At 43.5% G+C, this 233,940-nt stretch overlaps 2 protein-coding genes and 1 long non-coding RNA gene across 3 annotated transcripts; 1 reads left to right on the forward strand and 2 right to left on the reverse strand.

Moving 5' to 3' along the window:
* Positions 1–9,065: 9,065 nt before the first annotated feature.
* On the forward strand, positions 9,066–224,751 carry LOC123797498 (uncharacterized). The gene is made up of 9 exons (XR_015726160.1): positions 9,066–11,883; positions 96,195–96,295; positions 211,924–212,054; positions 214,401–214,552; positions 215,087–215,189; positions 215,799–215,891; positions 216,844–216,953; positions 222,804–222,987; positions 223,099–224,751. It is a non-coding gene; the product is annotated as an uncharacterized LOC123797498 (long non-coding RNA).
* On the reverse strand, positions 71,591–95,741 carry RSPH3 (radial spoke head 3). The gene is made up of 9 exons (XM_087865721.1): positions 95,623–95,741; positions 90,817–91,506; positions 87,413–87,500; positions 80,199–80,340; positions 78,493–78,638; positions 77,289–77,492; positions 75,612–75,774; positions 73,624–73,710; positions 71,591–72,843 (listed from the first exon to the last, which is right to left on the reverse strand). The coding sequence occupies exons 1-9, from the start codon at positions 95,739–95,741 to the stop codon at positions 72,512–72,514; spliced, it is 1,971 nt and encodes a 656-aa protein (XP_087721847.1). The 3' UTR covers positions 71,591–72,511.
* On the reverse strand, positions 121,360–131,025 carry TAGAP (T cell activation RhoGTPase activating protein). Its single transcript, XM_045805437.2, has 10 exons — positions 130,878–131,025; positions 130,209–130,293; positions 130,067–130,120; positions 129,686–129,752; positions 127,814–127,980; positions 126,976–127,137; positions 126,406–126,515; positions 124,774–124,969; positions 124,078–124,192; positions 121,360–123,467 (listed from the first exon to the last, which is right to left on the reverse strand). Exons 2-10 carry the CDS (start codon positions 130,233–130,235, stop codon positions 122,194–122,196), a joined length of 2,172 nt encoding a protein of 723 aa, XP_045661393.2. The 5' UTR covers positions 130,236–130,293; positions 130,878–131,025; the 3' UTR covers positions 121,360–122,193.
* Positions 224,752–233,940: the final 9,189 nt, after the last annotated feature.

The following is a 233,940-nucleotide window of genomic DNA, read 5'->3' on the forward strand; positions in this document are numbered from 1 at the left end:
GGAGCAGTTAAGAGCTCAGCAACTGGACTCTTGCCAATCAGTAGCTGGGAGACTATGCAGGTCTGAGGAATGGGGAGTAGTACCAGTGCCTTAGGATGGGTGTGAAGATTTAATAAGACGTTATATGAAGTGCTTAGTTCAGGGCTGGGTGCAGCATAAGCAGTCCACAAATAGAATACTTGTTGATATTATTATTATTATCATCATGATCATCATCAACAGCTGAAGTGAAGGAGTGGCTTGTCTCCTATTCACCTCTGAGCCTTGCTTGGGTCAACATATCCCAAAACATATGGCTCCCCATTGAGGCAGGCACTCCCTTCTCTCCATTTGTGCCTCCAGGCATAGGTGCCTAGTGATGCTAGAATGGATGGGGAAATGTGGACAGCTTGACTGGAGGCAGAAAGGCCTCATGCCCAGGGCCTAGGAAGACCGTCCCTGCTCCTGGGCATAAACGGGGGAAAGGATTCATGGTACTTAAGACTAACTGACTGGTGGAAAAAAGTTATTCGAAAGCTTGTCATTGCCATTGCAATGTCGCCATATGGCAGATTCTGTTTTAGCTACGGTACAGCAGACATGTTCTAACCCGAGATGCACCGGACTCAGGACGGGGACCCACGAGCTTCAGGTTCCCCGACCCTGGATACCTGCAGGGCCCGCTTGGCCACCCGCCCTGGCCCTCCATGACAAGCCAAGAGCTGTGGCGGGTACAGCCACTAAGGCTCCTTCGGCCGAGGGTGGAGTTCACCTTTCCCAAATATTTCCCTTTGACAGTTAATCCCAGAGATAAACGGAAGGTATCGGCCTTGCCACGCCCCAGCCAGGCGCATTCTCTGGAAGAGCCGCTGGGAGTGTTGATGAAAATGGGCAGAGTCTGAACGGCAATGATTTATTTTCCAAGATCTCTGGCAGTTTTTAATCCTAATTTTTCTTCTCCTCCCCTTCTCTTTAACAGCGCAGGGCAATTGGCCAGGCTTTGTGTTTTCCTCAGGTGGATTTGCACGCGAACCCGTGAAGTCTTTGCGTGGCCGTTGATCTTCTCACTATTCCAGCCCTTCATCTACTCTTTCAAGGACTGAGCCGGCATGCAAAGGTGTCCCAGTGTTAAAGAGACACAAGGCCGCCCGTCCTTCTAAGCCGTGTGTGTCCCCTCTCCTGCCTGGCACTTGGGCCCCACTCTCCTTGCCCCACCTTCCTGAGGGGCCCCACCCCCACCCGCACCCTGGGGAGGCTCCCACAGTGGCCTCTGGCTGAGCAAAGTTTATGGCTGGGAGTCCCTCCCACCCCTGGACTTCCTCTTGCCAGGTCTCCTTCCAAGATGACAATTTAATTATCTCACGTTTACTGGAGTGAGGCAGTCTCCCAGAAGCCCCCTACCCCTCCTTGGGTCATCTATGCATTTTTAGCAGCTGCTTGGATTGGTTCATTTAGGAAATAACCTGGGAGAGCTTCCACAGTCGGTAAATAGATACTTGTTGGTATTTTTATTATTATTACTAGCGGAGGCTTATTGAAACAACTGAGTGCCGACACAGTATAAGGGTGTTGGGTCTACAGGGGGGAGCAAAATGTGGTCCCTGCCTCTGGCTGTTTCCAGGCCACTGAAGATGATTGGCAAACTGAAGGCCATGAAGGTAGAAGCAAGAACAGAGGGCTCATGCCCCACATGCATGTGAGGGACTGGTGGAGTCTACCTCTGAGAGGTGAGAAAACCTCACAGAGGAAGTGACATTTGGGCTGTGCTATGGTCTGAGGAGGTGACATATGGGCTGTGCTGTGGTCTGAATGTGCCCCCCGCCAATTCATATGCAGAAATCTCAAACACCCGAGATCATGGTACTAGGAGGTGGGGCCTGTGAGCAGAGATTAATTAGGTTGTGAGGGCAGAGCCTCAAGGAGGGGACTAGTGCCCTTATAAAAGAGGCCCCAGAGAGCTCTGTCACCCCTGCTACCACGTGAGGGCACAGCGAGAAGGCGCCGGCTATGAACCCGGAAGTGGGCTCTCACCAGAACAGGGTGAAGCTGGCGCCCTGACCTTGAACCTCCAGCCTCCAGAACTGTGAGAAAGCAATTTCTTTGTTTGTAAGCCAGCCTGTCTGTGGTATTTCTTGTTACAGCCGCCCGAATGAACTAAGGCAGGCTGTTTCCTCAGGGCTGAGTGCAAGTTTGCTAGAGGGAGAGGAAGGAAGAGGACGCGCCTGGCGTGAGAGAAAGATCTGGAGGCAAACAGCGGCTTTGACAACACGTGCCCTCCTCGGGGACAGCAGTCCGGTGTGGCTAGAGTGGGGAGGGAACAGGGCTGAGGGGTGGGGAGGCTGGAGTGGACCTAAAGGGAGAGTGACCTTTTGAGCACCATGGTGGTTCCACTGCTGGGACCCTGAGACTTGACAGGAGAGGTGCCGGTGGAGAGGAGGCTTAGGGGTCCCCTGTCGGGAAGGTCTGCCGTAGCTAGGGAAGTCCCACACACGCCCAGACACTTAGTGGATTTTATGCAAGTGGGGCTCCCTCCAAGGTATCGGTGAAGAAAGGCTGGCAGTAAGTGGTTGCTCGGCTTAGCAACCTTGTACTATAGTCCAGAGAGCCGAAATAAATGCACTATGGAGTCCACCGTTGTTCTCTAGGCCTCATGGTCTGATCTCCGTATGTGAAGCATGGCCCCAAATAAATGGGTTGGCCTGGCTAATACAACCACTGGAACTCTGGCGTGCTACAGAGTTCTTTAAAAGTGGGTACAGTCATTCTGGCGATACCAAGGGGGTGCCTAAAGGGATAGCCAAAATAAAGCCTCGGATTTATCTTGAGAGAAATCCTTCAATGGGAAGAATAAGTGGCTTGTGTTCTCTGCGCTACAGAATCTGACCTTAATAGACACTTGATCTCAAAAGTAAATTTTTGCCGCCTGGCCCAACTTTGGAGAATCCTTTTTTTCAGGAGGCAGAGACCAGAGAAGTAAGGATGACTGGATATCCACCGTCTCCCACCTCGTGTCTGGTGGTGGCCTACTCTAGGTTTTACGAATGAATGGTAGCATTTGCGGTAAAAACGTATTACATACTTAAAGTCCTTGGGGTTTTGTATATTTTAAATAATTTCAAAAATACCAAAATGTTGCAAGAATAATTCAAAGAACTTTTTAGTTCTTGAACAAGTTTAGAGTGAGTTGCAGGCCTGATTTCCCCTTACTCCTGAAAACTGTGGTACATATTGCCTACAAACAAGAATGCTAATTCTCTACGACCGCAACCTACCCGTCGAGACCTGGAGGTCAGCCCTGGACCATTACAACTTCCACCAACACCACTCAGGCTTCACCGACTGAATAACATTCTTTATAGCCAAGTGGTCCAAGCCAGGAGTTGATGCTTTTTTCAGCTGTCAAGTTTCTTTAATCTCCTTCAATCTGGAATCGTTGCTCAGTTTTTCCTATCTCTCAAAACACTGACATTTGAAGATTATAGGTTAACTAATTTATAAAATGTTCCTCAATTTGGGTGTGTCTAATGTTTTCTCAGATTCAGGTTAGGCTTTTTTTATAGGAATTTTACAAAAGTGATTTATAATCTCACTGCATCCTGTCAAGTGGGCACATGATTTTATTCGCCCAATTATCAATGATATTATTTATTTTTTGACAGCTCCTGCCTCAGGGTATTTGTACGAATGGCACAGGAGGACAGCAGCCCAGGAAGACACCAGTCCTTCTTTCTTCACACTGGCACATGGAAGCCTCTATGTGGGGTCTTTGTTCGGGGGGTAGGCACCTTGAGGGGGTCTGAGCTAGAGCCAGAGCTGGAGCCTGGTTTGAGCCTTGGCCTTGGCTTCTCTCCAGCAGAGTCTGAGACCCTTGATGCTGTGGGCACCGGCATGCTTCCTGAGCTTGGGGTGGGCAGTGTAGGCAAGTTAGCTGAACTTGGGGCCGATGCCTTTTGAAATCTTGGGCTTGACCTCCTTGGGCTTTACAAGGACCTTGATAGCCTTGGCATGCACACTCATGGCCTTGGCATTGTTGGCCTGCATTTTCCTCATGCCCTTCTTGTGCTTCTTGGCAAAGAATTTGGGGTCTATCCCACTAACAGATTCATTACCTTTATAGTCTCTTGATGCCATTTCTGTGCTATTTTGGGGACTATCTGTATGTGGAGTGGTTCTTGTACTTGGCATGTCTGCACTACAGCCCACCAAATGAGGTTAACTTTGATGACTTGATTCTGGTATCTGTCAGATATTTCCACCATGGACTGATTTATTTTCTCTTTGTTTTTAGTAAGAACTTATTTGGGACTATGCAAATATCTTATTCTTCATCAAACTTTCATCCACCTGGTTTAGCAACCATAGAAATTTCTTGCTTAAATTATTACTATGATGGTTACCAAAATTCTACCAGAATTTTATCATTCCATCTACATTTATTTGTTGGCATGCTACTATAATTTTGAGCTGTCTCTTCTTTCTTCCTATCTCTATCTATTATCTATCTATCTATCTATCTATCTATCTATCTATCTATCTATCATCTATCTCGGTATAGAATCGTGGTTTTCTATTTTATTCAATGGGTTTATAATTCTCTTACTACTATTAACAGTGTTCTGATACTTGAATTGTCCCAGATTCAGCTAGTGGGGCCCTATATAAGTTAGCTTCTGTGTTTTGTTTTGTTTTTTATTCATATCCATACTACTCTGAGTGCTTCTTTACTTTCTAGGCCAACAAAATATTCCAGGTTCATCTTATACTTTCCCTGACTCAACCCTGGAATTAGGGAATCCTGGTTGCTTTTAGTGGTGAATGGGCTTTAGAAACCAAGACTTTGGCTCTAGGGAGGCTCATTGCAATTGGGGTCTCACTGCTTTAGACCTTCTCCATAGTCAGAAGCAGAAGACACCTGTATAATCTCTCTCTCTCTCTCTCTCTCTCTCTCTCTCTCTCACACACACACACACACACACACACAATATTGAAAACCACCAGTACCTATTAATACTTCCAGTTCCAGTGCAACACTACATGGTTCATTCTATCTTCTCCCTTTTCCACATCTGTAACTCTTCAACAGTGAGAAACTTGACTCCCATTATCCTCAATATATTTGCTTATTTGCTCAATCTCTTTGTATGAAGCCAATCTCCTGACTCTGCCAGACCATTGCCCTGCTCAACACCCCTTTGTGTGGGCTGCTGATCCCAAGGGCTTTGACACTGAGTCATTAAGGAAGGAAGGTTTTGTTTTGTTTTTAGAATGGGATGGATTATATATACTTTATATCCGAGGATAAGCAACATCAGCAACCGGGATACGGTGATTTCAGAAATTCTGAATTTATGTCTTTCACTTTTTACAGACAAACTCTGTGACAAACTTTATCTACAGGGATGAAGTAGGACTTCCTAAAATCCCCAAGCCCTCTGTTAACTGAGATGATCACGTCTTGCTAGTTTAGCTATGCATTTAAACAGAAGTTTGTTTTATATTATCCAGTATTTTTAGGTGTTTTGTGGTGAAAACATTTTCAAATTAGATTGTCCGACTTACTACCAGAGACTTCAGTCCTGAACAGCTAGCTTAAAATTACTGGGAGTAATTACTCTGAAAGGTACCCTTCTACTGGCAGGTGAGTTGTCATGTGACCAGGTCTAGAATGAATGTCACTGGCTACCCCCTTGGAAACTTCCAGTTCTTGGAGAATGCCTAGGAAAACTCCAGACAAGAGCCTGACATCAGGCTTTTTCAAAGTCTGCCAATCTTGACAACCTATTTCTAGTGGTATGAACCAGCTCCTTCTTAAAAGGCCTTTCATGTACCTGGTGAAGCTATCATATCTCTCATCTGTCCTCTATCTATCTATCTATCTATCTATCTATCTATCTATCTATGTATCATCTATCCATCCATCCATCTATTCACCTATATATCTAACTTCCTTTAGCCAAGAGTCCCATGGCAATCACCACAGAGTCCCAGCCATTGATCTTTGTCATCTGAAGTGAGCTTTGGAGAAGGGGCTTGTGACCAAGGACTATGTGAATGTACAATGATTGCTGACTTTAGCCAGAGAGGGTTTATCTTGCATTCTAGGCATTTTTAGGATTCCTACTATCAAATGCTATTGTTATGAACCATCCCGCCCAGATCCATTTGATGTGGTATAATTCCCTAGTTTCACCATCAACAGAATTATCAAGATCCCTCCATGCAAGGCACAGCAAATGGCCAGGAACATTTCTATATTTCATTCTGTTGTATTCTGAGTTACATAGTCTTTGGACACAGCCATTCTTGTAGAATCAGTAACCAGCACCTTCCTAGCCCACATGTGCCTCTGAACTGATCTCAGGCATTCATTCCATGGTGTGCATTTCTTGTGCTCCACTAATTCTTTTGGCAGGAACACTCAGCCATCATCTTACCAATTGTGTTTACATTAGATTGTGTCCCTTTAGTGACTGTGGCATTTTGTTGTGAAGCCTTGCTGGCTGAGGCCTTGAATGAGTTTAAAATGGCTCATTTTTAAACTCCCAAGTATGTGCCAGCAGAAAGCATCGCCATGTATTTCACAGAAGAGTGAGCAATGTCAGTAAGAAAGCCTCAGACTTGTAGTTTTTAAACAAAAGGCCAAGTCTAAGTATATTATAATACGGCGTGTATTAAATGTGGTCATCGTCCCCCAGGCTATTGGCACCACTTTTTTGCCATCAAAGAACAATGACTGATGCCTGGCGAAACAATTTCCCTAAAAATCCCCCAAAGTTCACTGCAGTTGTAACCCTGGGTGAAGCAGAGACAAAGACCTTACCATAGTAAATATTAGGAGGGAAGAGAACCATACACCAGATCTGAGTCCTCCATTTTTCTTTCTTTAGTACAGCATGGAAAGCCGGTCAGCAGACTCTAGGAGTCAGCTTTTCTGATATCTTTCTAACTTCCCTGAGGCTCCACACTACCTGCAAAATGGTGGTCAGAGCTTTTGTGTGGCTCTCAGGCTGTTTGTTGTGTTCTGACTTCCTTCATCTCTTCACACCCCCACATCCTGAGCCCTTGTGCTTGGTGTTGCCTACAATCTCCATCTCTACGCCCTTGCACACAACCTTAAAGTTCTCCATTGTAGTAATTAGTTCTCAGCTGCGTTATTTGTTTATTCATCTCTCATCCCCTCTAGACTGGAAGCCAGTCTTATCGAGTATTATGACCTATTCAGATTTATATGTATGCTTGGGATATATACAGAGATCAAGATTATTTGTTGAATGCATAACGAGTGAATGAATGAATGCAGACTTCAAAGGCGCCACTTGAAATGTAGATTCTCATGGGCTCAGGTTCCAGGGTGGAGGTTGTGTTCACTTGCTTGACAATAGTAGAGAGTACTTTCACTACCTGCTGCTCTTTAGTTCCTTGGTTTTGTCAACAGAAGATGTTGTATTGGGGCAACAGTAAAGTAAAGAGTTAGGGGATAGACAGGTTTTCAAACGCAGCCCTTTATTGGAACCTTTTATTGAATCACACCTTGAATCACTCTCGCTGGCAATGAAAGGAGTTAAAGGAATGAATCAAAACCATTATATTGAAGTACATTAGCATCCAGCATCTATTACATTACACACTCACTTCATATCACTATTTTTGTAACTAATAACATCAGTTTCTTGCCATAACTGATCGTGTATGTTCCATGTTATATATTAATTTCTCATATCATATTACATGATTGTACATCAATTTCTCATCCCTAAAATACAAGTTCTATTAAAGACTGCTATGTCTTCAAGTATAGGGGAATGTAGTCTAACAAAGTGGGTTTGTGTAATTTCTTCTCTGTTGAATTGGTTGCTCATTTGACCAAATCAAATAATCCAAACACATATTCGATGTCAAGTACATGCTGCTTAGGTCTCACACTTTTGAGTTAGAGAAAAATAGCTCCACTTAAACTCAAATCAGTTAAGCTTAATGCTTTGTGAGTTTCTGGAAACTAGGTTCACTGAAAACATATAGGATGTGTAATGGTTTGCAAAGTGTGCGTTTTTGAAGCAACATCCACTGCTCCCTCACTGTGCAGCACATGCATGCCACACGCACTCAGTACATTTTATAACTTTATACTTGAGAAGAAGATGTAAAAGTCTCCCTTTGACTGGCAGTGATGAAAACCACTGATTATGCAAGATCAATTAACAAAATGAATGACTTTAAAAGGGAACAACATCCTCTAAATTATATATATTTTTAAAAGCCTTTAATTTTTGCTAATGCCTATTTCTCTTCTTAGTTTTTTGTGTTTGTTTTCCTTTTCTTTTTGGTCTTGGTAAACTAAATTATTTTCATTAAGAATTACAGCCAGAGTTGGAGCTTGGGACCACTTAGGAAGAACAGGTCATTATTACCAAAAAGTATGCATAATGCCTATTTGTGAACCAGGCTATTTTGTTGAAATGTTTCAGAAAGCTCTACTAAAGAATAACTGATGTTTTCTGCTTAATAGATTTTCAGTAACTGTTAAATGAATGGCAAACACAAAGCTGAAGCTGATATTGTTTTTTGTTTTTTTGTCTTTGAGAGAGAATGTGCACGTGTGCACAAGGGGGCAAGGGCAGAGGGAGAGAGAGAGAGAAACCCAAGCCGACTCCCTGCTATGTGTAGAGCCCGATGCAGAGCTCAATCTCACAACCTCGAGGTCATGACCTGAACTGAAATCTAGAATCTGACGCTTAACTGACTGAGCCACCCAGGCGCCCCTGGAACTGATCATTGGAAATGATGTTACTGGAGTTTCAATATGGATGTTTAAAGTTATGGATGGCAAAACTGGTCTTAATGTAAATTACTACCTGACTGTAAAATTCAGTATGGTAAATGGAGCTCTCTAAAAGGAACGATAAAGGCATAATCATCACAGCTCTGTGCTCAGGCCTGAGTGGCTCAGATCTTAAGCATCTGCCTTTGGCTCAGGTCATGATCTCAGGGTCCTGGGATTAAGTCTCATGCCAGGCTCCCTGCTCAGTGGGGAGCCTACTTCTCCCTCTCCCTCTGCCTGCCACTCCCCCTGCTTGTGCTCTGTCAAATAAATAAATAAAATCTTAAAAAAAAAATGCAGTTCCGAGAAATTTGGAAACTCACATAGCATGAGGCATAGAGGGAGAGTGGTAGGGCGGAGATCACCCCCAGGTCTGCCTAGCTCCCAGGCAGTCCCCACTGCAAGTGTCTGCTGCACTTGGAACTTCCATCGGGTAGTTCTAGTAGCTGTTTAGGGTAAAGTGTAGGAAAATATTTGAAAGTCATTCTTCTAACCAGTTTGCTTCTTGGTTCTTAAGCAACCAAGTGGATTTAAGTGAGCCACTTTGTGAACAGTCCAGTCTCCATATTGATGAGCACAGAATCCAGAATCTTTCCAAAAACTTTGTACTGCAGATTTAATATGACCTGAGGAAGAGGAGATTTTTAAGACCCTTGGCACCATTATTTTCCCTTAGTATTAATCCTTTTCTGAAGCCAGTAGCAGGACAAACAGCTCACTGATGATGTATAACACTACCTGATGTCAATTCAATTTTGTGCCAGCCTAAGACTGAATTTCCAATTAGATAGGACAAGGTGAAAAGAGCTACAGAACTTAGTAATTAAGGGCACAAACACTGGAGTCAGACATCCTTGTGTAAAAATCCCGGGACTGCCATCATATTAACGTGTGACTTCAACCACGTTATTCTATTGCTCTGGGCCTTAGTTTCCTTTTCTGTAAAATGGGTACAATTATGGCATCTAAGTCATAGGTGGGGATTCTGTGAGGATTAAAGGAAACATCTCTTAAGCATTTGCAATGCCTGGCACATTGAGATTAATGAATGACAATTTTTAGTGATGTTGTTCATGTTCAATTGTCATTAAGTTATGTTCTTTCTACACCCAACCACAAATAATAATCAAGGCTGTGAGCTAAGGAAATCACAGAGACTTTTATGGGCTTTGCGACCAGAGGTGATAATAGGTGATTCTAAGGAGGATCGGAACTCATTAACAGAACCACTTTCAAGATTAGTTACCATCCAACAGGGAGAAATGGCTTGGAATAGTCCTTTTTGCTTTTGTAGTATTACAAGGATTTTCGGTGAGCCGCGCTTGGCATTTATTCAGTAACTTTCACCAAAGAAGCTCAAAACCAGTCACAGAAAAGAAACTGAAAAACCTTGAGACTCAGAAAAGTAATGCTGCCTGATTGATGGACAGCCAGAAAGTATGGAGGGCCAGACGTGGCTCTGATCACGATATGGATGTGAATACAGTGGAAATGAGATCTTTCTGACATTTCTAAGTGTTTTGTTCCTCTGGCTTCAGAGACGGGCAGATGACAGCACTAAGGAAAAAGAGGACGGGAGGCCCAGCGACTGTTTGAGGAAGCACAGAGAAGGCCTCAGAGGGCTGGTTTAGCAAAGGGAGAGGTAAGGGTGGCAAAGACAGGTCCGCAGATGGAGCTGACAAGCGCTTCTAGACAGGAAATGACACTGGAGCAGTTCGGGCTGGCATCTGGTGCTGTTTCCACCATGTGGTTTGGAAGAAGTGTAATGCCATCTGGCAACTACCTCCCAGAAGCATGAGTTAGTTCGGTTCTTCTCAGCCCTTTCGGCCACACGGGCTCTTTCACTAAAATACAACTTAACCGACAGATTGCGAAACGGGTATGGAGGTCTCGAAGCCCCTCTAAAGACTGCGAGAGCCTCTGCGGAAAACGCTCACATCCTCCACGGTCCCCAGTCCCGGCGGAAGCGCCCCTCCCCCGGATCTCGGCTCCGCCCCGCGGCGCCCGAGCGTGTCGTCACCCGCAACCGGCCAATCAGGGCGCGTGACCAAAATAGCGCCGTATAAAGGCGTGCAGGCCTGAGCCGCTTTCTCAGAGCCGCGCGCTGGGGCGGGGTTGCGCGCGCAGGTGAGCGGGGCGGGGCCGGCGCACACCTGCTTCCGCTGGACGTGGGCCGGGAATGCAGTCGGCCGGGGCTCCTGCGCTCGCAGAACCTGCAGTGTCTGTGTAACACCGACGCAACTGGGCTCTAGTTCAATAGAAGTCGTCACTACTCTCCCAACCGGTTTGCAATTCGGAAAGAAGCGCCGACCGCAACCTGCGGCTTGCGTAATCAAAGGGCATGTTTAAAGAGCCGACCACAACCTAGTTTCCAGTGGTGACACCTTGTCCCGCAGGAGAACATGTTAATTTAGCAGGTTCTAAGCCCTGCAGGAAGTCCACGATGAATGGACGCGTATCTGCTCTCCCGAGCAGGCTCACAATTGTAGGTGGCAGACAGAGGGTCCACGGCCAACTGAGGCCGGTGGTAGTAAGATAGACCTCCTTTCCTGGAGGAGGAGATCAATTCAGAATGGGAAGCATTTCTCGAGGTCACCTTTCTAGGAGTAGGTGACTTTTGAGCTATTAGGTGGGAAAAAAAGGCTTTGACCTCGTACATACCTGGGTTCAAGCCTCTGCCTGGTCACCCACCCGCTCTGTGAACACTGAACGCATCAGAAAACCTAAAAGTGTTCCCTTCTTTAAAGTGCAGATAGCAATAGATATGTGCTAACATTTTTGAGGTGCCCCCCCACGGGATCATGTTAATTTTCTCCTTTTTTCCCCCCCGTCTTCCCTTCTTTCCTTAATCTCTTTCTTTCATTCTCTTCATTTTCTTTTCTCCTTCATCCCTTCATCTTTTTTTACCTTTTTGCTAATAGGGGTATAACTTACACATAATAACTTGCGCAGATCTTAAGAGGACACGTAGGTGAACTTTCCTGTATGTATACACATGTAATCAGGTCCCAGATCAAGCCGTAGGACATTTCAATCACCCCAGGTTTCCACCTGCTCCTACCAAGTCAATGCTTATCACCGCAGAGGTAAGCACTATCCTGAAATCTATTAATATATATTAATTTGCCTGTTCTTAAACTTTATATAATTGCAATCAAGCAGTGTGCTTTTTTCTGTCTGGTTTCTTTCACCCAACATAATATCTGTAAGATTTATCCACGGAATTGCATATATCAGTAATTTGTTTATTGCTGGGTAGTATTCTTTTGTATGAATACACTACAATTAATTTATCTAATTCTACCATTGATGGTCAATTTGGTTGTTTTCAGTTTTTGTCTATTTTGAATGAAGCTGCTGTGGACATTCTTACAGTCTTTTGGTGAATAAATGCGCTCAATTTTATTTGGTATACAGTGGAATATCTGTCATAGGATAGGAGTATGTTTCATTTTAATGGACACTGCCTAACAGTTTCCCAAAAAGGTTGAATCAATTAATAAAAATCAGTTACTTAATATCCTTGACAACAGTTGGCATTAACAGTCTTAAAATTCTTGGTGAGTATGTAGCACTATTTTCTTGTGGTTTTCATTTGTATTTCCCTAACGAATAGTGATGTTGAGCCTCTTTAATACCTTATTACCCATTGGGTAACATTTTTTTGTGAAATGGTTATTCGAGTCTTTTTGTTTGTTTGTTTTTAATGGGCTTGTCTGTCTTTTCCCTAGGATTTCTAGGAATGCTTTATATTTTCTGGATATGAGTCTTTTGTTAAGCATTATGTATCATGGATATATCCTCCCAGTCTCTGCCTTGCCTATTCAGTTCCTTATGGTGTCTTTATTTTATTTTGTTTTTAAAATGAACATGCAATAACATTGAATTTTAAAAATTTATAGTTCTACGAGATTTGACACATGTATAAATACTGTAACCACTACTGTAAAATCGGGATCCAGAACAGTTCCATCACCCCAGAAAACTCCCTTTGCAGTCATATACTACCCCACCTGTTACCCCTGGGAATCATGAATCTGTTCTTTGTTATAGTTTTGCCCTTTCCAGAATGGCATATAAATGGAATCATATAGTGGGTAGCCTTTTGAGTCTGGCTTCTTTCATTCAGGATAGTGCCTGTGAGATTCGTACATGCTGTTGCATGGATTAATCCATTCTTTTTTTTATACATTTTTATTTTTATTTTTATTTATTTATTTTTTAAAAAGATTCCATTTACTCATTTGACAGAGAGCGAGACAGCCAGCGAGAGGGAACACAGGCGGGGGGAGTGGGAGAGGAAGAAGCAGGCGGAGGAGCCCGATGTGGGGCTCGACCCCAGAACGCCAGGATCACGCCCTGAGCCGAAGGCAGACGCTCAACAACTGAGCCACCCAGGCGCCCCAATATACATTTTTATTTTTTAAAAAAGATTTCATTTATTTGTTAGAGAGAGAGCACACACACATGCCAGCAAGGGGAGCAGCAGGCAGAGGGAGAAGCTGATGCGGAACTTGATCCCAGGACCCTGGGGTCATGACCTGAGCCAAAGGCAGGCGCTCAACTGACTGAGCCAGCCAGGGTTCCCTAGCCCATTCCTTTTTATCGCTCAGTAGGATTCTATCACTGTTTGTTTACTTGTTGAAGGAACTTTGAGTGGTTTTCAATATTTGACAATTATAAGTAGCACTGCTATAAACATTTGTGTACAGTTTTGTGTGTGTGTATAAATATCAGTTTAAATACCCAGGAGACTGTTGCTGTGTCGTTTGGGAAGTATATATTTAACTTTATACAAATCTGCCAAACTGTTTCCCAGAGAGAACCATTTTGTGTTCCCATCAGCAGTGTGAGAGTTCCGGTTGTTCTGTATCTTCATCAGTACTTGGTATTGTCACGTTTTATTTTAGTGGTTCTAATATGTGGTGGTGGTATCTCATCATGGTTTTAATGTGCAATTTTATAAAGGTTAATGATGTTAAGCATCATTTTATGGGCTTATTTGCGATACATTTATTCTCATTGATGAAAGGTCTATTCAAGCCTTTTTCCCATTAAAAAACCAAAACAGGTTGGGGGCACCTGGGTGACTCAGTCGGTTAGGCAGCCCACTCTTGATTTCAGCTCAGGTTGTGATCTCAGGGTTGTAGGATCCGGCCCCATGTCGGGCTCCATGCTCAGCAGAGAGTCTACTTGAGATTCTCTCTCTCCCCCCCATCCCCCTCAAATAAATAAATAAAATCTTAAAATACAAAAAACAAAAAAACCAACAACTAGGATGTTTTCTTGCTGTTCAATTTTGAGAGTTCTTTCTGTATTCTGGATACAAGTCCTTTGAAAGACTTCCTTCCACTGAATTGACATTGCGTCTTTGTGAAGAATCATTGGCCATATTGTGTGCCTGTTACCATTGTTCTTACATATCTACTTTTTCCCTGTAGACATAAAAAATTCCCTGTCTGATAAGTCCACACTCTGTGGCATCTGAGTCAGGTTCCGATGCTTGCTTTGTCTTTTCAAACTGTAATTGTTCTTGTCTTTTACCATGCCTGGTAATTTTTTTTGTTGAACGCCAGACATATTGTGTCAGGTAAGAGGAACTGGGGCGATCAGGCTTTTCGGGTAAAGTTTTCTGTTCATCTGCTAGGAGTTGCCTGTGCTTAATGTTTGCTCTCACCATTGGTACCAGAGACTTCCTCTGGTTTCCTCATTTTTTTATGCTTCCCTGTTGCCTTTGGGTTTTCCTAAGAACGTCTTTGGTAGAGTCTGTGTTTTGCAGCTCGCTCTCTCCATTGCAATCCCTGTGACTGTATTCCGGAGCCCTGTTGATATGGTGGTAACGTGTGAGGGGAGGGAGGTAGTCTGTAATCATAGAATTATAATTAATCTGTTTTTAAGGGGCCTGAGTCCTTGGACTGTGACATTCAGAAGCAGTTCTTAGTCTTTTCTTTGCCTCTCCTTATCTGAGACAAGAAGGCTTGAGGGGGTTAGAACTGGCTAATTGCCATTCCTTCAAATCAGGTAAGACTCCCTTAGAGGACAGGCCTTTGTTAGGGAGACTTCTTTGGGTGTTTTTCAAAATGGTGAATTTTCCTTTTCCCCTGCCTGAAAGCATGGTGGGGCTTCCAGAGCAAAAGCCCACGAAAATGTGGGGTCCTTCTAAGACTGGGCCCCCAGGAGAGCTGAAAACAGAAGATCTGTTGATTAATTTTTAAGTTTGGAGATTTTCCAGTTATCTTTCTCTTATTGATTTCTGGTTTCTGTTGTGGTCATAGAACATATTTCATATTATTACAGGACTCCTGGTGGCTCAGTCAGTTAAGCGTCTGCCTTCAGGGTCCTGGGATCAAGTCCCACATTGGGCTCCCTGCTCAGTGAGGAGCCTGATTCTCCCTCTGCCTGCCACTCTCCCTGTTTGTGCTCTCTCTCCTTTCTCTCTCTGATAAATAAATAAATAAATAAATAAATAAATAAATAAATAAATAAAATCTTTAAAAACAAAACAAAAACAGGAAAACCATATTTTATATTATTTCATTTTTTTTAAACTTAATCGAGACTTGTTTTATGACCCTGGATATGGTCTATTTTGGTGAGTGGTCCTCAGGAAGAATGTACTACGTGAACTAGTCCACAGGTATCAGTCACATTAGTTCGTTGATGGTGTTTTCAGTTTTGTGTCCTTGCTGATTTTCTGTCTGCTTGTTCTGTCGATTACCGAGAGGAGTGTTGAACTCCCTACCTATAATTTTGGATTTGCCCATTTCCCCTTCGTTTTATCAATTTTTGCTGCAGGTATTTTGAAGCTCTGTTGTCCGGTGCGTGCACATTTAGAATGGCTGTGCTCTCTTGGCAACCCTTTTGTCATTTGCAAGGACAGCAAAGGGTATGAGGTTCTACCCCCCTTGCAAGCTTAACGAGTTAGCCTGCCACAGTTTCGTGGATGCTGGCAGAAGACACAGGATGTTATTAGCCACAAGAGCAGTAGCCACACTGTCAGCCTTTGCACCACTTCCTTGAGCCCCATTGCTCAGCGGCTGATGCAAACGGGGCCGGATGGCACCTGTACAAACAGTGGGCCGCAGCACAGCAGATGATCCCTGGGGTTATGGGACCCAAATCTTTGATTATAGGCAAGAAATCTTCCTGACCTTTGCCATTGTTATACTGGACTAAAAGCAGACCAGCCACTGTCTTACTTGAGAGGAGAGCAGTTTCTGTTTCCATTGCTGTTGACTGCACAAACATCCTTGAAAAGATACTCCAGATCCAAGACAGTCATTACCTCCGTTCACAAGACATTCAGAGATGCAAAGGCCTTTCGAGAACTGTCCTTCAGCAATAACGTCCCTGTCTATCCCCTGTAATTCTCGTTCTGAGGTCTGCTTTGTCTGGTGTTAACCTAGCTGTTCCGGCTTTCTCTTGGTTAGTGTTTGCATGGCGCATTGGTTTCCATCTTTTTATTTTTAACCTCCTTCTATCTTTACATTTATGATGAATTTGTGTGTCTGCGTGTATATGTTTTGTTTTGTAGACAGCATATAGTTTGGTCTTGTTTTTTCATCTATTCTGAAAATCTCTTAATTTGCATGTTTAGATCAGGGGCTGGTAAACTATGCCTGTGGGTCAGATCTGGTTAGTGTCCTGTTTTTGTAACTAAGATTTTGTTGAAATGTAGCCAGGCTTGTTCATTTATATCTTTTCTTGGGTGGCTTTTCCCTTATAAGAGCAGAATTGAGTAGTAGCAACAGAGACCATATGACTGAGAAATCCCAAAATATTTACTGTCTGGCACTTCATAGAAAAAATTTGCAGACCCTGGTTTAGATTTTTACATTTAATGTAGTTATTGACATGTCTGGATTTAGGTTATTTTTTAAATTATTTTATTTCTTTTTTTGCTTCTTCCCTATTTTTCATTCTTTTTTTCTTCTGTCCTGGCTTATCTTGGATTATCTGAATAGTTTTTAATGTTAAATTAAGAAAATCTTAATTTTCTTTTTTCTTTTTTTTCTTTTGAAGATTTATTTATTTATGAGAGAGAGACCAGGGGGAGGGGGGCAGAAGGAAAGAATCCCAAACAGACTTCCTGCAGCGTGTGGAGCGGACCACAGGGCTCAAGGCCACAACCCAGAGATCACGACCTGAGCTGAAATCAAGAGTCAGACACTCAACCGGCTGAGCCACTCAGGCGCCCCCTCCCTTTTAATTTTCTATTGAATTTTTCATTGTATCTCTTTGTACGTGTTTGTAATGGTTGCTCTAGGGATTATAATGTACAGACTTAATATTGCACAGTCTAATTAGAACTCGTATTTTATCACTTCAGTTGAATGTTGATACATTACTACCATATAGATCTCTTCCTCCTTCATGTTGGAATATCTTTTTCTTTGGATCTTCTGAGTCTTACTTTGCAATGTCTGTTTTTTGTGGCTGCCTCCCTAAGTCCGCTCTCTGCTGGGGAGTAGCCTACAGCCTGGCGTCCTCATCGCCGTTCTCCCTTATCTGTCCTGCACAGATCCATCTCCCTGAAGTACATTCTCAGCTTATCATTGGGCTGCTCAGAGTATTTATTTGACGCTTTATCGCTTGGAACATAAAATCCAAATTAATCAGCTGCTCTTCCGTCTCCTGCCATCCCATCCATCCTATCAGGAAATGCATCTTGAGCTGCTCTCTAGCCTCTGGGGAGAAGGAGCTCCACCTAAATTCTCTGCTCCAGCCAGATGGCTTTCATCATAGTCCTGCCTCCAAGCCCTTGCAAACTATCTCCTTGCCTGTCCCAACTCCTGTGCAAATTTCCAGGACTCCATAAGCCACTTCCTGCAGAGAGGCCCCTTGGGCATCCCAGGTCACCTCAGCCTTTCTTTTCAGTAGCATGTGATCACCAAACTGAGTACAGAATGGAGTCGAATCAACATTGACATGATTTTAAATTGTGGCAACAACAACTAGGGCCATCCCGGTCGGGAACAGGGAAGTAAGAGCAGTAAGTGGGAAACAGAGTTGGGTCAGGGTTACAGTGGCCGAGTAGGTGAGAGAGGCTTCCTGTCCCATCATGAAAGCACCTGTGCAGCAGCTGACTTTTAGTGCACAATCTACAACCAGAGGATCTCTCCTTAGATCTGGAGTCTCCTGAGGGCTCTGATTTTGAAGAGCTTTTAAATTCAGTAGGAAAGGGGTCCCTGGGTGGCTCAGTCCTTAGTGTCTGCCTTCTGCTCAGGTCATGATCCCAGGGTCCTGGGATAGAGCCTGGCATCAGGTTCCCTGCTTAGCGGGAAGCCTGCTTCTTCCTCTCCCACTCCCCCTGCTTGTGTTCCCTCTCTCGCTCTCTCTCTTTCTCTCTCTGTCAAATAAATAAATAAATAAATAAATAAATAAATAAATAAATAAATAAAAATCTTAGAAAGAAAAAATTGGTAGGAAAGAGTCTAAAGCCCTTCCTGGGAACAAGTGTTGAGAGGGAGGAAGCGCATGGGACGTGAGGGCCTGGTGGCCTGGTGGCCTGAGGTGACTACTCCCTCCCATGCAGCTCTGTGCCTAGGGTCCACCTCATGTGTTGCTGGAGAGAATCCAGCACATTCCACTCATCTGTGTGCCAGAGCTCACTTTTGTTCTTGGCTCCATCTTCAGTAATTTGTTATCAAGAGAAAGACTCCCAGCAAAATCATGTTTCTTGCACAATCCCAAAGGTGATAAATTGCCCCAGATGAACATAGACCAGAGTGGGCTGATCCGAGATAGCGAAGAGCGGGGCAGAGGGACTTACGATCAAGATCAAAACGGAACAGGATCCGTGGGGAGTGGATGCGTGTTGTGACTTCCTACCATGGTGCGTTGTCGAAGTGCCGTAAGCACAAACAAAACACACTCTTGTTCTTATTGCAGAAATAATACACATTTGTTGTATAAAAATTAGAGAATACAGTCAAGGAAGAAATAAAAGTCATCCATAACTCTATTTTAGTGCACATCTTTGAAAATCTTATGCACCTTCTTTCCTCCCTCCCTCCCTCTGTCCTTTGCAATGGGAGATATTTGACCACTGTCCCTCTTAGTAATTCCCTGAACTAGATCCTTTCAGTGTCTCTGCTCCCCAGTTCTCACCTCCGTTGTCCCTCTCCTCTCCTGGGGCATATCCTCCTCTCTGCCTTTTTCTTGCCGTAGGATCATTTCAGATGGGGTCATCCACACAGATAGGGGCAGAGACCAAGGCAACCTCAGTGTGAAGATGGGCATACCCGACGGCAGAGGAATTTTCTCACTGGGATCTACAGGCAGGGCAGCTGGTACAGCCGTAGGGTCAGCTCAGGGGGGAACGTGGACTGACAGAGGCTGCCGCACATAGACTGGCTCCCTGTCATACCTCTCTCCAGACAACCAGCATGTGACTGACCATCTGCTCCAGCAGGAGGGTAGGGTGCTCGGGGGCAGGGAAGGGGACACACTGGCAGAAAGATTTACTTTTTCATTGAGTTTTAACACACAGACAATAAGGGGCATGAGGAACGCTCATCTTAAGTGCGTAGCTCAATAAAGTTTTACATTTGTGGGTACCTATAGGACTGTGTTTGAGCTCAAGATATAAAACGTTTGCAGCACCCAGAAGTTTTCCTCTGCTCCTTCCCAGTCAATATCCATTTTCCCTGAATCCTCTCCACCCCAAACACACGATTTTGGCTTCTTTTAACAGGTGGTGCTTCATATTTGGCTTCTTTTGCTCCAGATAATGTCTGTGAGATGCTTATTGTCTGCTACTGTGTTGAAGATATTGTTTCATCAGCTTCTTATTTTACCAAAAATGGAATCGTCTTGTGCATGCTGTTTGTCGTGGGTCTTTCCGTTTCATATATTGGCAACAGTTTCCCTCGTCTTCAGCATTCTTTTACTACGGATTTTTCAAAGTTTGGATAATGTTCTCTATTATGTGTGTGCTGTAGTTTATTGGACCAGCCCTCAATTGTTCAACATGAGATAATTTCCTTTTTAAAAAATTACAAACAATACTTCATTGAACATTCTTGCAATGACATCTTTGTGCACATACTTATTTCTTTAGGATAGACTATAAGAAATAGAATCACTAGATCAAAGATCATATACATTTTTAAAGCTTTGTTATCCAGAAAGGTTGTATTAATTTTCTATTAGCGGCAGTGAATGAGAGTGTCTGTTTCCTCAAATCTTTACCATCACTGGACATCATATTTTGAATATCTGCAAAAGTATTCATATAGATGAATGTATCTTTTTGAAAAAATAACTTAAAAAATTAAACTTGTATCATTTTAACTTGCATTTCTATAGTTACAAATATGGCCAAACCCTTTTATATTTATTAATCCCTTCTTCTGTCTTGAGACTCTTGATGTCAGTGTCAGGCAGGGTTTAGTTGTAGATAACTGAACCACTCTTTCTATTTTAAAGAGAAAGAGCTATGACAAAGGGAATTAGCTTCTTACAAAATCACTGGGAGAGGTGGGGGAGCAGGACCTGTGCTGGCCTGAGAGGAATAACTCTGAGAACACTACCCCAACCTGCTGCCTCCGGAGAGCTGCTGCTTTTGCCCTAATCAGTTTCATTCTACACCCAGGGCTGTTGGCCCTTTAGCCATGTGAGGTCCGCTAGAACTTCCCCAGCAAAAATAGTGCCTTGTGCCCAGCTCCCAAGACACAGACAGCTGTTGTTAACTAGACTGGAGCCTCTGCTAATTCCACCATCAGAACAAACAACAACAAAGTGAAAACAACCCAAATACAAAATACCCAAAAATGCTAGGTTAAATGTAACAAATGTCCTTTTCGGTGTATTTGAGGTTAGGAGAAGGCCAAGGAAACTCCCAGGAGTCACAAATGAAAAGGGAGCTGGAAACTGGAGTTGTAAGCAAATGCTGGGGGTACTCAGTCTGGTAAGCTAGATGCTTGGATGGTCCTCTGGGCCTGGTAGACAATGCCTTGAGGGGCCCATGCATATTAGGGAGATGAAATGGAGGGTTCTAAGACCCCCACAGGGCTATGGCCTCTGGGAAAGAATGGACTGAATAAAAAAAAAAAAATCTGACTTTTAGCAAAGAGAAATAACAAGGACATTTGTCTTTGCCCATGCTCTGAGTGGGGAAGAAAAGTAGCTTTCAGGAATTTGTGATGATACATTGCCACCTGCATGGGTTTTGGGTTTGAGGTTTGAAGCTACACTGAGTGGTCTGAGAAGTTAATTTTGTGAGCCTGAGTTGGTAACAATTCTGGCCATCTGACAAAAGCTATGCAGATCTTTCTGGGGAGACATAGTCTCAATCTAGGCCTTATAGGATTCCTACAGGTAAACCCCAGCTGAATATAAGCTCCTACTCCAAAAAAACAAAACAAAACAAAACAAAACAAAAAAAAAACAAAGAAACAAGCCACCATAAAAGAATTAACAAAAACTCCTAAGAACTTATGATACTGGATTTATCAAATGCAGAATATAAAACAAGAATGCCTGAAATGTTTGGTTAAATTTCAAAGCATACACAAGAAAGGAACAAGAGTACTATATAATATAATCATATAATATACATTCCCAAAATTACAAAATTATAAGTGGACAGCTTGATGAAATTTCACAATCTGAACACGTGTGTAACCAGCACCCATAACAAGAAACAGAACATTAGCAGCACCCCAAATCCCCCATCCCTCATACTTCCTTCTAGTCATTACCCATATCTCTCCTAAGGGTAACTACTATTCTAACTTTTTTTTTTTTTTAAAGATTTTATTTATTTATTTGACAGAGAGAGACAGCGAGAGAGGGAACACAGCAAGGGGAGTGTGAGAGGGAGAAGCAGGCTTCCCGCCTGGCAGGGAGCCCAATGCGGGCCTCGATCCCAAGATACTGGGATCATGATCTCTAGGGACCAGCAGTCTGTGTTTTGACAAGCTCTGATGCCACTAACATGTGAGGACCATGAAATTAAGTATGTACATTTGAGTCCAATCAGCGGGGAAAACAACTATGTCAAACTTCTTAATCCAAAATAAGGTAGAGAAGGAGAAAAAAGTAGAAGCATAAAATGAGCAGGGAAAAGAAATGGAAATAATTTCAAATACATCAATACTCATACTACTAATAAAAATATAGATGGACCAAATTTGCCACTTTAGGTAGATTTGTAGGTTGATTTTTGACAAATCTACCCTATGCTATTTATAAGAGACAACAAAAAGTTGAAAGTAAAAAAAGTGAAAAAATAGATACTAGGTAAATAGGAAGACACAATTTCATAAAGTTGTCCACTCTCTCCAAATCAATCTGTAAATTCAAGTCCAGTTCAATTCTAATAAAAATCTAAATCAAGCTTTTCTTGGATCTTGCAAGCTGATTTTACATTTCTATAGAAAAACAAAGCTCCAGGAAAACTAGGTTTGAAGAAGCACAAGGTTTAGGTTGGTTCTACGAAGTTCAAGTGTTTCAGAGCGGCATTGGTAAAGACACAAAAAGATGAATGCTTTACAGTCAAAAGTACATGGAAATTTGATAAACCTTAGAGGGCATGGAAGATCAGTGAGGGAAGAATGGTGTCTAGACAATTGGTTAATCAGATGGGAAAAATAAGAGTGAATCTCCAGAGGTGCCTGGCTGGTTCAGTTGGTAGAGCATGTGACTCTTGATCTCGGGGTTGTAAGTTCAAGCCCTGTGTTGGGTGTAGAAATCACTTAAAAATAAAATCTTAGGGGTGCCTGGGTGGCTCAGTCAGTTAAGCGTCTGACTCTTGATTTGGGCTCAGGTCATGATCTTAGGATCTTGAGATCAAGCCCTGCATCAGGCTCCGCACTCAGCTCACAGCATGCTCAAGATTCTCTCTCCCTCTCCCTCCCCCTCTACCCCTCCCCTGCTCTCTAAAATAAATAAAATCTTAAGAAAATATGGAAAGTTTACACATTTTTTAAAAAAAGATTGAATCTTCACGTTATAAACAAAATCAGTTCCGGGTTGGATTAATGATCTAAATAGAAAAGGCAAAAATTCCCACCTTTAAGAAAAAATGGTTAGGATGACAGGTTAAGGAAAGACCTCTTAAAATCACACAAAAAAGCGTAAATAACAAGATTGCTATCTTACTGATATTAAATTTTAAAACTTCATCAAAAAACAAAATTAAGGAATAAAAAGTCATTGGCTCTGAGAAGGTTTTGCAATGTATTCTATTTATGACCACAAGCAGCAGAAGGTTAATATACAAGATACAGGAAGAACCAGTGTTAATCAGGAAGATGAACAACCCAATGGAAAGACAGGCAATTTGCTCCAGACAGAAACAGGATGGAAAATTAATAGAAAAATTCCTAGTAATCAGGCAAAGGAGCATTAAAACCACAAAGAAATATTTTATACCCTTCAGACTGATGAAAATTCCAACTCTGATGATAGCAGCTACTGGTGTAGATAAGGAGGAAACCTTCCAGAGTGTAATTTGTTAACCATTTGGTAGAATAATTTGGAAATATCTAACAAATTGAAAAATACAGATATAATAAGATCAATTAATTCTTCTTGTAGGTACATATCCTGGACAAGCCCTTGCACATGACAAGGAGACATATATAGAAATATCTCAAGTATTATTCTTTTATACTGGAAAATTGGAAACAAATGAAATTTCTACCAGGAGAATGGATGAGTAAATTGTTGCCTATTCCTATCATGGGATACTAAATAGCAATGAAAGTGAATGAGCTAGAGTCATGCTGGTCAACATGGATAAATCTCATAATACTGAGTGAAAAATGTGAACTACAGAGGTGTACATGCTGGATACCAGTACCAGTCTTAGACTGGGGCAAGTGGGGCCCCTGTCCCAGGTCCCTCTCTCTAGGAGTCCCTGCACTTTGGATCACCTTCCTTCAAATTGTTTACTTCCCCAACCGGTGCCTGGGACCAACTGGATGGGGCCGGCTGCTCTCTGCATAGGGGGTTTAAGTGCTTGGGCAGAGCCATGCATGGACCTCCCTCTTTACAGACCTCTGCCCAGCACACCGAGGTGATCGGAAATCCTGAGGAGCCCTGCGCTGTGCCTTTCCGTGCCAAGCCAGGTTCCAGGAAGGACTATCTGCAGATTGTTCTCGCTGGCTGGTGCAGGTTTTTTTCGCGGCGTAGAGCAAGACTGGGCTGTCAACATGGTGCGGACACACCATTTTGGGCCACTCAGATTAATGATGTAAACAGGGACCCTGCCAAATTCAGTTCAAGATAGGAGTTGCTTCTTGAAGGGAGGGAGAATTCAGTGAAGGTTAGAGTTACACTGGGAGCTAGTTTTGAAATGTTTTATTCCTTAAGCTGTGTGGTGGTGGATAGAGGGGGTTGATTGCATTATTTTTAAGCCTTTATGTGTGTTTGAAATATTTCATTAACAAGAAGAAGAAGAAGAAGAAGAAGAAGAAGAAGAAGAAGAAGAAGAAGAAGAAGAAGAAGAGAAAAGAAGGCATTTAAGTCTTTCTCTGCCTTTGTAGGGCCTGGCGGGGGGGGGGGGGCAGTGGGCTACGGGGGTGGCGGAGGCGGGACACAGCCCGAGCCTTTCTGTTCTCCCGCGAGAAGATGCGCCACGCTGCACGTCCCTGCACCTGTCCGGTCTGGCTCTGCCGTGCGCTGTCAGCCCCTTCCCCAGCAAATACCTGCTAAACGCTTAAATCTTGCAAATGCAAAGAAAATTCCACGGTGAGGTTAAAAGCCAAAGTCATCCAAAATTCTGAGCTTTGGACAAAACTGGTGAAAAAGTTTTTCGTCGAAACTTTATTAAATTCAGTGGTAGCAAATTCTGCATTGCTCTGAATCTTGACTGTGTCAATACAGGAGTTTTCATTTGGTGGTTCTTTCCAGTCTCCCAGGACAGGGAAGGAATCTCTTGACATAAAGGAGCCACGCTGGGAAACGGGCCCCGGCTAAGCTCCCTTCTGGAAGCGCCGCCTCCCCGTGTGGCACACATTTTCTCCTGTGTGTTTTCCGTTCCAAGCAAGACCAGTTCTGCAACGTGCTTTTGTACCTTTCCAGAGCCCGATCGGAAGCAGCTTGCCAAGGCTTTCAAACCCATTGGATTCTTCCGTTGCTTAAAAGTCTCTTTCTTTTGAAGGCCTTTGAGTAAATCTTAAAATTAACATCTAAAAAGACTCCGCAGCCACTGCGCTGGGGGAGGGCTGGGGCCTTCCGACCAGCCCCACCACAAGTGACCCTACTAAGGGCGTTAGATTCGGGAAGGAGCTTTGCAGGTGTAAGGCGCGGCGGCTGCGGAGAGGTGGAGGTGCCCAGGCAGGGGGAGGGGCAGCGGTAACCCCGGGCCTGAGCCCCAAACTCCCGCGCCCGCCCCTTGGGTCCCCGTTGTTCTCACGAGCGCCCGTAGAGCGGGCGCCCCGCCCCCCTTCACGTCCATCCTTTCTCTGGCTCGGTTCTAAGCAGACCTCGACAAATGTTTAAACAAAGAATGAGGGAAGCCTATTTTAGTAACTTTCACTTCTCTGTATGTTTTATTGCTTCAGTTAGGCGTGACATATTTTTGAATTTACATTTTCAATTCTATTTTATACTTGCTCTATAACATGTTAGACTGTAGACATTTTCTTTTTGATGAAAAAGAGAAGGTTGATTTGGGGATTCATATTCAAAGTATTTGATTAATCAGGGCCTGGTTTAGCATTCAAGAACGTTGTGGTGACGCTTTCCACTTCTTTGTTTCTGCCCTAGATTTTTCTTTACCTCTTTTGTCTCCTGTATCTTTCCAGCTCTGTGGACTTCTTTGAGGGCAAGAGGGCTCTGAGGATTGAGGAGAGAAAAGCTCTTCTTCAGTCATTTATTATTATCAGGACTACTGATAATTGAGTTTCTTGCATATTTAGCCCCTCAGGAAAAATCTGAGCCTATCTCTACTCTTAGAACCTCAGGGACCCCTTGTGGAGGGGTGGGGGTGAGAGAATAAATCATGTTTCTCCTTTCCCTGACTTTGTGATGGATCATGGTCTCCATAATGCTCAAGCCAAAAACTGCAGCTTGCAGTTTAGAAGTGAAGAGGGTGGAGAGAGCCTTGAGGTGGCCAAGGGCGTGGAGTGGGGTTCTAGAAGATAGATATCCGTCCATCTTTGTGTGAGCATTTTGTCAAGCATGGCTGCTTTCTAAAGACAACACTTAAGCCCAAGGGTCTGGGAGATGAGATTTGTAAATTTGAAAGATGTTTCAAAGGCAAAATGCATTGCTCACGTAGTGTGTCCACAGAGAAGGTCTTCCGTGGATAGACAGGAGTCTTCCAGGCAGTGCAGAGTGCTGGTTACTGCCACCCTGTCTGATACAAGGAAGAGACAATGCTGGTTATGGGCTAGCACGTTGCTCTCGGTATCAAGGCACTGGGGTGAGCTCCCTGCTGCCTTACATCTGGTGGCCTGGCTGCCCAGGGAATGGGGAGGCCTGTCCTCTTCCAACTCTTCCTTGAGATTCAGGGACCTTGGAAAACTCACTCCCAAGAACTTCTAGGACTGTGTCATTCTGGTTAGATATTGGGACGTTACCCAACAACTTTTTAATTTTATGCATTCTGGTATTTTTCTGTAAGGTGTGACGCAGTCTCTGCCTTCAGTTGTCATGTTGTGGTATCACGCCTGTACGGGTTGCGTATCCTCAGCAGATGGTGGCAGTGCCCAGCCCATGTCCCCTGTCACTTTGAGGCTAGCTCTTCTTTCTACTATGGGATAAATTGTTAATGTTGGTCACTTTTTTAAAAATTAAAAAAAAATTTTTTTCTTTTAAGTAAACTCTACCCTCAAGGTGGGGCTTGAACTCATGACTCCAAGATCAAGAGTCACATGGTCTACTGACTGAACCAGCCAGCTGCCCCAATGTTGGTCACTTCTAGTGCTGCCTCCCACAAAGCCCACCGTCTTGTTTGGGGAATTTGCCCTGCTTTTCACAATCTCCTGTCTTCTCTTCAGTCATGGCTCCTTTCCCTGCAGAGGAAAAAGCCTGGCATTTTATAGACATTGCCAGCCGGTAATGGTCCTTCTGGTCTTCCAGGGAGAGGACTATCTGTGAGCGGGTGTGTGTGATGAGGACCAGACTCTAGTCTGGCTCCTCTGACTCTTTTTCAAGTAGGCCTGCCCCTTGAGTCTGCCAGCCTTAGGTTAGCTTACCCAGAAGCCCCTGCTTCCCAGGGATGCGTGATGACCTCCATGTCTGACCAAATTCCTCACCTCCAGCCCCTAGGCCATGGATACCTGCTCACCTGGCCTGCCTTCAGCAAGGATCCTGTTGGCTTGTTTCAACCAAATCCCCCTCACTTCTGATGTTTCCACTTAGTCAACTTCCCAGCCACTGACCCCCACCAACTACTTGGCTACAAATCCCCGCTTTTGTTGTATCTACTGCAAAAGCCCATTGCAGTGGTCCCTGCACCTACTGAGATGGTCCTGAAGAAAGTCTGCTTTACCATTTTAACACGTATCAGAATGATCTTTTTCTTTAACATGTGGACAAATTCATTGCTATGTGCCAAGTGTGTTTGGAAAGTCTGTGGTTGCTGGCATTAAGCTTCCCCCGCGCTTTGCCAGAGGAGGTGTATCTGTATGTAAATGACAGGATAAGCTATTGAAACATTACGTTTTGTCTTATCTTTCTGGGAAATCTGGAAGAATTCCTTTTCCTATTCCCAAATAGGAATATGTAATTGTTCCTTTTCCTATTCTCAGAAAGGCAGCACAACACTTATGTCCTACGGCCTAGATCCAGAAGTGTAAATTTCAGTTCTCACAAGTAGGGAATGTAAATTTGTGAAGTAGCCCCAGTGCAGCAATATGGAGTAGTGGGGACTGTGGCAAAGCAGAGAACACTTGTTCCATAGAAAGCCGTTCGTCAGCTCCAGCCAGTCATGGCAGGTGGGAGTGTGCACCTGGCATTTCCAGAGCACCTGATCTTTAAATAGAATATAGGGAGCTCGATTTCCACATGAAAATTCTAGATTTTTTTGTGTTAGGTAACAAAAGCAAATAAACACAGTGGGGACAAAACAACTAAAAATATTGCCTTTGGGCATCAGGTTTGTAAGATCTCATTACCCCCTCTAGTTGAGGGAGGGCATTAGGAGGCTGAAAGTGTTCTCACACATCTTCCACCACAAGTATAGAGGAAGGAGGCTGCTTCTTGGACAGGAAGAGGGGTGTGGTGGTGGTTGGGGGGGCTTGAGTTTAGGGCCATAGGAGGCTCCAGAACTGTGCCCTGCATACCCACAATGTCTGGGATGGGTCCCCTGAGTTGTGTGCCCTCGGAGAGTAGCCAGCCCGTCCCGGAACCCTTGGCTTGGATCCTCGAGATGATGCTCGGCAGGGAAGGAGGATGTGCAACCAGCCTTCACGAGGCCCACGTGGCCTTCCTCCAGTGCTCTGAGGGGTTCTGCAGGCGCCCAGCGGTGTGTAGAGAGGGGAATCCCCAAAGCATAGCTAAGGCAGGATTTTCTGCCAGGTTGGTGGTTCAAGGCCAAGACATTTGATTTAGAAAACAGAGGTGCAAATAGATAGCGGGTGTGTTTGAATGCCAGTGTGTGCGTGCTTCCTGCTTGGGACCAGCTGGGAAGCCAGAGAGTTCTGAAGACGTGGATGCCTGAGAGGCAGGCCTTCACTCTGCAAACATTTTCTCCTCCTTTTTAAAGGACTTGTAGTGGGACACCTGGGGTCTCAGTCAGTTAAGTGTCTGCCTTAGGCTCAAGCCATGATCCCAGGGTCCTCGAATCGAGTCCCGCATCGGGCTCCCTGCTCAGCGGGGAGCCTGCTTCTCCCTCTGCCTGCTGCTCCCCCAGCTTGTGTTGTCTCTCTCTCAAACAAATAAATAAGTAAAATCTTTAAAAAAAATAATAAAGGAGTTGTGGTTGTTAGAAATTCTAGGGTTTGGAGTTTCCTATCACTTTCTCCCCATGAGCAGAATTTAGGGAACTGTACGGGTGCCTCCTTTCTCTGCACAAACACAGAGCTGGCTTCCTTATCCCGCACTATCTGAGCCCCTATGTTGTTGTTGCTCTCTTATTTATTTTATTATTATTTTTTAAGAATATTTTATTTATTTGTTTGTCAGAGACAGAGCACAAGCAGGGGAGCAGCAGGCAGAGGGAGAAGCAGGCTCCCCACTGAGCAAGGAGCCCGATGCGGGACTCGATCTCACTACCTGACCTGACCTGAGCCGAAGGCAGATGCTTAACCAACTGAACCACCCTGGCATCCCTCTGTCATTCATTTTAATAACTTCCTGGACTGAATCTCTTCTGAATTTTGAATGTGTAAAATGGAATTTGGTGAGGTTTTCCCACCACCGGTTTCATTATTTGGAGGTTAGACCCATGGCAGCTGAGGCTGTTTGGTGACAAGGCTTCTATTCTTCACCTCTTCTGCATGCTCGGAGCCCTGCACGACAGAAGCGCTGTCACCTATGTCAGCAGTGAATACAAAACACACGATTCTCAAAAAAGGCTGTTTACATGGAGAAGAAACGAGATCCAGAACACGGTGTCCTGTCTGTGAAGCAAAATGCACATTTCCTAGGAGGAGGCAGAGGTCTTATTTCCAAAGACTCAGTGGATGGTAATTCCAGCTGTTTGAATTTAGGGCCCTGGAAAGTTCCTTGGAAGGGAAATCGAGGGTGTTGCCTCTTTGTGGTTGGATTTGTTCTCCTCGGATGTAGCAATTAAATAAAGCCCAGGAATGGCTGATTTTTCTTGAATTCTGAGTTTCAGAGTTTACCTTCGTGTCCTTAGGGGTGTGACTGAGTTTTAGGAATTGAAGATGTGTTTTCGGAACCACAGTTTAGGATGTAATACTGTCTTAAACCACGCCTCTGGCCCTTCCCTGTGGCCTTTCTGACTGGATTGCCCCCTCGCAGCCTTGACGTTTCCGCTCAATTCGTAACTTATTTGACATAAAATATTGTCAGTGAGTCTAATGGAAAATTCCACTCAAGAAGGAAAAGCCATCGCTGATATGGAACAGCCAGCCCTGAACTGAAGCCCGCACGTGCTCAGATCCTCTCTTCGACACTGCCTGTAGCAGGTGAGGGCGAGCCCCACGGGCTCAGGGGAGCCTGCTTTGCCAGGTGTGCTCGCTTGCCCTTCGGGAGCAGCCTGGCCTCTCCCTCAATGTCTACATTGAGTGTCATCCGAGTGAATCACTTCTTTCTCCGTTGTGTTCTTTTTTTATGGGGTGTTACCTCCTAACAGGTCGAACATCAGGCTGGTGGCTGAATACGGGGGTGATGGACTCATGTCCCAGCTCCCTCATGTGGACCACGGGCGTGACCCCGAGGACTACAGGCTGGGACACGGGAGTCACATCTCACCGAGATGCCACCCGGGGCTCTGGCCGTGGGAGTGGAGGAGGTATGACGTGACAGAATCCAGTTCTTCTTTCACCTGATAATTGCATACAATTTCAGCAAATTCCAGGGATCCAGAAAACTGCTAAGACACATGGCGTATAGAATTTGTGGGATGCTCCAGGCTCTTTTCTAAGGGCTTGTTGCCAATTGACTTCTTTCATCCTCATACAGACCCTCAGAGGAAGATGCTGTCATTAAGCTGGCCGTGGGGGGCATAGGCACCCCAAGGCCCACAAGCACAGGGCTCGCTCCTAAGGGGCAAAGCTGGGCCTGGTGTGCAGGTGGCTGGTCCAGCCCCTCGACTGCTGTTCTTTGTAGAGCCTGTTTGCGGTCATTAATTCACTTAAGTTGAACTAAAGCCTTGTGTTTTCAAAATTTGCAACCACTCTGCACCACAAAAAATACTGGGTTGGTCAGAAAGTAATGGCTCTCACCACAGACTTAGAGTGACTTTCTCATTCTGATGTTATTCATTTATTCAATAAACATACAATGGGTATCTATCTAACAGGGCCAGGAGCTGTTCTAGACACTTGAGATACAGTGTATTCATTTTTGAAATTGTTTATTTATTTTTTAAAGATTTTATTTATTGGGGCGCCTGGGTGGCACAACGGTTAGGCGTCTGCCTTCAGCTCAGGGCGTGATCCTGGCGTTATGGGATCGAGCCCCATATCAGGCTCCTCTGCTATGAGCCTGCTTCTTCCTCTCCCACTCCCCCTGCTTGTGTTCCCTCTCTCACTGGCTGTCTCTATCTCTGTCGAATAAATAAATAAAATCTTAAAAAAAAAAGATTTTATTTATTTATTCGTCAGAGAGAGAGAGCACAAACAGGGGAAGGGGGAGGAGGAGAGGGAGAAGCAGACTCCCCGCTGAGCAGGGAGCCCGATGCGGAACTCAATCCCAGGACCCTGGGATCATGACCTGAGCTGAAGGCAGCTGCTTAACCAGCCCAGCCACTCAGGCGCCCCGAAATATAGTGTATTCATAATACATATATGGACAAAATGTAGAAGCTACTCAAAGCAAAGACTTCTGCTCACATGGAGCCTGAAGGTCCCGGAGGGCAATTTACCTGAGCGCTGAAAGATGGAGACACAGGGAATCCCTCAGACTAGCAGAGAATGGGTCTTTGTGTGAGAAACCGAGAGCTTTAGAGGGGTCTTCCCAGGCCAGACCCCTGAGAAACTGCCATGAGGCAGGTGCACTCAGTCCCTCACCTTCATTTTTCTTTGGATTCTGGTGGTTCTCCTTTCCTGCCTCCCAAAGGGCCATGCTGTCTTCCCAAGTCGCAGCACCTCCTGCTGAGACACTGTCCACGCAGCCAGCCAGCCAGCCAGCCAGCCATTCATCCTGTGAATTTCTTTCTTTTTTTTTTTTAAGTTTTATTTATTTAAGTAATCTCTACACCCAACATGGGGCGCGGACTCATGACCTTGACCTCAGGATCAAGAATCACATGCTGCTCTGACTGAGCCAGCCAGGCCCCGTCCAGTGAATTTCTTCCGTCAGTCAGTAACTTTCCCTGGGTTCCTCCTGGGCGCGGGGGGGCTGCCGTGGCTCCAGCGACGCACAGGTGAGCAGGGCAGCCCACAGCCCCGTTGAGCAGGCAGCGGGACCTTCAAGTGGCCATATGGTGCCTGCACGAAGCGGTGAAGAAAGTGGGAGGATACGTTCTGTATGTGGATTTAAAGGTAGAAATGGAACACATGTTGAAAAACACCTTCAAAAGAATGTCTTCGTAGAATTGTTTCCGGTGTCTCCAAGTCTCTTCTGGACACATCACAGAAGGTTAGCGCAGGAAGAGGATTCAGGAGGTCCTCTAGCCCACCCTGGGGAGTTGTTTTATAGGAACTTGAAGATAGTCTCAGATGGAGAACCCTTTCTTAGATGTTATAGACGCACAATCTGCGCACATGGGGGGGACTGTTATGGTTCAAATGGGTGTTTAAAATGGGTGGGCTAGGCCTTCATCCCTGACCAGTTGTTCTGGGTCCTACCCCAGTCACTTCCGTGTAGGCACAATGGTAGGAGCTCTGAAATAAAGACTTAGTTAGCCTTAGAATTGTTTTTCAAGTACATTCTTGGTCTACAGAAAGAAACAGGGCCGGAAGACGATTAGGCGTACATTTCAGTTCATTTGAAGCCTTTCCCCCCTTCCTCCTCCTCCCCCCTTCTTTTCTTCCCCCTCCCCCAGGGCAGAGCAAGGCCAGCAGGTCTGGGTTGTGCAAGTGCAGGTTACCTAGCTGCTGTGTCATTGCCCAGGGAAGGAGAACGTCTGTGGCTGGCCCACCAGACTCCTGGTAAGGAGATACATCTTAGGTCAGAGGGGTTACAACAAATGGAGAGACCGCCCTCTTCCAGTTGTGCTTTTTTCTTTAGGAAACGTGTAAGTGTAGTTGGTTGTGCCATCTAGGGTAAGGATCAGTGCTAGAAATAGCTTTAGAGCTCTTAGGATTACTTTTTTATTGTGGTAGACCATTAAACAGCTGCATCAGATTACCCATTTGAATTATGAACTGATCCTGGGTCCATTCCATGGGGCCCAGGGGTTATTCTATGATAGGTCATGTGAAATCAAGTATGGGCATTTTCATGTGAACTTTGCCAGCCAGCCATTTCTCGATAAGAATCTCTTAAAGCAAGACCTCACATTTTTGTCACACACACACACACTTTTTTCCTCCTTTGGAATATAAAGATGTTTTAGAAGACATAAAAGCTCAACTTCAATGAAGACCAGAGAAATTTGTACCTGAGCTTGGGTATCAGTGACAAGTTCAAAGATGGCTCCTCTCTTCCCAGAGAACACACTCTTTCTTGTGGGACCAGGCTATTTGGTCCCATTCTGCCAAAGTGGGGAGTCTGTAGAAATATTATGCCACACTTGACGTCTGCCCTACATATTGGCATATCTCCCACACCATTTCCTAGATGTCAGCATTCCCCCAACACCTAAGAGGAAATAAGTTATCATTCCCATCTTGAGTGACTCATTTAACAGAAATCAGAAGCTCCCAACTCAAGTAAGGGTTAGACCATGAGGTCATAATCCAACCGCTGGTGAACAGATACATGAATTGAGAGGTAGCCATGTAATACAGCAGTGCTCACTGAGAGAAAAGTCAACTTCTTAACATACAACAATATGGATGAACCCCGACGTAAGTATGACGAGTTAGAGAAGCCAAACAGAAAATGTATATACTGTGTGACTCGATGTCTATAAAATTTTAGACAATACAAACACATCTACAGAGACAGAAAGCAGATCAATGGTTGCTTGAGGATGGAGGACAGGTATGGATTATAGGGGTGGGAGGAAACTTTTGAGGGTGATGGATGTGTTCATTAGCTTGATTGTGGTGATGATTCCGTGGACATATACATATGTTCAAACTCATCAAATTGTACATCTTAATTATGTGCTGTTTATTGTATGTCAATTATACCTCAATAAAGATGTGTAAGCAAAAAAAAAAATCTATACTAGGGTAATCTAGTAATTTTTGATGACCTAGGAAATTACTACAAAAGTCTGTTGTACCACGTAGATGCTTGCTAACTCTCATAAAAGAGTTATGGAAATTCAAGATGAGTTACACAATCTTCTTAGGTAAAGACATAGTATTCCAAATTTGCTAATGTTTACTGATGTGGCAAATTGTTCTCTGAGATATAATTCCTAAAGGCTATTTTTGAAAACCAAAACAAAAAAAGTTTAATCTGATCCTTTATGGTTAAAGGAGATATTTTAACATTGAGTATGTCAGTAATTGCTTTTTAAAAAATATTTTTAAAAAGATTTTATTTATTTGAGAGAGAGAGAGAGATAGCAAGAGAGAGCACAAGCGTGGAAGAGAGGGACTCATCAGGGAGCCCGACACAGGGCTCAATCCCAGGACCCCGAGATCAGACCCAAGCTGAAAGCAGATGCTCAACCGACCACGCCACCCAGGCACCCCAGTAATTGCTTTCTAAAAGAAAGTTTAGAGAGAGCATTTTAAAAACACATGTCTGGAACTATTTCATTATGTGATTTTGTTATTGAACTGTTTTATTATGTGTGTCACTTTTTAAAATTTTCATATTTTCCCATTTTGGAAGTTGGAAACAGAAATTTCTAACCTGCTTAAAATGTTCCGAATGAAATTTTCTGGCTTTCAAACCATTTGCTAAAATTATAAAAGTGGAACACCCTCTGATTAGTTTGCAAGAACAACTGATGGGTATCAGAGACGATTGACATTTACTAGCAGAACTTCAACAAAAAACCTTTGTGTAATTAGTGAATGGGATTGATACATGAGTATTATACATTGGACATAGTTAACGATATCTTCCATTTGGTTCTATTCATCTTTTTGAGATACTTTTTGAGCTAAAGGCTCCCATCAAATGCAAGTAAGGAAATAAAATGAACTTAAAACCATATCTTCAAATTGCTGTACCATAAAGTATTAAGCCGATACTTTAAAAAATTATGAAACATTTTAAATCACATTGCTCTCTCTAAAATATTGTTAGTATTACATGTACTATTAATATTCTTAAGGAGGGTAAAACAATTTTTGGAACCATTAACAAATAAAATAAACAAAAACATTATTTTAGAAAAGCCCTAGTAGGGATATGAGAGAAAAAATGTGGTGACCTCTACTCTAGGTATGTTTCTGAAGTTGCTCTCATTCTCCAGGTACTTTCCCCCATCCCCTGGGGGCTACCCTCCTCCCACAGCTAGTGACTAAGATTCATGGGACTTGGCCTGGCTGACAGCTTGAACCCAGTTTTGCTCTGTAGTTACGGGCTTTCCAATATACAATTTCACTGTGCTCTCTTGGTTCTATTGGACCAGCCTCAGGTCTAAAGAGTCTCCAGAGCAATCAGTAGTCCTATGTTGATGTTGTGTTAAAGCATGTGGTTACGGTATAGTTTAAACAAATGCCCTTCCACAACAGAGTAACAGTCATGACGATGGTAAATTATTAATCAGGTCAACGTGGGCTGGGAAACACAGTTCCCAGAAGCTGCTGACCAAGCTTGTCTTATTTTAAAGGACAGTCCCTACCTATCCTTGTGCCATAAGAGAAGGTGTCAAAACCCTCTTCATGGGCTTATTCAAGGAAACCAGAGTGTTTGAGAGGGTTACTTTGCCCTAGGTAAGAACAAGAAGGCTACAATTTGTGAAAATGAGAAGCCAGAGTAGAAGCACTGTTATGTGCTTTAGACAGCTTCTCAACCATGGCTGCATCTTCAGGTCATCTGGAGAGCTTGTAAAAAGTCCTCTCGGGCACTAGGATTAGAAAAGAAAAATCAGGGGTGCCTGGCCAGCTTAGTTGGTAGAGCATGCAACTCTTGATCTTGGAGTCGTGAGCCCCACGTTGGTCATAGAGATTATTTTTAAAAAAAGAACAAAAGAAAAAAAGAAAAGTCATTAGGGTATTCTAGTGTGCAGCCATGGTTGAGAACCACTGTTTCTGAACCATAATCCTTGTATCTGCTGTATTTCTATTTCTGGCCATTATAGAGAAACTCACAGTAGGCTTGTTCTTCGGCTGAAAACAACTATAAATAATGAACAGAATATATGAGTCAACTGTCTCGAGGCGTTGAATAACAGATTGTGCAGGACTGCAATCTTGAGATAAGGAAAACACACAACATGAATTTCACAGTGAACCCTGGTTTTCTGCCAGCACCTATACAAGGAGGTGGAACCCAAGCTGAGCAGTGACCTTACTGAGCCGAGGAGACAGAGACTGGTAATCTGGGCTGCTGAAGCAGCTAATGTTTACAGAACAGGGTACTAGAGAAGAGAGAGCTATGCAAGATCCCAGGGACAGAAGTTTGTGTGGGGATTTGTTGTGTGAATCTTTAACCAAGAATTTGGCTGTGCCTGTCCAAGGCAAGACTCCATAAGGCTTAAGAGAGGTTGCCAGTTGTGAAGCCGAGAGCAGAACAGTAATACTTGGAGTTGAACATTATAGGAGATGTTGGAGTTCTGGCCTGGCCTGAATAGAGGGAACTCATTGAACGCTTGGCCATTCAAGTGAGACCTAGAAAGTCTATGCTGAGGGAGTAAAACTATGTCATAGAGTAAGAGTGATACCTCAGGACTAAGTTCAAATCCAAATTAGATTCCTTTCTAACAGACAATAATACTAGCCTACCCTGATAAAAAGATACAGTGGTAATTTAAATTCCTGCCAGAATAAAACTCAAACATCTTCTAAAAGATGACATAATTCAAACTCCTGGCAACATAGCGTTTACAATGTCTACCATACAGTAAAAAATTAGTAGACAAAGAAGCAGAAAAATAGTGACCCATGATTAAGAAAAAAACCAGTCAATAAAAACACTCCAAATTGACATAGATGTTGACGTTGAATGTTGATATTAGATGCTGCAGACAGGGACTTTCAGCAGCTGATACAAAATTAGCTGGACTTAAAGGAAAAGATGGTCCTGAGTGAACATAAATGGAAACTGCAGAAAAATGGGACTATACTAAACCAAATGGAAATACGAAAACTAAAAGATACAATATATAAAATGAAAATTTCACTAAACAGAAAACTGCAGAAGAGTTAGTGAATCTGAAACTAGATCTATAGAAATGATCAAATCTAAAGAATAAATAGAAAAAATATTTAAGAAAAAAAAGCAGAGCTTTAGTGACATGGAGGGCAATTTCAAGCAGCCTAAAATACAAGTAGTCAGAATGCCAGTGGAAAAGGAAAGAGAAAATGGCAGAGAAATAAAGCAAAGATATGGTGGGCTCAGTCCTCTACATTTGATGATAAACATGTACCCATAGATCCAGGTAGCACAGGGAACCCCAAGCAGGATTTAAATAAAAAGAGAACCACACCTAGACCTATCAGAATCAAACTGTTGGAACCTAGAGATAAAGAGAAAACTTTAAAAGCAGCAGCAGAAAAACGATGTATGGCATATAGGAAAATACAATGTAGGTGATGGTCAACTTCTCCAGTGAAACAGTAGAGGTCAAAAATAATAGACTGAGGGGCGCCTGGGTGGCTCAGTCATTAAGCGTCTGCCTTCGGTTCAGGGCGTGATCCCAGCGTCTGGGATCGAACCCCACATCAGGCTCCTCCACTGGAAGCCTGCTTCTTCCTCTCCCACTCCCCCTGCCTGTGTTCCCTCTCTCACTGGCTGTCTCTCTCTGTCAAATGAATAAATTAAAAAAAAAATCTAAAAAAATAAAATAAAACAAACAAAAAATAATGGACTGACATGAAGGAAAAGAAAAATGATTATCCCAGAATTCCATATCCAGTAAAAACACTCTTCAGAAATGAAAGTGGGAAAGAAAAAGCCATTTTCAGATGGATGAAATATGAAGGATGTTACTGTCAGCCCTATGCTATGAGGAATGCTAAGGATGTTCTTTAGTTTAAAGGGAAAGACATCAGATGGAAACTCAGATCTACGGGGACGAAGGGAAAGCTCAGGAAATAGTAAATATATAGGTCAATATAAAACACTTTTTCCTTCTCCCCTTAATCATTGAAAAGCAACTGACAACTTAAAGCTGTATTCAGCAGTGTTATTTACGGATAGTAAATAGTTTAGGCTTGCAGGCCATACAGTCTTGACACAACTCCTCCACTCTCTGCCACAGTAGAAAGAAAGCAGCCATAGACAATACATAGTCTCTATTCACAGAAATGAGTGCTGATTCATGGGCCATAGTCTGCTGACCTCTAGTTAAAGCAAAAATTATAACATTGTATTGTGGGGTGTATATATGTACATGTAAAATATATATGACAGTAATAGCACCAAAAATGAGGAAGGGAATGGAATTTTACTTGTAGGTTCTTAGACTTTATATGAAGTGACAATATTAACTCTAAACTGACTGTGGTATAGAATGGTATGTATATTGTAATCTCAGAATAATGACTTAATAAAGAGGTATAGCCAGAAAGACAAGAAAGGAATTAAAAGGAAATACTAAAAAAGATTTGATTATCCCAAAAGAAGGCTTGAAAGGAGGAATCCAAACAAACCAAACCACATCAACGAACCAAAAAAACCAGATGGCACAACTAGAAAACAAATAGGAAGATCGTAGACTTAAATCCAATTATAGCAACAAATACATAGACATATACAGTTGCACAATAATTATGTTAAATATAAGTGGATAAAAACTTCTATTAAAATCTGAAGATTGTCAGATTGGAAAAAAAGTAAAAAGACTCAATTACATGCTGTATGTAAGAGACATACTTTAGATACAAAAAGGTCAAAAGTCAAAGGATGGAAAAGTTGTACTATATCATCAGTAAGTGTAAGAAAATGGATGTGATTACATTAATTTCACACAAAGAAGACTTCAAGATGAGGAATATTATCAAACAAAAAGTTGGAAATTTTATAATGATGAAGGATCAATTAAGCAAAAGGGTTTAAAAATCCTAAATGTGTATATGCCTGATGAAAAAGTTTCAAAATGCACGAAGCAAAAACTGACAAATGTAAAGAGAGAAATAGGAAAATCTGCAGTTACAATTGGAGATTTCCAAGACCCCCCCCCCCAGTCATTGATAGAACTGGTAGACAATCAGTATGTTATAGAAGATTTGACCAACACTATCAAGCAGCTTGATCTGCTACTTGCAGACCACATCACCCAACCGCTGCAAAGTCAAGTTGTTGAGAGCGGCAGCAACAGAGAAGAAACAGAGCCATGGTCAAGTCCAGCTTTCCTGACGAGAACAACCACTCCGGTAATTGCTTAAGTCCCTGGGCTCCACTCCAGACCCACTAAGTCAGAATCACCTGGGGAGCTGTGTGGTCAACAAGCAACCAAATAATCCTTGCTATGAGGAAGTTTGGGAAGGGCTGGAATCCTCTTTACTGAAGAGCGGCCCACCTGTGCCGGTCCTAGAACATAAGAGAGGTAGAATTTTCTCAATGTGACAAATTTTACAATATCGTGTTAAAAGAAATGACATTTGCTTTATTTTTTTAATGTTTCAGAATTTGATGTCACTGAATTAGGCTGAAGGATGGATGTAGCATAAACTTTATTAAGTAGATGGGGATACATATCGTGATAATCATTCAGCTATAGTTTATGAAAATCAAATGTACTAAAATTAATATATTTTGTATAGCATGTTCTAGTTTATGCTCCTTATCCAGTCAATACAGCCAAACATTTTACTAGTGTGTAAACCCTTCCTTTTGTCAGAAATGGAGAGAGGCACATAGCATGATTGTGTGACTAGCTGAACAACATAACCGGGGCTATATCTTCCTGCTGTTATTTATGAGAAACTAAAGGAGCCAGACTACCTTACTAAAAAACAATTCCTTTAAAAGATATAGTAGGAGTGCCTGGGTGGCTCAGTCAGTTAATATCTGACTCTTGATTTCTGCTCAGGTCATGATTGATCTCAGGGTCATGAGATCGAGCCCCACATTGGACTCCGTGCTCAACACAGAGTCTGCTTAAGATTTTCTCTCTCTCCCTCCCCTTCTGTCCCTCCCCACCCCCACCCTTCACACTCTCATTCTCTAAAAATAATTTTAAAAATTTAAAAATATTATATTGTGTTAGCATGCAAACAATCAAAGTATGACCAGTGTGGGAGAATACATTTGAGCTAGGTTTGAGGTACTCCTTCAACTCTCCAAAGGGGGTTAGAAAATCCTTTCTGTTTGAGAAGATAATGGCAGGAGGTAGAGAGATGATCATTAAGTGACTTTTTAAACAATTATTACAATCGTCCAAGATGTCACTCACCCTTGGTAATTTCTGCATTAGGTGAATTTCATGTGTCGAAGCTTTGGAGTAATCTCAGCTTTGTAATTGCTGAGCTTGTTTGGGCTTCCGGTATCAGAAACCGACTGTGTAATGACTTTGAATGAAAGGGAATTCACTGGAAGGAGGCCAGGGGATTTCAGGGAATGTGAACAACTGTACTTGGAAAAGGGCAGGACCAGGGGAGGCTCTGGAGGCCTGGACAAGTGGAGGCCTCTCTTAGTGCCCTGCCTTTCATGTGATGGATTCTAGCAATGGCCAGGCTCTGCTTCTGTCTCTTTCTTCAAAATTCCAGCTTGCTACGTGTCAGTGGGTGATGTGCCTACCTTGGGTCACTTGTCTTCCTATGGACCAGTCAGCAAAGTGGGCATGGCGGAGGGGGCACAGGACCCCGTAGTGGCAACATGGCTGTTGGACTCATCTGCCCCCTGCACAGGCCCCCAAGTAAGCTCGTACGACAGGAAAAGGGGCTCATTGAAGGAAACTCTCAACTCCTGCAGATTGTTCTCACTCTTTTCTGCCTTGACACCTGGTAGGAATTGTGTCCTCTGGGCAATCTTCTTTGTTAAGGAGTTGGTAATGCTGACATGCCATTGAAATAAACTAATCATTCCTATCCTCAAAATCTTGCAATAACTCTGCATTTTACCCAGAGGAAAGCCAATGGAATCCTGCGAACAACCCTCCAGGCTGAACATGATTCAGTCCTGTTAAGGCTTCAACCTCTTCTCTTCCTATTCTTCCGGCTCACTCCCATTTCAGTCTCACTGCCTTGCTATTTCTGGAATGCCAGATTCTTTACTTGATAGAGGTCTCTTCAGATTTTAAAATTTCTTCTTGAATTTGATAAGGTGCATCTTTCAAGGAATTTGTTGATCCCATCTAATTTCTTAAATTCGTTGACATAAACTTTTCATAACATTTCCTTATTATACTTTTAAGTTGTTCATTAATATTCTTCTCTGATTATCTGTTTAGTGATGTCCCCCCCCCCTTTTTTTCCTGTTGTGTCTTGTTTTATTCTTGACCAATCTAGCTAAAGATCTATCAGTTTTGGGGCACCTGGGTGGCTCAGTCTGCCTTTGGCTTAGGTCATGATCCTGGGGTCCTGGGATCAAGCACAGCATTGGGCTCCCTGCTCAGCGGGGAGCCTGCTTCTCCCTCTCCCTCTGTCCACCCCCCACTTGTGCACTCTCTCTCTCTAACAAATAAAAATCTTTAAGAAAATCTATCAATTTTATTTTTCTTTTCAAAGAACCAACTTTTGGTTTCATTGACTCTTCCCTTTTTTCTCACCTGTTGCTTTTTGTTTTCTGTTTCATTAATTGCAGCCCTGATCTTTATTATTTCCTTTCTGTTGCTTTGAGTTGAATTTGCTCCTCTTTTTCTATTTGCTTAAGGTTGAAGCTTAGATCATTGATTTTAGGCCTTTATTTTTCTATTATAAGCCTTGAAAGCTATAAATATTTCCATAACCTTTAGGTAGAGTGTTCAAATTTTGATATGTTGTATTTTCATTTTAGTTCAGCTCAAGATATTTTCTAAGCTCCCCCGTGATTTATTCTTTGATCCATGAGTTATTTTAAAGTGTTATTTAATTTGTACTCTTTGCTTATAAACTTTAAAATTTTTATGTCGACAAATTCCAAGTCCGCTGGAAAGTTGCAAGAATAACATGGAGAAGAAAAACTTCACCTAATTTTGCTGTTAACATTTTATTCCTTGTCTCTCTCACCATATTGTTGTTGGTACTGCTTCTCTACCCATAGTATTCGGATATTTGAGACTATTTTGCTGGTATCATAACCCCCACCCCCTCCCCCCCCCACCCCCCCCCACCTCAGAATATGTGTCTTAAGACCAAAGCCATTCTCCTACATAACAACACAAGGATCAAGGTGAGGACCTTTCATACGGACATTATACCTTCATCTAAAATACAGTCTATAGGTGACTTTCACCAATTTTCCCATTATGTCCTTTGTTGCAGTCTTTTCTATTTTTTCCTTATCCCGGACCCATCCAGGGTCACCTCTTGCATTTAGCTGTCCTGTCTCTTTAATTTTCTTTAATGTGAAACCTTCCCTCGGCTGTGCTTTGTTTTTGTAACATTGACGGTTTTGACGAGGCCAGGTCAGTTGTTCCATGGAAGGTTTCTCTGTCTGGGTTTGATTGATTAGAACCAGGTTCTGCTCATTTGGCAGAAATGTTGTCTAACTGACTGTGGTCGTGTCCCTCCCAGGGCATCATTAGGGAGGCCCAGGAGCACAGATAGGTCCATTTTCAGTGATGTCTGTTTTGATCATGTGGTTAAGAAATTTGCCCGATTTCGCGTAGGTCCTGGTTATTTTTGAACGAGTGCCAGATGTCACGGATAAAGTTTTCAGTGATAACTGGAGACTCTGCATGATGTTATCTTCCCTCTAGAGAGATCTGCTCTTGCCGCGAGTCTAGGAAGGACCCTGACTTTGTCAGAGATTGAGGGAACTCACAGCTAGGCTCCAGTTTTTTTAGAGTTCATCTATTTTTGGTTTATCCTTCTTTGAAGGACCTGGCAGTTGGGGTTCCCCACCAAAAACCCAGAGTGCTTACAGGGGCCCTTCCCCTAGGAGAGACTCAGAAGTGCAAGTGATACTCCTGGAGCTCCTGGAGTGGTCAGAACTCTGCTTGTCTTCTTCACCTGTCAGCCCCTGCTTTGCTTTGTGAATTGACTCTTGCCTCCAGGGTAGAAGCGGCCCCAGATGTTGGGCTTACTTCTCTTGGCTTCCACTGCTTTCTTATCTTAGCTCTAAAGACACTCCATGCCTGGGGAGCACTCGGATCCCTTCGAACCCGTTTTTGTTATATTCTGGCTGGGTTTCCTAATTGTTCTTGGTAGGAGGGTTGCAAAAACAACTCAGTTTTGCCAAAAGTGGGAACTTGACCACCATTTTTAAAATAATTACTGATCTCACCTCGATTGCTTCGGCTGCATGGGAAATTTCCCATAGATAACAAGGGCAGTGAGGAAAGGGACAGAGCGCACAAAACTGCAAAAACCGGTATATATATGAAAACCGAGCTTCTGAAACTTAAAATTCAAGCAAAATCTTTTTCAGGGGTAGCCAGCTTATCTTACTGGACTTCTGCCACCGAGGTGATGAATGTATTGAAACTGGTGGTTTTGTCTGCATGCTGGAGTTAGATTTCACAAGTGTGGCCCGTTCTACTTTTCCCCGAAGCAGAAAAGCCCCACGACTTCGTTATCAGATCAGAGTATTTTCTTCTTCTACGGCTTTAGCGACACGAAATTAATTGTAAGTCGGGGGAGGTGAAAAATACAGCTTTGTGTGTCCCTTTAGGACAGTGCCTCTAGAGTGAAAATGCATACGTGTTTAATTTGCATGGGTAGTAAAACTGTTGGATTTTCCAGGAAAATCTTTGTTTAAAAAATAATTGCTTGTATTGTTTGGTAACACAATGGAGAAAGTGATCATGGAATGTACGTAATCCTTTTGTTAGTTTGCCTTCATATGTGACTGCGGATTATAGTCGATACCATTTTGCACTCACAGTTCAGAATGACCAAGTGAGATTTCCAGTTAAGCACTCAGAGTCCTCCGACACTGCCCTTACGGCATCCCCAAAGAATGTGTGTTGCCACTAATCACAGGGGAAGGACAGAAGGCGGGGAGTGTCCAACCTCAAGCCCTAAGAACGGACTGAAAGCCTCGTTTGTGTTTTTGCAAGTTACTTTGGTTTCAGGGAAGAATGCTAGACCAAGAACTTTCTTTACCCAAATCTACTGACTAGTTTTGTTCAGTACCAGAAACAGTAAGAACTCAAAAATATTTTTTAAATGGTACATTTCCAAAATTGCTAGAAAAGTATAGATTAGACTATTTTGTAGGTAAGTCAGTAAAATTGATTCTATTATTTTTAAATCGGTAGGGACGCCAAGTATTGATCAGAGCATGATTGCATAATTTCAGAATCTTTGGTCCCAAGGGTTCCGATGGCAGCAGAAAGCTCAGTTATCTGCGTTCCCTAGATTTCAGGGCCCTGGAACCCTGTGCTAACATCCGGGGCCTCTGTCCGTGTTGTCTGTGACGAAGCAGGTAACTTACACTGGTTCTTTTGTTAACCTTGCACTGTCGATGCAACTGAATTCAACTGAAGGAATTGTGTGAGGCACTTTCCCAGACTCTCAGAGGCTCTGCAAAGGGGTTTAGGGTTGAGTGGCTTCCAGCGAGCGGCAGCCTATTTGCTCTGCTTCCAGATCCTTCGGGGCTGAGCTGATGCAGCCTCCGTTGGTCTGAAAGAGTCAATGTGCTGACCCAAGCGTTCTGCTCCTGGCGAGTGCCTGGTGCGGGCTGCAGTTTGTATCAGGATAGTTTGACAGGTGCGGTGTCCTATCTCTTAACATCGAATCCTCAGTCAGTGAATTAACTGAAGCTGAAGGAATATGGGTGAAACACAACACCCCCTCACCCTGGGCTCTGGGGAGGCTCAGGTTTGGGGGTAATGCAGTCCACATTCACTGTAGTTCTAAACACCGTAAAGAGCGCGTTCCTAGACTTGCTTCCATACTAAACAGCACTGTGCTTCGAAGAATTTCTCCTTCCGAAGTGCAATTGTTAATGCTAGTTTTAGATATTTAAACAGTGTAATTTGAATTTTACAAAAAAAGTCTTCACTTTTTGCTTCCGGACGGTCATCCTTTACGATTACTATGAAATCAAAACCCTCTACCATTGTTAATCCAGTTCTCCATGCCGGGTAGTGATTGGCTCACCCCCACTGGTGGTGATGGCGTTTGGGCTCCATGCCGGGTAGTGATTGGCTCACCCCCACTGGTGGTGATGGCGTTTGGGCTCCATGCCGGGTAGTGATTGGCTCACCCCCACTGGTGGTGATGGCGTTTGGGCACACCCGGGTTCGTTCTGCAGGAAAACAAACTGAAGCTTGGGGGTGCCACTCTCCATGGCACTAGTGTGAGCTCTGCAGAGGAGGGGACCCTGTGTGTCTTGTTCCTTCTTGTGTCTTGAAGTCCCAGGAGCCAGATAAATGTTTGCAGAAGGAATAAAGGAATGAATGCACAGAGAAAAGGAATTTATTAGTGGTCTCTGACAAATTCCAAACAGATTATAGGAGCATAAATGGTTTTTTGTCAAGACTTCCATCCTTCCCTTTGTTCTCCCAGACAGCAATTGAAAATATTTAGTTTTACTTAATTTGGAAGCCCTTCAAGTGTAAGGAGGGATTCTATTTTTAAAAGTGCTATATTCTGGGCGCCTGGGTGGCTCAGCTGGCTAAGCATCTGCCTTCAGCTCAGGTCAAGATCCTGGGGTCCTGGGATTGAGCCCGAGGCAGGCTCCCTGCCCAGCGGGGAGTCTGCTTCTCTCTCTGCCCCTCCCCCTGCTCATGCTCTCTCTCTCTCTCTCAAATAAATACAATCTTAAAAAAAATAAAAGTGCTATATTCTGCATTGAGGATGCCTTGGTACTTATGAAATAGTTTTAAAACAACATGATATGAGGTTATCAGTCAATAAGGCGAATGTCAAGAAGGCTCAGGCCATATTATACACGCCGTGAGGCTTTTCTCCCCTGTTGGATTCACTACAACTTATGATGCATTATCAACTTAGAAGCTCATAAACTACCTCTTGTTAAAATTACATCTTCAACCAAAGCAAGTATGAGACATAAAAGGCATTGTAGGAACAGCATATATATGATTGTGTACGTATATATGTATGTGTATCGATATGTATTTATCACTTAAAAACTGAATAAAACGGATGACTCATTTAAACTTGAAGCTTTAATGCTTCATTGATTTTTATTATATAATACTATTTTACCATTGTAATATTGGCCAAAGCCAATAAATCCGTGACTGAAAATAAATCCATGACTCTGTTCTTAAAGTCTATATATGTCCTAAATTTCTGAATAAAAATGGATAGCTATTTTTATATAATTGTATAAAATTGTTTTTATCATTACCAAAGTAAATAAGGTACAAATTGGTTATAGTTCTTGTAATTATAAAGAAGACATGTTTTTGGCATTTCTCCTCAATGGGCACAAATTCTCATTCATGCTTCTGACGGAGCAGATAGCTGGAGAAGGCTGATGGGGTTAGCCGTAACCGGATTCTCCCCAGGATCGTGTGTATGGCCCAGACCCTCTCCTGCCTCCCTACGTGGGGGTTGAGAGATCGGCAAGGATTGCTAAGGTCTACTGGCAGCTCCTAATTCGCTGGGTCCAATTCCAGTGTAGGAATTTTAATTTCTGTAACATTGAGAAATATATTGAGTCAAAAAAGAATAAAGAAACCACCATGTATGAAAGATCCCAGAGAAGAAACAATGCTCAGAGGTTTTCAGCTTTCCAACTATGTGTCTGATCATTCCACTACCTTGGGGAGTTTTTCTTTATTTTTCTTTATTTTTAAAAAACATGAACCACACATGTGATTTATTTTTAAAAAATTTTAAAAGATTTTATTTATTTATTTGAGAGAGAGCGAGAATAGGAGCAGGGGTAGGGGCAGATGGAGAGGGAGAAACAGGCTCCCCTCTGAGCAGGGAGCCCGACGTGGGGCTCGATCCCAGGACCCCAGGATCATCACCTGAGCCAAAAGCAGACAACACTTCACTGCCTGAGCCACCCAGGCGCCCCTTGAGGAGATTTAAAAATATGCTCCGCAGGCCCCACCCCACCCCAGACTAGTTGAATCACAGTACATGCTCCCTGAAAAAAGTGTTCTTTAAAAAAGTACTTTGCGGTGTATCTCGTAATGACCATACTGTGGCCGACAGTGTTTGCTAACTGAGGAGGGCTGGGTTTTATTTATTTGTTTCCAGGAGATGCAAATGTCAGGGCAGCAACTTTCTGTGTTTGCTCACTATCGTGTTCCCAGCCACAGAAACAGAGCCTGATACAGGGTAGCTACTAAATAAATATTCATGGAGGAAATAAATGACATAGTATAAAGACCAAACGGTGTTTTCTCCCAACGGCATAGATGTGACAGATGGACGCTCTGGGCTCTTCCTTGAAAGGTGCTGCTGACGCCACCCCATCCGCCCTCCTCACAAGATGCCATCGGCGTGATCGGCAAGATGTGGAGCATGTTCTTATTGCGTGTTGTCTTTTCATGTTGTGCCTTCTTCATTTTGGAAAGAGTAGGTAGTGGCTTATGTTTCTTTCTGACTCACAAATGAAAACAACAACATTAAGGAAAGGGTTTTGTGAATAACCTATAGATTGAATGGAGAAATCAACCACAAAACAGAAGTCTTCTTCATGTTTTTGTTTGACCCTTCTTCCCCCATCCAAAAAGAAATAGAAGATTGAAAATGTTGTGGTCAAAACCTTCTTGATGCAAAGGGTGAAGAATGATCTGGGATAAAGTAGGTCTCCTGTGAAGATATACGCAATATGTAAAAAATCATATTTAACATAAGACAGTGATCTCATTGAAGAAATCTAGAACGTGGACCAAGTGGCGTGATTTTCCATGGGACCCACTTTTCAGAACAGCTCAGTTGAGGGAGTCCAGTGGAGATATGTTAGCTGACACACCCCCCCATAGAAAGAAATGCACAGCCTTACATGAAGATTAATAAGTAATGACCAATACTTGACCCACGAATGATACATTTTTAAAAGATTTTATTTTTTTTAAGTAATCTCTAAACCCAATGTGGGGCTCGAACCTACAACCCCAAGATCAAGAGTCTCATGCTGTACCAACTGAGCCGGCCAGACACCCCTGCACATGAGTGATATTGAAGCATTTAGAACACTGTAATCTCTAGAGCTTCTAAAATGATTTGTTTTATAATTTATGCTAGGTATGCCATATAAACATATTTCACTTATTTGTGATTTTGTTAGGAATAATTGAGCAGGTACACAAGAAGTGAAAAGTATTAGAAATACCGAATTTGTGTATTTATGAGGCCTTTGTATAGTTTGTTCTTAAGGTGTTATAGGTATCTTTTATTTGCCATTAAAAATTTTTTTTTCTGAATAGAGGAAATGAGTTTTTGTTTCTTTTTTTTTTTTTTTGGTTTTGTGTTTAGATGATCAGAAGTAGATGAGTCATTTCATGGATATTTTGTTTATATTAATTGAAAAATGGGAACCTGAATTTTCTTTTTAAAGCTGCTGTCCTCCTCCATTTATTTATTTATTTATTTATTTATTTATTTATTTATTTATTTATATTTTTAAAAAAGATTTATTTATTCATGTTTGGGGGCAGAGGAAGAGGGGGAGTGAATCCAAGGAGACTCCCCGCTGAGTGCAGGGCTGGATCCCACATCCAGAGATCATGACCTGAGCTGAAACCAAGAGTCGGATCCTTAACTGACTGAGTCACCAAGGTGTCCTGGGAGCCTGAATTTTAAGAAAATTTTATCTTATTTATTTAAAGATTTTACTTATTTATTTGGGAGAGAGTGTGAGCAAGAGAGCACAAGCAGGGAGAGCAGCAGAGGGAGAGAGAAAAGCAGACTCCCCACTGAGCAGGGAGCCTGACACAGGGCTTGATCCCAGGACCCTGAGATCATGACCTGAGCCAAAGGCAGACGCTTAACTGACAGAGCCACCCAGGTGCCCCCCCAAAATTTTAAGTGATAAATTAGGGGCTTATTTGTTTGTTTATAAATATCTGTAGGAAAAATCCAAGCAAGCAACTTATTGGATACTACGAAGAAAAAGAGAGAGAGAGAAAGAAAAGAAACCATACGTTACATACATATAAACCAAACTGTTCTCTTGACATTCTGGGAAGACTATATAAAAGATTCCAGTGTCCTGTAAACTTTTATCCCACTTTATTTATATTGAACTGGCTCTATAAGTAATGAAATACCGAAGCATGTGAGTGCAGTCGCTCTTTATTTTAAAGTGATACAAACTGAGGTTCTCTATGGTCTAATATGGTCTAATATATGGTCTAATTATGATTTAAATATGACCAGAAAAATTGCACCAGTATTAATCTTGAAAACCCAACTTTTTTCTTAATGCAGCGACAGGTCTTTTGAAAATTAGCACATAAACATAATTTCTGGAGGTAAGCTTCCCGTTCCCTAATTCACTTAGCTGATTGCCACTGCCCAGCTCAGTAGGAGGCAGTGTGGGGAGGGGGGCCTCCGGAGCCAGCCTGCTGGGTGTGAATCCTGCGTGCCTGACCTTGGGACACACTACTTAACCTCAGCAGTCTGAGTTCCCCAGGTACCAAGGGGGATAATGACAGGGCTCGCTAAATCTGGGGCATTTGGGAGGCTGCACACTGAGCATGGAGAGCTTAGCTGTATCACTCTCCACACTTGACAAAGCCTCACACGCTCTCGGCTTTATGTGTCTCTGGGCATTTGGCGCCGCTAAGTGTGTTACGCACGTCCGTGACTGCAGCAGCCAGGATCCTGCCACGTGTGCTGCCGTGGCTGGGGCCCCACGGCACTGCCCGTCTAAGCCCTGCAAGGAAGGCTTCTTGCAGGATGTTCAAGAGGTGTAAGGCGGATGACATTTGTGTTGACTTAAAAAGTCGGCATTTGCAGGAGGGTCACAGATGAAAGTGGCGGAGGATTTTTGACACTATTTTCTACATCCGTTTCTGACTGTGAGAAGTAGACCTGAGACAGCACGATGCTGTCATCCGCAGGACTCAGGCATTTGGGGGAGACTTCAAACAGATGCTCTTGTAGAGGCCCTCAGTGGGCAAATGCAGGAAGGGGAATGAGAGAACTGATGGACCTTCCCCTTCCATAACACCCCCCCAGACATATATTGAGCACCCACTGCATGCAAGGCTGTGCTGATGGCTTGGGGTAGTGCAGGGAGCAATCACTGACCCGTGTTTTCTGTTATAATGGGTCAAGTTCTTGCATAATACTTGAGCTTGGAAGAAGGAAAGGGTATCATATGAATTTGAGTACAGAAAATAAAACAAATGCGAATACCCAGGGGTTTCTAAGGCTACACGTGCACAAGATTCTCCTGGAGTAGACTTGATGGTGCCAATCGCTAGGCCATCAATAGCAACATGGCAGTCAGCATGTCAATGATTCGCATACTCCAGAGAATAGGTCTGGTTCTTGTTATTTGTTTTTGTTTTTGAGAGTCTGTGCAAATAATCCCTGAAGTTTAGAAGTCTTGACAATTTACTCCTCTGACTTTAAAGGTCTCTCTTCCTCTAAAAATGTTACTTGAGTGTATTAGTTTCCTCTCGCTGCTGTAACAAATGACCACATGCCTAGCGACTCTGGTGCAGCACACGGTCATTATCTTACCGTTCTGGAGTCAGAAGCCAAAAATTGGTTTCCACGGGCTAACATCAAGGTGTCAGCAGGGCTGGTTCCTTGGAAGTTCTAGAAGAGAATATATTTCCTTGCTTTTTCCAGCTTTTAGAGGCTGCCCACATTCCTTGGCTTGTGGCCATGTATCACTACAAACTCTGTTTCCATTGTCACGTGGCCTTCTCAGACTCCCGCCCTCCCGTGCCCCTCTTATAACGGCCCTTGTGATTACATTGCACCCACCTGGATAATCTAGGATACCCTCCCCACCTTGAGATCCTTACCTTAATCACATCTACAAAGTCCCTTTTTCTGTGAAAGCCGACATCTTTACAGGTTCTGGGGAGTAGGGTACAGACGTGTTTGGGGAACCACCACCACTTGGCAGCACTCTTTCCTGTGGGGGAGGTGTGGTAGTCCGATTCTCATGGGCAGCTATGCCCCGAATGAGGAAATTAGCACTGTGTTAACTAAACCATAGAAAGAACGGGCGACGTCTCTTTTCAGACACGAGCTAGTCAGGTTTTAATATTCATTTTAGAGAATCTAATATTCTTTGAATATTCTATTATGACTGAATATTATTTTTTGGTCCAAAAATGTGAAAAATTCAGGTATGGTTTTCTTAGATGAAGTTTACACCTATCTAGAGTCTATATGAAGTTTGATTTTTGTAAGTTTAATTAGTTTTAAAGTAAGATGAAAGGTCGGCTGCCTAAAGGAATTTTTTTTAAAGATTTTTTTAATTTATTGGACAGAGAGAAAGAGAGCACAAGCAGGGGGACCTGCAGAGGGAAAGGGAGAAGCAGGCTCCCCTCTGAGCCAGGGCCCTGATGCAGGCTCGATCCCAGAACCCTGAGCCACCCAGGTCCCCTGCCTAAAGGAATCTTACAACGATCTCTAAAAACTAAATCCAAGCTTCCATTTCCATCTTATTTCTTCAGTTGTCCTCCAGTTTCTCCCCATATCACCTGTTCCCTGCCTGGCTCCTTCCTCCCGTGCATCCCCCGCGCTCTGCAGCTCCCGCCCTGCGGATTGCTCTGCTGCAGTCTCCAAAATCCCATTCCGTTTTTCATTTTCGTTCTCACCTTTCTGAGATGGTGCCTCCAAACCCACCCAGGTTCTCTGGCTCACGCTCTTCTCTGTCCCGCTGTAGCTTGTCGCACACCTCCACGAGAATGGTTCCCACCCCCCAACCGCACGGGCTCCACATCACAGCCACCGTGTGCCCCCTGCAAACCAGCAGCTCCTAGTCCTGCCCTGTTTCTGTCGCAGGCACCATGCTCCGGGTGTCCCACTGTCAGAAGAGGGGAGGCTCCCAAAGGCTGTTCCTGCGTCTCTCCATACAAGAGCAGGGGCTTTGTGAGAGCAGGGCTTTTTGATAACGGCTGTGACGCCACGTCTAGAACAGTAATGCCTGGCATGTAGCAAACATGTGGTATATATTTATTGCACAAATGACCATCAACTCCATCTGTTGGTGACATACTTTTGCATTGGCACATGGATTTTTAAAAAAATCAATTACAGCAGAAAATAACCAATATTTGTAGATTGCTTATGAAACTACAAAGCTTTTGAGACTTATTTTAGTTTTTTAAAGATCTATCTATCTATCTATCTATCTATTTATTTTAGAGAGAGAGTCGGGGAGGGAGGAGAGAATCCTCAAGACCTACTTTGTTATAAAATCCTTGTGATGAGGCTATGGGAATATATTATTATGTCCCTATTTTAGAAATGTGAAAACAGAGACTTGGGGGGCAGTTAATTAGTCAAATTTCTTCACCTGAATTTGATTTCATCTTCTCTCAACTTCTTAACTTACAGACTTTGCTTCATCTATAATCTCTCAGCTTCGTCTCTCACCACTGTCCCTTACTTTCAACCCTCACCCTCTCATGCCTTCCCATCTCTTGTCTAGACAGCTGGAATTGTACCTTCCTCTTTCCAATCTTACTGCAAATCTATTTTGAAGCTCTGCTACAATTATCTTCATAAAATACAAATCTGGGGACACCTGGGTGGCTCAGTCGGTTGAACATCTGACTTTTGGCTCAGGTCATGATCTCGGGGTTGTGAGATCAAGCCCTGTGTGGGGCTTAGCACTGGACATGGAGCCTACTTGAGATTCTCTCTCTCCTTCTCCCTCTGCCCTCCTCCCCTGCTTTCATGTGTGCTCTCTCTCTCTTAAAACAAAACAAAAAACCTCCAAAAAACCAAAAAACAAATCTGATGTCATTCCTTTCTTAAAAACTACTATTTCTCTCTCCTCCCTCCTAGATTTCGTCCTTGTCCAGACATTAATACAGAAGCCAGAATGAAACAGTTTCTACAATCCAGATGGAATAGTGAAGAAGAAGGAATTTGATACGCATAGTTTTCAGTCGGCCTATGTAGAATACATAGTATGGTTTCAATATCTTTCGAAAGTACTATGGTATTTGTCAGCACAATTATTTAAGAGAGGCAGACTTCAGATGGCATTCCCTTAAGTGGGTATAGTGGTATTAATGTAGCAAGAGCAAATACATCTACCCGTAAGACAGAGTTAACTCAGTTCCGGTGTGTCTGGTCAAAGGCGGTAGTTCTTTTTTTTAAAGATTTATTTATTTCAAAGAGAGAGGGAGGAGGGGCAGTGGGAGAGGGAGAAAGAATCCAAGGAAACTCCCTGCTGAGCTTGGAGCCCGATGGGGGGCTCGATCCCATGACCCTAAGATTACGACTCGCTCTGAAACCAAGAGTCAGACGCGAAACCACTTAACAGACTGTGTCACGAGGCGCCCCAAGGCAGTAGCTCTTATTCACTATTGTTCTCACATTAAAAATTAACATACATCAGACACACAGTATGTGCTACGATGGTCTTGGATGACCCATCAGGCTGAGCTAGTCTACTAAATAATAGTGCCTAACTTGTAGACCTCGTGGAAATAAAACCCTAGTTTTTATCACTTCTGTGTCTGAAGTTAAACAAGTTCAAGAGTAGCAGGCTACCACTAGGTCGGAGCCATAACCTTGCTTGATGACCCATCAGCAACGGAGGCTGAGTTCTCGTGATGCTACCCCTGGAGCTGGCCGGGTGCCAGCTGGTCTCTCTGAACTCAAGGCCACCTTACATGTGATTCTCTTAAGTTCAGTTGTCAAGGGGCTTAAGCGTTATGGGAAGGCCTTTTAGTTTTACTAGTTTATATTCACTAGTTTACTAGTTTTATATTTACATTTATATACAAAAAACTCCGTTCTCATTTTCTGATAGATTTTTAAAAAGAAGATAACTAGATAGAGCTCTTTGAAGCTAAATAGTGAGAACTCTCAACTAAATTGGTTCACTTAGGCATTGTGCACAACGCTGTGGATTCCCGGCATTCCGGGAAGCTTCTACACCTCTAAGGACTTTTCCCAAAAGAAATCAGGAGAAAAGATGTGAAGTTGATACCTTGTATTTTCTCTCGATTATAGTAGTTTTTCCCTCACAATTCCGGGACCCAGCTGGCTGCCGAAACTCGACAATTTACCAGGGCAAGATGGCACCCGGGAGGTATGTGTGTTTAGAAACTCAGTCTTCTATAAACATGTATGTTTGCATTTCCTTTGTATTATGTTCAGAGAAAGATAAACAGTTGTAAATGAAACAAAAGAAACTAGGCAGGGTGGCAATGTCTGCATAGCATTTAATGAACACATATCCCCCCTCCGCCGCGCGACCAGATTAGGGAGCGAGCTAGCCTGGAGAGGGGGCAGGCGGAGCCCAAGTTCATGCTTTCCCCACTGGCTTGTTAAGCCCACTCTGGACCTGTTTCTCCTTGTTTCTTGGACGAAATCTTGGGGAGATTCTGTGGCTTTTCTGGTCGCTTTTTTTTAAAGATTCATTTATTTATTTTAGACAGAGAGAGAGCGTGCATGTGAGCATGGGTGCGTTGGGGGAGGGGCAGAGGCAGAGAGAATCTCCAGCAGACTCCCTGCTGAGTGCGGAGCCCGACTCAGGGCTCAATCTCACGACCCTGAGATCATGACCTGAGCTGAAATTAAGAGTCGGATGCTTAACCGACTAAGCCCCCAGGCGCCCCTTTTCTGGTCACTCTTAAGACACTTAGACCCCCTGTCTAATATCAAGTGAGTCTAATGCGGTGCAATAGTCAAAACTCCAGACTCCCATCCAGCTGGAAGCTTCTCCCCTCCTGCGACCTAGCCAGCTTCAGGTTTGGTGGTCTGCGGTGGGGTGGCTGGGGATGGGGGTGGTGTGACCGCCTCTCCCCAACTCGCAATGAACACCTGTTTCTGACTCCTTGGAGGTTTGGGGGCTGGGAGGGGGAACCCGCCAAGTTCATGTGGCTGTGGTGGGCTATTAGGCCCTTCTGGATGGTGGGTGTATGATCTGGGCTTTTTCTCTCAAAGAGAACTTTTGGGGATTCCTCAAAGATCCCATGAGGTAGCTGGGTGTGGTTCCTTGGAAGCCTTACTCACTAAAAGCCTTACTCACTAAAAGGTGTGCGCTGAGCGGCTCTCAGGGCGGGTGGGAGGAGGACAGCCTGCATTTCCTCTGTGCAGGGCCACGTATACATGGGTTTTTTCTAATACAGTACAGCAGTGTCAAATGGATTTGCCGTAGGATTTTAATAATATTTTCTCTAGCTTACTTTATCGCAAGAATGTAATATTTAATTCATAAATATACAAAGTATGTGCTAATCATCTGTTTCTGTTTTCGGTAAGTCTTCTGGTCAACAGTAGGCTACTAGTAGTTAAATTTTTAGGTAGTCAAAGTTACACATGGAGGGGCGCCTAGGTGCCTCCGTTGGTTAGGTGTCTGCCTTTGGCTCAGGTCATGATCCCGGGGTCCTGGGATTGAGTTCCGCATCAGGCTCCTCACTCATCAGGGAGCCTGCTTCTCCCTCCACCCCTCTACCCCCGCCCCTGCTTGTGCTCCCTCTTGCTATCTCTCTCTCTCATAAATAAATACAGTCTTTTTTAACAACCAAAGTTATACATGATTTTTGATCGGGGGGGTTGGCCCCCCTAATCTGCTCATTGTTCAAGGGTCAGCTGTGCTGGGTGCTTGCCATTGCTGGCCGCCTGGTATACCAGCCAGCTGAGCCATGGCTGGCACTATGGCTTGTGAGATGCCCCAGGTCCCCAGGCTGTTGGTCGGTGGGGCTGGGCTCTGAACGCTCTTCTTACAGGGGCTTGTCACTTACGACATGGTGTATAAATCCATTCTTTAGTGTTTGGAGATACATCTTTCAACTTTGCAATAAACCCTTCGGTAGCATTAACTCCAACGAATACAGGTCACAGTCCTGAGTGGTCTGCAGGAAGCCTCTTTCCTGCCTCAGCCCTGCACAGCACGCCCTAACTCCCAAGTAGGCCCTCACAGGAGACTTGACTCCCTAACAGCCTCAGAGGGCGAAGCCTCGCAGCCTCTCCCGGGCGCGCATGTGGACACCTTTCCGCCCAGGGAAGCAGCCCCCGCCTGCTGCGTTCTTCTCGGCCTTTCGGTCTGGGCCTCACCTCTGAGAACAGAGCCCTCTTTGCCATCCTGCTGCACGACGTATTACAGAGAGCACCAAAAATAAACCAAGCGGCGTTTTACAAGTTTGCCTGTAAGACTCTGAATAACTTAGTTTTATCCAACAAGGTAACTAAGAAAAATAAAGCACTGGTTAACTGAATGGATAAACATAGCTTTGAAGGGAATTTTTTTTTAGGTGATGTTAGTAACAGCATCTGAAATAATGTATCTTGTTGATTCATCTTATAAAAACACATGACTGAAAATTAGAAACTCAGGAAAAACCAAAGCCACGGGAAGGGCGTGAAAACCAGGCTGGCACACAAACATTCCTAGTCGTAGGACCAACAAAGGGCAACCCCTGTTCATTGAAAATGTGACCTATGAGTTGAATTAGAAGCGTGGGTCCCTGCAAATGAAGGGGCAGTGGAAAACAGGGAAACGAAGTGAATTTGATGTAGTGGCTCGGTTAACCTTTAAGCCAGTGCTGGCCTCATCTGGCCAATCCAGCCTCCATTTGCTTGTGCAGTGGACATTTGCTGATACCCGCTGTGTGGACACTGGGAATTCAAATGCAAAATCCTCACAGACCGAGACTAGTGGTAGAAACAAGCTCATTAACGGTGCTCATGTGACAGGAGCTAACACTGAGGTGAGAACAACTGCCAGCAATGAACTTTCGGCCCTGGGGCCAGGCAGGCCATCCTCATCCTGCCAGGATGACAAGAAACGCCAGGGGAGGGTGCCCGAGAGCATCGCCGTGCCCCTGGCCGGGGAGAAGAGCCACTGACTGGTCCTTGTGATTACACATGGCACTGTCCAGGCAGCCATCCTCTGACCCCAGTGTGAGGGAGCAACCTTCTAGCAGTGGTGGAATATTCTGGTGGGATATAGGAGGCACTAGGGTTTCTCAAGTGGTTTCATTCTTGGATGGGAATAGTGGAGCTGATGATAATACCAGTCTGTTAGCTGCGCTTGGCAAAAGAGCAGGCGGGACTTCCCATGCCATAGAGGTCCAGCGACCGGCGGCCTCCCTGGCCGGAGTGGTTCTAGATAACAGGATCACTCCAGACTTTCTGTTGGCCAGCTAAGGGTACGTCTGCCTGCTGGCCAACACTTCATGTTGAATATGGCTCAGCACCAGTGGTGAGGTAGAAACATCAGTGTCCTTCATACAAAGTGAGAAGGATGGGTGTTTATGATATCCCAGTGAATACCCTGGACAGGCCTGGCTACATTAATCTGTGGGCCTAGTGCAAAATGAAAACGTGGGGCCCGGTTCAAAACCTCCTAAAAATTTCAAGACAGTGACAGCAGAGCATTACATCAAGTTCGGAGCCCCTAGAAGCAGTGGGCTCTGTGCAGCTGCTCCCAGGTAGCCAGCTCTGACCCTGTGACCTCTTTCCTTGGCTGGATCTGGATCGGATGGCGTCTGGTCTGTTCTGCAATGCCTCTTGAGAGTCATGTCAAGACTGGACTCTTAGTCCTTGTGGTTGAAATGGTGCGAAATACTGGATGGGGTGAGGTGCCCTTTGAATTTAGGGAGGTGAACTAAGAGGTAAGGGTCAACTGGTCCAGGACTCATCCTTGAAGACTGGCCTTCCAGAGAGGGAGGGCCTCCTGTGGAACAGGACCCCTGGAATCTGGACTCTGCTCCACAGAAACCGGCTACAGCTGAATGCTTAAGGCAGTACAGTCAGTCCCGATGGAATGCTGAGGGGCAGATCAGGGCTGGAAGCCACTGCAGGGCGTGGGCCCCAGACTCCGATTGTGCCGGGGGGGGGGGGGGGGAACCTGGTACTTACACTATTATGCGGCTGCTCATATGCTCAAAGTAGTGCAGGGCTGAGCTTCTTAGAGGCTAATGCCAGCTCTGCTTAGTCCCCGGAAGCCCTGCCAGGTCGTGATGGGGAATGGGGAAGCTCTGCATGGTGTTACTCCTGTCTCTAAGTTTTCCTCCCCCGAGTGTTCTTCAGGCATGGTCTGTGTGCTGCCAGAATGCTGGAGCCCCCAGGAAGGGACGCTCAAACTGAGTATTTAAGGATGAGAAGTTTGCTAAGTAGGCAAATGGCTTGTGTGTGTGGGGGGGGTGGGGGCAGGTGGATGGTGGAGGGGATGACCACCGGTGAGAGAAATAACAGGTGCAAAAGGAGGGAAGGAAAGCAGAGCAACTAAAACTCAGGAAATTGTTAGTCATTCAGTTTGGTAAGAACAGAGGGTGCATGTGGGATTGTCATGGGCAACGAGGCGGGCAAGACAGGAAGGGACCAGATCAAAGAGAGCCTTTATGTTCTATTAAGGACTTTGGACTTTTTACTTTGTACATAATGGTGAGACAATGAAGGATTTTCAGGGGGAAAGTGACACAATCAGATAGGAGTTTTGATGGATTGTTGCAGCAGAAGTGACGGGATGTGAGACTGGAGGCAGGCAGTCGCAAAGCTCCAGAGGAAGACGATAAGAGAGGGGACCCTGTCGGGTTGAACAACTGCTCATGGGATTATGCCAAAGAGGGTCTGAAGCCACAAAATGGAAGAGCCACCAGACAGAAGGCCTGCATACTACATTTATTTTTTGAAAGGGAGCTGCTCAGGAGAGTCACCTTCCCAGGAACATCTGAACTAGGTTTTGCATAGGAGTAATATAAAGTTTTATTGTGCTTAAGCCACTGAATTTTGGACATGTTGTTTGCTTCCAATTTGGCAATCATTAATAAAGCTGCTATACACATCCATGTTCAGGTTTTTGTGTGAACCTAAGTTTTAGACTCCTTTGGGTTAATATCAAGGAGTGCAATTGCTGGATCATATGTTAAGAGTAGGTTTAGTTTTGTAGAAACCACCAAAATGTTTTCCAAAGTGGCTGCCCGTGTCGCATGCCCACCAGCAATGAGAGTTCTCGTTGCTCCACGTTCTTGTCAGCATTTGGTGTTGTCAGTGTTCTGGATTTTGGCCATCCTAGTAGATGTGCAGTGGTATCTCAGTGGTGTTTTAATTCGCATTTCCCTGATGACATATGATGTGGAACATCTTTCCATACGCTTATTTGCTGTCTGTATATCTTCTTTGGGGAGGTGTCTGTTCGGGTCTTTGGCCTACTTTAAAAATCAGGTTGTTTGTTTTCTTATTGAGTTGTAAGAGGTCTTTGTATATTTTGGATAACAGTCTTTTATCAGATACGTCTTTTGCAAAGATTTTCTCCAGGCTGTGGCTTTTTTTTTTTTTTTTTCATTTTCTTGACGGTGCCTTTTGCAGAGCAGAAATATTTCATTTTAATGAAGGCCATTATCAATTCTTTCTTTCATGGATTATGCCTTTGGTGTTGTGTTAAAAAGTCATCACCAAGACACCTGGGTGGCTCAGTCAGTTAAGCATCTGCCTTTGGCTCAGGTCATGATCTCAGGGTCTTCGGATTGAGTTCCTCGTCGGGCTCCCTGCTCCACGGGGAGTCTGCTTCTCCCTCTGCCCCTCCTCCCACTCATTCTCTCAATGTCTCTCTTTCAAATAAATAAAATCTTAAAAAAAAAAGTCATCTCCAAACACAAGGTCAACTAGATCTTCTCATGTTATAAGAAAGTTTTATAGTTTTGTGTCTTACATTTAGGTCTTGATTCATTTTAAGTTAAAGAGTGTGCCGTCTGTGTCTAGATTCATTTTTGCATGTGGATGTCCAGTTGTTCCAGCACCATTTGCTTAAAAGGCTATCTTTTCTCCATTATGTTGCCCTTGCTCTTTGTCAGGGTCAGGTGACTATCCTTACGTGGGTTTATTTTTGGGTTCTCTATTCTGCTCCATTGACGTATTGTCTATTCTGTTGTCAGTACCGCATTATTTTGATTACTATAGCTTTATAGCAAGTCTTAAGTTGGGTCGTGCCAACTTTGTTCTCCTGTTTTAATACTGTGTTGGCCCTATGGGTCTTTCTCTTTCCATACAAACTTTAGAATCAGTTTGTCGAATCCACAAAATAATTTGCTGGGATTTTGATTGGGATTGCGTTAAATCTGTAGATCAAGTTGGGAAGAACGGATATCTTAACAATATTGAGCTTTCTTATCCGTCAACATGGACTGTCTCTCCATTTATTTAGCTCTTCTTTGATTTTATTCATCAGACTTTGTGGTTTTCCTCATATAGATCTTGTACATATTTTGTTATATTTTTACCTAAATATTTCATTTTGGGGTCTAATGTAAATGGTATTGTGTTTTTAATGTCAAATTCTGCTTGTTAATTGCTGGAATATAGAAAAATAATTGACTTTTATATATTAACCTTGTACCCTGCAAGCTGGCTGTAATCAGTTATTAATTTTAGGACATTTTGGGGGACTCAGATTTTTCTTTCTTTTTAAAAATTTAATTTTTTAATAAGTTTTAAATTTTAATTCCAATATAGTTAACATACATTATTATATTAGTTTCAGGTGTACAATACAACGATTCAACAATTCTGTATATTACTCAGTACTCATCAGGATAAGTGTACTCTTTAATCCCCATCACCTATTTTGCCCATCCCCCCACCCACTTCCCCTCTGGTAATCAACAGTTTGTTCTTTAGAGTTAAGAGTCTATTTCTTGGTTTGTCTCTCTCTTTTTTTCCTTTGTTCATCTGTTTTGTTCTTAAACTCCACATATGAGTGAAATCATATGGTATTTCTCTTTCTCTAACTGACTTATTTCACTTAGCATTATACTCTTCAGTTCCATCCATGTTGCTGCAAATGGCAAAATCTCATTCTTTTTAATGGCTAAATTATATATATATATAATTTAAGTTCTTTTTCTGTTGCTTCATTAGTAGTATATAGAAATGCAAAGGATTTCTGTACATTGATTTTGTATCCTGTGACCTTACTGAATTTGTTTATCAGTTCTAGTAGTTTTTGGTGAAATCTTTAGAGTTTTCTATATATAGTATCATGTTATCTGCAAATAGTGAAAGTTTTATTTGTTCTTTACCACTTTGGATGCCTTTCATTCCTTTTTCTTGTCTGACTGCCATGCCTAGGACTTCCAGTACTATGTTGAATAAAAGTGCTGAGAGTGGACATCTTTGTTTTATTCCTGATCTTAAGGGGAAAACGTTCAGTTTTTTGCCATTGAGTATGATGTTAGCTGTGGGTGTTTCATATACGGCCTTTATTATGATGAGGTATGTTCCCTCTAAACCTATTTTGTTGAGCGTTTTTATCATGAGTGGAGGCACTTTGTCAAATGCTTTTTTTGCATTAACACTATTGAAATGATCATATGGTTTTAATCCTTTCTCTCACCAATGTGATGTATCACACTGATTTGCAAATATTGAACCATCCTTGCATCCCGGGAATAAATTCCACTTAATCATGGTGAATGAGTTTTTTAAATGTAATGTTGGATCCAGTTTGCTATAATGTTTTGTTGAGGATTTTTGCATCTGTGTTTATTAGAGATATTGACCTATAGTTCTTTTTTTGTGTGTCTTTTTTTTTTTTAAGTAGGCTCCATGCCCAGCATGGAGTCCAATGGGGAGCTTGAACTCATGACTCTGAGATCAAGACCTGAGCTGAGATGAAGAGTTGAACATTTAACTGACTGAACCACCTAGGCACTGCTGGAGTGTCTTTATATGGTTTTGGTATTGGGGCAATGCAGGCCTCATAGGATGAACTTGGAAATTTTCCTTCCTCTTTTATTTGCTGGAATGGTTTGAGAAGAATAGGTATTAAGTCTTCTTCAAATGCTTGGTGCAATTCAACTGTGAAGTCATCTGGTCCTGGACTTTTGTTTGTTGGGAGTTTTTTTTATTACTGTTTCAATTTCATTGCTGGTAATCCGTCTGTTCAAATTTTCTATTTCTTCCTGATTCAATTTTGGAAGGTTTTATGTTTCTAGAAATTTATTCATTTCTTCTAAATTGTCCCATTTGTTGGCATATAATTTTTCATAATATTCTCTTCTTATCCTTTGTATTTCTGTGGCATTGGTGGTTATTTCTCCTCTATGTTTATTTGAGTCATCTCTCTCTCTCTCTCTTTCTCTCTCTCTCAACAAATTTGGCTGAAGTTGTATCAATTTTGTTGATTTTTTTCAAAGAACCAATTTCTGGTTTCATTGGTATCTTCATTGATTTTTTAGTTCATTTAGTTCTATTTCATTTATTTCTGCTCTAATTTTTATTATTTCTTTTCTTCTGCTGGTTTTGGGGTTTTGTTTGTTCTTTTTCTGGCTCCTTTAGGTGTAAAGTTATGTTATTTATTTGAGATTTTTCTTACTTTTTGAGGCAGGCCTGTATTGCTATAACATTTCCTCTTAGAACAGCTTTTGCTGCTTCCCAAAGTTTTTGGACTGTTGTGTTTTCACTTTCATTCATCTCCATGTATTTTTTGATTTCTTTGTTAATCTCTTGGTTGACCCATTCATTGTTTAGTAGCATATTATTTAACCTTCATGTATTTGTGTTCTTTCCAGATTTTTTCTTATGATTGGTTTCTAATTTCATAACATTGTGGTTAGAAAAATGCATGTAATGACTTTGATCTTCAACCCTGAGATCATGACCTGTGCTGAAATCAAGACTCAGGTGCTCAACTGACTGAGCCCCCAGGTGTTCCCTATTACTGGTTTTTGATCTACAGTTACCATTTGGTTTGTATATCACATCTTCTGTGTATAGTAGTTTATATTAAGTTGATAGTCAATGTTTGAACCCATCCTTTACTCCTTTTCTCCCCATGTTTTAGGTATATGGTGTTATACTTTATATCCTTTTGTTTTGTGAGTTCCTTGACTGATTTTTACAGATATAAGGTTATTTTTATTGATTTTGTCCTTCCTACTTGCCTTACTCTTGCTTATGGTCTTTCCTTTCCACTCAAAGAGACTCCTTTAGCATTTCTTGTAGGGTTGGCTTAGTGGTCATGAATTCTTTTAACTGTTTGGGAAATTATTTCTCCTTCTATTCTGAATGATGGTCTTACTAGATAGAGTATTCTTGCCTGCAGATTTTTTTTTCCTTTCAGCATTTGGATGTATCATGCCACTCCTTTCTGGCCTGGAAAGTTTCTGCTGAAAAGTCAGCCAATAGCCTTATGTGGTTTCCTTGTATGTAACTGCTTTCTTTTCTTGCTGCTTTTAAAATTCTCTATCACTACTTTGCCATTTTAATTACTATGTGTCATGGTGTGGACCTCCTTGGGTTGATTTTGTTGGGGGATTTCTGTGCCTCCTGGATCTAGATTTCTGTTTCCATCCCCAGATTTGGGAATTTTCAGCTATTATTTTTTTCAAATAAATTTTCTGACCCTTTTCTTTCTCTTCTCCTTCTGGGGTCCCTATAATGTGAATGTTATTATGCTTGATGCTGTCACTAAGTTCCTTAAATCTATTCTCATTTTGCATAATTTTTTTTCTTTCACCTGCTTAGCTTGCTTATTTTCCATTACTCTGTCCTCCAGGCCACTGATTTGTTTTGCTTCATCTATTCTACTATTTATTCCATCTAGTGTATTTTTAATTTCACTTATTGTGTTCTTCATCTCTGATTGGTTCTTTTTTATTTTATTGTTAAGGGTCTCACTGATGTCCTCCACTCTTTTTTTCAAATGCAGTGAGTATCTTTATGATCATTACTTTGAATTCTTTAATAGGCGTGTTACTTACCTCCATTTTGCTTAGGTCTTTCCCTGTGATTTTATCCTCTTCTTTCATTTGGGACATAATCCTCTGTCTCCTCATTTTGTTTAACTTTCTGTGTCTGTTTCTCTGTGATAGGAAAGACAGCCATGTTCAGGGCAGTATTCAGTCCCTATGGTGGTAACTGGCCAGTCGGCCTGGGGCTTGAGGTGAGTCAGACTGGGCATTGGCCGAAGATGTGGTAGCACCAAACTGCAGGGCACTTTCCTTCTGTTGTACCCTGAGCAGCTTTCATTGGTGGGTGGGGCCTGTGGTCAGACCAGATATCTGCCTCCAGCCCACTGCTGGGGGCTTCATCTGACTGCGGGTATGGTTATCTTTCCTTCACCCCAGGGCAGGAGTCACTTGGAGCGGTGCTGGCCACTGTGGGGGCTGCTTGTACACAGCCAGTCCTGTGGCACTACTGTATATGGGCTCTGGCCAAGAGTGCACCGGAGAGGGTAGATCTGAAGCAGCACAGTTGGGGCCCTGGTGCTGGCAAGCTTTGCTTGCCACCATTCCTCCGTGGGCAGGGCTGTGCAGTGCAGGGACTGAGGTGGGCCATCTAGAGGGGCAGATTGCTGGAAGCAGCCGGGCAGGGAGGATGGGCAGCAGTGCTAGCCAGTTAGGTAGCAATTTCTGCAAGTGGCTGTGTGTTTACACTGGGGGGCAGGGGAAGGAAATGGTGCCTTCCAGTTCCTTTGTTCCTGGGTGAGTTCCCCAGAGGTTTCTGTCCCTCTGGGACACACTCTGACATTAGTAAATACTCTCCTTCGTGTATGGCTTTTCAAACTGCTTCTCCTATGCTGTATCTCCACGGGCTGTTTATAGTGCCAACTATTTAAGGGCAGGGACTCGTTTCCTCTGCCCACTGGCTCTTCCAGAGCCGAGCCCGCTGATTTTTTAAAAAATTCCAGGTTTTAAGTCCCACTGTTTATAAGAACTCACAAAATTCAGTCCCTCTGGTTTTCAAAGCCAAATGTTATAGACATTCATCTTCCCCATGTGGCCCTCCCAGTGTGGGGGTCTGTTTCTCTCCCCTTCCCATGGCATTCCTCCCTCCTGTGGATAGTCCTATGGGTCCATTTATTTTCTGACCACTTCTCTGCCTTTCCAACCATCTTTAATGTGTTATCTTCTCTACATTTATTTGTGGAGTTTATTCTGCCAGTCTTCAGGTCATTTTTGGGTTATTTATACTTATGTGAGTGTTATCTAGTTGTATGCATGGGATGAGGTGAGCCTAGGGTCCTCCTACTGTGCCATCTTCCCCAGAAGTCCGGACTCAGATTTTCTACATAGACAATCATGTCACCTGTGAACAAAGACAGTTTTATTTCTTCATCCCCAGTCTGCATACCTTTCATTTCCTTTTCTTGTCTTATTGCCTTAGTTAGGACTCCCAGTATGATGAAAAGGAATAGTTATAAGGGCATTGCTTTGTGCCTGATCTTAGTGAGAAAGGTTCTAGTTTCTCACTTTGATGTTATCATGTGGCTTTTTATTCCTCAAATTGAAGATTTCTCCTCTGTTCCTAGTTTACTGAGAGTTGTGTGTCTGTTTGTTTGGTTTTTTTTTTTTAATCACGAATGGGCATATTGAATTTTGTCAAAATCTTTTCCTGAATCTATTGATATAATATTGCGATTTTTCTTTTTTAGCCTGTTGATGTGATGGATTATATTAGTTGGTATCCAAATGTTAAACAAGCTTTGCATACCTGAGTTTAATCTTACTAATTCATGGTAATTACATTTTTTATACATTGTTGGACTCAATTTGCTAATATTTTGTTGTGGATTTTTGCAATTGGGTTTATAAGAGATACTGGTCTGTAATTTTCTTGTAAGGTCTGGGTGGTTTTGATGTTAGAGTAATGTTGGTCTCATAGATGAGTTAGGAAGTATTCCCCCCTTCCTCTGTCATCAGAAGAAATTGTAGAGAATGGTATGATTTTTTTGTTACATGTTTGGTAGAATTCACCAGTGAACCTATGTGGGCCTAGTGCTCTGTTTTGGAAAATTAATCATTATTGATTCAATTTCTTTAACAGATATAGGCCTATACAGACTATTCCTCCTTCATTTTTTAAAAAAAGATTTTATTTATTTATTTGCTGAGCAAGGAGCCTGATGCGGGGCTTGATCCCAGGACCCTGGGATCACGACCTGAGCTGAAGACAGACACTGAACTGACTGAGCCACCCAGGCGTGCCATATTTCCTCCTTCATTTTTAAAAACAGTTTCGTTGGACTTCTTGAATGGCAGCCTTTTCTTTTTTACTTTGAATATACTCATCGTCTTCTGCCTCCATGGTGTCTGATGAGGAATGAGCTGTTAATCTTATTGAGGAGTACTTGTATATAAGTTATTTTTGTCTTACTGATCTCAAGAGTCTCTCTGCTTCTGTCTCTTGATAGTTTGACTATGATGTGTATAATGGTGGATCTCTTGAGTTTATCCCACATGGAATTCATTGAGTCTTTTGGATGTAAATATTAACATTTTTCATCAAATTGAGGATGTTCTCAGCCATGGTTTCTTTGAATGTTCTTTCTGCACTTTTCTCTTTTCTCTCCTGGGATTCCCATTATGTGTCTGTTAGTATACTTATGGTGTCCCACATGTCTCTGAGGCTCTTTTCATTTCTCTTCATTCATTTTTCTTTCTGTTCCTCAGAGTGGATTCTTCCAATTGAATTAACTTTAATTTCATTGACTCTTTGGCCAGCTCAAGTCTGTTACTGACCCTGTGGTCAATTTTTCATTTCAGTTTTTGAGCTTTTCAACACCAGAATTTCTATTTGGCTCTTTTTAATGATTTCTCACCTCTTGATATTCATTATTTGGCGAGACATAATTCTCAGACTTTAATTCTTTAGACATGGTTTCCTACAGTTCTTTGTACTTATTTATACTAGTTGATTAATGTCTTTATCCAGTAAATTCAAAATTTGGGCTTTCTCAAGAATAGTTTCTATCAAGTGTTTGTTTTTTCTTTTGCATGGGCCATACTTTCCTATTTTTGTGTATGTTTGTTTGTTTGACATTTGGACAATTTAAAGAATGAAACTGTGGTAACTCTGGATATCAGATTCTTGTTCTACCCCTCCAACCTGGATCTTTTGGTTGCTGTTTGTTGTTGCTGCTGTTTGTCTATTTAGCGGCCTTCCTGAGTAAATTCTGTGAAATCTGGATTTTTTGCTGTGTGCTACCTCTGAAGGCCCTGCTCAGTTAGCTTACTTGGTCAGCTAATGATTAGACCGAGATCTCCTTAAATGCCCTGAACTGGTCTTTCACCCTTTGCTAAGGGACTTTTGCGTAGGTTGAGACATGCCTTCAATATTTTGGCAGTTTACAACCCTGACTTAGCTTTTTAACTCCTGCTTGTGCAGATCCTCAGGGGCAGCCAGAGAGGAGAAGTTAGGGCCTTCTCAGGTCTTTCTGGGCATACACACAGCCCTGCAAAGCACCCTACATATATATATATATTCTCAGTAATACTTTGAAGCTTTTTAAATCTCTCTATGGTCATCTCATTACCCAGGTTTCCATTTCAAGTTTGCTGTTTGCTCCAACAGGTACTTCCGCCTCAGGCAGCTGCAATGTTAAACAATTGCTGATTTTTTTTTTTTTTTGCAAATGCCCTGGTGTTAGGACTTTTCTCACTGAGCAAGCTCTGAGTCAGGCCAAATAAAGATAAGCCCTGTTAATGGACTTTTCTAGGGAGCTGCCAGACAGGTCAAACATTGACAATTTTCTGGGGATGTGGCTTTTTGGGGAGATCTAAGCCCATTTTGCTCCTTTTTAATGGCTGATAGGCTGCTGGTTTTTTCAGTTACTGTGGTTCTGAGTCTGTTGGTTTTCATGGTTTTCATGGAACTGGGAAGGAGGAGTTGGGAATAGGGCAAGTTAAAATGCCTGCGCAAGGCTTACTGTTGTTACCACTTTTCTCGAATAAATGTTCTTCATTGTTATAAGTTTTTGGTTAATTTCCAGACTTCTTAAATGTTGATTTTTGACAATTTCTGCCTGTGTTCTCCTTGCCCTTGTGGAGGAGCAGATTTCCAGAGGTCCTTACTCCACCGTTCCCGAAGTGTTTCCGCCATAACCAGTAATGTCTGTACTGTGCTGTAATATAATGATGTATTCAGGGCATGTTGAGGAACATTCAGTTCTGGCTCCAGACTGCTGTGCTTTTTGAGGTATCGCTTTTTTCCCTGCCTTTTTCTTATAAATGTTAGCCTATGGGTCTTCCCACAGCAGTCCCTCTTTGCTTGTTAATATGCTACTTCCAGTATGCTGTGGAGTCGATAATCAAATAGCCAAACTGGTTAGCGATAATTTAAAATAGCTTTGGATGGTCCACTGCAATGTGTGTGGACTTTGTGACATAGTGACTGCTTACAAATCATTTTGGCTTTTTCTCTCCTATGTTTCAAAAATGAGGTTTCTAGATATCTGAATTTGGAAGTGAGTTGGCGGTGTCCAACTCATGGGAGAGGGCAGTCCCACAGTACTCCCTGCTGAGTCAGAGTACATCGATACTAGTATGCCTAATTCTGGGGAATATGTTTAAGAGGACGTTGAACAAATAGAGGAGTTTCAAGGCAACAGTAACTAGGGTGGAGGGTGAGGAAGCTCTGAAATTATGCCATATGAGGAATAATTGGGAAGAGTGGTGATATTTCATTCTGAGAAAGAAAAAGTTGAAAGAAAGGAAAAACTTATTGGAGTGTAGGATAGGGCTGAGATGGCAATAAAATTATTGTTTTCTTGTATCATACTCATGCCAAATGGCATGATTATGACAAAAAAAACATAGACTATAATGGGACAGATTCTGACTCAGTAGAAGATAAATCTCTAAAAATGAGAACTATCCAACATTGTAATTGACTAAGCATTTATTCACTACAGCCTGGGCCTGGGGAGACAAAATTAAATAAGATAGAATCGCTATTCTAGAGCTGTGCATAAAGTGAAAGCCCCATTCTTAGTGATTAAACCAGGACTAAATTATTGTCTGTCAAACATACTGTATTGGATAAAAGACTGGGGTATATGACAGCTAAGGTCCGTTCTAAAACTACCACTTTCAGGGTCTGAGATACCGGTTGGAGTCCACTGGCATCCCTACAGAGCTGGTAGATGAGCTTAAGGCAAGATAAAATATTCAGTATGAGTCTAGAGTCTCCAGGGAATACAATATATTTTTGAACTCTTTGTCTCCCAAGGTCCATCTCTTTATGGTTATCATGTGTGAAGCTGGAGGCAAGTTAACTTTACCTTAGAGTTTTACTGACACCTAGTGGTGAATATGGATATCAATATAATCTAAACTGTTAGACGACAAAAGGCTAAGTATTTACAAAAATTATAAATGCATATAGTGATAAAAATTTACTCATGCTTTGAACTCTCTTCTCAAAAAAGATTTAAAATTGTTTATGAAAAACACAAGATATCTAAATGGACTAAATCAATGGACTAAATTTTAATTACAAATTAATTAGTTCGCATCACTAAACCACAAAGGTAAATATCCTCCAATTCAAAGGGAGAATTACAGGCACTAATTCAGTATCATTAACGGTATTTTTCACTGTAGTGATACCTGATTTGTAACATTCTTGACAAGCCAGGAGAAGGTTGGTTCTGGTTAAATCTGGGAACTTCTGCTAAGAAACAATAGGTGCTAATTGGTCTGTGGGAAAATTAAACCCGTTTGGGCCTCTCCAGAATGCCTTTATGCTAAATAAATTGAGATACATGGCTACGGCTATCGAGCTATAGAATATATATAAAAATTTTCTGTAATTCACCTACAAACAAAATAGAAAAGCATAACATGCCAAGTTTTTCATAGTAAATGAAGCGTAAGAATATTAAGATTATAGATTTTAAAAATGTAGCTGTTGTATGGTTGATTCATTTTAACAACATGATAAGAAAATGAACGTCTTCTAGGATAGAAGTGGGTATCATTAATATTTTGATGGTTATGGTACCATAACATTTTGATATGATATGAAAATGCCACTTGCCCCATCCCCATTATAACTTTCAAAGGAATTATAATCTCCAAATAATTTTTCCTTCTGTAGGTCTTCCACCCTCCCACATTTCAAAACTAAAACACAACGGATAAGCCAGTTCTTTTTTCTAATTACAAAGGCAAACCACCTTATGTGTGGAGAAAGCAAGCCCAGGCTTGGCTCCAGGGTCTGAGCCTCCAGTCCCCACCCTGAGCTGCTCTGAGTGACTTTCCAGGCTGTGCCAATATCCCTCAGCTCAACAGAAGTCAGAATGGCTTGCACGCAATGATGCCTACCCTGGAGGAAATTACTTTGACTTCCCTGACCTATTTTAGTGATATGGGAATTTATCACTATCAGGGCTGACAGTCTCTATAAGTTTATTACATAACATGCATTTTATCACTATTTAGCTTCTATTAGCTTAGTGTTAGTAGAAATAATGGAAAGGAATAGAACTCATAAGAACAGTTTTAGCAAATGCAGGCAAAGCCAATTTAAAGTTTCCATTCAATGTTTTTTGTCCAGATAATATATAACCTGTTTCTCTAAGTTTTCTCAAAGGGACAGTGACATAACCTCTATTTTTTTTTTAAGATTTATTAACTTATTTCTGAGAGAGAGAGAGAGCGCGAGCGGGAGGGGCAGAGGGCGAGAGAGAATCTGAAGCAGACTCCCCGCTGAGTGGGGAGCCGGACGTGGGGCTCCACCTCAAGACCCTGAGATTGTGACCTCAGCTGAAACCAAGACTGTGTCCCCCAGGTGCCCCAGACCTAACCTCTTAATCATTTTTGTTTCTCTCTAACATTGAATAGGATGGCAGTCAAGCTTAACCAATTTCAGTGTGGGGTCTACAGATTTTCATATATTTAAAAAATTGAATTAATTCATGGAATTATAGAGCACAGGTCTGGATGTTTAGTAGAACATCTGCGAAGTGTTTAGTGGATTAGGCTATTGTAGAAGAGGATTAGAATTGTAGAAGATAATCAACCTCTAATCCATTTTGGAAGCGGTCTTAAAATTGTAGGTACTTTAAAATCAATAACAATACGATTCACAGTGACCCCAATTACAAAATGTCTTGCTCTTCTTGCCAAAATTAAAATCTTGTATATTTTAGGGTGCTCAAAAAGACTTTAACAAGGAATAACCTAGCAATGGTAACAGGTGTGATTCCAATTTTTAAATTGCTACTAATGCGATAATTTTTTAAAAGTTATTCTTCATACCTCACAAGGGCTCACGGTTGTTTACAAGAAAGTATAGTGGATTAGAAGGAAGAAGATTTGCGTCCCAGCTTTCATCCCATTACTTACGAGGCTTGTGACTTATGGCAAATCACTTAAAATCCCTGAGCTGCTGTTCCCTCATTTATACCCTACTTCCCTTAGCTCCACCACTAGGCTGGTACGCACGGAGCTGGCCTCCAACACGGCGCCCGGCACACGGCAGGCATGCAGTTAATGTTTGCTGGATGACCTAACAAGATTGGTTGAAAATGGAAATAAAAATATTGTCACGCGTACCTCAGAAGGGTTGCCATGAGGTTAAAATGATAAAGTGGTATAATATATGGGAAAATGGTTTGAGAACCATATAATGCTATAGGGACACATGGTGTGTTTCTTTTTAAAGACGGAGGAAGAAGTTCTTCATTTTTAAAATGTGGATATATTTTTGGTACCTAACTTAAAAGGAAATTAAGTGTGTTAATAACTGCAAGTTATTTCAAATCACTACTGCTTATAAATCTACAGTGCTTCTGAGAAAAATAGGTTGTATCTATCTAAAGCTTCAGAGGACCTCAATGATTGCTTAAGATTAATATGACTTTAGAGATAAAATATCTGTGATTGGGGCTCCTGGTGGCTCAGTTGGTTAAGTGACTGCCTTTGGCTCAGGTCATGATCCCAGGGTCCTGGGATCGAGCCCTGTGTTGGGCTCCCTGCTCAGCAGAGAGTCTGCTTCTCCCCCACCCCTAGCTCATGCTCTCTCTCTCCCCCTCTCTCTCGCTCAGTCTCTCTCTTTCAAATAAATAAGTAAATAAATAAAATCTTTAAAAGAAATCTGTGATTTTCAATAGCACAGGGAAACTCTTCAGATAAGTTCAGGTTAAAAAGTCACATGTGAATTCCCTGTAACACAGTCATACAATATAATAGTTTACCGTATTTTAAAGAGATTTATATGCACTAATGTTTAAGGTCTAAGATATACTGTTAGGTGAAAAATGCAAACTATACATTTATGTTTATATAAAGAAAAATGATCCCATATATTTTCTGATGTTCAAATATATATATATATGAATATCTTGAAAAAGGCCTGGAAGGTACATACCTAATTGTAACAGTGATTATCATTGAGGAGGGGAGTGGAACTGCCTAGGGGCAAGTAGAGACTTTAGCTTTATTGATATTGTCTGAAATGTTTTAATAGCAGGAATGTGAGAAAACAGACAAGAGCATATGACCAATTCATAGAATCTCTTGAGCCTTACTTGAATATTGAAGATGGAAGGGGTAACGATCTATTTAGTCTTACACAGATAAGGGTATATGTGTCAGTCCTTGCAAGGAGGGAGCACTAAAGCTTTCAGTGACACAACATTGAGGTGTTCTTTCACGGAGTAGGTGAAATAGTTTTCCTATAGAGCAAAAAGTCTCAATGGCTGACAGCACCGGTATCTAACATTAAATCTGATACTAAAAAAACCAAAACAGAACAACTAACCCACAATTAGAAAAATTAAGGGAAAATATATCTGTTAGTTATATTCGTGGTATCGGAAAGCTTGTAACTGGACATGATTCTCATTAGAGTTACAACATAGCTTCTAGATATTCTACCATTAAATAAACGAATTACATTTCATTTTTGATTAGTTTTATTATTTCAACATATTTGATTTGCCCAGTCCATTAGACAAAAAGACATGTTGAGTAAATACAACATAATTTCCATAACCTGAGGGGACCTGCGCATCATTACCTGATTGCTCGCAATGCTGACCGGCCGCTGAGTGGTGTCACGGCTCGAAGGCTCCCCTCGGTTGCAACAGTTCTCTCCCTGAGGTTTTCCTCATTGTTTGTTCATCCTCTCCTTCCTCCATAAGCTTCCTTTCTTGGGGTGACACATTCTCCATATACCTTCCATCGCTTGGTGTTCTTTGCAGGGAGTCTCTGTCTGAAAGTGGCCTCTGTGGCTGTGATGTGCTTTGTTCATGGAATTCGTCATCCATCAGTGGTTCTTCCATCACTCCAGGGCCACCCAGCCCATCGTCAGGCTTCACATACGGGGGCCGGTCCTCCTTACGCTCATACATAGACAGCCTCTTCTCGACCACCTCACGAATCAACACTGAAACATTGTTTGTGCAAAAATCACCGTGATTGTTCATAGCTGAGTAGTTACGTGCTGACTTGCAGATGAGCATAAAGCACTCACCGGGCCTCGGCCCTTCCCTGTGTTACTTTTATACAAAGTCAGCACGTTTAACTTCTGTGCCACGTAATGCATGGGATATGAATCATAGTCAATGCCTGTTAACAGAATATCATTTATAAAGTAATGACAGAAGATATTAACTCTGATCAAATTATACAAGAACCAAAGTATTATTGAGGGTAAAAATCTGTGCCTTTGTTAAAATAATTGAGATAATAAAACTTTAAAAACTAAAAGTATAAAATTTAACATCTTTCTTCTGTTTATTCTTTCTGGTGAAAAATTTCAGAGATGACTTTTTTAAAAAAAGGTTTTATTTTCAAAAAAGATTTTTTTTTAAGTAGTCTCTACACCCACCGTGGGGCTCAGACTTACAACCCCAAGATCAAGAGTTGCATGCTCTACCGAGCGAGCTGGCCAGGGGCCCCAGAGGTGATTTATTTATTTATTTTTTTGGGGGGGAGAGAGGGAGAGAGAGAGTGAGCAAGCGCACTTGTGAGTGTGAGGGCAGGGGCAGAGGGAGAGGGAGAAAGAATCTTAAGCAGGCTCTATGCCCAGCACAGAGCCTGATGCGGGCTCGATCTCAAGACCCCGAGATCATGACCTGAGCTGATATCAAGAGTCAGATGCTTCACCGACTGAGCCACCCAGGGGCCCCCAGAAGTAACCTTTAAATAAAATAAAAGAGCTTACTGTCAAGCACTGTTCTTCCCACCATACTGTATTCCATGGTTTTGTCGACTTCGTTCATTAGCCATGGAAGGAATCCTATCTCAATATCTGTAATTAAAAAAAAAAAAAGCTTATTTCGTTATAATGAAATTCAGTCATGATGATTTTTAGGAATCATTATAGGTGGAAGAATCTGTGCTTTCTCCCTAATTGTTGAAGACTCATCAACACTGTTTTCTTAATACAAAATGTCGAATAGACCCGTACAGCATTACTTTTGCCACATTTCCTATGTATGTTCTGGGCCATTTCCTTTCTATTGTGGTAAAAATAGTATTTTCAAAACTATGAGGTCTTCCTTAGAGTCCAGGCCTTTGGAGCTAATTGCTGCAATCTGATGTGGACGAAGAAGGTAGTGTAGGGGGTTGGGGAGTGGGGAGGACGGTGTGCATCTGGGAGCAGAACTTGAATCCAAATGTGATACAGGTCCGGGATTGAACCATGCTGCTAAAAAGAATGCCCCCATCTGAAGCCTGGGGCCTTGGAGAAGCTGAGCAAGAGTCCGGAGACAAGGATCAGAGAATAGCTGAGAAGAAGGCCATCTATAAATGGGTCAGAAACTAGGTGCTTCCATTAGTGATAAATTTGCTCAAACTAGAATGGAAATCTACTCTACTGTGTGAACCTTTAAAAAATACGTACAAAATACAATAAGTATTTTAACGTTTCAGAATAGCTCTTTCGGGGGGGGCTGGCATCTGTTACTTTTCAATGGGGTGACAAAAGAGTGTACTAGGATACTATACTCACTACTAGAAATAATTTTTTAAATCTGAGGCATGGATCTCATTTTTCAAGCTTCTAAATAATCTGTAACTGACTTTTTCAGCAATTCATGAGAGAAAAAAAGATTGCTGGCCTCTGTGACTAAGAGCAGAGGTCCAGCTAGACCCCAGGGGGTTGGCAGGGCAGTGTGGAAGGAGCACTGGATCTGAGGTCAGAGTCGGAGGCCTAAGAGCTTCCCTGACTGTTTGGGAGAAGGCATTTCACTTCCCTGAGCTTCAGTTTCTACTTCTGAAAAAATGGGAATTAATCTGCTCTATATACCCCCCTCCCCACCAGGGTTACTGGGAGGGTCAAATGCTATCGTGTGTGGAAAATACTACATAAATGGTAAAGTACAATATAAATGTAAACTAGTAGTTATGTGTAATCTGACCTCTATGTATGTGTACTGAATTGAATATGCATTCAGTGAAAATTAACATTACTAAACTCTGCTCCACAATACTATTAGCCATTTGAAATAGGACCTGTATTCAAAAGCAATGTGGATTTAAGTGCTTTTGAACCTGAGGAAGGAGGGTGAGGAATGGCAACTCTTACCCTTCATTTGGCTGGACTAGCTGAGGGGTGGGTCTTGGCAGGTGCTCACAGAGGGCTGACGGGTGTGAGTTCTGTAAAGGTAGAGACCAGGTCTCCTCATTTTTATCTCCCACACCTACTACAGTGGCTGGGATGATGGAAACACCTAATTAAATGAATACATGACTTTCATTGCTGCCCCCAAAGGGTTTTTGAGCAGAACAGGAAGTCAACTGAGAAAAAGTTAACAACTACTTACACGCATATTTTATACATATGTTCCATACATATTATGACATTTAGCTCCTAAATAATCCTCATTTCACCCATGAGGAAATTGAAGGTCATACAATAAATTGATGATGAAACTGGGACCCAAACTCGAGTTTTTGACATCAAGTCCGTATTTCTTCCTACTATCCAATGTTGCTTCTTAGTAAAGACAAACTGACATCCTAAAGTCACGATCTTTACAGTATACCTCTCATTAGTAATAGTATTTACTTAAAACAACTATAATTGAGACTTTAAAAATTTGTTTTAAAGATAGATTCCAATTCAACATAAACATGGGCATGGATTCCTTGGAAGCATTAAGAGGATCCTTGTAGCAGAGTGATCTAACAACACCTCAATGAACCAACCTCTTTCAATGGGATCGTAGAAGTAGCCACCATCCCTGAGACTGCCGAACACTGACGGCAGGAGGTCTGCCAGGTAGCGCTGCGCAAACACTCGGGCGGCCACTTTCTGCGAGGTCTCGTTGTGCTTGTAGACCACTTCCCACTGCTGTTGCTTACGCCGCTCCTGTGCACAGAAAACACCACCGTGCACAGTTAACTTAGCTGTGACGTCCTCCCCAAATGCCAGATCTAGTGAGTGGAAGAATCTGGACACATATTTGTATCAAAAAATGGACAGCAAGGAATCTACTAATGGTTCCCAGTTTTCATCAAGATTTTAATGGATTTCAACAGGTACTGAGCGTTGATTTCAAAAGAGATGGAGCTTAAGGTAAGATTCATCTCCTGATCCATCTTTAAGTAAAATCATTTGAAGATGTACAGGTTTGACTATATGGATGATATCAAAGAATATAATAGTTATATGTATTTGTAATTTATATTATCATAAATTATTATCAATATGAAAATTATAGTGAGTTATCTCATTTGTAAGCTTCTTTGAATTCATAGAGATCCGAAAATTATAAATTCTCTTTTGTTGTTGTTGCTTCTTGTAGACTATAGGATATCTATAAAGCTAATGAACCATCTCCCCTATGCCCATGTGGAAGTGGGAGCATTAAAAGAGTTTCTTATGAAGTCTATTTTCAGAGTTCAAGCAAATATAAGTCTAGATGATTTGTATTCATTATTTTCATAGTATATTTCCTAATAGTAAATAAACAAGTAAGTTTCCTTTGATAAAGATTTCCCTGATTATTTAAACAAAGCTAATTTTGCCTCTATTCATTTCACATTTGTAAACAGTCTTGCATTTACATAATCTCTACCATAAGCCCTATGCCCTTTTACACAATTAATTATTCATTTTGGAGGAAAATTAAAAGTCTATTTGATTAGGTATTGAGTAGAATATCCCAACAACTAAGCTATTCTGTACAGTAAACTAGACTCTTTGGGAAATTATTTTAACTCTTGTAGGTATTCAGGCACTCCTATATAATTTATCCATTCAGTGTCCAACATAGGGCAAAAATTATTGCCAGGCCCAGACAGACTCTTAAAGAATATTGAGCCTAGTGTTTCCTAACTGAAGCTTATCGGCATATTTTAAAAACTAGACTCTAAAACTTTTCTTACTAAAAGTTCTAAAAACCTATAATGTAAAATATTCTATAAAGAAGTTCTGGAGAATCTCTGGGGTACAGGGAAGGGCCTGGCCACTGAGAAAAAGATCCAGAATTCTATCCAGATCCTCTGCTTCTTCACGCCACCTATCCCCAATATACTCTATTTTTCCCATCCACTTTTCGGCCACTAATGTATGGCAAACCAATATATTTCCTTCGCTAGGAATCTTGATATTTAAGAGTGCCTTTCAGTTGGGACATATGTAATTTATTACATTTAGAAACTTTTGGAAACTCTAGGTACATTTATGTAAGCTGGTATTTAAAGAATGTGATTCTGTGCATGAAAGATCTGTGATCTACGGAAGAGGAGAAAACAGAGCAACGAACTCTTTTCTTTCGTATTTGCAAAGATCTTTAGCTCTATGACATACCACACGTGATTCAGAACATAATCTGTTAAATAGCCAAAGACTATCCAAGAAAGAAAGCTAGGATGCTATACTTTTTCTTCTCTGTGCCGTCTCTCTTGCTCTTCAAGTCGCTGAACTTCAGCTAGTTCAACATTGCGTAACTCTTCATACACACGCTGACTGGCCCGCAGGTTAGCCAACTCTTCTTCTTCCATTACTTCCAGAAGAGACTGCTCAATGGTCTTTCCCACCAGAACTTCTAACATTGGTTTTACTTCAAGATCAAAGTCAAAGAGCTTAAACACACAAGACAAAGCAACTTTAAAATTTTAATCATGAACCACATGCTCAAGGAAAGCAGTAACGACAGGGTTGTATTTGTTGAGCATCTACTGTGTGCCCGACACTGTGATGGTGCTGACTTATGGCTTCCGAAACTCAAAACGGCCCCACAGGGCACACAGAATAGCAGTCAAAAATTATAAAAAGACCTAGGTACTCATCAAAATGAACCCTGTTATTCAACAATTTTAAGACCAAACTCTGAAACCGAAAGGAAATATCCTTATATTTCTTAATTTTTGCTCTTTCTATTAGATTTTCACTGGTTTTCAGTAACAGTTTGAAGATTTTCACTAGTTTTCACTAACAGTTTGAAGAACTAAGAACTAAGAAACAAGAATAAGCTTGGCTGGAATCAACAGCTGCATTTTGGTGATTCCTCTCTAGGATTTAGAAGCAAATACAACCTTCTATGTAGTTTGTGAAGACTTATTTTATTTCCCAATTTCAATGGCAGTTCTTTCAAGTAAGTCTTAAATCTCACTTAAGTCATTATGCACATAAGCATTCCCTTCTCTTCAATTTCATAAACTGACCTATTTATGCATTCTACATTGATATGCAAATGTAATTATTTAAGGATTTTTTTTTCTAACATAGATTATCTTCATGAAAACTATATAATTTAAAAGCAACTAATAGTGGAACCTCTTATACCAGAGATACTATTTTTCTTTATTTGGTACAAATTTACCTTGTATCCATATATTAAGTATGCAGACACATAAATAGCAAGGTACAGATATTCTAAAAATATTCCTAATGATTTTTATTTCTGATCAGCGAAGAGGGGAAATCAGAACATTGTATTTCAGGATAAAACTATGTAGGTACATTTGGAAAGAAATCCAGTAAGAATCTTTCTGATTATGAAGTGGTTTGTAAGCTTTTAACTAAATCTAACTTTACCTCTTTATAAAGAAGATAGAGGGAAGTCTAAATAATGTACTATACCTCTCCTTCTAGTATTTGGGTGGCCACATCTTTGCCAGTTTTGGCAGGAATAAAGAGTGGTGTTGGTGGTCTGTCCAAAAACGCATCTGTTTGGCATTCCATATCAACTTCTATTATGTGGTCAGCAATTTCTTCAAGGTATATTTCTAAGAGAATACCATATACATTGAGTTTGAAATTTTGGTCTATTTCAAGCATAAATGTGTATTGAAACTTCAGGTCCTTCAAAACAGAATTAAATGGATCAGATCAGAAAAGAAGCGCTCAAGTGTGGGATTAAATTTACATATTGTACTAAGCAGTTTTATGTATTCGAAAGACCAGAGTCAGTCAGGCTAGGACATTTATGGAATGTTGGGAAAGCACTGAGCTTTGTACTTGAAAATGGAACTAAAGAGGAATATGAAGCCTAGATGTGTGTAAGATGCAAAGTATGATCGGGGTTGGAAAGTTAATAATCCATCTATATAATTGAGTCCTAAGATAGTAAATGTATAAAGATTTCAAAATTCCTGGATATTTTAAAAATTAGGTACCATGTCACTATGTTACTTGATGTTCTCTCTAGGTTATAGATTATAAACAGATACATGAAAACAAATTTCACCTTAGGAATAATTTATGTGAGGCAAGGGCAGTGTGGTGTCATGCAAAGAACATGAGAACTGGAGTCAGATGTTGAACATAGGTGTAACCTAGTCAAGTTACATCTTCTTAGAGCCTTAATTTCTTTATCTGTAAAACGGATCACAATTATTCATCACAAGGAGTCTTTAATAATAAAGGAGATACACAGGTAGAGGACTGGAATAGTCTCTGAGATATAGGAAAACCCAATACAAGGTGGCTGCTACTATATCACTTAATACTCTGATGGTATAAACAAACAGTAATATTCAGCTCTCGTAGAATTACAGCTACATTGGCTAATTACAGACTGATACACATTCTAGACTTGGCCTCAATGTAGGGGGGGAAAGGCGTGGAATGGTTCCCTTCCTTTTGTCCTAACTACCCAGCAATGACTGATAAAGCCACTCACCATCTTGGCAAGATGCAAGGTGAATCCTGAAAAGTTACGTCAGTCTAAGGAAAACACCAAGCGTTGTCTGATTATCAAGATTCTGACAACAACACAGTTTGACCCTAGAGGTCCAGGTAAGCCTCCCTAGCTTAGAACAGCCAGACCAGTAGGAAAGCCTGGCACTGGCTGAGCAGAGCCTATGTGGCCTTGCAGTATGTGTGCAGTGAAAGGAGGATAAAAGGAGAGAACAGAAGAGGCTATAGGGAGAGAGGTGCAGGACTCAGATCTGGATGAGTTCACGCCTCTCAAAAGATAAATAAATGTCAAAATAGAACTACATTGCTCTCTTCTACTGTAGGTCCAGCAGTGATTCATTTTGGGGTATAAAAGAAAAAGTGAGAAATAATCCCAGTTTGAGAAAAAAGTATGTGAAAAGGGCTAAGAGAGAATAATTTGGTCATAAAATTCTTTTTTAACCCCATCTCATACTTCCAGCTGTACCCAAAATAATAATAAAATATAGTGTATGGATTTAATGAATGCACTCTTCCTACCATGTGACTGGGGCAGTACTGCATAGCATAACAGATATGTAAGTAATATAAAAGCCAAATAAAAAATGAACTGACTTAGAAAACTGAGCAAACCCAGGAGCCACGATACCAGCAGCATGGTCACATACCTGTTTGCACATCCACATGCTTTCTGCCTTCCACAGGTTCGGGGGTTCGTGGTCTGAGCTGTTCTTGGGCTCGTTTTCTGGCAAGAGCCCTCCTCTTAGCCTGCTGCTGTCTCTGAACCTCTATAGGATCAGGTTGCCCAGGCTGCGTGACAGAAAAGCCTTCTAAAATTTAGAAGATAGTTCTCAAAGCATACAAAACCACCATTCCAGAAGTGATTCCTGGATAGCATAAGAGCATCTGTCATATAATGCTTCCTGATTATCAGTGACTTCATGATTAAAATTCTGATTGAACTTTGTCAGGTAATTATAAAGTTATCAGCTGTAGCATGTAAGTAACTTCAAAGTATGACTCTTGGCTGGAATCAACAGCTGCAGAATCCTATCTAAGAAATTGTTTTTCCTCATTCAAGCATTTTTACCATGAATTCCTTGGATGCCCAGTAACCAAGTTACAAGTTACAAGTTACTCAGTTACAATACATTTTAATGTGTAGTTAAGGAATTGAAAAGCCTAGGATTTAAAAAACATCTGAATTTCATTTAGACAAAATTCCTGAAAAAATATATTAGCTCACAAAGAAAATATTCTCCGTCCAAACAAAGACTGTCTCAGTGCACAAAACAATACCTGATTAAGGGTTAAAAAATATAATTATTTATAGTAGTTCTGCACTATTTGGAGGTCCTTGATTTCATATCTGTATCTCATTCTGTGGTCATTTCCTTTGGCTAACCTACCTTATCTCAAGGTAAATATGAAAAGAGAGGGGAAATATGAAATTACTTTGCATGAAAAAAAATTTAATATTTAAAATTAGAATTGTAAAAACATCTTAATTGAAATAACAATGTAGTAACATTAAAATTTATTAAAAATGTCCCATAATCCCATTTCCCTAATACAATGGCCATTGTCATTTAAATGCATAGATTTTCTGAAGCTGTGATATAATAGATTTATTTTATTTTTTTGAGAGAAAGAGAGCACATGAGTGGGGTGGGGAGGGGGAGAGGGAGAGAGAGAATCTCAAGCAGACTCCCTGCTGAGTGTGGAATCCCCACTGGATTCTATTTGCCAATATTTTGTTGAGGATTTTTGCATCGACATTCATGATAGCTATTGGTCTATAGTTTTGTTTTTAGTGTCTTTGTCTGATTTGGGTATCAGGGTGATACAGATTACCTGAATGTTCCTTCTTCTTTCATTTCCTGGAAGAGATTGTGTAAAATTGTTTAAATTGTATAAAATCAATGAGAATTTTTAAAAATGTTTGGTAGAATTTTCCAGTGAAACTACCTGGGCCTGGATATTTCTTTTTTAAAAGGTTTTAAGTTAGAAATTCAATTTCTTTCATAGTTATTAGACAATTCAGAATATCTATTTCATGTTAGGTGAATTTTGGTAGTTTATAGTTTGAAGAATTAGCCCATTTCATTTAGTTTGTTGAATTTATACATATGGATTTGTTTGTAGTAGTCTGTTATGATCCTTTTACTCTTTTAATAGATGCAGAATCTCTAGTTATATCCCTGATATTTGCTTATTCGTTTCTTCTCTTTTACTTCCTTTCCTTTTTTAAAAAAAGATTTTATTTATGAGAGAGAGCAAGTGCATGAGTGGTGGGGGGTACAGAGGGAGAGGGAGAAGCAGACTCCTCACTGAGCGGGGAGCCCAATGCGGGGCTTGATCCCCGGACCCTGAGATCATGACCTGAGCCAAAGACAGATGCTTAACTGACTGAACCACCCAGTCACCCCTTTTTTACTTCCTTTGTTAGTTTTGCTAGAGGTTTATCAATTTTATTGATCTTTTTGAAGATAAGTAATGGCCTTTAATCTTTTCATGATTGCACATCTATGGTTATATCCTCTGATAGTCATTCTGGTATTTGCTTTTTGTGTCTTTTTTTTTCTTTGATAGTCTTGCTAGAGGTTTATCAATTTTATTGATTTTATTCAGAGAACCAGCTTTTGGGTCCATTGACTTTCTCTACTGGTTTTGCATACTTTTTAAAAAAGATTTATTTGAGAGAGAGAGAGAGTGTGCATGCAAGTGTACATGCATGGGGGGAGGGGCCAGAGGGAGGGAATCTTCAAGCAGACCCCTCACTAAGTGCGGAGCTTGAAGTGGGGCTCAATCTCAGGACTCATGAGATGATGACCTCAGCCAAAACTAAGAGTCCCACACTTAACTGACTGAGCCACCCTGATTCCCCTACATTTGGGGGGGGGGAGGGAGAGTGTGTGCAAGTGGGGGTAGGAGGGTAGAGAGAAAGAACCTTAAGCAGGCTCCACACCCAGCACAGCACCTGACTTGGGGCTCCATCTCACAACCCTGAGATCATGACCTGAGCTGAAATCAAGAGTCCCATGCTTAGTCAACTGAGTCACTCAGGGGTCACTATTGTTTTTGTTTTCAATGGAAGTGATTTCTACTTTTATCTTTATTATTTTCTTCCTTCTGCTTGGTTTGGATTTATTTTTCTCATCTTTTCCCCATTTATTGAGGTACAGGCTTAGATTATTGATTTGAAGTCTTTGTAGCTTTTTTTCCATCCCAGCACTGTTTTGGCATGAAACACAAATTTTGATTTGTTGTATCTTCATTTAGTCCTAAATTGTCTTTCAAAATTCCCTTTAATACTTCCTGTATGGATTATTTGGAAGCATGCTGCTTAATTTTCAAGTGTTTGAAGATTTTCTTGTTATCATCTATTATTGATTTCTAGTTTGAAATTTTGAAAGAGACATTATTCCATTATGGTATGATTTCAAATATCTTAAATATATTGAGATTTGTAACCCAGGATATGTTCTATCTTGGTCAGTATTCCACAGGTGCCTCAAAACCATATGTATTCTGGGGTGCCTGGGTGGTACAGTCAGTTAACCATCTGACTCTTAGTTTTGGCTCAGGTTATGATCTCAGGATCATGAGATCAAGCTCACCATTGGGCTCCACGCTCAGCGAGGGGTCTGCTTGAGGTTGTCTTTCCCCTGAACCCCCCAGCCCCACTCGTGATCTCTAAAATAAATAAATAAATCTTAAAAAAAAAAAAAGCATATGTATTCTGTTGTCGTCAGGTGAAGTATTGTATATATATATAAATTACAACCTATTGGTTTGTGGTGTTAAGTAATTCTTCTACATTCTTGCTGATTTTCTGAGAGAAGGATGTCGAAGTCCCAAACTAAAACTGTGGATTTGTCTATTTCTCCTTTCAACTTTAGCTTCATGTACTTTGAAGCTCTGTTGTTTGGTGCATATACACTTAAGATTGCTATATCTTCTTGGTATATTGTGACCTTTTTACCATTATGTAATGTCCTTCTTTGTCCCTGATAATATTGTTTTTCTTAGGTCTGTTTCTTAGGTTTATCTGTTATTTATATAGTCACAACTACTTCTTAAAAATTAATGTTTAATTTGTATATCTTTTCCCATCCTTTTACTTTTGACCTACCTACATCACTATAATTGAAATGAGTTTCTTGTACACAGAATACAGCTGGGTCATGTTTTTTATCTACTCTTCCATTCCGTCTCTTAATTGGCTTATTTAGACCATTTACATTTTAAAGCAGCCATTGCCATTTTAGGGCTGTCTGCCATCTTACTTCTTGCTTTCTGTTTGTTCTGTTTTCTTTTTCTTTCCTTCCTGTGAATTAGTTGGAAGATTTTTTAGAATTCTTTTTTTATTTATCTAAATAGTATTAGAATACTTTTGACTATATCTCTTTGCATAGTTTTTATGTTGCTCCAGGTTTTACAATATACTACGTACCTGAACACAATCAACATTTCATATCAACACTTTACCCCTTCAACTGAAAGGCAGAAACTTTACTCCCATTTAGATACCCTTGTTTTCCTTACTTTTAAAATATAATCAAAATCTAATCATCTTAAATATTTTACCTACCTATATTAAGCACTACATCAGATGATGTTATAATTTTCCTTCAACAATCCAACATAATTTTTAAAACCCAGAAGACAGTTTATTGTATTTACCCCTATTTTCACCTATTCCATTGTTCTATCTTCCTTTCTGAAGTCCCAAACCTCCTTCTGTTATCATTTCCTTTCTACGTGGAGAGCTTCCTTTAGCTCTTCTTTAAAGGTAAGTCTGCTGGTGACAAATCCTCTAGGTTTCCTTCATCTGAGAACGACTTGATTTCCTCTTTATTCCTGAAGAATATTTTCACTGGATTAAAATTAGGGTTTGATAGTCCTTTTCTTTCAGGACTTGAAAAATACTGTGCCACTTTTTCTGGCCTCCATTGTTTCAAATAAGGAACCCACAGTTATTCAAATAATTGTGCCCCTTCTGGTAATGTGTCATGTGTCTATAGCTGCTTTCAAGATTTTTTTATTTTAGTTTTGAAATTTGATTTTGATGTGTCTTGGTGTGAATTTCTTTGGGTTTTTCCTGCTTGGGGTTTAACTGACTTTTCAGATCTGTAGGTTTTTGCCTTTGCCAAATTTGTGGGATTTTCAAACACCATTTCTTCAGATATTTTTTCAGTCCCTTGCCTTTTCTCCTCTTCGAGACTCAGATAACACGAATGTTAGACATTTTGTTATTGCCCCTCAGCTGTGAGACTTTTTTTTTTTTAATGGTCTGTTTTCTATCTGTCGTTCCAACTGGGTAATTTCCATTGATTTGGCTTTGAATTCACTGATTGTTACCTATGTCATTTCTGATGAGTCTGTCCTGTGACTTTTTAGATATTTTCCATTTGGTTAATTTTTAAAAAAATATATTTATTTATTTATTTATTTATTTGAGAGAGAAGTGATTGAGCAAGAGAGAAGGAGCAGGGGGAGGGGCAGAGGGAGAAGGAGAGGCAGACTCCCTGCCAAGCAGGGAGGCTGACGTGGGACTTGATCCCAGGACTCTGGGATCATGACCTGAGCTGAAGGCAGACACTTAACCAGTTGAGCCACCCAGGCACCCCCATTTAGCTCATTTGTATATCTTCTATGTCTTTGCTAATATTTTCTATTTTTTCATTTGTTTCAAGAATGTTCATAATTATTCACTTTTGATTGAAGCATTTTTCTTATGATTACTGCTTTAAATCCTTGTCAGGAATTCTTATATCTGAGTCATATTGGTGTTGTCATCTCTTGATTGATTTTTCTCATTCAAGTTGTGACTGCTCTGGTTCTTGGTACGATGAGTGATTTTTTTTTTTTTTATCCTGAAAATTTTGGGTGTTAGGATGTGAGATTCTGGATCTTAATCTTTTTTAGCAGGAAATCATCCCTTTTTGTTTTAGCATGCTGGCGTGGGTGGAGATGGAAGTTCAGCATCCTCCTAGGCCCCGCGTGAAAGCAGAGAATCAACTTATATCACCTTTTTGGTGCCTGGAGGGGGTAGTATTTCAGCTCCTTGCTGTGATCCACTGACACCAGTGTTGGGTATAGAGAAGTGGAGCTCTAACACTGCCTTATCTCACCTGTTTCTCTTTGTTGCTGCCAGATCGGAATGAATTCAATTTCCTCCTAGCTCTGTTGCCATCACCCCAGGGAAAGTAGGGTACCAACTTGTACCATCTCTTGCCATCTCACTGCCCCTGGGTGAGAGTGGAAGGTCAGCTTCCTGCTCTACCCTTGTTGATACCACCTCAGTGAGTGAATCAGAGCACCGATTAATACTGGGTTGTTGCTGCCATGTGGGGATGGAAGTCCAGTTCCCCAGCTCCATCTTGCTGACTCCACTGGGAGGGGAAGGACAGTTTTTCCTTTGGGGTTTGGCTGGAGGAGGGGTAGTAAAAAGGTTTCTGTTCTGCTAGGTTACCATTTTGCAGTCTTTTGGATAAAGGGAGCAGGCTTGTGCCTCTTGGTTGTTCCAGGTTGCTAGCTTCTCCAGTGCTCTGAATGGGATATAAGAAGACTTAGGGAACTCATCACTCTGTCTCTCAAATTCCGAGATCCCTAGCCAGTCGGCTTCCTTCTTTCCACTTTCAGGGTCTTCCTGTGTTTGCCCGAATACTGGCAAATTCCTGCTTGTCTGGAACTGGAAGTCTCAGTATAGGATTTTAGGTAAGTTGTTGAATAACTGACTAAAGAACTAAAAAAAAGTATATCGAATCATAACAATATTAATTAAAAAAACAAAAAAAGGGTGCTTCTCCTTTTTACTTTCATTCTAGGCGTGCCAGTGTTTATTGCTACTGCCACAAGATGCTGAATCACGTATCTATATCACATGTTTGAGCTGTTGTTTTCAAGTGTTGGTCCCTGAACTGGCTGTACCAGACTGCCTAAAGTTTACTAATGATGCACATTCCTGTGTCCAACCCTTGAAGGTTCTAATGCAGGAGATCCAGAGTATGGCTGAAACATACAATATTTTTAGTAAGTTTTCTCGATGGCTTTGCTGTACATGCTTCAGAATGTCTAATATTCCATGTATCACCACGTGGTGGTGGGCATGTATATATCATACAGTGTTTACAGATTAACTTAACCATATTTCATTTCTGTGCCACGAAATCATCACTCTTAATATCATGCCACATCCTAATCATCTCTGTATGCTAGGTACTCAGCACAGGATCTAAAACTCAATAAATATTTGTTGAGTGAATTAAAGACAAGAATTTTTGATGAAATAATGAAGATAGTATTATAGTACGAAATAATTTAAACAAACCTAAATATGTTATACCACTGCTACTCGAAGTGTTATCTGTGAAATCTTTGAACTGGTCTGTAAAAATTTAATTATAGAAATTGAGAGTAAAAGTTTGTAAGCTTTTAGAGCACTTTTACAAAGTTCTGTTAATCAGTAAAATATTGGGGCTTTCGTATTTTTTAATTATTGTTTTTAATTGTGGTAAAGTACACATAAAACTTACCATCTTAGCCATTTTTAAGTGTAGAATCCAGTGGCATTAAGTATATTCACGTTGTCGTACAACCATTACCACCATCCGTCTCTAGACTTTTCATTTTGCGAAACTGAACCTCTGTACCCATTAAACACTAACTCCCTATTGCCCCACCTCCCCTAGTCCCTGGCACCCACCATCAGCCTTGTATTTTGCATGTCTTTTTTTTTTTTTTAGATTTAATTTTTATAGTATTTTTATAACTGTTTTAGTCTGCCGCAAATTAGAAATTAAAACAAACAAACAAACTGGTCCTTTAGCACAATTAGTTTGAAAAGTCTGTGTTAGAATATTCACATTATACTTGCCAGTGGTCCTGTCTGTAGAGCGTAAGTATTGCCTCGGATCACCCTTCTGTCATACATTATGTTTCCGTAATGCATGGGTTCTTCAGCTCTGTAATATAGCAAATTCTAAGTAACTATTGTAATAGTGTTGGTCTATAAGGTTAACTCATTATTAATTGGATTTAGACTAAGATACAAATGTTATGAAAATAGATTTTTATTTTGGCACAGTCCGTGACAAATGACTGCCATTTATGGAATGCTTATTATATGCCAGACCCTTCACATAATATTTTATTTATTGCTCACAATAAGCTTCAAGTTGGGAACTATGATTCCCATCTGATGGAAAAGGAAGGAGATTCAGAAAGGAATGTGCCCTAGGTTACCTGGCTAGTAAGTGGCAGAGCTGGATTTAGAGCTGTAAATCTGTTAGACTGCTTGACAAATGTGAAAATGGACAGTTGGAAAGGGGCCTGCCTTAAGTACTGACAGTAGCTGGATTCAAGGATTGAAAGGATTCACAGCATCAGGCTTAACAAATAAAATAAGTCAAATTTCTCATTGTTTCTTTAACCTCAAAGATATATTGTTAAAATGATATTGTTTTAAATTTTAATAAAATTTTAATTTGGGGGATCAGAGTATCAGTAGTGAAAATCATACAGTTGATGTTTTCTTTCAAAGTTCTTTAAATAATATCCTATGTATGGCTAATGAAACCAAATATGGACTTACACCCATAACAGTACTCTACCAGAAATGATTTTGAGAGGGGTAGTAAGTTGTTTTTTTTTTTTTTTAAAGATTTTATTTATTTATTCGACAGAGATAGAGACAGCCAGCGAGAGAGGGAACACAAGCAGGGGGAGTGGGAGAGGAAGAAGCAGGCTCCTAGCCGAGGAGCCTGATGTGGGGCTCGATCCCACAAGGCCGGGATCACGCCTTGAGCTGAAGGCAGACGCTTAACCACTGAGCCACCCAGGCGCCCCGTAAGTTGTTTTTTTTTAATCATATATTAAAACCACTGTTGGATAACCTGACTTCATATTACGTAAAGACCAGGCATGTAACACTGCTCATCTTACTTGATCTCTGGGCAGTGTTCAGCTCAGCTGGGCACTCCTTCAATGAAGCGCTCTCTTTTCTAGCCGCTGTGATACCACCATAGTCTTCGGATTGTTCTTCTAGGACTTCTCTTTCTCAGCCTGTGTTTGCTGGCTCCTCTAGTACTGGAGGATTTCCTCAGGGCTAGGTCTTCTCTTGCCCTTCACTGAACCCATCCATTCTCAAGGCTTTACTCCCAACCCATATACCTAAAACTCCCAATTTTATTTTACCTTCAGCTCAGAACTCTCCTCTGAGCTCCAGGAATGCATACCCAACTGATAGGCTCAGTGACATCTCACTGAGATGTCTTGAAAGCAACCTCAAAATTTAACTAATTACCACTCTTCCACTCCACCTTGTTAATTCTTTAGTGTTCCCTATTTCATTAAATGGTACCCCTAAACACCCAATTGGCTTAATCTAGAAGCCTGGGAGTAATCCATGATTCTTCTCTCTTCCTCACTGCCTGTATCCAGCAAGTCTTAATGATTCTCTTCCCCAATCTTTCTCACATCTCCCCATTGCTCATTGCCACCACTCTTTTACCTGGACTACTGCAGAAGTACCCAGTGATCTTTTAAAATAGAAAAAAATCTAAAGGATGCTTACTTGATTAGAACCTCCTAGTGCTAATTAACATAAAAATGAGGAAAAATTTTGGTTTTGATTTCACACTATCAAAAGCCAAAAAGAAAGAAAAATCCAGAACACCGATTGCTGGTGAGGCTGTAGGGAAAAAAAGGGGGGAAGCTAATTGCAGATTAATATGTGTAGTATGATTCAATTTTGGAAATAAACCTCCTGTATCAGTGTACCTTGATACATGCTCAAGCACAGAGGTGTAAAAGAATAATGTAAGATTGTTGAGGGAAGTGGGAATAGAGGTGGGTGGGAGATAATGTGCCTTTTTCATCCTTATTTTGTATTTTTCATTTGCTTCAACAAGAATATATTAGTTTTATAAATTGAAAATCTCCACGAAGAATAACTTTAAACTGAAAAATCAAATGCACACACATATACACATACTCCTTCCAATGGCTCTAATTAAAAGATTGCTTCAGTATAAGCAAGGTCCTGCAACTTGCTTATCAACTACCATAAAAAAAAAATCATTCCTAATGAGCCACCATCGATTCTTATTTCATTTGTTGGTGTAATTTAATAGTAATGATTTATAAGCAACCACTTAAAGCCACCAGAAAGTGTTTTTGAAAGTGTTAAATTTCTATAAATTTAAATTTAAAATTTCCGGTGCGCCTGGGTAGCTCAGCCTGTTAAGCATCTCCCTTCCACTCAGGTCATGGTTCCAGGGTCCTGGGATCAAGCCCTACATCTGGGCTCCCTGCTCAGTGGGGCACCTACTTCTCCCTTTCCTCCCCGCTGGTGCTCTATCTCTGTTGCTATCTCTCTCTCTCAAATAAATACATAAAATCTTTAAAAAAATTTTTTTTTAATTTTCCATTTCAGTTTCTTTAAAGTGACAAGCATTTCTTATAAAAAAAAGTTTTTATTTGCCATAATAAGATAATTATGAATTTGGACTCAGTGTTTCAAAGAGTTACTTGGCTGATGTGTTCAATCATTAATTCAGCAATTTGTGTTGAGTGCTTCCTATATATGTCAGGCAAAATCTTAGGTGGACAAAAGACACAAAGGTTCCAGCTTCCATGGAGTCTGCATTCTTGGGAAGTTCTGCTGGTTCCAAAACTTGAGGCTTATAGAAAGAACAAGTTTTAGAAAGGCCCGTAAACACTATTATGGGTAATAATGAAGTGGATATTTGAATATTTGCAAATAAATACAATTTGGGCTCCAGCATGTAAGGATAACCTGATTTCTGACCAAAGACTGGTATGGAAAGAGTTTTACTTGGCTGTCATTCTGGACATGCTATCGTGTCTGACACCTTTTGTACCTGTTTCTCCATTTGCATAATGGAGTTATTAGACCAACTTCACAGTACTGTGGGCTAAGGAAGAAAATGTACATGAATGCCCCTAGGAAGGTGCATATAGTTGGCCAACAGTAGTTACCTGACTCAAACGTTGTGAAACCAGTGGGTTCCCTGTACGTTAATCGATCACGCCAGCAACTTATTATCACTAGAAGTTCACTAAGGGAGACTGCCCGTGCCCCTTCTTGCTTCATTCCTCCACGCCACGGGAGAGTTCTTTAGGGAAGAAATTTTATTTCGGCAGAGTGTGGAGAGGGGAAAGCAGCACAGGCAAGTTTGCCAGGGCGACGGGGCCCGCATCCCGCGGCCCCGGGACAGGGGCAGGTGGAGACCACACAGGGGCTGGTTGCTCACTCACGGCTGCATTATGCTGTCTCGGTAACGGCGGCGCTGGCAGGGTAGGGCCCGGGGCCGGCTGGTGTAGGTGTAGGTGCCCATGACCGGGGAGGTGCGGTCGGTGAGCCTGGAGGCCACGCCTGGAGCGGGGTCGCTTTGCTTTCGGTGGAGACTGGCTTTCAGGCAGGTGGGCGCTAAGTGGTCGTGGGAGCCGGAGACGTGTGCGTAGTGCCAAGGGCAGGGATTCCGCGACGCAAGTAGAGGCGGCAAGAAGGAAGGCGGGCGAGACGGGAGGTTGCCAGGACAAGAGGTGGGAGCTACACTCGGCTTGCTCCAGGGAACACTGAGCCAGCCGAAGGCGCCCACTTCGGTTGCCCAGCAACCCGGAGTTCCGCTTGGGGGTGGGACCTCCCGGCAGTTCCGGCTGGCGGTTTTAGCGGGAAGGCCGGCCCTCCGGGGAACTTCCGGCTTTTGACTCCGCCCATTGGCGCCTCCCCGGCCGGTGAGCGTAGGGTTTAGGAGCGCCCTGCCGACCGTGTCGGCCTTTGGTACTTCGGGGAACTGGGCAAGCACCGCGGCGGTCCTCGTTCCCACTTTGGAGTCTGGCTTTGCGGGGCTGGTGTCGGCGCCATTCTTCCAGGCCCACGTGCTCCCGTTCCTTAGGGGCGCCCTCGGCTGTTTCTGCTCCCGCCACTGCCGCCGCGCCGCTACTCTGGCTGCTCACCTGTGATTTCACGCACGTGGCATCCGGGCTCCCAGCTCTGTTACGCGCTAGGGCGCGGCGCGGGCTTCTTGGTGTTTCCCAGCCCCGCCACCTCTCCACCTTGGGGGGCGGGCTGCTTCTTCAGTCCGCGTTAGTGTCTGCATTTCCCGCCTGCCTTTTCTGCTTACCGCTCCCTTGCTAGCACCTCAGCGGATCCTCAGGAGCATGGAGCGACAGGGGCGTCCCGCAGACATCTAATTTTGGCAAAGGGGTGGGTGCTTTGAGTCTTTCAGTTAGGCCTCCTGTATCTGTCAGTCCCCAGACTCTGGAGAACAAAGCGTCATGGGGTGGGTCTGTGCTTAGAAGTGCAGATGCTCTGGTTTTAGTATTAGCAATGTTAGTATAGTTTGTGTAAGTGACTTGTATGTAACCCTGAACGATCAGTTCTTTGCACTTGCATTCCCTTCTTCAGCTAAGCCAAGTGCTGCCTGGATTTGAATCCAGGTTCTGCAGTGTACCAAGCCCACAGCCTCTGGCAAGTTAACGCTTTTGTGTTTCATTTCCCTGATCTGTAAAATAGGGGTAATAGAATTTATCTGTTAGGGTTTGTCATGAGGATTAGGAGCGTTAATAAGTATAAAATACTTAGCACTGTGTCTGGTAAATGATGAGCCATTATATTAAGATCTGGATAACTCCTGCACTTTGAAGATTAAGATCGAAAGCCAGTGTGTAGGTGTGATATAAATACTTCTAACATAAAGGTGTATAGTAAGTGCTAGAGGTAAAATTTTCACTGCATGAAAATTTTAGGTCTGATCACTTGATTTTGAAGTAATTTATGAAAGGGTTACAGGAGAAAGTGACAGTTTAATTGTGTTTGATGGGTGATAGTGTTTTGACTGATGAGAGTCTTGGGGATGTACATTCAGTGGCTTGATCAAAGGCTCAAAAGCCCAAGGTCCTTGGAGAACTCTAAGTGAGTAAAATATATATGTTAGATAATTATAAGAGCTAAGGATAAAATGCAGGCTGGGGGGTGTCAAGAGGTGGAGGGGGACCTAGAGTTTTAGATTGGTCAGGAAAGGCCTCACTGAGAAGTTGACGTTTGCGTAAAGATGTGAAGGAGATGGAGCAGCGAAACGAGACTAACATTCTGAGAAGCAGTCAGTGCAAAGTTCTAAGGCAGGTACGAACCGGGTGTGTTCAAGGTAAGAATGAGGAGGCTAGGGTGAGTGGAACAGAGGAGAGCATTAGGAGATGAAGTCAGAGGTAATGAATTCAGATGTTGTGCCTTGTAGGTCAGCGTAAAGACGAATTTTTACTCTGAGGTTAAAAACCCCAGAGGGTTTTGAATAGAAGCTGGACATTTATTTATTTATTTATTTAATTTTTAATTTGAGAGAGGGAGATAGAGAGCGAGAGAGCATGCACGAGCAGGGGGGAGGGCCAGAGGGAGAGGCAGACTCCCCACAAGCCTGGAGCCTGAAGACTTGGGGTTCCATCCCAGGACCCCGAGATCATGACCTGAGGGGAAGGCAGACACATAACCCAATGAGCCACCCAGGTGCCCTGACATAATTTAATGTTTTAAAAAAGCATTTCTATTCTAGTTGCTCGGTTGAGAATAGACTGGAGCAGGCAAAGCAGAAGCAGAGAGACCAAAATGAACCAGTAAGCCTGGCCCAGAAAGGGGTTTGGATCAGGGACCAGGCAATAGAGGGGTGAGATGTGGTCAGAGAGAGCCTCAATCTATTTTGAAGGTAGATACAGATGGATTCAAAATAGAGCACTAGAGAAGGAAAGGAGTTAAAGATCACTCTAAAGTTTTTGATTAGATGTTAAACATTGTGTAGAAAAATTGTGGAGAGGCTCTGGCTGATGTTCTCTCTTTCTGGAGGATTTAATTTTATTCTGGCTGGCAATTAGAGTAGGATCAGATGAACTTTAATCAAGGATTCAGGCTTTGGGAGGGCTGATTGCTTTCTGGTTTGCCCTGATCCCAGAGCATAAGCCTTTTGGAATCTCAGCAGAAAGCCTGGGGTGTTCAATAGGTATCCATCTTTGGGGACCTTGCACTCCAATTTTTGTATTCCCAAGTCTTCGAGGTTATTGAAAGGTCTGCTTACCTTTTTAGCCACTTTGCAGCATCTTGGTTTCTTGATTTCTAGTGTCCTTGCAACTTAGAATTCAACAAATGCCTTAAGGATAAAAGCCAAAGAAATTGTCAGGCTTATTTCTCTGTGATCGCCTTTGTCTGGGTCTTGTCCCTTCAAGTTCTGTCTGTAGTTCTCAACTATAATTTTTATCTGCCCTGATTAGAAAGACTCCTGACACCTCTGACCACTGCTTTCTTCTTGCCCCTAAATGTCGGGCTCCGAAACTCAGCAAATGCCCCACAAGAAAAGCAATGGAGAAGTTCTCTATCCCTATGTATTTTCTTTCTCCCTGGGATCCCAGTCCCTCATGTCCTCACTGGTTTGGTTATTCTCCAGTGCTTTCAAACGGCCTATGTGGGTTTTATTTTTGTTTTTAGTTTTAGTTTTGGCCTTTACAGTTATTCCTGTAAGAGGGTTGTCTGATTCAAGCTTACTGCTCAGTCTTAGCTAGAAGCTACACCAAGAATGGAGTTTCTGTTTACTGCTAGAGGGAACACTGAGAGGAGTAGGTTTTGGAGGGAGCCTTTTTTGGAGAGAGTTCAGTTTTAGGTACATTGAGCTTAAAAGGCATGTTAGTCATCCAAGTGGAGGTGTGGAGTAGACAGTTTGACATGGGAGTCTGGGGCTTCAGGGGATTGGTCTAGAGTAGAGATCTGGATTTTGGGGTTAATGGTATAAAGATGCTATTTAAAGCCATGAGACCTGGTGAGAATGCTAAGGAGTGTAGAGAGAAGACAGATGAGCCCTTGAACAGAGCGGCTGGAAAGATGAATAACAACCAACGAAGGCTCCTGGCAAAGAATGGCCAGAGAGACGGAAGCAATCGCAGGAAATCTGGTCACTGGGAATCAAGTGATGAAAGTGTTTCAAGGAGAAGGGAGTAAAGATGGCTAATGCGGTTCATGGGTCAAGCAAGCTGTAAACATTGGATCTAACAATGAGATCTACACTGGATCTGATGTAGAGATCATTGGCGATGGAATAAAGGGTGCCTGTATGGGAGTTAGGGAGGACAGTTCAGTTAGAGATGTAGAAGAGAAGGGGAGGAGGGAGATTTGTGACGCAGGGAGGTTTGCTACAAAGGAAAAGAAAGAAACACGCTGGTAGCCAGAGGCAAACTCAGCCAAGAGAAAGTTTTATATTTTTTGATGGGAGAGTTGACTATACATGGGTATGCTCTAGGAGTGAGTAGAGAGAGCAGAACGGATGTTATAGGGGAGAGAGCCAAGAATTGATGGAATGATGTAGGCAAGAAAGGGATGGGTTCTCGTGTACAGTTGGTGGGGCTGGCCTTCCTGGAAGCCTGCACGGTTTGTCCAGAGTAGTAGAAAAGGTAGATGTGACTGCCGATGCAGGTAGACAGATAATAATTTTCAAATTCCTTACTAATTAATGGGTGTTTCTGACACAGCAGGCATTATCCTAAGCACTTTACAGACATGGTTTCACTTAGTTCTTACAATGACCCTGTGTAGGTTCTTAGATCATGTCTACTTAACTTATAAGGGAACAGAAGCTTGAAGTTAGTCACTTACCAAAGTCATACAGCAAGTAAGTGACAAAACTGAGATATAAACCCTTATCTGCTCGAGTCTTAGAACCTGTGCACTGAAGTATCAGCTTATGCTCATTGTCTTCCCATCCCTAAACCTCTCTTGCTATGTTTCTCTCTCTCTCTCTCTCCTTCTTTTTCTCTCATTGTCCGTATCCCCAATTATCACCAAGTCCTGCCCATTTTACCTCCTAAATATTTCTTGATTCTGAGACCCCTTCTTTGCATCCCTACCTGCTATTCTTACCAGCTTTTGACCTGATCTAGACAGCCTGAGTTAGCTATTCTGTGCAACCACAGAATGGTCGAACTGAAATGCTACTCTGGTCATGCTAGGTCCCTCCTCAAACATTTCTGTAGCTTCTTTGCCCTGTGCATTCAAGCTCCTTACACGTGCTGTAAGCTCTTCACTACCTGGTACTGCCTATTTTTCCAGTCTCAGATCTTGCTAGTTTATCCTTGTGCTTTTTCCCCCCAGAGTAGCTGAACCTTGGCAGTCCCACTGTGCGGACTATTGTGTTTTCTGCCTCCATGATTTGTGATATCCCTTTATCCCTTCTTTTTCTTTTTTTAAAAGCTTTATTTATTTATTTAAGATTGAGACAGAGCACAGGAGAACAGGGGGGAGTGGCAAAGGGAGAGAGATCTAAAGCAGACTCCACAGTCTGGGTCTTATCCCTTCAAGTTCTGTCTGTAGTTCTCAACTATAATTTTTATCTGCACGTTTGCCTCCACAGCTAGGACACGAGTTTCTTGAGCATAGGAATTGAATCCTATTCATGTTTTTGGCCCTACCGCATGGCTTAGTGTCTGGCTCTAATAGTTTATCGAATGAATGAATGAATGAATGAATGAATGAATAGCACAGGTATACAGTTTATCCAAGAAAAGAAGGGGGAGCTTTTTTTCCTTTTGGAGTATGAAAAGGAGTGAATGGCTATAGTTTCTGAAATATTTCTTTTTTTAAAAGTTTTATTATTTTTTAGGTGATCTCTACACCCTGCGTGGAGCTCGAACCCTGAGATCAAGAGTCACACGTTCTTCTGACTGAGCCAGCCAGACGCCCCTGAAATATTTCTAAGCATAGGTAAGAGAAAGTAAGACAGAAAGTATGACACTTCTTATTCAGTAAACATCAAGCACCTTCCTTGCTCCGGGCACTTTAGTAAGAACTAGAAATAGATGTGGCTTTCATTCTCGTGAAGGGAGACAAGTAAGAGGCAAATGAATTGAAAAAGAAAGAAAACAATTTCATGGAATGATAAAAGCTGTGATGAAAACACAGCGGGTATTAGGATAGGGAGTGCTTAGCTGCTGCTTTAGATTAACTGCAGAAAAAGGCTGAGAAAGTAATAATTTGACGTGAGACCTGTATGCCATAGGAAGGAGTTGTGGGGGAGAGCAGTGCAGGCAGAGGGGAGTAGCTGGTGCACTGTCCCGAAGGCAAAAGCAAAGTTGTCATGTTTAAGTAACAGAAGGAAGGCCAGTGTGTCTAGGACATGGAGAGCAAGGGGGGGAGTGGTTGAAAGTCAGTGTTTAGTGGTAGCTAGGAGTCCAGTCAGGTAGGGCCTTGTAGAATGGAGAGGATTGGATTATGGGGAATCCTTCAAGGGTTTTAAGTGGGACGATAACATGTCCCGAATTCTCTTTTACAGAGATCACTGATTGCCATGTGAAGAATGGACTGTAAGAGGTGAAGAGGAGAATAGTCAGGAAGGTGCTGTGGCTAGGAGAGGGGATGTGGCTTGAGTTAGGGTGATCATAGGGTAAATGGAGAGAAGGGGTGCCTTGGGGATATTTCGGAGAATGAGTCCAGATAAGTTACTGATGGATTAGATAGAGGGGGAGGAATAGAGGAAGAAACGATGACCTCTAAGTTTTTAACTTGAGCAAAATAAACATGATAATCATGTCATTTACTGAGATATAGTTGATGGGGTGGAAGAAGCAGGGAATCGAGAGTCCCGTTGGGGCATGTTAATTCTGAGAGGCTATTGGACATCAAACAGATGTGTCAAGTTGGTCGGTTGGAGTTGTGAGTCTGGAGTTCAGTGGAAAGGTTGGGGCCAGGAGTATGTTTGGTATTCATGAGCACTGGGAGGGCTTGAAAGGCTTTAGAGGTAGGAGGGAAATAGCGTGGCATTGCTGAAACCCAGGGTTTCAAGAGCCCCGGGCTCAACCTGGTCAAATGGTACAAGGACTTAAGTAAGATCAGAACTGAGAAGTAACCATTGGGTCTGCCCACATGGACAGTGTCTGTGAACTTGACAATAACAGCAGTTTTGGGACATGGGGACTGCAGCCCAAGCAGAGCAATTTGAGGAGAGATCTAGTTATGGGGAGAACTATAACCTTAGATTACTCTTTCCAGAATTTTTGCTGTTGTCTTAACTACTTAATAAGGCCTTTGGACAAGTCTGTCGAGTGAACATGGGTGGTAGTAGCACACGAATTCGTACGTTTTGCCACAAGGTGTCACTAACTGTTTATTAGCTTTTGCTAAGTAAAATCAGAGCTGCACAAGTAGACCTTGCGTTAAGGAGATGCTATTTGACAAAATCACATCTATTAAATAGACCGATTAGAAAGTAGATCTTTCCATTGTGGACAGGTTTCCCTTCTAGAGCCAGTCTCTGTAGCATATTTGACACAGGTGCTGAGGTGTGGCGTGACGCCAGAGCAGCAGGCTAGGAATGAGCACACCGGCGGGTGGGGGGGGGGGTGGGTGTAGAGCCCCTGGTGTGGCGTCCGAGGACTCCAGCCCAACTCCACTTTTGCACCTGCTAGCTCTGTGACCTCAGGCAAAATGTAAGTGATTCTTTATTGATAAAATAAAGACAACATTTTTTTGGTTATTTTAAAGTAATGCTCTGTCTGTGGTAGATGCTGCTTTACCCATCTCACCCAATGATTTTTACGTATCTAAAGAGAATGTGTGTGGCAGTGTTTAGACAATTGTGAAGAGCCGTGTAAATATAAGATTAAAAATCATAAAACTTGTTTATGCCCAACTTTATAGCGAAATAGGTGTTGCATAAAGCGGTTGTATTAGTGAAGGTTTGGTTGCGGATGGTAGAAACCAGTTGGGACTTGCCTGCCAAGAAGGGAGTATTTTGAAGTTTACGAGGGTAGTTCGTGTGACTTTAGGAATGGCGGTGCCGGGGGGTGGAGCGGGAGGGGGGGTTGAATGTGTACACCCCCACTCTACTCTTTGCGTCCATCTGGTGTCTTTCTTTTCTTTGGCTCCAACTTGCTTCCTCTACCTGACGGGGAACATTTTGATACTATGAAGGTTGTACGATATACACATGACAACAGCCTATAGGTTGAGAAGGTAAGAAGGCAGAGCTGGAGAAGTGGATGCCATAGAATTACCTTGATTTTGGTGAAGAGAATATGAATTTCAAATTTATGCCAATGTCAGTTAATACTGACCTTCAGATTTAAAAAACTAAAACCCAAATGTTCTGAAACAGTCTAATATCCTAGGGTCTGCCTGTCTTTAATTTTTAAAGTTAGACCCTATTACATGATTATCTTTTTCTTCAAAAATTGACATTATAAAGGGTTAAGATAAAAAGATAGATGCACCTAATTTAAAGAAATGAAAATTTATCTAAAATAAAAAGAGAGTTATAATTTTTCAAAAGAAATCTTCACTTAAAAATTTCACCATGTCATTCTTCTGAAAGGAAATGAGCTCTGAAATCTATGTTCATGTAAGAACCTGTTATTACAAAACTCTTCAGGAGCGTACACACCAACATTACGAGGCGCGCTTGCTAGATAGGATATATATTTAACTTCCTCTCAATCCAAACAAATATGCTCCTTGCTATTAACAAAAAAATCATAACTAGAACCATTACTAAATGTTTTTTCTACATATGCATTAATGAATCACAAGTCACTTTAGTTATCTGTGAGATTTTACCAGAAAAGAAATTCTCGTGACCTGAATTCCCTCAGTACGAAAGCAGAAGCCAGTTTTCATACATGTTTTTGTATTGAATGAATGGGATCTCTCAGCCCTGAGATTCTATTGAAATCCAGGAGATGGAGACATTGGTAGGTAAGTCCCCTGCCTGCCAAAAGGGAGACATCTTGAAAGTGGAGACCATTCTCTTTCCTGGGAGGCTGGTGTCCCTGTCCTGGCCATACAGCTTACCTGATGTCTGAGAATACTAATAACATTGGTGGAATTGTGCTTTATGGTATATGTGCATATTCTGTGTGTATATTCTGTGCATATTCTTAGTGGTCTGTGCATATCTGATGTATTTAGGTCTCTTCGATAAGAATCTCTAATATAATATATGCACATAATGAAGGCTTCGAAAGTGTGTTCTAGGGTGCTTCTTGAAATTATCTAATAATGTCTGTGTCCCTGAGATTTGTTTAAAAAGACAGGGTCAGGGACTCCTGGTTTAAAATGACATTGACCAAAAGGGGAAGGTCTTCCAACTTTGAACTACCTACCCAGGGTGGCAGCGATAGGGTGTGTCGCATTTTTGTCTAGCAGTGGATGTGGACAAGGGGACAGGGGAAGGGAGGAAGGGAGTTGTGCATAGGAGGGTGGATTGTAGCTTGAGGAGGAGATTTCAGACGCACCCAGGTAGTCAGAGTGAGGCCAGAGGCCATGATGATGCTGTGTCTGTTGGCAAACACCAAGTGTGGAAACACCAAGTGTGGATTTATTTCCCTTCCTGGAAGGTGAGGGTGAGGAGGAAACAGAGGAGGAAGAGGGGAAATGTGAAGTTTGCCAGGTGAAGTGAGGGGGGAAGTGTTCTGGGGGAAAAGAGTACCACATGTGAAGCCCTCGAGGTGAGAGAATGCCTAGAATTTTGGGGAGTTGAGAGCTCAACATGTCTGAATCAGCACAAGGCAGAGTCTCAAGAAACACGGGATGAAAGGAAAATTAAAGCTTCAGTAACAGTTCAGTTCTGCATACTAGAGGATGTTGTCAGATGTCAAATCAGTCATTTAAAGAACGTATTGAGGAAGGTTCTCAGAACCTAGAGGGAAAAGATTAAAAATATTGACCCAGCATGGGAGGTGATATTTAGAGAAGGGATAACAATTCAACCTATGATTCCTATTCTTATGGGAAAATAGAAGCAAGAACTAAAGAATTAATTTAACACGTGTTTCCTAAATACACATTCCAAGAAAAACGAATGGCAACATTTTTATATTACAAGGACAAAGGGAAGAGGTATTATGAGCATTTAGGCAAAAAGAAGCAAGTTAGCTATGCAAGAAATAAAAATCCCACTGGCCTTAGGCTTTTCTGCAATATCTAAGATCAGAGGACAAATGACATCTGATAGTTTTCAGGGGAAAGTGCTGGGAACACCTTATATCGAGCTAAGTCCACTGTCTTTCAAGGCAATAGCGTTTGCTTTCAGATTTGCACGGCAACGTGGGCCATCCTGTTCCTTCATTAAAAAATTCTTGAAGACTTCTACTACCCCAAAGAGTGTCATACTCATCAATGAACAACTCAGTAATGAGGAAGTTATGAGCCCAGGATTTATAAGACCAGCGTCACTCACTTTGGACCAAAATGCAGATAATCGACTGGCCTGCACGTGGTCGGGTTGGTTGTGCGTCCAGAGGGCGGAGGGTGAGCTCGGTCTGCAGAGCCTCCCTGAGCTCTTCCTCCAGAGGCTCCTCCTATTTCCCAGGAAATGGCTTTCGTGCTCCTCATGCTTTACCCCCTGTTTCAGAACTATCGTTTGATGACCACTTAAACTGACTTGGTTCTCATATGTATTAATACTGGCTTAACTGTTTACCTGGTTGAGATACTAACACTCCCCCTTTCTCAAAACGAGGGCTGAATAATGTGGCGTGTTGATTGTTCTCGTTTCTAAGAGCCTCACATGTTTTCTGCATCTGTTAAGACTCTGATGTTTACCTGACTTGTACTTTTAATTGGGTGAGACTAGTAAACCACGTGTTAGCAGCCACTGAGTTAGTAGGCTTCACTCTTTCTTCTTCTAAGAACCTGGGACTTGGGAATGTCCCCATGTTGCCTCTGGTTGGAATCGTTATATTCATTATATACGATGCTGATGTTTAGAAATGTAGCTTATCTGCTTTTCTATTTCTTAAAGAAAATCTCGGAATCAGATAGCATTTTATCACTTCCTTTTGATCTAAGAAGTCAGTGACTCACTTCAGGGAGATATATTTTTAAAGGCACATTAAAAAGAAACCACCTAAGAACCATAACATTTCTAGGTACTATTCCCCCAGAAATGAGTGGCTTAAACAATAACGGTTTTCCTGTGCTCCTGGGTTCTGTGGGTTGGGAATCGGGACATGATACAGTAGGAATGCTTTGTCTTTACTCAGGGAGGTCTGGGACTTCAGGTGGTAAGACTCAAACTGGGGTGACTTGACAGTTGGGGCTGAAAGCGTCTGGAAGCTCTTTCACTCTCCATCTAGTGCCAGGGCTCTGATGACTTGACTACTAGCACCACTGAGCAGAGCCGTCGCTGCCTTGCCCAGACTCAAGGAAAGGGGACAAGGATCCCACTTGCAGTGTCAAAATAATTTGTAGCCATACTTTTAAAAACTACCCAATAATAAATTGTCAACACTGATTTTCTTTCACTCATAAGGATGGTGTGATGGGTTGAATCATCTCCCCTTAAAATTCGTGTGTCAATTCCCTAACCCTTGGCCGATGGGACCTTATTTGGAAACAAGATCTTTGCAGATGTAATTAGTTAAATCAGAATGAGGTCATCCTGAAGTAGGATGGGACCCTAATAAGATATGACTGATGTCCATTTAAGGAGGACACGGACCTGCACACAGGGAGAACACCATGCAGACATAAAACTGGATATCAGTGTGATGCTTCTAAAGGCACGGATGCCACAGACTGCCAGCAGCCCACCAGGAGCCGGGAGAGAGGAGGGGAACTGATTCCCCTGACAGCCCTCAAGTGAAACAGCCTTCTAGGCTAGAAATCCTTCACAGCAATGAGACCAGGCATTTCTGTTGTTTAAGCCACCCGTTTTATTGGATTTTGTGAAAGCAGCCTCAGAAAACTAATACAGCAGGTTTTTAGTGTCTTTTCAAGATTTTTCCCGTTTTTAACAAGGCACGTATGTTGCCTTAAAAATGAGGAAAAATGGGTTTATTTAATGTAATAATTTCAATTTCTATGTTCCGTAAAACATGGAAATATACCAAAATCTTACTAAGTTTGTGTCTAGGTAATGGGACTATAGGTAACTTTTTAAAATTCCTTCTTCATCTCTATACTTAAAAGTTTTCTATTCTGTGGGAAAAAAGACTGTAGGAAGCAGCAGCCCTTGAACGTAGAAAGAGTCAGGGCTTCTGGGAGTTTGCCCTGGGTCCTGCTCTGTTCCTTCGTGACTCTGAGCCTGTTTCCCAGGCTGAAGGGGGCGGGTAGTGCTCCTCAGCGTCCCCGTGAGAAATAAATGAACGAAACCACCTAACCTGGCACCCGATGTCTATGCTGACTAGACTACAACAGTGATTATGGAGACGAGTTCTTGAAGAGCTCGTGCATGTGTTTTTCACTGATTGTTAGTGGCAGTCTGAGGGCCGAAAACGTTAGGGACCCAGAGGTGGGGTAGCAAAGGCAGCTTGAGCTAAGTAAGGGCCTGTCATTTCCCCAGTCCCTCCTAAGGGTCAGAAATGGATTCACGCGGTGGGGTGGGTTATATATTTGCAAAATGTATCTTAACTATAATCAGTCTAAGACTCCTGTCTCTTTCCACTCTGCCCCTGTGTCCCCTTGCCTACCCGCTTTGGAGTGGCTATGGAAATTTGGGATTTTGCTCAGGGATGGTTGACTTATGGATACTTTTAATTTGGGTTCTGTGAGATTTACTTATGTGGTTGACAGTCTCTTCCCTGAATAGGTAAGCTACTGACAGCCGTCCTGGGGTAGGAAGGGCTTCCAGAGATATTCCCACCGGCTATGGTGCCTGCTCACGCAGCTTTCTGTACAAGAACACATGCAAGAATGCTTTTTACAGAGCCTCATACAGAAAGTATGTGGGTAGCAGAGGAGAAACTAGATTTGAAATATACGGAGCCAGTAGGTAGCCTGTGGGAAAACCTCCCAGATTTTGCAGCTCGTGTATGAAACTTGATAGAGATTTCTCCAAATTTGACAGTCTTAAAAATTTATATTAACAATGAGTTGAGAAGCTGAAATTTATTCTAAGCTATTAAAGTTGAAGAGAATCCCAAATTTTAATCAAGCTAAAAAAAAAACCCCAACCTCCAAGATTAACTTTTATTCTCTCTACAGAAAATAATACAAAATATTTACAGGAGGAAGTGATTAAAAAGGGTGCGCAGCCAAAAATTGTAGAAAAAGAAGCATTACTGAAGTGCGTCAGGAGGTTGTTAATAAAAATATTACATAATTTTGAGCGGGTGGATTTTGCTTGCTGTTAGATAAACCACAGCTTATTTAATAATAATTAATAATTTAATAAACATAAATTTATAATTTATTTAATGTCACTTCCATTTGAATTTATAATTTATGATTTTGTTTCTCATTCTATGTAAATATTTGTGTTCATTCTCGAATTTGTATTTGTGAGTTTGCATTCTTTTTCTTATGGGGCGGGCGTTTCCAAATTTGCAGGAGCATCAGGCCCCTCAAAACCCGGGTCTGACTTGAAAGAGCCTGTTTCCACATCAGTTCTTGTTCCTCTCTGCACAGTTTGTTATTTGAATCTGACGCTAACATTGAGGATTGCCCCTTCTCCGTTTTTTCCATTTGCTACAGAAGAACTCAGAATCGAAGCGTTTACCGATCATTTCCTTTTGATCTGAAAGGTTTCAGTGGCTCTCTAGCAAGGGTTTCAGGATGCGTGCTGTTTACCGCAGCAGAGCAAAGCCGTGACTGAGTGTGAGAAATGGCTCTCACTTCCTAGGAAGTTTTCAATATAAAAACATGCTGTGCTTTTGAATGAAAAGTAAAATTAAAAGCCAACGGATGGAAATTTCTTGTAAGAATATATAAAAAAAAAACCCAACTCTTCCTATTCGTAAAAATAAGAGTTGTTTTTCTCAAAGGGTCTGAGACCTTAATGACACTTCTTGAAGTGCCTGTGGCACATCGTGAAAAGGCCCCTGCGTCTTGCTCCTTCCCTGGGGAAGCCCCTCCAGTGCCCCCCTTCCGCACCCACTGTGCTGAAGACAGAGGAAGAATGGTCTTGAGTAATACAGTTACCTTTGCATACATATGGTTTTAGCCCAAAGCCAGGAGCTTCTTTGCTTTTATCTCTTGTCAGAGATAAGCTTTACGCATTTTTAAGGGAACTACTCTGTGGCTTTAGAAACATTTCAGTCTGTGAAACATAATAGATGTATTATAGGAAGGATGTAAAACCAGTATCCAGCCTAGAATATTTGTCCCTCATCTCCCATGCTGGGTTGGAGAAAAGGAATGTGTCTTCAGAATATTGTCAATCCACGTTAAGTGTTGTCTTCATCTCTCATGACCGATGTGACCTTGGGAAAGTTACTGAATTTTCTCATCCATAAAAACATGGATATTAATATTCACCTCACAAGGTTGTTGTGAGAATTAAATGAGGTAATACCACCCCCCCAAAATCCCCATCTCGTCATAACACCTGGTACAAAGAAGGAGTGCAGAAATGTTTGAAGTCAAAGGAAGATAATGCCTTCAGTATCCTCCCAAGGGGTTTGGGAATCGAGAATATAGTAGGAAAGAAGGATCAAAGTGAAAGGGTTGATTCACAGAGCCTTTGAAGTCGATGAATATCGAAGGACGAGGCAGAAGGATGGGCGGTTGTAGTTTGGAGAAATTCTACTTCAGAGGAAGTTTTGTGTAAAGCTGAGAGGTAAGCAGGTGAATTATGTGTAGGGAACCACTGTCCTATTTGCCTGGTTGAACTAAAGAGTACATGTTGATGTATCTGTTCTCTCATTAACTGCATTTAACATTGGTAACAGCATGCAACATGTAACAAACATTTAACATATGTGAGGTTGGTTTTTAGGACTGGGGAATACAAAGAGAAATGTGATCCATGTTTGCGCTCAAACAAGTTAGACTCTACCAGGGGGAGGGAATCATGAAAAAATAAGGACATTAAAATGTAGGGTGCAGAAGAAGAAGGGTCAGTTTTACTTTGGAGAGGAGGTGGGCTCCGTGGTGGAAGCGATAAGGTGTGGGGAGTGTGGACTGTGCACACTGTCCAGGTAGAGGAATTGGAATGAGCAAAGGCACAGGTGTGGCTTTGTATGGGAGCTGCACGCAGGGCAAGGGCAGGTGGTGCAGGGGGCTCTGGGAGTGGTGGGCTGGGAAAATAGGCAGAGCCAGGTGATGGAGTGCCTAGCCTGCCATGCTTCCGTGGCAGGGCTCTGAGGAGACCCATCCAGGAGTAATGACGGTGACTGTGGGAGGGACTCCATGAGCAAATAGACGTCCTCTAGGGAGCCAGGCAAGAGGGTGGGATTTGAAGGGTTTGGTAAACACAGTGAAGTAGGATTTGGCAGATGAGGCTTCCAAGCATCACATGCTGTATGAATTGGATGGGGAAGACAGTTGAGGCAAGGATATTAAGGAAGAAGACATTTTTTAAGCCTGGGAATTTGATATGAGCTGGGGCCAGTAGATTGGAGTTTAAATTTTGCCTTTCTGTTTTCTAACTCTTTAATCCCTAGGAATGGCTGGAAATGTAGAACAATTACTATCTCTGCTATGGGAATGGATAGTCAGACACCAGTGTTTACAAATTAGATTTGAAATCCGATTCAACTTGTTTAAAAGCTTACATAGCAAGAGGAATCTTACACATGCAAATGAACACCTGTGAAAATTCTTAGACAAGAACTGCTAGATTTAGCAACTCCAGTTTAGCAATTTGAGAGGGGATGAATTTTACAGATTGTCTTGCTGTTTGGATATGGCATAATGTTTGTTGAATAGACAATTCCTGTCTTTAAAGGAGTTATTGAACTTTCTTTATAAATTAAATATCCTGAAAGGAATGAATGTAGATAGCATGCGTGTCCATGTACTCTGAGGCCTGTGGATGTTTGTTGTCTTTTCAAGCTTTAGGTTTAGACATCTAAGTCTTGCCATATACAATTTTTCTTGGGAACTAAGTGTATGCAACTCATGTGTCATACCACCTACAAATTTGTCAGAAACCAAGGCACGCTTTTTCTCATTTCCAACCACAGTGAAAACCTTGTCACTTTTTGCTACAGATTCATGGATAAAAATAATTAGGGTCATGAATGAAATGACCAGATGGCCTCCCCGTCACCCTCCAGTGAGCATCTCCCCCGACCCATGTTTCCTTAAGACTTCAATATATTTTTCTTAACGTTTGTTTGGGCCATATTTACATCTTTGGAAACTGGTCAGTTTCTAACATATGTCTAAATGCCTCTTTTTACTCAACAGTACATTTAATATGCCAAAAGAATTTTCCAAGATCTGATCACATTTTATCCTTTCAATAAGGCTAGTGGGGACCAGGACACCGTCCATGTTATGTTGAGAGCTTTTCACTAGGTAATGCATATGCAGTATTGAAGAAGAAAAGGCACCCAGTGTCACAGGGGAGCAGGCTCCTAACAGTCCAACCCTTTCAGAAACTGCAGCTGTAAACTCTAGACAAACTACAGACAGCAACTACCCAAGGGCTCTGGAGAGTGAACAAAAGCAGATGGGGGAGTTGAAACTTGGGGGAGGAGAGTTTCCTGGTATCAGTTTTGGCCAGAGAACAGGTCATGGTTGCACAGATTGTGTGGGTGACTAAAATTCCAGTAGAAAGCTTGTCATGTTTCTGGCCTGACGAATCAGAGGATGGAGCAGAACCAGGAGAGAGTGAGGGATCACCCAGAGAAGGAGTGACCCGGAATCTGTATTTGAACTCTGTCCAGGTCTCTAGCCAACTCACACACCACACATGCACAAGGCGGACTCAAAGTCCCTTGCAGCTAAGGTTTAGAGCAGTGAACTGAGATTTAATTACTCCCCACCATGGGTGAGGCAAGCTTTGCAGTTTGAGTCTAACCAAATCAGTTGCCTGTTAAAAAGAAATTTCAACAATGGAATTAATACCACAGAAGTCACTTTTGATGATATAACATTCACAATGTCCAGGATACATTCCAAAACTATTCAAAATATGAAGAAGCAAGAAAATGTGACCTATTTTCAACAGAGAAGGCAATCATGAATTTTAAAGCAGCTATTATAATTATGTCCAATGGGGTAAAAAAAAAATGCTCCTAATAAATGAGAAGACAGGGAATCTCATAAGAGAAATTGAAAATGTATAAAGTAAAAATTTTAGAACTGAAAAATATAACATATTAAATAAAAAACACATAAAGACGGGCTCCTGGCTGTCTCAGTTGATTAAGCGTCCAACTCTTGATCCTAGCTCAGGTCTTGATCTGAGGGTTGTGAGTTCAAGCCCCACATTGGGCTCCATGCTGGGCGTGGAGCCTACTTAAAAAAGAAACAAACACACACACACACATAAAGACACAAAAGGGTTGAAAATAAACTGGATGGAAAAAGACATATCATGCAAAAAAAAAGAAAATTGAAGTGGCTATATTAATATCAGATAAAATAGACTTCCAAACAGAGTATTATTACCAGAAATAAATAGGAACATTACATAATGAAAGAAAACCCCATATAAGTCAGGATGATATAACAATCATAAATGTGTACTCATTTAAAACAGACTCTAAATAAAAGAAATAAAAATTGATGAAATGGTATCATGATCATAGTGGGAAACTTTAACATCTCTTACAGAGCAATTGATAAAATAACTAGACAAAGTATCAGTAATGACATAGATGATCTGTAGATCAATTATCTTGACCTGAGTTTTAAAATTATTTTTATTTAGACATTATTTTTTTTTAAGATTTTATTTATTTGACAGAGAGAGACAGCCAGCGAGAGAGGGAACACAAGCAGGGGGAGTGGGAGAGGAAGAAGCAGGCTCCCAGTGGAGGAGCCTGATGTGGGGCTCGATTCCAGAACGATGGGATCACGCCCTGAGCCGAAGGCAGACACTTAACGACTGAGCCACCCAGGCGCCCCTTATTTAGACATTAGTTTTTAGAGCAGTTTAAGGTTCACAGCAAAACTGAGAGAGAGGGCCAGAAATTTCCATATATTCTCTGCCCCCCAACACATAGCCTCCCCATTGTCAATATCCCCAACCAGAGTGGTACATTTGTTACAGTTGATCAACCTACATTGACACATCACCCAAAGTCCATAGTTTGCATTATGGTTCACTCTCAGTGTTGTACATTCTATGAATTTGGACGAATGTATAATGACATGTATCTATCATTAGTTATCAAACAGTATTTTCACTGCCCTAGAAATTCTCTGTGCTTTGTGTATTCATCCTCCCCCAGCTCCAACCCCCACCCTCTGGCAATCACTGATCCCTTCACTCTCTCCATAGTTCTGTCTTTTCTAGAAGGTCATATAGTTGGAGTCCTACAGTATGTAGTCTTTTCAGACTGGCTTCTGCCACTTAGAAATATACATGTAAAGTTCCTCCACGTCATTTTGGTGTTTCATAGCTCATTTCTTTTTAGTCCTAATAATATTCCACAGTTTATTCACTCAAGGGCATCTTGGTATTTTCAAGTTTTAGCTTCAAGATTCTCTCCCTCTGAGGGGCACCTGGGTGGCTCAGTCGTTAAGCATCTGTCTTCAGCTTGGGGCGTGATCCCAGGTCCTGGGATCAAGCCCCTCATTGGGCTCCCTGCTTGGCTGGGAGCCTGCTTCTTCCTCTCCCACTCCCCCTGCTTGTGTTCCCTCTCTCACTGGCTGTCTCTCTCTGTGTCAAATAAATGAATAAAATCTTAAGGAAAAAAAAGATTCTCTCCCTCTGCCCCTCCCCCCACCACTCTCTCTCTAAAATAAATAAATCTTAAAAAAAAAAAAAGAAGCAGCAGCTCAGGAAAGAAGAGCAAAGCAAACCAAATTAGAAAGAAAAAAAGATCAGAGAAGAAATCAGTTAAATGGAACAGATTAACTGGTAGAGGAAATTAATAGAACTAGAAGCTTGTTTGTTGAAAAGTTCAACATAACTGATAAACCCTGAGTTAGATTGACGGGGAAAAAAGGGAGAGAGAGAGAGAGAGAGAGAGAGAAAACAAGTTAGCAATATCATGACTGAAAGAAGGATTATCACTACAAATCCTACAAATATTAAAAGGATAATAAGAACAACTTGATTCTAACAAACAATACTTTTGATGAATTGGACAATTTTGAAAAATACAGCTTACCAAATTGACCCAAGTTGGAACAGAAAGTCTGAATAGCTCCATAACCATTAAACTATAGTAACTCTGTAACTATCAAAAACCTTCCTATAAAGAAAACTTCAGGCCTGATGATCTCACTTTTTTTTTTTTTTTAAGAAGGGAAAAGACAACTGAACACTTTGCAACTCTCTTTTGTCTTTCTCCAAACTGGGCTGCTGGGTCTTGGGGGAATGGTGACAAGAGTAATGTGAAGCTGTCTTTCCGACCTACCTCAGTGTATCTTTTCTTATTCCTGTGCTCCATCCAGGTGCTGTAATCCCTTACCTGGAGTCCTTAGCCTTTGTGAAGGTACTTTTGTGCATGGAGAGTTGTTCTGAGTAATATTTCTGTGAGGGTATGAGTGCTGAAACCTATTCCACCATCTTGCTGATGTCACTCCTCTCTCAAAGTTGTCTTAACATTAGAAAATCAATGTTTTGCCATATTAGTAGAATAAAGGAGAAAACTATATGATCATTTTAATACATAGAGGAAAAATATGACAAAATTCAACATCCATTCACAAGAATAATTCTCACCACACAAAGAATATAAAGTATTTATTCAACTTATAAAGAACATCTATGAAAAACCTCCAGCTAACATTGTATGTTCATGTTGAAGGATTAAAATTATTCTTTACTGGAATCAAGAACAAGGCAATGTGCTCAATTTTGTCACTTTTATTCAACATTGAATTGGAGGTCCTAGCCATTGCAATAGAGGAAGAAAAACAAATAAAATGATAAAGATTGGGAAGGGGGAAGCAAAATTGTCCTCATTTTCACTGTGAAATAATAGGAAAAAATATATATTGGTCTGTGTCCCCAGTTCTTGGCACAGAGCTTCTAAAACCCGTGCAATTTCCTAAGTGGTATTAGAACTAGGAGCATCTTTTGTTCTAATATATGGTCTTTGAACCTGGTTCCTGACACAGGGCTCTTGCAACCCTTGTAATTTCCTGAGTGATAGGAATGGTTTTTGTTCTAATGAGGTGACTCTGGCTGGGCTCCTTGATAAGGACTGATCACAGGAAAGACCAAGCTATGATTAGAAGCTTGAAATTTTCAGCCATACCCACCCCCACCCCCCCACCCCCATTCTCTTATGAAGGGAAGAGGGCTAGAAATAGAGTTAATGATTGATCAAAACTATGTGAGGAAATCTCCATAAAAATTCCCAAAGTATGAGATTCAGAGAGCTTCCAGGTTGGTGAACACATGTACATACTGAGACGGTAACCCAGTCCAACTCCACTTTCTGTACTTGGCATCCTCCCAACCTCACCTTATGTGCCTCTTCATCGGACTGTTCATCTGTGTCCCTTATCCTTCAATAAACCGGTTAACATAAGTGTTTCCCTGAGTTCTGTGAGCCACTCCAGCAAGTCAGTAGAATCCACAGGGGGAAGAGGTCCTGGAAACCATGATTATTGTAGCTAAGTCAGGCAGAATTGTGGGCACCCTGGGGACCTACTGGTATTTGCAGTTGGCATCTGGAAGCGGGGGGCAGTTTTGTGGGACTGAGCCCTTAACCTATAGGATCTGATGCTATCTTCAGGTAGACAGTGTCAGAATTGAGTTAAAATGTTGGAAACTCCGCTGCTGTCACAGAGAATTGCTTGTTGTGGGGAAAACCCTCGCCTGGTGTTGGAAGTGTGAGGGCTGCAGTGGTGTAAGAGTAAAGGAGACACGCAGGAGGAGGACCGGGTTTTCTTAAACAGCAACTAACATGATTGTTTACATAGAAAACCCTGAAGATCTGCAAAACAACCAGAAGTTATAAGTGGATACGCAAAGTCATAGTGTATGAAGCTAAAATTTACAATATCAATTCTATTATTATCTTCTAACAGGAAAAAAAATGTGAAATGAAATGGAAAAACAGTTCTGTTTATAATAGGTCCCCAAATCAGATTATTTAGAAATAAATGTAGACAGATGTACACTGAAAACCACAGGGTACGGCTGAGAGAAATTTTAAGACTTAAATGAGTGGAAAGATATATTATCTTCGTGGATTGGAAGATTCAATTTTAAGATGTCAGTTCTTCCTAAATTGATCTATACATTTAATTCAATCCCAATAAGAATCCCTGGAAGTTTACAAACTGATTTTAAAATTTATATGGATGCAAAGGACCTTGGATTGCCTAAATAATTTTTAAAAAGAAGAACAAAGTTGCAGGACTTACTATAAAGTTCCAGTATTCAAGACTGTACTATAAACAAAAGAATAGGTATATTGATAACTCAACAAAACATCAGAGAGTCCAAAAATATCTCTGTATGTTTAATGGATTGATTTTTTTAATAAAGGCACAAGGCAATTCAATGGGGAAAGGGAGTCTTTATTTGAAAGTTAATAAGAGTATAGATCTTAAAAGTTCTCATAACAAAAAAATTTTGTGACTGTGTGGTAATGGATGTTAATAGAATTGTGGAGATCATTTCACAATATATACAGATAATGAATCATTATGTTATATACCTAGTAAATAATAAACTAATATAATGTTATATGCCAGTAAAAAAAGTGGTCTATTCCATATGGGAAAAAAAATGTTGACTCTTACCTCATATCAGACACAGTAGTTAACTTGTAATGGGTCATAAGCCGAAATGTAAGATCTCAAACTATGAAACTTTTAGCAGAAAACAGGAAAAAAATTTTGTGACCTTATTGAGGAAAAGATTTGTTAAACAGAAGATGAAAAGCACAAAGGAAAGACATATTAGAATGGACTTCATTAAAATAAAAAGCATTTACTCCCCCAAAGACATAGGTAAGAAAACAAAATCAAAACACAGGCCATTGATTGCGAGAAAATATTGACAAAACATGTGCCTGTCAAAGGGTTTCTAGCTGTAGAATATGTAAAGTACTCTTAGAACTCAATTCTTAAAGACAACCCATTTTTTAAAAAAATGGACATAGGATTGGATATTTCACAGATGACCAGTAGACACATGAAAAGATGCTCAACATCCCCCAATGGAAGATGCAGATTAAAACCACAGTGAGATAATACTACGTAGCCACTAGGATGAATTAAACCAGAAAAAATCTGACAATACCAAGTATGATCAATAATGTGTTCCATATTTTGACCATGATGTTTTCTGGAGTTTATATATAAGGCAAAATTAATCAAAGTGTACATTTTAAATGGATATAGCTTATTGCATGTAAATTGTACCTTAATGACGTTGACTTAAATATAAGCCTATGGAAGAATAACAATTATTAACCCAATGGACCAAGATATAAGGATGCTTGGGTACTTGCTAAAGGAGTAAGTGTAGCTGGGATCAGACTTAGTTCTTAACCCAGACTATTTTCCCTTCCAATTAGATTGTGCTGCTGAGCACAGACTGCAGGATTGAAGGAAGGAAGAAGCAAGAAGGGAAACAAGTGTCCTAAGAATGGACCTGCTGTAATCCAGACCCTCAGTCTTGTCCCAACCAGTGATGACAAAACACTTCCCCACAGGACTAAAGACATGCCTCGCTTTTCACTTGAAATTTTTCATCTCTTAAAATAGCTTCCTCGTTTTTCTTTCTCTTCCCTAATCATAACAGTCCATTTGAATTATATAGACATATGTGGAAACAAAGTCCAGTGGCTTAATACTATGTACTGTTAAGAGATGTAAATAAAGAACTTTGGACACATCTCCTCCTGCCAGTTTATGAGTGGGTGCTCCTTGGAACATATCTCAATTATTTAGATGGATTAAAAGTATGTAAAGAATTTGGAGAGAATCAGAAAATGCAGAGAATGTTTTGAGTTATTGCTTTTTGGAATTAACACGTAAATTTGCCCATTTCTCCCTAGCTTATTATTTTCAACATTTTAATATCCTGTGTATTTTACATGTATTTTCCCTATACTTTTCTTGGGCTTAAAAATAGTTTTGTTGAAATTTGATATTTTTTCTCTAGCAGGACATTTTATCATCTTGAAATTGCTGAGGTACTAAACTTTTGTCACATTATATTTGATGTCAGTGTGCAGATTCAGCTGTAAGAAAAAAAAAAAAGAAAGATAATTCAAGGGAGGAGCACTTCTTTAAATACACATCCACCGGCCTTTGTTATCTAACTGCAGTGAAATTGGGTCATCTTTCAGGATTTCCAGTGTGGAGCTGTGTCCGTGAAGGGCTTGAATTGCATAGTTACATTTCTGAAAAGCTTCTGTGTTCAAATAGCAAAAAATCACATTGAGAAATTAAAAAATGTTCTCTGTGAATCTGAATTTTTATAGCATACTTTACTTGAATATATGGGAAACAAGTAATGTAACAAAGGAGTTCATGGGAAATAATCTAAATCTGATGTTCCAGAGAAAACTAGCATTTATTGAACACCAGCTTTGCCTTCGGTACTGTAAAGTACTTTATGCATATGATCTTATTTAGTCTTGTCAGCCCTACAGTATAGGTAGTACCATTATCCCCATTTTGCAGATGGGAAAATAAAGGCACAAAGAGATGATGATAAGTTTCAAGATTTTAATCCTGGCCTCCTGTCTCTGCAGCCTGCACCCTCTAACCCTGGCCATACTCGCAGGAACAGGCCTTCGCTCTTCCCTGTACCTGCCCTATTCCTTCCCACCCGCATTCATCCTGTTTGTCCTCCTGGAGAGCCCAGCCTGCCCTCTCCAATGGTCACGTCCTGTCCACCCTTCACTATCTGGACACTTTGACCTTCTGCATTCCCACCGCAGCTACTCTGCCTGATTTCCTATTGACCAAACATAATCGCTCCCTAATATTTGGGTAATAACCTCAGAACCAGTTGTCCTGCCTCACGTTGCTCTTCCTCCAAACCATCCTATGTAATCCCCTTAATACATAGTCTTACCTTGGGTGGCTCCCACTGTTCTACTTTGAATCCTGGTTTGGAGAACACTCAAGGCCCTCCCAAATCTTTGACCCACTTTCCAGCTCCATTCAGATGTGGAAACACCAACCCCACACAGGTATTTCTCAGGTCATTTCAATGTGCTTGGCATATAAGAAACAATGTTAGTTATCATTTGTTTTGTATTTAATATATGAAGATGATATTCTTAGTTACATAGTTCAAACACTAAAAAATATAGAAAATGGATTGTTGAAATATCTTCTACTTATTCTTGGCCCCATCATCCCACTTCCCATTCCCTACCCCCACACATTAAACTATTATAATTAATTTCTTTTTTTTAAAGATAAATGATAGCATACAATACACATTGACCTACATGTTGCTTTTTTCTACTTCATATATCTTGGACATCTTTCTGTGTCAATAGCTGAAGCGCTTGCTCCTTTCTCTTTTACAGCTGCATAGAAATTTTTATAACTGTATGGATGTGTCATAATTTAATTAACCATAATTTAATTATTACCTGATGGTGCACATTTATGTCATTTCCAGTCTTTTACTGTTATAGACAAAGCAAATATCCTCAATCACACTGTATGCATGAAAACTTATTTGTGAAGTATTTTCCTAGAGGGAGAAGTAGAAAAATGATTTATGTATTTGTAACTTTAATAGATACTGCCAAACTATCCTACTTAGGGGACGTATTGGTTCCTACTTGCAACAGAAACAAATGAATCAACAGTTTCCCCACAGCCTTGCCACACACTGTGGTATTAAACTTTCCATTTTTGCCTATTGATGGGAGAAATGGTGTTTTAGTGTAGTTTTAGTTTGCCTTTAAAAAAATGAATGAGTTTGTGCATTTTTCAAATGTGTAAAGGCCATTTGGTTTTCTTCTTCTGTTTTGGCTATTCATACCTTTTGCACATTTTAAAAATTGTTCTGTGCTTTCCCTTATCAATTTACAGGTAGTGTAGAGGTTATGGAAGTTAGCCCTTTTTCTGTATATGTGATGCAAGCATTTTTCAAGTTTGTCATTTGTCTCTTGTTTATGGTGTTTTATTCATGCAGGTGTTTTTGACTTTGGCATTGTGAACTTGTCGTTTTCTTTCATGGCGTCAGGACTTTAAGTCATGTTATAAATGCCTTTCCCACTCTGAGATGATGTGTATTTTCCGTTATTTCTCCTAGAAGTTTGGTTCTTTCACTTCCCACGTTTAAATCTTTGAGCTGTCTAGAATTTATCCTGGCACATATAATGCGATAATGTTCCCCCTTTTTCCCAGATGGCTTCCAGTTTATACCAACACCATTTATTAAATTATCCTTATATTCCCCACTGCTTTGAATGCCACCTTTACGTGCTAAAGTCCTGTATGCACCTGCCACTATCCCTGGGCTTTCTATTCTGTCTGGTTGGTTTGCTGTCTGTTCATATGCCAGGACCCATCTGTTCATGTACTAAGCATGGCTGAAAATCAGGCAGAGCTGGCTTTCCCTCGCAGATCCTTCTTTTCAGAGTTCTCTTTCCAATCAGCATTTACCGATTCTTTAAATGTGTCGTTTCAGTAAGTAACAACAGGAACAACAAACAACAACAAAAACCCTTCCTGTTGGATATTTTTTCGTGATCATATTAAGTTTATAAGTAACTTAGGAAAACTTGGTGATTTTGAATCTTACTCTCTAAGAATGTAGTCAGTTCTTCTATTTTTGTTCCATTCTACTTCTTTGTCCTCCAAGAACTTTTAAAAAATTTTTGTCAAATTGGTTTTATTATGTTTCTTCCTGGATATTTTATCCATTTGTTGCTAATGTGCATGGAACCTTTTCTTTTGTTATATTTTCTGTTAGTATGTATGGAGACTTTTAGTTTCTGTGTATTAATTTCATAGCTCGCTAGCTTAATGTGTTTTCTTATTCTAGTAGTTCTTGTTTTTAATGATTCTCTTGATTTTCCAAATAATCATATAATCTACATATTAGCAGTTATCTTATGTAGTACTTTGTCTTTTCCAAAACCATTTTGGATAGGGAAATGCCTTTTTTGACAAGAATGGAAAAAAGAAATCGCCTACTTCCTTCTAAATAGTGATGTGCTCTGATCACATAAATGCATGCCTTCCTGGAGTTTCTCATGATTATTTATTTATTTATTCTAAAAATATTTTTTTTAAAGATTTTATTTATTTTTATTTGACAGAGACAGAGACAGCCAACGAGAGAGGGAACACAAGCAGGGGGAGTGGGAGAGGAAGAAGCAGGCTCATAGCAGAGGAGCCTGATGTGGGGCTCGATCCCAGAACGCCGGGATCACGCCCTGAGCCGAAGGCAGATGCTTAACCGCTGTGCCACCCAGGCGCCCCTATTCTAAAAATATTTTATTTATTAGAGAGAGAGAGAGAGCATGAGTGGGAGGCAGGGGCAGAGGGAGAAGCAGACTACCTGCTGAGCAGAGAGCCCAGTTTGGGGGCTGGATTCCAGGACCCTGAGATCATGGCTTGAGCTCAATTTAGATGCTTAACTGACTGAGCCACGCAGGTGCCCCTCATGATTATTTTAAATGTCATACACTTGGCTGAAATCTTTTGTTACTGACTCTGGAGTTTCACATAGGAAGCACCTTTCCTAAAATTAATTGGACCACGAAGCAATTATTCATTTCTACTATAGCACTTGATGTTATTTCTCACGTGGAATGTAGCTTTGCCTTTAGTGCTTTCGTATTCTTCTTCTAGGTTGTGAATTCTGTACATAAGTGCAGTACGTTTTAAGTTTTAGGAGGTCAATTCATATTTGTTAGTAATTTATTTTATTTAAAACTACTCATATAATTATAGAATTCTCACAACGTGCATATGAATGATTGGAATACTCCAAAATTATTATCTGCCTTGTCTTTATATTATCCCTAATCATATTCAACATTTTCAGTTGTTTCATTATACTAAATAATCTGTGCTTTATCCTTTCTATTATTAAATTAGTATGTGTTGTACCATATCCATGATCTCTTTTATTTGATTTTTGTGTCAAGGGCTAATAGTTCCCACTCCTACTGATTTTGTTGGGAAAGGCAATATGCCTATGAGAGACTATTTCCTAGACTCCTCTGTGGGTAAGTGTAGCCATGGGAATAATTTCTGGCTGCTGGGATGTAGGTAGAAGTTACTGAGCAGAACATCCCTGCCTGGAATTTGGAGGTCAAGGCTGGAGAAGGAGGTTCTTGCATACGGAAATGATGGAAGGCCACGGAGTGTGAATAAGACGAGCTACCTAATTTGCAGGGGGCAGCACAAAATGAAAGTGAGGGGCCCTTGTTCAACAGTTACTAATAATGAGAAAATGCCAGCAGCAGAGCGTTAACCCCAGTGCTGGGTCCTTCTCAGCGTGGGGCTCAGTGAGACAGCACAGGTCCCATGCTCGTGAAGCTGACCCTGGCGTGAAGGAGCCCGGGACCCTGGGATGTCCTGGAACTGCCAGCCCTGCACTGCCTGTCTGTTCTTCATTTAATGGAGAACACAACCCCCATCTTGTTTAAGGGGTTATCTCAGTTTTCTATTGTGTGCCTCCCACAACTGATGTGTTGCCATTATCCTCATTTTACAGATGAAGAAACTGAGGCTCAGACAAGTTTAGTACCTGGTCCTTGTAGGCCGTTTGGGGTGTGGACTCAGGCCCTGTGAATTGGGTCATATCCTCTAGTGCCAACACTGTGTCTTTCCTTTCCTGCAGAGATGGTATCATTCTGCATTTCCTTTTTCTGGCAAGACTTTGCACTCTGCAGGTTTGTTTGTCTCCCGGGGCCCCTCTTTGTAGTCTATTAATAGGAGGAGGGCAGCACTTAATCCCACTGATTTTTCCTCCATCACATTTAATTTGTACTCTGGAGTAGACAAGATGCAGAATCTTAGTCCAGATTTGAAATATGGCCCCCCAAAAGTGATTCACTTCTATCTCTAGCAAAATGTTTATAGCTTATTCCTCTCCCTTCGCAGATAAAGAGTTAAGATCTTACATAATTCAATTAAAAAAGAAACTCAAAATATGTGAGATCTCATCTGATGTGGATTTCTCTCTGCTTGACCCTTCAAGAGGAAGGCATGTACTGGCGGTCCTTCCAGTGAGATCTCAATCAGGAAAATGCAGCTAGAATTTATTCCTTTAATAGTGCATCAGGGTAAATAGTGTTTATTGCCCTCGGACGTTCTCATCAATGATCATGGGTGGCACTGTGGCCACCAAGTATTATTTATTTGACTAGCACACAAGCCGTGGCTGCTACTTCACCTGCTTGGGGACCCCATGTGACACAAGTATTGTATTTGCTAGACTCTGAGATGATTGCAGTTTGGCTGAGCTCCAGCATAAGCACCCAACCTTGGTTAACATCCACAAGTCAACATTCTGGACCACATCGTGGGTGGTGTTGGGGTGGGGGTGGACACAGCGTGTCTTCACAGGTAATCACAGTGCATCATGTGGGAGGATGGCAATGGCATATGGCAATCTACTTCTCTCCCTCTTTATAGGAGGAGAGAAAATTCCCTATCTTCCCTAAGAGGAAGAAATTCTAGTCTGTTCAGTCAGATTCCAAGGCAGTGAATGCTGGTATTTCCCAGTGGGCACATTACCTGTACATGCTTCCTCATCTTTCATTTGGTAAGAGGGCCAGGGTCCCTTTTAAACTAGGCCCAGGAAGGTAATGCATGGATGCTGGGGAGGCCCAGTGGCTCACAGACTAGAGATCAGACCTGCATTTAGGTTGAAACCCCTACTTAGCCCTTGACTTCCAAACTGATGTTACCCTACACCTCTCATTGGGGTGTCAGGCACACTTGTGATTGTCGCATTTGCAATTGTGTGACCCTTAAGGGGTCCATGGAGGATAGGACTCTGGTGTTCCTGGGTCTTTCACTAGAGCGTTATTTTTTAAGAATTTAATTCAATTAGCCAATTATTAGTTTTAGATGTAGTGTTCAATGATTCATCGGTTGCGTGTAACACCCAGTGCTCATCCCATCATGTGCGCTCCTTAGAGCATCATTTAATATCCAAATCTTACCATAAGCTTGGGTCCTCTGGTTATGGTGAAGTATAATGACGGTCTCATGAAGTACTATTCTCTGAAACTTGGTGTAAGGGTTGAACTGTGTCCTTCCCCACCCCTCATTCATTTGTTGAAGTCATAACTCATAGTATCTCAGAATGTGACTATAAAGAGGTAAAATGGATCACTAGAGCCCTAATCCATTATGACTGGTGGTGTCCCTCAAGAAAGGGAAATTTGGGGATAGATACACATGGAGGGAAGACAGTGTAGAGACCCAGAGTGATGGCTGTGTTCCAGCAAAGGAGAGAAGCCTGGACCAGATCCTTCCCTTGTAGCCCTCATAAGGGACCAACCTGCTGATGCCTCGAGTTCAGTCCTAGCCTCCAGCACTGTGACACAATATTTCTATAGCTTACGTTATTTGTCTGTGGCATTTTGTTATGGTAGCCCTAGCCAACTGATGGGCTTGGCAAGCAGGCTGGGCAACCCTAAAAGCCAGTGGACCGCATGGAGAGATGTAGGAAGACCACTCTGCAATATTTGAAGTAGTCACCACACCTTTTCCTCCACCACTCAGAGACAGCAACATTGATGACATTTGCTTGTCTGCAAGGAGCTCATAAATTTTGCCAGCAACTATACTACTTGCATGTGATAGGTAGAAGACTCCAGTCTCACACCTGCTTTTTTAAAATAAGGAAATTTAGGACAGGTGTTTCGTGATCTGAGTTAGGTCACACAGAGGTCAGGTCAGTGGTAAAGTGGAATAGATTGGAGCCTTCCAAGTCTTAGTTATTTATTGATGAGAATTCTGATTCTCAGTAGGAAGTCGCTATGCTTGTTTTAGTCCTGAAATACTTAGAACAGTGCTTGGCACACAGTAGATGCTAAAAATTGTAGCTATTACTATTTGTGTCCAACTCTGGAAAAGGATTGCTTTTTTGAAGTTAGCCGTCAGAGGGGAGTGTCTGTCTCTTGAAATTTGTACACTTTTGGCGTGCTTAATAAAATATTTCTAATGACATTATGAGGTCTGAGCATGTTGCCTTGAGCAATCCGGGTTACATTTTTAACTTTTTACCACATTATCAATAAATCTCCTTTGAAAAGAATAATAGGCCTTCACTATCTGGTGGTTGGCCAATGCAAAAATATTTCTTGAACAAATCAAAAACACACAGTGTTTTATGGAAGAGGTTGATAAAATAAGGAAAATAGAAGTCTAGTATCTCCAAGGTACTAGATAAATATTTTAATCATTAAGACTTAAAGTTCTAATTAATATATGACAAATATTTTACCAGTATGTTTGTGAATGAGCAACCTGGTCATCAAAAAAACAAGGTTTCTAAAGGTCCTGAAGAGTTTAATTCACTAAAAACAGGAAAAATTATATTGACTATATTACCCTGTATTTGCATACGAAATTTTGTTTTTTACCATCTCTTTTTTTAAGATTTCATTTCTTTATTTGAGAGATGGAGAGAGACCATGAGCAGTGGGGGGAGGGGCAGACAGAGAGGGAGAAGAAGACTCCCTGCTGAGCAGGGAGCCTGATGTGGGGCTCAATCTCAGGACCCTGGGATCATGACTTGAGCCGAAGGCAGACTCTTAAGTGCCTGAGCTACCCAGGTACCCCCTGCATTCTAAATTTTCTGGCCTCTGATTGACTATTGAAAAAATGGCTTCAAGTAGGTACATTTTTATGGATTTGCAAACCACTGGAGAACTGGATTGGTCTTTTCTTTCTAAAGACAAGCTCCCAGCCTGCCTATTAATCTAGAGTAATGAATATATATTCAATAAATGTTGTTGAATGACCCAGTGTATGAGTGCTTTTCCTGGGTTTCTATGAATCAAGGGAGAGAAGGCAACATATCAGTAAAGAATGAACATTTTTACTTTGAAACAAGGAAGGCAATTTATTGTAGTGAGATTACATTGAAATTCTATATATGATCCCCAATGCATATAGAGTAATTTCCTCCACACTGTTGGAGAAGATATTACTGAGCCACAGAGAAACTCACAGTGCTCTAAATTAGTCAATATTGATGTACTGCATTTTTACTCATCTGTCCAAATTGAAAATGAGATGATTAAACAGACACATTTAAGTATTTTTCATCAATTTTAACAATGACCTTTTCATTTACTGGCGTTTGTAATGCCTTTGATAACTCCAGACACTGAAGTCTATTCCTTGCAGTCTGCTCCTTTTTCTTATCATGGTGAGTAATTTTCACAAAGCTGCTTACTGGAGTAAACTTCTAACAGAGATTTAAACATTTCCCCCTAAATGGAGTTTGTGGAAGATATGAAAAATGGCATGACATTTGAGGCAACATGAAAAGAGAAGAAAAATTACTTTGGAACACCAACCAATAGAAAAGTGTCCCAGGAGGCAGAGACCAGCAATGCCATAGACCACAAGTTCACAAACAAGTACACACATATTCATGTAGACATCTTTGCACCTAACACCTTGTCTTCAGTACATTTATACACTTGCTACATGTTGCACAAATTCGGGCACACATAGACACTACCTGAGTGCTGTTGCATAGCTAGCCCCTCTGAGGAGGCTCTACACAACTTCTCTAAAGGAGCTTATTCTCGACTTTTTAGAAAACAGAGTCTAAAGCAGTTCTTTATACAGTCATGCATTTACAGAGATACCACAAGCCATGTCATGGTGTCTGGACGGCCTTCCTAAATGTAGGATTCTTTAGCATACTGGAGTTGGTCCGCCTCAAAGACTGGCTGACTACCTCGCCGCACTAGGTGGTCCAGCTTAGACTTCTGTTTTGACTCAGATACAGTTCTTAGCCGGTGCAGCTCTGGTCTCCCTGTGACAGTCACTTGTCCTATCGTTTCGACAGAAGTGTGGACAGTCCTGCTCTGTTTCCAACTCTCAGTCCTGGGAGATAGTCTGTGCCCGTCAAGTGGTTCTTGACTGCGTATATTTCTTGAATTCCCTCCGTGGTGAAAAGGTAGGAGAGGCGGTAGTTGAGTGTCCTGGCTGAACATTCTAGCCCTCATGCTGCCAACTGTTTGGCCCCCATAGGCCGAGAGGTCCGATGCATGGCACCGAATGGCCTCTTCGTAAGATGGTGGACTCCCAGGGCTTCTCTGATCCACATGCAGGAACACATCCTTGACTGAGACGCTGTAGGATCTGGAGCTAAAGTCTAGCGCTGTTTGGCCCTGGATTTCAGACAAGTTTTCCTGGATGATTCGCCCAGCAAGCTGGCTTTCTTTTTTAAAACCTTTCTTTACTTGGTCTCTTGTAAAGCCTTTGGATTTCACAGACACACAGCTGGGGGTTTTGGTCAGCACTCTTTTGTGAGAGGCAAAGGAGAATGACATGGAATGTTTTTTAATCTCTCTGTTGGGCTTACTTTTCTCTGTCTTTGTGAAAGACTGATGTCTGGTGAAGAAATTTCTTTTGGGACTGGAAGGAGAAGCCACGGGGGAGCTGTCAGAGGAAGCATCCAGAGAGCCACTGGAGGAGGCTTTGGGTGCCAGTCCCCACAGTAACCCCAAACCCTGAGTCGAGTTCTTCACCTTCAGGTCCTGTGGCCTCTGGATTTTGCCTTCAGCTGCAGGAAACACTTCCTCTGGAAACGGGTCTTCGGCTTCCTCACCTTCCAAACAAGCCCCTGCCTGGGCCATGGTGAAGTCGTCCTCACTTCGTGTTAGTTTTTGGTGAGTTTTCTGACTCTCGAGGCTCTCCTGTGAGGATGACATGCTGGGCTCTGAGTAGCTCCTGTCTGGTTCCCTGAGGGAGTTTTTCAGCCTGGCTACGGTGCTGACAATGGGCTCTGGGCTCAACTCCCAAGCGAGCTGCGGGCCTCTGGGCTCCCAGCAGGCAGCCATCTCCAAGGGCATCTGGGGCTGCCTGTTTGGGGAGCCTGTGGCACCGCTGGATTCCACATCAGGATCGTTGCTGTCATAGGCTGAGTCATTCTGCAGCGTTGACATGTCTGGAGGAAGTTAAGGGACAGTTGAGTTTCTGGGTCAGTTTCTTTGACAAATAAACTTTTGTACAATTCACCCTACTAGTATCAAGTATGGCGCTAGGTAATCTGGTGAAGCTACTCTGAGGCTTGATATGAAAGAGATCGGTCACATTAAAATTTTGTTCCTTTCCTAGTTTGAAGTGCAGAAGAGAAGTAGGAAAAGGAAATACTAGTGAGAGAATGAGAAAAGAGACAAAACAGCGTTTCACCGAACATTAATTGATCTTAAATTTAAAAATTTATCCTTTGGATGGCTCTTTTATTGGATCCATTCCATTTTAATGGACCCATTTCTCTTTATGTGGAAAAAACCCTCTAGCCAAAGATAACTTGGTAAAAGTAGCAGTTCTTTATGATTCAGAAAGAAGCTGAGGGGGTGTCAGCTGAGTGAGGAGACTGCAGGAAAATTTGAGAGCAAGTTTCCACGTTAATGGCATCCTATGAATTTGGTTTGGCGACTTGTGCAGGCAACTTCTGCTTCAAATACCAGAGATACTTTGCATTACTGGCATGGACTGGCAGACTGGAATGGACTTCCCCCACAATCATAATCAATCAAGAGCACATTTGGTACCTGAACTGTCAGTGTGTTCCAGGGAGTCATCAGAAGCAGTACTGGAATGTGCTGGAATGTTCTCCCCAAATATTTCCAAGCAGTTATCGATGAGGAATTCCACCACTGTCTTAACCTATGAGGAAAAAGAAGCCAGTTGTCAGCCTAAAGACATCTTTGATTTTTTTAAAGGAAGAGGAGAAGGAATGGGGTTATAATGAGGATTCACTGTTAGGGAGGTGCCAAAATGAGCATATGAGATCTTTATGTGTTTAAAAAGAACATACAGAAAATTGGTAAAAATCATATATATTGAAGTTATTTTTGAGACATGCAGTTTTTGAGAATTAAAAAAAAAAACTCTAACTAAAATTTTCATATGGGTAAGGAGTTTCCCAAACTGATAGTTGGACTGACAGAGTGCAATGCACAAATGAAAAAAAACCCAGCCAAACAAAAGGGCTTTTCTATCCTAGGAGACAGTGAGATTTAGCCTTAACAAAGGACACCTTTGTCATCTTATGAGACAGGACTGTTCCGTTTCCTTAAATGCATAAATCTAAGAGAGCAGAACTATGACAAAAGCATTTTGCATTTCATATTTCACTGTGAGCTTGAGTCAGCCAGAGAGACTCAGAGGCATTTTATCACTCGGCTTTTTCAAACAGATGGTGAGCTCATACATTGGGAGTTTCTCGGACAGAGACCGGAACAAACCTTGTTGTTCAAGTCTTTCTGGGCTTCTAAAGACAGGTGTTGGTCATTCTCCCGGGTCAGCACGTTGGGTCCGACGCAGATAGCTAGATTGCTGGCGTCCATCTTATTGACGTCGGAGTTCTTGCTGATCAGGTAGAGCACGGAGACCAGGTGCTTGAGCAGCAGGAGGTTGGGCCGGGGGAGCTTATCTGCAACCCTGGAATGAGGTGCAGGGAAGCTGGTTTTAGAGGAAGCTAATGGGCCTCTCAGCTTTAGTGTAGCAAGTTGAAAGTTTCTGCCTAGCCCAGACTTCCTTCAAAATGAGGAAGGTGCATTTTCATCAGTAAGATTGTGAAATGTTCATTCAGACACTTCCAGTGGCAAGTGATGTGGATTGAAACTGGTTAACCACGAGATCTTCAAGACCTAAGACACTGGTCTTTATAACCAGCACACCAATAACACAGCCCTTTATTATTTGTGTAGATCTTACAGTGGGAATCCTTAACTTCTGCAACAAGCTTCATAGTTGATACATTTTGGGAACTGTTTTGTAGAATAATCGTGTAGCCATGCAGAACGTCTTTCTAACACCGTGTGACTGGTATTTTGGGAGCCCAATCATTTGCCTTTCTTGATCTGTGATCATCACACAAAGATGACCCATTTTTATGCCATTCCAAGAAATCTTTGTGGAGAAGAAATTAGTTTCTAAGGGCATGTTTGTAAATATGGTCAAGTCAGGCACTTAAAACGGTAACATTGGTAGTAATGATAACAAATGAGATGAGTAAAGCCTCACTTTTTCAAAATATGCAACAGTGACTCTAATATGGGGACTGTTTTCACTTCTCATAAGAAGTTACTATTATGGGAGAGCGTATTGTCTTTAAGGAGAAACTTACGGTAATCTTAGGATTTTCAATTTGGGACAGATATTCTAATGTCTTCAATTTATCAATAACTATTTCACTGGAAATATTTAGCCACATGGGACTATCATAACAAAGAGACAGACTTTCATAGCATTTGGCAAAACTGCTGATATTTTGAAGTTAGGTGTTTGAGATTGTCTGGTCGCTAGCAGGTTACAGTTTCATTTACAAATGTAATCATTTCTGTTGTCTTTGGAATTTGTTTTTATAGAGTTTTCATTTTGGTTAATTAGAAGACTGTGAAATAGGCTGTGGAATTTTATGATCAAAACCATCCCTTCCAGATTGTTCTCCTATGCTTTAAGGGACGTTTTATGGGGGAAATTGTTGCCTTGTCTGACACAAATCTATTAGATTGAGGATAACCCACATCCCTACACTTGGCTGCTTAACCTGTTTTGAGGCTTTCGTCTACGATTTTGTCTCATACCTTCTTGAACTACTTATGCTTTTAGCCTCCTCCACCTCTTGGGATTTGTGAATGTTGAAGTTCACTTTCTAGAAACTCTTTGAAAAAGCGCTTCCTTTCCTTTGGCTAAAACTACTTTAAAAGGAATGTCCAGGATACCTTGTGATTTTTATTCTGGGCATAGATACATAATTCTACTCTGATTCCCTACACATGTCAGTGTTCCTGAAACACTCAGAGAATCGTGTGAAGAATCAGAAGACGGAGACCATGTGGGCCTGGCCTCTGGCAATGACTCCGGCCACTTACTGTTTCAGGGCCTCAATTTTGTCCTCCTCGGTCTGCCTCTCCAGTGCGTCCATCCACTCCTCAAACAGGTCACATGAAAGTAGCTTCTGTGGGATACTTCTGAGGAAGTCCTGGAGGATGAAAGGGGAACGGTTGGGCCTGGTTGGGTTACATCATGTACTGGTGTCCTCATCTTCCCCTTGTCTGGTCCAGCTCAGGGACCCTCTGATCATCCTGCCACAGGCTGCACCCCCTTCCTTCCTGCATTTGAACACTCTAGGGAAATCTCTCTCAGCAACTTCCTGACAGTGAACAGAGTGAGGCCATCATCTGAGGGGCTCCCAGCTTCAGGAGCATGGACTTGGCCTTTTCTCATCAGAATTTGGGGGAGAATGTACTGTATCATTCTCTGTTGGAATCTGAGATCATAGACACAGATGTTTATATAAGAGAAAGAAGGCTTCACTAAAAAACTTAAACTCTAAGATCAGTTTACTTTGATTTGTAGGGAGAAGGGCCCGTTTCTTATTTTCAGAGACTTAATGCGTCAGAGTCCACCGCAGGTTATTGGCAGAAATGTCGTGACCTCACCTTAAAGACCGCAGCCAGAAGGTGCACAGGGAGACTTTTCAGATCCACCATGCCTCCCGAGTTGAGCTCCTCCTTTAGCTCTTTGCGGGCTTTCTCATTGGCTGCTTTCCTGAAGATCCCTTCTGTGGAAGGTCCTTTAAGGCACAGAATAGTGAGAATATCCTGTAGGAAAGAGATGTAGAAATAGGAAAAGGTTACCCTTACTTTGAATACATGAAACCATGTGCTGCTACTACTACATGAAAAATCTATGTTTGGTTATTAAAACGGTGCATGAGAACAGTAGCAAACTTCACCTGTGATAGAGAATCCTCTCCATAAAAGGTGGTTCTCTGTGATACCAACATGGTCTTTACAAGAGACCACGAATGCCAGGTTTTCACAGCCCCATTACTATCAACTGTCTTCCTCCACTCTGCTATATTTTTCAGAAGAGATAAGTTTGAAAGCGCTAATTTTGTACATTCTTAAATTATTTCCGGTCTCTCTCCTTTCAAGTCATTCTATATATAAACACTGGATTTCTGATCAGATACTTTATACCCCATCTCTATCTGTTGACTTCTCAGAAGCTACGTATCTTTTAGCATTCTTAAGTCCATGAAATCAAGAGGATGGAGGGATGGAGGGATGGAGGGCAAGTACAACTAACTTGTAGAATGTAAACAGCCTCCTAGTCTCCTGACTGCACTCACATGTGGAAACACCATTTCCAAAAGTGGAAAAACCTAACGATTGGCCCCAGCAAGTTTAGCATAAGAATGATATTTAGAGCTCCCAAGGATTTTTCACATCTGACAAAAACCTGAAGTAGGTTTGCGAGTATGTACACACCTACCTGAATGGGTCTGGGGAGTGTGTCGTCCTCACCACAGATGATTGACAAGGGCTGATCAAATAGTGATGTTTTTAATTCAGGTTCTGAAGCCCCAGAAAAATCTGACACAGCAGAAAGCCTTCTCATGAGAAAGGGCCAAGACAGCACCTTCTTTCTCTTCTTAATTTCTACAGCCAGGAAAACAAGGCGAAGAGAAAAATTAGATTCATAATTATTAAATTATTAAATAACTATTAAAATAATTAATAAAGATCCATATAAGACAATGGATATTGTCAGCCACATAATGTCATCTAGGGTATGCCTACGAGGGTGTGGGGGAATGATTTTGAAAAACTGAGAAAGCAAAGGGCATGAATTTTAATCTAGAAAAATGAACCCGAAAAGCAACCACATTGGTTACCAGAGCAACCGGCCCCTAAATATCAACACCCAGGTTCCTCAAAGTCTCCACCTTTCCTGTTTTTACTCTTCACTGGCTGTTTGCTACAGAAAATCGGCAAAAACTAGCCGAGCAGATTACAAACAACCATCTTCATATATTGACCTTAATAACTCCGGTGGGTTTTTCTGATGTGAAATAGATTATTTTAATTTTCTCCTTTGACTGGCAGAGAAAACAAAACTTTTTAAAAGGAGAGGAAGTGACTTGCTCAAGATCTTCTTTTTTTTAAATTGAAGTTTAGTTGATATAGAATGTTACATTAGTTTCAGTCACGATGGGAAACGATATGGAGTTTCCTCAAAAAATTAAAACAGAAATACCATATGATCCAGTAATTTTACTGCTAGGTTTTACCCAAAGGGAAAGAAAACATTAATTCAACAAGATTATGTTCACCCCTATGTTTATTGCAGCATTATTTACAATAGCCAGGATATGGAAGCAACCAAAGTGTCCATTGATAGATGAATGAATAAAGAAGACCTGGTCTATAAATACAGTGGAATATTACTGAGCTGTGAAAAAGAATGGAATCTTGCTCCAGATCATTTGGAAGGCTCTTCTGTAGCTGGGCTGGCCAGTGCGCTTCTGCAGCCACACTAGCACCAACCAACCACTAGAGGGAGCTACAGCAGTCTGTCTGCAGTTCCCTTCAGAATCCCCCGCCCTGCCCCGGAGGCTGCTTGAAGATAGGGCTGGCGCAAATTGCCTCGGGAAGGCTTGAACCTAGACCTGGTAGTTGGGAATTATCATGAAAACATTAGTGAGATGTTCTATCTTTGCAAATTCCTGAAGTCATGTGTACAATGGGTATCCCATCTCACATGTTTCCTTCTTTCTTTTTATTCTCCCTCTTTTTCCTTCTCTTGTTTTCCTCTACATATAAAAGCTGTATTTTCTACATGCATTACAGTATGTTTCTACACTGGCAAGTGGAAGAGTATGGATGGAGAAGTGGCTTGTCCTTATGGTTGAAGAGAACTGGGTCGCGGTTATGTAATACAAAACATATTATGAAAACAGTGAAGAGCGAATGGTGGGCTCCTAGGAATTGGAGATCAGCAATGATTGCTTTGTGGGTTCTTACATTCATTCTTCATTAGAGAAGGAAGAAAAGGGAAAAGGAACTATTTTTCATATGTATGCCTGCTTTAATTGTCAAAACAGAAGTAGCCGGGAGATCTGACCCCACCAAAAACTCCTCGGAGAGCTGGGGGGGTTGGCTGTAGAAAGGATCTTTTCTGTCAGAGTGCCCTGATGCTCTAGTGAGCTGGAGTCTGCCGGCCATTTAAGTGTTAATGTTCTGCGGTCTTTAAAAGAATACTTAAAAAAAAAATTCCTAGTAGGGTAAAGTACTGTGGTTTTGCAAACCAAGAACATTTGTTGTTAGCACTTACATAAAAGACCAGTATGTTTTCAAAACTCACCAGTTAGCTGGCAAATATTATCTTCACTCTCACATGATGCCAACAGAGGATGTTCCTTGATATCATCCTAAAAATATATTTATTTTCATTAAAAATGATTGAAGAGATCTACCCAGTCTTTCCCCACAAAATATATGGACAATGTTTTATTCATATTAAAAATTAGTCAATAAAATCCAATGATCTTTTTCTAGCTTCTAGAATCAATAATAAGGTCTTGATTATCATCATATAAGGTCCGAATTAATATATTTAATTAACTACATTTAGGATGTTAATTTTCTACTCTGATAATTATACAATCCAAACAATACTCCGTGAAAACAAAGTTTTCCATGTTCTCACAGTTCAGATGAAATGTTTTTACAATTGCTCTCTTACCTCTGACTGACACTCGATCAATGTCTCCATGTTATTGGCATTTAGTGTTTTTGACTGCAAGAGAAAAAATTAAATGAGGCAAAGATCGTTTGACTATTACCTCTGGAAAACATGAGTTAAGAAATTTAAGAGGGCTACGTACAGCATTGCAGCTGCTTATCAGCTTCATTAGATTTCGGGCTGACTGTCCGGGGATGAATTTTGCTCCCGTGTGGCCTTGGCTCTGCCTGTGAGAAATCATATGGGAGAGAGTGAGGAGGGAGACACATGATAAGTAGTCCAATTTCGGTGCCAAAACACAAAGTCTGAAATGATTAGATAGAAAAGTTTTCATTTCAAGTCTGTGATATGTTACCAGATGTATTCGGCTATTAAGAACAGCACCTGAACATACTTATTTCTAAAATTTTTAAACTTGCTATCGTTACCATGCCAAGCTTTGTTATTCATTTATTCCATTCCCAGCAAGAGATAATCTAACAATCATGATAACTCATGTTTTTTGGGGGCGTGGAGCTGACATTGTCAGGCACTGTATTATGTGCTCTGCATGGAGGAGCTCCTCTAACCCCCAGAGGAAACAGCTGATCCCCAGGATGCTGCTTGCAGGAAACACAAAACGAAGTTAACGTTGACAGAATTCCTATACCGAAAGAGTGCAGGCTCCACCCTGAGACAAACCGTGCTCGGAGTCTGTTAACATTATTTGCTGCATGGTTCAGAGTACAGCCGTTTTCTGTTGGAGGTGCTCTCGAAGACCAGTGTTTGCCAGCTAGCTAATTTTCCAGTTATGTTAATTTATGGTACTTACCCTCGGAGGGCCTCCAGCCGGAGTTCTCTTATCTCCGGGGAACAGTGCAAAATGGGAGAAACAGCATAACACTCTGCTCCTACTAATCCACTGATAGAGAGAGGAAGACTGAACCACTCTAACTTCACGTGTTCTGCATTATAAACGAGAGGGGGCGGGCAGGTGGAAATTCAGAATATTACTGAGACCGGAAAGAACATCATGGGTTGTCACCCAGACATAGCCAGCCAGACACTGGGGAGCTCTCACTTCCTCATTCCTTTTAGGGCAGCTCTGGTTCTTTTTCTTCTAACACTTAAAAGTAAAAAAAAAAAAAAAAAATCTTATAAACTACTAAGGGTGGAAAAGATGACATATGGCTCATAGGTAAAGGCTCTGATTAATGTCACAGGTGGGATGTGTGAATAAGAAGTTGTGTTATTCTGTAATAAACATAATTTTATTTTGTAAAGTGGTGATTTCAGGTGCCCTTATTTTGTATCCTGTTTGGGTACTGTCTCCCCTCCCACCCACCATCTACTCCGTTCATCGGTCACCATACATTGAGTGGCAACCCTCTGGGTGTGGGATGCTATTCCTCTAAGAAGCCCCAGACATGCTGCCTCGTTTGAGAAATGGTCACCATCGGTTTCCTTTGGAATTAGGAAGAGTCCACGAAAGTCAGCTGCCAAGATATTAATCCCCTTCACCTTTCCCTAACTCCTAGTTAAAATTGTTAATACTTAATTTGTAGTTAGACCATCTCTAGTCTTGACATGGAAGGAAAACCAAAAATTCCTTTAAAAAAAAAGATTTTGTTTATTTATTTGAGAGGGAGTGAGAGAGAGAGCATGAGTAGGGGGAGGGGGTGTAGAGAGGCAGAGGGAGAGAGAGAAGCAGACTCCCTGCTGAGCAGGGAGCCCGATGTGGGGCTTGATCCTAGGACCCGGGGATCATGACCTGAGCTGAAGGCAGACACTTAACCCACTGAGCCACCCAGGCGCCCCCCAAAATTCCTTTGATCAGACCAATTTCAAGTAGAAAACAGGTAGTGAATTTCATCTGTGGATCCTTCCTTCTGGAAAAGAGAAACTCTCCAGTCTTTTCTGTGGCTAAAAGTCTATATATAAAATGACTCAAGTACCTGAGGAGCAGAATGTGACATCCACTGTGACATCTTCACATAGTGGAGTGTTGCGTAGCCCTGAGAACGCGAAGTCTGTAACTACATCCAGCAGTGTGGTTGGGTCTCTCCATATAACGTGGCGCTAAAGAAGCCAGACACAAAAGAGTGTATCTTGCAGGCAAAGCAAAGTCATCTATGCTGTTAGGAGGCAATCTGTGCTGTTACGGTCGCATCCCTGGGCTGGGTAGTGACCACTGGGGGCCAGAGAGGGCTTTGTGATGGTCCATCTCTTGATCTGGGCGCTGATCATCTCATGTTCACATTTCTGCCTGTGTGTTCTTCTTCAACAAAAATTAAAACTACCTCGTCTTAATTCATCATTGGAAGACTTTAACTCCAAGACTTTCAGATTGGTAGCTCTATTGTCTTTATACCAAAAGGAAGTCATGAGTAGGGGTTCTTCGGGAACCTGGAGCACGGAGCAGTTAAAATTTGTCCCCTCACTCAGTGTTTCAGCGGGTGGTGTTCAGGTCTCCAGCTGGAGGGTCCCTCAGAAAACCGCCACACAGCCAGAGTTTAGAGCTGTGTCCCCGCAAACCTGTGCCCATTACTGCCTTTCATCCTCCCTCCTGCCTCTACAGACCTTCAAAATGACGCAGTGACTTTTTTTTTTAATGATCTAAAAGGGCATATATGCTCTTCCTAGCCTAGAGACAGGCACGTTGTAGGTACTCAGGAAATAATTTCTGAGCAAATACATTTACATATAAAATAGTCATTCTTTTCACTAATATGTATTTCATGAACTTTTTTTTCATTTGGCATACTTTTTGGGGTTTCTTAAGAAATTTAACATTGGTACTGTTCTAACAACTAATGCATCAATCCTCAATCTAAATATTTCAAATGGGGGCGCCTGGGTGGCACAGCGGTTAAGTGCCTGCCTTCGGCTCAGGGCGTGATCCCAGCATTCTGGGATCGAGCCCCACATCAGGCTCCTCCGCTATGAGCCTGCTTCTTCCTCTCCCACTCCCCCTGCTTGTGTTCCCTCTCTCGCTGGCTGTCTCTATCTCTGTCAAATAAATAAATAAAATCTTTAAAAAAAAATAAAAATAAAAATAAATAAATATTTCAAATGAAGATCATTTTTTTTTCTTCTTTCTATTATGCACTATACCCCATAGTACACATGCGACTAGTGGTTTAAAAACTGTTTTTGGTTTTGTTTTTGTTTTGCCATACAACTCTATACTTAAAGGAAGATGAACCTAGAATCCTGATATATAAAATGCAAACAAAAAAAAATTAAGGAGCATCTGGGTGACTTGGTTAAGCATCCAACTCTTGAATTTGGTTCAGGTCATGATCTCAGGGTCGTGGGATCAAGCCCCACTCGGGTTCTGCACTTAGTGGGGAGTCGGCTTGAGATTCTGTCCCTCTCCCTCTCTCTCTGCTCCAAGCCCCTCCCTAAAATAAATAAACAAATCTTTAAAAATTTTTTTAACTATGTGTCTCTAGTGGGAGAAAGGTGGGGAAGGCCTAGGCTCGTCCATTTTACCTCTTTTCCTGACAAGCCCAAGCTGGGGGGCCTTTAGGAGACTCAAAAACTCCCAGGTTTGGTCCGTATCAAGTAATTCTCAAAGTATGTGAGGGAGCCCTGGGGGTACTTGAGACCCTTTCAGGAGGGTCCATGAAATAAAAGCCATTTTATAACAATATTTGCCTTTTTGACTCTCTTCTCTCAAGAGTACAGAGTGGAATCTTCCAGAGGCTATGTGATGTGAAATGTTCTGATACAATGGGAATGAAAGCTTGTATATTCTTATGTTTTAAATTTTTCTTAGTTTCAGTTTCCCCCAAGGTGCATATTGGTAAATATATTAGCTGACATAAATTAAGTCTCTTTAGACTTGTCAATAATTCTGTAAAGAGTTCCTGAGACCAAGAAGTTTGAGAACTGCTGATCTGCGTCACATCTGTGCACGGGAGAAAGTTCCTTGTACTTGTGGGGCATCATCAGCTCTCCTCGTCACCCTCGCGGATACAGCCATTTTCAAGGAAAATTATTTTCAGGCTGTGTTGTCTAACAGTCAATTACTCTATTTTCCATTTTAACCAACCGAGCCACCCAGGTGCCCCAGTGTGGAAGAGAATTTCTAAGGCCCCAAGCATTGGTACCTTTCTCTTTGATTCTGTATGCTCTTTTTTTTTTTTTTTTTTAGATTTATTTGTTTATTTGAGAGAGAGACAGCCTGCATGTGAGAGAGCACGAGTGCACAGGAGTGGTGGGGAGGGGCAGAGGGAGAGGAAGAGAGAATCTCAAGCAGACTCCCCACTGAGCTTGGAGCCCAGTGCAGTTCGATGTCACTACCCTGAGATCATGACCTGAGCTGAAATCAAGAGTCAGATGCTTAATCAACTGAGCCACCCAGACACTCCTCTCAGTCCCTCTAATGACACAAATGTCCCTCCCTATAAACTCAGCCATCAAAGTATGGCAATGGAGAAAAATGAGAAAGTTAGTTGGACATAAGAAAAGTGCTATTTCCCTTTGGATATGTAATCCCAAAGCTTTTTGAATTTTTTAAAAGATCTTTATTCAACTTTTAACCATCACCAGTGGGCCCTGACAAACATTTTTTTAAAGTAATCTATACCGAACATGGGGCTCAAACTCATGACCCCAAGATCAAGAGTCGAATGCTCCATGAACTGAGCCAGCTAGGTGGCCCCCTAAAACTTTCTAAATTTTTAAGCAAGATTTGATTGTTGCTGGGGTATTATTTTTTTTAATTAAGTAGAGAATCATGTTTTTAAGTTTATTGTGAAATATACTAAGAATTAGACCTAAACAAACATGTTTATTTCGGTAACAACTCTTGAAAGAGGAAGAACAGTTTATATGTCTGTTAATGATATTGTGGTGACTTTGGACATTTATAAAGAAGAAGTGATTAAAATACAAATGCTATAAATTTCATTGGGTATAAAATTTCCTGTAACCTAGTTTAATTTTCTTCTTTCTCTCTCCTTCTCCCCTTCTTCTTTCTCTTCTTACTCTGGGACTGAATTATGGGACCAGACATGGACATTTGTTGACATTGAATTTCAGGCCTGAATAGGTTTTAAGTGAGCAACGAATTTAATGTCCTGTCTCTATTTTGCTGTTTTCACCTCTGCAGCACCCCCACCAAATTGCCTATGGTTGTTCTCGAAGTCCTTCTGTGCTGAGGATGTGGCTCTTCTCTCTTCTCTCTTCCGCAGAAGGCTTCTGGGTATGTCAAAGGGGAGCCCAGCTTCCAAAAACTCTCCTGTCTTAAATCCCATCCGATTCTGAGAGATAAGAGTTTTCAGCTTCCTCTGCTTAGCTCCTGCCCCCCTCCCAAGCAAACAAGACTCTCTCTTTGAAATGAAATGACCTCCGAGCCTTCATTGTCCTAGTAGGAAATGTTCTTTTAAACATCACCTTGGTTTTGGGCATCCATCCTTAGCTCTGCATTCTGGGGTGTGAGACCTACTTATTTAACACCTACTATGTGCTGTATGCTGTGCAGTATTTTCAAGTACCTTATCTCACATCATGACTAAAACAGTGCTCTGAGTATGTCATTCTCCGTGGCTTACAGATGAGACAGCTCGGCTCCACGGGTCAGTTAGCTCTCCCAAGGTCATGCCACTGGGTTTGAACCTCGCTCTTCCAGTTTCTCTCAAGGATAATCCTTCAAGGGATTCATTTATAAATGGAAGCAAGATGTCTAGACCTATTCTTTCCATTTATGCCAGGTGAGTCCTGGTGAATCCTTCTAGGGAACTCTTCTTACCTAGCAGAGAGAGTCAGATTTAGGGCATCGTCTTGAAACTTCAAATCTCCTCCGTTAGTTTCTTTCCTTTTTCTTTTTTTTTTTTTTTAAGATTTTGTTTATTTATTTGAGACAGAGAGCATGAACGGGGGAAGGAGCAGAGAGAGAGGGAGAAGCTGACTCCATGCTGAGCAGGGAGCCCGATGTGGGGCTCAATCCCAAGATCCTGGGATCATGACCTGAGCTGAAGGCAAACACTTCCCCGACTGTGACACCCAGGCACCCCTCCTTCTGTTAGTTTCTTTAATAATCATAAAGAGAATGCAATTTACATCATCTTAAAAAATACATAGCCCTGAAGGTTCAGTGACGTGCAGAAACTGTTACATTGACAGATTAGAATTTTCCACTTGTATGTAATTCTCCCATCAACCTACCATGCCCCACTTCAGCGAGGAAGGGAGGCGCTGAGCTATCTGGGCTGGAAGTTAGCCGTAAACAGGGCGATAGAAATGTGTGTCAGGGCCCCCGGCGTTTTCTAAAGCAGGAATATCTTCTGGCTCTTCTTGTAGGCTAGATCGTTGATGGGGGAGCCCAGAGGGAGGCGTTCTTGGTGCCTGTGGGAGACGTTGATGTCACCATCTAATGAATAGGTGTGTTTGTGATCGATGGAAAGTCACCATGAGCATCTGGTCCAGGTGGCGGAGGGAGGGGATGTTCTCCTGTCGTTAGTGCTGGCCTGTCTGGCACATGGTTCCGACGGTGGGGATAGAGCGGGAGGGACAGGTCCTGCGCGCTGAGTCCAAAAATCTGAGTCAGTTGGATGGCAGTTTTCCCAGCCTTGGGAGAAGCATTTGTAAATACAGTGTGAGATGTGGAGGCAGGCATATATATATATAAAGACAAAAAGATGGAAGGATCAGCTTCACTCTCTCCGTACTCTTGCCTCATACAATTTCCTTAGAAAAGCAAGCCCTTATCCTGTGTGACAAGAGTTTTCAGAACAGGGAAAAGGACTTAAGTGGCTTTTGCTAGCAATCAGAAATCGACAAGACGGTCACTTCTTACCCCAGGACTTTTATTAGCTCCTAATCACAACCAATTTTTCTCCAAGAACTGGCTTAGTTTTTACTGGGGCGACCCTGTGTCAAGGACTGTGATTTCTATGGCGAGTGAGCTCAGTTACCACTTTGGTCCTGACCGCTCTGTGTGTAGTGTTACCCACCTTGCCTGTCGGACACCAGCTCCAGAACCAGTCTCTTCATTCCAAGCTCGCTTTCCCCTCTCCCCCTTGACTGCCCAGTGGCCCGGAGCCCCCCATTCCTTAATTACAGCGATAGCAAGTATTTCCTGCGAAGAGGATTGTTTTCCCAAAGATGTCACAGTTTCCTAGAGGACTGCTTCATCGCCACTGCCTGACTACCTAATGATTGATTAATACAATGATCTTCTAGAAAGTTGTTCAAGTTACCAAAAAAAAAAAAAAAATTGTAAAAAGCTATCCAGCCTTTTCTCTGATTATGCCTCCTCTTCTCTCCCCCCGCGTGTTGTGTTTTGGTCACACGGTCTATTGTCATTCCCTGAAGGTGCCCTCTTGCATCCCCAGACCTGTGAGGAAGCTGTTCCCTGCCTGGAATGCTGTTCATCACACATTGCCTTTCAGAGTAGCTACCTTTTCCTCCTGCTAAGTCCTCTTCAAGTTCCATCTTTTCTAAGAGCACCCCACCAACTCTTCCAGAAGGAGTCAGGCTCCCTTTCCCGGTTCTGCAACAGCAGCTCACCCGTGCCTCCAGAAAGCAGGGGCCGATTTCCCCCTCTTGTCCTGAGGAGCGCCTTCACAGTACTTTGCACGGAGCTGCCGTTTATTAGTCACTGTACTTTGGTTCTTTTCCACGTGAAAATTGTGTTATGAGATGAAGCACTTGAATCTCACTGTGTGTTTGCTGGTATGGCAGTGTTCCTTAGCCTGTGTGACTGCTTGCCTCCCGGAGAAAGACCTCCTCTTTGTTGGGATGCAACAGTGACCGTGCAGGTGAGCTGTGAGTAATGTGAGAAGGACGTGTCCCTGCAGGCCTTGCCCTGGGGACCAGCAAGCTTATGTGATGCCAGCACTTTGGACTTAGGCCCCTGGGCCTCCGGGAGGGCAACTTGTGTCAATGAGCTTGGAGGGCAGTCATGCCTGACTGTCTCTCAGTCCTTCCACGGACCAAAGCCTCCCCTTCGTGGAGGAGGAAATCCCCAGAAGGGCCCATCCTGGATTCTCTGGCTCCATCTGCCCCAGGTGCGTGGATGCATGACTGTCCTGGGGCCGTGTTCCACACCGCATGCAGGCCAGGGAGGCCCCGGAACCAGGCCTTAGAATAAGGAGCTGAGCGACAGTGGAGTGGACTGTCACCCAAGGCTCGGCCTCTCTCTGCTGTCCTGACAGATTCTCCAGCCGGCCTGGGCCTTAGTGCTCACCATCGAATGAGGGCATGGGATTCAGTAATCTGCCAAGTCCCCAGCTCCGCTAAGTTCCTTCAGTACAGTGACTGGTTAGAGTGGCTCACAAGTAAAACTCCTTGCCTGCGTCTCCTCTAGGAAACTCGGAGGAGGGTTTGTGGGTGTGTGATAGGGGCTGGAAGAGACATTCCGACCCTTCCCAGCCTGGGACAGAGGGCAGGTGGGGACTCGGTCCGGCCTAGAGCAAATCCAGCCCGTGTCCTTAAAGGTTATTTCTTTTCCTGGAAAAGAGCTCTCTTCCAGTCAAATTTTAACTCCTGCTGTTGCATGAGGGTTACCTGGATGTCTCTGAGGTTTGCTGGGACCACAGTGTCCCTGAAATATGACAGAGTGTCGTTGTGCCTTGCAGAATTATTTGCTGTACCTGCAAATGCCTGCGTTTCTGCAGTGGATGCACGTGTCTTCAATTTGCCTCTGAGACCTTTATGATAACTAACTCATCTCTGCACTGGAAGACAGATACAGCCTCAGCATAAAATAAGGTTTGAAGAACACTCTGTGTTTTCAGAAAGCTGGCTTGAAAAGTAAGAAAGGCTAGAACAAAGTGTTCTTTTTAAACTGCTTCCTCACTTATTGAGATCAAGATGAAGAATTAGAAATAAAATATTCTGAGATTAGGCGATTATAATCTGTGCATTGCTGATGCTACAAATACCACAGTGTCACGGGCAGGGCTCCAACCTGCTTGCATATATCACTTGAAGAACTAAGGAGTCATTCCTTTCTGACGATATTTTGGCTTGAAAAATTACACAAAGAAAGCACGATGTCAAAAAGGGTACGTCAGCACCCTGAAGCCCACTAAGCGACGACATAACCCCGCAGATTAGCTGTTGAAGAGAAAAAGAGAAATTTATGAAAAATGAGGTTTATTTGTTAGTAGTCCACAAAATTCACATGCAGCCTTTGTCAAAAATCTGGACAAGAAAAGTAGAAATGATGGGAAATGTTTAGTTAGCCTCATCCTTTCAAAATGCTTTTTAAAGAGATATTTAGTTTACTTTTTTTTTTTAAACTTAACTCTTTTTTCATTCGTCATATGAAAAAAAAATTACCCAGGGCTTTTACCTCCCTGTTTAAATTTTTAAAAAAGAAGACTGTCGTTTTGAATGTGTGTGCTCCCTTTCTCAGATACTCTGCCTTATTTGCCGTCTCCCAAGAAGATCTCCCAATAATGGCCTCCGAAGGCAACTCTGGCTCCAGGGGCTGGGGTTTGGGGTGGGGTGGCTGGAGACAGATGGGGCGCGTGGTGAGCATCCATGCAGCTCCCACCTGGGGTCTTCATCAAAACTACAACCCGGCCTAAATGTGATTGTCCAGACTGGTTCTGACTTCCAGTCTTAGGACCAGTCCTGGGGTGTTGTATAAAACTCGTGTGATCCAGGTGAAAAGACTTTGCACGGAGGAGGCAGGGTTAAGCCTGATGATTCTGGTGATCCTGATACAGCCTTCCTTAGAGAAAAGCAGAGGAGTGAAAATGAACAGAGTGAAGACAATTTCGCTAGGCCACGGAACGATGTCTCGTCATCAGTGTCTGTAGTTGATATTCACAACTGCTCAGCCCTCTTCTTCGGGGCTGGAGAGAAAGGACCAGGCCCCTGCAGTGTTCTATTTTCAAACATTCTTGCATCTTTCCTCAGTGTTATCCATGTGGACTGCAAAACTGAGCGCCCTGGTGCCCTTTCTCCGAGATGTAGCTTTGTGAGATCTCCAGGAAATCTTGAAGGATGATCCTTTTTCAGATTGCGCTCTACTGAACACCCTTTAGCATCCCCTGAGGGCTCATGGAAACACAGACTGTGGGCCTCACCCCCAGAGCCTCACATTCAGCAGGTCTGGGAGAGGCCTGAGGGGTGCATTCCTACCGAGGTCCCGGGCAATGCTGCTGCAGCCTCGTGTTGGAGTGAACAGTGAGCAGCACATTGGTCTCCTGCTGTCCGGGCACTGGAGTGCATGACTGCATGGCATTTCTATAATGACTGGGTTATTCCACAATTCACTTTGCTGGCTTTTACTCCTGTGTCTTGGCCCTGAAATTAGCCTGCAGGCCCTTCCAATGGAGAAATTCACGCTCATACTGAGGCCCCAGGGCCCAGTAGGAAGGTCACAAATGTTCATTTTTAAGAATGAGTAAAATGCCGGGTTGCCCAATAGAAGTTATACTTCTGCTTTCATCAGATATTTCGACACATTTCTACTCCGATTGCTATGCTCAATGCTGGTGTGTTTGTTTGTTTAAGATTTTTTTTAAGTAATCTCTACGTCCAATCTGGGGCTCAGACTCACAACAGCGAGACCAAGAGTCACACGTTCCAGGGACTGAGCAGCCAGGTGCCCCTCAATGCTATTTTTATCAGATAAAAGGTTAGGGACCGTTCCAAAGGAATGGTTGCAAACTTTCGCATCCAGGATAATTCCAAGCACCTTCACTAGGTAGCCAAAGACAGATAAGGCGTCTACAGCTGGACTCCGGGGTCCCAAGATCTAACTACATGGAGGCTTTGCTAGCTCTGTTTGGTTTTTTTTTTTTTTTCAAATAAATGTGGTATTCCCCTGTTGGTGACTCACTTCCAGTGGCCCTGGGTTAAGGAAACCAAATGGACCACAAGACACTCTAGCTTGTTCTGAAACTTAGAATCGGCTGTTTGCCCACAGGGTATCTTATTCCTCATTAAGAGAGCTCAGTTCTCTACAAAATACCCTTCTGCAAATCCCTGAACACTTGAAAGCACGCTTCCTTTGTCACCATCTCCCAGAACGTGCTGTGTGCGTGCGTGTGTGTGTGTGCGTGTGTGTGTGAGACATTATCCTTCTACTTACACATCACAAATGACCAGGTAGATAGAATCAATAACCATTAGCTGAATCTTTCTTGCCAGCGGAGGAAAGGCAGTTTCAAGTTTAAACACCGGTCCTTGGCATACGTGGCTGCACATTAGAAACCCCTAGGGAGCTTTTAAAAATCCCCAATCCCCAGGCCACACTCTTACCAGTGAAATTGTAATTTTGGGAGATGGGACCCAGGCAGACACTAGTATTTTTAAAAACTCTCCAGAGAATTCCAATATGCAGCCAAATGTGAGAAGCAGTGAGGTCAGCAGCGGTTTTCCAGGTAAACTGCTCTGTTGATTCTCTAACTGGATTCTTTCCTACTCCTGTGGGCACTGGTCCATCTTGGAAGCAGCGGGTTCATTCTTGGCCAGGAAGGAAGACTGGGCCTCAGTTTCCCTCCACAGAAGAGCACCAACCGTTTCCCTGACTCACCCTTTTTGCTCACCAATTGAGAAGTGGGATGACTTTGAAGCTGCTGCGATCTTGTGGTTGATTAAATGTGGCTGTAAATTCTCTGCAGCTGCTCCCACCAAGAGACGGAGCCCACTTCCCCACTCCTTGAAACCGGGCTGGTTTCATGACTTGCCTTGACCAGTAGATTGTAGCGAAAGAGATGTCACGTAAGTTCTGGAGCCTGGGCCTCCCATGGACTGGAAGCTTCCACATTGCTCTCCTGAATGCGGCCCTGAGAAGGCTGTGTGGGAAACTAGTGTAGCCTCCTGGAGGAGGAGAGGCCAGGCTGCCCGGCCCATGGCCGACACCAACCCCCAGACCTCAGTGACTCTCCAGCGAACGTGGTCATCTGAGCGAGCCCTGTGAAACTAGCAGAGGAGCGGCCCAGCCATCCACAGGATCGGGGGAAATCGGAAATTGCTGTTGTTTTGAGGGACTGAGTTTTAGGGTGGTGGTTACTCAGGAATAGAGGCCGGAAACAAATAGCGACTCCATACGTCGTTCTCATGACTTTTGTACCTGTGCCATGAGGACAGCTGTGCATTGCCCTGCAAGTACTGATTTTAAAAAGCACTGATTTAATCTCTTTCTCGGTGGGAGTCTTTATTTTGAAGCAGCTCCGTGATGATACGGTATTTCTCACCATGAGCCCCTGATGCATTTTTCAGTGTGTTCATGATAATATGATTTAAAATAGACTGTATAGATGTAAAATAAAGATCGATCAGTGGTAGATGTTAAAAAAAATCAGTACCTAGGGGTACAAATTATATATAAGGGAATTTTCAGGATGCAAAGTTGAAGGGTAAATTATCTACAACTTTGAGTAGGACATTTACAAATTCCAGAAAAGAATGACTTTCTCTTAGGATGGGAGGAGTGGAGCTGGGATACTTTTGTAAATTTAGTCCGGATTTTATTTGTATTCACTCAGTCTATATATATCTTTATCTCTATCTCTATATATTTTGGAGTCCCTGCAATGGGCAAGGTACTTTACTGGACATTGAGGAGGTTCAAAAAAAGGATGCTGGTATCCAACTCAGGAAATGTGTGTCATGTTCCTAGCCCATCGTTTCAGTTTTTCAAGTTATTAGCTGCTGACAATGCGTGTGTCTCAGTCTTAACAGTTGGAATTCAAATCTAGCTCTTCCAGAAACTGTCTCTGGTTCCTCAGTGCTAAGGAGGGAAGCTAATGTTCCTTCCTGTCAGGGCTCCATGGATTGACAAATGGATCAGGAAAGATGGGACTTTTCACTCAAGATCCTTGACAAGGGGCTTCTCCTGGGCAACATAGTCACGTGACTCAGCAACCTAGAATTAACTCAATGAGAAGGCTTTGCCTTGCAACTAACCACTCAAATTTTTATCACCTCCTCACATTGCGTGCATGCACGCACGCACAGACACACACACACACTTTACATTGCTAGGGCTACCGTAGCAAAATCCCACAGACTTAAACAACACAGATGTATCTTTCACAGTTCTCGAGGCTGAAGTCCATGATCAAGGTGTCTGCAGGGTTGGTCTGTCCTGAGGGCTCTCCCCTTGGCTTGCAAATGGCTGCCTTCTCTCCATGTCCTCACATGGCCTTTCCTCTGTTGTGAGCATCCCTGGTGTCTCGTTGTGTGTCCTAATGCCTTCTTATAAGGGCACCAGTCATATGGGATTAGAGCCCATCCTAATGGTTGCGTTTTAACTTAATCACTTTGTTAAAGGCCTTTCAAAATATGGTTACATTCTTTTTTTTTAAAAGATTTTATTTATTTATTTGAGAGAGAGGGAGCAAGAGTGGGGTGAGGGGCAGAGGGAGAAGCAGAGTCCCCGCTGAGCAAGGAGTCCATTGTGGGGCTCAATCCCGGGACTCTGGGATCATGACTTGAGCCAAAGGCAGCTGCTTAACCGACTGAGCCACCCAAGTGCCCCAAAATATGGTTACATTCTACAGTACTGTGAGTTAGGGTTTCATCAGATGAATTTGGTGGGGGACATAATTTAGCCCACAACTATATATATAGAGAGAGATATATATATTACATATCTCTCTCTTTCTCTTTTTTTTTTTTTTTTTTTTTGACAGAAAGTATGCCTGCATTTGTTTCTTTGTCAAGGGATTCAGATCAGCTCTCTCTCTTATGTTAAAGCCTACAGATAAAGACAAAGGGAAGAGGACAACAGGTGTTTTGAAGCAGTGGATACTCAAGGCTGAGTCACTGGAGGTGCAGGAAGCCTGGTGGGCTTGGGGTGGTCAGCAAAGCCCTCTATGTAACATGGTGGGCTGCCCTGTGCCAGCCCATACCCCATCAGGGCGGGCATCAGTTCATGTACTCCTGAGCACGTTCCCTGGGACAACACCCCCACTTTCTTGAGTAAGATTGCTCAAGTTCCTATTCAGAAATAATTGTCAGGGAGGAAATTACTTTTTTTTTTTTTGGCGGTTCTTTTCTTCCTTCTCATTTTTAAACTCTCCTTAAGATGATAGGCAGATGGAACTTCCTTAAATGAAAGTCACTTAGTTCCCATTTTCTCTAATTGGAGGCACTTCAAATAAAAAGCCAGGTCGTGATAGACACACATACACAAGATGTTTCTTAACTGGAGGGGAATTCTGCAGATAACTAGGAAATCTGAGAGCATGGTTGAGGGCGTTTGCCCAAGCCCGACAATGTGTATTAAATACAAATGCAACAGATTGCGTTATAGAATCCATTCCATACTCAAGTCTAATAACCTCTTCCCAAATGAGCCTAACAGACCTTTGCTCAACTTCCATGAAGCCAGCCAGAGAGAGGCGAGACTTCCCCCAGCCTTTCCCAGGAGGTGCTGTCCTCCTGCAGGCCAGGGCGGGAGACAAAGCATGGTTTCAGAAAGGAAATATGAAAAGCCTACCCAGGAACAAACAGGGAGACAGTGTTACGTTGTAATCAAAAAATTGGAATTGTCAACAAAATGGCGCGAGGAAAACATCAAATCCTGCAGACACCGAGTCTCACAGACAGAGCTCAACAGGAGGACATTGGGTAGATGCTGGCCATGTCCCACAGGAATCCCAGACAGGACATCTCCCCATGGGTTTTAGTTTTGTAGTTAGTTTGCCTTCCTGCACACTTTGTTCTGTTTTAGTCATGATCAGTTTGAAAACGCTAAAGGAGGCAGACTCTGAGAGCTCGTACAATATTCAGCCGTGAGCCCTGCACATACACATGATCAACTGTACTCAGAGCTCATTAAATGAGTAAAATATGTACATATTTTCTGTACTGCTTTTTCTCAGTAGAGAAACTACTTTCCCCCAGAGGAGGAGCCATATGTGGGACACACATCACACCAGAGCCCTGGGTCTCTCCTGTGACAGTGAAGGTACCGTGTGGGGTGGATGTGACTGTCAAAGGGCTGAGGGTCTCCTCATGTCTTCCCAGGGAGCCTCCTGGAGTTCCTCAACTGCTCTCCAGTGCTCTCTGGCTAAACAGAAGAGTGGAGGTCTTTTCTTGATTCACAGACAAATTTAAGTTGAGAGATAGAACTTGCTTAGTTTTAAGCCCCACCCTCCATATTTATTATGAACGTGTCACTGACATTTGTCTCTGTCGAAATCTACTCTGTGATGCTATTTGATTTGGTACAAAATCATACAGCTATTTTACAGTCAACGCGTTAACATTTCATGGTGATCAAGACCCTTTCTTATGACTTTCAGGCGCCCTGACACTCAAGCAAGGCTGATAACCAGGCCCTGGGGGTGTCTAGTGCAGTGGTTTGCTTCTTAGTCTCTGTGGGGACAAGGGGCTGCACCTTATTAAAATCGATATTCTCTCCACCCTGGCCGGCTCATAGGGGACAGCCAGCCAAGGCTTGTTGACTCCATGAGTTCCCACCTGTGAGCATGAAGCAGATGTGGTTTGACTTTGCAGCTAATGGCAACGGGGTGTCGTCAAATGGCACCAGCGTCATTTGTTGGGCCCATCCAGGTGTCAGTCCAGAGTCAGGAGGGAGGAAGAAACAGAGTCATGTTCCGGTTTGGGGACTTCACCTGGAGGCAGAAGACATTTCTGACGTGGTACTGAGTCTGGTTTTCTCTGCGGTATGCCCTGACGGTCACCTGCTCAGTGTGACCAGAGGAGAAAAGTCTCTCCCAGCTTCCCCCCCTCCAGAGCAACCATTTAGAAAACTGTAAGAGTCTAGGAAAAGACCCGACGATGGGAGAAGGTGGCCACAGAGCCAGGAAAACAGCTGCTCCCCTAGAGTCTCTCTCTTGTTCTTTGATGCCCACAAGCATGAAAAGAAATACCTTGTCTGAAGCAGACGGGGGATGGGGGGATTCCTTGCTCTTAAGTGTTAGTGAGGAACCAGTCTCTGTCAGGCCAACAGGAGTGATGTGCCCTTGACCTGTCGTGTTGAGGGGATATGAAGGTTTTTCCAGTTAAAGTTCCTTCACGTCTTTCTCAGAGATGTATGGTTTACACAGTATTAAGTATAACTATTTTTCTCTCAAGAGGAAGAACTATCCCCAGTAGGAATTGATTTTCCCTTCTGTAATCTCCAGGCCGCTGCATCCTTTTTGGAGTTTGGGGATCGGGGTGGTAATGTCCTAAGATAGTAGTGCTCAGTGCTGCCCAGGGAGCTTTTAATGATCCCAGGGCCCTGGCTGGACCCAGACTAATTTCTCTGGAGTTTTTGGACTCAGGCATCAGTATTTTTTTTTTAAAGGATTTTATTAAAAAAAGAAAAGGTTTTGTTTTAAGTGATCTCTACACCCAACATGGGGCTCGAACCCACAACCCCAAGATTAAGAGCCACACACTCCACTGAGCCAGCCAGGCACCCCGGGCATCAGTATTTTTTAAAGGCCTTCGAGGAGTTCTAACATGGAGCTGATGCTGAGAACCACTGCTTAGAGTCTACTCGAGTCCTCAAATGCAAAGTTTTTGTTAAAAAGAAAAATAAGGCCAAAGATTTCTTTTAATTGGAAAAAGTATATTTTTTTCATATTCTCGTATCTCAAAAGCTACCAAAGGGATTTTTTACCCCCCTGAACTTTCCATTAATAAAAAACAAAACAAATTTATACTGAAAACAATGATGAGAAAATTCAGCCAAAAGTAGAATTTTCCAGAAAGTTATGGGCAAGTGAAAAAAAAAAAAAAAGCAAAGATATCATTGAAACAATGCTTTTACAGGAATTTCCTTTTAAATCTGCTTGCAATCAATGTCTCATTTCAAAGATGGATAAACAGCATTTGCCAAAAAGTCCCACCTCTGGCTATTATTGCTAAGATGTTCAGTGTCAAGTGATGGAAATGCCCACGGCAGAGTTCACTCAGTCTGACTCAATGTGGGTTTTAAAGAAGAAGTTAACAAATTTTAACAGTAAGAGCACAAGTGGGTAACAAAATGACTGGCAGCTATATGACTAGTTGAAAAGAATTATCTTAACAGCTAGGAGTGATGGCTCATCTTGCAAACACGGCTTTCTAAAGACTGTATCAACCCTGTCTTTCGGGGGCAAAAGAAATGTGTGTCTCCAATTGGTTCGTACCACTGCTTTCTGCGTGGCTCTGAGCCACTCTGCAGGAGGAGAGGAAGGGGCATATGATAGGAGTTTTTGACCCTGCCCAAATGCTCAAGCGCTCGTCCATCTTTTGCTTTACATTAATCTGGCTCAAGTTGACCTCACTGATTTTTAAGGCAACAGCTTCCCACTGGCTCTAGGAGAAAGTAGAAATCCCTCAGGCTGGCCTGCAAGTAATGGGGTCCCGCTGTGCCTTCCCATCACTGAACCAGTGGGCCAGTGCTCCTGAAACCTTTCTAGTGCAGAGACTCAGTGACAAATGAGAGCCCAAGATGGTCTCCCAGACTCCTCTGGGTTTTGCTTTTCTACCGTGGCCAGCCTCATCCTATAGGCTGAGCTCTCTGTGAAGCATTATTGTACAGACTTTATCAAGTTAGCTCCTTACTGCAAACCTGAGAGGTGGGAATTATTGCCCCCGCCCCCACTTTTCCTTAAAATCCCAAGTAACTGTTGTAGTCTCCTCCTTCAGAGACTAGGGTTTGTTCTCTTAATAAAAATGATACCTTTTCACTCTTCAAGCCCCTAGTGAAGTTGAGCTGCAGGGAGGTGCTTAGTCCCAGAGTCACACTGGGTTCTTGGGATACTTTTGACTGAGCACGTTTGTAAGAGAATTGGAGCAAAGCCACTGAGGACTTGGGCATGCTGGAATTGCTCTGAAGGAATGGAGGTGAGGGGCATTTCTTGGTCCACGTGGGTCTCTGTCACATGGCTGAACTCAGTGCTGGGTCATGACAGGGACGGTGCTTAGGACGGAGACAACTTACTGCTGGTCATGGGTTGAATTATGTTCCCCAGAAAGCTATGTCTAAGGTCTAACTCCCAGTACTTGTAAAAGCACCCTTGTCCGGAAATGGTCTTTGCAAATGTAGTGAACGGAAGGATTTTGAGATGAGCTCATCCTGGATAAGGATGGAATCCCCTCAATCCAGTGAAGGGGTTCCTTATAAGAGGAAGAAGACATGGAGACAGAGGGGGAGGCCGTGTGAAGATGAGACAGAGGTTGAACTGATGTGTCTACAAAGCCAGGCACCCCAAGGATTGCCAGCACCACTGGAAGTTAGGAGAGGACCCGGAACAGGTTCTCCCCCAGAGCCTCCAGTGGGAGTCAACCTTGCCGACACTTCAGGGTTGCCCTTCTGGCCTCCAAAGCAGTGACAGAATAAATATCTGCTGTTTCAAGCCTCCAAGTTTGTGGTGATTCGTTACCACGACCTCAGGAAACTAATACACTGCCTCTCTCGGGGACTCTCCTATCATCCCATCTGATCTTCTCCTGAGACCCATCAATTTTGACCCCATGTTTTATCTTCTTCCGTACACATTGCCTTCTCCTACCAGATCCAGTGGGATTACCCTTCGGGTCTCCTGTGATGGTTTCTGCAGGATTGGTGCTCTGGTACTATTTGCAGGTGCTTCGGGGGCCCTGGGGGGGGGTGTTGGGGCACAGACCAGTTCATGCTCCTACAGTGACTGAAGCAGCTCAGGGGAAGGCTTGGACTCAGGCTGCCCTTCCCCTCCAGGTGGGGTCTAGCCCAATTCTGGCCCAGCCCTGAGGCCTCTCTGTCATTTCAGGACTTTGGGGTGCCCCCCTACAACCTCACTAGTACACTCCAGACAGCAGTGAGTGAGGGGCTCCTGCCTCTGTTTCCCATTAAAATTATTATTATTATTATTATTTTATTCCCATTATTAAAGTGCATGCCTGGCCCACTATTCAAATGATCTCTTCAAGGCCTGTCTTCACCAGACTTGCAGCCCGTTAAGTCAGAGGTCATGCCTTATTGACCTTTGAATTTCCTCAGCCCAGTACTAATGACATATTTATGTGCATTGAATATCATTTAAAGCTCTTAAGGGTTTGGTCTCCAGCTAGATTTTCAGTGCAATCCCATGAAACCAGTCTCTTGGTTAAGCATTGAATTGTTCCCCCCTCCACTACCTCTAATTCATATGTTGGAGTGCTGACCCCCAGTACCTCAGGTTGTGGCCTTTTTTGGAGATAATACACATACAGGGGGAATCAAGTTAAAGTGAGGTCGTTAGGCTGGGTCCTAATCCAGTATGACTAGTGTCCTTATGAAAAGGGGAAATTCAGGCACAGAGATACACATAGAGGGAAGGCAATGTGAAGACAAAGAGGGAAGACAGCCACCTACAAACCAAGGAGAGAGACCTAGAACAGGTCTGCTGCCTTCCGAAGGAACCAGCTCTGCTGACACCTTGATCTTGGACTTGGAGCCTCCAGAACTGGGAGACATCATTGTCTCTGTTGTTTGAGCCACTCGATCTGTGGTCCTTTGCTATGGCAGCCCGAGCAAACTAGGGCACCCTTGTTCTCAGATCCCTCAGCCTCTCCCTCGCACCTTTGCACATGCTGTTCCCTTTGCCTGGAATGTCCCTCTGTTACTGGTGCAGAAAGTCCAGCTTCTGTGCTATGTGGCAGGCCCTGTGCTAGGAGGCTTACACGCATTGCCTCATCGAATTCTCAGAGCAACACGGTATTTGGAAGTTCCTTTAGAAGCGCTGCATATGCTGGTTGGCCGGTACTGACAGGAGAGCTGGAATTCATCCCAGTGAACCAAAGAGAGCGGTTCCATGATTTCATGGTATCCCAGTGACTGCGCCGAAGGGACCGGTCACAGGGCGCCATACTCTGGGCCCAGCATGACACCGGGGCATGTCTCAGTCACCTGATATTTGATGTGGTGGGACTTCCAACATTAGTAAGAAAAATCATTTTTTGTGACTTAGGGGAAACCATTCTGGAAAAAAGAAAATGTGTGACGCCCAGTGAAAGACTCTTACCTCACGTGAGACTAGGGCATCTGTCAGAAGGGAAGTGGGTGATGTGTTGTGTGTCAAGTGCTCAGAGTGGCGTTGGGTGCGTAGCAAGCACTATGGAACTCCTGGCTGTTATTACTATTATTCTGCAACGTCTCTGTCAGGGGTGTGCGGCACAAACGTTAACTCGTGTATGCGAGCTGATCCTGCAAAGTTTATGGGATCACAGTTACCTACCTCAAGAATGAAATAGAAACTGTTTATCTAGAATATTGCAGCAAGTGAAGGGAGGTGACGCAATACCAGGCCTTTCCTGCCAAGCACCAAATCTGGGGCTCCAAGCTCACAGGACCTACTTCCCGCGTAATGATGCTCGGTGAACATCTCAGTTCTTCTGTGTCACTCCAAGCTTTTTGGGTATAAAGTGAGCCTCTGCGCGGCTGCGAAGGGAGCCCTCTTCTTGCCCCCTTCTTCTGCAGGTGTGCGTATCTGCTCTACACCAGAAACTCTTCTCCACAATTGCCAGTAAGTAGTTTGCCAGAACAATTTAAAGCAAGTAGGGAGGTTGTTGGAAAATCCCGTCACCCCTAAAAGACCGAGATCAGAAGCTGTGAGGCACGGTTGTAATCCGACCCATCATCTTGGCAGTGAAGCCCATCTTTACTGACCTGGCTTTTCCCTCCATGAAAAAAAAAATTAGCAGCCAGCGTTTATATCGTGCACCTGCTAAGTGCTCGGAATTTTACTTAAGCCGCTTTCTTTCTCAATCCTCAAGACTGTGTGTGGCAGCAACTCATTTATTTCTTCTCACAATTCTTTACTGCACATCTTAACAGTTGAGTACATGGAAGCTCAGAATGTGGGGGCATTTAGCCCTGGAAAATAAGCAAGTACATACTAGAATTCCAATGTAGGTCTTCTTGGTTTTATATTCTAGACCATTTCTAAATCCCCACAGAGCTTCTCAGCCTGGGAGAACCAGAGTCGGCATGGGCTATCTAGACAGGGAAGGGACAAGGCTGATGAAATGCATGGAGGGGACCCCCTCTAGCAGGTCTGTCCAGAGGTCTGGGGCGCCTCAGAGTCTCTGTTTCCAGTTAAGGCATGTTTACAAAGGGCGACCATCCGACTTTAAGTCCCTGATGTGGGGGCACCACAGGACCACTGCCCATGTGGGTCTCTCCCTCACATGGCTCCTGGCGGCCCACTGAGAGCACAGGTGAGTATGGGCGGTGAGGGGAGATGGAGAAGGCTTCACAGAAATCACCAGAAAGCAGCAGGAAGATTGAATTAGATTCAACGGGTATTTCTTGAGTGCTATTATGTGCTGGTCTCCGGGCCAGCAGTGAGTTGCGGGCTGGAGCTACATGTCTCTGCGGGAGACAGAGACGGAAGGGACCCGATGCTGTGTGTGGGCTGTGAGGATCCCCGGTGCAAAGAAGACGATGTTGAGGACAAAATGGACCTATATTTACGCTACCTTCCCACATGGAAGCGAGTATACTGCCCTTTCTGAGGTTTTGTCCCTTTGATGTTGCTGACACGGAGAACCATTCCCAAAGCAGAGAAGAAATAATGATAATAACACCCATGTGCATGTATGCATGTAACAGTGCAGACCCTTCCTCGCTGGTTCTCGGGAAGACGTGTTCACATGTTCACATTTATTGTGGCAGTCATGAGTTTCTCAAAGGGCCGGAGCCTTCCTGAGGATCTTAATGTTGTACACCTGCATTTGAACTTGGCGGCACTCACAGAAACTCAGTGACACAAGGAAGGGTTGGAGGCCGGCATGAAGAAGAGAGCATTTCCTCCACTGATAATGAGGTCACCGGCTTCATTCTCGTCCTGCTCTTCCTCTTTGTCCCCGGAGACTGGCCTCAAGGCAGAGACATGCAGCTTCTGTTTGAATCTGTAGCTCCTGGAAAACCTGGGTAAAAGACAACGAGAGTTTGCTCTGTATTCTCTGTTCGACTCTGAAGTACAGTGGAAATGCTCCAGTCTGAGCCAGCCACCTCGTGAGACCCCTGAGCAGCCCCAATTTAGAAGCTTCATCCTCTTGTCTTCTTTTATCTCCACAGCTGTCATTTGATTAGCCGTCTCTTCAGACAGCGTTGGGAAAGACGTGTCTGGATCTGGGGGTGTGAGGCACGTGAGGAAGGAGCCATCATTGGGTTTGGTCTTACGTGACACCCACTGGCACAAATGACTTGAGATTTCCACCAGATCTCCAGTTCCAAGTAGAGAATGGACTTGTATTTTAGATTTGGCATAGCACCAGGGCTATGACATCCTTAATAGAGCTGAGCGGAGACTGTCCCCACCCAGCCCCCATCTTATGCAATGACACACTCAGCGGCCAAGTGTTTTGATAATAAAAGCAATAATAATAGATGAGGGTTATTGTCTGCTCCATTACTCTTTTTTGGAAAACACCAAGAGTCAGCAAAAGGACATGTCCTCCCAGCTCACACTTAGGAGATGGCCAGCTTTGTTGTGGATATAAATAAAAAGCATAATATGATAGATCAAAGAAAATGTAAGGGCAGCAGATAGTAGGCACTTCATAATGAAAAGAAAACCTTATGGAAGAATCAGAACTTGCCAGGCGCTTTGAAGGATGAAAAAAGACTCATGAGTAAACAGGACTATTGAAACATTCCTTCCTGACAAGGACAAACTTGAAAGCTTCCCCTTCAATCTTAGCGATGGCCACCATGTACCGTAACATAATTATTGTGAAGCAGGGAAGAAACAAATTCTGAACGTGAAGGAAATAGTCATCCTAGAAGTGAGATATTTCTTGGCTTCTGGACTCTTCTCAAGCTCTTTTTCTATGAAGATCCTAACTTGGATTCAACAGAACTGTGGGAAGGGGACAACGGTGGCTTTGGTGGGGAGTGAAAGAGCACAGTGCCAAGGGTGGGGGTGGTCCCCCCACCCCCCGGATTTAGGAGAGGAGGATAGTTCTATCTGGATGAGCAGATCTGAGCTGAATAAGGAGAATGGAATAAATAGCGAGTGCAAAACAAGGGACCCATAAATATCATTTAGCCTCGGCATGTGTTCAGAATATTTCAACCATCCCAGAAGCACATGGCGGCTCCAATACATAACAGCGAACTTTGATGATGCCAGGGCATTGGGAGGACGGCTGGTTAGTGGGGAGGGAGAGGCTGAGGGCAAAAGAGAGGGCAGGGGCAGGTCATCGTAGCAATTCTTTCATGTTTCTGAAGATTGACAAAAGGGATTCTGCTGGCTATCAGCAAAAAGTCCAGTCACTCTACAGGGCACGCTGACCTGCCATCTGAAAAATACGGGTTTGCAACAACACTTTTCTGCTTGAAATAATAAATAAGAACTAAGGTTGCATTTGGTTTTCCCCTCTTACCTTGCCACCAGGACACCTCAGGTTCTTTGCACTGCAGAGATCCAGGGCAAGTGGCCAGTGGTATCCCCCATTAAGGCTCCAAGGAAGAAGTTGCCTGACATTTTTCTATAATTCTTATCATTTGGAAATTCATTCTCTTTAAAGATGGCACCCATGCCGTGTGATCACATACTGTTTCTTTGGAAGTAAACATCTAAGTCCTCCTCCAAAACTTATTTTTGTGAGTGCTAGAGTGCATCAAGGACCCAGACTTTGCTAGAACTTGGTCTTCAGTGCCTGCTCACCCCCAGCCCATTTTTCTTTCAAGGAAGCTGTGTTTTGTCACATGTGGTCTGTCAAGAGCAATCAGAGACACGGGGTGTTTTTTGAACTCAAACTCTTGAGACAACACCGTCCTTCCACAATCTGAACATTTAAAAAATATGTTCTTGGTTCTCAAAGTTGCCCTCCCTTCTACACCCTCCTGCTCCCACCCCCATACCAGCCTCTCTGTTTTACGATCTTCAGGACAGGTTTTTACCCACCACCTTTTCAAGCAAGCAGCAGCCTGGGGTACTTTGCCTTTGTTTGCATTCTTTTGGTTTGTCTCTTGGTTGCTGTGCAAACTACAAGTCAAATAACACGGTTCTCCCTTTTTTACAAACTCAGTCAACGGCAAGACAAAAGGACCCTTCACCGCAGCATGATGTCATGCTTTTTGTTCATGGGAAGGAAAAAGAAAATCAAGAAACGGTCAATGCTTTCTCTTCTAGGAGATGAATTGGGGTGTTTATCCCCCCAAATAAGCTCTTGGCTTTTTTTGAGACTCTGATTTTATATTTGTTAAGATAGAAGATGAAACCATGAGCTGTGAAATAGGATTATAAAGTAGTGATGTGGTGCCAGAAACAACACAGTAGACTGTCTCCTCGATCTCTGGCTACACTTCACACATGGTCATTAAAACATGGATTTCAGTGGGAGGAACTTGATGCAGGGGAAGGCACAGAATCGGGCCAGGTTCCATGTGATGTGTGGAGTGGCAAAGCTGTCCAAAGGACCTGACATCTTGCTTCACTCACAGGGGTTATGAAACAGAGTTGACTCAATATCATGTGTTGTCTTCAACTGATAACGCAGCTCAGGGCACCAGGAGGGACACTTTCACATGCTCATGGAAAGTACTGCATTGCTAATCTGGGGAGACATTCCTTTGTGCAAAGGGGATGTCCTTTCTTTGCTGAGAGAAGATGGCAACTGGATGGCTGTGTTGTCTAGGAATAGGTTAAGAAATTCAAGAGGCCAAGGATGGCAGTCCCTCTTGCTAGGGAGATGTAATTAAAAAGCTGGATTATCTGCAAGCTTTCCCTAGGTGGGCTGATTAAACAACTGTGGGATGCCTATGCAGTTGGGGAGGAAAAAAATAAGTAAAAGTGAATTGGATTCACTTTCCCCAGTTGATGGATGTGATCTTGCTAGTTCATTGGTTTCATCAAACAGTGATGAAAAAGTAAAATTCTGCCTTAGACAGTATTCATGGGTCAGGAATCCCACAATTATACCTGAAAACACACTTCTAGAATTTTTGCTTTCTGCTGCCCCCGGTTTAAGCTCTTCTAGGAGGTTTTATTTTATTCAGGAGGAATGCTTCCCCAGGGGACCTAACAGTGGTTCCTTTGAATTGGCAGTTGAGACTGCCATCTGACCAGTTGGGGTTCCTCATGCCACTGAACCAAAAGGAAAAGAAGGGGGTTACCTGTGAAATAATAGAAACCATGTATCTTGGTCTCTGTCCCCAGTTTCCTGGCACAGAGCTCCTAAAATACTTAAAATTTCCTTAGCGATAAGAGCATTTAGGAGCATCTTTTGTTTCAATGTTTGGTGTTTGATCCTGGTTCCTGGCACAGAGCTCCTAAATCCCTTGGGACTTCTTGGGTGGTTGGGGTGTCTTTTATCCTAGTAAAGTGATTTTTGGTGGGCTCCTGAATAGCTTCAAGATGGAGGCTGGTCACCGGAAAGACCAAGCCACAATTAGAAACATGGAACTCAGCCCGACCTCTCATCCTGTGCAAAGAGGAGAGGGGCTAGAGATTGAGTTAATGATTGATCATGCCTATGTGATGGAGCCTTCATAAAAATCTCAGAAGCATGGGGTTTGGAGAATTTACGGGTTGGTGAACACATCTACATGCTGGGAGATGGTGCACCCCAACGCCATGGAGATAGAAGCTCCTGTGTTCCGTACCCTTCTGGACTTTGCCCTCTGTACCTCTCTGTCTGGCTGTTCAACTGTATCCTTTATCATATCCTTTATTATATAATAAACCAGTAAATGTAAGTAAATGTTTCCCTGAGTTCTATGAGCCATTCTAGCAAATGATTGAACCTGAAGAGATGGTAGTTGGAACCCTGACTTACAGCACTGGTGACAGTCTGGTCTTGCAATAGGCATGTGAAGTGAGGGCAGTCTTGTGGGACTGAGCCCTGACCTGTGAGGTCTGTCCAAATTGAATTGAATTGTAGGATACCCAGGTGGTGTCGCAGAGAATCGCTGGGTGTGTGGGAAAAATCCACACACCTGATGTCAGAAGTGTTGTGTGGTAGCAGTGTGAGAGTCAAGGAGAAACGCTGAGTTCTCCCTGCCACGACACCACAGGCTATGGTGGGTCATCCAACCACCAAGAGGAAATGTGGTTGCTTGGGCACTATGGGGGCAGGAAGGACTATGTCTGGAACCCAGAGGATTTTCTGGGTTCTCCCTTAGTACTTCCATGCCCAGTGGAAAACTATAGAAACCAAAAAAGGGGAGGGCCACTGAGGATTCTGACTCCTTTAGAATGAAGGATTGAGTCACTGCGTCAGAGAACTTCAAAAAGCTGAAGCCTTGGATGAGGACAAAAGAAGCACAGAATAGATTGTGGAGGAAAGGAGTTGCACATATTAACCAGATAGAGAGGAAGACTGTAGAAACCAGGCGTATTTCCTCACATGCTCTTTGTGTGTGTACGAGTATGTGCATATATATTCATATGTCTCCTCCTCTCTTTCCTCCTTCTCTTTATGCCTGTGAACACATCTTGTTCGAAGCTGACTTACAGTTTTGTCTCTTGGTAACACAGCATTTGGCTGGGAATGTGATTGAATTTGAGGAATAATTATGTGTCTCTTGCCTGCATCTTCAAGCTTTGCTTCTTTTTTCCTTCCCTTCCTGCCTTGTGCCAAATTCATCAACTTTTCTTTTACCTCCTCATTTCCCCCTCTAAGTGTTCGGAAAGCATGCATTCTATTTTCATTATTATTGAGGTCATCCACTGATTTTTAACACACGTACTTGACCTGATGTTCTCCAGAGGTGATTTATGTTTCTGTCTTCTTCTTGAACAAGAATGGTTTGGCTTCTTTCTGAACTCTTCCGTCTTTTACAACATTGGCAGCTATTATGTGAGCTCCCCCATGATTTTAAGCAACAAAGAATTAGCTGTGATCAGTATCTGTACCAGTCAGTAACGACTTGGATCCCGCGGGGCATTTTACCAATTTATTTGGCCGCCATTGTTTTGGGCATCTTCATCTTTCCTTTTGGATTCAATTTCCTTCTTGCCGAAATACGCCTCTTAGTAATTTTTCAGCAAGCCTCTTTGGGCACTCAACTAACTCTCTTGGTCTTTGCATGTCTAAAATTGTCTCCATTTAGCTTTTAAATCTTAACTTTGATGATAATTTAGGTAGAGTTTAGATTTAATGACAATTGTTTCCCCCTGAGTATCTAAAAGATATTATTTGTGGTCTCTGGCATCTACCTGGACTTCTTAGAAATCCACTGGTAGTTTAATTATTATTTCTTAGTAGCTCATCTGTTTTGTTTTCCTTCAGATAACTCTAAGATTTTCCACTTTACCTTGGATATTCTGCAGCTTTATTACCATGTGCCCATAGGCTTTTATTTCTACTGGTCTATACTCAGTCTACCTACACTATTTGAAGACATGTTTTTCCTCTTTTTGTAAGAAATTCAGCTGTTAGGTCTTGAATATCACCTCTCCATCTTTCTCTTTTATCTTCTTGTTCTAGAACTCTGATTAGACATAAATGGGCCCTTTGATTCTACCCTGTGTCTTTTATACCTCACACTTCATCTTTCTGAGCTACATTTTAGGTGATTTCCTCAGTGCTATATTCTAACTGTATATAGCTTCAACTGTATATAGCTTCAACTGTATATAGCTTACTATTAAACCCACCTATTGAGTCTTAATTTCCATGCTTTTTGTTTAATTTGTATACTTTCTGTTTGAGTTTTTGGGGAGAGATTTTTCTATCTTTTTTCCCCCTGCACTATTTTGTTACAGTAAATGTTTTATCCCTAAATGTTTTAAATATGTTTAGACTCTCTTTGGGTTGTTTTATTGTCTCCAGTTTTGATATGCAAATGTTCCCATTTACTGTGTTTGCTAACTGCCCCTTTGGTAATTTGCTTCCTAGTGTGGTTTGGATTCTGAAGTCATTTTTAGAAAGGGTTGTTTTCCACGGGATGCTATTGCTTATGGGGATATTCTATGCAGCAGTTCGGTATTTCGCAGAAGCCTCTAGTAAAGCATCTATAGGCATCTTTAAGCAGATGCCTCATCTGGCTTCTCATTAACCAGAATGGAGTCACATGTCGCATGTCTGTTCCTGCGCCAGTCAATTGCAAGGGCGAGAGGATTACTCTTAGACCAATCAAATTCACCCCAATCCATCTGAGAGTTGTTCAGCTTCATCTTAGGAACACAAACAACTGAGGAGGTGTGGATACCTACACAAAATCAGGGTTCTGTTAGAAAGCAGAAACAGAATATGTACACTCAAACTGTAACTCTCCCAGAGATTTCAAATTTGCAGAGTCACTTAAGAGTTAATTCAGTAGAGAAATCTTCAATGGTGGTGGAAGGAGAAGGGAGAAAAAGAATAATTAAAAACAAAAACAAATATTGGTAGGACATATTTTGGTGGAGTATCATTTACCATCTCCAAATGCCTCATATTTTTGTGAAAGGCGACTTTGGTTTTCGTTGCCGGGTATGGGGTAGCACGATACATCCCACCGTGTGCCTTTCATTTGTCTTTTTTCCCTTCTATTTATGGGGAAAAAGTATAAAAGCAACAAAGAAAATGTAAATAAAATTATCTCTACATTTCAGATCCACAAAATAAAAATTTAGTATTAACAATAGTTGGAATTAATCTGTGAATACACTGTGATCCTTTGAAGGGTTCAAAGTCATCTGAAGAAAGGAAAAGCCATATTCACATTTTGATACAGAGCTCTGCTTGGCCCTCAGTAGTTAAGTACCATGACAGGGAACAGAGTGTCTGGCTCCTGGTTCCAGCACTCTGACCAGCCACTCAGCTTTGGTACTAGCTCTTCTGTGACTTGGCAGCCAAAGTCAGGATAGCAGTAACAGAAGCAACCAAGGTGGGGCCAAAGGGTGAAGTTTTGCTAAGACTGGTCCATTTTCCTCTGTTCAGTTGATATTTGATGAGTGCCTACCATGTGTCAGGAATTATCCTAGGTGTTGATATGTTAAGGAATAAACAAAGTCTCTGCCTTCATTGGAGCTGACTAGGGGTAAAAACGTTATGTCAGACTTTATATATTTTTAATGTATAATCCATGGATATTTGAAGTCTTCATTACTCATGGAGATATGTGCCACCTTATTACAGAGTAAAAGCAATACTAATCATAGTGGTAGGGGCTAAAATACCCCAAATTCAACATTGTAGATATCCAGACTCTGTTTGCTTGTGCAACTTCTTCCTGCCATTCTACTCATTCATTTATTTAACGGATGTTAGATAAGGTGGCAGAGAAGACCTGTCTGCAAAGATAACAAGGTGGGACCTGAGACTAAGTGGAAGAATGGTGGTATGGGTAGGAGTAGGGGTGGGGTTGGCTGAGGCAAGAAGAATGTTCCAGAGAAAGGAAGCAGCATATGCAGTGAACCTGAGATGGGAAAGAATGTATTCCCTTCTTTTTTTTTTTTTTTTTAACAGAGTAGCTCTTTTTATTTTATTTATTTTAAAAGATTTATTTATTTATTTGAAAGAGAGAGAGAGGGAGACAGAGACAGAGAGCATGAACAGGAGGGGCAGAGGGAGAGAGAATCCCAACCAGACTCCATGCTGAGTCCAGAGCCCAACATGGGGCTTGATCCCAGTAACCTGAGATCACAACCTGAGCTGAAACCAAGAGTCAGACGCTTAACCAACTGTGCCACCCAGGTGCCCCTTTTTATTTATTTATTTAGGATTTATTTTATTTTATTTATTTTTCTTCAAATTTTTGTTTAAATTCTAGTTAGTTAACATACAGTGCAATATTGGTTTCAGGAGTAGAATTCAGTGGTTCATCACTTACATACAACACCCAGTGCTCATCACAAGTGCCCTCCTTAATCCCTATCACCCATCTAGCCCATCCTCCACCTCCCTCCCTCTATCAATCCTCGATTTGCTCTCTGTTGTTGAATCTCTCATGGTTTGTTTTCCTCTCTCCTTCCCCTCCCCGCCCATATGTTCATCTGTTTTGTTTCTTAAATTCCATATGAGTGAAATCATATGGTATTTGTCTTTCTCTGACTTCTTTTGCTTAGCATAATCCCCTCTAGCTTCAACAACGTCGTTGCAAATGGCAAGATTTCATTTTTTTTTTTTGATGGCTGACGAATATTCCATTGTATATATACCACATCATCTTTATCCATTCATCAGTCAGTGGACATTGAACTCTTTCCATAGTTTGGCTATTGTTGGTGCATATTCCCTTCTTGTATGAAAGCCACTGAGGGGGCCAGCCCCCACTCCCCTCAGCCTCCTCTAGTGTTCCAGTCTTCCTCTTGAGAAGATGGGCTTTCTCCTAGCTTTCCTCTTGCCTGTGCCATATCTTTTTTTTTTAATTACTTTCTCCTCTCATCCTTTCTTGTGTCCCCTCACCTCACATCTTTCCTATCTTCTTATTTCATCCTTGAACTTTAAGTCTGCCTGGAATCTGGTTGTTTTCTGGCCATAATGTAATCGTTTGAACTGAAATCTGTTGAGTCTGTGAACTTGCTTGGAATGGTTGCTGGTTTTCCTGTAAACCCACGTTTGGGCACCATAATACAAACTTGTAACAATCTCATAGATAAACCCTGTGAAGGAATCAGCATTTGTTCATCATGTTGGAGTTTGCATGGTGCCTTTACAGATGTTACCTCATTTAATTCCAGCCCTAACTTGTCAAGAAGGTGTCCTCACAAGGAGATCAAGGTTGCAAGGACTTTGCTGAAATCTAAAGGCTCATAAATAGTGGAGGTGGGTCTGAAAGCCAGGCCTTCTGACTCCAGATCACCTCTTTGCCTTTTCCATAGACAATACCATCACCCTGAATAAAGATTGCAGATTTAATTTTAATAACTACAAGGCACCTTACACAAGGCTTTTGCTGAATAGGATTCAGGGTCTCAATTGATTTTTGAGATTAAGACTCTTTAATTTAGATCAACTACCCTGTAAAATGACATGGACAGAATGAATTGACTCATTTTTATCTCCCTCCTCCCCATGCAACTAGGGTCATATCTATTTGTTCAACTGGCTTTTTGTTCAATTGATTTTCTGAATTTTCTAGATCAGGAGTCAACAAACTTTTTCTGTAAAGGGCCAGATAGTATAATGTTTTTGGCTTTGTGCAACTGCTCAACCCCACTGTTGTAGTGTGAAAGCAGCCATAGACAGTGTGTGAATAAATGAATGGGGCTGTGGTTCAATAAAACTTCATTTATAAAAATAAGCAGCTGACTGAATTTGGTACACAGGCAGACATTTGCTGACCCTTGTTTAAGATAAATGATCTAGATATTTATTTCTCATAGTACTTAGGATTTTCTTCAACTATGAGTAACAGAGACCCCCAAACATCGGTGGCCTAAACAAGAGAGATGTTTATTGCTCTGTCCTAGAATTCCCAGGGATGGACAGTCCCAGTTTGGTATGGCAGCTCTGTTCTGGGAACTCCTCATAAATCCAGTGGTCTTTGAGCTCACCACTCACCATTCCTCATTCTTAGATCTGAGATGACAACATCCAGTTCTGGGTAGTAGGATGGGAGAAAGAGATGAGAGGACACATGCGGACTGACCCTTAAGGGAAGTTCCCAGAAGCTATTGCATGACACTCCCTCTCTCATCCTATTGGCCAGAGTTAATGGCCACTGTTTCCTTGCAAGACAGTCTGGGAAATGTGATTTTTATTCTGGGTGGCCATGTGCCTGACTTGGAATCTATTATGTGAAAGTAAGTGCAATTGGATATTGGGAGAATCTGCCTCTGCCATATAACTCTTACTTTGTTCCGTAGCTGAATTTCATTTGTGTTATTGCCAATATAATATTAAATAGTAGGCCCCCTTTTCTTGTTTGTCTTTAATAGGAATGCTGCCAATGTTTCACTTTTAACTATGATTATGGCAGATTTCTGACAGAGATCCTTTATCAATTGAAAGACATTTTCTTTTATTTTTGTCTTGTCAATTATTTTTTCAGGATTGAGTAAGCCTTATGATCTTCTGATGAGACAGGCCTGGCTATCCCCCTCTTTATGTGATTCATAAGAATGACTTTAAGACCATCTGAATGGAAAAGTATAGGATTCTCCATGTAGATGCGCCGGGCTTTCTCAGTTCTCCAGGGATGGCTGGCCATGCTGCCAGTGCTCAGTCTCTGACTCCACCCTGGGGCAAAACAAAGATGCCTTTATAAGGAATCAACTTTCTGGTTCTCTGCAGAGAACCAGAGCTCCTGCTCTGTCAGATTTGTCTGTGGCTGGTGTATTATGAGGGTTTTCTATCCTGTGCTATAAACTGTAAAACAGTTTAGTGAGCATTTACATTGGGCATCCCTCTCCCTGTTTGTAAAGGCTTGTGTCAGCAGATGTTGGGAGAATTTATTGTTTGCTATAGGGTTAAAGCCTGATCACATATTCCTTGTTGAAATCAGGGTCCCCAGCCTCTATGTTTAAAAAAAAAAAAAAACCCAATCCTTGATAGACAGTCTTCTGGAAACATCTGTTGAACAGCTTCTTCCTCTCTGACTTAGTCAACCTTCTGTGCACCTGTGTTTGGCCTGGACCTATTTCACCTGCCTTCTCCTCACTACTTTGAAGAGATCTTGATTTTTCCCCCCCTAGACTGATGGTACCTACTTGCCCCTTCCTAAAGAAACTGCTGGTATGGTCTGTTTTTCATGCCAGGTCCTTCCTGTGGGAGGGAATCCTATGTCTGGCATGCCCAACCAGCTCTGTTGCGTACGCTCTTCATGTCCAGGTGGAATATCCCCTCTGTCCCTAGGCTGCCGCAGAGCACATATCACCATTCATTCAAGCCAGGTGCGCCACACCCCATGTATGTTCACCACCTCTCTTCTCCCTTAACACGGTGTCCAGCCATGCTGTGATTGAGTGTGTTCCTTGAGCCTGTGTCCTGTAGCTGAGTCACAGCTGACCCTCAGTGGGCAGGTCCCATGAGCAAGAAATACCCTTTCCTGGTCCTAAGCCACAGGGATATTTGAGTTGCTTGTTTCCTGCAGCATAACCTCGCCCATCCTGACTCATGCAGAGAGTTAAACAGATTCTTCACAGCAGGACTTCTCAGGCCCTCTAAGATGCTGCTGTGCGGTGTGAATCTCCCAGGTGGAGATGAGACGTACTGCTTTCCCGGCCTTGACGCCCAACATGCTCTTAACTGAAGCATCTATGGAGGCTTGGACTCTCGTTCCAAAGAAGACAAGTGGATGCATGGTTGTTCATGTTTCTCCAGTTAGGTCGAAAGCCCCTCAGTGTGCACGCAGGGACTAGCACATGTCTGGCACAGGGTGAAGTTCAATGAAAGCTCATTGGTAATAAAAAACATGACTCCATCCCTGTCACCTCCATGCCCAACCACGGGAACAATATATTTATTTGCTTTGGGAATTGAGTTAAGCACTTTATGCCTCCTGCTTGAGTCAAATGAGACCCGTCTAGCCGGTGGAGGGACCACTGGCCTGGACAGGTGCTCCTTCCCAGCACTCGGGAGGCAGGGAACTGTGTGAGAAGCTGATTTCCGGAAGAGCTGAGGCAGGTCAACGAGTAGGATTCTAATGCTAGAAACGGGGCAGGAATCACTGTGCAGCAGAGATGCGGTTTTAAGGCCTGGGCTAAATGGTCTACAGCTGTTAGAGAACTTTCTGGAGCTCTTCCCAAGGGGATAATGACCCTCGCTTCTTAACAGAGGTGGTTGTCCAGGGAGGGCTGCTGCCATTTTTTCTCAAAAAAAAAAGAAAGAAAGAAAGAAAGAAAGAAAGAAAGAAAGAAAGAAAGAACTCTCTTTTCTCAAAGGCAATTGCAAGAGAGATTCCTGTGTTCAGGAGAGAAGGGAGCAGTGTAGGTGGGAGACGTTCTGGCCTCCAGGTTCCGCCGATGCCAAGCTCTGGGCACAGAGAGAGGCTGCCAGGGCCTGTGACTTCCGCTGCCTCGGCTTTGAGAGCAGCAGCACCCGAGTGAGAGCAGCGGCCCACTCCGCGGCGAGTGGGAGGACAGGAAAAGTCAAACCACAGAGTGGGCTTCTTCGCTGCTGGCGCAGTGGCCTCTGTCCTTACGCCTGAGGGGGCTCCGGAGGCCCCGGGGGAGGAAGGAAGGTTGGGTGTGAATGTGAAGGTCCTGTCATGGTTTCCGTGGTAAACCCTGGGTTTTCCAGGCCCTCAGGTTTCAGGGCCCACCCCACGGTGGCCGCCCACCCTCCTGACCCCGCGCAGGTCCCTCGAGCCCGAGCCTCACCTCAGCGAGGAAGTGGGCTTTGGCCCCTCTCACTGAAAAGGGAAAGCACTTCGCAAGTTCGATTGTGATTTGTGAGACATGAAGAAAAAATAAACAAAACGAGAGCTTCCTGGATCCAGGCCTTTTTTTCCTCCAAGTTGGTGTTTATTGGGCACTATTACTGTGCCGGGCACCGTGATAAACATCTTCCGGTCATGACCCCTGCAGGCCTTCCTGCCGCCGCCACGCAGCCCTCCTCTTGTGGTTCGCATGCAGCCCAGGACGAGACTGGTGTCCCCCGCGGCAGAGACGGGACTCGATTCGGGTCCACCTGAGCCCTCAGCTTCTGCTCTTTGCCACGCTGCTGCCCTGGATGGCCATTCAGAAACGTTCCAGCCAAGTCGTGACATCACGGGAACTAAAGACTCTTACCGGCCCAGCATCTCTCCACTTATCCAAGGACAGCTGGTCAAGCGCCTGCTCAGTGGGCATCCAAGGTGAATGAGGTTTACCCCCTTCAGGAGACGCCTTGATCTCAGGCAGTTATAGGGGGGACAAGGGAATTTGTGCTGGACGAGTCAGCAGGGGTGAAGGCCCAGAAAGGGGAGAGCACAGGGTGTTTCGGAAGCTGTGAGTGTTCCTGTGCACGTGTTGGGGAGGGGCGGGGGGTGGGAGATGTGTGTCAGACCAGAGAGGAAAGCGTTCTCGATGTTGTACAAAGTTGGTGGACCTCACGCAGAAGGCTTGTGATATTGGAGCTGGTGTTTGACATTGAGAATTGGAAGTGATGGGAGAGGTGAGGTGGGCTGCTTGACAGAATCAGAGTCTTAGAGCAAGGGAGGGTCTGAAAGGGAGAGCAGGACAACTGTCAGGACAAGAGAAGAGGAGGGCCTGGCATAAGGTGTGAGGCAGGGGTTAGGTGCACAGCCTCAGGCACTGAATGGATTTGGGGGAAGGAAAGGACGGAAGGAGTTTTGGCTTCTGTCTGGGCCACACTGTTCACCCCCTCACTAGAGAGGACCCTCTGTCTTGACCTTATATGTACACACCCCCTGAGTGAGCTCTCTGGGCAGGATGATCTAAGTGGACGGTAGTGGGTTTCAGGCTTCCATATTTCATTTGCTCACTTCTGTTATTTGTCTCACTGGCATTCATTTGAAAGTGGACCTCTGCCCCCCCCCCCCAATGATAACTCCTGGAGGAAGTTGGAAGTCTTTGGAGACACAATGGGATTCATCTAGTAAACGTGGCATCACCCTCCCCTTTGGTCTTCCCTCGCTTTGCTCTGGGTCTCCCTGTGTTACAGAGAACAGCATTCTGGGGCTCAGAGTTTGTGGAAAATGAAAACACTTGACACTTAGTAAAACTGAACAGAGACCTGCAGTGAGGAAATATTAACCCCGGACCATGTAAGGATAAAGTCTCTTGTAGGACATCTGAACCACTAAGACACAAATGACGCTTTCAGAGAACACGTGGCTATACAGGGAGGAGGAGAGGAAGGCAAATTCAGATGACCCTTTTAGTTGGAGTCCTTGGTAAAACTGGGTTATAGCCTCTTGGCACCAATTGTTTATTTTATGATTTTTCCTAGAGTTTTCCTTGTTTTGCAGTGTTCACTAGCTCTATCAAAAAAGTCTAGCCCAAATTAACTCTTGACACCCGGGCACAGACCCATGAGACCCCGTGTAGGGTCCAAACCATAGGCTCGGTGAGGGGAAAACCGGGTTCAAATCCCAACTTCACTGCTTACTCGAGCTGTGATTCGAGTGAGGAAGTAACCCAAATACTGGTTTCTCCATCTATAAATTGAGAGTAAAAATACCAGTGATGGGGGTACTATGAGGATCAAATTACAGACATATAAAAATGTTAGTACAGTGCTTGGCACATAACACAGAATAAAATGTTAGCTCATACTGTATCACTCGATCCACAAGAACCAAACTCACGTACAGTGGTGTTGGGGCCACGGGTAAGCACAGAAAAGGTTTTGTGGCCCAGCAGAGGTGCCTCACTCGACTCCTCTCGGGACACAGAGGGGGGCAGCCAGTGTTCTTTGTGTTAACAAAACAGAGACCCGACCAAGCTCTCTGCAGCAGGGAACTGACAGCCAGTGGGGCCCATTTCAGGTCGGGCTTTAACAGCACATGACAAGAGACACGGAAACGTCAAGAAACTTAAGAATAACCCATAACCCTCCCCCACGGCCCACTCCATCTCAGTTCTGGGCCTGTCGCACCTTGGGCATGGCAGGAGGTGGTCCCTTTGTTGACCCTGGGCTAGTTGCTGCCCACATCCACTAGTGAGAAAGTGCCTGGCAGGGGATGATGGGTCATGGGCTTCTCCTCTGTAGAAAGGGGCACACACAGCTTCTGGGAAAGGAAAAGTCCTTTCTTTCCCTCTGTCCTTGCTCTGAGTTAGTGCAATAGTGTTCGCTGAAGGGAAGAAATCATCTCAAGGGTCGTCTTTTTTTTTTTTTTTTTAAACCTAACCCTTATTACTGTCAGGGCCCCCTAAGAGTCACCACAGGGAGTGGAGAGGAAGACGAAGGGGGAGAGGGGCTTCCCTCCGTGCTGCCCCCAGCCCCTCTCCTGGTCCATGCTCTGTGACTGGGACTTCTACCCCTAATCAACTTTCCCTCATCTTTACATTTAGAAGTTCCTGTGAAAAACAGACCTGGAATAAGAGAATCCATGACAAGGAAGGAAGGAAGAAGGAAGGAAGAAAGGGAAAGGAAGGGAAAGGAAAGGGAAGGGAAGGGAAGGAAGGAAGGAAGGAAGGAAGGAAGGAAGGAAGGAAGAAGGAAGAAAGGGAAAGGAAGGGAAAGGAAAGGAAAGGAAAGGGAAGGAAGGAAGGAAGGAAGGAAGGAAGGAAGGAAGGAAAAAGAAAGGGAAAAGAAAGGGAGAGAGGGAGGGAGGGAGGGAGGAAGGGAGAAAGAAAGAAAGAAAGAAAGAAAGAAAGAAAGAAAGAAAGAAAGAAAGAAAGAAAGAAAGAAAGAAAGAAAGAAAAAGAAAGAGAGAGAAAAAGAAGGAAAGAGAAAAAAGGGAAGAAAGAAAAAGGAGGGAAGGAAGGAAGGGAGGGAAGGAAGGAAGGGGGGAGAGAGAGAGAGAGAGAGAGAGAGAGAAAGAAAGAAAGAAAGAAAGACCTTATAGGAATTTTGAATTACTTATACCCTCCCATACTACTTTAAAAATTTACTCACTTTTAGTTTTTAAATGAAGCAGCAAGAGTGTGACACACTAATATTGATCTTTACTCACACGTACAAGGGAACTCGATGGCTTCAGGCTGTGGGTGTAGGCACAGAGCTCAGAAGCAACAGGAGAGGGACTGAGACTATCTCTCTGTGTCTGTGTCTCCAAAGGTCACATTGACTTCAAAACTCCACTGGCCCACCCCAAAACCTGAGAGCCTCTACTAAGGGAGACAACCCAGTAACCTCTTGGTCAGCACTTGTCTCCCAAGAAAGGAAGATAAAGCAGATTGCTATGGATGATGAGCCCGTTGTCTCTGGAGCTGGGCTGGAAAGTGACGGTGCTCCAGTGGGGGCTCGGTGCTCCACAGCAAAGTGGCAGAAACGAAAATACCCCGCTTTTACGGCACTAGTTCTGTGCTTTACAAAAAGGTCTCTGACATTCAGATGAACATTAAAAACCGAAATTTAAAAAGTGTTGGCTTCTTAGTAAAGCGGATTGCATTTGCATGTATTACAACCAACATGATTTAGCAAGATTTTGTTTGTGTGAAACTGGGATCCACTGATAGCAAATGCAGGCATCTGTCCCCGCATCTGGCAGTACAGGCTGTGATGTTGCAAACATTACTAGTAACCTGCCGAAATGTGACCTTAGCGCCTAGATAGAGAGTCACATACTCAGCTTGCGGAATCATAGCCCAGCGCGGCCACCTGTCAGCTGTGCTGATGTTTCTGAGTGTGTGTGAAGGTCACCTCAAGTGTCCCTCAGTTCCTCTACCACCTCCACTCTGTTCCTGCAGTAACCAGATATGTTTATTTTATACAGCTGACCTTAGGACAACCCAGGGGTTAGGGGCACCAACCCCCAGGAAGCCAAAAACCCACATAAAACTTCTGACTCCCCCAAAACGTAACTACTAATAGCCTACTGTTGACCGGAAACTCTACGAATAACATAAACCGTTGACTAACATACACGGCACGGTGTATGTTACAGGTACCGTATACTGTATTCTTGCAATAAAGGAAGCTAGAGAAAAGAAAACATTAAGAAAATCCTAAGAAAGAGAAAATACACTTACAGTACCGTACTGTGAAAAATCCGTGTAGAAGTGGACCCATGCGGTCAAAACCAGCATTATTCAGGGGCCAACTGTATATTTTCTTTTCAGAGGAGGGGGACTTTTAAAATACAAGGAAAAAAGCAATCATCCATACTGCTGCTATCTGAAGACATCTGTTCTAATTTCTATGGGTTTATATTTTGTTTTGGTAGATGGTAGATGGTGGAGCCTGTCTTCCTTCTTTGCTTTTCTTCACAAACTTGTGTTGGGTGTTTTTGCACATTTTGAATTTAAGAAGCAGTTTTGTTAAAAAAAAATCCCCTGGGGATTTTGATCAGCACAACAATAACACAGTTATTGGGGGAGAAAGGGAGCTTCACCATTGAGTCTCCCCATCCATGAATACAGGAGAGCTTACATTACTGAAGTCTTCTTTTATTTCAGATTTAATCAAAACGTTCTCTATAAAGGTCTTAAACATTTTTCTTAGGTTTATTCCTATATTCTAATGATTTTGTTTACTATCCAAACTAGGTATTTTTTTATTTCTATTTTTACATTCTAAAACTTTTATTTCCAATTTTTAATTTTCTTTTTGCTTTTTTCTACTCATCAAGGTGCATTTTAATCTTACTTTCCTAAATTTCTGAGTTAAATGATTGAGGTAACTCTCTCTTACTTTCTAATCATTGCATGTAAGATGTGAAATATATACCATAGGTTAGTTTTAAAGTTTCATATCTAATAGTCCAACAAGAGATCCCATTTTTAGACAGTAAACTTACTTAAAAAATATGGTTGGAAGTTTTATCACAGTTATAGTTCAAGATTTTGGAGAACAAAGTTAAAATTTGTGTGTACAATTATCTGCACCCGAAGAGAAATGAGTTTCATAGGGAGCCAGGGTGGAAAAGCTCAATTGTGCAATGACATCAGTCCTAAGAATTCTTTTCGTTTCTATGAAAGTACCAATGTTGCATCATCTATATATTAAGTAATTACAACTTGGTCTATTCTGGGGTTAAAACAAGATTGTTGTTTCTCCTTCAGTGGTATTTCCTTTGAATTACTGTTTCATAATCTGTTAGCCTATTATAATTTGATTTGGTCAGCAATAAGAAACTGATTGGTAGGGATGCCTGGGTGGCTCAGTCGGTTAAGTGGTTAAGCATCTGCCTTTGGCTCAGGTCATGGTCTCAGGGTCCTGGAATCAGGGTCCTGGGATCAAGTCCCCCCACCCCCCACTCAGTGGGGAGTCTGCTTCTCCCTCTAACCACCCCCCCCCGTCGCTCTTGTGCTTTTTCTCTCTCTCAAATAAATAAATAAATAAATAAATAAAATCTTTAAAAAAGAAACCAATTGATAGAAGACTGATTGTATTTCACTGAAATTTTAAGAAATATTGCCTAAATTATCATTTTGTATAATAGAAAATCAAAATATTAAAATTTTTAAAAGTAAAAACCTCTCCTTATCAGTCTGAACTAAACTTACTTTTTTTATTATAAGCACTTATTTAATGTAGTTATTAAAATTAAAAAAATAAGTGATATCGATTTTATTACATTTTTACCTACTGCATACAAAATTGGTTACAATATATAGAAAATAGTCTTTGAAGCACTTGAAATCTGTTCCTGTCCTAGACATGCAAATGGAGTAGATTTTTAGGTTCTAATAAAATTCTCAAAACTTAATAATTGTAAAGGGAAAAGCCTTTGGAATTCCGTGAACTACAAATATATTTAAACATATTCAAATCATAACAGAAGAACTTCCCATGAACCAGTTCTCAAACAGTGGAGAAATACTAGAGTTACAGTTTAAAACTTTATATATTTATTTAAAGTTGTACTTTTGTTTTACTCATTGCAGACAACTTGAAACAACAGAAAAAAATATGAAAAGAATAAACATTTGGATAACTGGTGGAATTTTGAAAAGATTTTAGGTTTAACCTCTCTATTTGGGGGTGCAAATTTGCCAATTTATAGCCAAGAGCAGGCACGCTCTACAAGCCTGTGGATAAAGGATCTGGGGGAGATGTGAGATTAGCATGGGCACGGATCCTCTTAGGCTGATCCTGGCCTGTTTCTTCCCCTGGCCTTTTCCCACTCTGTGTCTGGCCTTTCATGTGTCTTTCCTGGCCCACAGGAGCTTTTGCCTGATTCCTGTTGAGCTACCCTGCCTTCAGAGCTTGGGGTCTGGAGCTGGTCTGCTTCAGTTCAAATGTCAGCATCTCTGCTTAACATTAACTCTGGGCAAGTCTTGTAACCCCTCCTGGTGTCCTCATCTTTAAGATGAATATAATGATAGCACCTGTGCTGGACTTAGTTCTTGGTCCCGGTCTTCATGCCCCTGTAGTAATATTACATGTCCACATCTCTGACATGGTCTCCTGGTGGGCGGAGTGTACATCTTGACTCTTGACCTTGGGTTTAGCCACTGGACTTGTTTGGACAAGAGGATGTTAGTGTACGTGAGACCCAAAAGAAACATGCTCGAGAGGCTGGGTGTGCCATCTCGCACTTCCACCATCACCATTAAAAGCACATGCCCTGAGTGTCTTGCAGGTTCCGGAAGAATACGAGACACTGGGGATCACCTGAACTTACCCTGTTGTAGGTGCCCAAGCCCAGCTGAGCCCAGTCAGATCAGCCAAATGCTAGGTGACCTGCAAATGTGTGAGCAAGTAAATGCTTGTTTTTGTAAGCTACTGTGTTTTGAGATGATCTGTTCCATGTTGTTTTTGTGACATTAGCAGACTAATATAGTACGTGATATATAGGATCATATAGAGATAAAATTAGGTACTGGGCTAGGCAAATGGCTTCAGAGATTACAGCAACCACTCAGTGACTATTGGGTTTTTGGTCTGTTCCCAACCCTTTGTGTCATGCCCTGGCTTGCTAGCTGCCCTTTCCCAGGGGTCCGATTTTCCAGCATGGCACTCTCTTGTGAAAGGCACCCAACTGCACCTATTCCTCAGCTAGAGCCCCACAGTCAGAGCGCTGATACCTATAAGGTAGGATCTGCCATGGATACAATCATTTCATAGTTTCTGATAGTTAAAATGAGAACATGACTCAGATAAAAGATACTTAGATTTTATAAAAAAATTTTCATTTCTACCATCTACCTCACCGTTGTTCACCTGAGCAATCAAGATACTAGCCTGCTCCTATGGATGGAGATCTCTTTTTCAATGGAGCTGATGACCCTAAGAAAAACATTAAGACCAGATAAGTAAAATGAAACTTAATGTCAGCTTTCCATTTCTTAATAGTGCCAAAAATGAGCCAGAGTTTATTTTTCAACAAAGGAAAATAATTCATCTAAGTAACTGTTCACTTGACAAGGGGGTACTGCAACTCTGTGACCTGAGCAAGTATGCAAGGTGTGGCGCAGGAACCACATGACTTCATGGAGCATTGTAGGTGACGAAATGTATTAAGATTTGTAAAGCAATAACATAGTGCCTGGGCCATAGCAAGGACCAAGGAAGCAACAGACATTATTCCAATTTGGCATAAGCTAAGTGGAGACGGGTGCATTGGAGGTCATCCCTTCCTGAGTGGCCAGCAGGGAAGGTGAGGAAAGGGGCAGCCATGGGAGTTGGAGACAAGCCGTAACTAGAGCTTTTTTAAAAATACATTTTATCAAATGAAAAGCATTTCATGAATGATTATGAATAAATAGGAATCTTGGGATGTCTGTTTCCATTTTATCTACTTGGATCACATTGAAGATGGTTTTTTTGCCAGTTTGTCAAATTCTTTCAACAACAAGAAAGTCTTTCAGTTCTGTAGCTTTGTGATAGTCATAATTTTTTCCAGATTGCTAATTTATAAATTTATTGCTAATTCCAGAGTTTGCATTAAAGCTGTACTCAAACTTTAGTGTAATTTGTGATTACATCAAGTAGTGATTGAAAAGAGTTAAAATTTAGTGAACTAATTGCCTTTGTGATTTATAAAATCTTATTTCAATTTGGTATGTTATTGCATGCTGTATTTATGCTAATCTTAGCTAATATTTCATAGAACTCTTTAATAACTTTTAATAGAAAAAGTATTTTGAATGAAAAGGATGCTGATACACAGTGAATCCCTAATTAGATGATCCCCCTCTGGTTACCAGTGACCTCTTCATTGCCTCATCCAATTCCCAAATCTCAATGCTCATACCACTTGATTTATGTATGGGATGTCCCTATAATTCATCATCAGACTGGGCTGTGTTTCAGAGGGAAGGGGGCTCTTTTAGCAACAACACCAGGACAAAACCAGAATAAGCTGGGATGGCCCTGGGCAAACCAGAATAAATGGTCGTCCAGCTTAATGGAAACATTTGACAGGGTAGACCACTCTCTCTTCCCTGATGCACCTTTTCCACTCAGTTTTAAAACATTACTCTCTCTTGGTTTTCTTCCTACTTGACAAATCTCTTATTCTTGATCTCTTTTGATGGTTCTTCATCTTCTCCGCAACTTTTAATGTTGAAACCTTCTGGAACTCAGTCCTTGGTCCCCTTCTCTTTTTTTTCACACTTACTCTTCTGGTGAGCTATTCTGGTCTTATGGTTTTAAATATAAGCTGTGCAGAGTATATTTAAAGCTATGCAGATGTGATGGTTTTTAAAATATGTGCAGGAATCCATTGGTATATCTATCCTTAAAAGGTGAAGCTTAATTTCACCTGCCTTAAGTGTGAACTGGATTTGTTGATTGGCTTTGACTGAATAGATTATGGCAGAAGTAATTGAAGGTCATTTCCAGGGTTAGGTTTTAAAAAGACTTCAGCTTCCATTTTGAGTAATTCCTCACTGTCTCTTGAATCACTCCTCTTGAGGTAAGCCAGATGCCATGTTGTGAGAAGCCCATGTGGTGAGGATCCAAGGCTACCAACAGCCATGTGGGTCAACATGGAAGTGGATCTTCTGAGGTCTGCCAACAGCTATGCAAGTGACCTTGGAAGCTGATCTTTCCCCAAACTAGCCTTCAGATTAGACTGCAGCCCCACCAACACCTTGATTGCAGTCTCTAAGCCAGAACTACCCAACTAAGAGGCTCCCACACTTGTGACCCACAGACACCTTGGGGTAATAAATGATTGTTGCTGTAAGCTGCTACATTTTGAGTAATTTGTTACCTAGAAACAGATAATGCAGTCAACTCCCATATCCGTCTGTCTCCCCACTTTTTCTTCCAGATGTCTAACAAGCATCTCAAACTCAATAGGTCCAAAACTGGACTGCTGGTCTCACATGTCCAGAACCTACTCCATCCCAGTCTTTCCCATTGCAGTGTAAGGCCACTCCATCCTTCTGCTCACCCCAAGAAGTTTTAGTCCTTTTTAAATTCTCTTTTTCCCAAAAGAGGGAGAGAGAGAAAGGGAGAGAGGAACAAAACATATGAGACTCTTAATGATAGAGAACAAACTGAAGGGTGATGGAGGGAGGTGGGAGGGAGATGGGCCAGATGGATAGTAGGCATTAAGGATGGCATTTGTTGTGATGAACACTGGGTGTTGTATGTAGTGATGAATCGCTGAATTCTATTCCTGAAACCAGTATTGCACTGTATGTTAACTAAAATTTAAATAAAAAATTTTTAAGAAGTTTCTCTTTCTCTAACACTCCACCTCAAATTTGGCAGATTGGCCTAATCTCCAAGGTTTGTTCAGAATCTAGGCACCTGCATCGACTGCACATTCTCTGGGATGAGCTGCCATTGTCCCTTACCTGGATTACTGCAGTGATCTGCTAACAGTTCTCCTTCTTTCTGCCTTTGGCATCTCCTCTGACCTAGGCTATTTGCAGCAAAGCAGCCAGTGTGCTTCCTTTAAAACATAAGTGAGATCAGGGGCACCTGGGTGGCTCAATCATTTGGGCATCTGACTCTTGGATTCAGTTTGGGTCATGATCTCAGGGTCATGGGATCCAGCCCCACATCAGTCTCCATGCTCATTGGGGAGTTGGCTTAAGATTCTTTCGCTCCCTCTCTCTCTGCCCCTCTCCCCTCAACCCCATGTATGCGCACTGTCTCTCTCTCTTTTTCTTTCTCTCTCTCTCTCAAATAAATGAATAAATCATAAAAAAAAAACAAGACCCCAAACACAAAAACACATAAGTGAGATTCTATTCCTGCCCTGCTGCAGTCTTGTCAGTGGCTTCCCATCTCCCTTGGCCAAAGGAGATGAGCCAGAGCCCTCCTAAGGTCCCACAAGGCCCTGCTTGACCTGGCACCTGTTACCTGCCGACAGCATCTCAGCCTCCCACCCTCGCCCCCTCCCCTCCTGCCCCACTGGACGCCTTGCTGCTCCTTCACCATGCCAGGCACACTCCAGCCTTCAGGGCTTTGCTCTTGCTGTGTTTTCTGCCAGGAATGGTCTTCCTCCTGATGTCTTAGCTAACTCTTTCATTTCCTTCGTATGTTTGCTCAAAACTGCTTTTTGCAATGAGGCTTATACTGTCCATTCCATTCACAATTGCAACTGACCCTCCTCTTCCTATGAATTGCCAATTCCTTTTACCCAATTCTATGTTTCCCCCATTGCACTTTCCAACACATTAGATCATTTATTATGTTTCTTTTCTATTTTCTATTGCTCCTTGCTAGACCATAAGCCCCATAAGAGCAGGATTCTTTGTCTATTGTATCCCAAGTTCTTAGAATAGTGCCTGACACACACAGATGCTCAACAAAAATCTGTTGAATAATGAATGAATGGTTGTATACCCAGCACCATCATCTGCAGGGAGAAACATTGAGGCCAAGAACCCAAGAAGAAATAATAATTTTCATGGATCTTATACACCAGGCCAAATGGCAAATATCAGTTTATACACTTCCATTAGTCTGCTTCTTCGCTGAACTTGAGCCTTGGTGGTTTCCTTCAGAGCAGCACAGTAATGAAGCACACAGGCTCTGAAACCTGACTGCCCAGGTCCTGGGTCCAGCTCCACCCCTTGCTGGCTTGGTGACCTTGGGAAGTTGCATAACTGGCATGCCTCATTTGCCTATCTAGAAAACAGAAAATTAACCTTTTAATGTTGAAGCCTCTGAGGGCTCACTCTTTGGTCTCCCTTACTGTTTTCTTCATAGTCACTCTATAGGTGACCTTATCTGGTCTCATTTGGTTTTAAATATAATCTGTATGTCAATGAGATGGTTTCAGAAATATGTTCATGATTCCCTTGGTTCCCCCGAAATGTGAAGCTTAATTTTTCTCCTTTCCAGTATGGCTGGACTTATTGACTTGTTTCAAAGAATAGATTATGGCACAAGTGATGGGATGTTATTTCCTAACAGAGGGAATTTTTTTGAGAACTAATAGAGTTACTACAGGGGAAGGGCTTTGAACAGTGCCTGGCACAAAGTAAGCACACACTATTGTGTTTGCAGTACTCAGCAGGTTTGGGGCGCCTGGGTGGCTCAGTCGGTTAAGCATCTGCCTTTGGCTCGGGTCATGATCCCTGGGGATCGAGCCCCACATCGGGCTCCTTGCTCAGAGGGGAGCCTACATCTCCTCTCCCTCTGCTGCCCCCCCTGCTTGTGCTCTCTCTCTCTCTTTCAAATAAAGAAAATCTTAAAAAAAAAAAAGATTCTGCAGATTTGCTCTTGTTGGGGGGCCTAAAATTTCTCTTTCCAAATGTGCTGCTCTGGTTAAGTTTTGATGGGTAAGTTTTTGCATGGTGTGGGAAATAAATAGGTATCTGTTATTTTAGTCAATAGAAATAGGCAATCTAAATTCTTCCCAGTCCTGTTATTTGATAGTGTAGCCTTTGTAAGGTGAGAGGCAGGATGGGCCATGTCAACATGTGAATGACAGCACATAGTGAAATCCACACTGAAGTCACATTTTCAGCCTAAAACAATTACATTTATTTAAGTTTACAGAAAACATTTATATAGCTCTTATTTTCTTAAAAAAAGAGAAATGCATTTATATAGCTCTTATTTTTTTAAAAAAATGCTGTAGATGTATCTATTTTATTCTAAAACATGATTTTTGGAAAAGAAATAAGATCTTTTGTGAAGCAAAGGGAATGTTGTTAAATGTTGGTAAATTTGTCAAGCAAAGATGTTAAACTTTAAAGTTCCTTAAATATGTTAATACATTAATGTTCACGTTAAAATACATGAAATCAGGGGCACCTGGGTGGCTCAGTCATTAAGCGTCTGCCTTCGGCTCAGCGGGTGATCCCAGGGTGCTGGGATTGAGCCCCACATTGGGCTCCCTGCTCTGCTGGGAGCCTGCTTCTTCCTCTCCCACTCCCCCTGCTTGTGTTCCCTCTCTCACTGGCTGTCTCTCTCTCTGTCAAATAAATAAATAAAATCTTTAAAAGAAATACATGAAATCAATAAGAGGGGGCAGCTGGGCTAGTCTCATGGACACATGACACGTGCAGTCACACGGGTCCCCACGCTCAGAAGGCGCTTATTCTTGGTTTCACATTCTGCTCTTTGAACAAGGCACCCCATATTTTCATTTCACCCTGGGTTCTGCAAATTTTATAGGCCAGTCTTGGGGGTGGTAGTTATTATCTGTGAACTGCTATTGCCTCAAGGGTAAAAGGAGATTTCAAAACCATCTGGTCATGTTATGAAATACACTTAACTTCTTTGTGTTTCATACTATTTATAGTGAAACGCAACTGAAAGCATTTTTTCCTTTGGCTGTGGAGGCAAATGGTGTGTTCTTGCCAATAAATTTCTGTGGCTATCATAGATCTTCACTCACTGATGCTAGTAACACATAACTATGTGGCTCATAGCTCCATAATGCTTTAAAAATCAGATATCAAATCCTATAAAAATTGAATAAAACTTCTTTAAAATAGCTCCTCATTATACATATTTGAATATGGTACCAAGTACATCCTAAAAACATACAGAACATTCTACTCTAAACTAAATTAGATAAATTGGGTACATTTCCCAAACACACAGGAGTTTCACTCTCTCCGAATTAAAAAAAACAAACAAACCAACAACAAAAACTAAAATAAACCAAAGAGTTAGTCATCATTCCTTTCCTTTTGTCCATCGGGGCTGGTGAAATAACCACCTTTCCTGCTAGGTTATAAGCTCCTTGAAGAGCTTGGGCTCCCTGTCTTGCTCTGCCAGGGTGCAGCAGAAAGCCTTGGGTAGGGGCGCCTGGGTGGCACTGCGGTTAAGCGTCTGCTTTCGGCTCAGGGCGTGATCCCGGCGTTCTGGGATTGAGCCCCACATCAGGCTCCTCTGCTATGAGCCTGCTTCTTCCTCTCCCACTCCCCCTGCTTGTGTTCCCTCTCTCACTGGCTGTCTCTGTCAAATAAATAAATAAATAATCTTAAAAAAAAAAAAAAAGCCTTGGGTAGAGTAGACCCTCAATGCACGCCAGTATTGATCAGCTAATAAATTATTAACAATGAACTTTTAGGCTGGTGGAGATTGAGAGCTCTTCTCTTTTTCGGGCTGAGGGTGGGGCCTCAGAACCCTTCCTGGAAAGCCCTTCAAAAAGGACTCCTTCATAGAGAACACATAACATGTGCCAGCCCTGTTCTAACCTCCTACATGTCATTCTTTCATCCGCATCCCAAGCCATCCTATGAAGTTAGGTCCCATTTTTACTCTCATTTGACACACTAGGAAACCAAGGCACATAGCACTTTGGTCACGGCTAGTAAATGGCAGAGCTGAGATTCAGTTTTAGAGCGTGTGTTTGTGCATGGGGCCACATCCCCAAGCAAGAGTTGGAGCTACCACAGGGAGGGTAGCCTCCGAGGTGGCCAGAGCAGCGGGGACAGAGGCACAGAGGAGCAAGATCCATGGGAGGGGCCAGGCCCTGGAGCCACGGAGAGTGTGTGGACATCTAATGTATCTTCTTCAAAAGTGCTGTCACTCTGATTCTCCTTTGGGGAAGTGGAGGAGAAGGATTCCTGCATTCAAATCTTTTTTAAAGCATCGGTGTGAAGGCTCAATCCCAGGACTAAGGGCTGGCTTTGCTGCGGTCCCGCAGCCAGGTGAAGGCCACGTGGCGGGTCCCTGCGAGGTCTCGGGGCAGCGGGCATCGCGTGTGCCTCCAACTGGCCCACAGCGCCCCCTGGGTGAGCGGCGGTGTGCTCGCAGCTGGCCGTCCTTCGCAACAGATAAAGGCTCTCAGAGCTGAATGGACGGACCCAGCACCCTGTATTCCTTCCTTCACTTACCCGCCGGACTGCCAGATTGCCGGATTGCCAGACTGCCAGACTGCCGGCGAGCACGAGCTTGTTTTGCGGAGGAGGGGTCCTGGTCCTCGTGGCACCGGCCGGGGGAGGGGGGGGGGGTTCAGCGCGCGCCTGCGTAGCGGCCCAGCGGCCACCAGCCTGGAGGGGCCGCTTCACTTTCTCGGGATCCGCTGCGCTGAGACTGAGAGAGGGTGAGGATTTCCCCGCTGCTGTTTGTGACTGCGGGGGGATTTCTCAGGGCTCCGAAAACAACACATCCCTGGCTGGGAGGGATACGGGGGGAGGATGCCAGATGTTTTGAATTCTTTGAAATCTCTAAGCATCTAGAAAAAATAATCACGGTGGGTAGGTGTGAGCAGCTCTTTAAAATGTGGCACATTTCCCCCCAGAGCTTAAAATAGAACTTTTCAAGGGAAATAAAATGAAAGTATAAAAAATTCTGAAATGCTTTTCTTGCTATAAAACAGAAGCACAATGCTGCAGCCTCCCCCCTCCCAGTGTGGCTACAGTCATCATTATCCATGCAAAATAGGTCCTTTCCTCCATTGATGCAGCGGCCACCCATGTCTTTCCCACGCCCCTAGGCCATGCTTTGTGTGAAGACCCTGCTGCTGACCCTGGACATCGGAGCTTTCCCTGGGGGGGGGGGCACTGTTTCCCCTAGGAATCCCACAAGCCTAACGTCTGTATCCCGCTTCCACCCCATGGCTTTTCTCTGTCAGTGTGGTTTCTGGAAGGCTGTCAGACATTCCCTGTGCGTGTCTGTTTCTAAAAACCACACGGAAGCCTCTGTGATGTGCGCAGGCCACTGGGGAGTGTGGCTCGAGTCTGATCCCTCCAGGACCCTGGGTGGGGGGCGCTTGGCGGAGTGGTGCACTTGGAGAATAGGATGCAAATTTAAGGCCTGCTTCTGCTACTTCCACTTGGAGAACCTGGGCAAGCAGTAACCCTCTGTGAGCTTCACCTCCGTCATCTGTGAAATGGGTGTGATGATTAAGCGAGCCGATCTCTGTGACCTTCTGCTCAGTCCTGAAAGTGCGCAGCGAGGGTGGGTGTTCCCCGGGCATCCGTGCTCTGTGATTGGCTCTAGTCTAGTGCTGCCTGGATTGTGTCGTGGCAATAAAGGACTCAACAGCTGGTGGGCAGGCTCACTTCCAGAGGACAAACCCTGACCAGCCCCCAAGGTGACCTTCTTCCATATAGTCATTGCCCTGAGATTCTAATTGCAGCCTGGGTTTGTTTGTGCTAGTGGTCGGGGGCTCACACTCCCTGGTTCCCCGTGTGTTCCTAGGGGCACTGTATCTCTCACTCAGGCTCAGAATATTCTTTTGCGCCCAGAGTCTGCTGGTGGCCTGCCAGGTGGCTCCTGCCACCGCTCCTTCTTCAAGCTGCAGCCTTGGAAACGGCCTGAGGCCAGGGGCCCTCCTTCCGAGGAGGAGAGGATGCTTTTCATTTCCTTTAAGCTTCCTGATCTTCCAGAAGAGGAGCAGAATCCCCCAAAGCAAGGGGCGAGGAGTGCCAGGCAGGGAGAGATGAGGGCCGGGGTGCCGCCCACTGGGTTGGCCCCATGGTCATCTTCCCCACTCTGCTGCTTGCACAGGTGGGTATTCTTAACATGCCACCAGCCTCTGCGCCCCCCTCCCCTCTCGCCTTCCCAGAAGAGATGCAGGAGTTACCTAGTTGGTGGGTGACCCTTGTTTCCATGTTGAGTTTGGGTGGGGCTAACATATCACAATTGTAAGGGGGGAATGGAGGAGGGAGAGGGTGCAAAGTGAGGAGTGGGACTGAGGCCACTAGGTCTTTCTCCCTCCCTCTCTGCCCAGAGCAGTTCAAGGCAGCCACCTGGGGAAGGGTATTTTCTCTGAAGGCTGAACCTTCTGGGGGGGGGCGGTGAGTTAACAACCTGGGTTCCTGGGAGTAAGGCATTGTTTGGGCCCCACCAATGAGCTTAACTAGTAACTGCTTGGAGAGTGGTAAAGATCTGTTGGGTGGGAACTCCTGTTTCAGAGAACCATGATGGATTAGATCGGATAAGTATACTGAACACCTATGCATTTTACACACATATATACACGCACATGTGTGTTCTGGGAAGTGGGAGAGAAATCAAGAGGAGACGCAGCAAGTATACACCTGTCCTACGGGCAAGAAAATTAATATTGCATTGCTGTTGACATAGCCTCCCCTAATCTAATGCAAATATTGAAAAAGTAAAATTGCATATTTTCCCAAAGAGAAAAATGATTATCGTGGTAATTAATGTTAACTAATGAGTTTCTAAATTTCTGAGTTCAGATTTATTGCTGAGAATACACTATACACCTGTAAGCAACCCGAAAGTTCAAGTTCACATAGGATTTCTTTGTAAATGATGGATTTTCTATGCACCACTTGTGTCGTTTTCTCCCCACCGGGTATGTGATGTTGCCTGAGGGACGCAGCCTCTCGACCTCCCTTGCTGGGGGAAGGGCAGCTCTGTGTGGTGCTGTGAGGCCCTGCAGACCTGGCAGGAGCTGACTTTGAACCAAAAGGAATAGAGTGATGGTCTTTCCACTTACCTCTGCTCTGTGATGCCCAGCACTTCCTTGAAGAGGAGGTGGGGCCTCTTGTGGGTCTCAGGGCTCTGTGTCAGCACCTTGGGGCCCTGGGGGATGGGCTCACCTGCTGGCTGGGCAGCTCCAGCTGTGAGAGGGTCTCTGGGAACACCAGGGTTTTCCTGGGAGGAGGGTAGGAATTGGTGCGAGGGAAGCCTGACAGATTGATTGGCAGGGAGTATGTGAGGAGCCTCCTTTCAACACAAGTCCCCCCTACTTTGGCTTCACTGGGGGGAGGGGGGATTAGCAGAGGAAACAGCAAAGAGGTGAAAGACAGATTGCTTTTCTAAAACCTGAACTTTAAAATACGGATTTACAACCAAGCACAGTAAATTGGGTTGAACGATTGTTTGGCTCTGCTTCAGTGAACAGCTGGTACCCGCTTGTACTGTACATGTTAAGGATTCCTATGAGAGTTTAAACCTCAGGCAATGATTCCCAAACTTTTTCATGCCATCGCACCCCAACACACGGTAACTGTATGTCCCACCAGCCGGTGAGCAGAGGCAGGGAGGCCGGCCCACCCAGACCGCGTGCGGCCTCCCCCGAAGTGGAGGGGAGCAGTGTGGTGACATAACTCATTGTGACGCATGGGTGGGAAGCTCTGGCTTAATTCGTTTACTTAGGAAAATTTTTCCCTAAAGGTTGAGAAGGTCAGGTTTAGTCTGCTGCAAACTTGAAACAAAGAACTCTAATTGAATGGTTTCCTTCCAGATGGTGATTTAGCAGCGGTGCAGAGCAAACCTCATCATTCGTGACTTGACCCCAGCATAGTCTCCTTGTGACGCTTAGTTCCTGTTGCTGCTTCACAGTTTGTTCACGTCCTGGTCATTTACCCCGTTTCTGACAGAGATGGATGACCTCAGCGGGCGTGTGTGCAAGTGTATGTGTGATAGACATACATGTGTGTAAGGAGGGAAGGAAAGGCAGGTGACCCTTCTCGGCAGCTCTGAAATTACACCATGCGGATGGCCACCTGCTTAGCCTTCTTGTCTGGTGACTTCGACCCCTGCTCGCCTCTACCTCCTTCTATTCTAAAGACAACAGTACTAACTCTGGAAAGTAAATATTTTACTCACAGAATCTTCTGTTTAATTCAAACGTGATGTTTGAATAATGCTGTGCTGGGGCTTAAGGACCCCATTTCTGTTATTTAAAGCAAATACAAAAAATGTCATTTATTCAGTATTTTCTGGGAATCTGTGTTGTGGCCTGAGTCTTGGATTGAGCTCCCCGATGAAAAGGTGCCACTAGTTAGAATCACTCTGTTCCCTGACCTTCCCACCCACCACACACCTCCCACTGCCTCTGCTTCCTTTCAGGGTGAGCTGGTGTCTAGAAGTGATACGCCCGCAGTGAAGCCCGGGATTGTGAAGCAGGGGGTTTTCAACCCTTGGTGATGGCTAACAAACTATTTAGGGAGGGGATCAGGATAGAGGGACCGGGACTCAAACCCTAGGAGCTGGGAACTAGAGCCCCCTCCTCTGTCTATAAATATCTTTGGTTTTCTCTGAGTTTATTGGGAAAAGTGGCTGATGATGTGTATATATTTGAGGGATAATAACTCACTAGTATGGAGCACAACTTTGTCTGTCTGGTTACACCCATCAGAGCCTGCCTCACTGCCTAACCCGGAGGTTGTGCTTTCAAATGCCTGGGAGGTCAGGCAGGGAAAATGAAGGGGTGAGGAAGTGAGCCCAGTGTTACTGCCAATTATTTAAAGAGCCAGTAAGCCAAAATTCTGTCAACTATTTCTAAGCATGTATTTAAGTATTATTTAAATTTATTTATTTAAGCATAATGCTCTGACCTCTGGCCCACTTCCTCCTAGTCACCTGCAGATTTAGAGCACAGGAAAACATCCAGATGATACAGAGTCTCTGGCAATTTGGGCAAAATATTTGAGTATTTTTAGTATGTTGCAAACCATATCGAGAGTAACAGATCTAAATCTGTCAGATAATTGAGCTTTAAAAAAAACAATGGACACACAGATAACAGGACCATTAAAAGGAAGTAGGTAAAGTTTCTTTCTTTAGAATTTGGCTCAGCCAGTGCCCTTTCACATTTAATTTCCGTGGAGACACTCTTTTCTTTCTCTTTCTCCTTTCATTGTTATTCCCCCTAACTGCTCCTCTTCCCCCCCTTTTTTAGCATTTCTTTGGGGCTTTAGTTTCCCTACCACCCCCCCCCCCCGCCAGTGACATCATGAGAAAAAAGCAACCTTGAGCTAACCATATTTCACAACATAAGGGCCTCTGCGCTCACAGCCTAGGGGAAATTTTTTGAACGCACTGAAATAGGAAACGAGTGATGTAGCAAATACCTGGTGAAGGGAAATAACCTTGCCCTTTATCTTTCCACGGGTGGTAAATTTCCAGTGGAGAGCCGGATGGTGGCTTCCCACAGTGAAAGTGCTGGCCGCCCGTGCTCTGCTCCTCCAGCACCTGACGTGGGTAAGGAGCTGGGGTACCCAGCACGCCCGAGAGTCCTGAGTCAGCTCCTGGCCAGAACACACTTGACCAGGGGAGGGGAGAGTGTGGTCAACAGGCTCATACGTGCGATTTACTGGAAGGGAGCCAGGAAATACTTAACTCTCATTCACTTCCTCAGTGGGAACCCCTTCCATCTGTCTGTGGGTTTGGCAGAAAGGGAGTGAGGACAGTGAAGTATTGGGGGGGGGGGCGGTCTCTGAGTTACTAGTGGCTTTGCAAAAGGGAACAGAAGGGAAGAAGTACTGTTGAACTGACTTGAGCAGTAGCAAGTCTAAGCTCTCCTAGGGGCTGGGGTTTGGAGGCAGCAGAGAAGCAGATCCTCTGGACCCCGTGACCTGGGGTCACCTGCATTTGGAGTCACTCTGCGGGGAGTCACGGGGCACATAGCTCTCTCTCCAGACACATGTTTTAATGTGAGTTCCTCCTGAAGTCCTTCAGGCAGCCTTCTTGCCCAACACTAGGGTTCCACTGTGGCTCTTCTCTGTGCTTCCCCTTGTTCCTGCTATTTATTTTCAAGCTTGACCCCAACCTTGGCACAAATTACTATTTTCTTCAATGAGGCTGACCTTTCTTGAGTGCCTGCCCTGGGCCAGGTTCATCTCTTTACGCATTCTTTTTAATCCTCATTACACTCCTGTACCATTAAGCCCATTTTGCAGGTGATGAAACTGAGGCTCAGGGAGGTTATTTAATCTGCAGCTCACGCAGCTAGCAAACAGCAGAGCTGAGAGCTGGGGTTGGGACTTTTCTTTCTCCAAATGTCCGAATTCTCCCTGCTAAGTATTTCTCATCTACCCTTCTCCTTGTCACCTTGCTGAAGTTGAGGCTCTTGTGGCATGTTGCCTGCATTACGTCAATAATGTCTGTCAGTTTCCTTGCCCAAGATCTCAACACCCTCAATTCTTGGTCCCCCTCCATTCTCTGCATAACTGTTTGGGGGAATGTTTAAAAATGCATATGCTTAAACCACTCTCAGGCTTAAAATCCTGTAGTATTCCGTGGCCTGAAATTCTCAGGGCTCTGTGCGGCTGGCCCTGACCCCTCTCCTGCTGTTTGCTGGGACGCCCCCTCCATGACCAGGCACTGCTTGCAGTGTGGACTGGCGGCATCTCTGCAAGCCTCTGTCATCTTATTGCCTGCTCGTCAGCCTGTTTTTGCTGTTGCATCACAGATTCATTTCTACACCCCCAGCAGGGTGCCTGTGGAGAATGCACGAGGAACAGCAAACGAACGAAGCATTCGAAGATGTGTTGAACCACATTTGAATTTTATGTGCCTTGCTTAATTTGCTTTCGACTGAGGTCCTCTTGATTTATCTTATCCTTTACTAGCTTATCCCACATAACCAATTTGAAGCGTGGGATAGTGGGGAAAAGCAGCAGCTGGTGGAACCCCAGGGGAGCTGGAACCACCCTGGACCCTGCTCTCGAGCAGACGCAGTGAGGGGAAAAGCGTGCCAGCCAGTGCTCTGGGAGTATCTGATCCAACCTGGAATTAGACTGAGCATCCTTCTCCTTCCCTCTCCTTTCTATAATTGTGGAATAAATAAATACTAGTATTTTTGATACCTTATAACAAATGGCAGACACTATTCTCTCTCTACAGGGTGTCTTGCTTTTTTTTTTTTAACTCGAAATTTTGTTTTGAGGTTATAGTAAAAGGCCAGTTGTTTTTCCTGTAATGTTATCATTAGTGCTCCAGTAATTTCTACAATAGTAATTCATGGCCTTTCAGAAGGTTTAGAGTTCAGAGTACTTTCACCCACATTACCTCACCTGGTTTTAATTCTTGTCTACCTCGTGAATCAGGCAGGCCTACTTACAGATGGGCACCCGAGGCCCGCAGGTGGGGAACAGAAGTGGTGGATGACCCCAGTAGAGGCTCCAGACTCCAAGTCTTACATGTGAACCTGGGCTTTGTCGGTCGTTTGTTTATTTTGTTGATCTTTTCATAGATCATCATCTAGAGAGCCTCCCACTTGCATGAAGGCCGTGGATGGAATGTTCTGTTGGTAGACTGTGTTAGCTGAAGGGCTGACTGTGGGCTCAGGGAAAACACCCAGCCAGAGCAGAGCTGGAGAGCCGCCCACAGGCCCACAGTGTATGAGCCGCAGGAAGCAGGACTATGCCGCCCCCACCCCTGGCTGAACTCCTCGGTCCTGGGCGGGCTGCTCTGGGCCGGGCTGGCTGCTGCCGGCGATTTCACCACACCAACACTTCTCTTGGTATGTTGGGTCAGAGAGACTTGGGTGATCCCAAAAAGGCAGAGGCGGGGAGATCAGGCCAGGTACACCTGTGCCTGGAGCAGCAGGTCCGGGTGGGTTCTGCTGGCTTGGAAGCACTTCAGTCTCCAGGAGCGTTCCGGGATGGCTGCATGGGGCAGGGGGGGTGATGTGGTTTTGCTTTAAATCAGATTCTCAAAGGGGTCCATGTCCTCCCCTGCCCCCAGTGTTTAAGATTCACTCTTCTATAGGAATTTCACGAATATACAAATAGCATCCTACCTCCAAAGTGGAGGTGTTCTGTGTTATCCCCAGTTTGTGGAGACAGGAAATCATTGTGCTCATGACATCAGGCAGCGTATCCTGCTGCCCCACAGACATGCCAGTGGTGTTCAGCGCACTGCCCACTGGGAGGTCCTGTACTCTGCTTGCAGTGGCCCCCACCCAGTGGGGCGAACTCCCACTTACTTGTCTGTCAGATCCCAGTGCAGATTTCACCTCCACGCTCAAGCCTTCCTTGACTTCCTGGGGCAACTTGGGCACCCGGCTCCAAGCCTCTCAGCACCTTGCTCTGGCTCTAACACCCATCTCGCTGTCCTGTGGTCACTTGTCTACCCCCCACTGCGTTGGGAGCCCTTGGAGAGCAGGGCCATTGTGCCTCCACCTTTGCCCCTTGGGGCCTAGCTCTGTGCCAAGTACACGGAAGGTGCTCGGTTGATCTGTTTGATTGACAGCTGGAAGCCAGGCTATTAAGAGCTGACATGAAGCCAATTCTGAGCTAAATCGGGTCAGGCTCTCAAAATGTGGTTAGCCTGAGTCACACAGGACTCCTTAAATGTCATATGAAAATTATCATTTGCATTTTGATGGTGTGGTCACCATGACAAACAGAGCAGAAAATGCGGCTACTTATTGAGGACCCACCGTATGCAAAGCACTCTACTGAATCCCCTCCTAAGAGAATGTGTAAATTCTGTTTGATATAGTCAAGCTCATACAAAATTTAAGGTCTTGAGCCTTGGTCCCATGACCCGACCCATCAGCATAGGTTTGATGTGTTCTGTGCTTCCGTGCTTTTTTGCAGATACACTGTATATCCTAAAACTAAACATCTGGTAACGAAGAATGGTTGGTGAGGTAACCATGTTTCTTTATATGTCTTTGGAAGGAGAATAGTTTGTTCACATGAGTCACATCATTTGTCAATTACAGATAATGCACTTGAAAATGCCGGGTGCTCCTATGCAGGCAAAGGTATGAAATCCCTCTATGTTACTAGAAGTCAGACACACCTTCATTTCACTTACCTTCTTGAATATTGCTAACCACGCAGCAGTCTTACTCAAGACTGACCATCATTTCACTATTCTATAAGCCAGATTCCCGTTCTTAATTTTTCTCATCCTTCCCTACTGTGGGGAGAGCTTATGATAGATCATTAGTGTCCATATATTCTTTGAAACCTTTATATGAAGTTTTAACCACTAAAGTTGATTGTAAAAATCATGGTATGTAGATTTTTGGTTCCCAGCCCATAAATTTATACTGTCTCCAACCACATCTCTCGAACGGCTTCTGCTGACACCCCATTCTCCTTGTGATGTCCGGGTGTCTTTTCCCGAGTGGTCTGTACAGATAACAAATACTGTGTGGGGACGCTGTGGTCCCTGCTGGGCATGCTGGCCCTTCTGTAGGGCCAAGTATATTAGTTAGGCTTTCCGTCAAGGTTCCCTTATATTTGGAGAGCTGGGGAAAGAGGTCTTCATCTGCCCACTGAAGACAGAGAATTCCCTTTCCCAGAGAATTTTCCGCCACCTTTAAACTCCCAGTACTTGTGCGCAGACACCCGTGACTGAGGCTCACTAAGTACAATTAAGGCCCCAGCTCAACGATGCTCCAGCAAGCCTCCTGAAAGTAGTACGAGGCTCTGCCCTGCTCCTGGCTTTTGTCGGCCCTCCCTCCCTCTTCTCTTTGGCTCCTGATCACACCATGCCCAGCTCAGTGGCCTGCACAGCCTGCTGAGTACCAGCCCGCCTCCAGGTGATGGTGCCTCGAGGGACCCTGGAGTCAGGTCTGCACCGGTCCCCCAGGCCTTTCCTGCTCTGCCATTTCTCCTCCACCCTGTAACAAAAGTCCTGACATCAAATTTGTGACTCAAAGGCACCCATCAGGATACCAGCTGTACCATGTTCATTCTCAGATACAGTCTCAAATAGCAAGGGAAAATCCTATCTGCCGTCCACTGCTGTGGCTTCCTTTTCAATGTGTGCAGCAGATGTGTCGAAGCAGAAACAACTTTACCACCTCGGGGCTTTCACATTCAGGAAGCAGAAGCAGGAACTCTGCAGGGAGCCTGTGGGCTCTGCAAGCAGCAGCCAGGCCTTCTGCAAGAGTTAGGGACACTCCTGCAAGTGCACCTCGGAGGACATGAGCTCTCTGTGTCCCCAGCAGCCTGGAACGCGGGCTTCGTGGGGTCTGGGGGTGGGAGAGAGACCACAGTGTAATCATGGAGCTGGCTTTGCCAGATGCCATCCGTGGCTGGAGTGACCTCAGTTTGGTCATTCTCCCAGGATGCTTGGCCATGCTGTTGTAGGTTCCTCTAACCCCACTTCCTGCTGGGAGTTTTGGGTAAGACTGGAGGCCAGCATCATCCAGATCTGAGCTGGGATCCCAGTTCTCATGATCAGTGTGGCAAGTTACTCAACCTCCCAGAGTCACACTGGGATAATAATTGCACCCACTTCCTCAGGTGGCTTTGAGGGTAGATGATGCAATGTGGCAATGACAGCAGCATCTGGCCTTTGGGAAATGCCAATAACTATAGCTCTTCTGAGTTTTTGTTCTGTCCAGCTCCTCCTGGGGCGAGTGAGAGCCTTTGGGAGGGGGATACTGTTGCTCATCCATTTGGGACCAATTCAGTAAAGAAAAGATTTAATTTAAACAACACTTTAGATTGACTACTTTTTGCCTGTGAACTGGGTTTTGATTTGTTGGGTTTTTTTTTCCCTGTTCTTCGGTTCTTTTTGGAGTGTACCCACATGATGCCAGAACCCCCTGGGTGACCCAGGGAGCAACCTGACGCCTTGTCCCAGGGATGCAGTGGAGCAGGGACGAAGCTGAGGCATATTCTGGAATAGTGCATCTCTGTGGCGGAAAGTGCCCAGAGAGAGAGAGAGAGAGAGAGATCGTAGAGCAGAGGTGAAGTGAGAAGAGCAGCAGGCGGTGCCTCTGCTTGGGGAGCTCACTGTTCTCACGGGGTCCCTGGCAGCAGTCTGCTGCCATGGGTTTTCATCCCGCTGCCGGGTGGCCATGCCTTCCCTAAGCTCTTGTGCCATCTGAGGTGCCGAGGAGCCGCGGAACCGCAGACTCCTGAGCTGCGGACTCAGAGTGGGCTCGTTTTGGTCCTTGGCGGGGAGTAGCATTATTCTCAGGAAATACAAGCTCCCTTTGGAGTAGGGGAGGCAGCAAGGAGGCACGCACCTCCATGCATGACCCGTTGGATCAAGCTAGCCATGTGCCCGGACAACTGGCAGAGCAGAGACAAGGGTGCTCCCCTCACCACCACCCCCCGCCCCCAGTGCAGCTGGTCAGATCCCTGAATCCCTGACTAGGGCTTGCTCAATGATGCTACAGTTCACGTGCCTCTGGATATGAAGATTGGGAACCACTTCTATTTGAAAACTATCAGTTCTCCTTCCACTCACCCCAAAGGCCCACAAATGGACCTGGTCAGCTTTTCCATGGGGGCAGTGGGGCAGCATAGAGGAAGTGAGGCTTTAAGCAAGTCCCTGGCTTCTCCACCATCTGCAGGCTGACAGCTGTCCAAGGTGACAGCTAGGCCCTTCTCAGCATGAAGGTAACATGCTTGGAGTTTGCATGGATGTCTCCTTTCTTGTAGTACAGAATGAGTTTTGATAGGAAATCCACTGATGTTTCATAACATGGTATATCCTATTCCCTCATTCAGTCATTCAACAGATGTTTATATAACTATGTCCCTTGGTACTGAATACAAGGAGTGATGATTACAGAGATGAGCAAGTAGATACCATCTTGCCTTGTAAAGCTTATATTCTACCAAGGGGCACAGATAAAAACAACTGACCGCACCATGATCTCATCACAACTAAGGTAGGTGCTTCAGGGGAGAAGTGAGAGGCCAGGAAGCATGAGGCACAGGGACCTGCCCCTGTCTGGGTGGTCAGGGAGGGCTTCTGTGAGGAAGTGACACTTGAGGTGAACTCTGAAGAAGGAGGAGAAGTGAAGGTGAGTAGAAAAGCAGGGGCAGAGGGAACAGCATATGCAAAGGCCCTGGGGTGGGAGCTAGATTACAGGATGGAGGAACCAAGAGAAGGCCAGTTTGGCTGGAGCACAAGGAAGGCAAGGAGCCATAGTGTAAAACGAGGAGGTCTGGTGAAGTATCCAGGTCCCATTAGTGGTCTGGTTTTTATCCTAAGAGCCTCGGGAAACAATGGAAGGGTTTAGATAGAATAGCGACATGACCAGATTGAACTCAGTTGGGCAGCAGTGTAGAGAGGGCGTATTAGGAAGCTCAAGAGGGGGTCCCTAAGACCATTATGAGCTTGTTCAGGGGAGACGGTTTTTGAAGTTCCAACAGGTAGGCTGAGTGCTCTGTCATCTGTTAGGGCAAGGTCATTAATATGAAGTCTATTCCTCAACAAAACCTATAAAACCAAGCTAAATCCTTGTCATCTTCTGCACTGCTACGCTGCCTGGAAGCACGTCAATTCAGAGTAAATGCACCACTAGCAAGGTCCTAAGCCTTAGATCAATAGTCAATGGCCAGGGTGGCTGGGTAGACGGTATGTCCCACTGTCCCAGTCTAAAGGGGTAGGGCCTGGACGCCTAGAAGATCCCAGTGGTTGAACTGCAGTTAGCCTAGAAAATGAGCCATTTTGCACTAAGTGAAATCAGGGGTTGTGAAATCAGTGTCCTTACCCTGGCTGAGGAGCCCTGGGGGGCTGGAGAGGCCAGGGCTTGCTCTCCAGGCCTCTCCCGGTCTGTCCCCCATGATCCGGAGCCTTGGTTTCTGGGTGGCCAGTGGAGAGCAGCCCGTTCCAGGACTGCGGGCAGCTAGGTGCAAGAGCCGAGAGACTGAGTGTCTTCCCGGCACCCAGGGATCTGTCTTCTCAAGTGAGGCTACTCCTATATTTGTCATCTGGTTCCGAAAAAGGCCTAGTTCTTGTCCATTGTTCACAGTCTTGTTGACCCTGCAGGTTACAAAGGACAACGGGACCTCAGGTGAACTTACAGGGGAAACGAGGAGTCAGGATCTATGTGAGCTCAAAGAGGTGGATGGCCAGGCTCAGCTGCAAATGGGTGTTGACACAAAATGAACACACCTTTTAGAATCTTTAGAACTAAGAAAAGAGTTTCATTCGAACCTAAGTTGAGACAGCTGCCCCAGAAACATGCACTTCCCAGGGAAGAAAGTGCTCCAAAGAATCAACAGGTTTTATAGGGTTACCTACTTTTTATATCTTGTAAAAGCCCAAGAGATTATAGATTAGCATATGGGCAGCAATCATGAGTGTTTTTGTAAAGGAATGGAGGGAGTAGGAGCGTTGATCCCTGTGTCAAGGACAAGATGGTTTTCTTTTAGACTACTCATTCACAAAGCAGACATACAGTGCAGGCGTGGCAGGCTGTACATCAGGCTTTACATCAGGCTTTGGGTTTGAACAAAGTTCATACACAGCCATATTGACTTAGAAAGAAGTCCAAACTGGCTTCCCTGGTCTATCAGGCCTTCAGAGAGGCTTTCTCTCATCACGGCTGGTGGTGGTGAATGGGGCTGCTAGTACAGGTCCCCAGCAGGGATGTGCCGGGGGGCTGGGCTAGCTCTCCCTCAAGCACCATGGGCCACGTACATGAAGAACCCTTGTGATTGAACCAGGAACAAAGGGCACAGGAAGTGGCCTCTAACCAGCCTGGTTTTTAGGAGTGAAGAAGGAGCGTCTTCCTCCTGAGGTTCCCATCTGTGTCCCAGGGACGCCTTGGCACGGCCTTGCTTAACAGAGTCTTTGCTTTCCTCGTTTCTCAGCCCCTGATTAAAGACAGAGAGCAGAGTAAGGTGCTCTTATTTATTTATACCTCCAGGCTAACGACCTGATTTATTCCATTCTTGAAATCAGGTTTCTGTATGACGGGAAAAGGGGTGGGTCCGTTGATGCCAAAAAAGTGCTCTGAAAGCCGAGAACGTCCGGCTTCCCCTCCTGGTGTTGTCCAGCTCTGGGGTTCCTCCTCTCCCGCTGCCCTTTCCAAGAGGACCAAGCAGTAGCTGAGGGCAGGGTGGCTCCCCCAGAGAGGCTGCGGGCTGGAGAAACCACCCACACTGGACCCTCAGGGTCTGGAGGAAGCCAGCAGCCCCCACGCTGCCCGGACACACGGACACCCAGACACACTCCCACACCACAGCTGTGCCAGCCGGCGCCCTCTGCGGTGGGCCAGCCCTCTGAGTCATCGGCCAGATAGAGATCACGTCCTTTTCTTCACTCTCACAGCTCCCCTGAAGCATGGGCTGAGCTTCCGGGCTGCGGACAGTTGAATCACGCTGGCTTGGTTTCCAGCAGATGGTGTTTGTGGAAGAGCGGGTCGGTGCTGTGCACTAGCCCGGGGCTGGTTGGGCCCTGGGTGCCCCCGTCCAGGCGGCCCCCTGCCAGGTGTCTATCTCAGCCTTTCTCAACCTGGCTTCACGACAGTTAATCCTGTGGGGAGTCCCGCGGGGCATCAGAGAGCCTGAATACCTTGCACCATGCGCCCTGGGCTGGCATGCAGAGTGAATTGGAGGGGAACAGGGATATGGGGATGCCTGAGAACCAGGAGGCTTGGGCTGGAGCAGTGTCACCTCCTCTGACTTGCCACGGGAGCCTGGCCCAAATTGCTGAAGCTTTGCATGGAGTGTCAGTCTCCTTATCTGGAAAATGGGCATGCCCTGTGTGTTCTAGGCAGAAGGGTTCCAGGCAATGCCATCACTCACCTCGTCTCTTTATCTGACAGCTTCTTGCCCTTAAAAAATACCTGGCCCAGTGCCGGTAGGTTCTGGGCGGTAGAAAACAGAATAAGAGGGCATGGTCCCTGCCTTGGGACATGTTATCTGATGGGGGACTCAGCTAAGACACATTCAAGTCAGGTCAACAGCTTAGCAGGTGTTAAGAGATATAGATTCACGCAAATGCTATTTCTGAGACAATAATGCTTTAACTTTTAAAGAGTAGTAGTCGGAATATGTGGAGGGCAAAGAAAGGAACAGTCACCTTCACCCCACCCTGCCCTGAACCCTCCCAGCTGGTTTCCAATGTGTTCCTTGCCTTTCAGAAGAAAACCAAGTATTTCATTTCATAAGAGACAAGGCATAGGAAACGGACTTAAACTAGTATCAGATTCCTGATGGGAGCAAAGGAAAGCAGGAGAACACACAGGCCATGCCCATTTTCCAGATAGGGAGACTGACACTCCACGCAAAGCTTCAGCAATTTGGCCAGGCTCCCCTGCAAATTGCCCAAGGGCCGGGAGCACCTCTATTTTCCCAGATGCAGAGTGGGTGGCCAACAATCTCACGGAATACTAAGTAAGTCAAGTCAACCACAGTGGAGAAATGTAACTCACACTGTCAAGAGAGTGGAAGGCACCCGAGGCCCAGACAGCACATACCTCCTACAGGACACATGACTGTAAGAGCTCGTGCTTGTCATATTTCGATCATAGCACTGGAGAAAATGGCTCTTCACGTCACACCCATAGGCAAAGTCACATTTCAAGTGGGGATTTCTATGTCTGTGGTGGAGATTAAGGAGCCATGCATTCATTCTTGCATACCTACAAAGCTCCTGGCCCTTCTCTGGTCATTCCATGATCGGTATCTCCTGAGATCCATGTAGGACCCTGCACTGACTCCTCCATGGGGGACAGAAGGTGTGTCCCTGTCTCCTGGAAGCCACATAAAAAATAAGTACCGGACAGGCAACATTGGAGACAGTGCCTGACTGTGGAATGGCCAGTGAGAGATGCTCAGCAGAGGAGTTTGTTGGATTAGACAGATCAGGGAAGGCTTCCTGGAAGAGGTAGATTATGAGCTCGACCTAGAAGTACCAGGAGGATTGGGGCCAGTGTCCCCATCGTGCTCAGGTCCAGGGAATAGATTAATGACCCGGCTGGAGGAGGAAAGGAGGAACAAACTGAAAGGAAGGTGATTTCATGTGGACCATACCCCATGTTCAGGAGGGGGCCACACGGGCAAGGCTGAGTGGATGCATTTCAGCTAATCCTGGAAGAAACCATGGCATTGAAATCAACATGTGCGCCGCCAGCTACAAACCCAGCTTCCTTCCTCACGTGTCCCTGGTCCTGCCCTTCTGTTCTCCCATCTACACTGTGGCACCTTTGCCTTTTCCAAACGGGTGGTGTATAGAGAAGGAGGCACAGGGAACTTGCCGACTGTCCTCCTGTGTAACTTCTTGCAGAGTGCTTTGCGGTGACCTTTAAAACCTGAGGTTTCCTGATGTTTAGAAACACCCTCTGCTCCCAGCTCAAACGGAATTCTTTATTCCGGGGGGCTCCGGATATGGAGGGAAGGGAAGTCCTCTCTGCCCTGGAGGTTGGGTGCCTCCTACTGGTGAGAGTCAGTAACGACAGCATCCCCGTGGTCATTTTCCAGACTTCTCCAAGGAGAGAGCCAGACGGAAATTGGCCTTCAGGTGAGTAACTGCTGATATTTCATGAGCACTTCCTGGGTGCCGGGCACTTTCCTAGGGGCGTATACGGACTAACTCATTTTCTCCTCTTAGTAGCCCTTTGAGTTGGTACTTCTATTGTCCCGTGTTAGCGGTGAGGAGACCGAAGCCCAGTGAAGTTAAGAATGTGTGCAAGTTGACATAGCCGGCCCTCAGCCGGAGTGGCCTGCTGACACGGAGCTGTCGCTGAGCGATAGGATGCAGGACGAACAGGAGTTCTTAGTGATATAAGTGTGCATCATGGTGCTGCTGGTTATTTAAGGAGTTCATGTTGAAACTCAATTGTCTTGAGGGTGCAAATTATTCAACTCAACAAACTTTAAATACCTACTGTATGGGAGTCCCTAGTGGGATACTACAATATGAAAGACAATGTTATAATAACAAAGTTATGGTCCCTCATTGTTATATATAAGCAATAAGACATGAAGTCAGATAATCATAACATAGAGAATGTTTTAGAGTGCTATGAATGCTCTGGGAACGCAGAGAGGAAATGGAGTGAGGACTGGTGGAAGCAGCAATGCAGATCTGATAGAACTTCTGAAAGAGTGGCCTTTGAGCCGGGCTGACAATGGAGTGGATGGTGCAGATGGGGTGAGGGAAAGGCATGTTTGGTGGAGGGAGTAACATTAGCAAAGGCAGCGAGGCCGGAAAGCAGAGGGTGTTTGCGAGGTCAGTTGATGAGTGAGGCTGTTTGGAGCTGAAATGGGAGAAATATGGGTAAGATTGCAGAGTGGTGGACCAGATCACTCAGGGGTTAAGGATTTCAAGCTATATCGTAAACATCGTAAGTTTTGGATCAGGACAGTGCTGAAAGCAGTAAACGTGTTTGTTGGTGCAAACAAAATCGTGAGCAGGACCAGCTTTAGAGAAAGGCAGAATGGGCCTTTAGGGGAAGGCAGGTAACATTTGCAAAGACCCTCAAAGGGTATCATAGATAGAGCACACACGTCCACACCTGCTCCTGACCAGCACCGAGCCGCACACCTGTCTCCAAATCTCCCCCACCAACCTGACACTGGAGCTGGCTTTCAGCCATGAGCACTCGGCGAGACAAAGGTTTGAATATGAAGTAGACCTCCATTAAACTGCATATAGTCGCTTGGGAGGGCAGGGACAACAGGAGCCATGAATGCATTAATAAGGAGAGTGATAATGTCTGCTAATATTTATCAATCACTTAATCTTCGTGTGGGCACTGTTCTTGGTGGGTTATATAGTCTCATTTCATCTTTACCATAAAGGTAGATAATAACCCTTTGCAGTAGGTATGAGTATTATCCCATTTACCAAGGAGAAAATCGAGCTCAGAGAGCCCACACAACCAGTCAACAGTAGAGCTGGAATTCAGTCCTGGGCATCTGTGTCCTGCTTCCCATAGGTTTAACTACCACGTAGGTTTATCAGAATACTTAGCTGTAACTAGAACCTAGTAATGGAAGCAGGGCCATGAGGTAAGCGACACAGGCAGGCATATTTGAAAGGACATGGCCAGAAAGTCCACAGCAGGATGACTCATTGAAGGGAGGTTCAGGGCCAGAGAGCAGCAGGGAGCCCTGGGCTGTCTGATCACATGCAGCGTGCGTGTAGCACATGAGCATATAAACTTACGCCAAGGCCATGCACCTGCTGGACTGAGCTCCAGGGGGCAGAGCCTCATCAGTGTTGGTCATTGTGAGTCCTCGGTGCCTTGCTCCGATCAACAGGTCTTAGATTGAAATGTTATTTGCTCTAGTTCCATTGGAAATTTTATTTTTTTTCTGAAAAATCTAGTTGGCAGGGACACATTGTTTTTCCCGTCTAAAGGTCTCATTGTATTAGTTCGGTTGACGGATGCACAGATGTGTAAGTAAACATATTGGGGGTCAAGTTAGCTAGCATTTTGGTCAGTAGGACGAGGACGATAGCCTCATCCACACATCAGTGAGTGGCTCTAAGGGGCATTTGCACCGGGAGAAGCGTTTTCTTGGGCAAGATAATGTATTTATCCAGAGGCATTCTAAGCACAGTTAGCTAAATAGTGTAACATAAGGGGCTTTAGGAAGGGCCCTGGGGAAAAATATCACCCACTCTGGCTTATAACTATGTTTGAAATCCTCACCTGAAAGATTTCCCTCTTCTCCTAGACACCTCTGAAGCTAACTTATTAAGGCACCATCCCAGCCAGAGCCTCTCATGAGATCATTTTTAGCAGGGCCCCTGGCTGGGGAGGCAAAGGATTCGCTGGGGCTGATGGTGGCAGGAGTGGTGTTCCCAGCATGTCCCCGTAAATGGCTGCCCTCCCTGACAAGGGTGTGGTGATGAATGCTTATGAGCCTCACACCAGGTATACACACTTTCACAGACTCAAACAGTTAATCTACACAACTAAGGGGAAAATGGTTTTCATCGAAGAAATTTCACATCAAAACAAACAAAAAACTGGAAATTCAGAGAGGTCACTTGATTTGCTTGAAGTCACACAGAGTACGTAGTGGGACAACTGCCGGCAGTCATCTAGACTCTGTAACTTACTGGGTTCTTCTAAATTTCCCATTTTAAATACTACATCCCATTTCCACATCCAATTCCACTCCTAAGTCATCAGTAGCCTCCCTTGTCTGTGAGGGGTACATCCCAAGACCCCCAGTGGATGCCTGAAACCGTGGAGAGTCCCAAACGCTATGTATGCTCTGTTTCTTATATATGTACATACCTGTTGTAATGTTTGTAATAAACCAGGCGCAGTAAGAGGTGAACAACAAAAACAGATAATGAAATAGAACGATTCTAACAGTATACTGTAATGAAGATGGTGTGACTGTGGTCTCTCCCTTGGAATATCTCACCGTACCATGTACTCTTCTTCTTGGGATGATGTGAGATGCGAATGTGCCACACGATGCGGTGTATGACGTGAATGACGTAGGCACTGTGACAAAGTATTAGGCTACTGCTGACCTCACAGTAGGTCAGAAGGAGGGTCATCCGCTTCTGGGGTGTGGCTAACTGTGGGTAACTGAGACTGCTGATGAAGGGGACGTCCTGCGTCCCCAAGAGAAATGACTGTATTATGTCTGCACAAAAACTTGCCGATGAGTGTCCATGGCAGCATTATTCACAACAGACAAAACACGGATGATCCTCACGTCCATCAGCTGATGGATGTATGCACAGGGGCGGCCTCTCCGCACAGTGAAATATCACTTGGCCATAGCAGGAATGGAGTGCCGATACATGCTAAACGTGGAGGAGTCTTGAAAATCTGCTGCTAAGTGAAAGAAGCCAGTGACAAAAGACCATGTACTGTGATTCCATTTACACGAAATGTCCAGAAGAGGCAAATCTATGGAGGCAGAAAGCAGATCAGCGGTTGCCGGTGGGATGTGTGTGGGGGGGGGCGGGGGGGAGAAATGGGGAATTGCTATTAATGGATATGAGGATTTTTTTGGAGTGATGAAAGTGTTCTGGAATTGGCTATTAATGATGGTTGTACAACTTCTTGGTATGTGAATTATCTCATTAAAAAAATGTATGCTTAAAAACTATGTCCCTTGCACGACACGGAATTCTTTATTCTCTTTGGCACGTTGTCTGCATTCCTACCCATCAGAGAAGCATTCGAGTTGAGAAGCACCTCTTTAAAAAGCCATTGGTCTGTTGAGCCTCAGATTCTGTTTGATAAGATTCTGTCCCTCCCAGCCTCTCCATGACCTGGGTCAACACGGACAGAATGGCTGCTGGGAAAAGGAGTCAAAGTGCTAGAAAAATAGCTTTGAGGATGTAGGCGTGGCTTTGACTAACCTGGCAATTTTGAGACAGCCCAGGGTCTGGGGGCCAGGGTCTGGGCTTTGAGGTAGAGTGCGTGGCCATGGGGTGGGGGTGGGGAGGCTTGGTCCAGGGACTCAGGAGGGCATCGCCACGCTGTTTTGAGCTATGTTTTTCCTTTACCAAGTCACAAAGTAATTCATACTAGACAGCTATTTACCGTGAAAAGAGGGCCAGGATAGCCTAGTATAGTCTATGCCTTGAGAGGTTAGTATCCAGCTCTGCCAGGGACTAGCCGTGACCTTGGGCAAATTACATAACCTCTGTGCTTCACTTTCTCATCTGCAAAATGACAGTAGTGACAGTACTTTCCCCATGAGCTGTTACAGAAGCAGAGTATTTAGAGCAGTGCCCCGCACTTAGTGGGGGCTGTATGCGTACTTGAGATTTTCTAAAGACTCTGAGTGGTAGGATTATCTTTTTGAAAAATTTACTGGTGGAAAGAGTTACATTCTCTCTTTTCTTTTAGATTGCTCTCATTTCACATTTTCCAGCATTTGTCTCTGTTAGGCAGAGACTCAGCAAATTTGTTACAAGTAACAAAAGGAATGTTGTACTTTAAATTATATCCTAGTTCTGTGCCCCAGTGGAAATAAAGTTTCCAAGTGAGAACATTTTTTGTAATTTTAAATGCATTTAAAGGAAATTGCTTATACGGGTGGAGGGTCCAGAGACCGGGGATTTCCCAGGGCAAGGCCGCAGTTCTCTGGGCTGCTTCAGTTACTAACCATGATGTTAGAATGTAAATCGCGAGGTCACTGTGAAGGTGAAATGAGATAGTGTGGATGCAGTGATTAGCCCGGGCCAGGCAACACAGTAAGTGCTCTGAGAATCTGAGACGTTATTGTTTTTATTCTCATTATTCCTGGACCGTTCTCCTGGAAATAATGGCAAAAGTCCAGGCTGTCAAGACAGGGTGACCACAGGACAGTGGGTGTGGGACACCTGGGGGAGTGTTGCAGTGGCCCATGGGGTACAAGGCAGACCGCAGGTCACAAGAGGTCATCAGCTCCACGATTACCCTTCTTGCTGGGGTCATGGGACAGGCAGCCCAGCACTCTGCTCCTCACGCCTCCTCCGGGGCCAGGCCGGTGCTCACAGGGCCCCTGAGAGCCCACATGTTCTCTGTCGTGGGTTCCTCCTTCACAGCAAACCCCATGGTCACGTCCATAATTCCAGTTCAGTTTCCCTGAAGGGAGTTAGATCTGCTTCTCCGGGGGCCCCGGGGAGGAGACAGACCACACAGAGGGGTCTAGAACAATTCCATCCCTAATCTTCCGGGCTCCCCAAGCTCTGCATCCCAATCCCCGTTATCAATGAACAAAACATTGCTGAGACACCCTTAGAAAGGCAGGTTCTTACCTCCTCAGGAGTCTCTTCCTGCCACCTGTTCCCAGCATTACCTTTATTTTTCCTTAAGTATTAAGAAAAGAACTCACTGCAGAATAATTCTGCATTGTGTCCTGAGCAGACTGGAATGTATTTCCACTGCCTGCAACTCCCTCCCCATTCTGTATTGTTTTCCTGGTTTCTCCCTGTCCTCCTCCCTGAGCAGCGAGGGGGCCCGGCCACACGGCCTCCTGAGGCTTGGGTAATTACCGAACATCAGGCATTGTCCTCAGTGGCTTCCAGTGGCTTTTCCTGTGGCTCTCATGGCCTTTGTTTGTGATTATAAGCATCATGGGCTACAAATACTGGAAAGAAACCACTAATGGGAAGGGCCAGACATAAGAGTCCGTAATTACAGATAAACAGCCAGAAGTCTCTCTCCCCTGATACCTAGCAATGAAAGAGGGTGCCTGGGTGGGGCGGGCTCAGGAAGCCATTGTTCAGGGCCCATGAGCTCTTTCTTTCAAACTAAACAGGCTTTCACGTACCCTGTATCTTTTCTTCCAAGATCTGACACTGTCACAATTTTGAGGTCATTACTCTTAGCATAGAAATTGTTTAAAGAAACAAGGAAAAGCAAAAACTTAGATCACTCTGCTTCCACCTGAAATATTGGGAACCCAGTGTCTAGAAGCCTGTAGTAGAAGCCTGTCTGAACTGAACGCTGATACTGTAGGCCATACACCAGCCTTGCTTTAATAAAATGATTTATAAACGTGCGGTGGGTTTTTAGTTACTAACCGATCTATCTGCCTTTATTCCCAAAAGGCGTGAGCGTGTTCAGTGGCCCCTGTCTCTCACAGGCTCTGTCTAACCTGTGAGCAAGCCTTGTCCATTTCCACCTACGAAACATCTCACGAAGTTCCTCCCCTCATGGCTCCAATCTCTGCCCCATCTTTCCTGCTCTGCAGGATGTTGCAGCGAGACCAGCAGGTGTTTTTGTCTCTGCTCTCTACTCCTTCCAATGCACACTCTCAGTTGTTGCCCCCCTGCCACTGAGAAACACAAATCCCACCATATCGCTTTCCTGTGGGAGAGCGGTTTGTCATCACCTGGGAGCACGGGTCCTTCATGCAGCAGCGGGCTGTTCCTGGGCACACCCTCCTCCCGTGCCCCACGTCTGTGGCAGCCAGGTCCCCTGCCTGTAAGGCTCATCTCTGCCTCTAAGACCTGGCCCAGTGTCATCTCTTCTAGAAGCTTTCCTATTTCCCAGGTGGGAAGCCTCCTCCTCCATGCGCCTCTTACACCTGTCATCCCTCCACTCTGGTCCTGCTGATGGCACTGCACTGGGCTCGTCTACCAGCTGCAGGCTCCTTCATTCCGTCAGTACAGGGTCCCACATGCAGCATACATTTGATCCATGCATGTCACAGGAATAAGTGTCTGAATGATTGAGCAGTTGCTAAATGTGATCACAAAGAAAAAACAACCCATATAGTTTCTGTTTCCAAGGACAGAAGACGGCTGAGATAGAAGGATCCTAATGTGTCTACTTCTCTGTGATGCTTTTGCTCTCCCTGCTGGTTGTACAAACCCATTGCCTCCTTAACTCTTGCAGAGCAGCTGGGTTCTCTAACAACTTCTGCCCTGAATCTGGGCCAAGATCAAACGCTCCTTGGTCCCTTTAAATCCATCTGAGGTGGTCTAAGTTTAAACCTGTCATTCCTTTTCTTTCCCTTCTGCTCTAAGATATATCCGTTCACATTAAACACTACAGGCAGGATCTTATTAAGAAAGAGTACAGCTCCTTAAGTGAATTGAAGTTTCTTTTCATTTAAGGAGGGTTAAGTTCATGTAATGTCAGCAAGGATTGTGGACTTCGAATGAACACCATTTGTAAATGAATTAACAAATTACAATTTATTTAACATCAACAAGCACGATCTGGGCTGTTGCTCTGTATGCAGAACTGTGATTATTGATGTTAAACAAATTCAGAGACTTATCTTCCTGGAAATATGAAGACTTGTTATTTCTCTTCTTTGTTGATGTTTCTCTCTTTAAAAAAAAAAGATTTTATTTATTTGAGAGAGAGAGAGCAGAATGAGAGAGAATGAGAACATGAGTGGGAAGGAGGAGCAGAGAGAGAGGGAGAAGCAGACTGTCCACTGAGCAGGGAGCCCAACATGGGGCTCAATCCCAGGACCCTGAGATCATGACCTGAGCTGAAGGCAGACACTTAACAGACTGAGCCACCCAGGTGCCCCTTGATGTTTCTCTTTAATTAAACTTTAAAAATCACTCTGAGAGCACTTTATCACAATATACTGTGTCATCTCCCAGAGCTTAAAGGAAGATGTAAGAACAATAAACAGAAAAGGGGCCCAGGACACCCATATTTGGAGGAGAGGCTTCAATTTTTGGTTAGAATATAAGATCCTGACTCTAGGAGAGGAGTTAAGGTGGCGGAGGAGTAGGGGACCCCTTTTTCAGCCGGTCCCCTGGGTCGAGCTGGATAGGTACCAGACCAGCCTGATCATCCATGGAATCAGCCTGAGATGCAGGAAGATACATCTGGATCTCTACAAATGAACATCTCCAGCGCTGAGTATTGAGGTACGAAGGGGGGAGCCGTGAAACTGCGCACAGATATCGGAAGATAAACGGAAGGGGGAGGGAGCCGTTGAGTTCGGGCGCGGGAAGCGGTAGCCACCTGCACGGGGGAGCGGGCGGACTCGTGGACTGGCACCCGCGAGAGAGCGGACTGAGACCGTGAGCCGGGAGCGCACGCCACCAGACTTTTCACGGAGCTCCGGTGTGCTCACTGGAACCAGACTGAGACCGGGAGCTCCGGGAGCACGGGGCGGCTGGAGGCTGGTGGTGTTAGAAACACAAAGGACAGAGACGTGCCGGCCCTGGAAGTGAGGGCTGGGACGCTGGGTGTGGGGCGCACATCCCGGGACGCTGCAGGGTTGAGCAGCACCAACAGTAACAGAGTTAAAGTGGCCAGATCATCAGTGGAGAACGGTCCGCGATCCCTCTGTTCTGAGACAGAGGCTGAGATTCGGCCACTGCTGTTCTGACTCTCAGAAGAGGCACAGCAAACCGCCAGGGAAAGCCGTCAGAGAACAAAAGCCTGGAAACACTGGCTCACAGGGTGCCCATTCTCATCCCCCCTCGCAGGGGACACGGAGACTCTACCCAAACAGGGTTGCCTGAGTATCGGTGCGGCAGGCCCCTCCCCCAGAAGGCAGGCTGAAAAATCAAGAAGCCCACATCCTTAAGATCCCTATAAAACAAGGGCGCACGGCCTGGGTCCCGGTCAATAATTTGGGCTCTGGACAACCCCGCACCCTCTCCTCATCAGAATGACGAGAAGGAGAAGTCCCCCCAGCAAAGAAAAGACAATGAGTCTGTGGCCTCTGCCACAGAACCAATGGATATGGATATAACCAAATTATCAGAAATGGAATTCAGAGTAACAGTGGTCAAGATGATGTGTAGACGTGAAAAAAGTATTAACGAAAATGTTAATGAGAATATAGAATCTCTAAGGGCGGAAATGAGAGCGAATCTGGCAGAAATTAAAAATTCTATGAGCCAAATGCAATCAAAACTTAGAGGCTCTGACGGCCAGGGTGAATGAGGCAGAAGAACGTATCAGCGAATTGGAGATGGGTTAGTAGAAGAGAAAGCTGAAATAGAATCTGGGCTCAAAAAAATCCAATCTCAAGAATGTAGGTTACGGGAGATTACTGACTCAATGAAACGTTCCAATGTCAGAATCATCGGCATCCCTGAGGGGGTGGAGAAAAACAGAGGTCTAGAAGAGATATTTGAACAAATTGTAGCTGAAAACTTCCCTAAACTAGCGAGGGAAACAAACATTCGTGTCCAAGAGGCAGAGAGGACCCCTCCCAAGCTCAACCACGACAAACCTATGCCACGTCACATCATAGTGCATTTCGCAAATATTAGATCCAAGAATACAGTATTGAAAGCGGCCAGGGCAAAGAAATTTCTCACGTACCAAAGCAAAGGTATCAGAATTACGTCAGACCTGTCTACACAGACCTGGAATGAGAGAAAGGGTTGGGGGGGGGGCATTTTTAAAGCTCTTTCAGAGAAAAACATGCAGCCAAGGATCCTCTATCCAGCAAGGCTGTCATTCAGAATGGATGGAGAAATAAAGACCTTCCAGAATTGCCAGTCATTGACCAATTTCGTAACCACAAAACCAGCCCTACAGGAGATATTAAGGGGGGTTCTATAAAAGTAAAAAGGCCCCAAGAGTGATACAGAACAGAAAGTCACAATTTATAGAAACAAAGACTTTACTGGCAACATGGCATCATTAAAATCATATCTCTCAGTAATCAGTCTTAATGTAAATGGTTTGAACCATCCCATAAAACGCCACAGGGTTGCGGATTGGATAAAAAGACATGACCCATCCATTTGCTATGTACAAGAGACTCATTTTGAACCTAAAGATACATTCAGACTGAAAGTAAAGGGATGGAATACCATCTTTCACGCCAATGGATCTCAAAAGAAAGCTGGGGTAGCAATTCTCATATCAGACAGATTGGATTTTAAACTAAAGACTATAGTTAGAGACACAGAAGGGCACTATATTATTCTTAAAGGATGTATCCAACAAGTGGATATGACAATTATAAATATATATGCCCCCAACAGGGGAGCAGCAAGATACACAAGCCAACTCTTAACCAGAATAAAGAGACATATAGATAAAAATATGTTAATAGTAGGAGACCTCAACGCTCCACTATCAGCAATAGAGAGATCACCTAAGCAAGAAATCAGTAAAGAAACAAGAATTTTGAATGCCATACTCGATGAGTTGGACCTCATAGATATATGTAGAACACTACACCCCAGAACCAAAGAATACTCATTCTATTCTAATGCCCATGGAACATTCTCAAGAATAGACCATGTTCTGGGTCACAAAACAGGCCTCAACCAATACCAAAAGACTGAAATTATTCCCTACATATTCTCAGACCACAACGCTTTGAAATTGGAACTCAACCACAAGGAAAAATTTGGAAGAAACTCAAACACTTGGAGACTAAGAACCATCCTGCTCAGGAATGATTCGATAAACCAGAAAATCAAAAATCAATTTAAATAATTTATGGAGACCAACGAGAATGAAAACACAACAGTCCAAAACCTATGGGATACTGCAAAGGCAGTCCTAAGGGGAAAATACATAGCCATCCAAGCCTCACTCAAAAGAGTAGAAAAATCTAAAATGCAGTTTTTATATTCTCACCTCAAGAAGCTGGAACAGCAACAGAGGGACAGGCCTAATCCACGCACAAGGAAGCAGTTGACCAAGATTAGAGCAGAAATCAATGAATTAGAAACCAGGAGTACAGTAGAGCAGATCAACAGAACTAGAAGCTGGTTCTTTGAAAGAATTAATAAAATTGACAGACCACTGGCAAGACTTATCCAAAAGAATAGAGAAAGGACCCAAATTAATAAAATTATGAATGAAAAAGGAGAGGTCACAACCAGCACCAATGAAATTGGAAGGATTATTAGAAACTTTTATCAACAGCGTTATGCCAATAAATTAAGCAATCTGGAAGAGATGGAGGACTTCCTGGAAACCTATAAACTACCAAGACTGAAACAGGAAGAAATTGATTTTTTTAAACAGGCCAATTAATTATGAAGAGATTGAAAGAGTGATAAACAACCTTCCAAATAACAAAACTCCAGGACCGGACGGTTTTCCTGGGGAATTCTACCAAACATTCAAAGAAGAAATAATTCCTATTCTCCTAAAGCTATTTCAAAAAATAGAAACAGAAAGAAAGCTACCAAACTCATTCTATGAGGCCAATATTACCTTGATCCCCAAACCAGGCAAAGACCCCATCAAAAAGGAGAATTACAGACTGATTTCCCTAATGAATATGGATGCCAAAATTCTCAACAAGATCCTGGCTAATCGAATCCAACAGCACATTAAAAGGATTATCCATCATGACCAAGTGGGATTCATCCCTGGGAGGCAAGCGTGGTTCATCATTCGCAAATCGATCAGTGTCTTAGATTTTATCCAGAAGGAAAAAGCCAAAAATCATATGATTCTCTCAATAGATGCAGAAAAAGCATTTGACAAAATACAGCATCCTTTCCTGATTAAAACCCTTCAGAGTGTAGGGATAGAGGGTACATTCCTCAATCTCATAAAAACCATCTATGAAAAGCCTACAGCAAATATCATTCTCAATGGGGAAAAGCTGGAAGCCTTTCCCTTAAGATCAGGAACACAAGGATGCCCACTCTCGCCACTATTATTCAACATAGTACTAGAAGTCCTTGCAACAGCAATCAGACAACAAAAAGGGATAAAAGGTATCCAAATCGGCAAAGAAGAAGTCAAACTGTCTCTCTTCGCAGATGACATGATACTCTATATGGAAAACCCAAAAGAATCCACTCCCAAACTATTAGAAGTTATAGAGCAATTCAGTAACGTGGCGGGATACAAAATCAATGCTCAGAAATCAGTTGAATTTCTATACACGAATAATGAGGCTGAAGAAAGAGAAATTAGGGAATCCATCCCATTTACAATAGCACCAAAAACCATACGTTACCTTGGAATTAACTTAACCAGAGACGTAAAGGTCCTATATTCTAGAAACTATAAATCACTCTTGAAAGACATTGAAGAAGACACAAAAAGATGGAAAAATATTCCATGCTCATGGATCAGAAGAATTAACATAGTTAAAATGTCCATGCTACCCAGAGCAATCTACACTTTCAATGCTATCCTGATCAAAATACCAATGACATTTTTCAAAGAACTGGAACAAATAGTCCTTAAATTTGTATGGAACCAGAAAAGGCCCCGAATCACCAAGGAACTGTTGAAAAGGAAAAACAAAGCTGGGGGCATCACAATGCCGGATTTCGAGCTGTACTACAAAGCTGTGATCACAAAGACAGCATGGTACTGGCACAAAAACAGACACATAGACCAATGGAACAGAATAGAGAACCCAGAAATGGACCCTCGGCTCTTTGGGCAACTAATCTTTGATAAAGCAGGAAAAAACATCCGGTGGAAAAAAGTCTCTTTGGTAAATGGTGCTGGGAAAATTGGACAGCTACATGCAAAAGAATGAAACTTGACCACTCTCTCACACCATACACAAAGATAAACTCCAAATGGATGAAAGACCTCGATGTGAGACAGGAATCCATCAGAATCCTAGAGGAGAACATAGGCAGCAACCTCTATGACATCGGCCGAAGCAACCTTTTTCATGACACATCTCCAACGGCAAGAGAAACAAAAGATAAAATGAACTTGTGGGACTTCATCAAGATAAAAAGCTTCTGCACAGCCAAGGAAACAGTCAAAAAAACTAAGAGGCAGCCCACGGAATGGGAGAATATATTTGCAAATGATGCTACAGATAAAAGACTGGTATCCAAGATCTACAAAGAACTTCTCAAACTCAATACGCGAGAAACAAATAAACAAATCATAAAATGGGCAGAAGATATGAACAGACACTTTTCCAATGATGACATACAAATGGCTAACAGACACATGAAAAAATGTTCAAAATCATTAGCCATCAGGGAAATTCAAATCAAAACCATACTAAAATACCACCTTATGCCAGTTAGAATGGCAAAAATTGACAAGGCAAGAAACAACAATTGCTGGAGAGGATGTGGAGAAAGGGGATCCCTCCTACATTGTTGGTGGGAATGCAAGTTGGTACAGCCACTCTGGAAAACAGTGTGGAGGTCCCTTAAAAAGTTAAAAATTGAGCTACCCTATGACCCAGCCATTGCACTACTGGGTATTTGCCCCAAAGATACAGACGTAGTGAAGAGAAGGGCCATATGCACCCCAATGTTCATAGCAGCATTGTCCACAATAGCTAAATCATGGAAGGAGCCGAGATGCCCTTCAACAGATGACTGGATTAAGAAGTTGTGGTCCATATATACAATGGAATATTACTCAGCTATCAGAAAGAACGAGTTCTCAACATTTGCTGCAACATGGACAGCACTGGAGGAGATAATGCTAAGTGAAATAAGTCAAGCAGAGAAAGACAATCATCATATGATTTCTCTCATGTATGGAACATAAGAACTAGGAAGATCGGTAGGAGAAGAAAGGGATAAAGAAAGGGGGGTAATCAGAAGGGGGAATGAAGCATGAGAGACTATGGACTCTGAGAAACAAACTGAGGGCTTCAGAGGGGAGGGGGGTGGGGGAATGGGATAGGCTAGTGATGGGTAGTAAGGAGGGCACGTATTGCATGGTGCACTGGGTGTTATACGCAACTAATGAATCATTGAACTTTACATCAAAAACCAGGGATGTACTGTATGGTGACTAACATAATGTAATAAAAAAACATAAAAAAAAAAAAGATCCTGACTCTAAGGCTCAACAAATGTTTCCCTCCTCCCTGTACTGCTTTAGTGTGAGATTTCCATATAAATGTTTCCTTAAAAACTTGAAAAACAAAAAAATATATATATGTTCATTGTGGAAAAATAATATGGGTAATAAATAAGCAAATGGCAAAATCTATAAAAATTCCTACATCTAAGCTAACCACAGTTGCCATTCCAGTACGTTTTTCCAGACTTTCAGATGAACGTATTCTTCTAGATATCTACATGAAATAAAATTGAGTCAATTAATGTATATGGTTTTGAATAATGGTCTTTAAGTTGGAGACATTTTTAGTGCTTTTTGGAGTAGAGATTTGTTACACTCGATCCCCCTTCATATTTGAGTACCCAACGGACTTCAGCACACAACCGGTCTCCCCTACTTACCACGCTCTTTGTGGCAGGGCCAATCCCCAGCTCTTCCCTGGGGGAGCTGTCGGGGACTGGAGACCAGGCATGGTGGTGCTGCTTCAGGACCAAAGGGCTGAGCTCCTAACCAAACCATGCAGGCCATTTCAGGCAGAAGTGCTGCTAGAGGGCAATTCTAGGCCAAATTCGCAAGCACTACACACATGCGCCTTCTCTCACTCTCTCTCTCTTTCTCTCTCTCTCCCTTCCCCCAACTGGCTAGAAAGTAGCAAGTGCTCATTCCTTCTTTCTCTCTCTCCCTCTGTCTCTCTCATCCTAAACTTGGACTGACCTGCCCAGTTTTTAAGAGCTTCATGGGGCGAGGGTCCATGTTCAGCAAATGTGACTTAATAGGGTTACCCTTGCACAAAACAGGTTAGTCGACCTCTGTTTGCAGAGGCTTTGATCAACTGTTAGCTACTGTTACCCAAGCGAACAGTGTGGACAGTGATCGAGAAGCTGTGCAGCGTTCCCCTTATTGTCAAACAGAAAGTGGCTCCCTGAGCCAGTCCTTGAAATAGTGTGCATAGGTGACTGTACAAGAAGCCTCCCTCACAAAGGCAGAGGGTTCAGTTCCCTGCCCTTGCTAATAAGAGAGCCTTTTAAGAGAGAAGAGAAGCTCTTGTAAATGGCTTGATTTTTTCTGGGACCTTGAATGTCTTTACATTTTCAGAGTTTTTCTTAGTATCGGCCTTTTGACAGAATCAGTTGTAACTGGTAATAAACAGAAAACACGTTTCTCAAGAATTTTATATCAGTAGCTGGGACAGTCATCCAGAAGACCCTTCAGAATTTTCGATGTAGCTGCAACTTGGCAGATAACCTGGCCCCCAAATTTCCCATTTTCTAAATAAACTGAGATTCAAAATCAATAATTTCTTCAAGATCTCCAAGCAGCCTCATTTTGCATTGGCTTCCATCATCTGTCAGCAAATTTCGACATAGTCCCTGCTCCTGATTGAGCTTGCATTTCCTGTATGGATAGCATTCCATACCCAGAGGCATGTTCTAGATGCCTGTGTTTGTCTGTGTGCCACACACAGGAGCAGCACACATCTAGAGGGAAGAGAATAGCCTTCTCTTTGGATCTTTGTACAGATTTAACTTATTATAGTTGTTTCCAAATACAGAGAGTCTGTTAAAAATGAAGCTCTTGTCTTAAGACTCCTTGTTGAGAAAATCATACATTAGTCTCTAATGTTGTTTAAATAATGTGGAAGGACAAGAGTGATTTCAGTCCAGGCAAAGAGAAGCTGAAGTGAATCAGGGACAAGTATCCAGTTCTCAGATAAATAGTCTCTATTCCAGACTTTTTCTGTGCTGAAGGATTTATGAGTTTATCAACTTAAAGAAATTTGAAATAAATGTAGCCTTAAGCCTGTTAGTCTGTGTAAGAGTCGATTCTGCTACTTTATCTCCATGCCTTTCTTTGGGGTCTGTCCTCATGGATGTGGGTGTAGCCGTGTTACAGCATGGCTGCCAGGCCTGGCCATTGTTGGTCGGGTCTGGCAGGGCCAATAATTTTCCACATGTTGCTGGCCGTAGCCAATCCTTGCTGCAGGAATAACCACGAGACCCAAATTAGGATAGTTGTTTCCTGGGACTCTTGTGAGTGAAACATGGAGAAGAAATCATCTCTTGGATGTTGGGATTATGAGAGGAAATGTCGGGGATCCCTCAGGGAACCATGTGTCCTGGGGAAAGGAGGAAGCCAGTCTGCAAAGAGAGGAGTCGTGTGAGGCTGACATGCAGAGCAATGGGACAGGGAAAGTAGGGGGACCCTCACGGCCGCACTGGGTCCTGCAGGTCTAGCTGTTTTCTGAGTTTGAGTTCTGTGAGTCTCTCCAGAATCCTTATAGCAAATGTACATCTTCAACTCCTAAAAGTCCATTCATTACAGTGAAGTACACTTCTCTTTGTATAAACAGAAAATGGCATAATTTACAGGTGGCGTTTATGCAGAGGTGGTTTACCACGTTTTGTAACTATTTTTATAAATGTGTAGAATTTGGTAGTAGATAGCAATGAAATCTTATTTTCTCTTTTCAGCCTACTCCTCAATATGTAAAACATTCATAATTAAGTTAAAATTGTGTTTTAACATCAGGAAGCAACATCGGCAAGATGGCCAGATAATGTGGCCGTCATCAACAACAGCCATGTGGCGTCCATCCGCAGACAGAAGTGGGGTGTGGGACCCAGCATTCTACAGCAAGGGACCTGGAAGAGTCTTGTCCATGGTGCGCTGGGTACTGGGAATACAGACCTTGGTCCTGGCTGTGGACCCTGCAGAGGCCTGTGAGCTGCTACAGCCCCTCTGGGCTGTGGTCCAGGCGTCCCTGGAGAATGCTGAATTAGACAATCACTCACAGGCAGCAGAGCCTTCGTGGAAGTCCAGGAGTCCAGCGGAGAGGTTCCAGCGCACCGTTAGAGCAAAAAATAGCCATTGGACGCATTTGAGAGGGTGAGAGGAACAGTTTGACTGTACTTGGGTCACCCCTCTCCCAAGGTGGCCCACTCAAAGCCAAGAGAGCCCTTCTTTGCCCACGCTTTCTCCTGCAGGGGACGTGAAAGCGTGCGGGTACTTGCCTTCTCTGTCACCGCATCCAGAGTTCTGAGTCAGGAGCTGCAATGGGGAGAATCCAGATCAGCAGCCAGGGCTCAGAATGGATCCTATCAAAGGGACACGGATCCCACTAACCATGTCATGGACTCCATCAAGAAGTCTGCCCAGGAGTCACTGGTGATGTCTCCCTGGCAGACACCCCCAACTGTCCCACAGGCACCCCTCAACTCTGTGCATCCCGCCCTATGGCCAACAACGTGTGTTTAACTTACCTTCATCCTTTCTGTTAGCTCTCCCCTGAGATACCTCTGCAAAAGGAATGTCAAGAGTCAGACTCTGTCCCCCCCCTCCCCCCCACCCCCCAGGATATTCTTTGCTTCTGAGATGGGAGTTTTGCTTTTGCATAATAATGCGGAGGTCAGTCGTGGAGATTCAATACCCTTTAAAAATAAATTAGTTTGTAAATCTCCCTAATCAAACAATGGTAATTCTTTAAATACCTGTTGACAAAAAACACAATACACTTTTAACACAAAAGGTAATTTTTTTATTATGTGCCCAAAGTCATAAATCAGGAATGATATCATTCAAATTCATTGAGCTGTTTGTGTTTAAAAAAATCACATATAACAACAAAAACTAGTATAGACTGAAATAACCCTTATACTCTGTATTTTCTTATTTACAGCAGCACCTACATTCATTCAGGATGTACAAGAAGGGACAGTGAATCTGGCATTCCCTGCCACAAACTGTGTTTCCTGGAAGCCGAGGTCCACAGGTTGAATTGCTGCTGTACCAGTCTTTTCCAATTATCAGGTAAATCACCTCCTCTGTGGCATCTCGCTCTCCCGAGGGAAAGCACTGTTTACTGGGACAAGGGACTTGTCATAGTTGCCATCTGTTAGGGGCCGTCCCCCCCACCCCACTTTGCACATTGAGGCCCTAACCCCAGTACCTGAGGATGTGAGTGTATTTGGAGATAGCATCTTTCAAGGGGTGATTAAGTTAAAATGAGGTCGCTGGAGTGGGCTCTAATCCAGTCTGACTGTATCCTTATAAGAAGAGGTCAGGATCTAGACACAGAGAGAGACCTTGTGCAGATGAGGGAGAAGGCGGCCGTCTGCAAGCCAGGGAGAGAGGCCTCAGAAGAAACCAAGTCTTTTCGACACCTTGATCTTGGACTTGCCAGCCTCTGGAATCATGAGAACCTAAATGTCTGTTGTATAAGCCACCCAGCCTGGGGTACTTTGTCACAGCAGCCCAAGCAGACTAATGACATCCAGCTCAAGCTTCCCCTTGGGCCACCTTTCTCCAGGAGAACCCGGGCAGTGGGCTTCTCGATTTCCCTTTGTTTTTTTTTTTGTTGTTGTTGTTGTTTTTTAAAGATTTTATTTATTTGATGGAGAGAGAGACAGCCAGCGAGAGAGGGAACACAAGCAGTTGGAGTGGGAGAGGAAGAAGCAGGCTCCCAGCAGAGGAGCCCAATGTGGGGCTCGATCCCAGGACTCCGGGATCACGCCCTGAGCCGAAGGCAGACGCTTAACGACTGAGCCCTTTGTGCTCGCTTAGCCTCACGTCTGATTTAGGAGCCTGTCTTCCTTGTATTTATCGCAGCTACTGCTTGGCATCCTTTGCCGTTTGGACGAACATAACCTGCCCCTTCCCCTACATGCTGAATAAAGTGCAGAGGTTGGACCAGCGGCTCCTGGCACCCGCTTCCTCTTGATCCCTGCTCGGGCCTTCCTCGGGCACCATATGTTGTTAGTTACGACTTATTTTGTGTGTGGTCCTTCGGTCTCCTGTTTGTTTTTGAATGTTTCTTATCTGAGCCCACAGGGTGGTATCTCCAGCTCTGTGGTCTCCCCGCTGTCTTTAATCTTGTGGTATGAAATAAGGATGTCCAGCACTATGAAAATGGAGTGCTGAGAGCCTCTAATTGTGGTTTGTCGTATACATACACACACCAGCACACACGCAAGGCCTTTTGGTTGAATTGTGGTTTGTGGATATACCTGCCTGCATTTCGTGACACACTGAGTTTTTCTCAGTTGGAGACCGAGCTGTATTTCTCGCGGTGGCTTGAGGCCTAGCAGGACTCCTGGTATTTATAGGTGCAAAATCATTTCTTTTTTGAAAGGATGGATGGGTGTATGCTCACGAGGGAATGGAAGTTTATAGAAGGAAAACTATAATTTCTGAGAATTTAAACATTACCAAACTTTCCTACACAAAGGCAGGTTTATCACTTTACATAAAACTTCATAAGTAAACGAGATCATTTAAAGTCATTCTTTTTTTAAAAAATGTTTTATTTATTTATTTGAGACAGAAAGAGCGAGAGAGCGTGAGCAGGGGGAAGAGCAGAGCAGGAAGAAGAGGGAGGGGGAAAGAATCTCAAGAAGACTCCAGACTGAGTGGAGAGACTGACGCAGGGCTTGATCTCACCACCCTAAGATCATGACCTGGGCCAAAGACAAGAGTTAGATGCATAACTGACTGGGCCACCCAGGCGCCCCATAAAGTCATTCTTGGAGCAGGTTTACTCTATACCTGGACCCACACTTTGGTTTTGAATGCAACGCTGGTCCTGATCCTTCACCCTGGTCCCCTTTCACAGGGCCCAAACTCTGGTAAAGATCAGATTCATACACAGGATCCAGCATCAGACCCTGGGGTCACACAGAAGAACAAGACTGTTTGTGACTCCTTTCATGCTAAATGGAGATGGGGTTTATTCTGTGGCTGGAGGAGAGGAGAGGAGGTTTGGGACTGAGTGGAGGCAATGCAGGCAGCTGGAGGAAGGCTCTGGAGCTGTTCTAGAGAGAGAAGTTGCGGACTAAAGCTGGGGGGTCATGGGGAGCTGCTTCTTGAGGCCTGGGGCCCTGGTGGTGCTGTTTTGGGGGCACAGTTGACACAATCCCCCAAAGACTAAAGGGAGGCCACTCCCTTCCCTTCCAGGGAGTACAGGACATGTAATGTGGGAGCACAAGGTAGCAGGTGGCCACTTACTAAGCGGGACAAACAGGAGGGAGTTCATCCATGGTCCACGTGGGTCCAGCCACCACAGGGTGAGGCTTCGAGGCAGGGCAGAGGCATGACTCCTGCAGTGTAGGACCTGATGCCTCCAGCCCTGGCTCTCACTTTTTTTTTTTCCAATTCCAGAAACATCTACCACATTGCGAGTACACAGCTGGTATTCAGGAACTGTTTGTTAGCTGAATGAATGGCTTAGAAAACAGGATGAGTTTCCACCGAGAGGAGCCATGGAGGCAGGACGCAGTACATTTCCTTCCAGCCCCGCGCAGCTGCCCGTGGTACGGATAACTCTCTGCTGTTTGCGGACAAGCGACCTTATGTCCTTTTGCTGTAGAGCCCCCATGTTTTGCGAAGATCCTAACTGGTTAATTTTGGAGACAGGATCTCTGAGAACTGTCAGCTCTGCTTAGGGTAGAAGTCCATTTAGAATTCTGTGCCCAACCTCACGTGATGTGATGAGTACTGGATGTTACACACAACTGATAAATTATTGAACACTAATCTGAAACTAATGATGAACTATATATTGGCTAATTGAATTTAAATAAATAAAGAAAGAATTCTGTGCCCTGCCTGAATCCTGGGAGCATGTCTTTTTCTTGCCCATAGAGGGCACTCAAAGTTTGTTCAATAAATATAAATAAATGAAGAGAAAATAATAAAAAGAAAAACTCTCTGATTTGAGTAAAAGAATGGATGTGTATCATTTGTACACCTGTCACGTGCATAGCTGGGTTGAACTATTTTATGTGTAGGACCCACAGGAAGGGAACAACGGCGCACTATTGTCGCCAACCTCTTGCTTCTGGCAGGTGGAGGAGGAGACGGCGCTTCGTCCCCTTATCTTCATGTGTGGATCTCTATTTCCCTCTGGTGGCCGATCTGTGCACTGCAATCGGTATTTCTGAGGCTCAGGTGAGGTTGGATTTGCGCAGAATGGGCTGTAAAACCTTGAAGGGCCGGTAGGGGTTTTGGATTCCGGCATTTCTCCAGCGGAAGTGTCGTGGCAAATTCCAAAAAGCCTCGAAATTCTCTACAAGACTAGAACTTTGTTTGAATTTCGGGGATAATCTAAAATAGAAGTATATTCTGGGTTCTGTGGATGGCTTTCTAATCACCCACTGTCCTGCAGTTCTGTTTTCTCATTTGCATTTGTGTTTGTGGTCAGGCTGGTGCCGAGCATTACTGCTTCACCTGCCAGGGGAGGCGCCCAGAGGCTCGGGCTCCCTAAGGCCACACAGGTGCTGCAGGTGGAGGACGGCCCACCGCGCTCCCAGTGTAAGCCAGCCCCGCGCTGAGTCTGCGCGGCCGGCCGCAGCACCGCCGGAGGTGAGGGCCAGGGCACTCTCAGAAACGTGACTTTCTCTCTCACACTAGTTTTGCCAAGTCCTGGGACTTGTAGTGTTGTTATTGCTTACTAAGAACAATGCTTTTGGAATGTGCTTTGGTGATACTTAAAAGCCAGCTACAAGCCTAAATGGTTGATATCTTATTTGATACTTGTGTATATTTATGTTCTTACAGCAAAAAGTAAGTAATCCCGTGATGGAGGTCAAATTGTCCCTTTACAAGTGGTCCAAATGCCGCACATTTTGAGATGAGACAACCGAGGCCCAGGTGAGTGAAGGCGCTTCCCCAGCATGGCTGGGGGGCGGGGCGGGGGTGGCTGGTGGCCGAACCCAAAATGCGTGCGAGAGATCAGGCTTTCAGATGCTCGGCCTGTGTTCTCTCCACTGTGCCACCGGAGTCGTCTGGATTTAAACACATCTGTTTTGATATGGATTCACTCTGTGGTCTGTTTCTGTCTGTCAGGGGAGATCTGATCTAGTATCATTTAAAAATAATACACATTGGCGTATGTTACTCCTTTCCATGGCGATTCAAGTCAAAATGCATTTTGCACTCTTCATAGCATTTTGCCTAGCACCCTAAAACACGTTACATGCGATTCTTGCCCAAGCACGGTTTATAATTAAATTTGGAGGAAAGACATGCATTCTTAAAATAACTGATGACAGCGCCCAGAGTAAAGTGGGAACCTGCCATGTGTCCCTTAACACTACTTGGCGTCTTTACGCCCCGCCGTAACCTGTCGGAAAGTCTCCCGGGAAGTGGAGAATGAAACCCAGTCCCCTTGGTGCCTCGGGTGCACTTGTCCACACCCTGGGGCCTCCACTCCTGCCTTCAGAAGTGGCCCGGGAGCATTCCTCAGGTCCGCGCGCGGGCCGGCCTCCAGGGGGAGCTCGGCCTCCCATGAGCACACTGCTTGCGCAGTCACGGAGTATGCGAGGCTCCTCGGAAGAGGCCGGGTCCCTGCTGGTGGAGGGCCGCTGCCGTGAGCAGCGGCTCTGCCACCACCGGTCCACTGTGCTCAGCTAGGAAGGCAGCGAGCTCCTCCTGGGGTCGGCCAGTGACCCTTGTCACCAGCGGGGCTGCACATGCCCAAAGCGCCGCACCCACTAAGTGTGTGTGTGTGTGCGCGTGTGTGCCTGAAGGTGTGCACGCACATGTGAAGACGTGCGTTCCCAGGAGCTGGGGCCAGTTTCCAGGCAGAGTTTGGGTTTTTCAGGCCTCGAGTGATGCTTCATCTGGGGACCCCCAGCGTCATGACGGGGCTGTTCCTGACTCAGTGTAGACGCTCCAAGATGATGCGACTCCAATCAAAATCCCCAAACACCGGTAGGTGGTGTTTCCTAAATCTGGACTAATCAGCTACAGATCCAGTGAGTGTCTTTTGAAAGTGTGGCCTTATATCTCTGGGGCCTACAGATACAGGTCCTGTATCTCTGACATAAGGAAGTGTGTCAGCAAGGGGACAGAGTTTGTGAAAACTAGGACAATCCCCATCCTTTTCATGTGCAAATTATCCGTTTATTCTAAACAAGTACATTTTATTATTTTTCACCACTCTCTTGGGGGGATGGTGGTTAGGCCAGCTGGGCCTGGGTTGACAGTTGGATGATGTCATCCCTTGTCCTCCAGCTGGCCTGGGCTCCTTCAAGAAGCACCTGTCACTTTGCTGGTTTCCCATTGGCCAAGACGTCACATGACCAAGATGCTCTGGCAGGATTTCGAGTCTGGGTGGGCGGCAGGCGGAAGGATTATATGGACCCCGGGACCCAGTGTCAGAGTTGGATAAACCCAACAGAGGCCAGCAGTGGGTACCACCTGGTGTGGGTGGGAAGGTGAATCTGCAAGCCCAGTGATCAGAGAGGTGAGGGAGGGTCTGCAGCCCTGAGCAGGTGGCACAGAGCACGAGGTGTCTGGGACGGGACAGTGGGCTGAAGTGGGGCTTGGGGGCCACAGGGAGGTGAGGGGGCAGACAGGCCACCACAACAGTAATTTGCCATTACTGCAGAGGATGGGTCCACATTATTACTACTTCTAGTCAGGCTCACATTCTTGCTCAGGTGACTAGACATTTTACTTACAAAATTTCAGGTTTGCTGGAAAGTTGTACAACTCTGTTTTTGGCATTTATTGGTGCAAGTGACACAGCAGAATGGAAAATATGTGGATCAATTTCTTTGTGTGGATGAATTTATATCACCAGTCGAAAGATGATTCGTTTCATCTTTCAATTTCAGATGTGTGTTGACATTTCTGTGGGAGTTACCGTTTTTATCCCAATTATATGGTCAAAGGAAAAACACATTTAAAAATGTGTAGCTCAGGCGGTTGAAACTTCAACTTTTTGGATGAAATTTGGCACAAGGATTCTGGCAACATTATGAGCTGAAGTTGCTGGAGATGTATTTATTATGGCCTGTGGCCACCTCCGCAGAAGTGGAATTTTGTTTGAGGTCGTAAAGAAAAAAGGCTGGAGGATTTATGGACGCACAGGTTGCTCGGGTAGTAAGTGTAATCGGCGCTCCTGGTGATGAGGGGCGCAGGGCGGCAGCTCTGTTTTGCTCCCTGCTCCAAAACGACACAGACCTCTGTGAAAAGTTCCCGTCCTCCTCCCCCCTCCCCCGCTCTGCTCCTTCCACCCTCTTCAGCTCCCCTCTCTGTTCCTCTTTCTTTCTTCTGCCTGGCTTTGCCCTCCGAGAGGAAGTAGCCACTCTTGCGCCCTTGCAAGTCCTGTCCCTAAACTGAATGACATAGTGATGAGATCTGCCTTGCCGTTCAGCTGGTATGGGAAATGATGTGAGCCAGTTTTCCAGAGGGGGAGGGAGGGTTTCCTTGGGAGACAAGGAGAAAATACAAGGCATTTTTAACTAGAGTTTCTAATGCAATCTTTTCCTTCTGTGCGTTCGCCTCTCGCCCAAGTCTCTGGCATGAATTTTAGGGTTTGGCACAGAGGGAGGCAGAGTCCAGGTCCGTATCCTCCTGCGTGAAAAGCTCCTGCTTGGGAGAGGCTGAGAGAGGAGGGGAGGGCAGAGAGAACTCAAGGGGGAGCTCAGATGGAGAGAGGGGGGAGAGGGAAGGAGGGGAGCAGCCGGGAGAAGATGCAAGAGAGGGGTAAGGCAGTGATGACATTTTGTGCCCCAGCATGGTGGCTTACACGTGGAGGTAGGATTATATAATTTGGGAGAGAGATCTGCAAGACATCGACTCAACCCAGCACACAAAGGCGTTAGTACAGGGATGTTCATTGCAGCGTTGTTTATAATAGTTTAATGTTGGAAATAACTTGCATGTTCAGTGATAAGGCAGTCTTTAAAAATTGTGGTTTTCCTTCCGATGGGATACTATGCAGACATTAACACAATGTAGGAGGCCTCTACCTGTTGACATTAAAGAGATCTATGATATATTTTTATTTTTATTTTATTTTTTTCAAAGAGAGAAAGAGTGAGTGTGAGTGGGAAGAGAAGGGGCAGAGAGAGAGGAGAGAAAGAATCTTAAGTAGGCTCTACACCCAGCATGGAGCCGGATGCAGGGCTTGATCTCACGACCCTGAGATCATGACCTGAGTGGAAATCAAGAGTTGGACACCTAACTGACTGAGCCACCCAGGTGCCCCTCTACGATATATTTTTAGATTTAAAAAGTACTTTGCAAAAATTTACAAAACAACATGTCTAGTATGATCCTTTATTTTGCTAAAAAATATATATATATATGAGGAAAAAATCTGGAAGACATACACCAAAATGTTAACTCATTTTGTTTCCTAAGTGGTAGGATTTAAGGGAATGCTCATTCTTCCCATATATGCATGTATATGTATATAAAGAAATACATAATTCCTTTCTGTAGTGCCTGAAACTTTAAAATAATGAACATGAAAGTTTTTGGAATCAGAAAATCATTAAAGGTGTTATAATTTTTAAAATAAAATCTGTCTTGTGTAGCTTCAATAAGGTTAAGTTTTCTGAGAAATTTAATTCTAAGTTGATAGCGAGAACTCTTTCCCGTGTACGTTTCCCCCTTTCTGTATGGTAAACTTAAACTCAAATAGCTGGTTTTCTTTCTTTTTCTTTTTCTTAAGATTTACTTGAGAGAGAGGGGGCGGGAGGGGCAGAGGGAGAGGGAGAATCCCAGGCGGACTCTGCACTGAGCATGGAGCCGATGCAGGGCTCGATCCCAGGACCCTGAGATCTTGACTGGAGATGAAACCATGAGTCTGACGCTCAACCGACTGCGCCATCCCGATGCCCCTCGGAGGCAGCTTTCTAAAGCAGCGGTTCCCAAACCCCAGCGTGCACCACAGTCACGTGGGGCTGTGAGCTTGCAGGGGCCTGGGCCACCCACAGCTGCAGGCTCAGCCCCAGAACTTGCATTTCCAGCGACCCCCAGGTGGGGCTGCTGCTGCTGGTCCGGAACCACACCTCCCACACTTTGAGAACGATTCCTCTCAGTAAGGGGAAAGGTCTCCAAAGTTAGAAGTCATGATCTGTTTTCCAACTTTTCCAGAATAAGTGGGGCTCCTTTAAAATATCGTATACAAAATAGAGTAAAAGAATTCTTGAATTTTCACAAGACCGTTTCCCCATAAACTATGTAACGTATCTGTGTGGATAAATATCATGGACATACTGTGTCCAAGCACCTGTCGGTTGAATTTGAATTCTCTTCTGCGTCCCCGTGCGTGCCCGCTGCCGTTCTGAAGTGACAGTCACTGTCACTGTGAGAGTTGTGCAGCTCTGTTTGATAAATTCTTGGCCTGAAGCCATTGCTCAAGAAGTCACACTGCTGCTGACGTTACGCGTTAAAGAATCTCAGTGAACCGGAGGTATTCACACCCTTGTTCGAAGCTTTTTAAAAACATTGTCCTGTCCTGGTTCTGTTTGTCTTACAGCTACAGCCACTGTGTGGCACGCACCAGCGTCCCTTCCCAGCTTGTCCTCACCTGTCAAGTCAGTGGGGGGCACTCCACTGGCCAGTGCCCAGGCTCTGCTCAGACCCCCTGGATCCTTTCTCACCATGTCTGTGTGCTCCCCAGCCTTTTTAAAGAACTGCCCTTGGGAGTCCTGGAGAAGGGGACTTAGCTCCAGCATCCACGACTCCCTTGGGGAACACCCCTGAGGTGTTGTTTACTGGGATTGGGCTACAGCTACCCTCGGTGGGGCTTTGACCCGAGAGTGAACCTTTACTGGGCCCCCCATCTCTTCTTCCTTGCTTCCCAGTTTGCCCTGGGAGCACTGCTTTCATAATCAACACATCACTTGCATACAGATTATCACAGGGTCCACTTTTGGGGCGTTCTGACTTAAGACATGGGTCCCCTGTCTAGTGAAAGCCCCCAGAAATACCCAAGTGTGTGTGACCCATACAGGATTATTGTCAACAGCACAAGTGTATCGTTGGGAACCTCTGCTGACTGGCGAGCACGTATAGAGATTTAAGGCATAGCTGGTGTCCTGGAGGGATCAACTTCTTGCTTGAGAGATGGAGACAAGTAGAACAAAGTTTAATAATACGCCAGGGCCAGATGTTATTTGAGACATAGTAGCCCACGTTTTCATCTTCAGGGCATTCTTTGCCACCCCGTGGAGTGCTGGAGCAGCCAGATGGTCCTTTTGTCCTAAGTATGACACAGAAGCCACAGGAGGACCCACCAAGAAGGACGGTATGGTCAGGGACATGAGCTGTCTCAGTGGGGACTCGTGTGGAACAGATGGAAGAAAGGTCTCATGGCACCTTCCCAAAGGCTCTGCACCCTCTAAAGGTCCTGCCCTTCCATGCAACTCCAGGGAAAAGTGAGAGAGACCCTGACCGAGGTTTCGTGAGATGGCGTGAGTTTCTCCTCACCATGGCAGCACGAAGCGTCAAAAGAGAAATCCAGTTGCGGCACAGAAAACGAGGGCTGAGATCCATACCCCCCCCAAACACGGGGCACGGGCCAGATCGGTGGTGCCGGAAGTGGCCCCGTGACGGGAAGCATATGCAACTCTCTTGGGTTCAGGGAGGCTCTGCGACGCAGGTGTTTTCTTGCATGAAGTCTCTAGTATCTTAGACCTTCAGGGGAGTGAGAGAGTTGGTGAAACCAATAAATAAGAAAAACCCTGTGCAAAATCACACCCTCACTTTATGCTTTGCTTTGACTTGCTCTACTTTGAAGCTTGCCCAAGGCCAAGTCATTCCTAATTCAAGGCTGGTTAGAACTAATCAGAAGAGTTTTGTTTAACCAAGCAGAGGGAGGTCTTCCCTTTAAAAGCAAAACATTCAGAGGATTGAATTTTTTATGCGCACAAATGCTTCCGATTTACTGAATCCCTCGCGTGGCCCTGAGCTGAGCTGAGGTGGCCCCTTAACCTCTAACAGATAAACTAAGGTGGGAGACCTGTTCACCTGGCTAGTTACAATTCCCCTTTCCTTCGTGGTAAATTTTGGAATGAAAAATGTGTATGTCAGACCTTTTTCCTTAAGGGGCTTCTGTTATCAGTTTATTTAACTGTTTGTAATATGGAGAGAATGATATTTGCCTTCTAATTATTAAGGCAATAGAAAAGAAATGAATCCTTTTAAAGACTTTGGCTTGTGTAGAATATTACCTGATAAAACCAAAGCTTTTATGATTGATAACGTTGAGGATGACATTGACAAGGCCCTGGTAGCAGTTAGGGTTTGGTCAGAGAAGCAGGACTGCTAGGGGAGAGAACAGAGTTCCCTGTCTATCTATTCACTAATTATTCATAGCAAAACTCCAAGACTCCCAAGGAATTTGTATTTGATGAATAAAGTATCTCTACATTCAGTCGAGCCTTCTTTCAAAGTTCTAAATAAAGATTTATAGTTTTCCACATGTAGACCTCATTAAAGTTATTCTAAGGTAATTTATGACTCAATTGCTTTATAAATGGAATCTTTTATATTTTGATTGGCAATCAATTATTGCTGGTATATATGGGAAAACCATAAATTTTTAATTTACCATATATTCTTATATTCATCACTTCACTTACTTTTTAAAAATCGTTAGGTTGCTGTTCATTTACTTTTTTCCTTTGGTTTTTCTTTTCCATCATGAAAACATAGGATTGCTCAGTACAGATTTGACTGAGCTTCGTAAATTTTGAGATTTTTGGTTATACCAAAAACTTCTATCAAGCATCCACAAATTGTGGGAAAACTCTGTTACAGGCTATGGATTCGAAGGTGAAGAAAATGCTCTTCTCATCCTCAGGACTTCATACCAGTAGTCTGAAAGACTGGATTATTTGCATTTTACTGAAATGACGTGTGTCTTGTGTGTATTTGGAACAACATGCCTCAAGGAACCTTCGCCAGAGTGAGCAGCCTGGCCGCTTTAAAGGTGGTGTTGGAAGTAGGTAAAAACAGCCTTTAGGGCACCTGACCATTCTGCTCATTATTTCACCTTTACTTCTACTTGACATTTGGAATATTTTCCTTAAGTTACATTTCTCTGTCTTTCAAGGACCAAGGACTGAGTGCACTGTGATTCATGGTAATTGGCATTCCTGGCTATCTGATGTCTCAAAAGTGCTTCTGCGTTTCTGGTGAAGTTCTCGACTACACATTTTAGCCAAATGAAATCTGGCGACAATGATATTTCCTCTACTTTGGCTCCGAGTATTTAATTTCTTTTGGAAACCGAAGCGGATTTTTAAAACTCCCTTTCTGTCTTTGTGTCACCTGACTCTGCAAGTACTGGACTATTACCTGCCATGTGAAGAAGCCAAACACTGTCACACTAAGCGTGAGTGCCTGGGCTACAGTCTCTGCCTCTGCGTAAATGACAGAAGCTCTGTCTTTGATTTCTCATGCACATTAGTGATTATAATTTCAGAAGCATCAGATTAATGTCTCCAATAACAACTCTTACAAGCCATGCTGTAAACACATTCTTTCCTTTGGATTTTTTTTTTTTAGAAAAAAAGCATACCTTTATTCTGCAAGATCTGAGAAAATCATTTTAGGACAACATGAGCATTTGTGATTAAAAACTGGTCCTGACAAAAATTGACAAGGCAGGAAACAACAAATGTTGGAGAGGATGTGGAGAAAGGGGATCCCTCCTACATTGTTGGTGGGAATGCAAGTTGGTACAGCCACTCTGGAAAACAGTGTGGAGGTCCCTTAAAAAGTTAAAAATTGAGCTACCCTATGACCCAGCCATTGCACTACTGGGTATTTGCCCCAAAGATACAGACGTAGTGAAGAGAAGGGCCATAGGCACCCCAATGTTCATAGCAGCATTGTCCACAATAGCTAAATCATGGAAGGAGCTGAGATCCCTTCAACGGATGACTGGATTAAGAAGCTGTGGTCCATATATACAATGGAATATTACTCAGCCATCAAAAAGAACGATTTCTCAACATTTGCTGCAACATGGTTGGGACTGGAGGAGATAATGCTAAGCGAAATAAGTCAAGCAGAGAAAGATAATTATCATATGGTTTCACTCATTTATGGAACATAAGAAGTAGGAAGATCAGTAGGAGAAGAAAGGGAAGAAGTAAGGGGGGGTAAACAGAAGGGGGAATGAACCATGAGAGACTATGGACTCTGGGAAACAAACTGAGGGCATCAGAGGGAAGGGGGTGGGGGAATGGGATAGGCTGGTGATGGGTATTAAGGAGGGCACATATTGCATGGTGCACTGGGTGTTATACGCAAGTAATGAATCATGGAACTTTACATCAAAAACTAGGGGTGTACTGTATGGTGGCTAACATAATAAAAAAAATATTATTAAAAAAAAAAAACTGGTCCTGAGGTTTCCGTGATGGCTTCTGATCATTAAAATCCCTACAGGAGTCCATGTAGAAGTATGAGCTCCTTACCATCTAAGAAACAGAACTCCCTGTGTTAGTCGAAGCAAGCTCCTTGCTTTAGCAAACAGCTCCAATGTTTCAATGATTTACGGTAGCAAGATGTATTTCTTGTTCATGTCGGAGTGTAATGCGGGTTGGGGTGGGGGTTGTTCTGGGCCCTGGGGTCCTCTCACCTATCAGCTCAGCCATTTCCAAGGGCCTCAGTCTCCCCTGCTGGATTCACTCCGTCCTCCGGGTTGACCAGCAGAGAGAGCGTGGGGCATCCTGTGGGATGTTTCAGGGGCCAAGACTTGAGGTCACGCCTGTCACTTTTATCTATTCTCTGCTGGCCAGAATGCAGTCACTTTGCCCCCCCCCCCCCCCCCCGTCACTAACTGCAAAGGGTCTGAGAAATACAGGGCGGGACACAAAACTAGGTATGTGAGTTTCCAGTAGCTTCTGTAACCGGTGACCCCAGTCTTGTGGGTTGAAACAACACAAACTTACTATCTTTCCATTCTGAGGTCAGAAGTCCAAAGTGGGTCTCACAGAGCCAACTTCAAGATATTGGCAAGGGCATATTCCTTCTGGCGGCTCAAGGGGAGAATCAGTTCCTTGCCTTTTTCAGCTTCTAGAGGCTTCCTGGTCTTCCCTGGTTTGTGGTCACAGCACTCTGACCTCGGCTTCCACGGTTGCATCTTCTCCGACTCTCCTGTTGCTGCCCTCTTCCACCCTTTAAAGATCTTGTGATTACACTGGGCCCACAGATGACCCAGAATAATCTCCCTATCTCGGGATCTTGAATCACATCAGCGAGGCTAAAGTAGCACGTTCACGGGTCACAGAGATTAGCACGTAGACAGACGTCTTTGGGGGCAGTTATTGTGCTCTCGCAAAGGGTGAGCTCCGGCTGTTTCCGTCGCACTCCCCGTAGGAACGCCGCCGCGGTCCGTGCTTGGCTCTCGATATCGCTGGAGTTTACTCGACTCTAAGTGCTAGTATGCCCTGATGGAGCGACTCCACGCGTCCCGAGCTCGCTCGCTGGAAACTCATAAGCTCGGGAGTAGAATCCCTAAGGCTGCGCACAGCGCCACCGACCGTGTGAAATCATGCAGTCGTGACTATAACTCCGTGGGTTCTTTACTTTCTGAAAACATTACAAAAAGAATACATCAAGATATGGTTGTTATAAAAAATTTAAAATGCACAATACGAAACTAGAAAGAATAAAGGGAAAAAGTCATCTTTCACTTCTCTCTCCATAGATGAGTGCTGTTAGTGTCTGGAAGGTGTGCGGGAGCCGCTTCCACCTGCCCTCCTAATCTCTTCTGCACCCTTCTCCACCCTGCCTCAGGGTGGCTGACCCACACCAGACTGCATGGGTGATCCTTTGCTCTCCGGCCTCTCACTGGACTTGGCCAAAGGGAGGCACTAGTAGGAGATGGGAGGGTGGGAGACGAGGGACGTCAGGGTATTTATTCCCTCTTGTTCCCTCCCTGTTGGGTTACCATGAGTTGGTTTCATCTCCGCCAAAAGCCAAAGTGACATTTTCCATAAAGCCTCCTTCTCCAGGTTATGTCCGGCTTGGGGGTTACAATGGTTCCATGCTCTTATTAGTCTGGGGGCACTGCACTAAACCTTATTCTTTCCCAAAATTCCACCTGTACTTTTATCAAATTCTTTTCATATTATCCAGTTTCAATGCCAGGACCCTGATGGATACAGAGTTTGCTATGACTTCACACACACGCACATGCTCACGTGCATGAGAAATAAGATGGTAAACTGGATTTAAAGGGTGTGTGTGTGTGAGAGAGAGAGAAAGAGAGACAGAGAGAGACACACACAGGGAGACAGGGAGATAGAGACAGAGACAGAGAAACCCATGGCAACAGGGTGGTATTTGAAATATACCACTGTGCAGGTATTTTAAAATCGGTGGTCAAGAACTGGTTGAACGGCTCCCATGAAGGGTACGGTAGAGCTAGGTCATTGCGGATTAGAGAGTACCTGTCGGGAGAATCACTTTGAAAAGATGTAACTCCAGTTGCTCTGAATACCTGTCCTATCTCCTAAGGGTGGAAACACAGAGGTGATTCCCCTTTATCTCAAGCCAATGGGAGCTTTATTTTTTAAAAAAATATTTTATTTACTTATTTGATAGAGAGAGAGCACAAGCAGGGGAAACAACAGAGGGAGAGGGAGAAGCAGGCTCTCTACTGAGCAGGGAGCTTGATGTGGGACTCGATTCCAGGACCCTGGGATCATGACCTGAGCTGAAAGCAGACGCTTCACCGACTGAGCCACGCAGGCGTCCCCCCCCCCCCCCACCACGGGAGCTTTAGTGGGGCCCTTCCAAAGGCAGGGGCCGCCTCTGACACACAGTTAGGAGAGAAGAGGTTCTTTCAGCCAGAGTAGGGTGACCCGGGGTGCACTGTATGCATCCAGAGGTGGCTGGTGGGGAGGGCGGGAGGTGGGTTTATGAGTGCTTCTCATGGACCAGATGTGGACTGTATGGGAGGGAGAACTGGCCATTTTCAATCATGTCCAAGAGGGCCGCCTAGAGGGGCAATGGGTGTCAACCACGTGAATCCACCTGGCTCTGACTCCCAAAGAAACAAACATGAGAGGATAGCCACCTGGAGAAAAAAATGCAGCCAATGTCATGTAAGGTGCTGTTGCGTGTTCTTTACAGGAGGCCTGTGAGGCACTCCTAAAAGCACCCAGAAGAGAGAGTGAGGCCAGCCTACAGGATCCCCAGTCGGGCAAGAACTCTCTGCTTCTGAACCTGCAGGGGTCAGAATCCTTTAGCAAGCTGAGGGTTGGAAAACCGTACTGAAGGAAAACAGCACAAGGAGCCCTCAACGTCTGCAGGCTCCAGCTTGGGCAGGTTGGGAGAAAATCTACTTTAAGTCAAGTTTGGGATTTTTATTATTATACAGGATTAGACATCTTCAGTTGCTAAGTTCAGGCTGGTTATGACTTAAAGCAAACTGTAGCATTTGTTTATTACCTGTGAGTTCATAGAGGCCGTGACACCACCTGAATTCTCCCCTAGGTAGAGAATGAACTTTTCTCACTGGATATATTTTGGTGGAAGACAAAAATACGGCAGTTTTCTCATTAGACCTTATGAGTCTTTCCTGTTCCATATGCATCTTTTGAAATTGTACGTGATCATTATTATACTTTACATCCCCTTCTGGAACTTCCTTGATCACTTAGGGATGAATGTTAGAGATCTTCATGTATCCTTTAACTTCACTGACCAGTGACAGCTAGAATTCCTGTCTGGATGTACAATACCTTATTTAACTACTCCCTTATTGATGGACATTCCTATTATTTTTATTTTTATTTTCTTACCATTAAGAACCATTTTTCGCCATCTATGTGATGTAGAAGAATAGATTCTCTGATGTCAGGTGCTGTTGCAAAGTGATTGACCCCGTGTTGCTTTTGTCTGCCTGTCTGCTCTTCTCCTTTCTGACAACAGCACCTCATTTTCCTTTGGGGAAAGAGAGATGAAATAAGAATGCATCTCAAATTGTTGTCTTCCACTGTGCTTTTTTATAGCAAATTCAAAGTGGGGCCAGCCCGTGCCCTTCCTGGAGAGGGAGCTCTGTGACTGGCCCTCTTGTCATGTGATCTGACTAAGCCAATCAGATACTCCCTCCTGGGAACTTGATTCTCGAACAGAGGGACACAAAATTGGAAAAGGGTTGGGGATGACTTGTCCTGAAAGGGATCTTATAGAAGCTGGCCAAATGTAGGGGCGCCTGGGTGGCTCAGTCCATTAAGCATCCAGCTCTTTGTTTCAGCTCAGGTCATGATCCTGGAGTCCTGGGATCAAGCCCTGCATCAGGCTCCCTGCTCAGCAGGGAGCCTGCTTCTCTCTCTCCCCCTGCTCTTGTTCTTTCTCTCTCCTTCACATAAGTAAATAAAATCTTTAAAAAATAAATTATTATCACCTCATTTAGCCTGAGCGTGTCTCTATTGTTTGTGGATGATATAAACAATATGCACATTTAATATTTTGGCAAATATCTCTGGTTGCCCTCCAATCTGAGGGAGCAGTTTAGACTTCCACCAACAGTTGGAAGCTTCTGGATTTCTTTCTTTCTTTTTTCCCCCTTTAATTCGCTTTAAGCAGTTCTGTGGTGATATACACAGAGATTCTCCTTTTATTCAATTTTCCTGATACAATACCACTTTGATTTCCTGGTGGAGTGAGTCTATCTATTTCTAAATGAGCTAAATGATATTTGCTGCAAGGGGTTGGCCAACAAATAACTCATTTATTATTGCTAGAAAACAATTGGCTTGTACTTAACTTGCCAGAGGTAAAGTTGATGAAATTACCCAGTGTCAAATTAATTTTATTTATAAGTGGAGTGATTCACAAGGATATGAGCCACAAACTTGGACTCCAAGTGTTCTAAAACTGAGTATTCTCACATGATCACCTTAGCAACTCTAAACAATGACATAATCGTCAAATACCAGCAAAAAGAACAGTCAAGCATGCTACGAAAAGTTCCTCTAATTAACATCATGTTTGCCAATTACTTTATTCTTACTGAAATGTATATTAGAAAAACCAGCTGTAGAAGTAGAAGAATTCGTTATTTGAATTGAAGGCATATGAAAAAGAAATCAGGTTCTCCAACTGGGCGAATGCCATCATTAAAAGCGATACATACAGGGTTCATTGCCCTGCGTAAAGAGAAATGTCCAGGTTATTGATAGACGAGGGGAACCATACATAAGAATGAGTGATAGTGAAGAATCAATCACCAAGAAGTGTATGTACCAGGAAGAACATGGAGAAATGGAATCATGCCTAGCACCAACTTCTTGAAATATTTCCTGCATCGTGAACAGGGGAGGAAAATGTACACATATGACTTTTGTCCCCTCTCCTCACTCCAACTACTTTTGTTGAAATTGAAAGAATAGAAAATGTCCAGAGGAGAGAGAATTAGAATGTGGGAGCAGGGGCTTTGCAAGATTTTGTATAGGAGCTGGAGGTAATTAAATCAATTACCACCATGTGTCTTATAGGATCTTAGAAAGGAAGATTGCTTAAGCGAATAAAGTTTGTTGTTTTGTTACTAAGATCCATGGAAAAGATTGCCTTTTCTGTGCCAAGCAGTGCAACCGACAGGCGGGGAAATTGCCAAGTGCCTGAAATAAAGGCTCGTTGCCAAGGCCTCCAGTGTAGTGGGCTGATGAGAATGGACGTTCCATGCTTCCCGTATTTCACAATTAAGAAAGGTGTTGCTGTGTGCAGGTTCTTTATAGATACTATCAGTTTAAGGAGCCTCCCTTGTGTTTTGAATTTCTTAAGAATTTTTTTTAACCTAAAGGCATGCATCTAATACTTTTTCTGAGTTAATGAGAAGACCATATGGTTTTTCTCCTCTAATTTATTAATGTGGTTAGTTATATTTATTCTAATGTTAAACCTCCCCTGAATTCCTGGGATAGAGCAAATCTGGAGAAGATATATTTTCATTCTTATACTTGGCTGGATTGGATTTGTTCTGCTGTTTAGGATTTTTGTATCGATGTTTACAAGTTAGATCGTCTGCTTTTCTTTCATCATATCATCATTGCCTAGTTTTGGCATCGAGGCTCTGTTCACCTCATAGAATGTTACTGGGGCAGTACTCCCTCATTTCCATCTTCTAGAACACTGGAATGATCTTTCTTAGAATTTGCTCATAAAATTGGCTGAAGCTGCTATTTTGTTTTTGGAAGATATTTAACTACAGATTAAATTTCTTTAAAAATTGTAGGACCACTTAGACCTTCTCTTTCTTCTTGAGTCAAGTTCAGTAAGTTATAATTTTCCAGGAATTTATTTCATAGAAGTTTTCAAATTTAACATTATATTTATGAACAGATCAAATAATGACGATGAGCAAACAATTATGATAATCCACAATATTCTCTTTTCTTCAGGGACTTTGATTGGACAGGTGCCAGATCTTCCCGTTCTTTTTTTAAATGTCTTTTTCTTTCTTTATCTTTTCCATCTTCTTTTACCTCTGTTTTATAATCTTGGCAATTTCTTCTGACCAGTCGTCCAGTTACCTAATTTTCTCTTCTGCCATGTCTAAGCTACTATTTAACCATGGACTGAACTTTTATTATTCATGGTAATATTTTTTATTTGTAAGTTGTTTTGGCTATTGTTCAAAATATTATTTATTTTATTATTTTTTAGAAGATTTTATTTATTTGTTAGAGAGAGAGAGTGAGAGAGCACACAAGTAGTGGGGGGGGGAGTGACAGGCAGAAGGAGAAGCAGGCTCTCCACTGAGCAAGGAGCCCAATGTGGGACTCGATCCCAGGACCCTGGGACCATGACTTGAGCCAAAGACAGACGCTTAAATGGACTGAGCCACCCAGGGATCCCCAAACTGTTATTTATTTTTTATTCTATTTTTATTTCTTTAAACATTTCAGGTATAGTCATTTCATATTTTGTATCTAATAATTCTAATATCTAAAGCACTTAGGAGCCCGAATCTTGTTTCCGCTGATTATTCTCATGGTGTTTGTTTCTTTGAAGGTTTGTGATCTCCTATCTGATTAACTGTAAATTGTGGAAATTGAGAGGGCCTAAAACGGGGATGCTTTCATTTGAAGAGGTTTCGTGTTTGCTTCTGCCGGGGACAGAAGATGTCTCTGACCTGGGTCACTGGGGAGTCCAGGCTGATGTTGGGCTTGGGGGTGCTCAGATTCAGTCTCTGCCTCGTGGTAAGCCCAAAGATTGATCATGGGGCCCCTTAAAAGCCTCTTCCCATCACACATATACCATGTTCTGTTAATGCTACCTCCCAGGATCCTGTGAATGCATTTCATGCATCCTCCAGTCCAGCCAACCTGAACTTCTGAGAGCTCTCCTCTTCCTTCCTCATGTCAGTCTCTCTGATGAGAAGGTCCTGTTATCACCGTTTCTACCTGCAATCTCTCTCCTTCACGGTCTGGCTCAAATGCTCACTCTTCTAAGACACCTGTTTTTGTTTCCTCAGCTTAGCAAGCTCATATCTCCTGTGCATTAAGCATCATGTGCACACACACGCACACACAGATGCACACACAGACACACACGCGTGCACACATACAGGTGCACACACACAGACACACAGAGACACACACAGGTGCACATACACAGACACACACAGACACACAGGTGCACACACACACACACAAGTGCACACACACACACAGATGTGCACACATGCAGAGGCACACACACACAGGCAGACACACACACAGTCATATCCTTCCCTCAGGAATTAATCCCTTTGTGCTTTGTCTCAGAGTTTCTTTCCTTCTCTTTCCTACTACATTGAAGTTGCCCTTTTTAGGTCAGGTTCTAGTTCATCTTTTTTTTTTTTTTTTAAGTAGGCTCCCCATCCACTTCAACATAGGGCTTGAACTCACGACCCTGAGATCAAGATCTGAGTTGAGATCAAGACTCAGACACTTCACTGACTGAACCCCCCAGGCACCCCTATATGTCATCTTTGTAGCCAATCCCCTGTTTTTTTCACTCCAATCGCATCTTTAATAATTCTTCCCATAAAGATGAACTGTGTTTATAGGATCCCATGTGTTTTAAAGGGAGCGCAGCGGAGACATCCCTGAGAAGACTGTAGGGGTTGTAACTGCATAATTACACCCAGTGGCTCCCTGAAGGCTTTCTAGGCGGAGGGTTGGACTGAAGTGGGGTGTATTCAGTGGATGCTGTCAGGGGACTTAATTCTGAAGGACTAAAAGGCTAAGGGCTCTCCACTGATGTGTATTTTATATGGAAAATAGAGAAGAAAAACCCCAGAGATACAATTGTGAATGAATGATTCAATCTCAAATGTGTGCATGGAGCCCAGGGACCACATTCAGAAGGACATCAGAGCAAAGACAGGGGAGTGAGGGGAGTGGGCAGAGGGTCCTGCTTGCCAGAGAGATTCTCCGCCCTCATTTGGGGAACCCTGGCAGTCTCTCTTCTCAGAGAAGCTGTAATTTGGTGGCTCAGCAGTTTCAAGTTTTCCTTGTGATATTTGAAACTTTGCGTATTTTCGTTCTTGCCAACAGTTATAACAAGACATCCTGCTTTTAAAAATACATTCCAGTGACATTTTCATGTTAGGCTCTGCCAACCAAGCAGACAAGTGCCTGAAGAGAATATCCAGCTGATTAATAAGCTTTATTTAGGAGTTTGCTAACTATTGCAATATGCAAAGTGACCACTTTGCTACATTTGAACTTCTCTTTGATATAAAGTTTACTAAACCATGCAGACAAGTCACGCATTAAAGAGAATGATACATGATTGGACCTTGTGCGATTTGCCACCAAAATATAATTGTTCTGAAAGATCATTCCAGACATTGTGTCTTATTCACGCTTGTGCCTCTGGTATTTATCTTAGTGCTTGACACATAGTAGGTATTCCATGCATGTTTGTTGAGAAATCAATTAAGGTATTTAAAAATGATTTCTAAAGCCTAGAATGTTCTCTGCATTCTTCATGCTTCCACGGGATACCAAAGAGGCAGAGGAGTTTGCCCTCAAGCCAGGAACAATAACACATGATTACGAATGATGTGATGCAAATATAAGTGCTAAAGGAATTTTCAGGAGAAAATTCTTTGAGGGTCTATTCAGGGAAGGCTTCCAGGAAGAGGTGGCATAAGATTTGAATACATGCTGCAAAAAAAATATTTGTTGACGTGAACTGATTAGGTGAAGGAAAAATGGGTGGGGGCCTTCTAGGTTAAGGGAGGTGCATGAGGGAGTACTGGGGTGGGGGTTGGCCAATGGGAGCAATGAGGAGAGAAACTGCGTCATTTCCATTCACAGGACACTGTAAGGGGGCCCTGTTAAATGCAATGAGGCTGCAAATTGAATGTGTCCTGGATGGGCCTCTGCATAGAATTTATGAGCTACAATATAGTCATATTTTATGTGCATACAACAAGGATCCTTGCCATAAAAGCAAACCAGAAAGTCATAACCTCACAAAAAACATGCTCAGGGACACTGGCCACTGGGACATACTGACAAAGGACACCACAGGCACGGAAGGTAGGATGTCATGTTCTGTGACCCCGTGGAGGAGGCTTGGGCAGGTGGTGTGCCTTTCCCAGCAGCACGGCCTCCACTGGAACAAAGGGGAGTGAGCTCGGAGTAAAGATTCAAAGAGAAACAAATCACTGGTCAGTGAACCTAGGAACTGGCAGGAAAGCAGGGACGTGGCCACAGGGCCAACCTGCGGTCGCTAGCCTCCATGTCGACCCTCCGTGGTCTGCACCCCCGGTTTTCACCCTGTGTAGCCGCCCCCCAAGCTGTGTCAGGTTGGTCTGAGTCACCGATAGAATATGATGTAAGTGGTGACAGGTGACTCCCAAGGCTCACCACTAAAGGCTGTGCCGCTTCCTCGGACTCCTGCTCGGCTGCCGTAGGGAGTGCCAACCTCATGCTCT

The sequence above is a fragment of the Ursus americanus genome, chromosome 11, assembly GCF_024610735.1.
Source record: "Ursus americanus isolate L20-20 chromosome 11, mUrsAme1.1.p, whole genome shotgun sequence".
NCBI lineage: Eukaryota > Metazoa > Chordata > Mammalia > Carnivora > Ursidae > Ursus > Ursus americanus.

Bases quoted from the DNA above. Each gene is read 5' to 3' on its own strand.
- RSPH3 (XM_087865721.1), bottom strand. From the start codon at position 95,741: ATGGAGGCAGAAAACACAATAGTCCGCACAGTGGGACTGCCAAGGTTC. The intron at 78,639-80,198 runs GTATGTGACCAT...GTATTCTCTTAG, and splicing joins GCATGTGGATGTGCAAACAG to AAATATACCTTGAAGAAATT. The intron at 75,775-77,288 runs GTATAGCATCCT...TTCTGTGCACAG, and splicing joins GACGGCACAGAGAAGAAAAA to GAGCGGCGTAAGCAACAGCA.
- TAGAP (XM_045805437.2), bottom strand. From the start codon at position 130,235: ATGAAGCTGATAAGCAGCTGCAATGCT. The intron at 127,981-129,685 runs GTGAGTTTTGAA...TCCTGGCTGTAG, and splicing joins TAATATTTGCCAGCTAACTG to AAATTAAGAAGAGAAAGAAG. The intron at 126,516-126,975 runs GTGAGGTCACGA...TTCATCCTCCAG, and splicing joins TTCTGGCTGCGGTCTTTAAG to GACTTCCTCAGAAGTATCCC.